The following is a 288,358-nucleotide window of genomic DNA, read 5'->3' as shown; positions in this document are numbered from 1 at the left end:
GCCTCTTCTGGGCCCCAAACTCACGCCTCTCCTGGGCCACGGTCATGTCCCTCTACAATCTCTCGCCGCTCCTTCGCCCTGACCTCGCCGCTCCATCACACGGACTGCAGCGGTTCAAGAAGGTGGCTCACGACCATCTTCTCAAGGGCAATTAGAGATGGGTAATAAATGCTGGCCTTGCCAGCGGACCCCACATCCCATGAACAAATATTTTTTAAAGTCACCTTCTCTTTTCAAGAGGAAGAGACCCAGCCTTTTCATTCTTTCCTAATAGGCATAACCTCGCATTTCTGGTATCATAATTGTAAATCTAATTTCCACCCTCGCCAATGCCTCTACCCTTTTTATAATATGGAGATCACAATTGTACACAGTACTCCAAATGTGGTCTAAACGAGGTTTGATACAAGTTCAGCATAATTTAGCTACTTTTCAATTCAATCCCCCTGGAAATAAACCCGAGTGCTTGGTTTGCTCTTTTTAACGGCCTTATTAACCTACGTCGCTACCTTTGGTGATTTTTGCATTTGTATTCTGAGATCACTTTGCTCTTCTGCCCCATTTAGATTCTGGTTTTCCAACTAATATGTGACCTCCTTATTTCTGTTACCAAAATGCAATATCTCACATTTATCAGTGTTGAAATTCATTATATGCCAATTCTGCAAGTATATTAATGTAATAAGACATGTAGTACAGCAGGGATTAGATACAGAGTAAAGCTCCCTCCACATTGACCCTTCAAACACTCCCAGGGCATATACAACATGGGTTAGTGACAGAGTAATGCTCCCTCTGCACTGTCCCATCAAACATTCCCAGGTCATATATAGCACAGGCAAGGTACAGAGTTAAGTTCCCTCTACATATATAGAGGAAAGCTCCCTCTATACTCCCCATCAAACACGCCCAGGCCAACTACAGCCTGGTTTAGATACAGAATAAATCTCCTTCTCTACCATCCCAGGGCAGTTTCCAGTGGGCTTCCACAGGGCTCAGTACTTGTCCCTTGCTTTTTGTGATATATATATAATCAATGATTTGGACTTGAATATAGGAGGTATGATTAAGAAGTTTGCAGATGATACAAAAATTGGCCCTGTGCTTGATAATGAAGAAGCGGTAGACTGCAGGAAGATATCAATGGACTGGTCAGGTGGGCAGAACAGTGCCAAATGGAACTCAATCCGGAGAAGTGTGAGGTGATGCATTTGGGGAGGGCTAACAAGGAAATGGAATACACAATAAATGGTAGGACACTGAGAAGTGTAGAGGGACAAAGGGGGGTGGTTAAGAAGGCATACGGGATACTTGCCTTTATTAGCCGAGGCACAGAATAGAAGAGTAGGGAGATTATGCTTGAACTGTATAAAAAACTACTCAGGCCACAGTTAGAGTACTGCGTGCAGTTCTGGTCACCACAGTACAGGGAAGATGTGACTGCCCCAGAGAGGGTAGAGGAAATTTATGAGGATGATGCCTGGACTGGAGAATTTTAGCTATGAGGAAAGATTGGATAGGCTGGGGTTGTTTTCTTTGGAACAGAGGAGGCTTAGGAGACCTAATTGAGGTGTATAAAATTATGAGGGGCCTAGATAGAGCAGATAGGAAGGACCTATTTCCCTCAGCAGAGGGTTGAATAAACAAGGGACATAGCTTTCAAGTAAGTGGTAGGAGGTTTAGAGGGGATTTGAGGAGAAATATTTTCACCAAGGGTGGTGGGGGTCTGAAACTCACTGCCTGAAAGGGTGGTAGAGGCAGAAACCCTCATAGCATTTAAAAAGTACTTGGATATGCACCTGAAGTGCCGTAAGCTACAAGGCTACGATCCAAGAGCTGGAAAGTGGGATCAGGCTGGAACGCTCTTTGTCAGCAAGCACGGACATGATGGGCTGAATGGCCTCCTTCTGTGCTGTAAATTTCTATGATTCTCTGATTGCAAGGCTAGGAGAGGCACTCTTGAAGGTATGGGGAGCTCGGACTTGTCTGTGGGAGTAACAGACGGCAAGAGAACTCAAATAATCCCGAGCAATGCGGTGTTAGTCGTGGCTCAGTGGTAGTCTCTGAGTCAGTAGGTTGTGGGTTCAAGTCCACTCCCAGAGCATGGAGCATAAAATCTAGGCCGACATTCCAATGCAGTGCAGAGGGAGCGCTGCACTGTGAGGGGTGCCGTCTTTCACATGAGGCCCCATAAGAGCATAAGAAATAGGAGCAGGAGTAGGCCATTTGGCCCCTCGAATCTGCTCCATCATTCAATAAGATCATGGCTGATCTGATCTGATCTTGCCTTCAACTCCACTTCCCTGCCCACTCCTCATAACCCTCGACTCCCAAAACTCTGTCTATCTCCACCTTAAATATATTTAATGACCCAGCTTCCACAGCTCTCTGGGGCAGAGAATTCCAAAGGTTCATGTTCCTCTGAGAGAAGAAATTCCTCCTCATCTCTATTTTAAATAGGCGACCCCCTATTCTGAAACTATGACCCCTAGTTTTAGATTCCTCCACAGGGGGGGAGCATCCTCTCTGCATCTACCCTGTCAAGCCTCCTCAGAATCTTATACGTTTCAATAAGATCACCTCTCATTCTTCTAAACTCCAATGAATATAGGCCCAACCTGCTCAACCTTTCTTCATAAGACAACTCTTTTATCTCAGGAATCAACCTCGTGAACCTTCTCTGAACTGCCCCCAATGCAAGTATATCACTCCTTAAATAAGGAGACCAAAACTGTACGCAGTACTCCAGGTGTGGTCTCACCAACAGTGTAGTTGTAGCAGGATTTCCCTACTTTTATACTGCATCCCCCTTGCAATAAAGGTCAACATTCCATTTGCCTTTTTAATTACGCTGTACCTGCATGCTAACTTTTTGTGTATCATGCACAAGTACCGCAGATCCCTCTGTGTTGCAGCATTTTCTAATCTCTCCTCATTTAAATAATAATTTGCTTTTTTATTTTTCCTACCAAAGTGGATGACCTCACATTTTCCCACATTATACTCCATCTGCCAAACTTTTGCCCACTCACTGAGCTGATCTATATCCCTTTATTTGCATCTTCCTCACAACTTGCTTTCCCACTTATCTTTGTATCATCAGCAAGTTTAGCTACATTCACTCGATCCCTTCATCTAAGTCATTAATATAGATTGTAAATAGTTGAGGCCCCAGCACTGATCCCTGTGGCACCCCACTAGTTACAGTTTGCCAGCCTGAAAATGACCCATTTATCCCTACGCTCTGTTTTCTGTTTGTTAGCCAATCCTCTATCCATACTAATATATTACCCCCAATCCCGTGAGCTCTTATCTTGTGCAGTAACCTTTTATGTGGCACCTTATCGAGTGCCTTCTGGAAATCCAAATACATGACATCTACTGGTTCCCCTTTATCCACCCTGTTCGTTACATCCTCAAAGAACGCCATCAAATTTGTCAAACATGATTTCCCTTTCATAAAACCATGCTGACTCTGCTTGACTGCATTATGATTTTCTAAATAATGGACTCCAGCATTTTCCCAATGACATGTTAGTCTAACTGGTCTGCAGTTTCCCGCTTTCTGTCTCCCTCCATTCTTAAATAGGGGAATTACATCTGCTGGGATCTCTCCAGAATCCAGGGATTTTTGGTAGATTACAACCAATGTGGCCACCATCTCTGCAGCCACTTCTTTTAAGACCCGAGGATGCAGGCTATTAGGACCAGGGGACTTGTCCACCTTTAGTCCCATTAGTTTGCCTAGTACCTTTTCTCCCTAGCAATAGTGATTGTTTTAAGTTCTCCCCTCCCAATAGCCCCTTGATTATCAATTATTGAGATGCTACAGTGAAGACCGATACAAAATATTTATTCAAATTCTCTGCCATTTCCTTGTTTCCCATTATTAATTCCCCAGTCTCATCTTCTAAAAGGACCAACTTAGCTACTCGCTTCCTTTTTATATACCTGTAGAAGCTCTTACTGTCTGTTTTTATATTTCTTGCTAGTTTACTCTCAATCTATTCCCTTTTTTCCGTCGTCCTTTACTATTTTCTAAAAAGTTTCCAATCTTCTGGCCTTTCATTAATCTTCGCAACATTGTATGCCTTTGTTTTCAATTTGATACCACCCATTACTTCTTAGTTAGCCACGGGTGGTTCATCCTTCTTAGAGTCTTTCTTTCTCATTGGAATATATCTTTGCTGAGCTATGAAATATCTCTTTAAATGTCTGCTACTCCTTATCTACTGTCTTACCCTTCCTTTGTAATTGCCTTTATTTTTCAGGGCACTATTTTGAGACCCAAGTTTCTCACCCTCAAACCGAATTTGGAATTCTACCATACTATGATCACTCTTCCCAAGAGGATCCTTTACTATGAGATCATGAATTAATCCCAGTCTCATTACACATTACCAATTCTAAAATAGTCTGCTCCCTGGTTGGTTCCATAGCGCATTGTTCTAAGAAAACATCCCGAATACACTCTATGAACTCTTCCTCAAGGCCACCTAATCTTTATATTGATATATCCAATCAATATAAAGATTTAAATCGTCTATGCTTATTGCAGTACCTTTCTTATAAGCCTCCATTATTTCTTGATATATATGCTGTCCTGCAGTGTAGCTATTGATAGGGAGCCCATAGACTACTCCCACCAGTGACTTTGTTCCCTTATTATTTCTTATCTCCACCCAAACTGACCTACATCTTGATCTTCTGAGAATCAGAACCATCTGACCTCTCAAGTGGGCGTAAAAGATTCCATGACGTTATTTCGAAGAAATCTCTCTGGTGTCCAAGCTAACATTTATCCCTCAACCAACATCACTAAAACAGAGGCCGTGAAAGGCACTTTATAAATACAAAGGAGAAAAGGAACAGTCGATAACAGGACATCAATTAGTCTCCTCGTGGAGAAATCAAGGAATCGACTCACTGTATGTAGGAAACAAAGCTGATTTATTTGATCGTTGTTTGACAGAAAAGATTTACAAGAATGATTCCAGGGATGAGGGACTTCAGTTACATGGATAGACTGGTGAAGCTGGGGTTGTTCTTCTTAGAACAGAGAAGGTTGAGAAGAGATTTGATAGAGGTGCTCTGAAATCATGAGGGGTCTGGACAGAGTAGAGAGAAAATATTCCCATTGGCGGAAGGATTGAGAACCAGAGGGGACAGATTCAAGGTGATTGGCAAAAGAACCAAAGGCGACATAAGAAAAAACTTTGTTTTAAGCAGCGAGTGGTTAGGATCTGGAATGCACCGCCTGTAAGGCTGGTGGAGGCAGATTCAATCGTGGCTTTCAAAAAGGGAATTGGATAAGTACCTGAAATAAAACAATTGCAGGGCTACAGCGAAAGGGCGGGGAGTGGGACTTGCAGAGAGCCGGCACGGGCTCGATGGTCCGAAAGGCCTCCTTCTGTGCTGTAACCATTCTATGATTCTATGATATCGAGAAAATTAAACTCCAGCCCAGTTATAGGGATTAATTACACCAGCAGCAACAAACTCCAACTGTCCGAGTGAACATGGTTCAGTCCTGGATGTGATTAACTGCAACAATAAAAGCAGAGTCCAACCCCTGCAGTCACTTGTGAACTCGCTGATGTGACTGAAGGTTGGATAAACGAGTGAAGCCCTTCCCACACTCGTAGCAGATGAATGGCCTCTCCCCAGTGTGAGTGCGTTGGTGATTCATCAGTTAATTTCTGCTTTTATAGCTCTTTTCACAGTCAGAACATTTAAACGGTCTCTTACTGGTGTGAACAAGTTGGTGTTCAGTGAGGTGGGATGAACGAGTGAATGCCTTCCCACACACAGAACAGGTAAAAGGTCTCTCCCCGGTATGAATACGCTGGTGAGCATGAAGCTCGAATGAATTAGTGAATCCCTTTCCACACACAGAGCAGATGAACGGCCTCTCTCCTGTGTGAGCTCGCTGGTGACTCAGATGATGAGATGATTTAGCAAACCGTTTCCCACATACGGGACAGACGAACGGTCTCTCCCCAGTGTGAACACGCTTGTGTTCAATGAGGTGTGAAGATGCAGCGAATTTCTTCCCACACACGGGACAGGTAAACGGCCTCTCCCCTGTGTGAACATGCTGGTGTCTCACCAAGCTGGATGAACAAGTGAATCCTTTCTCACACACGGAGCAGGTGAACGATCTCTCCCCAGTGTGAATTCGCTGGTGTGCCAGCAGGCTGGATGAATAAGTGAAGCCCTTCCCACACACAGTGCAGGTGAATGGCCTCTCCCCAGTGTGAACTCGCTGGTGTTCAGTGAGGTGGGATGAACGAGTGAATCCCTTCCCACACGCGGGGCAGGTGAACGGCCTCTCCCTGGTGTGACTGCGTCGATGAGTTTCCAGCGCAGAGGGGCAATTGAATCCCTTCCCACAGTCTCCACATTTCCACGGATTCTCCATGGTGCAGGTGTCCTTGTGTCTCTCCAGGTTTGACGATCAGTTGAAGCCTCGTCCACACACAGAACACGTGTACGGTTTCTCACCGCTGTGAATGGTGCGATGTTTTTTCAGGCTGTGTAACTGGGTAAAGCTCTTTCCACAGTCAGTGCACTGGAACACTCTCACTCGGGTGTGTGTGTCTCAGTGCTTTTCCAGTCACACTGATGTTTGAAATCTTTTCCCACAGACAGAGCAGACAAACGTTTCTCCTTTCACATTCAAAGGCCGATGATATTCAAGTGAATCGAGTGACTCTGTCAGATCTTGATACAATTGGTTCGATTTTCCTGTCTGTAAATCCTCCTCTTCTAATATCCTGTAAAAGGTGTTTACGAAAGTCAGCACTGGAAGTGCAGGATAGAAATTGAGGACAGACAATTCTACTTTTTATGGAACATTCTTTCCTCTCTTGTTCCCCAAAGCTGTAAATTCCCATCCCACACACTCTCCCTCCACCCTGTGCTGAAATCCAAACTCATCGCACCACCTCCATCATTTCTTTCTTCCATCTGCAGTTTTCCCACTCCCTCTTCTCTGGTTGGGTTCAGTTCTACATCCCGTCTGTGCAGACTGAGAATAAATGAGGAAATGATTTTCTCTCGAGGTCACTGGGACCCTAAAGCCCCGCCCACCCTCTGTTCCTGTACCAAGATGGCCGCGCAGGCACGCTGATCATGTCTAATAATTCGGCTAGTTACCCCGAGCAGTCGGGTCCATCATCGCGAGTCAAACATGTGTCCTGCCGGCTCATATTAGGTGCCTGGGGCCGACACCAGGTGTTTATGAAGCTGCCCAGCCCACCCAGGGGTCTAATTCCTCCGCTGAGCCCACAAGCTCCTACTGACTCGCGGAATGTCTCTTCCACCTCAGACCACCTCCACCACTGGCACTGCGCCTGTTCAGAGCACAGCCCGATCCCGTGTCTGGGCTCCTGGTGTCATTGATAGAGCGCTTTACCCCTGTGCGGGTAGATTCTGGTTACAGAAGTAAACGTTGCAACATTTGGTAGTGAAAGGGATTCATTCAGGACAGACAGCAGGGATTATTGCAGGAAATAACACAGAGAAAGGAAATACAGTGGATGTTGTGTAGATGGATTGTCAAAAGGTGTTTGATAAGGTGCCGGACAGGAGGCTTGTTGATCAAATTAAGGCTCATGGTATTAAAGGGAGTGGGGCCGCGTGGAGAGGAAGTTGGGTAAAGGGCAGAAAACAGAGAGTAGTGGTTAATGGATGTTCTTCAGACTGGAGGGATGTAAACAGTGGTGTCCCCCAGGGTCAGTGTTGGGATCATTGCTCTTAATATAGAGACAGGATCTGGGCTAGGGAATAAGCACATAAGAATTAGAAGCAGGAGTAGGCCATTTGGCCCCTCGAGCCTGCTCCACCATTCAATAAGATCATATTGATTCATCAATTGATCCACCGCTACGAAAAACAATAAGAATAAAACCGGACGGACCACCCGGCATCGACCTCCGCACCGGCTACGGACCCGACAACGGCACACCCAGCCCAGTCTTTCTCACCAACATCTGGGGACTTGTGCCAAAATTGGAAGAGATGGCCCAGACTAGTCAAGCAACAGCCTGACATAGTCATACTCACAGAATCATATCTTTCAGCCAATGTCCCAGACTCCTCCATCACCTCCCTGGATATGTCCTGTCCCACCGGTGGCGGTACAGTAGTATACAGTCGGGAGAGTGTGGCCCTGGGAGTCCTCAACACCGACTCCGGACCCCATGAAGTCTCCTGGCTTCAGGTCAAGCATGGACAAGGAAACCTCCTGCTGATGACCACCCACCGCCCTCCCTCAGCTGATGAATCAGTGCTCCTCCATGTTGAACACCACTAGGAAGAAGCACTGCGAGTAGCAAGGTGCACAGAATGTACTCTGGGTGGGGGACTTCAATGTCCATCAAGACTGGCTCGGTAGCACCACTACTGACTGAGCTGGCCGAGTGCTGAAGGACAGCTGCCAGACTGTGCCTGCAGCAGATGATGAAAGAATCAACACGAGTGGAAAAAAAGACTTGCGCCCATCCCTTTGGAAAGGGCACAAGAGCGGGAACAGCGGTAAGCCTACAAAGGGCGTGAGTCAGCCGATCAGACAGCCGAAACAGCACCAAGTGACCTGGGAGGATAAGAAGTAAAAAGATTCAAAATGTGATGTCGCAGAAAAGCAGGGAAGTGATTGGTTGGTCAGTTTTTCTCTCTTTTCTTCGGCATTGGTTTAAATTAAGAGCTGGGATTAAAAATCTAAACTTTCAAAATGTGAAAAATTAATTAAATACATTAGAGATGGCAGGGCAGGCGATGTGTTACTGCTGCTGCATGTGGGAGCTGGTTGACCCCATTGAGGGCCACGGCGACCACATCTGCAGTAGGTGTTGGTTTCTCGAGGAACTTCGGCTCCGCGTTGATGAGCTGGATTCCGAGCTGCAGACACTGCGACACATCAGGGAGGGGGAGAGTTACCTGGACCCTGTGTTCCAGGAAGCATTCCCACCCCTTAGATTAATTAATTTAAATTTGGTCCGTGGTTAGGGACAGGATGGTGTGGCTACAAGCGAGGCAGCTGTGGGGACCCAGGAGATAGTGATGGAGGTGCCTCAGTCCTTGCAATTGTCCAACGGTACGAGATTCTTGCTCCCTGTTTGGACGAGGGCAGGGACTGCAGGGAGGATGAGCAAACTGACCACAGTGCCATGGTACAGGAGGCCATTCAAGTAGGGGGAGTAAAAAGAAATGTTGTAGTGATCGGAAACAGTATAGTTTCGGAGATAGATACTGTTCTCTGCAGCCGAGTGCGTGAGTCCCGAAGGCTGTGATGCCTGCGCAGTGCCAAGGTTCAGGACATCTCCTCTGGGCTGAAGAGGGATTGGAATAGGAGGGGGAAGATCCAGTTGTCGTGGTCCACGTAGGTACCAATTACATAGGTAGAACAAAGAAAGGGGTTCTGCTGAAGGATTTTGAGCAGCTAGGGGCTAAATTAAAAAGCAGAACCACAAAGGCAATAATCTCTGGATTACTACCCGAGCCACGAGCAAATATATTTCGGTGAGAAGGAAAGACTTTAAGCAACGAGAGAACTATCCTCGGTTAATGAAGGAAGTAAAGGATGGGATCAAATTGAAAACAATGGCATACAAAGTGACCAAGGTTAGTGGGAGGCCAGAGCATTGGCAAATGTTTTTAAAAACAGCAAATGATGACTAAAGAAATAATAAAGAGAGGGAAGGTAGATTATGAGAGTAAACTAGCAAGCAATATAAAAAGAGCTTCTACAGGTATGTAAAAAGGATAGGGTAGCTAAAGTAAATGTTGGTCCTTAGAGGATGAGACTGGGGAATTAATAATGGGGAACAGGGAAATGGCAGAGACGTTGAACAAATATTTTGTATCAGTCTGCACGGTAGAAGACATTAAAAACACCCCAATAATAGATAATCAAGCGGCTATAGCGCGGGAGGAACTTAAAGCAATCACTAAAGAAAAAGTGCTCAGTAAAATAATGGGATGAAAGGTGGAAAAGCCCCCTGGATCTGATGGCTTGCAATCTCGGGTCTTAGTAAAGCTCCCTCTATACTGTCCCATTAAATACTCCCAGGGCCGGCATAGCACAAGTTGGATACCTCTATACTGGCCCATCAAACAATGCCAGAGCAGGTACAGCACAGGTTAGGTACAAAGTAAAAATCCCTCTACACTTCCCTAACAAACACTCCCAGGGGAGGTACAGCACAGGTTAGATACAGAGTAAAGCTTGTTCTACACCGGCCAACAAACACTCCAAGGGCAGGTAAAGCATGGGTTAGGCAGAGGGTAAAGCTTCCTCTATTCTCCCCGATCAAACAATGCCAGGGCAGGTACAGCACGGGTTCGATGCAGAACAAATCTCCCTCTAAACTGCCCCATCAAACATTCCTCGGGCAGGTACAGTCCGGATTCGATATAGCAGAAAGCTCCCACTACACTGTCCCATCAAACACAACGAGGGCAGGTAGAGTACGGGTTAGATACAGAGGAAAGCTTACCCTACACCAACCCATCAAAGCTCACAGGGCAGGTAGAGTACGGGATAGATACAGAGGAAAGCTCCCTCTGCAGTGTCCCATCAATCACTCACAAGGCAGGTACAATGTTGATTTCTGAGTTCTTTTCCTTCAATCTGGTTCAGTGAAATCACTGAGTCGAATACCGTTGTGCTTTAAACAAAGCAGTCTTTATTTCTTACCGGCCGAGACTTATCAGACAGAAGGAGTACTCTCTTGATAGAGCGTACACACTTCCTACGGACAAGTGAAGTTACATTGTAAAGGGACGACGGTTATACATTTTCGGTAAAAGATAACAAGATAGGGCTAGAGTGACATCCTAGTTCAGCCTATCCCTTTTGATCCCTCTTTCCCTTTGTCCACTCATAAGCCGACCTAAGTATGGTCTGATTTTAAACAAAGACCTTCTGTTAATGTTTCAGGTTAATAACATGATTTAATAAGACCTTGAGGTTTTTCTGCAAGCTGTGGGTTTTGTTTCGATATGTGTTAGTGTTGTAACATTTCGCTGTCTCGAGTCTGAGATTTTCATGGCTATTCCTCCATGAATTCTTTGTTAGCTTATACTGTCCCTATACAATTCCCACGTTCTCAACTTCAATGTCTCGATACATTTTTAAACATTCACAGTTGCAGTCCAGATTGGTTGTGATAACAAATCGATGTTCCACCGATTCTTCCTGGTAACCCATTTTAACCGGTTCTGACACCGGGAATGTAGATACTTGTTCCAGGAATCCTGACAGTTCCTGTGTTTCAGTGAAGGTGGGGAGTTTAAGCTTTGATTGTACAGAAGACATGAAGGCTCCCGTATCTATCAAGAAGGGTTGCCACTCATTCCGAATTTTTAACAATATCATCGGTTTGTCATCCGGGGAGGGTCCCTGCACAATCAAGTTGCGTAGTCAATAAGAATCGGGGGACGGTTGGCCAAAGGGGTTGTTCTGGGAGAAGTTAGTGTAAGATCCCCGTCCTCTTCCCCCCTTGCCCCCCTCCTCTTCCTTTTTCGTGCTGACGGGAGGGACAATTTCTATTCCAATGTCCTTCTTGCCCACAAATAAAGCATCCATCTAGTCTTCCCATACCAGGCCGGGGACAGTAGGGCGGTCCGTAATTAGCAGGGCCCGGGCCATTTGGGTGTTTGATATAACCGTATCCCTGTTTATCCACCCAACCCTGCACGCAACACTGCGGTTCCATCTGGTATCACCTTGGGTCGGGTTTTGGTCCTTCCACCCGAGGCGGCTCTTCCTTTCTAGTCATGTATTCAGTCTTGACCTGGGTTGGGGGCGTACCTCCCCCCTCTCCTTTCTTTTCCTGCCAATAATATTTAACCGCCCTTTCCATCTGCGCTTTACTGATATCTGCCCAATTCATATTATTTGTCCGGATAGCGTGAGCAATAGAATTGGGCAGGCACTGAAGTAGGATAGCGCAGAATTGAGGAGAATCCTCTCCTGCCCTGAAGGCATTATCTCCTGATTGACTTCCGTATATTTCAATAAATCTTTCCATGAATTCATCGGCAGTTTCTTCTCGTTTGGGTTTAGTTTCTAATACTGCGGCCATACTGATGGGCTTCTGAAGGGTCGTGGTGAGAGCATTAAAGATAGCGTTTAGGCGATCCTGGACATCGTTAGGGTGAGCAACCAACAATGCATCATGAGTAGCACGTCCTAAGTGAGTTAGAAATCGGGCATGCTCAGTTGGGCTCAGGGTTTGCTTTACCAGGGCCCACAGGTCCCTTGATTCTGCATTATATCCATGCATGTCGAGGTCACTCCGTGAAATCGGAGGTCAGGGTTAAGTTGGGTTTGTGGATCCCTTTCAGCTTATTTATCTTAGCCTTTTAACTCTTCAATTTGTTTTGTTTGAGTATCTATTTCTTTATTGTATCAGGCAAGTATTATTACATAAGCTAGTTCTGTTTTTATTTTTATTCTGACTATCGCACCATTCCTCTGTTAGGTGAGTCTTTTTTCTATTAAGAAATCCAAATTGATAATGTTCAGTATGAAACGGCTGTCAATGGAAAGGGTTAACTCCTTTGCAGGTTTGTAAGAAGACCTGATGTCATTACGTGACTTCACGTAACCATCTGAAAAAAAAATCTTTTCATCAGGAAAGGCAGCATTTGATTAAACTCCAATATTTTTTAACTTCTTATTCAAGTACTTGCCAAAGATATTTTTTTAATTGATTTAAAACGAGACCACAAATTTTTAATAGCTATTTGTTTACTGAAATTCAATTTCGTCATCAGCCTCGGTCAATGCAAAGCCAACCATTTTAACTAAGTAGTCTATCGATACATTTCTCAGAGGTCCCAGTGGAACTCTGAATACATTTCTCGTGCGTGCACTCTTTCTTCAAGACGTCTACGGTTTTTAATATGTCTTCCTTCTGTCAATGAAAGCCCTAATTTAATGGAGTTTTTCTGCCAACTCGACAGGAGTGATTTTTTTTAGACTGCAGTGGAATTTTTCTCATAATTTAAAATCTCAGAACACATTTTTTTTTCCAGCACCTATTTAGTACGTTACATCTTTTTTTTCCGTCTTTTCCATAACTAGAGGGAAGTCTGGCACGTTCATCTACACTCACTGATTCCTGCTATTGTTGTTGATGTACAAAATTTTAAATAAATGACACTGCCCTCCAAACAGCACTTAATTACAATTGTTGACATTTACACGTAGGCTGTGGACTGCTTTTCGTTATCTCAATTGTTCCAGCCTCAAGGTCGTGTTATTTAATATAATATTTTTTTTTAATCCTTTTGAATCCATCTCAGTATTTTCTGTGCCTTCTCTGAATATCTCAAAATCCCGATTCAAACTTTGTAATTCAATAAGGTTCACACTCTTAAACTTCCCACATACAGGACAACACTACGAAGGGTTAAAAAAAACTTTTATTCTGTTTGAAAAAGTGGGTGGAGCTAAAACAAACCACAACTCCCCGGCTTTTTTTTTTCCACAGTAAAAATCACACAAGCATTTCTCATTTAAAACAGACGTTCACAAGAGTCTCTCTTCTTTCCTATTAATTTTTGGATCCATGACCTTTCAGGGAATTCGTAGTTTTATCTAAATTACCCATCCTGTGTCGCCGCACGTTGGATCAGGGTCCTAATTAGTCCTGATTGTCTCCACGTCGCCCCGTGGTGGTTTCAGTTATCTTACCCAGAGCCTAGGCGGACCAAGTGATATACAAGATCGACGCCGTACCTGGCGCAAGTACAATTTAAAATTTACACAGTTCCGCGGCTTAATTTTACGTAATTCCCTAACCTTCGCGTTTCCCTACGCGGTTCGCGCGATTCTCTCTCCCTCCGCGTTGCCGCGCGGTTTTACTTGGGCCTCGAACCCACACAGACACTGGGCCTCGAACCTAGGCAGGTTACCTATTCTAACTTATCTTTCCGAGTCGCCGCTTGGTTTGCGTCACCGCGCAATTTCCCTATCTCTATCCCTATTCTAAGTTTGAAAGGTATTCATCAGATTGTCCTGGATCTCGTTCAGACACTACCTGAGAACCAGCAAGTGGCTAAACTTTCCTCAGACTTTTGAAACCGGGGGAAACTGGAGCAGTATTGAAAATATACTTACTCCAGTGGCCACTTTCCCCTCGTCTCGTCCAAGGCTAGTCTGGCTCTTAATTCGCAAGTTTTCGGCAGTCGTCCGTTGAGATCCCACTTCTGACACCAAATGTTGATTTCTGAGTTCTTTTCCTTCAATCTGGTTCAGTGAAATCACTGAGTCGAATACCGATTGTGCTTCAAACAAAGCAGTCTTTATTTCTTACCGGCCGAGACTTATCAGACAGAAGGAGTACTCTCTTGATAGAGCGTACACACTTCCTACGGACAAGTGAAGTTACATTGTAAAGGGACGACGGTTATACATTTTCGGCAAAAGATAACAAGATAGGGCTAGAGTGACATCCTAGTTCAGCCTATCCCTTTTGATCCCTCTTTCCCTTTGTCCACTCATAAGCCGACCTAAGTATGGTCTGATTTTAAACAAAGACCTTCTGTTAATGTTTCAGGTTAATAACATGATTTAATAAGACCTTGAGGTTTTTCTGCAAGCTGTGGGTTTTGTTTCAATATGTGTTAGTATTGTAACATTTTGCAGTCTCGAGTCTGAGATTTTCATGGCTATTCCTCCATTAATTCTTTGTTAGCTTATACTGTCCATATATAATTCCCACGTTCTCAACTTCTCGACTTTAATGTCTGTATACATTTAATATCCAGTTCACTTCACTGTCTTTATTGCTTATACATTTTCACATATCCACACAGCACGGGTTATGCAGAGAGTAAAGTTCTCTCTACACTGTCCCATCAAACATTGCCAGGGCAGGTACAGCATGGGTTAGATACAGAGTAATACTCCCTCTACACTGTCCCATCAAACATTGCCAGGGCAGGTACAGCAAGTATTAGATACAGAACAAATCTCCCTCTACACTGTCCCATCCATCACTCCAAGGGTGTGAATGTTTAAAAATGTATAGAGACATTGAAGTTGAGAACGTGGGAATTCTATAGGGACAGTATAAGCTAACAAACAATTCATGGAGGAATAGCCATGACTTCTCAGACTCGAGACTGGAAATGTTATAACACTAACACATATTGAAACAAAACCCACAGCTTGCAGAAAAACCTCAAGGTCTTATTAAATCATGTTATTAACCTGAAACATTGACAGAAGGTCTTTGTTTAAAATCGGACCATGCTTGGGTCGGCTTATGAGTGGACAAAGGGAAGGAGGGATCAAAAGAGATGGGCTGAGCTGGGATGTCACTCTGGCCCTATCTTGTTATCTTTTGCCGAAAATGTATAACCATCGTCCCTTTACAATGTAACGTCACTTTGTCCGTAGGAAGTGAGTGCGTTCGAACAGACTTGCATTCCTTCTGTCTGATAAAGTCCCCGATCGGGATTTGCTTTTTAAATAAAAGCTTGCTTTGTTTAAAGCACAAACGGTATTCGTTTCAGTAATTTTGCTGAACCAGATTGAGATAAAAGAATCCAGGAATCAACAAGGGCAGGTATGGAACATAAGAAATAGGAGCAGAGTAGACCATTTTGGCCCCTCGAGCCTGCTCCGCCATTCAATAAGATCATGGCTGATCAGATTCAGGCCTTAACTCCACTTCCCTGCCCGCTCCCCATAATCCTTGACTCCCTTATCTTTCAAAAATCTGTCTATCCCCACCTTAAATACATTCAATGACCCAGCCCCCACAGCTCTCTGAGGTATTGAATTCCAAAGATTCACAACCCTCAGAGAAGAAACACCTCCTGATTTCCCTTTTAAATGAGTGACCCCTTATTCTGAAACTATGCCCCCTAGTGTTAGATTCCCTCACGTGGGGAAACATCCTCTCTGTATCTACCCTGTCAAGCCCCCTCAGAATCTTATACGTTTCAATAAGATCACCTCTAAGTCTTCTAAACTCCAATGTGTACAGGCCCAACCTGCTCAACCTCTCTCATTATGACAACCCCTTCATCTCAGCAATGAACTTCGTGAACCTTCTCTGAACTGCCTCCAGTGCAAGTATATCCTTCCTGAAATAAGGAGACTAAAACTGTACGCAGTACTCCAGTTGTGGTCTCACCAACACCATGTACAGTTGGAGCAGGACTTCCCTACTTTTATACTCCATCCCCCTTGCAATAAAGGCCAACATTCCATTTGCCTTCATAATTAATTGCAGTAACTGCATGCTAAATGTTTGTGTTTCATGTACAAGGACCCCCAGATCCCTCTGTACCACCGCATTTTGTAATCTCTCACAATTTAAATAATAATTTGCTTTTTTATTATTCCTACTAACATGGATACCCTCACATTTTCCCACATTATACTCCATCTGCCAAAGCTTTGCCCACTCACTTAGCCTATCTATATTTGTTTGTAAATTCTTTGCGTCCTCCTCACAACTTGCTAGGTTAGCACAGGTTAGATATACAGTAAACCTCCCTCTACATTATCCCATCAAACACTTCCAGTGCAGGTACAACACGGGTTAGGTGCAGAGTAAAGCTCCCTCTGCACTGTCCCAAAAACACTCCCGGGGCAGGTACAGCACGGGTTAAATACAAAGCAAAGCTCCTTCTACACTGTCCCATCAAACACTCACAGGACAGATATAGCATGGATTGGATACAGCGTAAAGTTCCCTCCACACTGTCCCATCAAATATTTCCAAGGCGGGTACAGCAAACATTAGATACAGCATAAAGCCCAATTTACACTGTCCCGTCAAACACTCCCAAGGCAGGTAACAGCACGGATTAGATACAGAGTAAACCTCCATTTACACTGTCCCATCAAACAATGCCAGGGCAGGCACAGCACAGATTAGATACTGAGTTTCCCATGTGGTGGCTGGCGTGCAACGGCCACCATACGTTAAAAAAAGCCACGCACAGGCATCTTCCACCCTTCAGGATGTAGTTCAGGATCTGGAATATTAGGTCCTTCATTGAAACACCTGTGAACTCATCCTTATTTGGCGTGGAAGCAAGTCATCCTCGTTTGCAGATGACACTAAGCTGGGTGGCAGTGTGAGCTGTGAGGAGGATGCCAAGAGGCTGCAGGGTGACTTGGACAGGTTAGGTGAGTGGGTAAATGCATGGCAGATGCAGTATAATGTAGATAAATGTGAGGTTATCCACTTTGGTGGCAAAAACAGGAAGGTAGAATATTATCTGAATGGTGACAGATTAGGAAAAGGGGAGGTGCAATGAGACCTGGGTGTCATGGTACATCAGTCATTGAAAGTTGGCATGCAGGTACAGCATGCGGTGAAGAAGGTAAATGGCATGTTGGTCTTCATAGCGAGAGGATTTGAGTATAGGAGCAGGGAAGTCTTACTGCAGTTGTACAGGGCCTTGGTGAGGCAATACCTTGAATATTGTGCACAGTTTTGGTCTCCTAATCTGAGGAAGGACATTCTTGCTATTGAGGGAGTGCAGCGAAGGTTCACCAGACTGATTCCCGGGATGGCAGGACTGACATATGAAGAAAGACTGGATCGACTAGGCTTATATTCACTGGAATTTAGAAGAATGAGAGGGGATCTCACAGAAAAATATAACATTCTGACGGGATTGGACAGGTTAGACGCAGGAAGAATGTTCCTAATGTTGGGGAAGTCCAGAACCAGGGGTCACAGCCTAAGGATAAGGGGTCAGCTATTTAGGACCGAGATGAGGAGAAACTTCTTCACTCAGAGAATTGTAAACCTGTTAAATTCTCCATCACAAAACGTTGTTGAGGCCAGTTCATTAGTTATATTCAAAAGGGAGTTAGATGTGACCCTTTTAGCTAAAGGGATCAAGGAGTATGGAGAGAAAACAGGAATGGGGCACTGAAGTTGCATGATCAGCCATGATCATATTGAATGGTGGTGCAGGCATGAAGGGCCGAATGGCCTACTCCTGCTCCTATTTTCTATGTTTCAAGGTACTGCTAATGATGATGATGAGATACAGAGTAAACCTCTCTCTATACTGTCCCATCAGATACAACTCGGGCAGGTAGAGTACAGGTTAGATTCAGAGGAAAGCTTCCCCTACAGCGACCCATCAAAGCTCACAGGGCAGGTAGAGCACGGGTTAGATACAGAGCAAAGCTCCCTCTACACTGTCCCAACAAACAATTCCAGGTCAGGTACAGCACGGGTTCGGTAAAGAGCGAAGCTCCCTTTGTACTGTCCCATCAAGCACTCCCAGGGCAGGGACAGCACGAATTAGATACACAGTAAATCTGTGTCAGAGGAAACTGTACCCCAGTGAGAGTCAGTGCCAGAGGAAACTGTACCCCAGTGAGAGTCAGTGCCAGAGGAAACTGTACCCCAGTGAGAGTCAGTGCCAGAGGAAACTGTACCCCAGTGAGAGTCAGTGCCAGAGGAAACTGTACCCCAGTGAGAGTCAGTGCCAAAGGAAACTGTATCCCAGTGAGAGTCAGTGCCAGAGAAAAATGTACCCGTGAGTGTCAGTACCAGAGGAAACAAGCAGCAGAGCTTGGTGTCCAGCCGTCTTGGATCCCCTTGCCATTGGACCAAGACCTTGCTCTGCCAAGCCCTTGTGGTAGCCGGTGTGCAATGGCCACCTCACGTTAAAATAATTCATGCTGTTAGCAATACAAAACAATCCTCTTCCTCTGCAGTTATCAGTCTATTGCAATTCCCCATACCTGCAGTTTTGTTATTTTACAATTTAAAATATCTTCAGTTATCAGCAACAAATTGCATTTATATCGAGCCTTAAACATAGTAAAATGTCCCAAGGCACTTCACAGGACCGTTAGCAAACAGAATTTGATACCCAGTCACGTAAGGAAATACTACAACAGGATTAAAAGCTTGTTCAAAAGGATAGGTATTAAGGAGCATTTTGAAGGTGGAGAGATTTAGGGAGGGAATTCCAGAGCTTATGGCCTCGGCAGCTGAAGGTATGGCCACCAATATTGGAGGGATGAAAATTGGGGCTGCTCAAGAGGCCAGAATTGGAGGAATGCAAATATCTCTGAGGGTTGCAGGGCTGGAGGAGGTTACAGCAATCGGGAGGGGCAAGGTCCTGGACGGATTTCAAAACAAGGTTGAGCATTTTGAAATCGATGGAGCAGGAGCCAATGTAGTTCAGTGAGCACAGGGGTGATGGGTGAATGGAAATTGGTACAAGTTGGGATGAGAGGGCTGAGGACAGATTGAGTCGAATAGGCCTATATTCTCTGGAGTTTAGAAGAATGGAAGGTGATATCATTGAAACATAGAATTGACAAGGGCTGGATAGTCTAGGGCTAGTGGTCCTAGTATTAGGATAAGAGATCGGCCATTTAAGACTGAGATAAGATATTTCTTCACTTAAGAGTTGTGAATCTTTGAAATTCTGTATTGAATAGAGATCTTACTGAATGGCGGAGCAGACTGGAGGGCCGTATGGCCTACGCCTGCTGCTACTTCTTGTGTTCTTGAGTAAGGATACGGGCAGGAGTGTTTTTGATAAGCGTAAGCTTGCGGAAAGTGCGAGGTGTGAGGCCGATCAGGAGAGCATTGGAAATAGTCCAATGTAGCGGTAACAGAGGCATGGATGAGGGTTTGAGCAGTTGAGCTGAGGAAGGGGCAGAGACCGGCGATGTTATGGAGCTGGAAGTAAACGTACTTGGTGATTGAGGGAATATGGGTTCGGAAGCTCATCTCAGGGTCAAGTACGACGCCAATTAATAAATTGCAACTCTCCATATCTGTGTTTCAGTATATTAGAATACTACATACCTCGAGTGATCAATGCTTCAATAGTAGTACTTATCAATATATTTTCTGTTAATTCCAAATGTTCATGAATGAATAACTGATTCTGTCAGTAATAGGCCGTGCTGGTATTTCAGATTGGTTTGTGCATCGTGATCAATGAATTGACTATGATGCTTCCAGTTCAATCTTTCCAATGGCTTTCTCACCAGATGGGAAATATTTGAACATTGAGATCTGATGGTGTCGGTGTGAGTTCAGCCCCACCGAATGTACAGAGACGGGTCCATCTGCTGGTCTCTGCCTCAAACTGGAGTCACCTCTTAGATCAAAGCCCTTTACTCTAAAACACACACAAGATTCACTGTGACTGTGTGTTTAGAGACAGAAAGTGATCTCACTTCAAATCCCATTGCACGGCCTCATGCTGGATAATTGTGCTCGGTGGTCAGTCTCTCCCAGTCTCATTTCCTGCCTTACCTTGTAACCTGTGTGTACTGTCTACAGGACCGGTGTGTATCTGAGTAAATGGCACTTTCTCTTACGTTTCTCCCCAGTCAATCTATTGAAGCGCATTCAATCGGAAGGGGCTCACTGGTTGGTGCTCTCACAATCCTGTGCTGGTTCACCTGCTGTTGTTCCTCAGTCCATAATCCCTGTTTCCTTCCAGCTGTGGAACTTTCTCAATCACTCCGCCATTCACCGGGAGATCTAATTATGAAAGGGCAGAAAATTAGAAGAATATTAATGTTGTGAAGTGGAATGTAGTGTAAAGTGTTTTTCCAATGTTTCAGAAAAGTCTATGTCCAGTATTTCTGTTTGATTTTATCCTATTCCTCAAGATTCCTGTCCCGCCCGTCTGGACTTACAGAAAATCACCAGAATTCTCCCCGGATTACACACTAACTGATCTCACTGGGCCCATCCTCCCCGGGTTACACGCTGTCTGATCTTACTGGGCCCCCGGGTTACACACTGTCTGATCTCACTGGGCCCCGGGTTACACACTGTCTGATCTTACTGGGCCCCCGGGTTACACACTGTCTGATCTCACCGGGCCCCCGGGTTACACACTGTCTGATCTCACTGGGCCCCCGGGATACACACTGTCTAATCTCACTGGGCCCTCGGGTTACACACTGTCTGATCTCACTGGGCCCCCGGGTTACACACTGTCTAATCTCACTGGGCCCCCGGGTTACACACTGTCTGATCTCACTGGGCCCCCGGGTTACACTGTCTGATCTCACTGGGCCCCCGGGTTACACACTGTCTGATCTCACCGGGCCCCCGGGTTACACACTGTCTGATCTCACTGGGCCCCCGGGTTACACACTGTCTGATCTCACCGGGCCCCCGGGTTACACTGTCTAATCTCACTGGGCCCCCGGGTTACACACTGTCTGATCTCACTGGGCCCCCGGGTTACACACTGTCTGATCTCACCGGGCCCCCGGGTTACACACTGTCTGATCTCACTGGGCCCCCGGGTTACACACTGTCTGATCTCACTGGAAGTTTCAGTCTATCTCCCGCATGTCCCCAAACCGAGCTCCAGGGCTGTGTGTTCAGTTCGATGTTTTCCCTCACAGACTCACCGCACCCTCCCGGCCCTGCGCTCTGCCCCGGCCCCAGCCGCCCACCATCAGTCCGGTTCCCTGCTGCCCCCGGTTCCCCACATTGTCCAACCGCTGGTTACAGCAAACTGCCCGGCATCCGGGGACTGATGGAGAGTGGCACCGAGCACTGATGGAGAGTGGCACCGAGCACAGAGCGCGTTCTGCATAAATTAATGACCTTCAGAGAATTCCCGGTCGTCTATTGGCTGCACGAAGCAGATTGCCAGCCACTCTCACCAATAGGAGTCGGCAGCGCCGCAGAGCCCCGCCCACTGTGATGAAGGCGCGCTGGGCAGCTCGGGGGTCACGTTGTTCCTGATTTCAAAAATTGCGGCCGTTTAACCGTTACCTAGAGACGTCACAGGTGGCGTCGTTGCTGTGGGGCGGGACCGCTCGCCGTGCGCCTGCGCCGGATACAAAACATACATTTCACACCGAGCCACAGAAGAAGAAATTGCGGCAGATGACCAAAAGCTGGGTCAAAGAGGTAGGTTTTAAGGAGGGTCTGAAAGTAGGAAAGAGGCGGAGAGGTTTAGGGAGGGAGTTCCAGAACTCGGGGCCCAGGCAGCTGAAGGGCCGGACACCGATGGTGGAGCGATTATAATCAGGGATGGTCCAAAGGGCAGAATTTGAGGAGTGCAGACATCTTGTGGGCTGCAACAGATTCCAGAGATCGGGAGGGGCGAGGCCCTGGAGTGATTTGTAAAAAGTGACTTGTGATTATTAACAGCAACAACTTTTAACAGTGAGTCTTGTTTATTTTGTTTATTTGTACATGGGACGTGCTGGCAACGGAAGAATGACCATAATCTGATAGAATGTTACATTAAGTTTGAAAGTGATTTTGTTAAATCAGAAACTGGGGTCTTAAATTTAAACAAAGCAAACTTTTTAGGTATGAGGGGTGAGTTGGCTAAGATAGATTCGGAAACTACATTAAAAGGTATCAAGATAGATAAGCAATGGCTTGCTTTAAAGAATTAATACATAATTTACAATAATTACATTCCTTTTAAGGCACAAGACCCCCACAGGAAAGGTGGTCCAACCGTGACTAAGAAGTGAAGTTAAAGATAGTTTTAGATCAAAGGAAGAAGTTTATAATGTTGCCAAAAAGAGCAGTAAGCCTGGGGATGTGGAGCATTTTAGAATTCAGCAAAGGAGGACCAAGAAACTGATCAAGAAAGGGGAAATAGAAAATGAGAGTAAACTAGCGAGAGACATAAACACAGACTGAATCCTTTTGTAGGTATGTTAAAAAGGAAAAATTAGCAAAAGTAAACGTGAGTCCCCTACAGGCTGAGAAATTATAATGCGGAACAAGGAAATGGCAAAGAAATTAAACAAATACTTTGGGTGGAAAATTGTGGTTGTAAGCTTCTTTTGGGTGACCGCATCTGACCAGAATTTAAAAAAAAATTGCCTGGTGGTCTCAGAGGAACATAGGATTGCGGTCGGAGTCCGAGTTTCGTAGTATTTGTATCCTAGGATCACGTGGACCCGGACCACCAATGGACATCTAGTATTCTCATTGATAATAATGGGAGCTCTGGTTGTATGAGCTCCCATTGCTTTCAACAACAACAACTTTATTTATATACCGCTTTTAACATAGTAAAATGTCCCAAGGCACTTCAGTGTTATAAGACAAAGCAAATAAATTTGACACCTAGCCACAAAAGAAGAAATTACAGCAGATGACCAAAATCTGGTCAAAGAGTAGCTTTAAGGGGCATCTTAAAGGGGGAAAGAAATGTCCAGAGGCAGAGAGGCTTAGGGAGGGAGTTCCAGAGCTTAGGGCCCAGGCAGCTGAAGGCATAGCCACCGATGTTGAACAGTTCTAATCAGGAATGCTCAAGAGGGCCAATTTTGAGGAACGCAGACATCACGTGGCATTTTGAGGCTGAAAGAGATTACAGATTAGAGATTGGAAGGGGTGAGGCCATGGAGGGATTTGTAAACAAGGATGAGAATTTTGAAATCGAGGCATTGCTTAACTGGGAGCCAATGTAGGTCAGCGAGCACGGGGGGTGATGGGTGATTGGGACTTGGTGCAAGTTAGGACATGGGCTGCCGAGTTTTGGATGACCTCAAATTTACATAAGAAATAGGAGCAAATGTATGGCCATGAGGCCCCTCGAGCCTGCTCCGCCATTTAATACGATCATGGCTGATCTGATCATGGACTCTGGTTTAATTCCCTGCCCGCTCCCCATAACCCCTTATTCCCTTCTCGGTTAAGAAACTGTCTATCTCTGTTTTAAATTTATTCAATGTCCCAGCTTTCACAGCTCTCTGAGGCAGTGAATTCCACAGATTTACAACCCTCAGAGGAAATTTCTCCTCATCTCTGTTTTAAGTGGGTGGCCCTTTATTCTAAGATTATGCCCCCTAGTTTTAGTCTCCCCTATCAGTGGAAACATCCTCTCTGCATCCATCTTGTCAAGCCCCCTCATAATCTTATAGGTTTCGATAAGATCACCTTTCAATCTTCTGACTTCCAATGAGTCGAGGCTCAACCTACTCATCCTTTCCTCATAAGTCAACCCCCTCATCTCCGGAATCAACCTCGTGAATCTTCTCTGAACAGCCTCCAAAGCAAGTATGTCCTTTCATAAATAAGGAAACCAAAACTATATGCAGTATTCCAGGTGTGGCCTCACCAATACCCTGTAGAACTATAGCAAGACTTCTCTACTTTTATACTCCATCCCCTTTGCAATAAAGGCCAAGATTCCATTGGCCTTCCTGATTACTTGCTGTACCTGCATACTAACCTTTTGTGTTTCATGCACAAGTACCCCCAGGTCCTGCTGTACTGCAGCACTTTGCAATTTTTCTCCATTTATAAAATAACTTGCTCTTTTTGATTTTTTTTCTGTCAAAGTGCATGACTTCACAATTTCCAACATTATACTCCATCTGCCAAATTTTTGCCCACTTACTTAGCCTGTCTATGTCCTTTTGCAGATTTTTTGTGTCCTCTTCACACATTGCTTTTCCTCCCATCTTTGTATCATCAGCAAACTTGGCTACGTTACACTTGGTCCTTTTTTCCAAGTTGTTATTATAGATTATAAATAGTTGGGGTCCCAGCACTGATCCCTGCGGCACGCCACTGGTTACTGATTGCCAACCAGAGCATGAACTATTTATCCCAACTCTCTGTTTTCTGTTAGTTAGCCATGCTAATATATTACCCCAACCCTGTGAACTTTTATCTTATGCAGTAATGTTTTATGTGGCACCTTGTCAAATGCCTTCTGGAAGTCCAAATACATCACATCCACTGGTTCCCCTTAATCCAACCTTCTCGTTACATCCTCAAAGAATTCTAGCAAATTTGTCAAACATTACTTCCCCTTCATATATGCAAATATGTTTGATTAACGTGAAAATATAAATTGTGTTCACCGCCCCACCAGTGCCTTTTGTCTGCCTCTCTCTCCTCCTAAACTGAGGGACATTTAACAGTGATCTATCCATCCCATCCTCATCACCCAGAAATGGCTATCCGAGTGAGCGGCAGAGAGACGGGCATAATTAGTGGGTAAAATGATGGAATCAATTATTAAGGATGTCATAGCAGTGCATTTGGAAAGAGGTGACATGATAGGTCCAAGTCAGCATGGATTTGTGAAAGGGAAATCATGCTTGACAAATCTTCTGGAATTTTTTGAGGATGTTTCCAGTAGAGTGGATAAGGGAGAACCAGTTGATGTGGTATATTTGGACTTTCAGAAGGCGTTCGACAAGGTCCCACACAAGAGATTGATGTGCAAAGTTAGAGCACATGGGATTGGGGGTAGTGTACTGACATGGATTGAGAACTGGTTGTCAGACAGGAAGCAAAGAGTAGGAGTAAATGGGTACTTTTCAGAATGGCAGGCAGTGACTAGTGGGGTACCGCAAGGTTCTGTGCTGGGGCCCCAGCTGTTTACACTGTACATTAATGATTTAGATGAGGGGATTAAATGTAGTATCTCCAAATTTGCGGATGACACTAAGTTGGGTGGCAGTGTGAGCTGCGAGGAGGATGCTGTGAGGCTGCAGAGCGACTTGGATAGGTTAGGTGAGTGGGCAAATGCATGGCAGATGAAGTATAATGTGGATAAATGTGAGGTTATCCACTTTGGTGGTAAAAACAGAGAGACAGACTATTATCTGAATGGTGACAGATTAGGAAAAGGGGAGGTGCAAAGAGACCTGGGTGTCATGGTACATCAGTCATTGAAGGCTGGCATGCAGGTGCAGCAGGCGGTTAAGAAAGCAAATGGCATGTTGGCCTTCATAGCAAGGGGATTTGAGTACAGGGGCAGGGAGGTGTTGCTACAGTTGTACAGGGCATTGGTGAGGCCACACCTGGAGTATTGTGTACAGTTTTGGTCGCCTAACCTGAGGAAGGACATTCTTGCTATTGAGGGAGTGCAGCGAAGGTTCACCAGACTGATTCCCGGGATGGCGGGACTGACCTATCAAGAAAGACTGGATCAACTGGGCTTGTATTCACTGGAGTTCAGAAGAATGAGAGGGGACCTCATAGAAACATATAAAATTCTGACGGGGTTAGACAGGTTAGATGCAGGAAGAATGTTCCCAATGTTGGGGAAGTCCAGAACCAGAGGTCACAGTCTAAGGATAAGGGGTAAGCCATTTAGGACCGAGATGCGGAGGAACTTCTTCACCCAGAGAGTGGTGAACCTGTGGAATTCTCTACTACAGAAAGTTGTTGAGGCCAATTCACTAAATATATTCAAAAAGGAGTTAGATGAGGTCCTTACTACAAGGGGGATCAAGGGGTATGGCGAGAAAGCAAGAATGGGGTACTGAAGTTGAATGTTCAGCCATGAACTCATTGAATGGCAGTGCAGGCTAGAAGGGCCGAATGGCCTACTCCTGCACCTATTTTCTATGTTTCTATGTATCAGTCTTAAACACCCTAACTGTGTCTGCATATTAGGCTCAATACTAGTATCACACATTCATGTATAACACCAGTGGGGGGAGAGAGACACACACATTATCAGTCTTACACTTGGCATCAGTGTCTCCATATTACGCTCAGTAACAGTGCCACGCTGTCATGTGTAGCACCAGAGAGAGAAACAGTGTCTGACATATCAAGAAAGACTGGATCAACTGGGCTTGTATTCACTGGAATTCAGAAGAATGAGAGGGGATCTCCTAGAAACATTTAAAATTCTGACTGGTTTAGACAGGTTAGATGCAGGAAGAATGTTCCCAATGTTGGGGAAGTCCAGAACCAGGGGTTACAGTCTAAGGATAAGGGGTAAGCCATTTAGGACCGAGATGAGGAGAAACTTCTTCACCCAGAGAGTGGTGATCCTGTGGAATTCTCTACCACAGAAAGTTGTTGAGGCCAATTCACTAAATATATTCAAAAAGGAGTTAGATGTAGTCCTTACTACTCGGGGGATCAAGGGGTATGGTGAGAAAACAGGAATGGGGTACTGAAGTTGCATGTTCAGTCATGAACTCATTGAATGGTGGTGCAGGCTTGAAGGGCTGAATGGCCTACTCCTGCACCTATTTTCTATGTTTCTATGTGCCAGTGTTGTACTCACAAGTGTGTCCACATCACGTGAAATAACAGTATCCTGCCTTCACAAACAGTACGAGTGCAAGAGAGAGCCATGCACAGTATCAGTTCCAGACTGACCTGTGAAGTCTGCTTTTATCCTTTGGGGGGGGGACAGAAGTTAAAGTCTCTCTCTGATATTGTACCACAGACAGACACACTATTAATCCCACACTGCGGGACAGTGTCAGAGAATGAGAGAAACAACGGGCCCAAGTTTCCACATGATTTGCGCCTGATTTTTGGGAGCAACTGGTGGAGAACGGACTATCTTAGAAATCGCAATTCTCCACATTTTTTTTTCTGCAGTTCTAGTCAGTTAGAACAGTTTCACTTTGGAACAGAATTTTTTCTTCAAAGGGGGGCGTGTCCGGCCACTGACGCCTGATTTCAAAGTTTCCACAGTGAAAACGTACTGCAAACTAACTTAGAATGGAGCAAGTGAAGATTTTTGTAGAACTGAAAAAACCTTGTCTACACATTAAAAAATCAGGCGCAGGTTACAAATTAGGCGTCCAGAACGAGGTGGGGGGGGAGGCGAAGTCATTAAATTCTATAATAAATCCTTATTTATACTTATACAAATATTATACAAATAAATCCAACCTGAATAAAAATTTATAAGCAAAGAAAAGATTAAATAAACCATCTTCCTACCTGTGTGAAAGTGCTTCAGCCAGGGAGAATGCAGGAAGCCTCGCAAGTTGAGGCAGCCGTTCGTTCCGGGGGGGGGGAGGAGGCAGCCGGTCGTTCCCGGGGGGGGGGTGGGGGGAGGAGGAAGCCGGTCGTTCCCGCGGGGTGCGGGGAGGGAAACAGTTGCCTCAACTTTCTGAGGCTTCCTGCAGCCTTCTCACTGCTGCAAGAAGCCTCAGTGCTGATGTGCTGATGGCAATGTGCTTTTATTAAAAAATGTTCAAAAATTAAACAAATGGCCAAGTGCCAATGTTTCCTTCACACTGCGCGTGCGTGAACGCTCCAACGCGCACGCGCAGGATTGCCAGCAGGAAAAAAACTAATTTAAATGGTACCCGCCCCCTCCCACTTACAAAATCGGCGCAAGTGGTAGGCTCCGCCCCCCTGGGCGCCGCGCCAAGCAGACATGGAGCTGCAGGGCGCTCCAGAATCGCGCGTTTTTTTTCCGGCGTGAAAAACGGGCGCCCAGCTCGGAGGGGCGCCCGTTTTTTATCGTGTGGAAACTTGAGGCCAATGTCCCACATTTAACCCTCGCTTGCCTGTTGTACTCTCTGTAATCTTGCAGCTCAGGGCCGTTCGGTATTACTCTCAGTGACCGAGTGTTTCACTTTGATTAAATTTACAGCAAAGAAGGAGGCCATTCGGCCCATGTCCGTGCTTGCTGACAGAGCTTTCCAGCCTGATCCCACTTTTCAGCTCTTGGATCGTGGACTTGTAGGTTACGGCACTTCAAGTGCATATCCAAGTACTTTTTAAATGCTATGAGGGTTTCTGCCTCTACTACCCTTTCAGGCAGTGAGTTTCAGACCCCCACCAATCTTGGTGAAAATATTTTACCTCAAATCCTCACTAAACCTCCTACCACTTACTTTAAATCTATGCCCCTTGGCCATTCAACTCTCTGCTGAGGGAAATAGGTCCTTCCTATCTGCTCTATCTAGGCCCCTCATAATTTTATACACCTCAATTAGGTCTCCTAAGCCTCCTCTGTTCCAAAGAAAACAACCCCAGCCTATCCCAATCTTTCCTCATAGCTAAAATTCTCCAGTCCAGGCAACATCCTTGTAAATTTCCTCTACCCTCTCTGGGGCAGTCACATCTTTCCTGTACTGTGGTGACCAGAACTGCACGCAGTACTCTTAACTGTGGCCTAAGTAGTTTTTTTATATAGTTCAAGCATAACCTTCCTAATCTTCTATTCTATGCCTCGGCTAATAAAGGCAAGTATCCCGTATGCCTTCTTAATCACCTTACCTACCTGTCCTGCTACCTTCTGGAATCTGTGGACATGCACTCCAAGATCCCTTTGTCCCTCTACACTTCTCAGTGTCCTACCATTTAGTGTGTATTCCATTTCCTTGTTAGCCCTCCCCAAATGCATTACCTCACACTTCTCCGGATTGAGTTCCATTTGGCACTGTTCTGCCCACCTGACCAGTCCATTGATACCTTCCTGCAGTCTACCGCTTCTTCATTATCAAGCACAGGGCCAATTTTTGTATCATCTGCAAACTTCTGAATCATACCTCCTACATTCAAGTCCAAATCATTGATTATATATATATCACAAAAAGCAAGGGACCAAGTACTGAGCCCTGCGGAAGCCCACTGGAAACTGCCCTGGAGGGTGTAGAAGGAGATTTACTCTGTATCTAAACCAGGCTATAGTTGGCCTGGGAGTGTTTGATGGGGAGTATAGAGGGAGCTTTACTCTCTCTATGTTGAGGGAACTTAACTCTGTGCCTTGCCTGTGCTATATATGACCTGGGAATGTTTGATGGGACAATGCAGAGAGAGCATTACTCTGTCACTAACCCGTGTTGTCTATGCTCTGGGAGTGTTTGAAGGGTCAGTGTGGAGGGAGTTTTACTCTGTATCTAATCTGTGCTGTACTACATGTCTTATTGCATTAATATTTTTGCAGAATTGGCATATAATGAATTTCAACACTGATAAATGTGAGGTATTGCATTTTGGTAACAAAAATAAGGAGGTCACATATTCGTTGGTAAACCAGAATCTAAATGGGGCAGAAGAGCAAAGTGATCTCTGAATACAAATGCAAAAATCACCAAAAGTAGCGACATAGGTTAATAAGGCCGTTAAAAAGAGTAAACCAAGCACTCGGGTTTATTTCCAGGGGGATTGAATTGAAAAGTAGCTAAGTTATGCTGAACTTGTATCGAACCTTGGTTAGACCACATTTGGAGTACTGTGTACAATTGTGATCTTTATATTATAAAAAGGATATAGAGGAATTGGCGAGGGTGGAAATTAGATTTACAATTATGATACCAGAAATGCGAGGTTATGCCTATTAGGAAAGAATGAACAGGCTGGGTCTCTTCCTCTTGAAAAGAGAAGGTGACTTTAAAAAAAAAAAAAAAAATTTGTTCATGGGATGTGGGCTTCGCTGGCAAGGCCAGCATTTATTACCCATCTCTAATTGCCCTTGAGAAGATGGTCGTGAGCCACCTTCTTGAACCGCTGCAGTCCGTGTGATGGAGCGGCGAGGTCAGGGTGAAGGAACCTGCGAGAGATTGTAGAGGGACATTATCGGGGCCGAGGAGAGGCGTGAGTTTGGGGCCCAGAAGAGGCGAGGGCCCACGGGCAGCACGGGCCGTCCACACTGCGATATACGTGCGCATTAGGTCCGTGCAGCAGAGCTGGTCTCCAGTCGTTTTGGTTAATCCTTGCCACTGGACCAAGACCTAGCTCTGTCAAGCCCGTGTGGTGGCTGGTGTGCAACGGTCACCACACGTTAAAAAAAATCCACGCACAGGTATCTTCCACCCTTCAACATGTAGTACGGGACCTGGAATTTTAGGTCCTTCATTGAAACACCTGTGAACTTTTTGACGTGGAAGCAAGTCATCCTCGATTCGAGGGACTGCCTATGATGATGATGATGATGAGGGAGGGAGTGCCAGGATTTTGACCCAGCCACGAAGGAACGGTGATATTCTTACATATCAGGATGGTGTGTGACTTGGAGGGGAACGTGCTGGTGGTGGTGTTCCCATGTGCTTGCTGCCCTTGTCCTTCTAGATGGTAGAGGTCACTGGTTTGGGAGGGGCTGCCGAAGAAGCACTCATATCTCCACCTGTTTCTTTCTCAATTTCTCTCTTTTCCCCCCCCCCCCCCCCCACCTTGTTCTCTCTCTCTCTCTCTCTCTCTCTCTCTCTCTCTCTCTCTCTCTCTCTCTCTCTCTCTCTCTCTCTCTCTCTCTCTCTCTCTCTCTCTCTCTCTCTCTCTCTCTCTAATTCACATTTGCTCTATTATGAACATAAGAAATAGGAGCAGGAGTAGGCCATTTTGCCCCTTGAGCCTGCTCCGCCATTCAATAAGATCTCTACCTCTCTCATTTCTCTCTGCCTCACTGTCTCTCACTCTTTTCACCTTTCTCTTCTCTGCTTCTCTGTCCCTCTTTCTGCTATGCTCTCAGTCTACCTCTCTCTGCCTCTTTCACCCTTCTCTCTTCTCTCTGCCCCATTCTCTTCTCCCTTGCCATCCCGGCCAATACCTTCTCTTCCTTTCCTTTCTTTCTCTGCCTCATTCTGTCTCTCCCACTCCCCCTTTTGAATTTAAGTCTCACTCTGTCTCACTTACTTTGCTGTCTGTTTGATCTCACTCTGTCCAGCTCTCTCTCCCTTCTGTGTCAATCTTCCTCTCTCCCTTCGTGCAGATTGGAAGGTACCAAATATAACCCCACTATTTAAGAAAGGAGGGAGAGAAAAAACAAGGAATCACAGACCAGTTAGTCTGACATCAGTAGTAAGGAAAATGCTAGAATCTGTTATAAGGATGTGGTAACAGGGCACTATTTAAAAATAACAGGATTGGGCAGAGTCAATACGGATTTATAAAACTGAAATCATGTTTGACAAATCTGTTAGCATTTTTTGAGGTGGTAACTAGCAGAATAGATAAGGGGGGGAACTAGTGGATATGGTGTATTTGGATTTTCAGAAGGCATTCGACAAGAGATAATTAAACAAAATTAGAGCTCATAAGATTGGGGGTACTATACTCGCATGGATTGAGGATTGGTTATAAAATCATAAAATAGTACAGGACAATATAAGCTTAAACCAGTGTGTGTAATAGAATAGGTTAGATTATAATGTGTGATGTTTATACCTATAATTATGAAACTATAAGAAATAACAACTAACAGCAGGCAGGGGAGTTTAGGGATAATCAGAAAATTGCTGAAGAAAAGTAACTGCTGGTAACCAGGGAAAGTGTCCTTGTAAATCACAGATTAGAGAAGTTCCAGCTGTCTTTTCCCAGCTTCCTGCCAAAACCCAGCAGAGAAGACAAAGAAGAGTCAGGTGCCAGAGGTGGATCACTGCAGGGTATAAAAGTGAGGGGAGACTGATGTAAGGGGGTAATCGGGACTGGAGACACCGGAGATCAAGCTCAGGGCGCCCGAGGTTCCATCCAGCGGGCTGACCTTGTGTCATTTACAGTGGACACGAGCATGGATTGAGGATTGGTTAATGGACAGAAAACAGAGTCGGAATAAACGGGTAATTTTCGGGTTGGCAGGCTGTAATTAGTGGAGTGGTACCGTAGGGATCAGGGCTTGGGCCCCAGCTATTCACAATCTATATCAATGATTTGGATGATATCCAAGTTTGCTGATGATACAAAGCTAGGTGGGAATGTAAGTTGTGAGGATGATACAAAATGCAAAGAAAATTCAAAGGGATATAGATGGGCTAAGTGAGTGGGCAAGAAGATGGAAAATGGAATATAATGTGAAGTTATCCACTTTGGAAGGAAAAATAGAAAAGCAGAGTAGTTTGTAAATGCTGAAAGATTGGAAAATGCTGTTGTTCAGAGGGTCCGTGGGTCCATGGGTATGAATCACTGAAAGTTAACCTGCAGGTACAGGAAGCAATTAAGAAAGCAAATGGTATGTTGACCTTTTATTATAAAAGAATTTGAGTATAAGAGTAAAGATGTCTTACTGCAATTACATACTGCCCTGGTGAGACCCCATTTGAAGTATTGTGTACAGTTTTGATCTCCTTGCCTAAGAAAGGATATACTTGCCATTGAGGAATGGAGGTTCACCAGACTGATTCCTGGGATGGGGGGATTGTCCTATGAAGAGAGATTGAGTAGATTAGGCCTATATTCTCTGTAGTTTAGAAGAATGAGCGGTGATCTAATTGAAACATACACAATTCTTAAAGGGCTTGACAGGGTAGATGCAGGAAGGATATTTCCTCTGGCTGGGAGTCTGGAACCAGGAGTCACAATCTCAGAATAAGTGTCGGCCATTTAGGACTGAGATGAAGATAAATTTCTTCACTCAGAGGATGGTAAATCTTTGGAAGTCTCTCCCCCAAAGGGCTATGGATGCTCAGTGTTTGAGTATATTCAAGGCAGCTTGATACATTTTTGAATATTAAGGGGTGAAGGGATATGAGGAAAGTGGAGTTGAGGTAGAAGATCAGCTGTGATATTATTGAATGGTGGATCAGGCTTGAGGGGCCGAATGGCCTGCTCCTATTTTTTGTGTTCTTATAACGTAACAAAAGTGAATTGGAGTCACTGTTAATCTAGTGGAAAACTTGCTTTAGGTTCTAACCTCTGCTGCACCTCTGTCACAGTTGACTACTCCATCCTCCTCCAACGCCTTTCCATCAATGTCCAGCTAGGTGGGACTGCACTCGCCTGGTTCCATTCTTGCCTACCTAATCGTAGCCAGAAAATATCGTGCAATGGTTTCTCTTCCCACTCCTGCATTGTTACCTCTGGTGTCCCCCAAGGATCTGTCCTTGTTTCCCTCTTATTTCTCATCTATATGCTGCCCCTTGGCGATATCATCTGAAAACACGGAGTCAGTTTCTACATGTACGCTGACGATACCCAGCTCTGCCTCTCCACCACTTGTCTCGACCCATGCTTGGTATCTAAATTGTCAGATTGCTTGTCCGACATCCAGTACTGGGTGAGCAGAAATTTTCTCCAATTAACTATTGGGAAGACCGAAGCCATTATCTTTGGTCCACGCCACAATCTGCGTTCCCTAACCACTGACTCCATCCCTCTCCTTAGCATCAATCTGAGGGTGAACAAGACTGTTCACAACCTAGGTGTCATATTTGACCCTGAAATGAGTTTCCAGCCACATATCCGTGGCATAACTAAAACCACCTTTTTCCACCTCCATAACATTACCCACCTCCGCTCCTGCCTCAGCTCTTGTGCTGCTGAAACCCTCATCCATGCCTTTGTTACCTCTAGACTTGACTACTCTAATTCACTCCTGGCCGGTCTCCCACATTCCTCACGACATAAACTTGAAGTTATCCAAATCTCAGCCCCCCATATACTAACCCACATCAAGTCAAGATCACCCGTCACTCCTGTGCTTTCTGACCTACATTGGCTCCCAGTTAAACAAAGCCTCGATTTCAAAATTCTCATCCTCGTTTACAAATCATTCCATGGTCTTGCTCCTCCCTTTCGCTGTAATCTTTTTCAGCCTCACAACCCCGCAAGATGTCTTGCTCCTCAAATTCTGGCCTCTTGAACATCCCTCATTATAACTGCTCAACCACCATTTTCCAATCTTCTCTGGCTTTAGATATGGTGCTGGAGGACTACTAATGTGGTACTTTTGTTTAAGAAGGGAGAAAGGGATAGACCGAGTAATTACAAACCAGTCAGCCTAACCTCAGTGGTGGGAAAATTATTGGAAAAAATCCTGAAGGACAGGATAAATCTTCACTTAGAAAGATACGGATTAATCAAGGACAGTCAGCACGGATTTGTTAAGGGAAGGTCGTGTCTAACTAACTTGATTGAATTTTTCGAGGAGGCAACCAGGAGGGTGGATGAAGGCCAAGCGTATGATGTAGTGTATATGGATTTTACAAAGCTTTTGATAAGGTCCCATGTGGCAGATTGGTCACGAAAGTAAAAGCCCATGAGATCCAGGGCAAAGTGGCAAGTTGGATCCAAAATTGGCTCAGAGGCAGGACGCAAAGGGTAATGGTTGATGGATGTTTTTGTGACTGGAAGGATGTTTCCAGTGGGGTTCCGCAGGGCTCAGTACTAGGTCTCTTGCTTTTTGTGATATACTTGAATATAGACTTGAATATAGGGGGTACGATTAGGAAGTTTGCAGATGATACTAAAATCGGCTGTGTGGTTGATAATGAAGAAAGTTGAGGACTGCAGGAATATATCAATCAACTGGTCAAAACAGTGGCAAATGGAATTTAATGCAGAGAAGTGTGAGGTAATGCATGTAGGGAGGGGTAACAAGGAAAGGGAATATACATTAAATGGTAGGACACTGAGAAGTGTAGAGGAACAAAGGGACCTTGGGGTGCATGTCCACAGATCCCTGAAAGTAGCAGTAAAGGTAGATAAAGTGGTTAAGAATGCATACGGAATGCTTGCCTTTATTAGCTGAGGCACAGAATACAAGAGCAGGGGGTTATGCTTGAACTGTTTTTTTTAAAAAAAAAAGAAGCTGAGTACTGCGTGCAGTTCTGGTCACCACATTCAAGGCAGGACATGATTGCACTGGAGAGGGTACAGAGGAGATTTATGAGGCTGTTGCCGGGAGTGGAGAATCTTAGTTATGAGGACAGATTGGATAGGCTGGATTTGTTTTCCTTGGAACAGAGGAGGCTGAGAGGAGACCTCATTGAGGTGTATAAAATTATGAGGGCCTAGATATAGAGGATAGAAAGGACTTATTTCCCTTAGCAGAGGGTTCAACAACCAGTGGGCATAAATTAAAATAATTGGTAGAAATTTAGAGGGGATTTGAGGGGAAATTTATTCACGCAGAGGGTTGTGGGATTCTGGAACTCACTGCCTGAAAGGGTGGTAGAGGCAGAAACCCTCACCCACATTAAAAAAATACTTGGATGTGCACTTGAAGTGTCGTAACCTGCAGGGTTACAACTGGATAGCCTCTTGTTGGCCGGCATAATGTGCCAAAATGGCGGCCTCCTGTGCTGTAAACTTCTATGATTCGACTTCCAATATAAATAGCTGTGACGTGGTGCATTTTGGTAGGTGGAATAAGGAGGCCAGGTACTCAGCTGCGCTTCCTCGAAATAGTGTCATGGGACCTTTCACATGCACCTGAGGGAGCAGACGGGGCTGTGGTTTAACGTCGCTTCTGAAAGACGGCACCTGATAGTGCAGCACTCCCTCAGCACTGCACTGGATTATCAGGTAGAAGGCATTAAAAACATCCCAATAGTGGATAATCAAAGGACTATATGGAGGGAGGAACTTAACACTATCACTAATGAAGTAGTACTCGGTAAAATAATGGGACTAAAGGCAGACAAGTCCCCAGGACCTGATGGCTTACATCTTTGGGTCTTAAAAGAGGTGGCTGCAGAGATAGTGGATGCATTGGTTGTAATCAACCAAAATTCCCTGGATTCTGGGGCGGTCCCAATGAATTGGAAAACCGCAAATGTTACGCCCCTATTTAAAAAAGGAGGCAGACAAAAAGCAGGAAACTATAGACCAGTTAGCCTAACATCTGTCGTTGGGAAAATACTAGAGTCCATTATTAAGGAAGCAGTAGCAGGACATTTGGAGAAGCACAATTCAATCAAGCAGAGTCAGCATGGTTTTATGAAAGGAAAATCATGTTTGACAAATTTGCTGGAGCTCTTTGAGGATGTAACGAGCAGGGTGGATAAGGGGGAACCAGTGGATGTGGTTTAATTGGATTTCCAGAAGGCATTCGATAAGGTGCCACATAAAAGGTTACTGCACAAGATAAAAGTTCACGGGATAGGGGGCAATATATTTGCATGGATAGAGGATTGGCTAACTAACAGAAAACAGAGAGTCGGGATAAATGGGTCATTTTCCGGTTGGCCAACAGTGAATGGTGGGGTGTCGCAGGGTGCTAGGTCCTCAACTATTTACAATTTATATTAATGACTTGGATGAAGGGACCGAGTGTAATGTAGCCAAGTTTGCTGATGATACAAAGATGGGTGGGAAAGCAAGTTGTGAGGAGGACACACAAAATCTGCAGGGGATATAGATCGACTAAGTGAGTGGGCAAACATTTGGCAGATGGAGTATAATGTGGGAAAGTGTGAGGTTGTCCACCTTTCACAGAAAGAATTAAAAAGCAAATTATTATTTAAATGGAGCAAAATTGCAAAGTGCTACAGTACCGAGAGACCTGGGCATCCTTGTGCATGAAACACAAAAAGTTAGTATGGGGTACAGCACATAATCAGGAAGCCAAATGGAATGTTGGCCTTTATTGCAAGGGGGATAGAGTATAAAAGCAGAGAAGTTCTGCTACAACTGTACAGGGTATTGGTGAGGCCACACCTGGAGTACTGCGTACAGTTTTGGTCTCTGTATTTAAGGAAGGATATACTTGCATTAGAGGCTGTTCAGAGAAGGTTCATTAGGTTGACTTATGAAGATGGGTTGAGTAGATTGGGCCTATACACATTGGAGTTCAGAAGAATGAGAGGTGATCATATCGAAACATACAAGATAATGAGGGGGCTCGACAAGGTGGATGCACAAAGGATATTTCCACTCATAGGGGAACTAAAACTAGGGGGCATCGTCTCAGAATAAGGGGCCCATTTAAAACTGAGATGAGGAGGAACTTCTTCTCTGAGGGTTGTAAATCTGTGGCATTCTCTGCCCCAGAGAGCTGTGGAGGCTGGGTCTTTGAATATCTTTAATGTGGAGATAGACAGATTTTTGAGTGATAAGGGAATACAGGGTTATAGGGAGCGGGCAGGGAAGTGGAGCTGAGTCCATGATCAGAACAGCCATGATCTTATTGAATGGCGGAGCAGGCTCAATGGGCCGAATGGCCTACTCCTGCTCCTATTTCTTATGTTCTCATCACATTGCTGTTTGTGGGAGCTTGCTGTGTGCAAATTGGTGCTGCGTTTCCCACATTACAATAATGACTACACTCCAAAAGTACTTCATTTGCTTTAAAGCTTTGTTTTGAGATGTGTGGTGGTGATGAAAGGTGCAATATAAATGCAAGTACTCCATTTTCAGGAAAAAAGTATCTAAATGGTGTTGAGGAGCAAAGAGATCTAGGGCAGGGTGGACAATTATTTGGGCTGGAGGGCCACTTAAAGTTTTGTTGAGCTGTTGAGTGCCGCCCACCAATATTCCACCAATCGCTGGGTCCCGCACAGACTGATCCCCAGCTCCTGCCACTGGAAGAGACACTGCGCATGTGCAGCTGCATCGTGCCCTAGAAAATAGGTGCAGGAGTAGGCTGCTCGGTCCTTTGAGCCTGCACCACCATTCAATATGATTATGGTTGATCATGCACTTCAGTACCCCATTCCTGCTTTCTCTCCATACCCCTTGATCCCTTTAGCCGTAAGGGCCACATCTCACTCCCTTTTGAATATATCTAACGAACTGGCCTCAACAACTTTCTGTGGTAGAGAATTCCACATGCTCAGAACTCTTAGAGTGAAGAAGTTTCTTCTCATCTTGGTCCTAAATGGCTTACCCCTTATCCTTAGACTATGACCCCTGGTTCTAGACTTCCCCAACATCGGGAACATTCTTCCTGCATCTAACCTGTCCAATCCCGTCAGAATTTTATATGTCTCTGAGATCCCCTATCATTCTTCTAAATTTCATTGAATATAAGCCTAGTCGATGTAGTCTTTCTTCATATGTCAGTCCTGTCAGCCCAGGAATCAGTCTGGTGAACCTTCGCTGCACTCCCTCAATAGCAAGAATGTCTTTCCTCAGATTAGGAGAACAAAACTGTACACAATATTCAAGGTGTGGCCTCACCAAGGCCCTGAACAACTATAGTAAGACCTCCCTGCTCCTATACACAAATCCTCTCGCTATGAAGGCCAACATGCCATTTGCCTTCTTCACCGCCTGCTGTACGTGTATGCCAACTTTCAATGACTGATGTACCATGAAACCCAGGTCTCGTTGCACCTCCCCTTTTACTAACCTGTCATAATTCAGATAATCTGCCTTCCTGTTTTTACCACCAAACATTTATCTACATTATATCGCATCTGCCATGTATTTGCCCACTCACCTTGTTGATACGGATTCTTTTCCCTTCAATCTGTTTCAGCGAATTCACTGACACACGAACACTTTTAGTCTTCGCAACATAAGACCTTTATTAGAGATTCTCCGGCCGGGTCCTGTTAACATAAAGGGAACAACCTCGATTTGAGCCTGTTCATCTCTCTCTTGACAAGTCTCGTAACAGTACAAAAGCTCAATATTTATACATTGTTACAGCAGAACATATTTGAGTGACACTCAGTTTATACAATCATTGGTCGGCTTCCCCCATAGCATACCCAATTGCAGGCTAACAATTCTCCAAATAGGGCGGGCTCCAGGGATGTGTTTACAGTTTCGTTTTACATTGCATTTCCCTATTTTACGGCTGGTTATAGCAGCCTGTCATCTGACTCATGCCTGACTTTGCTTTTTCGCATAACTCGTGTTTGACCACAAATCTGAGTAACCCCTTTTTGTGTCGACGTTGCAAATATCGCAGCTTGACATTTTCTTTTAGCTATCTTCCCATGATCCTCTTCAACTGACACATTCACAACTTCTTCATGCACATTCACAACCTAACCTGTCCAAGTCACCCTGCAGCCTCTTAGCATCCTCCTCATAGCTCACACTGCCACCCAGCTTAGTGTCATCTGCAAACTTGGAGATGTTACATTCAATTCCTTCATCTAAATCATTAATGTATATTGTAAATAGCTGGGGTCCCAGCACTGAACCTTGCGGTACCCCACTAGTCACTGTCTGCCATTCTGAAAAGGATCTATTTATTCCTACTCTTTGCTTCCTGTCTGCCAACCACGTCAGTACATTACCCCCAATAACATGTGCTTTAATTTTGCACACTAATCTCTTGAGTGGGACCTTGTCAAAAGCCTTTTGAAAGTCTAAATTCACCACATCCACTGGCTCCCTCTTGTCCACTCTACTAATTACATCCTCAAACAATTCTAGACGATTTGTCAAGCATGATTTCCCTTTCATAAATCCATGCTGACTTGGACCGAATCAAAGATAAAAGTTGAAAATGTTGTGGTATCTTCTGGTCTCTGTAAATCAGTGCTGTGAAATAGAACTGTACCCCCTTTAGAGTCTGTGTCAGCATTATTTTCCCACCTCAGTCATCACTATGTCCCTCTGCAAAGATTACTAATGCCGTCCCAATTGGTGCCAAATGAGAACTCCCCTGCCATTGTACCGGGAGAAGAAAGATGCAGAGCCAGTCACTTTCTTCGGTAAAAGATTTGTGGAGATGAGCAGTCATGACTCCACTCTAAATTGCACAGGGCATATTCTAGTACGCAGTGCATTCTGGGTACCGATGTCTGCCATTGGCGCCTAAAATTACTCAACGGATCCTTTAAAGATCAGGCCAGAGAGAATCGCTTTGGCGAATTATTAATTTAAATGAAGTATTACTATGTTTTTTCCTTGGCTGCAGTTGGGGTCTGTCTCTGACTCATGAGAAGTGAAAGTGGATAGACGAATGTGCAGCTCGAGATCTGGCTTGCGTTCTATTTCTGTCCCATCCAGCGGGACGGATAGAATGTCTTGGCGGGCCAGATATGGCCCATGGGCTGTATTTTGCCCACCAGTGATCTAGGGGAACAAATGCACAAATCATCAAAAGCAGGTTAACAAGGCAATGGAAATGTAAGTAAAGCACTGGGTCTCATTTCTAGAGTAAGAGAATTGCAAAGCAGAGAAGTTTTGTGAAACATATATAGAACCTTGGTTAGACCACACTTGGAATACTGTGTTCAGTTTTGGTCTCCATATTATGAAAAAGATATACAGGCACTGTGGCTGTTGCAAAAAAGATTTCCAAGGATGACACCAGAAGTGAGAGGTTATAAGTATCCAGAATGGCTGAACATGCTGGGGCTCTTTCTCTAGAAAAGAGAAGGCTCAAAGAGATCTTTATAATTATGTAGCTGTTTGTTAGGATAGATGTAGAGAAGATGTTACCACTTGTGAGGAGTCCAAAACTAGGAACTAAATATAAGATAGTCACTAATAAATCCAATAAGGAATTCAGGAGAAACCTCTTTACCCAGAGAGTGGTTAGAATGTAGAGCTTGCTAGCACATGGAGTTAAGGTGAATAGCTGAGTGCCTTTAAGGGGAAGCTAGATACGTACATGAGAGAGCAAGGAATAGAAGGATATGATAGGGTGAGGTGAACTAAGGTGAGAGAATGCTCGTGTGGAGCATAAACACCGTCATGGACATGTTGGGCAGAATGGCCTATTTCTGTGCAGTAAATACTATGTAATTCTATTGTAAATTCTGAAAAGACATGGTACAGCACTCGAAACAATCTTCAGCAATGAGGTGGGTGTCACAGAGGGTCAAAATACTGACCTTTCACCCCTACCAATCTGAAGGACTTGTGTAAAATGAATGTGGTGAGTTCAAAGAGAGTCCTTGGTGAGAGGTCAGATTTGTACCAAACCAGGCCCGAACTCGGCAGACGGACTGACGAACAAGTGCCTTTAAAAGTCTGCTTAATCCCTTTCAGTCCACCTACATCCTTAACCCATGTGTGTGTTTCAGCATGTCTGTGTGTGTGTGTTTGTCTTTGTGTGTCAATATACAGACACAGAACCCAACCTAACAAAAATCAGTTAGTCTGAGTCTTGAATGTTTCAGTTGAGCTCCAGCTTTTTGGTTGAGAGATTTCCAGATCGCGACTGACCTTTGTGTGAAGAAGTGCATTCTGGCCTCACTCCTGAACGGCCTAGCTTTAACTTTTAAGTTTATTCCCCTTGTTCTGGACTCTCCCACCAGATGAAATAGTATCTCTCTATCATCTTAAACATGTCAATGATATCATCCTTCATTTTCTATCTTCAAGGAAGTAAAAGACTTGTCTATGCCACCTGTCTTCATAATTTAACCCTTTTAGCCCCGGTATCAATCTGCTGAATCTGTGCTGCACCCCCGCCAAAGCTAATGCATCATTCGTGAGGTCCAGAACTGAACACAATTCTCTCGATGGGCTCTTCCTTTGCATGGTTTAGTTTGCGCGGATGCAATTCATCCAGTCCTGAGGATTTATCGTTTCTACATTTTCCTAGTTTATAAATTCAGGAACAGAAATGGTTTGGAGTAGGGCTGGGGACAGAGTGACAGTAGTAATGCCAAGGTAATGTAGAGGGTGCTCAGTATTGTATGTGCCCTGGGAGTGCTTGATAGTGACACTGGAGATAAAGTGGAGGAAGGAACATCGGAACAGGAACAGGCCATTCAGCTCCTCGAGCCTGTTCCCCCATTCAGTGACATCAGGGCTGATCTGTCTCTTAACTCCTTCCACCTGCTTTACCTCTGTATCCTTTTATACCCCTGCCCCGAAAAATCTCTGCTTGTCCACAGCTCCGAGCTTCTCGCCAGTTAGAGAAGTGTATGTGTGTCAATCTTTGTGGCTGTGTATGTGTTTATGTATATATTTTGATATATGAATGTGTACGTGCTTGTGTATGTGCTTCTGTGGGTATGTCTCTACGTGTGTGTATGTGTCTGTGTGAGATTGTCTCTTCCTCCTTGTTCTGTTGCTCACTAAATACAGTTCAGTATCAATGTGTCTCGGCCATTCACCTCCCCAGAAAGCACTGAATTTTCTGTTTCAATTGGTGCATTCTGATCAATTTGATTCTGGTATTTAACAGCAGAAAACAACTGCTGCAGAGTCTCAGCAAATGAATCTTTATTTGGATTATTTCACCAGTCCTGGCAACTGCTCCATAGGAACAGGAGTAGGCCATTGAGCCCCTCGAGCCTGTTCCCCCATTCAATGAGATGATGGCTGATCTGTGACCTTACTCCATATACCCACCTTTGGCCAGATCCTTTAATACCTTTAGTTAACAAACAGCTACCAATCTCCGATTTAAAATTAACAACTGACCTAGCATCAATTGGTGTTTGAGGAAGCAAGTTCCAAACTTTACCACCCATTATGTATAAATGTGTTCCCTCATTTCACTGCTAAAAGTTCTGGCTCTAATTTTTAGACTGCCCCGAGTCCTAGAATCCCCAACCAGTGGAAATAGTTTCTCTCTATCTACCCCATCTGTTCCGCTTAATATCTTAAACTTCGATCAGATCAGCCCTTAACCTAAATTCTAGGGGATACAGCCCTAATTTGTGTAATTTTTCCTCATACCTTAAATCTTGGAGTCCGGGTATCATTGTGGTAAATCTACGCTGCACTCGCTCCAAGGCCAATATAACCTTCTTAAGTCATGGTGCCCAGAACTGCTCACAGTGCTCTAGGTGTTGGCTAACCAGGGCTTTGTATAGCTGCAGCATAACCTCTACCCCCTAGTATTCTTGTGCTCGAGATGTAAAAACCAGCATTCCATCAGCCTTTCTGATTATTTTCTGGACTTGTTCATGACATTTTAATGATCTCTGTACCTGGACTCCCAAGTCTCTGTGGACCTCCACTGTTTTTAGCTTTTTACCATTTAGAAAGTACCCTCTTGTATCCTTTTTAGGTCCAAAGTGGATGACCTCACATTTGTCTACATTGAAATCGATTTGACGCAGTTTTGCTCATTAACTTAATCTATCGCTATCCCTTTGTAATTTGATGCTTTCAACTACACTGCCTGCAATGCCATCTTTCATTTGTGTTCAGCGGCAAATTTAGATATATGACTTTCTATTGCCATCAACTAAGTCATTAATAAATACTAGGGATAGTTTAATCCCCAACACAGATCCCTGTGGGACACCACATCCTGCCAACTTGAGAACCAACCTTTGTCCCTACCCTCTGTCTCCTACAGCTCAGTCAATTTCCTAACCAGGTCAATAATTTGCAATGAATTCCTACTATCACCAAATTCCTCCACTCTGCTTGCGATCCACTTATCTGTGATGTTACAAGAAAAAGCTAAATTCCAATCTGGTGATTATTTACCTTACTCACCGAATACCTACCAGTGAATTCGTACTATCACCAAATTAATCCACTCGCTTGTGTGAACGATCCAGTGATGGATTCCCACCAGGCCGAGCTCTCTCTCTCAATCTACTGGGCCTTGTTTTCCATTATTTTTGACAGCTTGTGTCTGTTTTTGAAGCAGTTTGGTCATTTTGTGCATTTATCTGAAACTTTTGAATAATCGGCAAGCGATTCGTACTGATCTGCTGAGTTTATTTCCAGAGGACACCTATGCCGCGAGGGAGCAGGTTTCATAGCCAGGTTAAAATAGAATAAACCCAAACTCGCATTCCAGAGATTGACAGGTACAAAAAAAACCTACACTCACATACTAGAAACTGACAGGTAAAGTAAAACCCGCACTCGCATAGGAGAGACTGACAGGTACAGAATAAAACCCACACTCGCACATTAGAAACTGACAGGTACAGAGTAAAATGCACACTTTCACAACATAGACTGACAGCTACAGAATAAAACCCACACTCTCCCACCATAAACTGAGGATAAAAACCCACACTCGCATACTAGAAGCTGACAGGTCGAGTAAAACCCATTTTTGCATAGCAGAGACTGACGAGTACAGAATGAAACCGACATTCCCATAGCATAAACTGATAGGAACAGAATTAAACCCACACTCACATAGCAGAAACTAAGAGATACAGAATAAAACCCACACTCACATAGCAGAGACTAACAGGTACAGAATAAAACTCACACCCAGTTATCAGAACAATAATATGCAGCAAGTAAAACCCATAGTCCCCTATCAGAAATGACAGGGACACACTCACACACCAGAGACTGACGGAAAGAGTAAAACTCTCGAGGAAATCACACTCCAGTGTCCGGCTCACCGAATCATTTTGTTGGTAATTCGGATTATAATTAAAATTCTCTCAATGTGGCCCATTTAATTAGTGATAAAAGCAACTTGTGAAACAATCCCATTTTTGCTGATTTAAATAGGGACAAAAAGATGGTCTGAGCATGCACTAAATACATGCTGCTCCCCGCTCTCACTGCCCAGTGTTTAAACCGACGGGAAGGGCCCATGTGAGCTCCCCTCCCCCAGCTCTGTCAGCGGCTGCCGTTTCCTCTGTGCTGGGCTGATGATCGTTGAACACATCAGGAAGCGGAGATATCCCGGGCCTGAGTAAGGGAGCAAACCGCAGCCTCCTTACAGCAGCTCATCACATTAGCACTGAGTCCACAGATGGGCTTTGAGTCGGGGTAAGTTCAGCGGCAGTCGGGGGCTGTCTGTAAGAGGTGGAGTGGAGCAGGAATTAGTTCTGGAACATGGAGTGAGTGTGGGAAGGGAGAGGCCATTCTCGGGCTGTGTGTGTACAGTGTAAGGTAACAGAGAAAGTAAATCATCTCGCTCTTTCAAATCAGTGCTGCTTTCTTTCCCCAAATCAGTAGTGAATGTTCCTGATTCAGTTCCAATCTCACAGTGTCTGTTGTTCTTGGACATTGAATAGTGGAAACACAGCCTGACTGAGAAGTGTCACGAAGTGCATCTATTGCAGGCACCAGGAGAGGAGTGTGAAAAGAGACATTTCAATAATCGGTTATTTTGTTTCGGTGTGTTGAATTCTCTAGAACCGTGTTGCTGGTGATCGAGAGATACATTGTCGCTCCCTCAGATACATCTGTGACATTCTGTTAACTGTACAGGCTCTCAGCTCTGTTTCATTAGACTGAAAACAATTGTTGTACAGCCCAGATACCTGTGCTTATAATCCAGGAAGCGATTCAGAACTTTACAGATTGTCCCATGGAAGTGGGAGATATAAACCTGGACTCTGCCAATCGGGTGTTCCCATTCATGGACCAGTGCTGGGTTTGGGTTGTGTCTGGATGCTGATAACTTACTATAGAACCGTCTGACACAGCTGGTGTGGGGAATCTGATCACTCACCACACCTCCGACACGACCGTCCCGCTCCTCTGCTCATGGTCGTGGCGGAGGTGTGGTGAGTGATCAAGGCGGAGGGGCATTGAGGGATCGTGGCTGAGCTTCGGTGGGTGATCGTGGCGGAGGTTCGGCGAATGTTTGTAATGGATGTGCGGTGGGAGATCATGGCGGAGGTGCGGCGAATGTTTGTGGCGGAGGAACGGCGAGAGATTGTGACAGAGGTGTGGCGAATGAGGGTACAGGGCCCAGAAGAGCCGATGGCCCAGGGGCAGCACAGGCCAGCCCACACTGGGTCTGTGCGCACTAGGTCCGTGCAGCCGAGCAGGTCTCCAGTCCTGGTCAACCCTTGCCACTGGATAAAGTCCTAGCTCTGTCAAGCCTGTGTGGTAGCTGATGTGCAACGGTCACCACACGTTAAAAAAATCCACACACAGGCATCTTCCACCCTTTCAATTGGAGTCAGGATTGGAATATCAGGTCCTTCATTGAAACATCTGTGAGCTCACGTGGAAGCAAGTCATCCTGGTTCGAGGGACCGCCTATGATGATGATGATGATGATGATGAGAGAATCTGAGTGCCGCTGTACTGCAGTGAGGTCAGACAATGTCACTGTTTGTATCGCGCATGCCTCACTCCAGATACTTTACTTTATTATAAAGAAACACATTAATTATAACTTTATTGTTATAGTCTATGGGCACCTGTCCATGACTTGTACCTAATATTTTTCTCATATTATTATTCTCAGAGCAAAATACTTCACCCCCAGAATAAATGTGATCTTTCCGCCACCTGGAACACAAGGAACAGTGCAGGCAGCTCCCTCTCACACACAGTAAGTACATTATCACTCACAGAGCACAGAGACACAGAACTGACCTCAATCATATTGTCACAGGCAGCAGAAGCTGTCTAGTCCCACAGTGATCCGAATCCCAGAGTTACATTATGAATCCCACAGTCACTTGGAACAGTACAATAAGATGTTGTTTCAAAGTCCAAACATATCGCTCTGAGAGGCAGATCCATTTTCACTCCCTTACTCACACACAAGGACTGACTGACACGGTGTCAATCCACACTGGTGTCTGTACACTGACTCTCAAACCCAGCAACTAACATACAAGAGCAGAGAAACGGAGGTAATGGACTGAACCAAACCTCCTCCTGAGATAATCACAGATAATCTCAAACTAGCATAGGCATAAAGAAGGAACAGAATCCAACAGTCACACAGCAAGAATAGCTGGCAACAAGAGACTGTCAATTACATAATAACTCTTGCACTCACACACATCACCATTCTAACAGAGACATAGTGAACCCCACACCCACAAACAGTGCCAGGGATTGAGAGACACAGAATGGATCCCACACCTATAAACAGTGCCGGGGACTGATAGACACAGAATGGATCCCACACCCACACACAGTGCCAGGGACTGAGACACAGAATGGACCCCACACCTACACACAGTGCCAGGGACTGAGAGAGACAGAATGACACATACTCTCGGGCACAGTGAATGACAGATTGAGATTGAATCACAATCACATATGGGAACAGACTGACTGACTGGCAGATATCGGTTAAAATCCACACTCACATGTCGGAAAGTGACTGGTACAGAGTAAAATGGATATTCACATAACTTTTATTCTGTACCTCTCAGTTTTTGTTAATACATTCTGTAAACCAGTAGATACAGAATAAAATACACACTTGCATCCCAGAGTCAGACAGCTATAAAGTAAAACACACACTCACATACCAGAGACTGGAAGATATGACTAATATCCACACTCCTGTACAAGAAACTGGCAGGTACTGATTAAAATACACAATCACATCCTGGAAACTAACAATTGGAGAGTAACAACAACAGACAAATACCAGAAACTGACAGGTAAAGATTAAAACCAAACTCTCATTCCAAAAACTGACAGATACAGAGTAAAGCCCACACTCACACCACAGAGAGTGACACATACAGTCTATAACACACTCGCACATGAGAAAATGACAGCTACAGAGTCAAACCCACATTCACATCCCAGAGAGTGACAGCTACAGAGCAAAATCAACAGCCACATAAAAGATACTGATCGATGCAGAGCCAAACACACGCTCACATCCCACAGCCTAACAGGTACAGATTAAAACAGACTCACACATCAGAAACTGACAGATACAGCACAAAAGCAGCACTATCACAGCAGAAACTGGCAGGTACAGATTAAAACCCCTATTCATATACTAGAAACTGACTGGTACAAAATAAAACCCAACTCAGATTTGAGAAAATGAAAGTTACAGAATACAACCCAGACTCACATCGCAGATATTAACATACAGAGTAAAACTCTCATTTTCATCCCAGAGCCTGAATGATAGAGGAAAACCACACTTGCATACCAGAAACTGACATACAGAGTAAAACTCACACACTCACATCAGAGACTAATAGATACAGAGTAAAACTCTCACTCTCACATCAGAGACTAACAGATACAGAGTAAAATCCACACTTGCATCACACAGAAAGACAGCTATAGAGTAAATTCTGCACTCCCATATCTGAGACTAAGCTATACAGAGTAAAACTTACACTTACATAAAAGACAATGAGAGATACCCACTCTCAGATATCATAAACTGACAGATACAGGCTAAAATCCACTCTCGCATATCAGAAACTGCCAGGTACTGATTAAAGCCCACGTTAACATACGAGAAAATGACAGGTACAGAATAAAACCCCACTCACATACCAGAGTCTGAATGATAAAGTGTAAAATCACACTCGCATAGCAGAGAAAGACAGCTATAGAATAAAACCCACTCACATACCAAAGACGTGACTGATACAGAGTAAAACGCACACTCACATCCCAGAGACTGAGAACTACATAGTTTTACCTACATTCCTATACCGGAAACAGACAGGTACAGACAAAAAATTAACACTCAATCCCAGAAACTGGCAGGTACAGAGGAAAACCCATGTTACAAATTCAGAAAATAACAGGTACAGAATAAAACTCTCATAACAGAAACTGACAAGTACAGAATAAATCCCCAATCACATACGAGAAACTGACAGGTACAGGGTAATACCCACATTGACATACCAGAGACAGACAGATACAGAGTAAAATCCACACTCACATCCCGGAGACAGGCAAAAACAGAGTGGAACTCGCAGTCACATTCCAGAAGCTGACATGGTGTATAATAAAACCCACTTTTGTCCACCAAAAACTGAAGAAAGAACAACACTCACGTAGCAGATACTGACAGCTGGAAGAGAATAAGAAATAGCAGGCGGTAAGGCCGCTCGAGCCTGCTCCACAATTCATTACATTCATGGCTGAACTTCACCCTGAACTCCTGCCTGATACCCATTTCCCTTGATTCCCTTTGTTCTCTGTCTTGAATATACTCAATGACTGAGCATCTCAGACCTATGTGTATAGAATTCCAAAGATTCACATCCCTCTGAGTGAATACATTGCTCCTCATCTCAGTCCTAAGTGTCCGATCCCTTATCTTGAGACTATGACCCCTAGATCTAGACTATCCAGCAAAGGGAAACATCCTCACAGCATCTACCCTGCCAAGACTTCTAAGATTTTTTTTAGGTTTCAATGAGCTCAGCTCTCATTCTTCTAAACTCCAGAGTGTATAGGTGCATTTCACTCAATCTCTCTAACCCAGGATTCAATGTTGCACCCCCTCTAATATCCTTCCTTAGGCAATGAGACCAAAACTGTGCCCAGTAATTCAGGTGTGGTCTCACCAAAGCCCTACATAATTGCAGCCACATTTCTTTACTCTTATACTCCAAACCCCTTGTAATAAAGGCCAACATATCCTTTACCTTTCGAATTGCTTGCAGTAGCTGCAAGTTAACTATATGTGATTCGTGTACAATGACACTCAAATCCTCCTGAGTAACTACATTTGCTAGTCTCTCCTCTTTTAAACATTCTGCTTTTTGATTCATATAAAATTTAACACACACTCGCATCCCATAGTCTGATCAATACAGTGTAAAACCCACACTCACATCCCATAGTCTGAACTATACAGGGTGACAGATTGAGCAGAGACAGCGGCCTCTGAGCTTCCAGATCCACCTCCAAACTTCACACTCGAGCATTGAAATACTTGCCTGCTCCCCACCACCCCCGGCCACTCGTCTCCCCGCCCAGTGTTTAAACCGACGGGAAGGGCCCATGCGACCTTCCCTCCCCCAACTCTGCCAGTGGCTGCCATTTCCTCTGTGCTGGGCTGATAATCGTTGAACACATCAGGGAGCGGAGATATCCTGGGCCAGAGTAAGGAAGCAAACAGCAGCCACCTTACAGCAGCTCATTGCGTTGGGACTGTGTCCGCAAATGGGCTTTGTGTCAGGGAATCGGGGGCTGTTTGTAAGAGGCAGAATGGAGCAGGAAGTAGTTCGGGAACATGGAGTGAGTGGGGGAAAGGAGCGGGGATATCCCGGGCTGTGTGTGTACAGTGTAAGGTAACAGAGAAAGTTAATCACCACACTCTTTCAAATCATTGCTGGTTTCTGTCACCAAACCAGTAGTGAATGTTCCTGATTCAGTCTCAATCTCACCGTGTCTGCCCTTCTTGGACATTGAACAGTGGAAACACAGCCTGACAGTGAGGATGTGAGGAGTGTCACAAAGTGCATCTATTGCAGGCACCAGGACAGAAAGTAGACATTTCAAATTTGGTAATTTTGTTTCGGTGCGTTGAGTTCTCCAGAACCGCGTTGAAGGTGATCGAGAGATACATTGTCGCTCCCTCAGATACATCATGATCCGGGCTCTGTGACATTCTGTTGACTGCACAGGCACTTAACTCGGTTCCAATAGACTGAGAACAATTGTTGTACAGCCCAGGTACCTGTGGTTATAATCCAGAAAGCGATTCAGAATTTTACAGTTAGTCCTATGGGAGTGGAGGATATAAACCTCGATTGTATTAATCGGGTGATCCCATTCATGGACCAGTGCTGGGTTTGGGTTGTGTCTGGTTGCTGATAACTTTCTATAGAACCGTTCTACACACCTGGTGTGGAAAATCTGAGTGCTGTTGTACTGCAGTTAGGTCAGACAAGGACACTGTTTGAATCACGGTTTCCTCTCTCCAGATACTTTACTTTATTATAAACATATACATTCATTACAACTTTATTTTATATTTTCCCCATCAGTTGTCCATATCATAACTAATATTTTTCTGGTATTATTATTCTCAAAGCAAAATACTTCATTGAGCCAGTACAAATGATATTTCTTCCATCCAGAACACAAGACAAAGTGCAGGCAGCTCCTTCTTGCATACAGTAAGTACATTATCACTCACAGAGCGCAGAGACACAGAACTGACCTCAATCCTGTTATCACAGGCAGCAGAAGCTGTCAGTTCAACAGTGATCCGAAGTGGCTGAGTTACATTGTGAATCTTACAGCCACACAGAGCGGTAGGATCAAATGCTGTTTCACTATTGAAACATATCACATTCATATACCAGATACTGAAATATACAGAATAAAACCCACACTTGCACACCAGAAACTGATGGGTATAGATTAAACCCACATTCATAGACCAGAAACTGACATGTACAGATTAAACCACACACTTTTTACCAGAAACTGATGGTTACAGATTAAACCCCAGAAACTGACAGCTATGGGATAAAACCAACACTCAACTACCAGGAACTGACAGGTACAGATTAATCCCCACTTTCACATATCAAAGACTGAATGGTACATCTTAAAACCACTCTCTCATACCAGAAACAGACAGGTACAGAATATCACCCACACTCACATACCAGAAACTAATAGGTACAGATTAAAGCCCACAATAATAGACCAGAAATTGATAGGTACAGATTAACCCCACACTCATATACCAGAAACTGATATGTACAGATTAAACCCACACTCACATACCAGAAACTGACATGTACAGGTTAAACCCCACATTCGCATACCAGAGATTGAAATGTATAGAATAAAATACACACTCACATATAAACTGACAGTTACAGAAAAAATACAGTCACGTATCAGAGACTGACAGGTACAGATTAAAGACACACTCACATACCAGAAACTGACAGGTACAGATTAACCCACACTAACATACCAGAGACAAATGGATACAGAATAAACACCACACTCAAATACTAGAGAGTGACAGGTACAGATTAAAACCCACAATCACATAACCGAAACTGAGAGGTAGAGAGTAACCCCAACAATCATATACCAGTAACTGACAGGTACAGATTAAATGCCACATTCATATACCAGAGATAGACAGGTACAGAATAAAATACACACTCTCATACCATAATCTGACACCATCAGTTCCGGTGAGATCCAGACCGCCGTGCGCCTGCTGCTGCCTGGGGAGCTGGCCAAACACGCCATGTCGGAAGGGACAAAGGCGGTGACCAAGTACACCAGCTCCCAGTAAAACTCCACGCTGTCCTGAGAGAACAAACCAGAAACACAACGGCTCTTTTAAGAGCCACCTACAACCTCTCTGAAAGACCTAAAGCGCATCACCCTTTAGACTCAATTTACTGTAATTATTTCCTGAACAAGTGTGTTTGGGAACCTTTGCAGTTCCAGCTGTGGATTTAGTTTTGAATTCTCATAAGCAGCTTCACTGTCTGGTTCGACGTTAGGACCGCTGTTGAATTTCCCGCCATTCATGCTACAAACACGATTCCTTGTCGCTCGTTCCCATTTACAGCGCCTGCCGAGGAATTAAGAGCTTGTTTAGGGAATGAGGCTCAGATTTCAGTCACCTCATTCTCTCGCAAGTCCTTTACAAGTTTTTTTTTCAATTCCTGTTACGGTCAATCCGTTTATTAACCCGGGACTCCCTGCAATGTAAAAACCCAGAATGGGAGTTCGTACAGAGACCAGAACGGGAGCAGTGTGAACACTCTATCCCTCTTCCCTTTTCACAGAAGGGCTCCCAGTTCTGGTCTCACTCCCACCTGTGCGGAAGATCAATCCATGATTTGTGATTCCCAACTTTTACACAGTTTGAGCTGGAATGTGCCCCGTTACAGAATCAGTGGGGATTGATTGCCGTCTGTTACAGACAGATTGACAGTGAATGAGAATTTAATTTTGATTGTAACAGCCTGGAATTAATAAGGGAAATATGGAATAAAATAAAAGGAAGTAAAACCGTTTGTAAACCTTTGGCTAATGGTGCATTTATTAACATAATCCGCACTTAAAAAAATTATTGGCGGTGTTTTTGAAATTAAAAATTGTTCGAGGTGTGCCTGTTGAGGACCGGAATTTCCGCCCTCGTTTCATTGGTGGTCTCAACAGACAATGGGTAAGGCGAGAGATTAACATTCAGCGGCGATTTCAGTAAAGAATCATCATGACTGGAGGAGGTAAAGGAGGCAAAAGACTGGGTAAAGGCAGAGCCAAAGTGCTCCGTAATAACATCCAGGGCATCACCAAACCAGCCATCCGCCGCCTGGCTCGCCGTGGCGGTGTCAAGCGGATCTCGGGCCTGATCTACGAGGAGACCCGCGGGGTGCTGAAGGTTTTCCTGGAGAATGTGATCAGGGATGCGGTCACCGACACTGAACACGCCAAGCGCAAGACGGTCACTGCCATGGATCTGGTGTACGCTCTGAAACAGAGCCGCACTCTCTATGGATTCGGCGGCTGAATAACGTGACCCTTTCTCCCAAACACAACACAAAGGCTCTTCTCAGAGCCACCCACCTCCTCACAGAGAGAGCAGTGACCTGGGGAACGGGGGCGAGATAGTTGATTTACATTTTGTTCTGTATAGATATGTTTTTTGCCAAGATCTATATTGTGGTGTTAGGTGTTTTAAATCAGCATATACACGATGGACAGAATGTCCTTTTAGTCTTCAAATCATAGACATTTACGGGGCATTCCAGATGAAGGTAATACTGAAAAAACTAATGTAGTTAGAACATAAGAACATAAAAACATAAAAACATAAGAAATAGGAGCAAATGTAGGCCATACGGCCCCTCGAGCCTGCTCCGCCATTTAATACGATCATGGACTCGGGTCTACTTCCCTGCCCTATATTCACTTATTCCCTTATCATTAAGAAACTGTCTGTTTCTGTCTTAAATTTATTCAATGTCCCAGCTCTCTGAGGCAGCGAATTCCACAGATTCACAATCCTCAGAAGAAATTTCTCCTCATCTCAGTTTTAAATGGGCGACCTCTTATTTTAAGATTAAGCCCTTTAGTTCTAGTTTCCCCTAGCAGTGGAAACATCCTCTCTGCATCCACCTTGTTAAGCCCCCTCATAATCTTATATGTTTCGAAAAGATCACCTCTTATTCTTCTGAATTCCAATGAGTAGAGGCCCAACCTACTCAACCTTTCCTCAAGTCAACCCCCTCATTCCGGAATCAACCGTGTGAAACTTCTCTGAACTGCCTCCAAAGCAAGTATATCCTTTTGTAAATATGGAAACCAAAACTGCATGCAGTATTCCAGGTGTGGCCTAACCAATACCCTGTACAACTGTAGCAAGACTTCCCTGCTTTTATATTCCATCCCCTTTGCAATAAAGGCCAGATTCCATTGGCCTTCCTGATCACTTGCTGTACCTGCATAGTAACCTTTTGTGTTTCATGCACAAGTACCCCCAGGTCCCGCTGCACTGCAGCACCTTGCAATCTTTCACCATTGAAGTAATAACTTGCACTTTGGCAGAAAAAAATCAAAGAGCATGACCTCACACTTTCCAATATTATACTCCATCTGCTAAATCCTTGTTCACTCACTTATGTCCTTTTGCAGAATTTTTGTGTCCTCCTCACCCATTGCTTTTCCTCCCATCTTTGTATCGTCAGCAAACTTGGCTGCGTTACACTCGGTTCCTTCTTCCAAGTCGTTAATATCGATCATAAATAGTTGGAGTTCTAGCACTGATCCCTGTGGCATCCCATTGGTTACTGATTGCCAACCTGGGAATGAACCATTTATCCCCACTCTCTGGTTTCTGTTTGTTAGCCAATCCTCTATCCATGCTAATATATTACCCCCAACCCCGTGAACTTTTATCTTGTGCAGTCAGTAACCTTTTATGTGGCACCTTGTCAAATGCGTTCTGGAAGTCCAAATACACCACATCGACTGCTTCCCCATTATCCACCCTGTTTGAGACATCCTCAAAGAATTCCAGCAAATTTGTCAAACATGACTTCCCCTTCATAAATCCATGCTGTTACATCCATGTTACAGCAGTGACAGATAAGAAAGGTGTTGAATTAAACGATGGGAGGAAGGCAGCATCAGGGCGGAAGGACAGTGAGGGTCCCTTGCCCTCATAGAAGGACTCCCAAGTCCTGATCAGAAGTGACCCTCAGGCAATCTCGGTTACAAACCGGTCAATGTCTCGAACATGTAAAAATGTAGATCGACATACACAGCTGTTCAGATTATTGAATGTATATATAGAAAAAAACGTGAATGAACCTTCCTCATAAGTCCGGCCGTCATTAACCATTTTTGCTTGAGAGCAGAATAGAAACATAAAGAACAGAGTATAAATCGGGAGGGGATGTAATTGATGACCTAATTTAAGAATTTGAGATTGTGGCGAGCAATAAATCTGATTGGATGTTTAAAGATACCAATCAGAGAGATACAGAACAATGGAAATTGACCACGCGGCCAATGAACCAATCACAGTCATTGCCTTCACCCATCCCTCATTAGCATAAGGTTGTGGGCGGAGTGTGAGGCTGCCTATATAATGCGAGCCCGGAGCAAAATTTCCTTCATATCTGTACCTGACTGAACAAGACGATGCCTGAGGAAAAGAAACCAGCTTCGAAAAAGGGTGCCAAGAAAGTCATCAAGAAAACACCACCAAAGGGCGGCAAGAAGCGCCGAAAGTCGAGGAAGGAAAGTTACTCCATCTATATCTACAAAGTGATGAAGCAGGTTCACCCCGACACCGGCATCTCCTCCAAGGCCATGGGCATCATGAACTCGTTTGTGAACGATATTTTCGAGCGCATCGCGGGTGAGGCTTCCCGCCTGGCCCATTACAACAAGCGCCGCACCATCAGCTCCCGGGAGATCCAGACCGCCGTGCGCCTGCTGCTGCCCGGGGAGCTGGCCAAGCACGCCGTGTCGGAAGGGACAAAGGCGGTGACCAAGTACACCAGCTCCAAGTAAAACTCCACGTTGTCCTGACAACAAACCCCAAACACAACGGCTCTTTTAAGAGCCACCCACAACATCATTGAAAGAGTTGCACAAATACATCACCCTTTAGACTGAATTTACTGTAATTATTTCCCGAACAATTGTGTTTGAGAACCTTTGTAGTTCCAGCTGTAGATTTAGTTTTGAATTCTCATAAGCAGCTCCACTGATCGGCTTGAACTTGGTGTCACTGGAATTTCCTGCAGTGAATAAACTACAAACACGGTCCCTGGTCGCTTTCCCTTTGTTCTCAGACCCGTTCATTTACAGCGCCTGCCGACGTATTTATTTTTGGGGGGCAGGGAAACTCCGATTTCAGTCACATTCTCACTCAAGCCCTTTTCACGAGTTTTTTTATTCCGTTGCGCTCAGTCCGTTTATTAACCCGGGACTCTCCGCAGTGTAACAACCCAGAATGGGAGTTTGAACAGGGGCAGTTTGAATACCCTGTCCCTCTTCTCTTTTTACAGAAGGACTCTCAGTTCTGGTCTCACTCCCACAGCAGCTCCTGTGAAAAGAAGTTCACTTTTACAAAGATGGAGCTGGAATGTGTCCCGTTACAGAATTAGTGGGGACTGAGTCCCGCCCGTTACAGACAGTTTGAAACTGAAGCCGAATTTAATCCTGATTGTAACAGGCTGGAATTTGCATGGGGAACATGGAATAAGACAAAAGGAAACAAAGTGTTTTGAAGTATTTGGCTAATGGTGAAGTTACTAACATAATCCGCAATTTTAACAATTTTTGGCGGGATTTTTGAATTTAAAAAATCGTTAGGTTCTGGCTGTTGGGAACCAGTAATTTCCGCCCTCCTTTCATTGGTGGACTAGACAGACTGTGATTGGTCATCGGAAACAGCCAATGAAATCCACGACAGAGTGACCAATCACAAGTTCGCTCCCTGCATCCCTCCAGAAGCTATAAGAAGGGCAGATGTGGGAGGAGTTTCTCATTCTTTGTCTGAACTTGTGGATCGTGGAAATGTCTGGAAGAGGAAAAACCGGCGGTAAAGCTCGCGCCAAGGCCAAGTCTCGCTCCTCCCGGGCCGGACTGCAGTTCCCTGTGGGCCGTGTTCACAGGCTCCTGCGAAAGGGGAACTACGCTGAGCGTGTGGGTGCCGGAGCCCCGGTCTATATGGCTGCTGTGCTCGAGTATCTGACCGCTGAAATCCTGGAGCTGGCCGGCAATGCGGCCCGCGACAACAAGAAGACCCGCATCATCCCCAGACACCTGTAGCTGGCCATCCGCAACGACGAGGAGCTCAACAAGCTGCTGGGAAAGGTGACCATCGCTCAGGGCGGTGTGCTGCCGAATATCCATGCTGTGCTGCTGCCCAAGAAAACCACCACTTCGTCCAAGACCAAGTAAAGCGGACAAGATTTCATCTAATAACCCAAAGGCTCTTTTCAGAGCCACCCACAGTATCTGTGAAAGGGCTGCTTACTGTCTTAATGGAGTCAGAGACCTTTAATTCATGTACCGATAGATTAATCTGTTTTAGACCTGTAAACATAGAAAATAGGTGCAGGAGTAGGCCCTTCGAGCCTGCACCGTCATTCAATAAGATCATGGTTGATTATTCCCTCAGTACCCCTTTTCTGCTCTCTCTCAATATCCCTTTAGCCATAAGGGCCACATCTAACTCCCTCTTGAATATATCTAACGAACTGGCATCAACAACTCTGCGGTAGGGAATTCCACAGGTTAACAACTCTGAGTGAATAAGCTTCTCATCTCAGTCCTAAATGGCTTACCCCTTATCCGTACGCGGGAGTTTTCAGTTCCCGGTCTCTGCATTACGGTTCTCTGCTCACACATACACTCTTCCCGTTAACAGCGAATAATTGAACTACAGTTGTCACTCAACAATTGTATAAATACCGCCACCGGTTCTTTAAATATTCTTTAATCTGTCTGAAAACGAGAGAGTCGGCGATAATGAATTAATGTAGTAATAAAAGGGCCTAGTTTAATTCTGGTCTGGTTTGAGATAGTTTGAATGCTGATTTTGTTTTCGGGAGCTCTGGCCGTTCCCGGGTTATGTATTTCTCTGCTAACCCAGTCAGTTTCGACCGCACTGCATCAGCGAGCGATGTACACATACAGGACCCAGGTCCATTGCAGTGCTTCCCAGATCTGCCTGCCCCCATTCTCCGGCAACACCGAATGGGGAAATTGTGCTCTGCCCCGGGGAACTTGGGGTCAGAGCGACGCAAAGCCGATGTCAGTTTCTGAAAATATTAAAGGGCTCATCAGTTAATCGTCAATAACTCCCATGTGAACCGAGCTGGTATATGAACACACGATAATTAATCAGTCCCACACCCTCTGCCCGTCCCTACAGTGGGTTTATGAACAACACGAAGCTTTGGTTACAAGAGATCGCAGCTCTTTCCTTTACTGATTTGGTGGCTCTGAAAAGAGCCGTTGTTGCACTTGGTACAGAAGCTCCGAGTCGGGGCAGGGGGAGTCTAGGCGCGCTCCCCGCGGATGCGGCGGGCCAACTGGATGTCTTTGGGCATGATGGTAACTCGCTTGGCGTGGATGGCGCACAGGTTGGTGTCCTCAAAGAGTCCCACCAGGTAAGCCTCACTGGCCTCCTGCAGGGCCATGACGGCCGAGCTCTGGAAGCGCAGGTCGGTCTTGAAGTCCTGAGCGATCTCCCGCACCAGGCGCTGGAAGGGCAGTTTGCGGATCAGCAGCTCGGTGGATTTCTGGTAGCGGCGGATCTCCCTCAGAGCCACGGTGCCGGGTCTGTAGCGATGAGGCTTCTTCACTCCGCCCGTGGCCGGAGCGCTCTTCCGGGCCGCTTTGGTCGCCAGCTGTTTGCGAGGAGCTTTCCCTCCGGTGGATTTGCGCGCTGTCTGCTTGGTCCTGGCCATTTTCTGAACGGATCTCAACACAATCTGGGACACAGGGACTGGTAATGCAGAGCCTCCTCTTGTGCCTCCTTTTAAAGTGTGTGAGGGTCCGCCCCGGGGCTGTGATTGGCTGCAGCCCGACCGCCAATCAAGTTTGAACCAAGCACCAATAGTGAAAATGAAGGGCGGAGAATACTGGATCCTGATTGGCTGAACTGAAACTGACAGTTGGTCAATTTCAAAAAGCCCGCCGATTTCAGAATATCAACCAACAGAGATTAAATAAAATCTAATTTCCCGCCAGCAATTTAAGAATCCCGCTCTTTATAACGGCGATTGTGCCCCATTATAAGTCACCAATCCCATTCTGCCACATTCCGGTTTGAATTCTGTTCCATTCCCTGATCGGTCTGTACCGGGCGGGAATAAATCCCCGGTCACTGCTTCTTGAAAACATAAAGTCCCGCATCGATCCCGCCAGTGCCGTCCCATTTAACCGCTTCTCACAGAAACCTCACATGACAGGAATTATCTGTGTGGGGAGACTGTAATGTCTGGGACTGTGTATCCTGCCCAGTAATTGTGACTGTCAGCCGGAGTTTTTGATCTCTCATATTTACAATAGTTGTAAAATATTTAATAATTCCCATATTCCTACAGCGACTACACTCCAAAAGTACTTCATTGGTCTTGTTCATTGGATGTGTTCGGGAGGGAGTTGGATGTGGTCCTTGCGGCTGAGGGGGGGGCGGGGGTCGGTAAGTGGAGGTGCTGGAGTGGGTGATCAGCTGCGATCTTGTTGAATGGCGGTGCAGGCTCGAAGGGCCGAATGGCCTATTCTACACCTGCACCTATTTTCTGTTTCTGTCTTGAGACGTTCGGTGGTCGTGAAAAGCGCTATATAAATCCAAACCTTTCTTTCCATTAATTAAACAGCAGAAGCCATTTCCCAACCCAAATGTCCGCGCTCCGATCCCCAGGTCGCTGCTCTCTCTGTGAACCGGTGGGTGGCTCTTAAAAGAGCCTTTGTGTTGTGTTTGGGGAAAAGGGTCGAGTTATTCAGCCGCCGAATCCATAGAGAGTGCGGCCCTGCCTTTTCAGAGCGTACACCACATCCATGGCAGTGACCGTCTTGCGTTTGGCGTGCTCAGTGTAGGTGACTGCATCCCTGATCACATTCTCCAGGAAAACCTTCAGCACCCCGCGGGTCTCCTCGTAGATCAGGCCTGAGATCCGCTTGACACCGCCACGGCGAGCCAGGCGGCGGATGGCTGGTTTGGTGATGCCCTGGATGTTATCACGGAGTACTTTACGGTGCCGCTTAGCTCCGCCTTTACCCAATCCTTTGCCTCCTTTCCCTCGACCAGATATGATAATGACTCTTCAGTTAAACTGCCGCTGAATGAGAAGTGAATTGCTGCCGGCTCCTTTTTATAGAGCCGGAGCCGACCTGACTGAGAAAGCGCAGAGTGAGAGAGACGGGAAGGGGAGGAGACAGAGTCAAGATTGACAGACAGAGCAGAGAGCGGCCTCTGATCTTCCAGCTCCGCCTCCAGCTTTCTGCAGCCGCCAATTTCAAACCGTTTTCCGACAATAGAACCGAAACAGACTCGGAATTTATATTCAAGACTTCCAGGAACCTGAAGCTTTTAAATAAAGTCCCGTTACAATTAACAATCGCGAATATTCCCGCCGATATACAGCCCCTTCCCTGTCAATCTCAGACCTTGTTCCATCTCCCCACGCTTCCTCTCACAGACGGGTTCAGCAGTTTACAAACACCTTATTCCAGCTGATTTGGAGAATGTGGTGTTTGGGGTTTGAGTTGTGAGGCGGGGTATCTCCGCCAGTATCACCGTCTCACAGACTCTCCCCCTGAATCTGTGAAATGACAATGAGCAGGAACTGAGACTGGAGCCGAACACATCCCCAGTTACAGTGAGGCCCGGGCCGGACATCCCATTCGCTGTGTTTTATTGCAGACACTGGGGGAGGGGTGAGTGCAGCCAATGTCAGCGAGTCACCAGGGATCCTGGCTTCATGTTCAATGATTTTTGTCTGAAATCTGAGCCCGGCCCCGGGACAGGGATCATTTGATTCGGGGATCAACTCTTTTCTGAGAGGCGTGGGTGGCTCTGAGAAGAGCCTTTGGGTTCAGATGTTTACAAGTTGCACTTTTTATTTACTTTTTGAGCGCTGCTTTCTTGGGTTTTGCTGATTTGGCCTTGGCCCTCGGTTTTTCCACCTTTTTGGCCACCTTCACCTTTGCGCCCGAGGTCTTCTTGGGGCTCTTGGGCTTCGCCGCTGCCGCCTTCTCCCAGCCGCCGCTTTCGCTGTCTTTTTTTACTGTTGGCGCCTTCTTGGTGCTCGTTTTCTTGGCCGGAGATTTCTTGGCTGCTGGTTTCTTGTCTGGAGATTTCTTGGCTGCTGGTTTCTTGGCTGGAGATTTCTTGGCTGCTGGTTTCTTGGCTGGAGATTTCTTGGCTGCTGGTTTCTTGGCTGGAGATTTCTTGGCTGCTGGTTTCTTCACCTTCCTTCCCACTTTCCCCTGGTTTTCCTTCTTAGCGACTTTGAAGGAGCCCGAGGCGCCCGTGCCCTTGGTCTGCACCAGGAAGCCATTTGTCACATTCCTCTTGATACTGAACCTGATCTGGGACCCGCGCTTCTCCACATCCACGCCTTTGGCCGCCAGAGCCTTCTTTATCGCGGCCAGGGACATTCCCTTGCGATCGCTGCCATCGGCCACAACCTTGAGGATCTGTTCGCCCAACGTGGGGCCGGCTGACTTGGAGCGGGGAGCCGCCTTCTTCTTCTTGCGGGGGGCCTTGGTTTGAGCGGCGGCGGCAGTCAGTCATATCGGCGGCTCTGTGGAAAATCTCTGACAGCCAGAGCTCGGTCAGAAATGAAACGGGAGGCGGCGGCACAGAGCAACTTAAAGGTAGCGAGCGGACGGGGCGGAGACATCCTGCTGTCAGCTCCCCGCCCCTCCAGCCTCTCTGTGTTTCTCTCTCCTCATTAACTGTCCGATTCCAATTCAACCCGGGCCCTCCAGATTCCCAGACTGGCCTCTTTCTGTCCCGAACACCGGGATGTTTGTTGTCGAGAAAGCTTCCTCCGAACTGAAGGCAGCAATTTGGATTTAAACCCGTTTCATTGCTGCACTGATCGCGCTCTCTCACCCGATCGCGGACATTTTCTCTGTTTTTCGATTGAAATTTAAAATCACATCAAACTTGACGTTTAATTCCCACTTTAGACCTGAGCAGGGGAGCAGGGCGATCCTGTGACAGGGAAATCTTTGAATTTTACACAAGAGGGACTCTGGAATCCGGCAATGAGACGGACCCACAAACACAGTGACATTAGTCTCACCCGGCCGCCCCTTTAACACACTCTCACTCATACAATGTTCACATCTGCACATTCACAGCACAAACTATCCCAGATTTACAGCTCCCAGCACAGGGTTTCCTCTCCGCTCGGCCTGTGCTGCCGATTCTCGGGGTTAGTTGTAGTTTCCCAGCTCAGTAAGTGTTAAACACACTGAGGCCGGCGTTCCTCAGTGTCTGTTCCCCAGATTCAGGGGCAGAAGCCAATCACAGCAGTGGCTGGCTTAACCCATATATGCTGTTAAGTTATTACATTGTTCGCACGCAGAAATATGTTTGATTAACGTGAAAATAGAAATTATGAGTTCACCGCCCCTCCACCCTCTCTTTGTCTCTCTCTCTCCTCCGAAAATGAGGGACATATAACAGTAACTGGTGAACTATCCATACCATGCTCACCACCCAGAGATGGCTATCAGAGGGAGCGACAGAGAGACAGACACAGAATCAGTCTTAAACTCCCGAACTGTGTATCCATATTACGCTCAATAATAGTGTCACACATTCATGTACAGCACACCGAAAGAGAGAGAGACAGACACATTATCAGTCTTACACTTGGTATCAGTGTCTCCATATAACGCTCAGTAACAGTGCCACACCGTCATGTATAGCAACAGAGAGAGAAACAGAAACAGTATCATAGAAACATAGAAAATAGGTGCAGGAGTCGGCCATTCGGCCCTTCAAGCCTGCACCACCATTCAATATGATCATGGCTAATCATGCAAACTCAGTACCCCATTCCTGCTTTCTCTCCATACCCCTTGATCCCTTTCGCCGTAAGGGCCATATCTAACTCCCTTTTGAATATATCTAACGAACTGGCCTCAACAACTTTCTGTGGTAGAAAATTCCACAGGTTCACAATTCTCTGAGTGAAGAAGTTTCTCCTCATCTCGGTCCTAAATGGCTTACCCCTTATCCTTAGACTGTGACCCCTGGTTCTGGACAACCCCAACATCGGGAACATTCTTCCTGCATCTAACCTGTCCAATCCCGTCAGAATTTTATATGTTTCTATGAGATCCTCTCTCATTATTCTAAATTCCAGAGAATATAAGTCTATTCTATCCAGTCAGTGTGTCAGTCCTGCCATCCCGGGAATCAGTCTGGTGAACCTTTGCCGCACTCCTTCAATAGCAAGAATGTCCTTCCTCAGATTAGAAGACCAAAACTGTACACAATATTCAAGGTGTGACCTCACCAAGGCCCTGTACAACTGCAGTAAGACCTCCCTGCTCCTATTGTGTTGTACTCATAAGTGTTTCCACATCACGCGAAATAACAGAATCCCGCCTTCACAAACAGTACAAGAGAAAGGGGAAAGCGACAGAGAGAGAAAAGTGGGCTGAGAGAGAGAGACAGGGGAGTGCGAGGCAGGACGGTGAGACACAGAAACATGCACAGTATCAGTTCTAGACTGACCTGTGAGGTCCGGTTTTATCCTGAAAGATCCCATTAAAGAGACAGAAGATGCAGTCCCCTCTCTCACTGATATTGTACCACAGACAGACACATTATTAATCCCACACTGCGGGACAGTGTCAGAGAGTGAGAGAAACAAGGTCCCATATTTAACCTTCGCTTGCCTGTTGTACTCTCTGCAATCTTGCAGCTCAGGGCCGTTCGGTATTACTCTCAGTGACCGAATGTTTCACTCTGATTAAACTAAACTGGGACAGTTTCTGTCAGATATTAACTCCTGCACAGTTCCAGCAAACACTCCTACTCCCCCGTCCCTCCGATGTTTCTGCAGGATTGCTTTGTGAGGACAGGCTCACGAAGAGAAAAAACCCTGCACGGAATTATCCCAAATTGAGCATCTCAAAGGGGCAAGGCCCCCATCTTTAAACATTCTCTGTCCTTGCCCCCCAGGCCCAGTTCCTTTGCTCAGATTCTGATAAAAGTAAATCGAGAAAAGTGCACTTTGCTTTTTGAAGGCTGAATTATTGCAGAGTTGCGCATGCGCGAATAAGCCCCGCCCCTCGAGTCGATTTCCAGTGAGCAGAAGAGCGCATGCGCCCTCCCCTCCCCCAGCCCTGCCTGTAAGCGCCATTCACTCAGTGAGCGGAAGAAGATGGTTTAAACAGCCGGGAATGGAGACACCGCGGCCCCGGGGTAAGGCAGCGAGCAGTAGCCTCCTTACAGCAGCACATCGCTTTGGGAACGTGTCCGCAGATGGGCTCAGAGATCGGCACTGAGTCCGGGGGAAGTTCAAGGGGAGTCGGGGTCTGTGTGTAACAGGCGGAGTGGAGCAAGAACTGGTCTCAGTGCGTGGAGTGAGTGGGGGAAGGGAGAGGCCATTCTCGGGCTGTGTGTGGACAGCGTGTGTCCCGGTTAAGGGAGACAGAATGGGAAGGATCTGCTGTTGACAATCATTGCTGCTTTCTCTCTCCAAACCAGTAGTGAACGTTCCTGCTTTAGTTCCAGTCTCACCGTGTTTGTTGTCATTGGACAGCGAGCAGTGGAAGCAGAGCCGGACACTGAGGATTTATACAAGGAGCATCTATTGCAGGCACCGGGTGAGAAATGTGAAGGACATGTTTTAAACAGCGGCTCTTTGTTTCTGGTTGAACGGTTAGTGCCCTGGGAGAGGAGAGCAGCAATCTGAGCTGTGTAAAAGTCCGTGCTCCATCGGGTCGTCCCATTCCTGAAACAGGGCAGGGGTTGGGTTGTGTCTGGATGTCAGTAAATTGCTGTAAATCTGCCCAACACACCTGGTGTGCAGAAGCCGAGTGCTGCAGTACTGGAGTGGAGTCAGACACTGACATTGTTTGTCTCGCTGGCTTCCATTTGTGAATGTTCATAATGAATATTAATTGAACGATTACATTCATCACTTTTAGTCTTTTCTACCTCTCCTATTCTTGAATGATCAGAGATACCTTCTCCTCCTACAGGCATGGAATTGAAGGAACTGGAACAAATGTGAAGTTTCCTCCACCTGAGACATAAGGAACAGTGCAACCAGCTCCTTCACACACACAGTAGGTACCGATCACAGACAGGTTATCCAAATTAAACATTTTTGTGGTGCTGAATGGCCTCCTCCTATTCCTGTGTAACAGGCCCGAGGGGGCTGATGGCCACCTCCTGTTCCTAAATTAACAGACTGGAGATACTGAGTGGCCTTCTCCTGTTCCTAATGTAATAAACACGAGGGTGTTAATGGCCTCCTCCTGTCCATATGTAACAAACTCTAGGGGCAGATTGACCTTCCCCCTGTACCTATGTATCGGGCTAGAATGGGATGAATGGCCTCCTTTAGTTCTTATGTAACAGGTTCCAGGGGCTGAATAGCCACTTCTATTCCTGTGTAACAGACTCCAGGGGCTGAATAGCCTCCTCCAGTTCCTATGTAACAAGTTCGAGGGGTTGAATGCCCTCCTCCTGTTCCCATGAAACAATCCCATGGGGATGATTGTCCTTGTCCTATTCCTATTCCTAATGTGACAGACCCGGCAGGCATAATTGCGTCATCCTATTGCTTTTTAACTCCAGTTGCTGAATGGCCCTCTCCAGTTCCTAATGTAATCCGCTCGAGGAGCTGAATGGCCTCCTCCAGTTCCTAATGTAATAGGCTCGAGGAGCTGAATGGCCCTCTCCTGCTCCCATGTCACAGGATCAAAGGGCTGAATGGCCTGCTCATGATCCTAATTTAACATGCTCGGGGGGCTGAATGTCCTCCCCCAGTTCCTATACAACATGCTCGGGGGGCTGAATGTCCTCCCCCAGTTCCTATACAACATGCTCGAGGGGCTGACTGTCCTCCCCAGTTCCTATGTAACATTCAGGAGAGGCTGAATGGACTCTTCCAATTCCTCTGTAACAGGCTCGAGGGGCTGAATGGCCACCTCCTGTTCCTGGTTAACAGTTCCGAGGGGTGGAATTGGCCTACTCCTGTTCCTATGTAACAGACCCGAGGGACTGAGTGGTCTTCTCCTGTTCCTAATGTAAGAAGCTCGAGGGAATGAAAAACGTCCTGCTGTTCCCATGTCACACAATCAAAGGCTGAGTGGTCTGCTCTTTTCTAATGTTAGAGAGGCTGAATTTCCTCTTCCCACGTAACAGAATGGAAGGGCTGAATGGCATCCTCCTGATCCAATCTAATAGGCTCGAGGGGAAGAATCCTGTTCCTGTCTAACAACTCTAGGTGCTGAACAGCCACCTCCTGTTCCTGTGTAATGTTAGGTGGGATGAGTGGCCTCCTCCAGTTGCATTATAAGATGTGCGACTGGCTTATTGGCCTCTTCCAGTTCCTATAACATTCTCGGGGGGCTGAATGGCCTCCTCCAGTTCCTACGTAACATGCTTGAGGGTCTGAATAGCCTCCTCCTATTCTGATGTAAAAGGTTCCAGAGGATGGATGACCTCCTCTATTCCTGTGTAACAGTATCCAGTCGATGCATTGCCTCCACCAATTCCTTTATAGCAAGGCTAAGGTGCTGAATGCCCACCTCCTGTACCTATGCAACAATCTTGAGGGATTGAATGGCTGCCTGTTCATTTGTAACAGGTTGGAGGGGCTGAATGGCGTCCATCTATTCCTGTAAAGCAGATTCCAAGGCTGAACGGTCAACTCCAGTTTCTAATGTAACAGAGTCGAGGGGCAGAATAGCTCACTGTTCCTATGTAACAGGGACTGAATGGCCTCCCCCTGTTCCTTTTGTAACAGGCTCGAAGGGATGATTTGCCTCCAGGTTCCATGTGCTCCTCAAATTCCCAGATCCAGGGACTGTTCTTCCCTGTTGTTTTGGAAATAGCATCGGGCAGTAAACAGGAGCTCAATGCTTCTTGCCCACCAGCTCTCTGATCGGGCTCCTCGCGCTGATTATGTTTTCTCATCTCGCTCAAACGTCCCCAAATGTTGCTTTCTTTTCCATCACCTCTAGAGTTATTAGTCAAGTTTGCTTCGAGCAAATCGTGATCTCACCAGTAATAGCACTTTCCCGATGGTTATCCACGAGGCTGCTTCTGACAATTTCTTCTGCGTAAATGTTAACCACTGTAAGTAACTGAAAAGCTTAATTTCTACAGCAACAACAAACACTTGCATTTATGACAGATACAGAGTGAATCCCACACTCACGCACTGTACCACAGACTGTCAGATACAGAATAAATCCCACACTCACTCACTGTACCACAGACTGACAGATACAGAGTGAATCCCACACTCACTCACTGTACCCCTGACAAATATGGTTTATATAACGTATTAATAGCTCGTCTCTACTCCAAAGATTTTTGAATCACATTTGTCCACTATAATGTTAAAAACTGTTGTCTGTTGGGGCTGTCTCTGATCTGTAAATTTCACAGATATAGGATAAAACACACTCTCACATACCAGAAACTGACCGGTACAGAATAAAAGCAACACACAGATACAGAAACTGACAGATACAGAATAAATCCCACACTCACATACCAGAAACTGACAGGTACAGAGGAAACACACACTCGCTTACCCCAGATTGAGAGATACGGAATGAATCCCACATTCACATAGCACAAACTGACATATAAAGGTAAAAATCCACACTCAGATACCAGAAACTGACACCCCACACATCTACCACAAACTGACAGGTACAGAAAAAAAACACAATCGCATCCCAGAAACTGAGAGGTACATATTAATTCCTACACTCACATAGCAGTAGCTGAAATAAAACCCACATTCACATAGCAGAAACTAACAGGTATAGAATAAAACCCACACTCACATATCAGAAACTGATGTACACAATAAAACCCATACTCACATCTCAGAAATTGACAGGTACAGAATAAACCCCATACTCGCATATCAAAACTTGACAGGTACATGATAAATCTCAAATCACATAGCAGATACTGACAGGTACAGAATAAATCTCACCTTCACCGCCAAATCTGACAGGTACAGAATAAAATACACACTCAGATAATAGAAACAGAGAGGTACAAAATAAATCCCACGTTCACATAGCAGAAACTGACAGGTACAATATGGAACCCACACCCACGTATCTGAACAATAATATGCAAGTAAAACCCATACTCGCCTATCGGAAACTGACAGGGTAACATACACACCAGAGACTACGGAATGAGTAGAATAGTTTAGGCACTCTTACCCCAGTGTCAGGCTCACACAATCGTTGTTTCAGTAATTCGGATGATAACTAACATGTTCTCAATGTGGCCCATTTAATTAGTGATAAAAGCAACTTGCGAAACAATCCCATTTTTGCTAATTTAATTTGAGACAAAAAGATGGTCTGAGCGTGTGCTAAATACATGCTGCTCCTCTCCTCCCCACACAGTGTTTAAACCGACGGGAAGGGCCCAGGCGAGCTCCCCTCCTCCAGCTCTGTCAGCGGCTGCCGTTTCCTCTGTGCTGGGCTGATGATCGTTGAACACATCAGGGAGCGGAGATATCCCGGGCCCGAGTAAGGGAGCAAACAGTAGCCTCCTTACAGCAGCTCATCGCATTGGGACTGTGTCCACAGATGGGCTTTGAGTCGGGGTAAGTTCAGCGGCTGTCGGGGGCTGTCTGTAAGAGGCAGAATGGAGCAGGAACTAGCTCTGGAACATGGAGTGAATGGGGGAAGGGGGAGGCCATTCTTGGGCTGTGTGTGTACAGTGTAAGGTAACAGAGAAAGTAAATCACCTCGCTCTTTCAAATCATTGCTGCTTTCTTTCCCCAAATCAGTAATGAATGTTCCTGATTCAGTTCCAATCTCAGTGCTTGTTATTCTTGGACATTGAACAGTGGAAACACAGCCTGAGAGTGAGGATGTGAGGAGTGTCACAAAGTGCATCTATTGCAGGCACCAGAAGAGGACTGTGATAGGAGACATTTCAAAAATGGGTTATTTTGTTTTGGTGCGTTGAATTCTCAGAACCGTGTTGCTGGTGATCGAGAGATACATTGTCGTTCCCTCAGATACATCAGGATCCGGTCACTGTGACATTCTGTTAATGACACAGGCCCTCAACTTGGATTCAATAGACTGAGAACAATTGTTGTACAGCCTAGGTACCTGTGATTATATTCCAGGAAGGAATTCAGAATTTTACAGGTAGCCTCATGGGAGTGGGAGATATAAACCTGGACTGTGCCAATCGGGTGGTCCCATTCATGGACCAGTGCTGGGTTTGGGTTGTGTCTGGATGCTGATAACTTACTATAGAACCATCCTACACACCTGGTGTGGGGAATCTGAGTGCCGCTGCACTGCAGTGAGATCAGGCAATGACACTGTTTGTATCACGGATTCCTCTCTCCAGATACTTTACTTTATTACAAACAAACGCATTGTAATAAATAACTTTATTTTTATATTCTCTCCATATTCTGTCCATATCATAACTAATAGTGTTCTCCTATTATTATTCTCAGCAAAATACTTCAAGCCAGAATAAATGTGGTCTTTCCTCAACCCGGAACACAAGGAACAGTGCAGACAGCTCCTTCTCACCCACAGTAAGTACATTATCACTCTCCGTGCGCAGAGACACAGAACTGACTTCAATCATATTGTCACAGGCACCAGAAGCTGTCAGTCCCACAGTGATCTAAATTTCCAGAGTTATATTATGAATCCCACAGTCACTTGGAGTAGTACAATAATATGTTATTTCAAAATCCAATCATATCGCACTGAAAGGCAGATCCAATTTCACTCCCTTACTCTCACCCACGATCAGTTAGACACTGACACGGTGTCAATCCACACTGGTGTCTGTACACTGACTCTCAAACCCAACAGCTAACTTACAAGAGCAGAGAAACGGAGGTAATGGACTGAACCAAACCTCCTCCTGAGACTCATCGATAATCTCAAACTATCATCCGCCTACAGCAGGTAGAGACGGAACCAAATCCAACACTCACACAGAGCAAGAATAGCTCAGTACAAGAGACTGTCAATTACATAATGAATCTCACACTCTCACACATCACCAGTCTAACAGATACATAATCAATCCCACACTTACACATCACCAGTCTAACAGATACATAATCAATCCCACACTTCCACATCACCAGTCTAACAGATACATAATCAATCCCACACTCACACACATCACCAGTCTAACAGATACATAATCAATCCCACACTCTCACACATCACCAGTCTAACAGATACATAATCAATCCCACACTCACAAACAATACCAGAGACTGAGAGAAACATAATGATTCATACACTCAGACACATTGAATGACAGATTGAGAGAGAATCACAATCACTTCCAGTACCTGAGATTGACTGACTGACAATGAAACCCACATTCCCATACCAGGCCCTTACAGCTACAGACAAATTCTCACACTCACATTCCAGAGACAGATAGTTAGTGAACTCCACAGTCATTCACCAGAAACTGACAAGTACAGAAAAAACATTCCAGAGACTGATAGATACAGAGTAATACCCACACTCACATGCCAAAGACTGAGAAATACAGACTAAAAACCACACTCCCATAACAGAAACTTACAGGTGCTGATTAAAACCCTTACTCAAATATCAGAAACAGATAGATACAGAATAAAACCCACACTCACTTCCCAGAGATGGACTGATACAGAATAAAACACACAGTCACATATCAGAGAGTGACAGGTAGAGAGTAAAATCAACATTCACCTGAAAGTGACTGACTGATTCAATGTCAAACCCACAATACCACAGCTGTACCAGACACTTAAAGGCACAGAATGAAATCAACATTCATATAGTCATTGACAGGTACAGAAAACATACACACATTAACATACCAGTGACAGACAGGTAGAATGTGGTAAACTCCACACTCACATAACAGAAACTGTGATGTATAGAATATAACTGCACTCATAACAGAAACAGACAGGTACAGATAAAAAGTGCCACACACTCACACAAGAGACTGACAGGTACAGAGTGAAATCTACATTCACACACTTGAATAAAACACACGTTCACATAACATGCAACTGACAGGAGGAAAACCCACATACACATCCCAGAGACTTACATTCACAGAATAATACTCACACTCACATACCATAGACTGATGGATACAAAATAAAACTCACACTCACGTACAAGAAACTGACAGGTACAGATTAAAGCCCACATTACCTGAAATTGATTGAGAGTAAAACCCACACTTGCCTACCAGAGATTGAAATTTACAGATAAAATCCACACCTATACCAAAAACTGAAAGGTCAAGAGTGAAAAGCACACTCGCACACCAGTAACTGACAGATACAGATTACAACCTACACTCACATATCAAACGCTGAAAAATAAAGAGTAAAACCGCGCTCACAAAGAAAATCAACACTCAAATACCAAAAATTGACAGTGCCAGAGGAAAACCCACAATCGCAGAGTAGAACCAGACATGGACAGATTAAAATGCACACTCACATTTCAGAAACCGATGGGTACAGAATACAGCTTACATTCACATAACAGAAACTGACTGGGATAGAGGAATCACAAACTAACATACCAGAGACTGACGAGAATAGAGTGAAATCCACACACACACCAAAAACTGTTATATACAGAGAAAAATTCACACTCACATACCAGAGACTGAGAGATAGCGTGTAAAACCCACACTCGCATATCAGAAAATGACAAGGACTGTGTAAACGCAACACTTGCATACCAGAGAATGAAAGATACAGAATGAACCCCACACTCACTTACCAGTAATTGACAGGCACAGAGTGAAAACCTCTCTTCCATACCATAAACTTACAGATATAAAGGAAAAGCCATACTCGCTAACCAGAGATTGACAGATACAGAATAAATACTACACTCACTGGTGGGCAAAGTCTATAGCTACACTGTTAATCAAGAAATAATGGAGGCTTGTAAAAAAGGAACGGGAATAATCATGGGCAATTTTAATCTTCATATTGATTGAACAAATCAAATAGGCCAAGGTAGCCTTGAGGAAGAATTCATCGTGTGTATCTGGGATAGTTTACTTGAACAGTACTTTGTGGAACCATTCAGGGAGCAGGCTATCTTAGATCTGGTACTGTGTAATGGGAACATAAGAACATAAGAAATAGGAATAGGCTATTTGGCCCCTCGAACCTGCTCTGCCATTTAGTAAGAACGTGGCTGGTCTGATCATGGACTCACTTCCACTTCCCTGCCCGCTCCTCATAACCCTTTATTCCCTTATCGCTCGAATATCTGTCCATCTCCGCCTTAAATACATTCATTGGCCCAGCCACCACAGATCTCTGGGGCAGAGAATTGCACAGATTTACAACCACCTGAGAGAATAAATTTCTCCTCATCTCAGTTTTAAATGGGCGACCCCTTATTCTGAGACTATGTCCCCTAGTTCTAGTTTCACCTTATGTGTGGAAATATCCTCATTGCATCCACCTTGTCAAGCCCCCTCATTATCTTATATGTTTCAATAAGACCACCTCTCATTCTTCTGAACTCCAATGAGTATTGGCCCAACCTACTCAACCTCTCTTCATAAGTCAACCCCTTCATCTCCGGAATCAACCTCGTGAACCTTCTCTGAACAGCCTCCAATGCAAGTATATCCTTTCTTAAATACGGAGACCAAAACTGTATGCAGTACTCCAGGTGTGGCCTCACCAATACCCTGTACAGTTGTAGCAGGACTTCTCTGCTTTTATTCTCTATCCCCCCTTGCAATAAAGGCCAACATTCCATTTGCCTTCCTGGTTACTTGCTGTACCTGCATACTAACTTTTTGTGTTTCATGCACAAGGATGCCCAGGTCCCTCTGTACTGCAGCACTTTGCAATTTTGCTCCATTTAAATAATAATTTGCTTTTTAATTCTTTCTGCCAAAGTGGACAACCTCACACTTTTCCACATTATACTCCATCTGCCAAATGTTTGCCCACTCACTTAGCCTGTCTATATCCCCTGCAGATTTTGGGTGTCCTCCTCACAACTTGCTTTCCCACCCATCTTTGTATCATCAGCAAACTTGGCTACATTACACTTGGTCCCTTCATCCAAATCATTAGTATAGATTGTAAATAGTTGAGGTCCCAGCAACGATCCCTGTGGCACCCCACTAGTTACTGTTTGCCATCTGGAAAATGACCTATTTATCCCGACTCTCTGTTTTCTGTTAGTTAGCCAATCCTCTAGCCATATTACCCTCAACCCTGCGAACTTTTCTCTTGTGCAGTCACCTTTTATGTAGCACCTTATAGAATGCCTTTTGGAAATCCAAATACACCACATCCACTGGTTCCCCTTTATCCACTCTGCTCATTACATCCTCAAAGAACTCCAGTAAATTTGTCAAACATGATTTCCCTTTCGTAAAAACATGCTGACTCTGCTTGACTGAATTATGCTTTTCCAAATGTCCTGTGACAGATGTTAGGCTAACTCGTCTTGTAACACTGTTGTGAATCACCTTGGGACGTTGGACTACATTAAAGGTGCTATATCAATAAAAGTTATTCTTATTATTGTTATTAATAAAGGAAAGCTGCAGGTTTGTTTGCCGCCACCGAGATTCATCAAGATGTAGAGCGCATGCGTGGCCATCTTTGCAAAACAGCAAAGTGTGGGCGGGGCTACACGGTCCCAGTGAACCCAGCCAGAGTCAGCACCTTCAGGGGAGGGAGAGGGGAACCAGTGAGTGCAGAACTGAACCCAGACAGAGTCAGCACCTTCAGGGGAGGAGAGGGAGGGGAACCAGTGAGTGTAGAACTGAACCCTGACAGAGTCAGCACCTTCAGGGGAGGGAGAGGGGAACCAATGAGTGTAGAACTGAACCCAGCCAGAGTCAGCACCTTCAGGGGAGGAGAGGGAGGGGAACCAGAGAGTGTAGAACTGAACCCAGACAGAGTTGGTGATGAAAACTGGTAGTGGAGGATACGGTGTCTTCAGACGTGCGATGTGTTTGAATTTCAGCACAGGGAGGACGGAGAGTGTATGGGATGAGGATTTACAGCTTTGGAGGAACAAGAGAGGCAAGAATGTTCCATGGATTCTACAATTGTCTGTTCTGAATGTGTCCTGTACTTGCAGTAATGGTTTCTGTAAACTCCTTTCCAGGGTATTAGAAGGGCAGGATTTGCAGACTGGAAACTCAAACCAAACTTCGCATCAAGTTCTGACCGAATCACTCGATCCTCAGTGTCGAGGAAATATTTAGCTTAAATTAACTCAGGCGGAGACTTTCAGAAGTGCACTTCGAGAGAATTTATTTTTAAAAAGCGAGATATATCTTGGAGAGCCTGCTTGGACCGTACCAAGGCAAAACTCTGCTGTACAAGCAAATTGTCCCTATCTTTATACAGAAATTGAATACAGAAATAGAAAATGATCTTATTCATTAGTCCCGCGAGTACAAAGGTCGTCTCGGAAGGTACACACTCTATCTGTCCTTGCATAGTTTCTCTCTGTTCACAGTCTGATAATCAGAATAAAAGGAGACTCCCTTTTAATACCAGATGGTCATTTAATTGCATCTCTAAGTTTCAAGGCTAAAAAAGCGTGGCTATTTTTCTAGTCCTATTATTTCTTTAAGCATAACAAAAACAGAATTTAACCCTTCCCTTTTCCATAAGCCATAGATTCATAGATTCTTTCTTCCACAATTCCCTCCTTGTTGATCTTTTTATTTTTTAGATCAACACAATTTCCTGTATTCTCTTCTTGAGCAAAAGTGGGTGTATACCCTTCAGGATAGGGTCGCATTTGGAGATATTCGTCTTCATCAACCTTTTCCTCTAAGCGACTTAACCTTCCTTTCATGTATATACCTTTTCTTTCTATTTCGGAGAGCATGCCTATTACTTGACTAATTACATTTTTTAATTTTATCCACATTCCGCAAAGGATTATTAATAATACAAGCATAACCACACCTACGATTACTATGGGGTGTATAGAAAGCTTCAGTACTGCTGTAATCCTTCATCCCAGGCATTTCTGATTTTTATATCTTCCCCTACCAGTCCTCCGACGGCCTGGATTTTATTTTGTAGGGTCTCGATATCCATGGAGTTCAATGCTCCTATTCCTGCTCCCACTCCACCTAACACAGTCTCTAATACATCCCGTTTCTTTCTTTGGGGTCTTTCTTTTTCAAAAGATACCTTAACACTGGTTGTGTGGCAACCACCTTCTTTCTTTGGGGGATATTTAATTCGTATTGTTAGATTTAATACACCTGGGGATCTTACCACTGGGATGCAAGTGGTCAGTATCCTTTTTAGGTGTCCCGGGTCTCGGTCTTCTGGGTGGCCGGATTCTTTTATTGACCATTTTACCACAAATGGGTCTCCTCCATTCACCGGGGTGTTATTCATGCACAACATCCGCTGCCCTTCTACCACCATACTTGTATATGAATAACGGAGGAAGTCTTTTCTCTCGTCCGGCCCTCCTATGTACCCCCATCTCTTGTTTTTCCCCGTGCTGTGGGTACACTTCATCCACACATCGGCCTGGTATTCTATGAACAACTGATACCCTTTCCCCATTATAAACTGGAACTCCCCTCTTTCTTCCTTCATTCCACATGCCTCACATCGTGCCGTAAAATTCCCTACCTTACAACTTTCCCTTCCATACTCTTCCTTCTTTTAGGACTTCTTCCTCCTGCCGGGAGTTCCCTGTCGCTAAAATGATCAGTATACCTAACGTCCATTTATAATTTTTCCAAGAGTCCCTTCCCATCTTCCCTTTCTTGTTTGTTTCTATACCACTCTTGAAATAAGTCATTACAATAAAAACACGTCCACACGATAGTAACAGTGACCCAAATAATAAAGGCCCAAACTGGCACACAAATGAGCTCTGACATCCGTCCGTGAATTTTGGGCAATATTTTCAAGTCCAAATATTTAATATAAGAGCAGGTACAGTTCTTCAGCGAGAAGATGGCTGTTTTCTTAGTCGGGCGACCGTAGTATGTCCTGGTTCAATGCCTTTTCCTTCGGCTGTAATTCGTCGGGGAAATAATATTTACAGCGGGTTGCATGCACCCAGTTCGGGTGCTTTTCCAACTTCAAAGTGGTTCGTGTTGTGAGAATTATCTGATACGGTCCTTTCCACCTAGGAGAAAAGGATTCTTTATTTAATGTTTTTACTAACACTTGATCTCCAGGTCTGAAAGGGTGCATATTTCCTTCCGACGGGGGCACCTGTGTCTGCTTTATTTGTTCATGCAGACTTCTTGCTATTTCACACATGGCCTGAGCATACTTTAGTGATTTTTCATCATTCCAAATTAATGCTATTTTTTCATCTGCCAGTGGTGGTTTTACGCCAGTAGGCATTGGTCTTCCCAATAAGGCTTCATGTGGTGTGAAATCAGTGTTTCGGTTTTTCTGGTTTCTCATTGTATACAATACTAATGGTAAGGCTTCTGGCCACTTCAGTCCAGTCTCCTGACATACCTTGGTAAGGGTAGATTTTATTATCCCATTTACTCTTTCTACCATTCCCGAGGACTGTGGCTGATATGGCATATGTAACTTCCACTGGAACCCTAACGCTTCTGCAAGGTTTTGCACTATTTTTCCGGTGAAATGGGTTCCCCTGTCACTGTTGATTCCCATAGGTATCCCATATCTTGGTACTATTTCTTTAAATAGAATTTTTACTACTGTTCGGGCATTTTCAAAGGGCATACTTGGTTGGGGTAGATGATCATATCCAGCAGGTTTTTTACCTCTGTTATTTTGTTGACAAATTTGGCATGTTCTAGCAACTTTCTCAATTACTACTGTTATTCCTGGTGCATACCACTGTGCATTAATAGCATGTATCATCCCTCCTTTGCCCATGTGAGCCTGACCGTGTGCTAGGCGAGACAGGGGCAAAAAGTTCGCCCATCAGGGTGATACCAAATGTCATTTTTTAGAAAACAACCCTGGTTTTCCAAAGTTCTTCCTTCCTGCATGGTAACTTGTTGTTGGGCTGTTTTAAGTTGTTGGATGTCAAGTACCTATGGAGGGGAAACTGAGACTGCTTGAAGGCAGTCTGCCTGTGCCGAAGCGGCCTGTTTGGCTGCTTTGTCAGCTCTCCTATTTCCTACTGATACTTCACCGGTTGTGTGAGCTGCACATTAGATAATGGCTACCTTACTTGGCAACTGAATGGCGTCTAATAGATTAAGCACCAGTTGAGAGTGCTTAATATGCTTTCCACCAGAGGTGATAAAGCCTCTCTTTTTCCACAGTTGTCCAAAATCATGGACCACACCGAATGCATATCTAGAATCAGTATAGATATTAGCAGTATGATCTTTAGCTATTATACAAGCTCTAGTGAGGGCAAACAATTCAGCAGCCTGAGCCGAGGTTCCGGGAGGTAGGGCGAATGCTTCAACAGTTTCGTGGGGATTTACAATAGCATAGCCTGCCAAAAACAAATCATCCGACGGCCTATGTGATGATCCATCCGTACAGAGAATAAGATCAGGATTGTCCATGGGCTCTGTGAGCAAATCTGGTCTTGGTAAGGTGGCTACTTCCACCGTTAACAGACAATCATGCTGGTCTGGATCCTCTACTTCTTTAGTAGGGAGGAAGGTGGCTGGGTTCACTACTGGTGCACGTCGAAAGGTATAGTTAGGGTGTGACAGCAGTAATACTTCATAACCTGTTCTTCGAGACGCTGTAAAGTGTTGTGTGGCAGCTGAATTCAAAAGTAATAACACAGCATGGGCTGTAATGACAGTACATGGATGATCCAAAACAATAGGTACCGACTTTTCCACCATGACCGCAGTAGCAGCTACAGCACGTAGACATGCTGGCATTCCCCTTACTACTGGAGGCAGCAAAACCGAATAATAAGCAACTGGTCTATTTCCCCCACCATGTTCTTGGGTTAGTACTGCTGTTGCAAATCCTTCTTTCTCATTCACATACATCTGAAAAGGTTTACCATAATTCGGAAGTCCCAACGCCGGAGCATTAGTAATGGCTTTCTTTAACTGTTTAAATGCCTCCTCTCTCTCTGGGGTCCACTCCACCTTGGGTGGGGCATCATTTAGGGCAGCTGTTCTTAGGACTGCATCCCATTCTCGATAATTGTCTGAATTCTTTCTGGTCCTAGCTGCCTCTGCCCTTTAGATATGTGAAAACCCAGGTACTGGACTTGAGTCTGACAAAATTGTAACTTTTGTAACGACACTCGGTGCCCTCTTTCACATAGGTGCTGTAACAGTTTCAGGGAATCTTGCATGCATCTGTATCCGTGGCTAGAAGCCACAAGCAAATCGTCCGCATACTGCAGCAGTACAGACTGGTCTGATAATGAACAGTCTTCGAGGTCTCTTTTTACTGCTGCTGCATATACTGCGGGGCTTTCGGTGTATCCTTGGGGCAACCTGGTCCATGTGTACTGCTGCTTCTTGTGGGTGAAAGCAAACAGATACTGACTTTCTTGATTTAACGGGATAGAGAAAAAAGCTGAACACAGGTCTATTACAGTAAAGACAGTTGCTGTTGGTGGTATAGCAGATAGTATAATGTTGGTGTCCGGTACCACAGGGGTGATAGGGACTACTATCTTATTAATAGCTCTCAGATCTTGCACAAATCTCCATTCATTCGGCCTATTAACCTTTGGTATGGGCAGTATCGGAGTGTTACACGGGCTCTGTGTCTTTTCTAAAACTCCTTGTTCCAACAATGCAGAAATGACTGGCTCTATCCCATCTTCTGCCTCTGGAGGCAGTCTGTACTGCCTAATGCTTGGTAACACGGCGTTCTTTATCAATTGTACCCGATGGGGTACTGCAGAATGTACTTGCCCAACATGATTCTTATGCTTTGCCCAAAGTTCAGGAGATACTTGATTCAATGCCATTGGCAGCTTAGGGCTTGGTTGTAATTGCCTTTGAAATGTATGATATTTGTCATTCTCATTACTAATTTTGATGGTTTTGTTGGTTTAATCTCTTGTTACTAACATACATTGCACTATTTCTTTAAACATGATAATTGGTTCAAACATTTCCTTTATCAGGTCTTTGGCTCAATTGAGCCCTGTCAATAATCTTTGGTTGGGGATAGGATTAGTGTTTAGTGGCTGGGGTTAAGGATGGGTTTTGAGGCTGGTGTCAGAAGCTGGGGTTCGGGTTACAATGTTAGGCTTATGAGATAGTGATTAGAATTACAAACCACTATTAACAACGCCCGTGTCACTAGATGCCTTCTTTTTCATTTGTTGTTTTTTAACCTCATACAGGTAAATCGCAAAACAACCTTATGAATTGTTCATTCAAGGAATCTTCGTTCTGGCCTGAGTCCGATCTGCTGCCTTCTTTCACACCTCTATATTTCCCACAGAAAAGACATCAGGGACAGGAGGGGAAATAATGTTTTATAGAATCCAGAATTGTCTGTTCTGAATTTCTATCCTGTATTTAAAGTAACAACTTTTGTAACCACCATTTCCAGGGTATTAGAAGGGGAGGATCTGCAGCAGGGAAGCTCAAAACAAACATTACGTCAAAATTTGACAGATTCAACCTGAAGAATCGATAGTGTAAATGTGGGGACTGGATCCGGATTCAGTTGCCCGTCTGAGGTGATAACACATCAGGGAGAGGCCGTTTATCAGCTGAGTGTGGAAAGAGATTCACTCGCTCATCTCACCAAATGACACTCTGGCATGTTCATAATGAGCAGAATCCATTCACTGCTCTGTACGTGGAAAACGATGCAATCGACTACACCCATTTACTGACACACCAACAGAGTCACACCGGGAAGAGACCGTTTAGATATTTCACATGTGGAAAGGTAGTCACTCCGTTGTCCCAACTGTTTACACTCCAGATTATCCACATTGAGAACATTTGCTTTAAATGTGAGAAAAACTTTCAAAGTTCAAAGCAGCTGATGCACGATCACCGCACTGATACTGGAGAGAAGCTGTTTCAATACCCACTGTATGGAAATAAATTCACCCCACCTGCTGATACGCTAGTGGCTGTAGGGGTTATTAATCACATCCAGAACTGACCCGTGGCAGAGTGCCCGTTCATTTGGGGTTTTTTGTGTATGATTTATTAATTTTCACTCAATCAGATCACAGAAAATCAATCCCCATTCACTAACTGGGGTTTTCAATGGCGGGACTGTGACCCAGCATAGCCCGCGGGGGAGAATGTACCCTATTCGCACTGCACAGGCACAGGACCAGGTGGTTTTTGGAGCATGCACTGTGTCACTTTGATCAGAGCCGGACGAAGAATGGAAACGGGAAGAGCCGGAGACGCAGGTGAGTAGCTCACACGGCGGGTATGCTTCATGAAGACCTGGTATAGGCCGCAAACCCTGACGAAGAACTTCCAGGTCCCGCGTTAGCAGCTCCGGGGATTTATTCCTGGTGACAGGCCCAAGCTGACGGCCGCCAGCTTTGTAAAGCACAGCGGAAGGTTTCTGCACCACCATCGTGATGCACTGAGTAGCAGAGCGCATATGCGGCCATGTTTGTACAGGGACCATTAGTAGGCAGGGCTTCAGCGTCCCAGTGAATGTGGAACGGAACCGAGCCACCGTTCGGGGAGGAAAGAGAAGGAAACCAGTGAGTATAGAACTGAAATTCACTGCCACTTCTCTTCCAGTTACTTCACTGCCACTTCTCTTCTAGTTGCTTAGTGTAATTTCAGGGGTGGACAGTGAGGGGAACCAGTGAGTGTAGAACTGAACCCAGCCAGAGTCAGCATCTTCAGGGGTGGAGAGTTAGGGGAACCAGTGATTGTAGAACTGAACCCAGCCAGAGTCAATACCTTCACGGGAGGAGAGGGAGGGGATTCAGTTAGTGCAGAATTGAACCCAGCCAAGGTCAGCATCTCCGGGGGTGGGGGGGAGGGGAACCAGTGAGTGTAGAACTGTACCCAGCCAGAGTCAGCAATTTCAGGGGTGGACAGTGAGGGGAACCAGTGAGTGTAGAATGGAACCCAGCCAGAGTCAGCATCTTCAGGGGTGGAGAGTTAGGGGAACCAGTGATTGTAGCACTGAACCCAGCCAGACTTGGTGCAGGATAAACAGTCTTGAGCTGTGCGATGTGTTTGGATTTCAGCACAGGGCGGAGGGACAATGTGTGGGATGGTGATTTACAGGTTTAGAGAAACAGGAAAGAATGATACATAGAAATTAGAATGGTCTGTTCTGAATTTCTGTCCTTTACTTACAGTGATGAGTTTTGTCATCTCCTTTTACAAGGTATTAGAAGGGAAGATTTACAGATGGGAAACTCAAACAAAACATCACGTCAAGATCTGACAGATTCTCTCGATTCCTCAGGACCTGAATTTCATCGGCCTTTGACTGTGGAAGGAGAATTGTTTGTTCTGTCTGTGGGAAAAGATTTCAAACATCATTGTGACTGGAAAAGCATTGCTACGCACATGCCCGACTGAGAGTGTTCCAGTGCACTGACTGAAAAGAGCTTTAACCAGTTACACAGCCTGAAAAACATCACACCATTCACAGCGGGGAGAAACCATACATGCGTTCTGTGTGTGGACGAGGCTTCAACTGATCGTCCAACCTGGAGGGACACAAGGACACCCGCACTATGGAGAATCCGTGGAAATGTGAGGACTGTGGGAAAGGATTCAATTACCCATCTGAACTGGAAATTCATCAGCGCATTCACACTGGGGAGTGGCTGTTCACCTGCTCTGAGTGTGGGAAGGGATTCACTTGTTCATCCAACCTGCTGATACACGAGTGAGTTCACACTGGGAAGAGGCCGTTCACCTGTGCTGAGTGTGGGAAGGGATTCACTTGTTCATCCACCCTGTTGACACACCAGCGAGTTCACACTGGAGAGAGGCCATTCACCTGCTCTGAGTGTGGGAAGGAATTCACTAAATCATCCAATCTGCTGATACACCAGCGAGTTCACACTGGGGAGAGGCCGTTCACCTGCTTTGAGTGTGGGAAGGGATTCATTTCTTCATCCCACCTTCTAAATCACCAGCGAGTTCACACTGGGGAGAGACCGTTCACTTGCTGAGTGTGGGAAGGGATTCACTCAGTCATCTGACCTGCGGAAACACCAGCGAGTGCACACTGGGGAGAGGCCGTTCATATGCTCCGTGTGTGAGAAGGGATTCACTCAATCATCCCACCTGCTGAAACATCAGTGAGTTCACACCGGGAGAGGCTGTTCACCTGCTCTGAGTGTGGGAAGTTATTCACTCAGTTATCCAACCTGCTGATTCACCAGTGAATTCAGACTGGGGAGAAGTTATTTACCTGCTCTAAGTGTGGAAAGGGATTTGCTCAGTCACCCTACCTGCTGAGACACCAACAAGTTCACAAGTGATTGCAAGGGTTACATTCTGCTGTTATTGCTGCTGTTAATCTCATCCCGACTGAATCATCTTCATTCTGACAGTGGATTTTGTTTCTGCTGATATTAATAACCCCTGTAACTGGGCTGGAGTTTAATATTTTGATATTTCAAATAACAGTCTGTTGATATTTGATGTCTCCATGATGAGAGGAGACAAATTGTTGTCCTGTTACCGACTGCTCCATTTTGGGGCCTTTTCTCCTTCCTAACTAGATTATTTCAGTTCTCATACCTTTGGTTACTCTTATGGACAAGTTCCAGCTCCCCATACCTTCCAGTGTGCCGCTCCTAGCCTTGGTATCCAGGGAAGGTCTCAGTAACAAGCCTAGGATCACAAAACCCAGTCCTATCTGCACAGGAGAAAGTCTGTTATCTAACTCCTCGAATAGGCAAAATAGAGAATGATCCCAACTCTAAGAACATCTAGAATCTGTTGTAAATATCTTCCAAATCCTTACTGGTACAATCTGTCAATTGAAGTAATGGAAGATGAGAGCGGTGAGGGAACTTGGATTTTTTCATCATAGAATGTTTAGATTCAAAATATTACATTAGGATAAGAAAAGACTAAAGACCAGTGGTTTGTGCTTTCCACAGGAAGGCCACAGTGTTTTTATGTGCTTCTAACGTTGTTGACGTATGTTGAAGAAAATGTAGACTTGTGTCTCTGGACTATGCCGTATCCAGAGACTACCATATTGGGCAATGTCCAATTATTGGGATAAATTATTATAAAATTGAATTGTTATAGAATGGAAAAGTAGTGAAGTAATGCTAAGCTTACATCAAACCTTGGTTAGAACACAGAGGGTGCAAAGAAGATTTACAAGTATGATACCAGAAATGAGAGTGTATACCTATCAGGAAAGGATAGGCAAGCTGGGTCTCTTTTCTCTTGAAAAAAGAAGGCTGAGTGGTGACCTAATAGAGGGCTTTAACATTATGAATGATTTTGATAGACTAAATACAGAGAGAGTGTTTCCACTTATGGGAAAGAGCATAATTAGAGGCCATAAATATAAGATAATCACCAAGAAATCAAATAGGGAATTCAGAAGAAACTTCTTTACCCAGAGAGTAGTGAGAATGTGGAATTCACTACCACAGGGAGTGGTTGAAGCGAATAGTATAGATGCATTTAAGGGGAGGCTAGACAAGCATATGAGGGAACAGGGAATAGAGGATTGTGCTGATAGAGTTAGATGAGGAAAGACAGGAGGAGGCTCGAGTGGAGTGTAAATGCCGGCATGAACTGGTTGGGCCGAATGGTATGTTTCTGTGCTGTATATCCTACGTAATCCTAAAGTAAAATACTGCAGATGCTGAAATCTGGAATAAAAACAAAATGCTGGCTATCTCAGCAGGTCAGGCAGCATCTGTGGAGAGAAAGCAGAGTCTCGGGTCGATGACCCTTCATCAGAACTGGAGTGTTTGGAAAGAACAGTTTCTTAACAAGTGCTGAAAGGAGGAGGGGAAGAAAGAAAAAAGGGAAGGTCTGTGATAGGTTGGAAGACAGGAGAGATTAGAGAAACAGAATGGATGATGGCCCAAATTCAAATGGCAATGCCAGGAGTTAGAAAAACATGAGTCAAGATAGGGTGTGAATGGCAGGATAATGACCAACTACCATTAGAGACAAGGAGAAAAAAAGAAACAGGCTGAGGGGGGGCGGGGGGGGGGGGGGGGCGGGTGCGCGGAAAGAGAGCCAAAGGTTGGCTCTGAAATTTTTGAACTCGATGTTGAGTCCCGAAGGCTGTGAAGTGCCTAAACGAAAGATGAGGTGCTGTTCCTCGAGTTTGCATTGAGCTTCATTGGAACAGTGTAGGAACCGAGTATGGAGAGGTCAGAGTGGGAATGGAGTGGAGAATTAAAGTAACAGGCGACCGGAAGCTCGGTCACACTTGCGGACTGAACAGAGGTGCTCCGCAAAGCAGTCACCCAATCTACGCTGTAGAGGAGACCACATCGTGAGCAGTGAATACAGTATACTAAATTGAAAGAAGTACAAGTAAATCGCTGTTTCACCTGGAAGGAGTGTTTGGGACCCTGGATAGTGGAAAGGGAGGAGATAAAAGGGCAGGTGTTGCATCTCCTGTGGTTGCATTGAAAGGTGCCGTGGGAAGGGGAGGGGTGCTAGGGGTGACTGTGGAATGGACCAGGGTGTCGCGGGGGAATGGTCCCTTTGGAATGCTGAGAGGGGAGGGGAGGGGAAGATGTGATTGGTGGTAGGACCTATCACAGACCTTCCCTTTTGTTCTTTCCCTCCCTCCCCCTTTCAGTGCTTGTTAAGAATCTGTTCTTTCCGAACACTCTCCAGGTCTGACGAAGAGTCATCGACCCGAAACGTTAACTCTGCTTCCTCTCCTATGTAATCCTATTTTTCAAGACACATTGGTCGAAGGGGAAGATAAATAGCTTGCATCCAAATGTAATTGTTACTTTTGTCTTCTTTGTAAAATCACAAAGTCTGGGCATAATTTTTTGTAAAATTAAAATTGATGATATAAATTGATAAGAGTTGCTGGTCAAGCACATGGGAAGGGAAATTTAGCTGAAATTTAAGGGGATAATCAAGTTTTATTTTTGAAAAGGTCAAGTCTATGTGGTTCCGTCCAAACTATGTATTCAGGAAGAAGTTTTGGGGGGGAAGGTTGTTGTGTTAAAGGTAACTAACATCCTTCATCTTGCAGACTGATGTGCTCTCTAGCATATTTTGGGGAATAAAAGGTCCAAGAAGAGGTTCGTTTAAATAAAATTAAATAAACAAAATGGGTTGAAACTTGGAGCAAGTGGGAATGTTTGATCTATATTTTAAGATATTATGATAATATTGTATTAGACAGTAAAGTTCCTCTGGGGCCCAGTGAACACTCCATAAAATTGAATGAGAGGACATGAGTGAGGATATAAGATGAAACCAGGAAAATTACACCATCAAATGGGAATTTTTTTAAATCATTGATATTTGGTGAATTGGCATAAATCACCTGGGTGCAATCTAATGTTAATGTAAATTCTTGTGAAAGTCAGAGAAGTGTAGTAAATTGATAAGCTTTTTCTTGGGGTGTTTGTCTCATTGCCTATACTGAACAATAAGGAAACTGAATTTGATAGCTTGGCCATTACCCGAGACATCGGGACCATGCAAAGGGAGATGAGCAAAGATCTGCAGACACCCTACGATCTTTTGATAAGATCACCTGAAAGCCCGAGAATGGCTTGGATCAGATGTTATGGCATGATATTAAGATACTCGTGTGTGTGTGTGTGTGTGAACAAACGAGTCTCAGACGTGCTCAGTTATCGACAACAGCACAACATGAAATGGCTACTGTGGCTCAGGTGAGACAGATTTTTAAACCATCAAGGCTATGACACATTCTCCAGAGAGAAACCAACTTTGAAATAATCAGGATAGAGTTAAACACATTGCTACCTGCCAGAGGCATTAATATTAAAAGTAAAGAGCATGCTGATCAAATTAGGATTTCCTTACAGCGAGAATGGTCATCAGTTTCAAGGCCTCCACTAAGTACTGAACAAAGAAAGCTTGTAGGGAGGCCAAAAACAAAAAATATCAGTCTGTCTTTGTCTGGACAAAGTGGCCATGGCTGTATAAAAATCAGCTACAAGCTGAAGGTGGGAGACAAGGAGGCCATACCTAACAGGTTCCATATCAAAGCATGGATCCAAGTGAGTGGTGTATTTGGACTTCCACAAGGCATTTGTTAAGGCGCCACATAAAAGGTTATTGCACAAGATAAAAGTTCATGGGGTTGGGGGTAATATATTAGCATGGATAGAGGATTGGTTAACTAACAGAAAACAGAGAGTTAGGATAAATGGTTCATTCTCGGGTTGGCAAACAGTGACTAGTGGGATACCGCAGGGATCAGTTCTGGGACACCAACTATTTACAATCTATATTAACGACCTGGATGAAGGGACCGAGTGTAATGTAACCAAGTTTTATGGTGATACAAAGATGGGAGGAAAAGCAATGTGTGAAGAGGATACAAACAATCTGCAAAAGGACATATATAGGCTAAGTGAGTGGGCAAAAGTTTGGCAGATGGGGTATAATGTTGGAAAGCGTGAGGTCATGTACTTTGGAAGAAAAAAAATCAAAGAGCAAGTTATTATTTAAATGGAGAAAAATTGCAAAGTGCTGCAGTACAGCGGGACCTGGGGGTGCTTGTGCATGAAACACAAAAGGTTAGTATGCAGGTACAGCAAGTGATCAGGAAGGCCAATGGAATCTTGGCCTTTATTGCAAAGGGGATGGAGTATCAAAGTAGGGAAGTCTAGCTACAGTTGTACAGGGTATAGGTGAGGCCACACCTGGAATACTGCATGCAGTTTTGGTTTCGATATTTACGAAAGGATATACTTGCTTTGGAGGCAGTTCAGAGAAGGTTCACAGGGTTGATTTTGGAGATGAGGGGGTTGACTTATGAGGAAAGGTTGAGTAGGTTGGTCCTCTACTCATTGGAATTCAGAAGAATGAGAGGTGATCTTATTAAAACATATAAGATTATGAGGGGGCTTGACAAGGTGGATGCAGAGAGGATGTTTCCACTGATAGGGAAGAATAGAACTAGAGGGCATAATCTTAGAATAAGGGGCCACCCATTTAAAACTGTGCTGAGGAAGAATTTCTTCTCTCAGAGGGTTGTAAAATAATATGGTAGAATTCTTTATTAAGTTGGAGAGTGACACAGTTAATTCAGAGACTAGGGTCTTGAACTTAAAGAAAGGTAGCTTTGATGGTATGAGACGTGAATTGGCTAGGATAGACTGGCGAATGATACTCAAAGAGTTGAAGGTGGATAGGCAATGGAAGACATTTTAGATCACATGGATGAACTTCAACAATTGTACATTCCTGTCTGGCATAAAAATAAAACGGGGAAGGTGGCTCAACCGTGGCTAACCAGGGAAATTAGGGATAGTGCTAAATCCAAGGAAGAGGCATATAAATTGGCCAGAAAAAGCAGCAAACCTGGGGACTGGGAGAAATTTAGAATTCAGCAGAGGAGGACAAAGATTTAATTAGAAGGGGGAAGATAGAGTATGAGAGTAAGCGTGCAGGGAACATAAAAACTGACTGCAAAAGCTTCTAAAAATATGTAAAGAGAAAAAGATTAGTGAAGGCAAATGTACGTCCTTTGCAGTCAGAATCAGGGGAATTTATAACGGGGAACAAAGAAATGGCAGACCAATTGAACAAATACTTTGGTTCTGTCTTCACTAAGGAAGACACAAATAACCTTCCAGAAATACTAGGGGACCGAGGGTCTAGCGAGAAGGAGGAACTGAAGGAAATCCTTAATAGTCAGAAAATTGTGTTGGGGAAATTGATGGGGTTGAAGGCCGATAAATCCCCAGAGCCTGATAGTCTGTATCCCAGAGTACTGAAGGAAGTGGCCCTAGAAATAGTGGATGAAATAGTGGTCATTTTCCAACATTCTATAGACTCTGGATCAGTTCCTATGGATTGGAGGGTAGCTAATGTAACCCCACTCCCAAAGGAGGGAGAGAGAAAACAGGGAATTATAAACCAGTTAGCCTGACATTAGTAGTGGGGAAAATGTGGAATCAATTATTAAAGATGTAATGCAGCACATTTGGAAAGCAGTGACAGAATCAGTCCAAGTCAGCAAGGATTTATGAAAGGGAAATCATGCTTGACAAATTTTCTAGAATTTTTTGATGATATAACTAGTAGAGTGGACAAGGGAGAACCAGTGGATGTGGTGTATTTGGACTTTCAAAAGGCTTTTGACAAGGTCCCACACAAGAGATTAGTGTGCAAAATTAAAGCACATGGTATTGGGGGTAATGCATTGATGTGGATAGAGAACTGATTGGCAGACAAGAAGCAAAGTGTAGGAATAAACGGGTCCTTTTCAGAATGGCAGGCAGTGACTAGTAGGGTACCACAAGGTTCCGTGCTGGGACCCCAGCTACTTACAATATACATTAATGATTTAGACGAAGGAATTGAATGTAATACCTCCAAATTTGCAGATGACACTAAGCTGGGTGGCAGTGTGAGCTGTGAGGAGGATGCTAAGAGGTTGCAGGGTGACTTGGACAGGTTAGCTGAGTGGGAAAATGCATGGCAAATGCAGTATAATGTAGATAAATGTGAGGTTATCCACTTTGGTGGCAAAAACAGGAAGGCAGAATAATATCTGAATGGTACAGTTGTACAGGGCATTGGTGAGGCCACACCTGGAGTATTGTGTACAGTTTTGGTCTCCTAACCTGAGGAAGGACATTCTTGCTATTGAGGGAGTGCAGCGAAGGTTCACCAAACTGATTCCCGGGATGGCGGGACTGACCTATCAAGAAAGACTGGATCAACTGGGCTTGTATTCACTGGAGTTCAGAAGAATGAGAGGGGACCTCATAGAAACGTTTAAAATTCTGACGGGGTTAGACAGGTTAGATGCAGGAAGAATGTTCCCAATGTTGGGGAAGTCCAGAACCAGAGGTCACAGTCTAAGGATAAGGGGTAAGCCATTTAGGACCGAGATGCGGAGGAACTCCTTCACCCAGAGAGTGGTGAACCTGTGGAATTCTCTACCACAGAAAGTTGTTGAGGCCAATTCACTAAATATATTCAAAAAGGAGTTAGATGAGGTCCTTACTACTAGGGGGATCAAGGGGTATGGCGAGAAAGCAGGAATGGGGTATTGAAGTTGAATGTTCAGCCATGAACTCATTGAATGGCGGTGCAGGCTAGAAGGGCCGAATGGCCTACTCCTGCACCTATTTTCTATGTTTCTATGTGACAGATTAGGAAAAGAGGAGGTGCAATGAGACCTGGGTGTCATGGTACATCAGTCATTGAAAGTTGGCATGCAGGTACAGCAGGCGGTGAAGAAGGCAAATGGCATGTTGGCCTTCATAGCGAGAGAATTTGAGTATAGGAGCAGGCAGGTCTTACTGCAGTTGCACAGGGCCTTCGTGAGGCCACACCTGGAATATTGTGTGCAGTTTGGTCTCCTAATCTGAGGAAGGACATTCTTGCTATTGAGCGAATGCAGCGAAGGTTCACCAGACTGATTCCCGGGATGGCAGGACTGACATATGAGGAAAAACTGGATTGAGTAGGCTTATGTTCACTGGAATTTAGAAGAATGAGAAGGGATCTCATAGAAACATATAAAATTCTGACGGGATTGGACAGGTTAGATGCAGGAAGAATGTTCCCGAAGTTGCGGAAGGCCAGAACCAAGGGTAAGGGGTAAGCCATTTAGAGATGAGAAACTTCTTCACTCAGAGAATTGTGAACCTGTGGAATTCACTGCCACAAAAAGTTGTTGAGGCCAGTTCATTAGATATATTCAAAAGGGAGTTAGATGTGGCCCTTACAGCTAAAGGGATTAAGGGATGTGGAGAGAAAGCAGGAAAGTGGCACTGAAGTTGCATGATTAGCCATGATCATATTGAATGGTGGTGCAGGCTAGAAGGATGGAATGGCCCACTCTTGCACCTATTTTCTATGTTTCTATCTATCGTGTGTAGCTTCGGTGTGACCTTTGTGATGAATGTGGTACAGAATGGACTGGGCAACATAGAGGGTAGTCAAACCCCTTTGTTTATTCAAGAAGAACAAATGCTTTAAAGGAACCAAGACATAAACTATGATGTGATGCAGAAAATGAGAATGGGGTCTTTGGCCCCCAGGGAACGGGAAAGAAATGAAGATATTAGACTAGTGGGATCGGTCTTGTATTTGTTGAGGAAAAATGGAAATGAAACGACACATTGGAAGGTGTAAAGGGTAGAATCGGTTGCAATGTTGGTAGACTCTGAGCTAGGTCTGATCCATAAACAGTATGAGGAGTATCCAAGATATCTGATTAAGAAGGGAGGAACTTGGATAGCACCAGATATGCAGTGGTGTACTCTGAAAGGGATAACATGGGTTTGTAGTTGTGACAAAGTCCATCAACACACTGTTCCAGCTTGTGGGGTCACCCTCAACAAAGAATCATCAAAATGCCAGATTGGAATAATTAAATGGGGCGAAGACCAAACTAATACCATGTATAAAGGAAAAGGACAGTTTTGTGTGGCTACTGCTGCCACGTATATGATTGTGGGTTCAACCCGAAGCCCCATGCTAAAACATCACTTTTGCTTGATTTCACTGAGGAACATGCCTATCGGTGCTAAAACATTGGTACTGGTACATCATCATAATGCCACTAATCTGTAGATAAGACAGCCTCTGGAGGATGAAGCCATTCGAGCCATTCCGCATCTGGGACACTATACACCTCCCCTGTCGATGACTTTAAAGCTCATAATTGAGTGAATTAAGATACCCCAGAAACACATAGTGCAAATGATACAGACAAATATCGAGACAGAAAAGTCAATCCTGGGCCTTGGGAATCATGAATGGTGTGAAGTAGGATCTAATGTTGAACGACATCCTTGGGCTAGACTGTTCCAGATGGGATTGGTGAGTAGTGGTGCGACCGAGTCAGCCTTAGTGATGGACTTTGGACTAATAAAGTTACGCAACAAACTTATGTATCTTTGTGAGTTTGTTGAATCGATTGACGTGCTACCTGGTGAGCGCGATAACGTCAAATCAATCAGCGTTAAGAAAGAAAGAGCACGTTTCATGGCCACAGGATGTCCCAAAGTGCTTTACAGCCAATTAAGTTTAGAAATGTAGGAAATATGACATACAATTTGTGCTCACAGCAAGCTCCCACAAACAGCAATGTGATAATATCCAGATCACCTGTGGTATTGGTTGTCATTTCGCTGTCATTCTGCCTTTGAAACTGACGGTAATTCAGGATTTAGCGCATCTGCAACATAATGCGTAAATACTAAAGTTGTGGTCTGTCATTCACTGCTCCCCCACAGGATGTGATGTTCTCCTCAGCGCAGAGTTGGCAATCATGGAATTCTCTCGACTCTGGGAAACTGATGAAAACTACTGCTCTTCCGCAGAAATACCGCTGTTAAATTCTCCATTAAAAGTTAGGTATAACTGGGATTTTAACAGCGTGCTGACTGCTTAAGAAAGAAAAAGGTTGGGCAGTGTCAAATTTATCCATTTTAATAAAAAAATAAAATTGTTAAGTAACTTTAAAAAAAAGTTAGTTCACCTTTATTTCAGATTTGTCATTTCCCCATGTGCAAGCCACAATCTTTGTTTTGCTCTAACATTTTTTAAGTTAGAATTTGAAGAGCTTAGCCACCTCCTTGTTCACGGCCTGTGAAAATTCTGCATTTAGATTGGATGTTTAAACAGCTTGTTGATATTGCAGCAGCTCGCGCTAGGAGATTCCCACTGTACTCTCTTGATTTGAATTACATGTCAGAAAACCCAAGCTGCTATCCCTTTGGCCCTTCGAAAAGCTGCTCATTGTGGCCCCTCTCCCAGATTCCAGCCCCAGCTCTGTGCTCAGTGGCCTCTCTCCCAGATTCCAGCCCCAGCTCTGTGCTCACTGTGGCCTCTCTCCCAGGTTCCAGCCCCAGCTCTGTGCTCACTGTGACCTCTCTCCCAGATTCCAGCCCCAGCTCTGGGCTCAGTGGCCTCTCTCCCAGATTCCAGCCCCAGCTCTGTGCTCACTGTGGTCCCTCTCCCAGATTCCAGCCCCAGCTCTGTGCTCACTGTGACCTCTCTCCCAGATTCCAGCCCCACAGCTCTGGGCTCACTGTGGCCCCTCTTCCAGATTCCAGCCTCAGCTCTGTGCTCACTGTGGTCCCTCTCCCAGATTCCAGCCCCAGCTCTGTGCTCACTGTGGCTACTCTCCCAGATTCCAGCCCCAGCTCTGTGCTCACTGTGGCCCCTCTTCCAGATTCCAGCCTCAGCTCTGTGCTCACTGTGACCTCTCTCCCAGATTCCAGCCCCAGCTCTGTGCTCACTGTGGCCCCTCTCCCAGATTCCAGTCCCAGCTCTGTGCTCACTGTGGCCCCTCTCCCAGATTCCAGTCCCAGCTCTGTGCTCACTGTGACCTCTCTCCCAGATTCCAGCCCCAGCTCTGTGCTCACTGTGGCCCCTCTCCCAGATTCCAGTCCCAGCTCTGGGCTCACTCAGCTGCTCTCACCTGGGGACCGCGTCACAATCGGCCCCCGCACACCTGAGCTGGGCACCAGGCCCCGCCCCCTTGCTGCGCCGCCATTGGTTGGAGGACCCGCCGCCAGCTCGCTCCGCCCATCTCCGCCGGGGCTCTTCCTATTGGTCCGAGCTCCTGTCAGTCAGGCCGAACCCACGTGGTGCTGGGCGGGCAGTTTGAGGCGGTTTGTTCTGGAACTTTCCTTCAGCAGGATGGTGTGATTGACGGATGGGACAAGGATCCCGCAGCCTCTGCTGTTCAGGCCTGAATCATTGGGCCGGTTAGCAGCTTATTGAGGGCCCGCGGCCGGGGAGTGAGAAGCTGCTGCGATCCCGGGGGAACATCTTGTGGCGCCGCCCAGGTCCGTCAATCTGGTCATTAGCCGCAACACCCGGGCTCGGCCCCGCCCACAACCAGGCTCAGCCCCGCCTCTCGCACACTCCGATTGGTTGGAGGACTAACTGCCCGCTCGATCCTCCAGCCCCGCCCCCGCTCTTTCTATTGGTCCGGAGCTGCTGTCAATCACCCGGGCAATGTGAGCTGAGCATGCGCGGTGGGGCGGTTGTGTCTGAGGCAGCAGGTGAGAGATGGGCGGGTTAATAAACCTCGGGGGGCCGCGGGCTTCACACACACAGAGTGCTGTCCAAGAGACAACATTCCGCATTATCCGCTTCACACACACCCGCTGTGGGCCTCAGGCCCCGAACAACCGGCTCCGGGAGGTTGGTTGCTAGGCACTGCAGTGATGTCATAAAGCAGGGCCATTCAGCCCAGCGGGTCCTCTCCTTGTCCCTTTAAAGGTGGAGAGGTGGGACATCCTGTCTCAACACACATCCCCCCTGTTCATACTGAGAATCCCCGGGGAAGGCCCAGGGCCCAGAGTGTGGAACACAACCAAGGGGGAAAGAGGAGGCGAGACGGTGCAGTGTGGGAAATGAGAGAGGAATCTGCTCATTCCCAGGGGCAGATCGAACAAAGTGCTTTGAGTGGTGGGTCCAGCAATGAAAGTGAAACCAAACAAGAGGGAACAAATAAAAATGCAATCCAAGGGAACGGGAAGCGGGAAGAAACCACAACCAGCCCAAAAGTGGGACTAATCACCCAAAAAGGTCACTCTAGTCAGTTAGAAACTGCTCCTAGTGACTGTGTGCCTGCAGGACTCGGCTTCACACCAGTGTTTAATAGCACAGAGTGCTGGCCTCACACCCAGGGGTCAATGTGTTAGAATTCCAGGGGCAGTGAGAACATGCTTGGAAATATCCTGGAGAATATAAGAAATAGGACTAGGCCATTTGGCCCCTCGAGCCTGCTCCGCCATTCAATAAGATCATGGCTGATTTGATCTTGGTCTCAACTCCACTTCCCTGCCCGTTCCCCAAGCCCTTGACTCCATTCTCCTTCAAAAATCTGTATCACCACCTTAAATATGTTCAAAGACCCATCCTCCACAGCTCTCTGGGGTAGAGAATTCCAAAGATTCACGATTCTCTAAGAGAAGAAATTCCTCCTAATTTCTGTTTTAATTGGGCGACCCTTTATTCTGAAACTATGCTCCCTAGTTCTGGATTCCCCCATGAGGGGAAACATTCTCTCTCCATCTACCCTGTCAGGAGCAGTGAAAGCTCACTGGGCCCCAGCATATGCTCATCGCAAAACACCGGGAAAGGGAAAAGTCAGCTCTGAAGCCAGTTTGCTGCTCCTTCTGCCCAGCACTGCCTGCACCCCCGGCACACGGAGGGGGAATTTTAGCCTCAGTATTACAGGTTTCATTTACAGGCTGGTGAGAGAAATAGTTCATACTGACACCGAGCTGTGTGATTGGTTCAGTCTGTATGTGACTGACGGGCTCTTTTAAATTTGAGTGGTCATGTATTCGAATTCCCCGTAACTCTAATGGTGGATATAAAAGAGAGATGTGTTCAAATCAAAGAGTCTCCTTGGAGATTCTCAGAGAAGTAACGGGTCAGCTTAAAACTGAAAAAGATAAATTTTTTTAGAAGTTTCCAATCAGCAGTTTTTGACCGATATTGACTCCCACAGGGACGGAGAATTCTACAATAAGAAAGAACTGGTCATCATTTGAAAGGTATTAAAGGATTCGAGGGGCTCTTACATTTGGGCTCTTTATTTTGTTTACTCGAGGAGTTAGACAACAGACTTCCTGCTGTCAATAAGGAGTTGGATTATTGGACCATGATGTATTTACTTGTTCATATTTTGTTAAATACATTTGCTGAGTGGATTTAAATTCAAGATGAGGTTTGCAGGCATGATGATTTATTCACACATCGAAGGTGAGAGAAATGCTGTGGGGCACATGCTAAGTCCAGTAGCTGAACGTGATTAACAAACTGTGTTTTGTGTTTAGTGATCCCGGGCATGTTACCGAGCCCGTCCCTGGATACCAAGGCAAGGAGAGGCACTCTGGAAGGTAGGGGGAGCTGGGACTTGTCTATGAGAGGAACGAACAGATTTGAGAACTGAAATAATCTAGAATTAGAAAGGAGAAAATGCCCAAAATGGAGCAGTCAGTAACAGGACATCAATTAGTCTCCTCTTATCTTGGAACATTAAATATCGACACTTTTATTTGAAATATCAAAATATTAAACAGCAGCCCAGTTACAGGGGTTATTAACATCAGCAGAAACAAACCCCAACTGTCAGAATGAACATGGTTCAGCCGGGATGTGATTAACAGCAGCAATAATAGTAGACTCCCACCCCTGCAGTCACTTGTGAACTTGCTGGTGTGTCAGCAGGATGGATGAATGAGTGAATCTCTTCCCACACTCAGAGCAGGTGAATGGGCTCTCCGTGGTGTGAACTTGCTGGTGCGATAGAAGGTTAAATGAACTAATGAAACTCTTTCCACACTCAGAGCAGGTGAACGGTCTCTCCCCAGTGTGAATACGCTGGTGCGTTAGAAGGTTGGATGAACTAATAAATCCCTTCCCACACTCCAAACAGGTGAATGGCCTCTCCCCAGTGTGAACTCGGTGGTGTTTCAACAGACTGGATGACGGAGTGAATCCCTTCCCACACTCAGAGCAGGTGAACGGTCTATCCCCAATGTGAACTCGCTGGTGCTTTAGCAGGTTGGATGACAAATTGATTCCCTTCCCACACTCACAGGTGAACTGTCTCTCTGTAGTGTGAGCTCCCTGGTTTGTCAGCAGGTGGGATAACTGAGTGAATCCCTTCCCACACTCAGAGCAGGTGAAAGGCCTCTTCCCAGTGTGAATACGTTGGTGCTTTAGAAGGTTGGATGACTGAGCGAATCCCTTCCCACACCCAGAGCAGGTGAATGGCCTTTCCCCAGTGTGAACTTGCTGGTGTGTCAGCAGGTTGGATGACTGAGTGAAATGCTTCCCACAGTCAGAGCAGATGAACGGCCTCTCCCCAGTGTGAACTCGCTGGTGTGTCAGCAGGGTTGATGATGAAGGGAATCCCTTTCCACACATGGAGCAAGTGAATGGGCTCGCCCCAGTGTGAACTTGTTGGTGTGTCAGCAGATGGGATGACCGAGTGAATCCCTTCCCACACATGGGGCAGGTGAACGGTCTCTCCCCGGTGTGACTGCGTTGATGAGTTTCCAGCTCAGACGGGTAACTGAATCCCTTTCCACAGTCCCCACATTTCCACGGTTTCTCCGTGGTGCAGGTGTCCTTGTGACTCTCCATGGTTGGATGATCAGTTGAAGCCTCGTCCACACACACAACACGTGTAATGGTTTCTCCGTGCTGTGAATGGTGCGATGTTTTTTCAGGTTGTGTAACTGGTTAAAGCTCTTTCCACAGTCAGTGCACTGGAACACTCACACGGGTGTGTGTGTCTCGGTGCTTCTCTAGTCACGCCGATTTGTGAAATCTTTTCCTAAAGACAGAACAAGCAAATAATTCTCCTGCCATATTCAAAGGCCGATGATATTCAGGTCCGGAGGAATCAAGTGACTCTGTCAGATCTTGATGTGATGTTTGGTTTTTGTTTCCTGTCTGAAAATCTCCCCTTCTAATACTCTGTAAAAGGAGATTACAGAACTCATCACTAAGTACAGAACAGACAATTCTAGTTTCTATGGAACATTCTTTCCTCTCTTGTTTCCCCAAAGCTGCAAATCCCCGTTCCGCACTCTCCCTCCTCCCTGTGCTGAAAGCCAAACACATCGCACGTCTCAAGACAGTTTGTCCTCCGCTCCCAGTTTTCACCACCAACTCTGGCTGGGTGCAGTTTTACACTCACTGGTTCCCCTCCCTCTCCTCCCCTGAAAGTGCTGACTCTGGTTGGGTGTAGTTCTATACTCACTGGTTCCCCTTCCTCTCCTCCCCTGAAAGTGCTGACTCTGGCGGGTTTCAGTTCGACACTCACTGGTTCCTCTCCCTCTCCTCCCCTGAAAGTGCTGACTCTGGCAGGTTTCAGTTCGACACTCACTGGTTCCCCTCCCTCTCCTTCCCTGAAGGTGCTGACTCTGGCGGGTTTCAGTTCGACACTCACTGGTTCCCCTCCCTCTCCTTCCCTGAAGGTGCTGACTCTGGCAGGTTTCAGTTCGACACTCACTGGTTCCCCTCCCTCTCCTTCCCTGAAGGTGCTGACTCTGGCTGGGTTCAGTTCTACACTCACTGGTTCCCCTCCCTCTCTCCCCTGAAGGTGCTGACTCTGGCAGGTTTCAGTTCTACATTCACTGGTTCCCCTCCCTCTCTCCCCTGAAGGTGCTGACTCTGGCAGGTTTCAGTGCTACACTCACTAGTTCCCCTCCCTCTCCTCCCCTGAAGGTGATGACTCTGGCAGGTTTCAGTTCTACACTCACTGGTTCCCCTTCCTCTCCTCCCCTGAAGGTGCTGACTCTGGCAGGTTTCAGTTCTACACTCACTGGTAACCTGAAATATAACAGAAAATAATGGAAATACTCAGGCAACATCTGTAGAGATAGAAATTAGAGTTAAGGTATCAGGTCACTTTCCTTTCATCAGAACTGGAAAATAGGAGCAGGGGTCGGCCCTCCGGCCCCTCGAGCCTGCTCCGCCATTCAATAAGATCATGGCTGATCATCAACCTCAACTCCACTTTCCCGCCCCATCTCCCTATCTCTTGATTCCTTGAGACTCCAAAAATCTATCTATCTCAGTCATGAATATAAGTTTTAAATAAGTGCAGAGGCAGGGAAAGGGGAGGAAAGACAGGAGTGATTAAATGACAAAAGGGATGATGGAGCAAGGCAAAAGGAGATGGTGATGGGACAAGAAACAAAAGATGGGTCTGGAGGAGGTGTAAATGGCAATAGGAGATCATTACCAACAGCTGCTGTACTAAACAATGGGAGCAGTGGTTATGGTGAAATTGTGGAAATCAATGTTGAGTCCGGAAGATGAAATTCTGTGCCTCGAGCTTTATTAGAACAGTGGAGGAGGCCGAGGACAGCGAGGTCAGAGTGGGAGTGGTCCGGAGAATTTCAGTAACAAGCGATCGGAAACTCAGAGTCATGCTTGCGACTGAACGAAGGTATTCCGCGATGCGATCACCCAATCTGCATTTGGTCTCTCCAATGTCGAGGACACTGCATCACGAGCAGCGAATACAGTATACTAAATTCAAAGTAGTACAATAAATCGTTGTTTCACCTGGAAGGAGTGTCTGTGGCCCTGGACGGTGGGAAGGGAGGAGGTGAAAGGGCAGGTGTTGTATTTCCGATTTTAAAGTAGGAAATGAGGCAATTAATTTGTGCACAGAAAGCTCCCACAAACAGCAATGAACAGATAACGTATTTTAGTGATGTTGATTGAGGGATATATATTGGCCAGGACACCGAGGTAACTCCCCTGCTCTTCTTCGATATAGTGCCATGGGATCTTTTAAATCTACTCTCATTGCAGCCGGGTCCTCGGTTTAACGTCGCATCACAAGAGACGACATCTCTGACAGTGCAGTGCTGCACTGGAGTGCCAGCCTGGATTTTTGTGCTCAAGTCTCTGGAGTGGGACTTAAGCAGCTCTGAGAACAAGGGGATCTAAATCTGGACCCATCTGTTACAATTCTATGGGCTGTAAACTGTCTCCCCAGCATTTACCAGCGCCTTCAGGAGAGATGCTGAGAAAGCCCCTGTGTGCAGAGTGAGAACAAAATCAATGAGTCAATGATTTTCTCTCCCGGTCACTGGGACCCTGAAGCCCCGCCCACTCTTTGTTGCTTTACAAATATGGACAAAGAAGTTCCTTTGAACCATCCCGTAATATAACTATATCACATAAGATGTGAAATCAGTTATTTTCTGCATAATTTATCTTTTTTGATCCGATTTCATAAAAATCCTCCACACACATTGCATATGACAGGGGACAAGAGAGAGAGAGGGAAACCAGTCTCCATTTCTCCTTCATTTACAGACCCTCCCTGGTCTGTCACCAATTCTCCTTCATTTACAGATGCTCCCTGACCAATCACCAATTCTCCTTCATTTACAGACACTCCCTGACCATTCACCATTTCTCCCTCAATGACAGATGCTCCCTGACCAATCACCAATTCGCCTTCATTTACAGACCGGTCTGTCACCATTTCTCCTTCATTTACAGATGCTCCCTGACCACTCCATGTTTCTGCTTCATTTGCAGACGCTCCCTGACGAGTCACCGCTTTGTGGACCTTTCTGTTGTGGCTTTCAACAATAAAAACCCTGTGGGGTGGAGCAAACATTGCAACATTTGGTAGTGAAATGGATTAGTGCAGGACAGACAGCAGGGATTATTTGAGGAAATAACACAGTGCAGTGAGAAAGGAAATGCAGGGGATGTTGTGTAGATGGATTGTCAAAGGGTGTTTGATAAGGTGCCGGACAGGAGGCTTGTTGATCAAATCACGGTATTAAAGGGAATGGGGCAGCGTGGAGAGGATGTTGGGTAAAGGGCAGAAAACAGAGAGTAGTGGTTAATGGAGGTTTTTCAGAGTGGAGGAATGTAAACAGTGGTGTCCCCAGGGTCAGTATTGGGACCATTGCTCTGCTCAATGTAGAGAAATGATCTGGGCTTGGATATATGGGGCACACGATCAAAATCTCCAGAGGAGACCAAAAAAGGGACGATGGCCAACTGTGAAATGACTAAGTAGTTTCAGTATGAATGCACAGGTTAGTAAATAGGGTGGGTAGATGTCAGATGAAATGTAACCGAGATAAATGTGAGGTGATATTTCTTTGTCCCAAAATGTGTGAGGAAAAGTACATTAAATGGTAAAAATGTAAAAGCAGTAGAGAAGCAGAAAAGGAAAGGGGTGTTAGATTCTAGCTAATGCCTTGTAACATTGGTGGTATGAGACGTGAATTGGCTAGAATAGACTGGCAAATGATACTTAAAGGGTTGGTGGTGGATAGGCAATGGCAAACATTTAAAGATCACATGGATGAACTTCAACAATTGTATATCCCTGTCTGGAGTAAAAATAAAACGGGGAAGGTGGCTCAACCGTGGCTAACAAGGGAAATTAGGGACAGTGTTAAGTCCAAGGAAGAGGCATATGAATTGGCCAGAAAAAGCAGCAAACCTGAGGACTAAGAGAAATTTAGAATCCAGCAGAGGAGGACAAAGTGTTTAATTCGGAGGGGGGAAATAGAGTATAAGAGGAAGCTTGCTGAGAACATAAAAACTGACTGCAAAAGCTTCTATAGATATGTGAAGAGAAAGAGATTAGTGAAGACAAATGTAGGTCCCTTGCAGTCAGAATCAGGTGAATTTATAATGGGGAACAAAGAAATGGTGGACCAATTGAACAAATACTTTGGCACTGTCTTCACGAAGGAAGACTCGAATAACCTTCCGAAAATACTAGGGGACCGAGGATCTAGCGAGAAGGAGGAACTGAAGGAAATTATTATTAGTCAGGAAATTGTGTTAGGGAAATTGATGGGATTGAAGGCTGATAAATCCCCACGGCCTGATAGTCTGCAGCCCAGAGTACTTAAAGAAGTGGCCTTAGAAATAGTGGATGCATTGGTGATCGTTTTCTAACAGTCTGTCGACTCTGGATCAGTTCCTATGGACTGGAGGGTAGCTAATGTAACACCAATTTTTAAAAAAGGAGGGAGAGAGAAAACGGGGAATTATAGACCGGTTAGCCTGACATCGGTAGTGGGGAAAATGCTGGAATCAATTATTAAAGATGAAATAGCAGCGCATTTGGAAAGGATTGACAGGATCAGTCCAAGTCAGCATGGATTTATGAAAGGAAATCATGCTTGACAAATCTTCTATAATTTTTTGAGGATGTAACTAGTAGAGTGGACAAGGGAGAACCAGTGGATGTGGTGTATTTGGACTTTCAAAAAGCTTTTGACAAGGTCCAACACAAGAGATTGGTGTGCAAAATTAAAGCACATGATATTGGGGGTAATGTATTGACGTGGATAGAGAACTGGTTGGCAGACAGCAAGCAGAAAGTCGGGATAATCGGGTCCTTTTCAGAATGGCAGGCTGTGATTAGTGGGGTACCATAGGGCTCAGTGCTGGAATCCCAGCTATTTACAATATACATCAATGATTTAGATGAAGGAATTGAGTGTAATATCTCCAAGTTTGCAGATGACACTAAGCTGGGTGGCTGTGTGAGCTGTGAGGAGGATGCTAAGAGGCTGCAGGGTGACTTGGACAGGTTAGGTGAGTGGGCAAATGCATGGCAGATGCAGTATAATGTGGATAAATGTGAGGTTATCCACTTAGGTGGCAAAAACATGAAGGCAGATTATTATCTGAATGGCGGGCAGATTAGGGAAAGGGGAGGTGCAACGAGACCTGGGTGTCATGGTACATCAGTCATTGAACGTTGGCATGCAGGTACAGCAGGCGGTGAAGAAGGCAAATGGCATGTTGGCCTTCATAGCTAGGGGATTTGAGTATAGGAGCAGGGAGGTCTTACTGCAGTTGTACAGAGCCTTGGTGAGGCCACACCTAGAATATTGTGTTCAGTTTTGGTCTCCTATTGAGGGAGTGCAGCGAAGGTTCACCAGACTGATTCCCGGGATGGCAGGACTGACATATGAGAAGAGACTGGATCGACTGGGCCCGTATTCACTGTAGTTTAGAAGAATGAGAGGGGGATCTCATAGAAACATATAAAATTCTGACCGTTAGATGCAGGAAGAAAGTTCCCAATGTTGGGGAAGTCTAGAATCAGGGGTCACAGAGTAAGACTAAGGGGTAAGCCATTTAGGACCAAGATGAGGAAAAACTTCTTCACTCAGAGAATTGTGAACCTGTGGAATTCTCTACCGCATAGAGTTGTTGATGTCAGTTCGTTAGATATATTCAAGAAGGAGTTTGATATGGCCCTTATGGCTAAAGGGATCAAGGGGTATGGAGAGAAAGCAGGAAAGGGGTACTGAGGTGAATGATCAGCCATGATCTTATTGGTGCAGGCTCGAAGGGCCGAATGGCCTACTCCTGCACCTATTTTTTATGTTTCTATGTTTCCAGACTCCCACCACCCTTTGGGTAAATAAATTTCCCCTCAATACTTCCATGCAATTACTTTAAATCTGGCCCTCTGGTTGTTGAACCCTCTGCCAAGGAACACAGGTCCTTTCTATCCACTCTATCCAGGCCCCTCATAATCTTATACACCTCAATCAGGTCTCCCCTCAGCCTGCTCTGTCCCAAAGAAAACAGACCTAGACTATCCAATCTTACCTCATAGCCAAAGTTCTACAGACCAGGCAACAATCTGGTAAATTTCCTCTGCACCCTTTCCTGTAATATGGTGACCAGAACTGCATACAGTACTCCAGCTGCAGCCTAACCAGTGTTTTATGCAGTTCAAGCATACGTCCTTGCCTCTTGTATTCCAGGCCTCGACTGATAAAGGTAAGTATTCCACATGCCTTCTTAATCACCTTATCTACCTGGCCTGCTACCTTCAGGGATCTGTGAACCTGCACTCCAAGGTCCATTTGTTCCTCTACATCTTTCAATGCCGTACCAGTTAATGTGTATTCCTTTGTCTTGTTAGACCTCCCCAAATGCATTACCTCGCACTTCTCCGGATTGAATTCCATTTGTCACTGTTCTGCAGCTTTCTTAATTATCAACTACACAGCCTATTTTAGTGTCATCTGCAAACTTCTTAATCATATCCCCAACATTCAAGTCTAAGTCATTGATACATACCATAAAAAGCAAGGGACCCTGCACTGAGCCCTGCAGAATCTCACTGGATACAGCCTTCCAGTCACAAAAACAACCATCAACCATTACCCTTTGCTTCCTTCCTCTGAGCCAATTTTGGATCCAACTTGCCTCTTTACCTTGGATCCCATGGGCTTTTACTTTCGTAACCAGTCTGCCATGTGGGACCTGATCAAAAGATTTGCTAAAATTCATGTGCACGACAATATATGCACTGATCTCATCGACCCTTCTGGTTACCTCCTTGAAAAATTCAATCAAGTTAGTCAGGCACGACCTTCCCTTAACAAATCCATGCTGACTGTCCTTGATTAATCCATGTCTTTCCAAATGAAGATTTATTCTTTCCGTCAGGATTTTTTGCAATACTTTTCCCACCACTGAGGTTAGCTGACTGGCCTGTAATTACTTGGTCTATCCCTTTCTCCCTTTTTAAGCAAAGGTCTTGGTCGGCTGGCGCGGACACGATGGGCCGAAATGGCCTCCTTCCGTGCTGTACATTTTTATGATTCTATGAAAAAGTATCGTTTATTCCTACTCTGTTTTCTGTCCATTAACCAATCATCAATCCAAGATAATATATTACCCTTAATCCCATGAGATGTATTTTAGCCATATTATGTTAAAGGCAAAGAGGTTGTTTCCACTGGTCGGGAAGACTAGAACTAGGGGGCACAGCCTCAAAATACGGGGAAGCCAATTTAAAACCGAGTTGAAAAGGAATTTCTTCTCCCAGAGGGTTGTGAATCTGTGGAATTCTCTGCCCAAGGAAGCAGTTGAGGCTAGCTCATTGAATGTATTCAAGTCACAGATAGATAGATTTTTAACCAATAAGGGAATTAAGGGTTACGGGGAGAGGGCGGGTAAGTGGAGCTGAGTCCACGGCCAGATCAGTCATGATCTTATTGAATGGCGGAGCAGGCTCAAGGGGCTAGATGGCCTACTCCTGTTCCTAATTCTTAAGTTCTTATGTTATCTCTAAAACCTACAAGGGGTTCAGATACACAAATCTTTAAAAGTAGGAGGACAAGTTGATAAAGTGGTTAAAAAACACATGGGATCCTAGGTTTTATAAATAGGGCTGTGGAGTACAAAAGGGCAAAGGTCATGTAAACCTGTACAAATCATTGGTTGGACTGCAGTTCGAATATTGTGTCAGGTTTTGGGGATCTTACACCAGGAAGGATGTGGAGGCCATGGAGAGGGTGCAGAGAGATTCACTGAGACGATACCAGGGAAGAGAGGCTTTAGTTATCAGGGGAGATTGGAGAAACTGGGGCTCTTTTCATTAGAACAAAGGGTAATTGGAGATCTGAGGGAGGTGTTCAAAGTTTGATCAGGTAAATGAGGAAAAACTATTTCCACCAGTTGGAGAGTCAGTAACTCGAGGACATCAAATTCAAATCATCACCAAAAGGCTCAGACCCAGGGAGGAACTATCGAGCACACTGTACAACAATGTTTGGGACACTCACTGTCCCTCCGGATCTGTGTCCGGGGGAGGAACTGATGCGTTTTTCTTATCTTTGTGTTAAATGATGTTCACATCGAGGTGACAGATGTCAGTGCTGGGGAATGGGGTATTCTGAGATCATATTGTCTGCCTGAAGCACTCTGCAGTCAGGTACAGCATGGGTTAAATACAGAGTAAAGCTCCCTCTACACTGTCCCATCAAACACTGCCAACCCATAATGAGCAGAGCTCAGGGAGGTTGGTTGCTAGGCACTGCAGTGATGTCATAAACAGGGCCATTCAGCCCAGCTGGTCCTCTCCTTGTCCCTTTAAAGGTGGAGAGCTGGGACATCCTGTCTCAACACACATCCCGCCCTGTTCATACAGAGAATCCCCGGGGAAGGCCCAGGGCCCAGAGTGTGGAACACAACCAAGGGGGAAAGAGGAGGAGAGAAGAGGAGGTAAATGAAGGAGTTGGGACTGAGGGCCACCAAGCTGAAGTTTTAGAGGAAGAGTGAGTTCAGTAGTTTAAGATCCAGGGAGAGAACAAGGCACATTGCACAAATTGCTACTATTTTACCCTTCTCTTCACTCTACCCCTGAAGGTGCTGACTCTGGCTGGGTTCGGTTCTACACTCACTGAATCCCCTCCCTCTCCTCCCCTAAAGGTGCTGACTCTGGCTGGGTTCAGTTCTGCACTCACTGGTTCCCCTCCCTCTCCTCCCCTGAAGGTGCTGACTCTGGCTGGGTTCAGTTCTACACTCACCAGTTTCTCTCTAATATGTGACCCATGTGCCCAATCTCCATGTGTGAACCTCGACAGTGAGTGTCGACAGGCTATTCCACTGTCCTCACCCGAGGCCTCATACGTGCATTTTCCAGCAGGGTCACTGATCCCTCCTCCCAATGGCTCAGTGGGTAAAGGTAGCGCCCAGTGTGACTGAGTCACATTAACAGGACAGACCCAGGTTTAATCCCGTCTGCATATCCTCACCACCTAATCCCCTGTAAAAGGAGTTTACAAATGTCATCACTGTAGGAACATAGGAACAGGAAAAGGCCATTCGGCCCCTTGAGCCTGTTCCGCCATTCAATTAAATCATGGCTGATCAGTATTTCAACTCCGTCTACCTGCCTTGGTTCCATCGCCCTTAATACCCTTGCCTAAGGAGAATCCATCAATCTCAGTTTTGTAATTTTCAATTATCTCCCAGCCTCAGTTTTATTGGGAACAGAGTTCTGGATTTCCACTATCCTTGAAGAATATAAGAGGATATGAAATAGGAGCAGGAGTGGGCCATGCGATCCCTCGAGCCTGCTCCGCCATTCAATAAGATCAAGTCTGATCTTGTATTTCAGCTCCACTTTCCCGCCCTATCCCCTTTTCCCTTGATTTCTTTAGTGTCCAAAAATCTATCGATCTCAGCCCTGAATATACTCAATGAGCATTTAGGGCAGAGAATTCCAAAGATTCACTACCCTCTGAATGAAGAAATTTCTCCTCATCTCGGTCATCTCTGGGCCTTAGCCTGAAACTGTGACCCCCTAGTTCTAGACTCTGAGCCAAGAGAAACAGCCTCTCAGCATTTGTGTGAGGAAGTGCTTCCTGACATCACCCTGAACGGCCTAGCTCTGATTTGAAGGTTATTTCCCCATGTTGTGGACTCCCTCACCACTCCTTAAGTGGTCTGCACAGAGCGGTCTTAAACGGAGTGCACTTAAACAGAATGGTTTATTTGGGAACTTGGAAAGAGTGGGAATTGGGAGAAGAGGGGGAAGGAGTTGCAGTTTTTTGCCCACACTGTTTGTAGTGTTTTGTGTTACAGGTAGATATTTAATGTCATTATCCATTATTAAATGCAGATCAAGTAAGAAGTCAAAGAACTAAACTGTAAACTAAGTTACTTAAATACAAATGTAATTACATTTAATTAAATAGAACAAGGTGATACAAGGCTGACAGTGCAGGTGGTGTGCCACAATTGCAGCATGTGGGAGTTTGTGAGAGCATTGTGATATCCCAGACAAACACCTTTGCAGGAAGTACCTGCATCTTGAGGAGTTTCAGCTCAGAGTTGTTGAGCTGGAGTCTGAGGTGCAGATATTGCAGGGTATCCAGGAGGGGGAGAGTTACCTGGACACTTTGAAAAGGAATGTAGTTGTGGCAGGGGACAGTATAGTCAGAGGGATAGATACTGTTCTCTGCAGACGCGACCGGGATTTTTGACGGTTGTATTGCCTGCCTGGTGCCGGGGCTAAAGAATCTCCTCACGGCTGCAGAAGAACTTGGAGTGGGAAGGGGAGGATCAGTTGTCGTGGTCCATGTAGGAGCCAACGACATAGGTAGAACTAGGAATGAGGTTCTGCTGAAAGAGTTTCAGGAGTTGGGGTCCAAATTAAAAAGCATTTTCAGGTTGGCAGGCTGTAACTAGTGGGGTGCCGCAAGGATCAATGCTTGGGGCCTCAGCTATTCACAATATATATCAATGATTGGGATGAGGGGACCAAATGTAATATATCCAAGTTTGCTGATGACACAAGCTAGGTGGGAATGTAGTTGTGAGGAGGCTGCAAAGAGGCTTCAAGGGGATATAGACAGGCTATGTGAGTGGGAAAGAACATGGCAAGTGGAATATAATGTGGAGAAATGTGAGGTTATCCATTTTAGTAGGAAAAATAGAAAAGCGGAGTATTTTTTTAAATTGTGAGAGATTGGGAAATGTTGGTGATCGGGTGTCCTTGCATACAAATCACTGAAAGTTAACATGTAGGTACAGTAAGCAATTAAGAAAGGAAATTATATGTTGGCCTTTATTATACGGGGATTTGAGCATAAGAGCAAAGATGTCTTGCTGTAATTATATAGAGCCACGGTGAGACCACACCGAGAGTATTGTGTACAGTTTTGGTCTCCTTACCTAAGGAAGGATATACTTGCCACAGAGAGAGTTCAACAAAGGTTCACCAGACTGATTCCTGGGATAGGGGGATTGTCCTCTGAGGAGAGATTGAGTAGACTAGGCCTATATTTTCTAGAGTTTAGATGAAATGCAATCTCATTGAAACATACACAATTCTTACAGGACTTGACAGGGTAGATACAAGGAGGATGTTTCCCCCCTGGCTGGGGAGTCTAGAACCAGGGGTCACAGTCTCAGAATAAGGGGTCGGCCATTTCGGACTGCGATGAGAAGAAATGTCTTCACTCAGAGGGTGGTGAATCTTTGGAATTCTCTATTCTAGAGGTCTGTGGCGGCTCAGTCGTTGAGTATATTCAAGACAGAGATTGATAGATTTTTGAATATTAAAAGGAATCAAGGGATATGGGGACAGTGCAGGAAAGTGAAGTTGAGGCAGAGGATCTTATTGACTGGCGGAGCAGGCTCGAGGGGCTGAATGGCCAACTCCTGCTCTTATTTCTTGTGTCTTATCTCCTTATGGACCTGCCACATAAATACTGTGGCTACAAGAGCAGGTCAGAGGCTGGGTAATCTGCAGCGAGTGTCTTAACTCCTGACTCCCCAAAGCCTTTCCACCATCGACAAGGCACAAGTCAGGAGTGTGATGGAATACTCTCCATTTGCCTGGAAGAGTGCAGCTGCAACACTCAGAAGCTCAACATCCAGGACAAAGCAGCCCGCTTCATTGACACCCCATCCACCACCTTAAACATTCACTCCCACCACCACCAGCGCACCGTGGCTGCAGTGTGTACCATCTACAAGATGCACTGCAGCAACTCCCCAAGGCTTCTTCGACAGCAGCTGCCAAACCCACAACCTCTACCAGCTAGAAGGACACAGGCAGCAGGCACATGGGAACATCACCACCTCCACGTTCCCTTCCAAGCCACCAAGACACCATCCTGATGGGAATATATCACTGTTCCTTTATCGTCGCTGAGTCAAAATCCTGGAACTCCCTCACTAACAGCACTGTGAAAATACCTTCACCACGCGGACTACAGCAGTTCAAGAAGGCGGCTCACCATCACCTTCTCAAGGGAATTGTTTAACAGGGGTTCACACTGACTCACCTGACAGGCCGACTCAGGATCCACCCCTCAAGCACTGCGATTGGTTGTAGAACACGCTGCTCCCTGGGCCCTCCGGCCTCTGAGCTCTCTTCCTGTTGGTTCCCAGGGCAATCAATCACCACTCGCCAACATTATACTGCCAGATGAAGTTGAGGGGCTCAGAGGAAAAAATATAATGAGGCCGTGAATCTGAGTTAATAAATAAAATTAGAGAAGCATGATTAAATTTATAAACAAAACTATTTAAAGTCAAATCAAATGGATTGTTGCACTTAATATATTCCTTTTGGGCCAAGTGGAAAACTTGTGATGTGTGGGCTGTGCAGAGTGACTGTGCCCGGTTACACAGCGTGTCCCTGGCTCTCCGCTCCAAGTGCACATGTTTCAGCTCACATCCAACTGACTGGATAAACCTCGTCCGTCTAAACTCCATCACAGAAATATCAGCATTTGATGTTTGGTTATGCTAAACCTTTATAAAACACTGGTTAGGCCTCAGCTGACACATTGTGTTCAATCGTGGGCACCACACTTTCAGAAGGATGTCTATGCCTTAGAGAGGGTGCAGAAGAGATTTACTAGAATGGTACCAAGGATGAGGGACTTCAGTTATGTGGAGATACTGGAGAAGCTGCGGTTATTCTCCTTGGAGCAGAAAAGGTATAGAGGAGATTTGATAGAGTGTTCAAAATCATGAAGAGTTTTAATAGACTAAATAAGGCGCAACACTTTCCAGTGGCAGAAGGTTTGGTAACATGAGGACACAGAGTTCAGGTGATTGGCAAAAGAAGCAGAGGCGACATGAGGAAACATTTTATAAGCAGCGAGTTGTTGCAATCTGGAATGCACTGCCTGATAGGGTGGTGGACGCAGATTCAATAGTAACTTTCAAAAGTGAATTGGATAAATACTAAAGGGACAATATTTGCAGAGTTATGGGGAAAGAGCAGGGGAGTGGAACAAACTGGATAGCTCTACCATAGAGCCAGCACAGGCATGATGGGCCGAATGGCCTCCTGCGCTTTTTCATTCTATGAAAATGGAAGATGATCTTCCCAGAATGCTCCGACCACATATCCCCAGCATAACCAAGACCGCCTATTTCCACCTCCATAACATCGGCGGTCTCCGCCCTTGCCTCAGCTCATTCTCTGCTGAAATCCTCATTCATTCCTCGGTTACCTCTAGACTTGACTATTCCGACACAGTCCTGGCTGGCCTTCCACATTCAACCCGACATAATCTTGAGCTCAGTCAAAACTCAGCAGCCCGTGTCCTAACTCGCACCAAGTCCCGCTCATCCATCACCCCTGTGCTCGCTGACCGACATTGGATCCCAGTTAAGCAACATCTCGATTTCAAGATTCTCATCCTTGTTTACAATTCCTTCCATAGCTAACCCCTCCCTATCTCTGTTATCTCCTCCAGCCCCACAACCCGCCCCGCCCCCAGCCCCACCATGTCTGCGCTCCTCTAATTCTGCCCTCTTGAGCATCCCTGATTATAATCACTCAACCATTGGTGGCTTGTCTTCTGTTGCCGAGGCCCCAAGCTCTGGAACTCACTGCCTAAACCGCTGTGCCTCTCTACCTCTCTTTCCTCCTTTAAGATGCTCCTTAAAACCTACCTCTTTGACCAAGCTTTTGGTCACCTGCCCTAATTTCACCATATGTGGCTCAGTGTCACATTTTTTGAGAAAAGCAATATATTATATAATATAATACAAGATTACAAGATGTCGTTGGCAGGACCACACCGCGCATGGTCAGCACACGACCACACCGAGCATGGTCAGCACAAGACCACACCACACATGGTCAGCACACGACCACACCGCACATGGTCAGCACATGACCACACCACGCATAGTCAGCACACGAACACACCGCACATGGTCAGCACACGACCACACCACGCATGGTCAGCACACGACCACACCGCACATGGTCAGCACAAGACCATACCGCGCATGGTCAGCACACGACCACACCGCACATGGTCAGCACAAGACCATACCGCGCATGGTCAGCACACGACCACACCGCACATGGTCAGCACACGAACACACCGCACATGGTCAGCACACGACCACACCGCGCATGGTCAGCACACGACCACACCGCACATGGTCAGCACACGAACACACCGCACATGGTCAGCACACGACCACACCGCGCATGGTCAGCACACGACCACACCGCGCATGGTCAGCACACGAACAGAACGCGCATGGTCAGCACACGACCACACCGAGCAGAGTCAGCACAAGACCACACCGCGCATGGTCAGCACACGACCACACCGCACATGGTCAGCACACGAACACACCGCACATGGTCAGCACACGACCACACCGAACATGGTCAGCACACGAACACACCGAACATGGTCAGCACACGACCACACCGCGCATAGTCAGCACACGAACACACCGCGCATGGTCAGCACACGACCACACCGCACATGGTCAGCACACGAACACACCGCGCGTGGTCAGCACACGAACACACCGCGCATGGTCAGCACAAGACCACACCGCACATGGTCAGCACAAGACCACACCACACATGGTCAGCACACGACCACACCGCACATGGTCAGCACATGACCACACCACGCATAGTCAGCACACGAACACACCGCACATGGTCAGCACACGACCACACCACGCATGGTCAGCACACGACCACACCGCACATGGTCAGCACAAGACCATACCGCGCATGGTCAGCACACGACCACACCGCACATGGTCAGCACAAGACCATACCGCGCATGGTCAGCACAAGACCACACCGCACATGGTCAGCACACGACCACACCGCACATGGTCAGCACACGACCACACCGCACATGGTCAGCACACGAACACACCGCACATGGTCAGCACACGACCACACCGCGCATGGTCAGCACACGACCACACCGCGCATGGTCAGCACACGAACAGAACGCGCATGGTCAGCACACGAACACACCGCGCATGGTCAGCACACGAACAGAACGCGCATGGTCAGCACACGAACAGAACGCGCATGGTCAGCACACGACCACACCGAGCATAGTCAGCACAAGACCACACCGCGCATGGTCAGCACACGACCACACCGCACATGGTCAGCACACGAACACACCGCACATGGTCAGCACACGACCACACCGAACATGGTCAGCACACGAACACACCGAACATGGTCAGCACACGACCACACCGCGCATAGTCAGCACACGAACACACCGCGCATGGTCAGCACACGACCACACCGCACATGGTCAGCACACGACCACACCGCACATGGTCAGCACACGAACACACCGCGCGTGGTCAGCACAAGACCACACCGCACATGGTCAGCACACGACCACACCGCACATGGTCAGCACACGAACACACCGCACATGGTCAGCACACGACCACACCGAGCATGGTCAGCACACGACCACACCGAGCATGGTCAGCACACGACCACACCGCGCATGGTCAGCACACGACCACACCGCGCATGGTCAGCACACGACCACTCCCTCATCCATCCGGCTCACTCTCGCCTGCGCGCTGGCGGCCTTTACCCAAGGCTCCGTGGCGGGCGGTGATTCTCCCGATCCGGAAGCTCTCCGGGCGGGGGAGTGACATTTGCTTAACATCCGAATGCAAGCAGGGTCGGGCCGGAAAATCGACCCCCAAGAGTCCCGGGTGGCCCACCCTGGCCACGAGCTGATTCCGTTTGACCACAGCCACGTGATCCGCACAGCGCCACAGTGAGTGGGCGGTGCCTGGAGGACAGAGAGCGCGGCGGGTCCTCCAACCAATCCGGGGGCCCAAGGGGCAAGGCTTCAGGGGAACTTCACTCAGCATCAGTGCCGCACCTGCCCTGGGAGTGTTTGATGGGACAGTGTAGAGGGAGCTTTATTCTGCCCATCGTGTCCACGCCGGCCGACCAAGAGCTATCCAGCATAATCCCACTTTCCAGCTCTTGGTCCGTAGCCCTGTAGGTTACGGCACTTAAGTGCACATCCAAGTATTTTTTAAATGTGTTGAGGGTTTCTGCCTCTACCATCCTTTCAGGCAGTGAGTTCCAGACCCCTACCTCTCTGGGTGAAGAAATTTGCCCTCATATCTCCTCTAAATCTTCAACCAATTACTTTAAATCTGTGTCGCCTGATTGTTGAGCCCCTCCGCCAAGGGAAACAGGTCCTTCCTATCCACTCTATCCAGGCCCCTCATAATTTTATACACCTCAATCAGGTCTCCCCTCAGCCTCCTCTATTCTGAAAAAAACAGACCCAGCATGTCCAATCTTTTCTCATAGCCAAAATTCTCCAGTCCAGGTAACATTCTTGTCAATCTTCTCTGCACCTATTCCAGTGCAATCACATCTTTCCTGTAATGTGGTGATCAGAACTGCACACAGTACTCCAGCTGCAGCCTGACCAGTGTTTTATACAGTTCAAGCATAACCTCCTTGCTCTTGTATTCCATGCCTCGACTAATAAAGGCAAGTATTCCACATGCCTTCTTAACAATTTTATCTACCTGGCCTGCTACCTTCAGGGATCTGTGAACTTGCACTCCAAGGGCCCTTTGTTCCTGTACACCTTTCAGTGTCGTACCATTTGATGCGTACTGCCATGCCTTGTTAGACTTCGCTGAAGTGGGGCTAATGAGCTCTGTTATAATTAAAGCATTAAGAATGGATCTCGGAATTAAAACGAGCTGACATAGGCTTTTGTAGTGGTCAAATTTACAAGGGTGTTTAAAAGGAAATGACATATCAGAATGATTAATTGTTACAAGCTGTGTAACCTGAGGACAATTACAGGATTCCCAATTACAGGAGGCCCAACTGTTGAACCACCGGAAACCCAGAGGGGCAGATAAACAGGGCAAGGGGTCAAAAGTGACACAATGGAAAAACTCCATCTGGTCAAGGCAAGAGAGATAAGATAACATTCCAATGTGCTAATGAAGTCTTGGGACACAGTGAGGTTTATGGAAAAATACTGGAGATAGGCGTGGTCAGGATTCTACCTTTTACTTTGAGTGACAAGGGTTTTGACCATTCAAATCAAAGTATGTCTCATATATTGAATGTCTGGCCATTATAGGCCGAGGAACTGTATTAAAAACCCTGTGTTTTCTTTGTTCTGAGGACAGCTCAGCAACCGATTGACTGCAGACTTGTCTCTCCCTTGCAAGAAATTAAAGACTACTTGAATCTTCGAATCCAGACCTGGTGTTGAGTGTTAATTTTAAAAATTCCACTACAATTGGCGCTGCGAGCAGGATCTCAAACAGGCGGCGGACACCAGCTGATGGAAGCCATGTCAAAGGTGTGAGTATGCTTTAATTACCACGCACAGTTAGGACAAGGGCAGAAATCTGTCTGATGTCAACTGCCTGAAAGATCTGAATCTGCAGATCTGGCCGAGACTTCAAGTAGTCAGCGGAAGATCTCAGGTGAAACAATTATGATTGGTTATATAGAAGTGTGACTGTGTAACGTTGCGATTGATAATTGATAAGATTGCAAGTAATGGTCTCACTCATGAGGAGTAAGTAAGGGACGTACTGCTGACAACCAATAAGGTTGCAAGTATTAGTCTCACTCAGGGCAAGTAAGTAAGGGACGTACTGCTGACAACCAATAAGGTTGCAAGTATTAGTCTCACTCAGGGCAAGTAAATAAGGGACGTACCGCTTACCACCAATAAGGTTGCAAGTAATGGTCTCACTCGTGAGGAGTAAGTAAGTATCATAGAAACATAGAAAATAGGTGCAGGAGTAGGCCATTCGGCCCTTCAAGCCTGCACCACCATTCAATATGATCATGGCTGATCATGCAACTTCAGTACCCCATTCCTGATTTCTCTCCATACCCCTTGATCCCTTTAGCCGTAAAGGCCATATCTAACTCCCTTTTGAAAATATCTAATGAACTGGCCTCAACAACTTTCTGTGGTATAGAATTTCACAGATTTACAATTCTCTGAGTGTAGAAGTTTCTCCTCATTTCGGTCCAAAATGCCTTGCCCCTTATCCTTATACTGTGACCCCTGGTTCTGGACTTCCCCAACATCTGGAACATTCTTACTGCATCTAACCTGTCCAATCCCATCAGAATTGTAATATGTTTCTATGAGATCCCCTCTCATTCTTCTAAATTCCAGTGAATATAAGCCTAGGGATGTACCAATAGGTTACAAGTATTAGTCTCAATCAGGGACATACCGTTGATAACCTATAGCCATGGGAAGTGAGAAACTCGAGTGGGGACCAGGAATCCCTGACACGGTACCCAGCAGACAAAAATTAAAAACTAATTGAAATAATGATTAAACAAAATTGGAAACCAGACGACCCACCCGCTGAACAAAGAAAATGGTTGGAGTCGGAAAAGAAACAAAAGGAGGAGGAAGCCCTTGTTTTAGTCACTCACACGTATTATCAATTAAGTAAATGGCCCAGACTATTGACTGAGAAAGTGACGAAATAAACTGACAGTAGATGTGATGATGACAGCATCCATCAGGACACACAAAAAGGAACAAGAGTTATAACAGACTTCGGGTGTTCTACCCCCGCCAGCAGCCCCCATCAATTAGAAACGTGGGGGGTGGGGAGAGCGGGGGTAGGACACCTGAAGTCTGTTATAACTGCAACAGACTGACAAATGTGGTGGAAATGTAGAGCGAGAGAGGCTCTTTGTAATGCAAAAAAATGAGGGGTCGAAGTTAGTTGCTATGGCGACCGTTTCAAAAAAAAAAAGCAGGAAGCAATTCTAAAAGGACATGTTCAGTGGGAATCCAAACCATGAATTGTAGGCATTTAACAGCAAAAAGTGCTAAAATCTACAGGGGCAACAGATTATGGTGCAGATTATAAAACAAACATTAAATGGTACGACACTGAAAAGTGTAGAGGAGCAAAGGGACCTTGGAGTGTAGGTCCACCGACCCCTGAAGCTAGCAGGCTAGGTAGATAAGGTGGTTAAGAAGGCATATGGAATACTTGCCTTTATTAGTCACGGCATGGAATACAGGAGCAGAGACGTCATGCTTGAACTGTAGAAAACTAGTTGGGCCACCACATTACAGGAAAAATGTGATTGCATTGAAGAGTGCAGAGGAGATTGACAAGAATGTTGCCTGGACTGGAGAATTTGGCTGTGCAGAAAGATTAGAGATGCTGGGTCTCTTTTCTTTGGAATAGAGGAGGCCTGAGGGGAGAATTTATTGAGGTGTATAAAATTAGGTGGGGCCGAGATAGAGTGATAGGAAGGTCCTGTTTCCCTTGGCGGAGAGGTCAACAAGCAAAGAGCATAGGTTTAAAGTAATTGAAGGGAGGTTTAGAGGAGATATGATAGGGATCAGAAAATGAAAATTGATTTAAGGAATAATGGATAACTAGTTATGACCGAATCAAAAGGAGAAAAGGGAAGATCATGTTTCTTTCTTACTGTTCGTGTTTTTCTTTGATGTTTCAGCAAAGTTTTAAGAAAACATGTTTGGCTGTGGCTCCTCCCCCTTTTCCAAGTGGCATTGGGAAGTTTAATATTGGAGTTGCTGAGATTAATTAACCTATTAAAAACCAGACTTTTATTATGGCCATGATCAAATTCTCGTTGATGTAAATTGTGTGGAGAGTTTTTAGTTCCGGACATAAGGCATTTCACATTAATAATTGGTATGATTTTTTTAAAATTTTGACCAATGTGTAACTGGGGAGAAAACGATGAAATACTATTATGTGCAAAGGTGTTTTACTGAATGTTAATTTTGAGAATAAAAACACGGAGACTTTATAAAAGTAAAATTTTTAACTGGAGAGTTTAAACTGACAAAGACTGCAGGCTGAAGTCGACATTGATTAATGGTGTCTGTGTTTGTCAGCTTTCGAAACAAAGGAAGTTAACTCTTCACAGGCAGCTGTGAACTGTTTTAACTCAGTGGGTAATACCTTTGAAACAGTATGATCCAAAGGGAAGTGGACAGGACACGGGAGCTGGAAGAATCTCCTCGGGTCCCAGATTTAGAACTACCTCCTGTCCACAGACATACCTCGCAAACCCCGCCAATCTCACAGAGTAGTAAGAGACATATCGTGAATGGTAGAAGTAGGGAACGGCCAAGGGTATAGGATAGGGGTACATTTACAGCTGCATGGTAATCATACCGCTGTAACCGCCCATTATATCAAGGGGTGTAAGGATGGGAGCGCGGTTGTACAATCAGTAGTTTTTAAAAAAAAGACTCATCCAAAGGCTCCTTCTCCAACGAATAAACAGATTTGTGGGAAAAGCGAATTGTTCGTCATAAACACATCCCAGGGCCAACAAATGGGCTAATGGTAATCTCAACTCAGGTGATATTGTACCATGATGTGCATCACAAAGTGGCACCTGTAATATTGAATCTGACCAAAGTGGGACTACCTGGGTGGTGCAAGCCTAAAACAGCGCAGCTACATAGGAGAATGAGCAAGGGAGTTTGGAAAACAGCCAGTATAACCTGCACTGAATTCAGGGAGCGTGATGGGCTTGATCGTACCTTGTTAAGAATGATGCCGAGACTATTGGGGAGAATCATAACAGAAGGCAGTGAGGCCTGATTAATATGTTGCAACTGGTTTAATGCTAAAAGGGGGTAAACAAGATTATAGAAGGAGAACAAATAGTCTTCAACGAAACGGTTCGAAGTAATGTATGGATCTTGGTTAGTGGAACAAGCCCAAGGAAACCTGCAGCATATTGCAGAGGGAAAGCTCTCTTTCTGGGTAACTGATCAAGACCTAGAGCAATGTCTACTTATCAACTTACTAAGACTCTGTGCCAAGTCAGAAGGTTGGTACAGGTGTACCCGGTGGCACGAGTGTCATTTACAGGAACAGACTGACATCACCCTGTTAGAGATAGTAGGGTATTACTCAAGCATGCCGGAGAAAATTTAGTAGGATACAATGAACACGGAAAATTAACCCGGATGGATGGGATAACATGGAATTGCACCATGAAGGTAATTGCGGGACAGCATTTTCCTGTATGATCTGTATAAAGAGGGAAGGTGAATATTGTGTCAGCACCATACACCGGGAATACCAGTATGGTACCAACCTGACTTGTCCCATTGCGACAGGAACCTTTTGTATTACCCCAGTCCAAACTGTGAGACTTGGGGCGCGGGTTTCATTAAGTAATTATTTGCGAAGGCAATAAATATCATGAGAAAGGAGTTAAATGTTTAGCTGCCAAAGGGAAGATATAATGAATTTGGATAGTTAATTGGGCCAATTGAGGACCAAGTACAATGGGCATTAAGCGAAATGGGGACGAGAGAGTCACAACGGTTAGACGCTGAGGTGATACTTATGGAACATACGATCGAGATAGTCCGACAATGAACCATGAGACTGTGTGGTTTTTATGTTATCTATTGTCTATCAACAACCGACACACACTATTGGTATGCGACAAGGGTGGCAGCTGTTAACACATTTGACATAGCCAGTATAGACCAAGATGTTCAAGACGTAGCCCACCGTTTGAGAACCCTTTTGCGAAAGAAAAATGAACGGACTTCGCAGTTGTCAGAAATTGGGGACGAGGTCGCCAGAAAAATGCTGCAAATCGAGGAAATCCGAGAGCCTCATGCCCAAACTGTCAATAAGATAAGTGTGCGACTTAATGATCTAACCCAAGAAACACATAAAGAACTTGTATGTGCAATGTACATAGAACATAGAAAATATGTGCAGGAGTAGGCCATTCGGCCCTTCGAACCTGCACCACCATTCAATAAGATCATGGCTGATCATTCACCTCAGTATCCCTTTCCCGCTTTCTCTTCACACCCCTTGATCCCTTTAGTCGTAAGGGCCACATGTAACTCCCCTTTGAATATATCTAATGAACTGGCCTCAACAACTTTCTGTGGGAGAGAATTCCACAGGTTCACAATTCTCTGAGTGAAGAAGTTTCTCCTCATCTCAGTCCTAAATGGCTTACCCCTTATCCTTAGGCTGTGACCCCTGGTTCTGGTCTTCCCCAACGTCGGGAACATTCTTCCTACATCTAACCTGTCCAATCCCGTCAGAATTTTATATGTTTCGATGAGATCCCCTTTCATTCTTCTAAATTACAGTGAATACAAGCCCAGTTGATCCAGTCTTTCTTGATAGGTCAGTCCCACCATCCCGAGAATCAGTCTGGTGAATCTTCGCTGCATTCCCTCAATAGCAAGAATGTCCTTCCTCAGATTAGGAGACCAAAACTGTACACAATATTCAAAGTGTGGTCTCACCAAGGCCCTGTACAACTGCAGTAAGACCTCCCTGCTCCTGTACTCAAATCCTCTCGCTATAAAGGCCAACATGCCATTTGCCTTCTTCACCGCCTGCTGTACCTGTATGCCAACTTTCAATGACTGATGTTCCATGACACCCAGGTCTTGTTGCAGCTCCCCTTTTCCTAATCTGCCACCATTCAGATAATAGTCTGTCTCTCTGTTTTTGCCACCAAAGTGGATAACGTCACATTTATCTACATTATACTGCATCTGCCATGCATTTTCCCACCCACCTAACCTGTCCAAGTCACCCTGCAGCCTCTTAGCATTCTCCTCACAACTCACACTGCCACCCAGCTTAGTGTCATCTGCAAACTTGGAGATATTACATTCAATTCCTTCGTCTAAATCATTAATGTATATTGTAAATAGCTGGGGTCCCAGCACTGAACCTTGCAGTACCCCACAAGTCACTGCCTGCCATTCTGAAAAGGACCCATTTATTCCGACTCTTTGTTTTCTGTCTGCCAACCAGTTCTCTATCCACGTCAATACATTTACCCCCAATACCATGTGCTTTAATTTTGCACACCAATCTCTTGTGTGGGACCTTGCCAAAAGCCTTTTGAAAGTCCAAATACACCACATCCACTGGGTCTCCCTTATCCACTCTACTAGTTACATCCTCAAAAAATTGTAGAAGATTTGTCAAGCATGATTTCCCTTTCATAAATCCATGATGACTTGGACCTATCCTGTCACTGCTTTAAATGCGCTGCTATTACGTCTTTAATAGTTGATTCCAACATTTTCCCCACTACCGATGTCAAGCTAACCCCTGTTTTCTCTCTCCCTCCTTTTTTAAAAAGTTGGTTTACATTAGCTACCCTCCAATCCATAGCAACTGATCCTGAGTCTATAGAATGTTGGAAAATGACCACCAAATGTGTCCACTATTTCTCGGGCCACTTCCTTAAGTATTCTGGAATGCAGACTATCAGGCCCTGGGGATTTATCGGCCTTCAATCCCATCAATTTCCCAAACACAATTTCTTGACTAGTAAGGATTTCCTTCAGTTCCTCCTTCTCGCGAGACCCTCGTTCCCCTAGTATTTCCGGAAGGTTATTTGTGTCTTCCTTAGTGAAGACAGAACCAAAGTATTTGTTCAATTGATCTGCCATTTCTTTGTTCCCCATTATAATTTCACCTGATTCTGACTGCAAGGGACCTACATTTGTCTTCACTAATCTTTTTCTCTTCCTATATCTATAGAAGCTTTTGCAGTCAATTTTTATGTTCCCTGCAAGCTTACTCTCATACTCTATTTTCCCCCTCCTAATTAAACACTTTGTCCTCCTCTGCTGAATTCTAAATTTCTCCCAGTCCTCAGGTTTGCTGCTTTTTCTGGCTAATTTATATGCCTCTTCCTTGAATTTCACACTATCTCTAATTTCCCTTGTTAGCCACGGGTGAGCCACCTTCCCCGTTTAATTTTTACACCAGACAGGGATGTACAATTGTTGACGTTCATCCATGTGATCTTTAAAAGTCTGCCATTGCCTATCCACCGTCAGCCCTTTAAGTTTCATTCGCCAGTCTATCCTAGCCAATTCACGTCTCATACCATCGAAGTTACCTTTCTTTAAGTTCAGGACCCTAGTCTCTGAATTAACTGTGTCACTCTCTATCTTAATGAAGAATTCTCCTGTATTATGGTCACTCTTCCCCAAGGGGTCTCGTACAACAAGACTGTTAATTAATCCTCTCTCATTACACAACATCCAGTCTAGGATGGCCAGCTCTCTATTTGGTTCCTCGACATATTGGGCTAGAAAACCATCCCTCCATGCACTCCAGGAAATCCTCCACCGTATTGCTACCAGTTTGGTTAGCCCAATCTATATGTAGATTAAAGTCACCCATGATAACTGCTGTACCTTTATTGCACTGTTTGATGCCATCCCCAACCTCACTACCACTTTTCGGTGGTCTGTACACTTCTCCCACTAGCGTATTCTGCCCTTTGGTGTTCCGCAGCTCCACCCATACAGATTCCGCATCATCCAAGCTAATGTCCTTCCTTACTATTGTGTTAATTTCCTTTTTAACCAGCAACACGACCCCACCTCCTTTTCCTTTCTGTCTATCCTTCCTGAATATTGATTATCCCTGGATGTTGAGTTCCCACCCTTGGTCACCCTGGAGCCATGTCTCCGTAATCCCAATTACATCATATCCGTTAACAGCTATCTGCGCAGTTAATTCATCCACCTTATTACGAATGCTCCTCGCACTGAGACACAGAGCCTTCAGGCTTGTTTTTTTAACACTCTTTGTCCTTTTAGAATTATGTTGTAATGTGGCCGCTTTTGATTTTTGCCTTTGATTTCTCTGCCCTCCACCTTTCCTTATCTCCTTTCTACTTTTTGCTTCCGCCTCCATTTTACTCCCATCTGTCTCCCTGCATAGATTCCCATCCCACTGCCTTATTAGTTTAAACCCTCCCCAACAGTACTAGGAAACAATCCCCCTGGGACATTGGTTCCAGTCCTGCCCAGGTGCAGACCGTCCAGTTTGTACTAGTCCCACCTTCCCCAGAACTGGTTCCAATGTCCCAGGAATTTGAATCCCTCCCTCTTGCACCATTCCTCAAGCCACGTATTCATCTTAACTATCCTGCTATTTCTACTCTGACTAGCATGTGGCCCTGGTAGCAATCCTGAGATTACAACTTTGAAGTCCACCTTTTAATTTAATTCCTAGCTCCCTAAATTCAGCTTGTAGGACCTCATCCCGTTTTTTACCTATATCATTAGTACCTATATGCACCATGACAACTGGCTGTTCACCCTCTCCCTCCAAAATGCCCGGCAGCCACTCCGATACATCCTTGACCCTTGCACCAGGGAGGCAACATACCATCCTGGAGTCTCGATTGCGGCCGCAGAAACGCCTATCTATTCCCCTTACAATAGAATCCCCTACCACTAAAGCTTGCCCACTCTTTTTCCTGCTCTCCTGTGCAGCAGCGCCATCCATGGTGCCATGAACTTGGCTGCTGCTGCCTTCCCCTGATGAGTCATCTCCCCCAACAGTATCCAAAACGGTATATCTGTTTTGGAGGGAGATGACCGCAGCGGACCCCTGCACTACCTTCCTTCCACTGCTCTGCCTGATCGTCATCCATTCCCTATCTGCCTGAGTAACCTATACCTGCGGTGTGACCAACTGACTAAACGTGCTATTCACGACATCCTCAGCATTGCGGATGCTCCAGAGTGAGTCCATGCGCAGCTCCAGTGCTGCAATGCGGTCTGTCAGGAGCTGCAGCATTTATGAGAATGATTCCAGGGATGTGGGACTTCAGTAACATGGATTAACTGGAGAAGCTGGAGTTGTTCTCCTTAGAGCAGAGAAGATTTCATAGAGGTGTTCAAAATCCTGAGGGGTCTGGACAGAGTAGAGAGAAATTGTTCCCATTGGTGGAAGGATCGAGAACCAGAGCAAGTTGTCAGGATCCAGAATGCACTGCCTGAAGGGGTGGTGGAGGCAGAGTCAATCACTGCTTTCAAAAGGGAGTTGGATAAGTACCTGAAGGAGAGAAATCTGTCGGGCTGCAGGGAAAAGGCAGATGAGTGGGACTAGCTGAGGTGCTCTTGCAGAGAGCCGGCAAGGGTTCGATGGGCCAAATGGCCTCCTTCTGTGCTGTAACCATTCTATGATTCTAACGACACCCAGCTCTACCTCACCACCACTTTTCTCAACCCCTCCACAATCTCTAAATTGTCAGAGTGCTTGTACGACATCCAGTACCAGGTGAGCAGAAATTTCCCTGTCACAAAATCTGTTCCCTAGCCACCGACTCCATCTCTCTCTCTAGCATCTGCCTGAGGCTGAACCAGACTGTTCACAAACTTGGTTTATATTTGACCCTGAAATGAGCTTCTGAGCGCATATCTGTACCTTAACTAAAACCACCCATTTTCACCCCCATAACATCGCCCGTCTGCATTCCTGTCTCAGCTCATCTGCTGCAGAAGCCATCAAGCATGCCTTTGTTACCTCTCGACTTGACTATTCCAACAAACTCCTGCTGGCCTCCCACAATATACCCTACATTATCCAAAATTCGGCGTCCTAACTTGCACCAAGTCCCGCTTACCCATCACCCCTTTGCTCGCTGACCTACACTGGCTCAGTTTTGCAACACCTCATTTTCAAAATTCTCATCCTTGTTTACAAATCCCTCCATGGCCTCGCCCCTCCCTATCTCTGTAATCTCATTCAGCCTCACAAGCCCAACTCTCTCCCCATATATCTGATCTCCTTAAATTCTGCCCTCATGAGGATCCCAAATTATAAACAGTTCGCCATTGGTGATCCTGCCTTCTGTTTTTAGGCCCCAAACTCTGAAACTCCCTCACTCTGCAGGTAGGGGGATTAGAGGGTAAATTTCTTCACCCAGAATTTAGTGGGAGTCTGGAACTCACTGCCTGAAAGGGTGGTCGAGGCAGAAACCATCATAACATTTAAAAAGTGCTTGGATCTGCACTTGAAGTGCCGTAACCTACAGGGCTACAGATCAAGAGCTGGAAAGTGGGATTAAGATGGATAGCTGTTTGTCGGCCGGCGAGGTCATGATGGGCCGAAATGGTCTCCTTCCATGCTGTAAATTTCTGTGATTCTAAATCTCTCTGCTTCGGTGACAAACTATTCTCTTATAACGCTTCTCTCAAGCACCTTTGGATATTTTACTAGGTTGAAGGCGCTATATAAATCCAGGATGGTGTTGTGAGGTGATGAAGAGCCTGTGCCCTGGTTACTATGGTGAGGTGATGACGCGCCTGTTGCCAGGGTTACTGTTGTGAGCTGATGACGCGCCTGTTGCCAGGGTTACTGTGGTGAGGTGATGACGCGCCTGTTGCCAGGGTTACTCCATCTCGCGGGCACTGGGACACTGAAGCCCCGCCCGCTCAGTGTTTCTGGCCATGGAGATTGCGCAAGCGCCGTGACCCCGCCCTGTGCAAAATGGAGGGCAGTGACCGCGCTGCCCGGGCCTGTCACCGCGGGGCAAACCCGGGGCCTGTGGGCTATGATTCTGCGCCTGAGGCCTACAGCGGGGGTGGGGGTGTGTGTGTGTGTGAAACTCCCCGGCCCACCTGCGGATCCAGATCCTCCCCCGTGCCCACAATCTCCTACCGCCTCCCTGAATAGTCCGGTCCAGTGACGTCCGTCTTCTCCGCTCGCGCATGCTCAGTGAGAGAGACACGGGCTCAGCCCCGCCCATTGGGGGCGCCTCAAACCCCGCCCCTCACACACTCCGATTGGTTGGAGGACCATTACCCGCTTGGTTCTCCTGTACCGCCCCTGCTCTTCCTATTGGTCCGCAGCTGCCGTTAATCTCTCGGGCAGTGTGAGCTGAGCATGCGCAGAGCGAGCACTGGAGACACACGGACGCTGAGACGAGCTCAGGCTGGAGCGGGACTCTGCACCGGGTGAGAATCAGCGGGGCGCAGGGGAGTCATCGATCGGCAAGTGGGCGGGGAGGCTTCATAAACAACTGGTGTAGGCCGCAAGCCCCGAGTAATAACCCGGAACTCCCGCGTTTGCAACGACGGGTTTTTCTCCCAGTAACAGGCCCCGATTATCCGCCATCTTGGCACGGGAACACTGGGCGGGGCTTCAGTGTGTCATAAGAACCGGGTCATAAGAACCTAGTCATAAGAATTAGGAACAGGAGTAGACCATCGAGCCCCTCGAGCCTGCTCCGCCACTCAAAAAGATCATGGCTGATCTGGCCGTGGACTCAGCTCCACTTACCCGCCCGCTCCCCGTAACCCTTAATTCCCTTATTGGTTAAAAATCTATCTATCTGTGACTTGAATACATTCAATGAGCAAGCCTCAACTGCTTCCTTGGGCAGAGAATTCCACAGATTCACAACCCTCTGGGAGAAGAAATTCCTTCTCAACTTGGTTTTAAATTGGCTCCCCCGTATTTTGAGGCTGTGCCCCCTAGTTCTAGTCTCCCCGACCAATGGAAACAACCTCTCTGCCTCTATCTTGTCTATCCCTTTCATTATTTTAAATGTTTCTATAAGATCACCACTCATCCTTCTGAACTCCAACGAGTAAAGACCCAGTCTACTCAATCTATCATCATAAGTTAACCCCCTCATCTCCGGAATCAGCCTAGTGAATCGTCTCTATACCCCCTCCAAAGCCAGTATATCCTTCCTTGAGTAAGGTGACCAAAACTGCACGTAGTACTCCAGGTGCAGCCTCACCAATACTCTGTACAGTTGCAGCAGGACCTCCCTGCTTTTGTACTCCATCCCTCTCGCAATGAAGGCCAACATTCCATTCGCCTTCCTGATTACCTGCTGCACCTGCAAACTAACATTTTGGAGGTTTCTGTAGTGTAGTGGTTATCATGTTTGCTTTACACGCAAAAGGTCCCTGGTTCAATCCTGGGCAGAAATATTATTCCTAAAAGAGTTTCATGCACAAACACCCCCAGGTCCCAATCTCCGGGAGTGAAAGTCATTGCCTCATTTATTTTATTCTCACTCTCTACACATCGGACTTTTCACCTTCTCTTCTGAAAGTGATGGTAAGTGCCTGACTTACGGTTTAAATCACACAATTCTAACAGAAGAGCCCTCTTTCTACAGTCCCAGGCTTGGAATCCCCATGTACAGTCCCAGGGTTAGAATCCCCATGTACAGTCCCGAGGTTAGAATCCCCAGGTACAGTCCCAGGGTTAGAATCCCCAGGTACAGTCCCAGGATTAGAATCCCCATGTACAGTCCCAGGGTTAGAATTCCCATGTCCAGTCCCAGGGTTAGAATCCCCATGTACAGTCCCAGGGTTAGAATCCCCATGTACAGTCCCAGGGTTAGACTCCCCATGTACTGTCCCGAGGTTAGAATCCCAATGTACTGTCCCGAGGTTAGAATCTCCATGTACAGTCCCAGGGTTAGAATCCCCATGTACAGTCCCAGGGTTAGAATCCCCATGTACAGTCCCAGGGTTAGACTCCCCATGTACAGTCCCAGTGTTGGAATCCCCACGTACTCCCAGGGTTAGAATCCCAATGTACTGTCCCGAGGTTAGAATCCCCATGTACAGTCCCAGGGTTAGAATCCCCATGTACAGTCCCAGGGTTAGAATCCCCATGTACAGTCCCAGGGTTAGAATCCCCATGTACAATCCCAGGGTTAGACTCCCCATGTACAGCTCCAGGGTTGGAATCCCCACGTACAGTCCCAGGTTTGGAACCCGGCGCACGGAAGTGAAATTTCAGCCTCAGTATTACAAGTTTCATTGGTTAGAGGTTGGAGAGAGGAATAATTTGCTGAGGGGTCGTTTTAAATTTGTGTGGTCGGGTATTCAAATTCCCCTTAACTCTAATCCTGGATTTAAAGGAGGGGAGAGCTGTGCTCTTTGGAGATTTTCTGAGAGAAGGATCTGGTCAGCTTGAAACTCTGAGTGTAAAAATCGGTTCGAAATGTACAATTAGGTTTTGACCAATATTGACTCCCACAGGGAGGGGGATTTCTGCAATAAGGAAGGAACCGGGTAAGATTTGAAAAATTTTAACACAGGATTCGAGGGACTCTTGCATTTGGCATCTTTATTTTGTACACTTGAGGATTTAGATAACAGACTCTCTCCTGTGAATATAGAGCTGTATTATTGGGCTGTGATCTGTTTACATGTTCATCTTCTGTTAAATAAATTTGCTGAGTGAATTTAAATGTAAAACCAGGTGTGCAGGTGTGATGCTCTATTCACATCAATGGTGAGAGAGATGCTGTGGGCACACGCTAAGTCCCTAACTGAAAGTAATTAACAGACTGGGTTTTGGATTAAATCATCCCCGGCATTTGAAGGAACATTGTATAGAAACTAGAGTTATCTGTTCTGAACTTCTATCCTGTACTTACAGTGATGACTTTTGTAAACTCCTTTTACAAGGTATTAGAAGGGGAGCATTTATAGATGGGAAACTCAAACGAAACAGTACATCAAGAGCTGCCAGAGTCACTCAATTCATCAGGACCTAAATATCATCGGCCTTTGTGGATGGAGAAATGTCTATCTGTTCTGTCTATGGGAACAGATTTCAAACATCAGTGTGACTGGAAAAGCACCGAGACACACACACTCGAGTGAGAGTGTTCCAGTGCACTGAATGTGGAAAGAGCTTTAACCAGTTACACCGCCTGAAAAAACATCGCACCATTCACAACGGGGAGAAACCGTACATGTGTTCTGTGTGTGGGCGAGGCTTCAACTGATCTTCCAACCTGGAGAGACACAAAGACACCCGCACCATGGAGAAACCGTGGAAATGTGGGGACTGTGGGAAGGGATTCAATTAGCTGTCCCGGCTGGAGATTCATCGGTGCAGTCACACCGGGGAGAGGCCGTTCATCTGCTCCATGTGTGGCAGGGGTTTTACTCAGTCAGATACCGTGTTGACACATCAGCAAGTTCACACTGGGGAGAAGCTGTTCACATGCTCCATGTGTGATAAGGGATTCGCTTGGTTATCCAACCTGCTGACACACAAACGAGTTCACACTGGGATGAGGCCATTCACTTGCTCCGTCTGTGGGAAGGGATACGCTCGGTTAGCCATTTTCCAGAAACACCAGCGAATTCACATTGGAGAGAGGCCGTTCAGCTGTTCTGTCTGTGGGAAGGGATTCGCTGTGTCATCCAACTTGCTGGCACACAACAAGCAAATTCACACGAAGGAGAGGCCGTTCCCTTGCTCTGTGTGTGGGAAGGGATTCACTCAGTCATCCGACTACCTGAAACACCAGCGAGTTCACAATTGACTGCAGGGGTTGGGTTCTGCTGTTAATCACATCCGGAACTGAACCATGTTCATTCTGGCAGTTGCCATTTGTTTTTGCCGATGTTAATAACCCTGTAACTGGGCTATAGTTTGATATTCTGTAAATATCAACTACATCAGCTTTCTTTTAGACATCCTGTGCCTCGTCCTTGATATCTCAATGATAAGACGAGCTGATTGACGACTTGTTATGAACTGGGTGGAATCTATCTTAGAACGGACTTCGCATAACTTTTTAAAAGATGGATCTACAAGATGTCCAAGTCTGACATTCGATTTCACCTGATGGGAAATATTCTGATAATCTGTTACTGTCACGGGGCAAAGCAGCATTGTTACTGTATCATCAGTTTAATTAAACTCAATGGGCAATCCGATCTCCAAAGGGAAATGTCTCCTTAAAGCTCATGGTGTCGGCAGTTCTGCAGCTCATTTCTCACTGTGTTTGTTCTTTATTTATTCATTCTCGGAATGTGGGCGAACCAGCCTGCATTTATTGTTCATCCTTAATTGCCCCTTTAGAAGGTGGTGGTGAGCCGCTGCCTTCTTGAATCGTGCTGCAGTCTATGTGGTGAAGGTGCTCCCACAGTGCTGAGGTCAGGATGCTGCGTGACTTGGAGGGGAACTTGGAGGTGCCGGTATTCCCATACACCTGCTGTCCTTGTTCTTCTACACGGAGGAGGTTGTGGGTTTGGAAGGTGCTGTCAAAGAAGCCTTGCTGACTTGCTGCCGTAGATGGTGCACACTACAGCCATAGTGGCCTCATGTTTTTATCCAAGGCAGGCCTCAGCCCAGTCATTTGTTCCCAATGTTGATGCACTGGTTGAAGAGGTGCCGGGTATCAGGAGCAGTATCGAGGGATGGGTGGGACAGTAAGCTGTGAGGAGAACACAAAGCATCTGCAAAGGGATATGGACAGGTTAAGAGAGTGGGCAATGAGGTGACAGATGGAGCATAATGTGGGGAAATGTGAGGTTATTCACTTTATTAGGAAGGTCAGAAAAACTGATTTTTTTAAATTGTGAGAAAATGTTAAATGTTGGGTGTTCAGAGAGGCTTGGGTGTCCTCGAACAGGAAACACACAAAGTTAGCATGCAGGTACAGCAATCAATTAGGAAGGTGAATGGCATGTTGGCCTTTATTGCAAGGGGGTTGGAGTACAAGAGTAAGGAAGTCTTACTACAATTGCACAGGGCTTTGGTGAGACCACAGAGGCGGTCCAACGAAGGTTCACTAGATTGATCCTTGGGATGAGAGGGTTGTTGTATGAGGAGAGATTGAGTAGATTATAATCTCTGGAGTTTAGAAGAATGAGAGGGGATCTCATTGAAAAATATAAGATTCTGAGGGGCATTGACAGGGTAGATGCTGAGAGATTGCTTCCCCCAGCTGGAGAGTCTAGAAATAGGGGGCATCGTCTCAGGATCAGGGGTGGGCCATTTCAGACTAAGTTGAGGAATGTCTTCACTCAGAGGGTTGTGAATCTTTGGAATTCTCTACCTGAAAGGACCGTGGATGCTGAGTCGTTGAGTATATTCAAGGCTAAGATAGATAGATTTATGGACTCTCGGGGAATCACGGGACTATGGGGAACAGGGGGGAAAGTGGAGTGGTGGTCGATGATTGACAATGATCTTATCAAGTGACGGAGCAGGCCCAAAGTGCTGTATGGCCTACTCCTGCTTCCAATTCTTATGCTCTTATGTTCTTAAATAATTTCCAGAGGCTGAAGGGTCTGTAACCAGAGGACATAGATTTAACTAGCACAAGAATCAGAGGCAAAATGAGGAAATAAATACGCAATGAGCTGTTATGATCTGGAATACACGGCCTGAAAGGGGGCCAGGAGCAGATTCAGTAATAAGTTTCAAAAGGGAATTGGAAAATTGCAGAGATATTGGGAAAGAGCAGGGGGAGTGGGACTAATTGGGATATTGGGAAGGAGCAGGGAGAGTGGGACTAATTGGGATATAGGAAAGGAGCAGGGGGAGTGGGACTAATTGGGATATAGGGAAGGAGCAGGGGGAGTGGGGCTAATTGGGATATAGGGAAGGAGCAGGGGGAGTGGGGCTAATTGGTATATAGGGAATGAGAGGGGGAGTGGGACTAATTGGGATATTGGGAAGGAGCAGGGGAAGTGGGACTAATTGGGATATTGGGAAGGAGCAGGGGAAGTGGGACTAATTGGGATATAGGGAAGGAGCAGGGGGAGTGGGACTAATTGGGATATTGGGAAGGAGCAGGGGAAGTGGACTAATTGGGATATTGGGAAGGAGCAGGGAAAGTGGGACTAATTGGGATATAGGGAAGGAGCAGGGGGAGAGGGACTAATTGGGATATTGGGAAGGAGCAGGGGAAGTGGGACTAATTGAGAAGGAGCAGGAGGAGTGGGACAAATTGGGATTTTGGGAAGGAGCAGGGGTAGTGGGACTAATTGGGATATAGGGAAGGAGCAGGGGAAGTGGGACTAATTGGGAAGGAGCAGGGGTAGTGGGACTAATTGGGATATAGGGAAGGAGCAGGGGGAGTGGGACTAATTGGGATATTGGGAAGGAGCTGGGGAAGTGGGACTAATTGGGATATTGGGAAGGAGCAGGGGAAGTGGGACTAATTGGGATATAGGGAAGGAGCAGGGGAAGTGGGACTAATTGGGATATAGGGAAGGAGCAGGGGAAGTGGGACTAATTGGGATATTGGGAAGGAGCAGGGGAGGTGGGACTAATTGGGATATAGGGAAGGAGCAGGGGGAGTGGGACTAATTGGGAAGGAGCAGGGGAAGTGGGACTAATTGGAAAGGAGCAGGGGTAGTGGGACTAATTGGGATATAGGGAAGGAGCAGGAGGAGTGGGACTGATTGGGATATAGGGAAGGAGCAGGGGGAGTGGGACTAATTGGATAGATCTTTCAAATGAGTGCCGGCACAGGCACCAGTGGGCTGGATGTACACAATCTGAAATGTATCATTCTTCGACTCTCTGATTCTATAACTACATCATGTCTCTGTTTGTATTACACTAGACACTGTCTCTGTTTGTATTACACTAGACCCTGTCTCTGTTTATATTACACTAGACCCTGTCTCTGTTTATATTACACTAGACCCTGTCTCTGTTTATATTACATTACACCCTGCCTCTGTTTATATTACATTACACCCTGCCTCTGTTTATATTACATTACACCCTGTCTCTGTTTTATTACACTGGACCCTGTCTCTGTTTATATTACATTACACCCTGCCTCTGTTTATATTACATTACACCCTGCCTCTGTTTTATTACACTAGACCCTGTCTCTGTTTATATTACACTAGACCCTGTCTCTGTTTATATTGCACTAGACCTGTCTCTGTTTATATTACACTAGACCCTGTCTCAGTTTATATTACACGAGACCCTTTCTCTGTTTATATTACACATGGCCCTGTCTCTGTTTATATTACACTAGACCCTGTCTCAGTTTATATTACACAAGACCCTGTCTCTGTTTATATTACACAAGGCCCTGTCTCTGTTTATATTACACTAGACCATGTCTCTGTTTATATTACACAAGGCCCTGTCTCTGCTTATATTACACTAGACTCTATCTCTGTTTATATCACACTGGGCCCTGTGTCAGTTGTTACTGCACTAGACCCTGTCTCTGTTTATATTACACAAGACCCTGATTCTGTTTACTTGACACAATTTCCTTTCTCACTTTATATTACAATAGAACCTGTCCCTGCTAATACTGCACTCGACCTTGCGTCTGTAAGATAGAGACAGATGATAGAGCAATAGATAAATATCGTAAAGATATATATTTGCATGTGTGGGAGGATGCAATCTTTTTTTTTTTTACTGAGAAGCAGATTTATTCTTGTTAATAGCTATCAGCAGCTGTGGGCAATGTCTAATTTATCTAGTATTGTGTGGGTAATCTTTGTGTTGAGAGGATAGGGTGAAGCTTGTAACAATCTCCCAGAGATGGACTGGGATTGAGGGACAGGACTGAAGGGGAGCAATTCACTGCACTTTGCACTACTTAGTGGCACTTTGTGTGTTAAAGGTTACTAATTCACACTTGTGTTGTCCTATGCCTACTGCTGACAGATTTTAATGCTAAGGATTGTTTTTTCTGCAGTATTTTCCATTGAGCTTTGTCTGGCCCACTGATTGTGTCAGACAGAGCCTGGAACCGTGACCACACAGCACCATCGGATGGGCAGCCGCAGGGTCCTAATGTCCTAATAACTCTCATCTGGTTAATAGGAACAACTGAAAAAAAACACACAGCTCGCTCTATATATGTGTGATATGTGGGTGTACAAAATAATGTTTGCAAGTGCATTCTGCAAAAATAAATGATTAACCTCACCAGCTATCTTTCACCATTTTATATCCTTTTATTCAAAATGTAATTGCAGAGTGCTTAATATCATTACCATTTATTGATAACCCATTGTCTTGTGTGCTCTTGTTCAGAAAATGATGTCACACTGACCATTCTGTTACCAAGGTGACCATGTCTGTCCACAGTATTCAGTGGGAAGGGGATTAAATCACACCGAGGATAATGAGCAGCCTGCCACCAGTCTCTGAGCTTTATTGTCCAGTGATCACATCAGCATCACCCAGAAGCTCCTGATATACACGTGGAGTGTGTGATGATTGGTGCAAGTGATGGTAAAAATAAAACTACCTGTGCCTGACATGAAGTTAATAAACCTGTAATTCTCTGACCGAGTATTTCCCTCATTTGAAAAGAATGAAACACTTGTTACTCTCCAGAGAATTGTGCACTATTTCTGTTTCCACAGTCTTCTTTCTTTTGATTGTTACCTTCACCGTTTCCTCATCAACCTCTTCCAACATTTGTGGGAATGGTCTAGTGCAGTAATAATTGAGGCCGGGACAAGGAAGAAACGAGTTTTTGTGGTAATAATAGAAACAATATTTGCGCAATGATAACTGAAAGATGTCATAGTACTGTGTGTGGTCTAACCAAGGTTCGATACAGGTTTAGCATAACTTCCCTACTTTTCAATTCTATTATTTTTTTCCTATGTATCAAAAGAAAATTGAAATTTAGATGCTTCATCAACCACCCCCCATCTTTTAATCAAAAGCAGCAGTCATCAAATGCTCCCATGACTGTGCCAGTAGCTTGACGTTGCTCCCAGGTGGTGTCCCAGAGCAGCCACCCTCTTGCTCAGGTAAAATAGTTTTGCCGCATTTCCTATACTACAACAGTGAATGCAGTTCAAATGTACTTTGATGTTGTTGTACTTCATTGGCTGACATCCTGAGGTCACGTAAGGTGCTACATAAGGACAAGTCTTTGTTCCTTTTTTGGAACTTTTCTCCTTCATTTAACAGTCAGTAACAGGGTATCAATTAGTCTCCTCTTATATTGGAGATATCAAGGAATCGACACAATGTGTGCTTGAACCAAAGCTGATTTATTTTCAGATATCCAGAAAATTAAAATCCAGCCCAGTTGCAGGGGAAACACAACCCAACTGTCAGAATGAACACGGTTCAGTCCTGATGTGATTATCAGCAGAATCCAAACCCTGCAGTCGCTTGTGAACTCGCTGGTGTTTCAGCAGGGTGGATGACTGAGTGAATCTCTTCCCACACACGGAGCAGGTGAATGGCCTCTCCCCAGTGTGAACTCGTTGGTGTTTCCTCAGATAACTTCTGCTTTTAAAGCTCTTCCCACAGTCAGAACATTTAAATGCTCTCCTATTGGTATGAACAACTTGGTGTGCAGTGAGGCTGGATGAACAAGTGAATCCCTTCCCACACTCAGCAGGTAAACGGCCTCTCCCCAGTGTGGATATGCTGGTGAGCCAGAAGATGGGGTGAATTTGTGAATCCCTTCCCACACACGGAGCAGGTGAATGGCTTCTCGTCAGTGTGAAAATGCAGGTGTCTCAGATGGTGAGATGATTTCATGAATCGTTTCCCGCACACAGAGCATATGAACGGTCTCTCTCCAGAGTGAACTCGCTTGTGATCAGTGAGGTGAGATGAACAAGTGAATCTCTTCGCACAAACGGAGCTGGTGAACGGCCTCTCCCCAGTGTGAACCCGCTGGTGTTCAATGAGGTTGGATGAACAAGTGAATCCCTTCCCACGCACAGAGCAGGTGAACGGCCTCTCCCCGGTGTGACTGCGTCAATGAGTTTCCAGCAGGGACGGGGAATTAAATCCCTTTCCACAGTCCCCACATTTCCACGGTTTCTCCGTGGTGCGGGTGTCCTCGTGTCTCTCCAGGTTGGACGATCTGTTGAAGTCTCGTCCACACAGAACACGTGTACAATTTCTTCCTGCTGTGAATGGTGCGATGTAACTGGTTAAAGCTCTTTCCACAGTCAGTGCACTGGAACACTCACTTGGGTGTGTGTGTCTCGATGCTTTTCCATTCACACTGATGTTTGAAATCTTTTCCCACAGACAGAACAGACAAACATTACTCTTTCCACATTCAAAGGCTGATGATATTCATGTTGCGGTGGATCGAGTGACTGTCAGATCTTGGTGATGTTTGGTTCGAGTTTCCCTTCTGCAAATCCTCCCCTTCTAATCCCCTGTAAAATGAGTTTGCAAAAGCCATCACTGTAAGGACAGGAGAGACATTCAGAACAGTCAATTCTAGTTTCTATGGTACGCACATTCATAGAAACAAGAAACATAGAAAATAAGTGCAAGAGTAGGCCATTCGGCCCTTCTCGCCTACACCGCCATTCAATGAGTTCATGGCTGAAAAATGCAACTTCAGTACCCCATTCCTGCTTTCTCGCCATACCCCTTGATCCCCCTAGTAGTAAGGACTTCATCTAACTCCTTTTTGAATATATTTAGTGAATTGGCCTCAACAACTTTCTGTGGTAGAGAATTCCACAGGTTCACCACTCTCTGGGTGAAGAAGTTTCTCCTCATCTCGGTCCTAAATGGCTTACCCCTTATCCTTAGACTGTGACCCCTGGTTCTGGACTTCCCCAACATTGGGAACATTCTTCCTGCATCTAACCTGTCTAAACCCATCAGAATTTTAAACGTTTCTATGAGGTCCCCGCTCATTCTTCTGAACTCCAGTGAATACAAGCCCAGTTGATCCAGTCTTTCTTGATAGGTCAGTCCCACCATCCCAGGAATCAGTCTGGTGAACCTTCGCTGCACTCCCTCAATAGCAAGAATGTCCTTCCTCAAGTTAGGAGACCAAAACTGTACATAATACTCCAGGTGTGGCCTCACCAAGGCCCTGTACAACTGTAGCAACACCTCCCTGCCCCTGTACTCAAATCCCCTCGCTATGAAGGCCAACATGCCATTTGCTTTCTTAACCGCCTGCTGTACCTGCATGCCAACCTTCAATGACTGATGTACCAGGTCTCGTTGCACCTCCCCTTTTCCTAATCTGTCACCATTCAGATAATAGTCTGTCTCTCTGTTTTTACCACCAAAGTGGATAACCTCACATTTATCCACATTATACTTCATCTGCCATGCATTTGCCCACTCACCTAACCTATCCAAGTCACTCTGCAACATCTTAGCATCCTCCTCGCAGCTCACACTGCCACCCAACTTAGTGTCATCCGCAAATTTGGAGATACTACATTTAATCCCCTCGTCTAAATCATTAATGTACAGTATAAACAGCTGGGGTCCCTCTCTGGTATTCCCACAACTGTAAATCCCTGTCAAACACACTATCCCTACTCCTCGTGCTGAAATCCAAATCCATTACATCATCTCCAACATTTTTTCCTTCTTGCTGAAGATGCTGACTCTGGCTAGGTTCAGTTCTGCACTCAATGGTTTCCCCCTCCCTCTCCTGCCCTGAGGGTGCTGACTCTGGCTGGGTTCAGTTCTACACTCACTGGTTCCCCTCCCTCTCTTCCCCTGAAATGCTGATTCTGGCTGGTTTCTAGTTAGGCCACAGCTAGAGTATGTGTACCAGCCAGAGTCCGCACCTTCAGGGGAGAAACTATGCTCAGAATTCCCCGGCACTGACATCCATCACCTCGGTGAGAATAATATTTAACCCAAAGATAAGAGAAACCCATCAGATTCTCCCCTGAACACAGATCCGGAGGGACAGTGAGTGTCCCGAACATTGTTATACAGTGTGCTCAATAGTTCCTCCCTGGGTCTGAGCCTTTTGGTGATGATTTGAACTAAACCCAGAAAGAGTCAACACCTTCAGAAGAGGGAGAAAAGTCAACTTAAAAGAAAAATGTTGGGATGTCTGCACAGGGTGGAGGGATTTACAGCTTTGGGGGAACAAGAGAGGATAGAATGTTCCATAGAAACTAGAATGATCTTTTCTGAATTTATATCTTGTATTTAGTGATGAGTTTTGTAAACTCCTTTTACAGGGTATTAGAAGAGGAGGATTTGCAGACGAGAAACTCAAACCCAACATCACGTCAAGATCTCACAGAATCACTCAATACATCTGGATCTGAATATCATCGATGTTTGAATGTAGAAGGAGAAATCTTTTAACCAGTTACACAGCCTGAAATACATCGCACCATTCACAGCGGGGAGAAACTGTACACGTGTTCTGTGTGCAGGTGAAGCTTCAACTGATTATCTAACCTGGAGAGACACAAGAACACCCGCATCATGGAGATACCGTGGAAATGTGGGGACTGTGGGATAGGATTTAATTACCCATCCCTGCTGGAAACTCATTGACGCAGTCACACCGGGGAGAGGCTGTTCACCTGCCCTGTGTGTGAGAAGGGATTTACTCAGTTATCTGGCCTACTGGCACACCAGCGAGTTCACACTGGGGAGAGGCCGTTCACCTGCTCCATTTGTGGGAAGGGATTCACTCAGTTATCTGGCCTACTGGCACACCAGCGAGTTCACACTGGGGAGAGGCCGTTCACCTGCCCTGTGTGTGAGAAGGGATTTACTCAGTTATCTGGCCTACTGGCACACCAGCGAGTTCACTCTGGGGAGAGGCCGTTCACCTGCCCTGTGTGTGAGAAGGGATTCACTCAGTTATCTGGCCTACTGGCACACCAGCAAGTTCACACTGGGGAGAGGCCATTCACCTGCTCTATTTGTGGGAAGGGATTTACTCAGTTATCTGGCCTACTGGCACACCAGCGAGTTCACACTGGGGAGAGGCCGTTCACCTGCCCTGTGTGTGAGAAGGGATTCACTCAGTTATCTGGCCTACTGGCACACCAGCGAGTTCACACTGGGGAGAGGCCGTTCACCTGCCCTGTGTGTGAGAAGGGATTCACTCAGTTATCTGGCCTACTGGCACACCAGCAAGTTCACACTGGGGAGAGGCCATTCACCTGCTCTATTTGTGGGAAGGGATTTACTCAGTTATCTGGCCTACTGGCACACCAGCGAGTTCACACTGGGGAGAGGCCGTTCACCTGCCCTGTGTGTGAGAAGGGATTCACTCAGTTATCTGGCCTACTGGCACACCAGCGAGTTCACACTGGGGAGAGGCCGTTCACCTGCCCTGTGTGTGAGAAGGGATTCACTCAGTTATCTGGCCTACTGGCACACTAGCGAGTTCACTCTGGGGAGAGGCCGTTCACCCGCTCTGTGTGTGGGAAGGGATTTGCTCAGTTATCTGGGCTACTGGCACACCAGCGAGTTCACTCTGGGGAGAGGCCATTCACCTGCTCTGTGAGTGGGAAGGTATTCACTCAGTCATCCAATCCGCTGAAACACCAGCGAGTTCACAAGTGACTGCAAGGGTTGGAATACGCTGTTATTGCTGCTGTTAATCACATCCCGACTGGACCATGTTCATTCTGACAGTTGGGGTTTGTTTCTGCTGATGTTAAAACACTACAACTGGGCTGGACTTTAATATTCTGGATATATTGCTGATTGTGTTGTCCGGGCTGCAGTGTCCATTTAAGATCCGCTATCTGTGATCTTTCCCCTTAATTTAGGGACTCTCATCAGAAATTAGTTTAAAATAAAATTATGAACTTTTACTTCAATCCTAAATTGATCTTTGGTACAAAATCTAGAATTCACTGTCTGAAAGATTTCACTGATTAACTTCTCCAATTAGAAAGTGTTGGTTAATCCTTGCTGACAATTCTTACTGACTTGCACATTACACACAGTGGCCCCTCCATTATCCACCAGAAAGAAGGGGAATGGGAATTGTTGGGGAATCGGTGTCCCCAAATGTTGCCCCTCCGTCTGGTACAGCAACCCCCTCGGCACGGGAATGGAGATGTCCAGACCAAGTAACGGGCTGAGTTTAAACTTTCTGGGCCTGTGGGGTTGGTTTATATCAGACAGGAGGAGATTGGTGTCAGTGACTGTGGGGTGGGTTTATATCAGACAGGAGGAGATTGGTGTCAGTGACTGTGGGGTGGGTTTATATCAGACAGGAGGAGATTGGTGTCAGTGACTGTGGGGTTGGTTTATATCAATCAGGAGGAGATTGGTGTCAGTGACTGTGGGGTTGGTTTATATCAATCAGGAGGAGATTGGTGTTAGTGATTGGGCTTGGTTTCTATCAGACAGGATAAACTAATCACATTTGGAGAAGAGATATAATTTTTATATCTAATGTTATTCTTATATTTTAGAAGGGAGACACAACAAGTGCAGTAAACCACAGACCAGCTTAATGCAGTCAGCATGGATTTCAAAAGGGAAGGTCATGCTTGACCAACGTTAGTGAATTCTTTGAAGAAGGAACAGAAACGGTAACCAAGGGTAATGTAATATACTTGGATTTTCAAAAGGCTTTCGATAAGATACCACACAGTGGATTCATGACTAAAGTCAGAGCATATGCCCCTGGTTGTTGACCCCTCTGCTAAGGGAAATAGGTCCTTCCTAGCCATTCTATCTAGGCCCCTCATAATTTTATACACCACAGTTAAATCTCCCCTCAGCCGCCTCTGTTCCACAGAAAACAACCCCAGCCTATCCAATCTTTCCTCATAGCTAAAATTCCCTAGTCCTAGCAACATCCTCGTAAATCTCCTCTGTACCCTGTCTAGTGCAATCCTGTAATGTGGTGACCAGAACTGCATGCAGTACTCTAGCTGTGGTCTAACTAGTGCTTTATACAGTTCAAGCATAACCTCCCCGCTCTTATATTCTGCGGCTAATAAAGGCAAGTATTCCGTATGCCGCCTTAATCACCTTATCTACCTGGCCTGCTACCTTCAGGGATCTGTGCACTCCAAGGTCCCTTTGTTCCTCTACACTTCTCAGAGTCCTACCATTTAATGTGTGTTCCCTTGCCTTGTCAGCCATCCCCAAATGCATTACCTCAAACTTCTCCAGATTGAATTCCATTTGCCACTTTTCTGCCCACCTGACAGGTCCATTGATATCTTCCTGCAGGCTACAGCTTTCTTCTTCATCATTAACCACATGGCAATTTTTGTATCGTCTGCAAACTTTTTAATCATGCACCCCTACATTCAAGTCTAAATCATTGATGTATACCACAAACAGCAAGAGACCCAGTACTGAGCCCTGTGGAACCCCACTGGAAACAGTCTTACAGTCACAAAAACACCAGTTGACCATTACCCTTTGCTTCCTGTCCATGAGCCAATTTTGGATCCAACTTGCCACCTTCCCTTGGATCCCAGGGCGTTTACTTTTCTGACCAGTCTGCCATGTGGGAACTTGTCGACAGCCTTGGCCAAGGGCAGGGGAGTGGGACTTGCTGAGGTGCTCTTGCAGAGAGCTGGCACAGGCTCAACAGGCCGCATAGCCCTCTTCCGTGCTGTAACCATTCTATGATTCAATGGGAAGATCCTTGTAGACTACATCAAATGCGCTCATCGACCTTCCTTGTTACCTCCTCAAAACATTCAATCAAGTTAGACACGACCTTCCCATAACAAATGCATGCGGACTGTTCTTGCTTAATCGATGCCTTTCTAAATGACAATTAATACTGTCCCTCAGAAATTCTTCCATCAATTTTCTCACCACTGAGGTTAGGCTGACTGGCCTGTAATTACTCGGTCTATCCGTTGCTCCCTTTTTAAATAACAGTACAACGTTAGCAGTCCTCGGCACCACACCAGTAGCCAGAGAGGATTGAAAATGATGGTTAGAACCTCTGCTATTTCCTCCCTTGCTTCTCATAACTGCCTGGGATACACTTCATCTGGGCCTGGGGATTTATCCACTTTCAAAAGATGTTACCTTAATACTATCTCTCTCACTATATTTATCTCACCTAATATTTAACACTCCTCCTCCTTAACTAAATGTCTGCATCGATCCTCTCTTTTTTTGTAAAGACAGACACAATATATTCATTAAGAACCATTCCCACATCTTCCGTCTTCACACACAACCTTCCTTGTTGGTCTCCTACTCATTCTTTAGTTATCCTCTTCCTCTTAATGTATTTATAAAACATCTTTGGGTTTTCCGTGATTTTACTTGCCAATATTTTTTCATGCTCTCCTAATTTCCTTTTTAGTTTCACCCCTGCACTTTCTATACTCGTCTGGGGTTTCTGCAGTATTGCACTCTCGGTATCTGACATAAGCTTCCCTTTTTTGTCTTATCAAAACCTTTATGCCCCTTGATATCCAGGGGACTCTAGATTTGGGAGTCCCACCCTTTTTCTTGTGGGAACATATTTGATCTGAACCCTCAGGATCTCCTCCTTGAATGCCTCCCACTGCTCTGACATTTCAAGTAGTTGTTTCCAGTCCACTTTTGCTAAATCACATCTCAGCCTATTAAAATTGGCCTTTCCCCCAATCGAGAACTTTTACTCCTTGTCTACTTTTGTCCTTTTCCATAACTACCCTAAATCTAACTGAATTATGATCACTACCACCAAAATACTCTCCCACTGATACCCCTTCCACCTGCCCAGCTTCATTCCCTGAAACTAAATCCCTCACTTGTTGGGCTTGCTAGGTACTGGCTAAAACAGTTCTCCTGAATGCATTTTAAGAATTCTGCTCCCGCTATACCTTTCACACTGATTCCATCCCAGTTAATGTTAGGGTAGTTGAAATGCCCTACTCTTATTGCCCTATTATTTTTGCACTTCTCAGAAATATGCCTACATATTTGCTCGTCTATCTCCCTCTGTCTATTTGGGGGTCCCAGCAGTGTAACTTTCCCTTTACATGATGTTTGGTTTGCACTTCCTAGCTATAAATGCTCCACTTCTAAAACCCTGTAGTGAGTTTAGAAAGGGGTAACAAGGAGAATGTTGCCTTGTGTCCCCCTTTCCCAGCCCAGGGGCAGTGAAGCTGATTTTCAGGCCCCAGCTGCTGCACAGGTTGGTTGAAAGTATAAAAATAGTAATGGCGGCTGCAATACCCACAAGCCCCCACGTTCCAGCCGCCATGCTAAGTTGTCGCTGACAACACAAATGTGCCATTATCGATAGAACTTTCTCGGTGCCGCGCATGCTCACTTTCACATGGTTCATCTCCGACTCTTCCCTTCCCTTCCTCGACTTCTCTGTCTCCATTTCTAGGGACAGGCTATCGACAAACATCCACTATAAGCCCACTGACTCCCACAGCTACCTGGACTATACTTCTCCCACCCCACTTCCTGTAAGGACTCCATTCCATTCTCCCAGTTTCTCTTGTCTCTGTTCTGATGACGCCATCTTCCTTACTAGTGTTTCTGATATGTTTTCCTTTTTCCTCAACCGGGATTCCCGAGACCGTGGCTGTGCTATTTCCCGCACCTCTGCTCTCACCCCTTCCCCTCCCTCTCAGAACCACGACAGGGTTCCCCTTGTCCTCACCTTTCACCCCACCAGCCTCAATAGATCATCCTCTGCCATGTCTGCCACCTCCAGCGTGATCCCACCACTAATCATATCGTCCCCTCCCCTCTCAGCATTCTGAAGGGACCGCTCCCTCCACAACACCCTGGTCCACTCCACAATCACCCCAAACACCCCCTCCCCTTCCCACGGCACCTTCCCGTGCAAGCACAGCAGATGCAACACCTGCCCTTTTCTCTCCTCCTTTCTCACTATCCAGGGGCCCAAACACTCCTTCCAGGTGAAACAGCGATTTTCTTGTGCTTTTTGCAATTTCGTATACTGTATTCATGATCACGATGCATAGGATTATATAGGATATACGGCACAGAAACAGGCCATTCGACCCCAGCAGACCATGCCGCTGTTTATGCTCCACTCCCGTCTTTCCTTATCTAAATCTATCAGCATAACCCTCTATTCCCTTCTCCCTCATATGCTTGTCTAGCCTCCCCTTAAATGCATCTATACTATTCGCTTCAACCACTCCCTGTGGTAGCGAGTTCCACATTCTTACCACTCTCTGGGTAAAGGATTTTCTGAATTCCCTATTGGATTTCCTGGTGACTATCTTATATTAATAACCTCTAGTTATGCTCTTCCCCACAAGTGGAAACATTCTCTCTCTATCCACCCTATCAAAAATGTTCATAATTTTAAAGACCTTTATTATGTCATCCCTCAGCCTTCTTTTTTCAAGAGAAAAGAGACACAGCCTGTTCATCCTTTCCTGATGTGTATACTCTCGCATTTCTGGTATCATCCTTGTAAATCTTCTCTGCACCCTCTGCAGTGCCTCTATATCCTTTCTACAATATGGCGACCAGAACTGTATGCAGTACTGTGTGTGGTCTAAGCAAGGTTCAATACAGGTTTAGCATAATTTCCCTATTTTTCAATTCTATACCTCCAGAAATAAACCCGAGTGCTTTGTTTGCATTTATATGGCCTTGCTAACCTGGGTCACAACTTTTTGTAATTTGTGTACTTGTACTCCGAGATCCCTTTGTTCCCCTACCCCGCCCTTCTCACACCCTTCATAAAATAAATGAATTCCCTCTTCTTCCTACTAAAATATAATACAGGTACAACGTCTGAAATCCAGCAACCTCGGGACTGAATCCGTGCCGGTTTTTGCCTTTTACCAGATTTCGGACCTCGCTGTTGGCGCTCCTCACTGGCTGCCGATTCATGCCGCCCGCGGCCCCCGGCACTGTGTTTTTTACCGGTTTCCTCGTCCCTCGCCGCCCGATGTTGCCATCTTGGCCGCCTCAAAAATGGCCGGTTTTCGGATAATTACGGTTTTCAGAATTCCGGATTCAGGACATTGCACCTGTACCTCACATTTATCCGTGCTAAACTTCATTTGCCAAATATATGCCCATTCTGCAAGTTTAGTAATGTCCTCCTGTAATTTGTTGCAGTCCTCCTATCTCCCCCAATTTGGTGTCATCCTCAGATTTGGAAATTGTGTTTTTGGTTTCAAATATAAATTGTTATTATAAATTGTGAACAGCAGTGGTCCCAGCATTGATCCTTGTGGGACACCACTACCCCATTCTGCCACTGTGAATAGCTATCCTTTACCCCTATTCTCTGCTTTCTGTCTTGAAGCCAGATTGCTATCCATTCTGCTGCTTGTCCCCTGACTCTGCATTCTCTGACCTTGTTCATCAGTCTATTATGGTGTACATTATCGAAGGCCTTTTGAAAATCTAGATAAATTACATCAACTACATTATCATTGTCTACTCTCTTACCTCTTCAAAAAATTCAATGTTGATCAAGCAAGACTTTCCCTTTTGAAATCCATGCTGACTATTCATAATATATTTTGAGAAACATAGACATAGAAAACATAGAAAAATAGGTGCAGGAGTAGGCCATTCGGCCCTTCGAGCCTGCACCACCATTCAATAAGATCATGGCTGATCATTCACCTCAGTTCCCCTTTCCTGCTTTCTTTCCATACCCCATGATCCCTTTAGTCATAAGGGCCATATCTAACTCCCTCTTGAATATATCTAATGAACTGGCATCAACAACTCTCTGCGGTAGAGAATTCCACAGGTTAACAACTCTCTGAGTGAAGAAGTTTCTCCTCATCTCAGACCTAAATGGCTTATCCCTTATCCTTAGACTGTGTCCCCTGGTTCTGGACTTCCCCAACATCGGGAACATTCTTCCTGCATCTAACCTGCCCAGTCCTGTCAGAATTTTATATGTTTCTATGAGATCCCCTCTCATCCTTCTGAACTCCAGGCCCAGATGATCCAGTCTCTCATCATATGTCAGTCCAGCCATCCCGGGAATTAGTCTGGTGAACCTTCGCTGCACTCCCTCAATAGCAAGAACGTCCTTCCTCAGGTTAGGAGACCAAAACTGAACACAATATTCCAGGTGAGGCCTCACCAAGGCCCTGTACAACTGCAGTAAGACCTCCCTGCTCCTATACTCAAATCCCCTAGCTATGAAGGCCAACATACCATTTGCCTTCTTCACCGCCTGCTGTACCTGCATGGCAACTTTCAATGACTGATGTTCTTCTATTTTTTCCTTTAGCAGGGATTCCATTATTTTTCCTACCTCCGATGTTAAACTGCCTGGTCTATAATTATCTGGACATGTTCTGTCCCCTTTCTTAAATATAGCTATTACATTAGCTATCCGCCAGTCATCTGGCACTACACCTTTTTCTAACGAATTACTAAACATGTATAGTAATGCCTTTTCTATCTTTTCCCGAGATTATTTTAAAATGCGTGGGTGCAATCCATCCGGACCAGGGGTTTTATCCTCTTTGAGCTTGATTAGTTTATTTAATATATCCCCTTTTTTAATTTAAATGCACTTATCTAATTTCTAATCTCATCATCCAATGTCATGTCCACCTGTTCTATCTCCCTGGTAATTTAATATTGCTGCCGTCTCTCCACCGTTACCGATGGTATTATCCTGTCTATCCCTTAATGGCTCTATTCCCATCCCAGCCTTCCTTATTTTATTGATGTGCCTGTAAAATATTTTACTATTTTGTTATTTAGCTGGTTCTGATTTGTCCCCATTTTTGAAAATGGGAACTACGTACGCTATCTTCCAATTTTAGGCAACAATCCCTGACTCTGTTGAGCTGTTGAGGATACGGGCAAGGCGCTAACTCCTGGAGGCCCCACTCCATGAGCCTACAACCTTCAGCGGGGTCAGTGGTGGAGTTCCGCAGTGGGAGTGATCCCAGAGTAACTGTCGGGATCACACACCCGTGGAGGTTCCGGGTTGTGTATTTTTAGTTATCCTGGTGTCTAACTTGCACACATCACTAAAACAGGGAATTCCTGAAAACACACTGCAGGTCCTTTATTTGGAGATAAAATGTCTTGTATAATTGTACCAGCAGTTAACAGGTTCCTGTGAACTTCTCCGTCTGCTATTTTAATGCAGACTTTAACCAATTTATTTTAAACGGATTTGTTTTAAATGTGTTAATGCCTGCCTTAAAATGGTAGACTCAGGACTGTCCCACAAACACATTAAATCTTCCTAGAATAATTACCACAGTCATCTTTATACTGGAAACATAAACCTGCCGTTCCACTTTCAGTCAGGACCAAATCGCAGTTTTACACCAATCTCTGATTGGACAGCACGTTCCCAGCATTCACCGTTGTTCTTCCCGACTCTAAACACTATTGTAAAGGAGCCTTCTGTTCCATGCCCAGGAACTCTGAACCATGGACGAGACGGCTGGAACACTTTTCTTACACACCTCAAGATTACCTCGCACGGCGACTTTGCTGTCAGTGAAGAGAGCTGAGAAAGACCAAAGTGCCATTTGCTCCTCTCAGTGTGGCTCTGAAGGACTGTGTCCAGGCTGAAGTTCTGTTCCCGCCGTACAATCCTCCCCCCAGATTGTTCTCTCTGAGCTCCAGCCATGTGATGCTAAACACTCAGGTGGGAAAGTCAAAAATCTACAGCAAAGCTGATTTATTTGACTTCTATCCAGAATATCCTGGCCACCTACTCATCATCTTCTTCTTTTGTATAGCAGTAGCAAAGCAAATCAAATGTCAATATCTAAGTTGGATATCCAGGCCAAAGCTTCCTGTGTATCAGTGTGGATATCTTGTAGGCTGCCTGTGAATGTCCTCTGATGGCAGTGGGAAGGATAGAGAGGAGCAAATTTGCAGGGAAATTACAGAGCGGTGCAAGAACTATAGAATAGTGATAACAGAGACTTCAATTATCTTAATATAGACTGGGATAGTAATAATGTAAAGGGCAGAGAGGGGGAAGAATTTCAAAAGCATGTTCAGGTGAACTTTCTTGATCAGTATGTTTCCGGCCCAATGAGGAAGGAGGTATTGCTGGATCTGGTCCTGGAGAATGAGGTGGGTCAAGTGGAGCATGTTTCACTAGGGGAACATTTAGGGAACAGTGATCGTAGTATCCTAATGTTTTGGTTAGCTATGAAAAAGAACATAGAGCAATCTATAGTCAAAATGCTTAATTGGAGGAAAGCCAATTTCAGTGGGATGAGAATGGATCTGGCCCAGGTAAATTAGAATCAAAGCTTGGCAGGCAAAACTGTAATTGAACAATGGAGATGGTTCGGACAAGTGTGGATTAATTAAGGAAAGCCAACATGGATTTGTTAAAGGCAAATCGTGTTGAAATAATTTGATTGAGATTTTTGATGAGGTGACAGAGACAGCTGATCAGGGCAAAGTGGTTGATGATCTGTACATGGACTTCCAATTTGTTTGTTAAAGTTCCACATTATAGGCTTGCCAGCAAAGTTGAAGCCCATGGAATAAAAGGGACAGTGGCAGCATGGATACAAAACTGGTTAAGTGACAGGAAAGCGAGAGTAGTGGTGAATGGTATACAGTGGTGTTCCCCATAGGTCGGTACAAGAACCACTGCTTTTCCTGATGTATATTAATGATTTGGACTTGGATGTAGAGTGCGGTATTTCAAAATTTGCAGATGACTCAAAACTTGGAAGTCTAGTGAACAGTGAGGAGGATGGTGATAGACTTCAAGAGATCATAGACAGGCTGGTGCAATTGGTGGACACTTGGCAGATGAAGATTAACACACAAAAGTGCAAAATGATACATTTTGGGGGGAAGAATGAGGAGAGGCAATATAAATGAAAGGGTATATTTTGAGAGGGGGTGGGTGCAGGATCAGGGAGACCTGCTGGTATATGTGCACAAATTATTGAAGTTGACAGGGCAAGATGAGAAAGCAGTTTACAAAGTATAGGGGATCCTGGGCTTTATAATTTGAGGCGTAGAGTATAAAAGGAAGGAAGTTATGATAAACTTTTATAAAACACTGGTTCAGCCACAATTGGAATATTGTGTCTAATTCTGGGCACCACACTTTAGGAAGGATGTGAAAGCTTTAGAGAGGGTTCAGAAAAGATTTACAAGAATGGTTCCAGGGAAGAGTGACTTCAGTCACGTGGCTAGACTGGAGAAGTTGTGGCTGCTCTCCTTAGAGCAGAGAAGATTGAGAGGAGAATTGATAGAGGTGTTCGAAATCATGAGGGGTCTGGACAGAGTGGATAAAGAGAAACTGTTCCCATTGGCCGAAGAATCGAGAACCAGAGGACACAGAGTTAAGGTGATTGGGCAGAGGAACCAAAGGCGACATGAGGAAAAACTTTTTAATGCAGCGATTGGCTAGGATCTGGCCTGAAAGAGTGGTGGAGGAAGATTCAATCGTGGCTTTCAAAAGGGAATTGGATAAGTACCTGAAAGAAATATATGTGCAGGGCCATGGGGAAAGGGCGAGGGAGTAGGACGAGCTGAAATGCTCCTGCATAGGTACAGGCTCGATAGGCTAAATGGCCTCCTTCTGTGCTGTAAGAATTCTATGATTAAACTCCAGCCCAGTTACAGGAGTTATTAACATCAGAAGAAACAAAGCCTAACTATCAGAATGAACAGCAGCAATAACAGCAGAATCCAACCCCTGCAGTCACTTGTGAACTCGCTGATGTGTCAGCAGGTGGGATGACCGAGTGAATACCTTCCCACACTCAGAGCAGTTGAATGGCCTCTCCCCAGTGTCAGTGCGCTGGTGTACAGTGAGTCCAGATGATCGCCTGAACCCAGTCCCGCAGTGAGAGCACCTGAATGGACTCTTGTCAGTGTGAACACGTTGATGACAGCTCAGTTCCCTGGAAGTTTTATAACACTTCCCACAGTCCGAGCATTTAAAAGGTCTATCCTCAGTGTGAACTCGCTGATGATTTTCCAGCTCAGATGGGTAATTGAATCACTTCCCACAGACCCCACATTTACACGGTTTCTCCCCGGTGTGACTGCATTTGTGTTTCGCCAGGCCAGAGGATCGACTGAAGCCCCGTCCACACAACAAACATGTACACGGTTTCTCCCCGCTGTCAACGCTGCTTTTTGATTCCATGTTCAAAGACTAGTGATAGTTAGGTCATGATGACACGAGTGACTGTCAGATCTTGATGTGATGTTTGGATTGAGCTTCGCGTCTGCAAATCCTCCACTTCTAATGCCCTGGGAAATGAATATAAAACAAGAAAAAGGGAGTATGAGAGAGAAAAAATGATGGCAGGTTGTGAAATTGAGCTGAGTGAATCTGGTCATTTATGGGGTCGCACTATAAAAAAGTGACCACCATTGGCGGAAGGGTCGAGAACCAGAGGACATAGATTCAAGGTGCTTGGCAAAAGAACCAAAGGTGACATAAGAAAAAACATTTTTACGCAGCGAGTGGTTAGGATCTGGAATGCACGGCCTGAAAGGGTGGTGGAGGCAGACTCAACTGTGGCTTTCAAAAGGGAATTGAATAATTATCTAAAATAAAACTATTTGCAGGGCTACGGGGAAAGGATTGGGGAGTGGAACTTGCTGAAGTGCTCTTGCAAAGAGTCAGCATAGGCTCGACGGACTGAATGGTCTCCTTCCGCGCTGTAACCATTCTATGATTCTAACATCTCCAAGTTCCCCTCCAAGTCACACACCATCCTGAATCAGACATATATTGCCATTCCAGGTACTCCCTATCTAACTGTGGGAGCAAATGCGGACTGCAGCAATCAACGGGAAACTGGGGAGTGGCAATATATTGCCAGTGACTGCCACATCCAAAGAATGAATTAAAAAAATCTGTATATGTAAAAAGGACGTAAAGCCTCTGCAGAAATACTTAATCCTAAAACTCTTTTATATTGTGCACAGTGTCTGTTTAACAATCTAATCTCCCCAGAACCCACCACCCCGGACAGCCCCACATGGGCAATTGTTGGTCCCACTAGGCCCAGAGCCCACCTCCCCGGACAGCCCCACATGGGGAATTGTTGGCCCCACTGGGCCCAGAGCCCACCTCCCCGGACAGCCCCACATGGGCAATTGTTGGTCCCACTGGGCCCAGAGCCCACCTCCCCGGACAGCCCCACATGGGCAATTGTTGGTCCCACTGGGCCCAGAAGTACCTGGGGTGAAACCCAGCAGCTTCTACTCCATCCCCACTCCCGCTCAAACTGCTGCAACAAACAGAGCCCCACAGGAGGCCCGGCTGCGCCTCCTACCCGCACCCAGTGCCCACCCCTGGACAGAGCGGCCTGCAATTGCTGGGCCTGCTGTATAAATACAAGGTGTTGTTGTCCTCGTGTGGGGCAGCCTCTCACTGCCCCCGGGCGGGTGGGCTCTGACTCGGGCCTGAGACCCGCACTTGGTGTTGCTGAGGCCGCGCTCAGTTTCCAGGAGCCGCACCGCGCATGCTCCACGCAGGGAGACGGTCTCCGGGCAGCAGCCCTTCACGCGCCTGCACGTTATGCCCCCACTGATGGAGATAGGGCCTATTCAACCATGCGGAGCCCTCTGCGTAAGGACATCCGCCATAATCGCTTTTTGCTCTAGCAACACTGAAAGAAGTTAATTTGGAGCGGAGACATGCTGTGTAATCGGGCGCAAACGCTCCTGCACAGCCCAGACATCACTTGTTTCCCACTTGGCATGAGATGAATATATTAATTGTAACAATTGATTTGATTTTAAATAATTTAGATTACATATTGAACCATGATTCTCTAATTGTATTTCCCAACTCTGATTCAACTCCTCGTTTATTTTCTTCCTCTCAACTAGACAGGTGTTGAAAAGATCATTCAGTTCCCTCTTTCCATGTCACTGTTAGTTAAAGATACAGAGGTTGATTGATTGTGGAAAACAGTGACTAGGCCCCCCACCCCCCCATCATGCAGCACCTTCAGTATTGACCCACAAGCTCAGAATTACTACTTGGCAAGGTACTGGAGGACAAACAGTGACTGGGACTAAACGCCAGCATCACGCAACAAGTTCAGGAGTGAAATGGAGAAAAATCCGAGAATGCGATGAATCTGGATTTTAAACAGCTAGGATGTGACAAGGAGGGTGTTATGCTCATAATAAATGGTCAGACCGAGTACTGTGTGTAATGAGCAAGTGTGACCATAGCTCCTTTACTGTAGTTCCAGAACGCAGGCACTCGTGGGTGGTCTGTTTATATACTGTGCTCCCAAGGGATGCTGGGATCCCTTGGGACTCCCAACAGGTAGGCCCTCTGGTGGACAGGTGTGATGCAGGTTACAAGGGGTTAAATACATAACATCACTTCCCCGTAAAGTCAATAATATACACTTATTAACAAGGTGAGACGATCTGGGGCTTTGCGTTCCCTTGTCAATCGTCTCGGTACAAATACTGGTGTGGTTGGGTTGGTCAGTTCTTCATTGGGCTGTTGGGCAGCCAGCCTTGCCGGGCTGCTGGGGATGATGAGTTCTGTTTCGTGGTCAACTTGATGTCAGTTACCACGTGTGTGTGTGTTGGAAGGTCAAAGTTGGTGGTGTCCTCTTCAGGTTGTACGTAGCTGTTGGTGAACCGCAGCTTAATTTGGTCCAAGTGTTTTCTGTGCATTTGTCCATTGGTCAGTTTGACCTGAAACACCCGACTCCCCACTTTGGCTGTGACTATGCCAGCAAGTCATTTGGGCCCATGTCCATAATTGAGCATAAACACAGGATCATTGATCTCAATATCGCATGACAAGTTTGCGCAGTCATGGTACACACTTTGTTGAAGCCGCTTGTCCTCCACGTGATCATGTAGATCAGGGTGGACCAGTGAGAGCCTTGTTTTAAGCACCCTTTTCATGAGCAGCTCGGCAGTGGAATCCCTGTGAGTGAGTGGGGTTTGGTGCGGTAGCTGAGCAGTACTCGGGACAACTGGGTCTGCAGGGAGCCTTCCGACACGCGTTTCAAACTTTGCTTGATGGTCTGAACTGCCCGTTCTGCCTGGCCATTGGATGAGAGCTTGAACGGCGCAGGTGTGACATGTTTGATCCCATTGCAGGTCATGAACTCTTTGAATTCGGCAATGGTGAAGCACGGCCCATTGTCGCTGACTAGGACATTGGGCAGGAAATGCGTGGCAAACATAGCTTGTAGACTTTCAATGGTGGCCGTGGACGTGCTTACACAAATTATTGCACGTTCATTCCACTTTGAGTAAGCATCTACGACAACCAAAAACATTTTGCCTCAGAATGGGCCCGCATAGTCTACATTGATCCTCGACCACGGTTTGGATGTCCAGGACCATAAACTTAGCAGTGCATTGCTCAACTGAGAGCAAGTGTTGCTCTGGTGCACACATGACTCTAAATCTGAGTCGATGCCTGGCCACCAACATGGGATCTGGCTATGACTTTCATCATCACGATGCCTGGGTGGGTGCTGTGCAGTTCACAAATAAATGTGTCTCTGCCTTTCTTGGCCAAAACCACACGATTGCTTCACAAGAGACAGTCCGCCTGCAGGGACAGCTCATCTTTGCATCTGTGGAATGGCTTAATCGCTTCCTGCATCTGCACTGGGACACTGGACCAGCTCCCATGGAGGACACAGTTCTTTTTACCAGGGACAGTAAAGGATCCTGGCTGGTCCAGGTCCTAATCTGGCGGGCCGTAACAGGGGATTTCTCGTTCTCAAATGCCTCCATGACCATAAGTAAGTCCACTGGCTGTGCCATTTCCACCCTAGTGGTGGGCAATGGTAGCCAACTGAAAGCATCTGTGCCCGGTCTGTGGCGAATTACATAGTTGTATGCCGACAACGTGAGCGCCCATCTTTGGATGTGGACAAAGGCATTGGTATTAATCCCTTTGCTCTCCGAGAACAGTGATATGAGCGGCTTGTGGTCAGTTTTAAGCTCAAACTTGAGGCCAAACAAGTTCTGGTGCATTTTTTCTACCCCATAAATGTACGCCAGAGCCTCTTTTACAACCATGCTGTAGGCCCTTTTGGCCTTGGACAAACTCCTGAATGCATACGCAACCGGTTGCAAAATTCCCGATTCATTAGCCTGTTGTAACACACACCTGACCCCATATGATGATGCATCACAAGCTAACACTAGTCGTTTACATGGGTTATACAGGACAAGCAGTTTGTTAGAACACAGTAAATTTCTGGCTTTTTTAAAGATAGCCTCTTGTGAATTCCCCCATACCCAGTCATCTCCCTTGCGCAATAGAGCATGCAGGGGATCTAGCAGGGTGTTTAACTCAGGTCGGAAATTATCGAAGTAGTTAAGGAGTCCCAGGAACGACCGCAGCTCCGTCACGTTCCGTGGTCGTAGCGTGTTCTTGATGGCCTCCGTCTGAGCATCGGTGGGTCTGATGCCATCAGCTACAATCCTCCTTCCTAAGAATTCAACGTCCTGTGCCAGGAAAACACACTTTGAGCATTTCAACCTGAGCCCAACGCAATCCAACTGACTCAGAACCTCCTCCAGATTCTTCAAGTGCTCCATGGTGTCCCGACCTGTACCAATATATCGTCCTGGAAGACCACTGTGCAAGGAACTGACTTTAGCAGGCTTTCCATGTTTTGCTGGAAGATCGCTGCAGCCGACTGAATCCTGAAGGGGCACCGGTTGTAAATAAACAGACCTTTGTGCGTGCTGATGCAGGTGAGGCCCTTCGAAGACTCCTCCAGCTCCTGCATCATGTCCAGCTTGGTGAATGTCTTTCCTCCAGCTAGGGTCACAAATAGGTCGACTGCCTTGGGTAGCGGGTACTGGTCCTGCAGCGATAAACGGTTAATCATTATTTTATAACCCCACAAATTCTAACCGTACTATCCTCGAGTACCGGAACAATCAGACTGGCCCAGTTGTTGAATTCCACCGGTGTGATGATATCTTCATGTTGCAGCCTGCCCAGCTCGATTTCCACTTTTTCACGCATCATGTACGGTATCACCCGAGCACTGTGATGGATGGGTTGGGTACTGGGAACCAAATGGATCCGCACTTCCGCCCCTGACAAACTTCCAATGCCTGGCTCAAATAACAAAAGGAATTTGCTTAGAAACTGGGTACATGCAGTGTCATCAACTGCCGAGAGCGCTCGGATGTCGTCCCAGTTCCAGCGGATTTTTCCCAGCCAGCTTCTGCCAAACAACGTGGGGCCATCCCCTGGCACAATCCACAGCATAAGTTCGTGTACTGCTCCATCATAGGAGACTATGACTTCAGCACTACCATTTATAGGGATTAGTTCCTTTGTATAAGTCCTTAGTTTGGTGTGAATGGGGCTGAGCTTTGGCCTGTGTGCCTTCTTCCCCGACAGCCTGTCGAAGGCCGTTTTACTAATTATGGACTGGCTTGCCTCCGTGTCCAGCTCCATAGACACTGGAATACCGTTCAGTTCAACTTTCAACATTATTGGTGGGCATTTCGTCATGAACATGTGTACCCCCGTACACCTCTGCCTCCTCCGTACGAGTTTCCAATTCCGTCTGATCCACTGAGGACTGATCTTCCCCTGCAACGTGGTAGTTTGCAGGGTTTGCAGCTCACCTGCACATTCGTTGGAGGTGTCCCATTGTTCTGCAACCATTGCACGCATAGTTCTTAAAGCGGCATTGATGGGGCCAATGATCACCCCCGCAGCGCCAACAGGGTGTTAACTGCCTCGCATTAATAGATGATGGCGGACTCTGGGTCAATTGAGGTCGGGCCACAGCAGCCGGCGTGTACATTCTGCCCTGTACATTTCTGCTCAAAATCGACATTACTTTATGCACAGTACTGGCCGATACTTCTTCTGCAAAAGCTGCTTGGTGTTGTCGCTGGTGGACATAGAAACATAGAAACATAGAAAATAGGTGCAGGAGTAGGTCATTCGGCCATTCTAGCCTGCACCGCCATTCAATGAGTTCATGGCTGAACATGCAACTTCAGTACCCCATTCCTGCTTTCTCACCATACCCCTTGATTCCCCTAGTAGTGAGGACTCCATCTAACTCCTTTTTGAAGATATTTAGTGAATTGGCCTCAACAACTTTCTGTGGTAGAGAATTCCACAGGTTCACCACTCTCTGGGTGAAGAAATTCCTCCTCATCTCGGTCCTAAATGGCTTACCCCTTATCCTTAAACTGTGTCCCCTGGTTCTGGACTTCCCCAACATTGGGAACATTCTTCCTGCATCTAACCTGTCTAACCCCGTCAGAATTTTAAACGTTTCTATGAGGTCCCCTCTCATTCTTCTGAACTCCAGTGAATGCCTGGGCCTGGGCTATCGTTATGGCTTTACTCAGATTTGGGGTTTTAACAGTCAACAGTTTGCAAAGAATTGTCTCATGTCCGATGCCCAGTACAAAAAAGTCTCTGAGCATTTGTTCTTGGAATCCCTCAAACTCACAATATCCTGCAAGGCGCCATAGTTCAGCGACGTAGCTCGCCACTTCCTAGCCCTCCGATCATTGACATGTGTAGAACCGATATCTCACCATTAAAACACTTTCCTTAGGATTTAGGTACTTCCGGACCAGCGTACACAGTTCTTTGTAGGATTTCTCTGTTGGTGTAGTCGGGGCCACGAGGTTCTTCATGAGGCCATAGGTTGTTGCCCCACAGACAGTTAGGTGGATCGCCCTTCGTTTGACCGCATTCTCGTCCCCTTCCAGCTCGTTGGCTACGAAGTATTGGTCGAGTCTCTCGACGAAGGCCTCCCAATCGTCCCCCTCTGAGAACTTCTCCAGGTTGCCGACTGTTCTTTGCATTTTTGCGCAGTTCATTACCTCGTCACCAATTGTTATGCTCATAATAAATGGTCAGGCTGAGTACTGTGTGCAATGAGCAATTGTTACTTTCCCATCCGCTGGGACTGTTCTAGAATCTAGGGAACTTTTCTAACATCACAGGGCAGGTACAGCATGGGATAAAATCAGAATAAAGCTCCCTCAACACGAGGGGTGTCAAACTCATTTTCTATGGTGGTCTGATATCTTGGCACTTGGCATGGCTCACATTCAGAAAAAGTTATTAAAATATGAATAAATGAAGATAATTTATGTCGGTCCTGATACCTGGCACCTCTGGATACTGCTCCTGATACCTGGCACATCTCAATACTGCTCCTGATACCTGGCACCTCTCGATACTGCTCCTGATACCTGGCACGTCTTGAACTACTGTATCAACATTGGGAACAAATGACTGGGCTGAGGCCTGTCTTGTATTAAAAAGATGAGGACCACTATGTCTGTAGTGTGCACCAACTAGAGCAACAAGTCACCAAAGCTTCTTCAACAGCACCTTCTAAACCCATAATCTCCACCGTGTAGAAGGACAAGGAGAGCAGGTGTATGGAAAGACCAGCACCTCCAAGTTCCCTTCCAAGTCACGCACCATCCTGACCTCAGAAACATAGAAAATAGGTGTAGGAGTAGGTCATTTGGCCCTTCGAGCCTGCACCACCATTCAACATGATCATGGCTGATCATGCAACTTCAGTACCCAATTCCTGCTTTCTCTCCATGCCCCTTGATCCCTTTAGCCGCAAGGACCATATTTAACTCCCTTTTGAGGTCAGTTCGTTAGATATATTCAACAACTTTCTGTGGTAGAGAATTCCACAGGGTCACAACTCTCTGAGTGAAGAAGTTTCTCCTCATTTCAGTCCTAAATGGCTTACCCCTTATCCTTAGACTGTGACTCCTGGTTCTGGACTTCTCTAACATCGGGAACATTCTTCCTGCATCTAACCTGTCCAATCCCATCAGATTTTTATATGTTTCTATGATATCCCCTCTCATTCATAGACTGCAGCACGATTCAAGAAGGCAGCGGCTCACCACCTCCTAAACGGGCAATTATGGATGGGCAATGAATGCCAACCCGGCTCGCGCACCTCCCGAGAATGAATGAATAAATAAAGAATGAACACTGAGAAATGAGCTGCAGAACTACCGACACCGTCAGCTTTAAGGAGACGTTTAACTGTGGGGATCGGATTGAGATCATTGAGTTTGATTAAACTGATGTTAAAGTAACATTGCTGCTTTGCCCTGTGACGGTAAAATATTATCAGAATATTTCCCATCGGGTGAAATCGAATGTCAGACTTGGACATCTTGTAGATTCATCTTTTAAAAAGTTGTGGGAACTCCGTTCCAAGATGTATTCCACTCAGTTCTGAACAAGTCCTCAATCAGCTCGTCTTATCATTTGAGATATCAAGGACTAGGCACACGGTGTTTAAAAGAAAGCCTATTTATTTGACATTTACAGAATATTAAACTATAGCCCAGTTATAGGGTTATTAACATCGGCAGAAACAAACTCCAACTGCCAGAATGAACATGGTTCAGTAACGGATGTGATTAACAGCAGATTCCAACCCCTGGAGTCAATTGTGAACTCGCTGGTGTCTCAGGAGGTCAGATGACACAATGAATCTCTTCCCACACACGGAGCAAGAGAATGGCCTCTCCCCAGTGTGAAATCGCTTGTTGTGTACCAGCAGGTCGGATGACCGAGTGAATCCCTTCCCACATTTGGAGCAAGTAAACGGTCTCTCCCTAGTGTGAACTCGCTGGTGTTTCAGGAAGCCGGATGACAGAGCGAATCCCTTCCCACATTCGGAGCAAGTGAATGGCCTGCCCTCAGTGTGAACTTGCTTGTTGTGTGCCAGCAGGTTGGAGGACTGAGTAAATCCCTTTCCACACTCCGAGCAGGTGAACAACCTCTCCCCAGTGTGAACTAGCTGGTGTTTCTGGAGACTGGCTAGTGCAGTGAATCCCTTCCCACAGACGGAGCAGGTGACCGGCCTCTCCCCAGTGTGAACTCGTTTATGCGCCAGCAGGTTGGATGACCGACTGAATCGCTTCTCACACACGAGGCAGGTGAACGGCCTCACCCCAGTGTGAACTCGCTGGTGATTCTGCAAGGTGGATAACTGAGCAAATCCCTTCCCACACTCGGAGCAGGTGAACGGCCTCTCCCCAGTGTGAACTCGTTTGTGTGTCAGCAGGCTGGATAACTGAGCGAATCCCTTCTCACACACGGAACAAGTGAACGGCCTCTCCCCGGTGTGAACTTGCTTGTTGTGTGCCAGCAGGTTGGATGACCGAGTGAATCTCTTCCCACATTTTGAGCAGATGAACGGTCTCTCCCCAGTGTGAGCTCGCTGGTGATTCAGGAGGCCGGATGAATGAGTGAATCCCTTCCCACACTCAGAGCAGGTAAACGGCCTCTCCCCAGTGTGAACTCGTTTATGTGCCAGTAGGTTGGATGACAGAGTGAATCCCTTTCCACACACACAGCAGGTGAACGGCTTCTCCCCGGTGTGAATTCGCTGGTGCATCAGCAGTTTGGATGACTTAGTGAATCCCTTCCCACACACGGAGCAGATGAACGGCCTCTCCCCACTGTGACTGCGTCGATGAATCTCCAGCTCAGACGGGTAATTGAAGCCCTTCCCACATTCCCCACATTTCCACGCTTTTTCCGTGGTGCTGGTGTCCTTGTGCCTTTCCAGGTTGGACGATCAGTTGAAGCCTCGTTCACACACAGAATACGTGTATGGTTTCTCCCCGCTGTGAATGGTGCGATGTTTTTTCAGGCTGTGTAACTGGTTAAAGCCCTTTCTACAGTCAGTGCACTGGAACACTCTCACTCGGGTGTGTGTGTCGGTGTTTTTCCAGTCGCACTGATGTTTGAAATCCTTTCCCACAGACAGAACAGACAAGTATTTCTCCTTCCACATTCAAAGGCCGATAATATTCAGGTCCTGATGAATCGAGTGACTCTGTCAGATCTTCATATGATGTTTGGTTTGAGTTTCCCATCTATAAATCCTCTCTTTCTAATATCCTGTAAAAGGAGTTTACAAAAGTCATCACTGTAAGTACAGGATAGAAATACAGAACAGACAATTCTAGTTTCTATACAATGTTCCTTCACATGCCTGGGATCATTTAACCCATAACCTAGACTGTTAATCACTTTCAGCTAGGGACTTAGCATGTGCCCCACAGCATCTCTCTCACCTTTGCTGTGCGGATAGAGTATCACGCCTGCAAACCAAGTTTTAAATTTAAATTCACTCAGAAAATGTATTTAACAGAAGATGAACATGTAAACAGATCACGGCCTAATACTCCAGCTCTACATTCCCATGAGGAAGTTTGTTATCTAACTCCTCGAGTGGACAAAATAAAGATCCCAAATTTAAGAGTCTCTCGAACTCTTTGTTAAAACCTTTCAAATCTTGCCCGGTTCTTTCCTTGTTACAGAATTCCTCCTCCCTGGTCAAAAACAACTAATTGGAAATTTCCAACCAATTATTTCACTTTCAGAGTTTCAAACTGACCAGATTCTTCTCTCAGAAAATCTCCAAAAAACTATTTGATTTAAACACAGCTCTCCCCTCCTTTAAACCCAGGATTAGAGTTATCCGGGAATTTGAATACCTGACCACAAACATTTTAAAAGGCTGTAACCGATGAAACTTGTAACACTGAAGCCTAATTTCCACTTCCGTGCGCCGGATTCTAAACCTGGGACTGTACATGGGGATTCTAAGCCTGGGACTGTACAAGGGGATTCTAACCCTGCGACTGTACATGGGGATTCTAACCCTGCGACTGTACATGGGGATTCAAATCGTGAGACTGTACATGGGGATTCTAATCCTGGGACTGTACATGGGGAGTCTAACCCTGCGACTGAACATGGGGAGTCTAACCCTGGGAGTATACAAGGGGACCCAGCTCTGGGGCTCTTCTGTTAGAATTGTGTGGGATGTAAATCATAAGCTGGGCACTTACCAACGCCTTCAGGAGAGATGGTGAGAAATACGATTTGTGGAGAGTGGGAATAAAATAAATGAGACAATGATTTCAGTCCTGGGCACTGGAGCCCCGCCCACTAATTGTTGTCCTGCCAAGTTGGCTGCGCATGCGCGGTTACGCCGTGAAGCGAGCGGGCTGCACTCTGAACCTTCCTGCACAAAGATGGTGGTTAATCCGGGCCTGTTACCGGAAGAAAAAAATCCGTCGCTGCAAACGCGGGAGTTCCGGGTTATTACTCGGGGCTTGCGGCCTACACCAGTTGTTTATGAAGCCTCCCCGCCCACTTGCCGATCGATGACTCCCCTGCGCCCCCTGATTCTCACCCGGTGTAGAGTCCGGCTCCAGCCTGAGCTCGTCTCACCGTCCGTGTGTCTCCAGTGCTCGCTCTGCGCATGCTCAGCTCACACTGCCCGGGCGATTGACGCCAGCTCCGGAACAATAGGAAGAGCGGGGGCGGAGCTGGAGGACCTAGCGGGCGGTTGGTCCTCCAACCAATCGGAGTGAGTAAGAGGCGGAGCTTCCTGCGGTGGGCGGGGCTGAGCCCGGATCTCCCTCAATGAGCATGCGCGGCTGGTGCAGCAGACGTTGGTCGAAGAGACGCTTCGGGAAGGCGGTAGGAGATTGTGGGCGCGGGGGAGGATGTGGGCCCGTGGTTGGGCCGGGGAGCTTAATAAACACCCGGTATAGGCCTCAGGCGCGGAATCAGAGTCCACAGGCCTCGTGTTTGCCCCGCGGTGACAGGCCCGGGTCAGCGGGATCACTGGCCGCCATCTTGCACAAGGCGGGGTCACGACGCATGCGCGGCCACCTTGGGCAGGAACAATGAGTGGGCGGAGCTTTGGGATCCCAACGCTCGCGAGACGGAGCAACCTGGGCAACAGGTGCATCATCACCTCACTGCAGTAACCGGGGCAACAGGCTCTTCATCACCTCACAGCGGTAACTCGGGCAACAGGCTCTTCATCACCTCACAGCGGTAACTCGGGCAACAGGCTCTTCATCACCTCACAGCGGTAACTCGGGCAACAGGCTCTTCATCACCTCACAGCGGTAACCCGGGCAACAGGCTCTTCATCACCTCACAGCGGTAACTCGGGCAACAGGCTCTTCATCACCTCACAGCGGTAACCCGGGCAACAGGCTCTTCATCACCTCACAGCGGTAACTCGGGCAACAGGCTCTTCATCACCTCACAGCAGTAACTCGGGCAACAGGCTCTTCATCACCTCACAGCGGTAACCCGGGCAACAGGCTCTTCATCACCTCACAGCGGTAACTCGGGCAACAGGCTCTTCATCACCTCACAGCAGTAACCTAGGCAACAGGCTCTTCATCACCTCACAGCGGTAACCTGGGCAACAGGCTCTTCATCACCTCACAGCGGTAACCTGGGCAACAGGCTCTTCATCACCTCACAGCGGTAACCTGGGCAACAGGCTCTTCATCACCTCACAGCGGTAACCTGGGCAACAGGCTCTTCATCACCTCACAACGGTAACCTAGGCAACAGGGTCTTCATCACCTCACAGCGGTAACCTAGGCAACAGGCTCTTCATCACCTCACAGCAGTAACCTGGGCAACAGGGTCTTCATCACCTCACAGCAGTAACCTGGGCAACAGGCTCTTCATCACCTCACAGCAGTAACCTGGGCAACAGGCTCTTCATCACCTCACAGCAGCAGCCTCTATTTATAGTGCACCTTTAATGTAGTAAAATATCCAAAGGCACTTCACAGGAGTGTTATAATTTGTCACCGAGGCGAAAAGATTTAGAATCATAGAATCACAGAAATTTACAGCATGGAAGGAGGCCATTTCGGCCCATCGTGTCCATACCGGCCGACAAACAGCTATCCAGGCTAATCCCACTTTCCAGCTCTTGGTCTGTAGCCCTGTAGGTTACGGCACTTCAAGTGCAGATCCAAGTACTTTTTAAATGTTATGATGGTTTCTGTCTCGACCATCCTTTTAGGCAGTGAGTTCCAGACTCCCACTAAATTCTGGGTGAAGAAATTTACCCTCTAAACCTCCTACCTGCAGAGTGAGGGAGTTTGAGTTTTGGGCCTAGGCAACAGAAGGCAGGACCACCGATGGTTTAAGTGTTTATAATTAGGGATCCTCAAGAGGGCAGAATTTGAGGAGATCAGATAAATGGAGAGATGTGGGCTTATGAGGCTGAAGGAGATTACAGAGATAGAGAGGGGCGAACCCATGGAGGTATATGTAAACAAGGATGAGAATTTTGAAATTGAGGTGTTGCAAAATGGAGCTAGTGTAGGTCAGCGAGCACAGGGATGATGGATGAACGGGATTTGGTGCGAATTAGGACATGGGCTGCCGAGTTTTGGATGACCTCAGGATAACGTAGGGTAGATTGTGGGAGGCCAGCCAGGAGTTTGTTGGAGTAGTCAAGTCTAGAGGTAACAAAGGCCTGCTTGAGGGCTTCTGCAGCAGATGAGCTGAGGCAAGGGCGGAGACGAGCAATGTTATGGGGGTGGAAATGGGTGGTTTAATTAAGGTGCAGATATGTGCTCGGAGCCCATTTCAGGGTCAAATATGACACCAAGTTTGCGAACAGTCTGGTTCAGCCTCAGACAGATGCTAGAGAGAGGGATGGAGTTGGTGGCTAGAGACCGGAGTTTGTGACGGGGAAATTTCTGCTCACCTGGTACTGGATGTCGTACAAGCAGTCTGACAAATTAGAGACTGTGGAGGGGTTGAGAGAAGTGGTGGTGAGGTAGAGCTGGGTGTCGTTAGAATCAAGAATGGTTACAGCACTGAAGGACATTCGGCCTGTCAAACCCTTGACGGCTCTCTGCAAGAGCACCTCAGCTAGTCCTACTCACTTGCCTTTGCCCCCTAGACCTACAGATTTCCCTCCTTCAGGTACTTATCCAACTCCATTTTGACTTGGCCTCCACCACCCCTTCAGGCCGTGCATTCCGGATCCTGACCACTTGCTCTGGTTCTTGACCCTTCCACCAATGGGAACAGTTTCTCTCTATCTACTGTGTCCAACCCCGCATGATTTTGAACACCTCTGTTAAATCTGCTCTGCTCTAAGGAGAACAACCCCAGCTTCTTAGTTTATCCACATTACTGAAGTCCCTCATCCTTGGAATCATTCCCGTAAATCTTTTCTGCACCCTCTCTGAGGCCTTCACATCGCTCCTAAAGTGTGGTGCCCAGAATTGGACACACTACTGCAGTTGAGGCCGAACCAGTCTTTTATACAGGTTGATCATAATTTCCACGCTTTTGTACTCTGTACCTCTATTCATGAAGCCTAGGATCCCGTAAGCTTTTTGAACTGCTTTCATAACCTGTCCTGCCACCTTCAATGATTTGTGCACATAAACCGTTAGATCTCTCAGATGTATTCTCGACTTGACATCTGTCATACGCATTCTTTTTCTGCTTCATCCTACTCCCAGGCCGTCTGTGATGTTTGTGGCCTAGAGGAGTCCATGGGCCATGTATATATTCAGTGTGAGAGGTTGCAGCCCCTCGATAGTTACCTGAAGGGGCTGCTCCTTAACTCTTGGTTACATTTTAGCTCTGTGCTCCTAATCTTTGGTCGCCCGGTGCGGAGTGAGGGTGGGTAAGACAGAGGTTCTTCTCCTGGGCCTGGCTAAAACAGCAACTTGTAGGTCCAGAATGGGCGGGGCCCGGGGGTGAGTCACTCTGGCTGCCTGCCTCACTTCCACGGTCAAGAAAGGAGGGAGAGAGAAAACGGGGAACTGCGGGCCAGTTAGCCTGACATCAGTCATTGGGAAAATGCTGGAATCCATTACTACAGAAGTGGTAACAGGGCATTTAGAAAATCATGGTCTGGTTATGCAGAGTCAACATGATTTTATGGAAGGGAAATCGCGTTGAACAAATTTATTACCTTTTTAGCAGGGTGGATGAAGGGGAACCAGTGGATGTAATATTGCAGGATTTCCAAAATGCATTTGATGCGCCACATGGAATTGGGGGTAATATATTAACATGGATAGAGGATTGGTTAACGGACGGAAAACAGAGATTAGGGATAAACGGGTTATTATCCGGTTGGCAGGCTGTAACTAGTGGGGTGCTAGTGCTTTGGTCTCAGCTATTTACAATCTATATTAAACATAATAAGAACATAACATAAGAACATAAGAATTAGGAACAGGAGTAGGCCATCTAGCCCCTCAAGCCTGCTCCGCCATTCAAAAAGATCATGGCTGATCTGGCCGTGGACTCAGCTCCACTTACCCGCCCGCTCCCCATAACCCTTAATTCCCTTATTGGTTAAAAATCTATTTATCTGTGATTTGAATACATTCAATGAGCTAGCCTCAACTGCTTCCTTGGGCAGAGAATTCCACAGATTCACAACCCTCTGGGAGAAGAAATTCCTTCCAACTCGGTTTTAAATTGGCTCCCCCATATTTTGAGGCTGTGCCCCCAAGTTCTAGTCTCCCCGACCAGTGGAAACAACCTCTCTGCCTCTATCTTGTCTATCCCTTTCATTATTTTAAATGTTTCTATAAGATCACCCCTCATCCTTCTGAACTCCAATGAGTATAGACCCAGTCTACTCAACCTATCATCATAAGGTAACCCCCTCATCTCCGGAATCAGCCTAGTGAATCGTCTCTGTACCCCCTCCAAGGCTAATATATCCTTCCTTAAGTAAGGTGACCAAAACTGCACGCAGTACTCCAGGTGCGGCCTTACCAATACCCTGTACAGTTGCAGCAGGACCTCCCTGCTTGGATGAAGGGATCAAGTACAGTGTATCCAAATTTGCTGACGATACAAAGCCAGGTGGGAAAGTACGCTGTGAGGAGAATGCAAAGACCCTGCAAAGGGATATGGACAGTTTCAGTGAGTGGGCAATAAGGTGGCAGATGGAACATAATGTGGGGAAATGTGAGGTTATTCACTTTGGTAGGAAGAATAGAAAAACAGAATATTTTTTAAAAAGTGAAAAACTAATAAATGTTAGTGTTCAGAGAGATTTAGGTGTCCTCGCACAGGAAACACAGAGAGTTGGCATGCAGGTACAGTAAGCAATTAGGAAGGCATGTTGGCCTTTATTGCAAGATGGTTGGAGTACAAGAATAAGGAAGTCTTGCTACAACTGTAAAAGGCCTTGGTGAGACCACACCTGCAGTGCACAGTGTTGGGGTCCTTATCTGAGGAAGGGTCTACTTGTCTTAGAGGGAGTGCAATTCACCAGATTGATTCCTGGGATGGGGGGATTGTCCTAATAGGAGAGATTGAGTAGAATGGGCCTATACTCTCTGGAGTTTAGAAGAATAAGAGGGGATCTCATTGAAAGATGTAAAATTCTGAGGGGCATTGACAGGGTAGATGCTGAGAGGTTGTTTCCCCTGGCTGGAGAATCTAGGAATAGGGCCCACAGTCTCAGGATAAGGTGGTTGGCCATTATAAGAATGAGATGAGGAGGAATTTGTTCACTCAGAGGGTTGTAAATCTTTGAAATTCTCCACCCCAAAGGACTGTGGGTGCTGAGGTGTTGAGTATATTCAAGACTGAGATAGATAGATTGTTGGACTCTTGGGTATCAAGGGATATGGAGATAGGGCAGGAAGGTGGAGCTGAGTTTGAAGATCAGCCATGAGCTTATTGAATGGTGGAGCAGGCTCGAGGGGCAGTATGGCCTATTCCTGCACCTAATTCTTGTGGTCTTTTGCCTTGTCGGTGCCCGGATGGCCCTGGAGAGTGAGCATGCGGTGTGCACTGGTTCCTTGATGCCTTCCTCGACGGTGACACCTCAGGGTATAGAGTGTCTCATACACACTGGGAACAACATTCTGGTTCAGTTGGGAAGGTGCCCTTTGCTTTTGTTGCTTATTTTGGCTTCTTTTAGTTTGATTGGATCACATGTTTGTGGGAACAAAAGAGGAAAGAATATTCCATAGAAGCTGGAATTGTCTGTTTAGATTTTCTACCTACCCTGGACTTACATTGATGACTTTTGTAAACTCTTTTACAGCGTATTAGAAGGGGAGGATTTACAGACGGGAAACTCAAACCAAACATCACATCAAGATCTGACCGAGTCACTCGATTCATCGTTACCTGAATATCATTGGCCTTTGAATGTGGAAGGAGAAATGTTTGTCTGTTCTGTCTGTGAGGAAAGATTTCAAACATTAGTGTGACTGGAAAAGCACCGAGACACACGAGTGATAGTGTTCCAGTGCACTGCCTGAGGAAAGAGCTTTAACCAGTTACGCAGCCGTAAAAAACATTGCACCATTCACAGCAGGGAGAAACCGTACACGTGTTGTGCGTGTGGACAAGGCTTCAACTGATCATCCAACCTGGAGAGACACAAGGACACCCGCACCACGGAGAAACCGTGGGAATGTGAGGACTGTGGCAAGGGATTCCGTTCCCCGTCCCTGCTGGAAATTCATCGGCGCAGTCACACCGGGGAGAGGCCGTTCACCTGCCCCGTGTGTGGGAAGGGATTCACTATTTCTTCCCAGCTGAAGACACACCAGCGAGTTCACACTGACGAGAGACCTTTTAAATGTCCGGACTGCGGGAAGTGCTTTAAAAGCTCCGGGGAGCTGAGGCGCCATAAACTTGTTCACTCTGACGAGAGGCCGTTCACCAGCTCCGTGTATGGGAAGGAATTCACCTGTTCAGCGAATCTACTGTCACACCAACTTGTTCACTCTGATGAGAGAGCTTTTAAATGTTCTGACTGTGAGAAGAGCTTTAAAACCAAAATTGATCTGCTGAGACACCAGCGAGTACACACTGGGGAGAGGCTGTTTACCTGCTCCATGTGCGGGAAGGGATTCACTCAGTTATCCCAGCTCACTACACACCTCCTTATTCATACCAGAAAGAGGCCTTTTAAATGTTCTAACTGTGAGAAGAGCTTTAAAAGCAGAAATAGTCTGATGAGACACCAATCTTTTCACACAGGGGAGAGGCCGTTCACCTGCTCTGTGTGTGGGAAGGGATTCACTCAGTCATGCAATCTCACTACACACCAAGTTGTTCACACCAATAAGAGGCCTTTTAAATGTTCTGACTGTGAGAAGAGCTTTAAAAGCAGAAATCAGCTGATGATGCACCAACGCACTCACACTGGGGAGAGGCCGTTCACCTGCTCAGAGTGTGGGAAGAGATTCACTCGTTCATCCAGCCTCACTGCACACCAAGTTGTTCACTCTGATAAGAGACCATTTAAATGTTCTGACTGTGAGAAGAGCTTTAAAACCAAAATGGAGCTGATGATACACCAACGTATACACACAGGGGAGAGACCATTCATCTGCTGTGTGTGTGGAAAGCGATTCACTCAGTCATCCAACCTCACTGTACACCAGCTTGTTCACACCAATAAGAGACCATTTAAATGTTCTGACTGTGAGAAGAGCTTTAAAATCAGAAATCATCTGATGATGCACCAACGCACTCACACTGGGGAGAGGCCGTTCACCTGCTCTGTGTGTGGGAAGGGATTCTCTGATCCATCTAACCGGCTGAAACACCAGCGAGTTCACATGTGACTGCAGGGTTGGATTCTGCTGTTAATCACATCGGGACTGAACCTTGTTCATTCTGACAATTGGGCTTTGTTTCCCCTGAAACTGGGCCGGAGTTTAATTTTCTGGATATCTGACAAATAACTCAGCTTTGGTTCCAACACACATTTTGTCAATTCCTTGATTTTTCCAATATAAGAGGAGACTAATTGTTGTCCTGTTACCAACTGTTCCTTTTTTGGAGCTTTTCTCCTCCATTTAACAAAGACCTGTCCTTATGTGGCACCTCACATGACCTCAGGATGTCCCAAAGTGCTTTACAGCCAATGAAGTACAACAATATCAAAGTACATTTGAAGTGCATTCACTGTTGTAGTATCGGAAATGCAGCAGATGATTTGTGCACAGCAAGCTGCCATGAACAGCAATGGCCAGATAATCTGTTTGAATGATATTGGTTGAGGGTTGATGGGGCCTCGGTTGAAATCCTGTGCTGTACCTGCCCTGGGAGTGTTTGATGGGACAGTGTGGAGGAAGCTTTACTCTGTATCTAACCCGTGCTGTACCTGACTGGAGAGTGTTTAGGCAGACACTAGGTGCTCAGAATATCCCATTTCCCCAGCACTGACATCCATAACCTCGATGAGAGCAAAATTTAACCCAAAGATAAGAGAAACCCATCAGCTTCTCCCTGGACACAGATCCGGAGGGACAGTGAGTGTCCCGAATACTGTTGTACAGAGTGTTCGATAGTTCCTTTCTGGGTCTGAGCCTTTTGGTGATGATTTGAATTTGATGCCCTCGAGTTACTGACTCACCGACTGGTGGAAATAGTTTATCCTCATTTACCTGATCAAATTTTGAACACCTCCCTCAGATCTCCAATTCCCCTTTGTTCTAATGAAAAGAGTCCCAGTTTCTCCAATCTCCCCTGATAACTAAAGGCTCTTGTCCCTGGTATCATCTCAGTGAATCTCTCTGCACCCTCTCCATGGCCTTGACATCCTTCCTGGTGTAAGATGCCCTAAAGCCTGACACAATATTCGAACTGCAGCCTAACCAATGATTTGTACAGGTTTACATGACCTCTGCCCTTTTGTACTCCACATCCCTATTTATAAAACCTAGGATCCCATGTGCTTTTTAAACCACTTTATCAACTTGTCCCTCGTACTTTTAAAGATTTGTGTATCTGATCCCCTTGTAGGTTTTAGAGATATTAACATAACATGGCTAAAACACATTGACATAAATTGGCTGATATAATGTGTATCATGGGAAAGAGAAGTTTAGTCTGAGTTAGAAAGTCAAACAATCGATTCACTGCAGACAGGTCGCCATGGCAACACTGATAAGACATTCCATTCACTGAACCCACTGTTGGAATCTGTAACCAGATCAGGGGAAAGAACAGGGTTTGTCTGTTAGTAACCACAATGTAAGCTCAAACCAGAGTGAGTAACACAATAGATTAGATTATAATGTGTGATGTTTATACCGATAATTGTGAAACTAAAAAATAACAACTAACAGCAGGCAGGGGAGTTTAGGGATAATGAGAAAATTACTGAAGAAAAGTAACTGCTGTGAACCAGGGAAAGTGTCCTTGTAAATCACAGATTAGAGAAATTCCAGCTGTCTTTTCCCAGCTTCCTGCCAAAACCCATCAGCGAAGACAAAGAAGAGTCTGGTGCCAGAGGTGGATCACTGCAGGGTATAAAAGTGAGGGGAGACTGATGTAAGGTGGCAGTCGGGACTGGATACACCGGAGATCAAGCTCAGGGCACCCGAGGTTCCATCCAGTAGGCTGACCTCGTGTCATTTACTGTGGACACACGGGACTTGCATGTTTACTCTGATAGAAACATAGATATAGAAAATAGGTGCAGGAGTAGGCCATTCGGCACTTCGAGCCTGCACCACCATTCACTGAATTCATGGCTGAACATGCAACTTCAGTACCCCATTCCTGCTTTCTCGCCATACCCCTTGATCCCCCAAGTAGTAAGGACTACATCTAACTCCTTTTTGAATATATTTAGTGAATTGGCCTCAACAACTTTCTGTGGTAGAGAATTCCACAGGTTCACCACTCTCTGGGTGAAGAAGTTTCTCCTCATCTCGGTCCTAAAAGGCTTACCCCTTATCTTAGACTGTGACCTCGGGTTCTGGACTTCCCCAACATTGGGAACATTCTTCCTGCATCTAACCTGTCTAAACCCGTCAGAATTTAAAACGTTTCTGAGATCCCCTCTCATTCTTCTGAACTCCAGTGAATACAAGCCCAGTCTTTCTTGATATGTCAGTCCCGCCATCCCAGGAATCAGTCTGGTGAACCTTCGCTGCACTCCCTCGATAGCAAGAATGTCCTTCCTCAAGTTAGGAGACCAAAACTGTACACAATACTCCAGGTGTGGCCTCAACAAGGCCCTGTACAACTATAGTAACACCTCCCTGCCCCTGTACTCAAATCCCCTCGCCATGAAGGCCAACATGCTATTTGCTTTCTTACCCGCCTACTGTACCTGCATGCCAACCTTCAATGACTGATGTACCATGACACCCAGGTCTCGTTGCACCTCCCCTTTTCCTAATCTGTCACCATTCAGATAATAGTCTGTCTCTCTGTTTTTACCACCAAAATGGATAACCTCACATTTATCCACATTATACTTCATCTGCCATGCATTTGCCCACTCACCTAACCTATCCAAGTCACTCTGCAGCCTCATAGCATCCTCACAGCTCACACTGCCACCCAACTTAGTGTCATCTGCAAATTTGGAGATACTACATTTAATCCCCTCGTCTAAATCATTAATGTACAGTGTAAACAGTTGGGGACCGAGCACAGAACCTTGCGGTACCCCACTAGTCACTGCCTGCCATTCTGAAAAGTACCTATTTACTCCTACTCTTTGCTTCCTGTCTGCCAACCAGTTCTCAATCCACGTCAACACACTACCCCCAACCCCATGTGCTTTAACTTTGCACATTAATCTCTTGTGTGGGATCTTGTCGAAAGTCTTCTGAAAGTCCAAATACACCACATCAACTGGTTCTCCCTTGTCCACTCTACTGGAAACACCCTCAAAAAATTCCAGAAGATTTGTCAAGCATGATTTCCCTTTCACAAATCCATGCTGACTTGGACCTATCATGTCAGCTCTTTCCAAATGCGCTGCTATGACATCCTTAACAATTGATTCCATCATTTTACCTACTACCGATGTCAGGCTGACCGGTCTATAATTCCGTTTTCTCTCTCCCTCCTTTTTTAAAAAAATGGGGTTACATTTGCTACTCTCCACTCCATAGGAACTGATCCAGAGTCTATGGAATGTTGGAAAATGACTGTCAATGCATCCGCTATTTCCAAGGCCACTTCCTTAAGTACTCTGGGATGCAGACTATCAAGCCCTGGGGATTTATTGGCCTTCAATCCCATCAATTTCCCCAACACAATTTCCCGATTAATAAGGATTTCCCTCAGTTCCTCCTTCTGAACCTAGAACCTCTGACCCCTTTTATATTCAGAAGGTTGTTTGTGTCCTCCTTAGTGAATACCGAACCAAAGTACTTGTTCAATTGGTCCGCCATTTCTTTGTTCCCCGTTATGACTTCCCCTGATTCTGACTGCAGGGGACCTACGTTTGTCTTTACTAACCTTTTTCTCTTTACATATCTATAGAAGCTTTTGCAGTCCGTCTTAATGTTCCCTGCAAGCTTCCTCTCCTACTCTATTTTCCCTGCCCTAATCAAACCCTTTGTCCTTCTCTGAGTTCTAAATTTCTCCCAGTCCCCGGGTTCGCTGCTATTTCTGGCCAATTTGTATGCCACTTCCTTCGCTTTAATACTAGCCCTGATTTCCCTTGATAGCCACGGTTGAGCCACCTTCCCTTTTTTATTTTTACGCCAGACAGGGATGTACAATTGTTGTAGTTCATCCATGCGGTCTCTAAATGTCTGCCATTGCCCATCCACTGTCAACCCTTTAAGTATCATTCGCCAATCTATCCTAGCCAATTCACGCCTCATACCTTCAAAGTTACCCTTCTTTAAGTTCTGGACCATGGTCTCTGAATTAACTGTTTCATTCTCCATCCTAATGTAGAATTCCACCATATTATGGTCACTCTTCCCCAAGGGGTCTCGCACAACGAGATTGCTAATTAATCCTCTCTCATTACACAACACCCAGTCTAAAATGGCCTCTCCCCTAGTTGGTTCCTCGACATATTGGTTTAGAAAACCATCCCTTATGCACTCCAGGAAATCCTCCTCCCACTGTATTGCTTACAGTTTGGTTAGCCCAATCTATATTCATATTAAAGTCACCCATGATAACTGCTGCACCTTTATTGCATGCACCCCTAATTTCCTGTTTGATGCCCTCCCCAACATCACTACTACTGTTTGGAGGTCTGTACACAACTCCCACTAACGTTTTTTGCCCTTTGGTGTTCAGCAGCTCTACCCATATAGATTCCACATCATCCAAGCTAATGTCCTTCCTAACTATTTCATTAATCTCCTCTTTAACCCCACCTCCTTTTCATTTTATTCTATCTTTCCTGAATGTTTTTATACCCTTGGATGTTGAGTTCCCAGCCCTGATCATCCTGGAGCCACGTCTCTGTAATCCCAATCTGATCATATCTGTTAACATCTATTTGCACAGTTAATTTATCCACCTGATTATGGATACTCCTTGCATTAAGACACAAAGCCTTCAGGCTTGTTTTTTTAACATCCTTTGTCCTTTTAGAATTATGATGTAGTGTGGCCCTTTTTGTTTCTTGCCTTTGTTTACTCGGCCTTCCACTATTGCTTTTTACCTTTCTGCCATCTGTTTCTGACTCCATATTACTTTACCTTGTCTCGCTGCGTAGGTTCCCATCCACCTGCCATATTAGTTTAAACACCCCCGAACTGCATTAGCAAATGTTACCCCTAGGACATCAGTTGTGGTAGAGCACAGAGAATCTGGTCAAATTATATTTCTTAAGATATTAAAATTGCTAATAATAATCATTGAATATATTTAAGGTGGAGATAGACAGAGTTTTCAAAGATTAAGAGAGTCAAGGATTATGGGGAGAGGGCAGGGAAGTGGAGTTGAGGCCAGGATCAGATCAGCCATGATCTTATTGAATGGTGGAGCAGGCTCGAGGAGCCAGATGGCCTACTCCTGCTCCTATTTCTTATGTTCTTGTGTTCGAACACTAGACTCTCAATCCTTAATAAGATAAGGAATTATCTAGAATCTTACAACCCTAAATCTCTCTGCTCCTCTACTCCATTGAAAGTTTTACCATTTAATGTACATTTCCTCCCAAAATCTATCACAGCACATTTCTCTGCATTAAATTTCATTTCACATCTACCTGCCCCAATTACTAACCTGTGTATTGACAATGAAGGCACTTAAAGTCCTCTTCACAGTTGGCCATGGGCCCTTTTTGGTGTTCCCTGGAGATTTTGATCGTATGCCCCATACACCCAAGCCCAGATTATTTCTCCGTATTGAGAAGAGCATTGGTCCCAACACTGACCCTGGGGACACCACTGTTTACATCCCTCCAGTCAGAACATCCATTAACCACTACTCTCTGTTTTCTGCCCTTTACCCAACTTCCTCTCCACTCAGCCCCACTCCCTTTAATACCATGAGCCTTAATTTGATCAACAAGCCTCTTGTCCAGCACCTTATCAAACACCTTTTGACAATCCATCTACACAACATCCACTGCATTTCCTTTCTCACTGCATTGTGTTATTTCCTGAATCCCTGCTGTCTGTCCTGAATAAATACATTTCACAAACAAATGTTGCAATGTTTGCTCCACCCTTCAGGGTTCCATCTGTTTAAAGCCACAACAGAAAGGTCCAGTTTACTCCTGGAGTTTGAAAGAAATCAGCTTTAACAATGGGGCAGAGTTTCAGCCAATCAGGGAGATCCGGGCTCAGCCCCGCCCACTGGTGCCGCAAGCCCCGCCCCTCGGACACTCTGATTGGTTGGAGGACCAGCTGATTACTAGCTGTGGCCCCGCCCCCGCTTTTCCTAACCCCTGGGGGGGTCTTCACACACACCGTGTGTGGGCCCAGGCCCGAGAGACAACACTCCGCATTATCCACCTCCCCACAACTACCCGCCAGATTCAGACACAAACTCCGGGACAACCAGGAAGTGCCAGGAAATCCCCAGCGAGTCAGGGAGCGTCTGTAAATGGAGGAGAAATGGGGACTGGTCAGGGAACTTCTGTAATTAGAGGACAAATGAAGACCAGTCAGGGAGTGTCTGTAAAGGGAGGAGTAATGGGGACTGGACAAGGAGCATCTGTAAATGGAGGAGAAATGGGGACTGGTCAAGGAGTGTCTGTAAATGGAGGAGAAATGGGGACTGGTCAGAGAACATCTGTAAATGGAGAAATGGGGACTGGTCAGGGAGTGTCTGTAAATGGAGGAGAAATGGGGACTGGTCAGAGAACGTCTGTAAACGGAGAAATGGGGACTGGTCAGGGAGTGTCTGTAAATGGAGGAGAAATGGGGACTGGTCAGAGAACGTCTGTAAATGGAGAAATGGGGACTGGTCAGGGAGTGTCTGTAAATGGAGGAGAAATGGGGACTGGTCAGAGAACATCTGTAAATGGAGAAATGGGGACTGGTCAGGGAGTGTCTGTAAATGGAGGAGAAATGGGGACTGGTCAGAGAACGTCTGTAAACGGAGAAATGGGGACTGGTCAGGGAGTGTCTGTAAATGGAGGAGAAATGGGGACTGGTCAGAGAACGTCTGTAAACGGAGAAATGGGGACTGGTCAGGGAGTGTCTGTAAATGGAGGAGAAATGGGGACTGGTCAGAGAACGTCTGTAAATGGAGAAATGGGGACTGGTCAGGGAGTGTCTGTAAATGGAGGAGAAATGGGGACTGGTCAGGGAGTGTCTGTAAATGGAGGAGAAATGGGGACTGGTCAGAGAGCGTCTGTAAATGGAGAAATGGGGACTGGTCAGGGAGTGTCTGTAAATGGAGGAGAAATGGGGACTGGTCAGGGAGTGTCTGTAAATGGAGGAGAAATGGGGACTGGTCAGAGAACGTCTGTAAACGGAGAAATGGGGACTGGTCAGGGAGTGTCTGTAAATGGAGGAGAAATGGGGACTGGTCAGAGAGCGTCTGTAAATGGAGAAATGGGGACTGGTCAGGGAGTGTCTGTAAATGGAGGAGAAATGGGGACTGGTCAGGGAGTGTCTGTAAATGGAGGAGAAATGGGGACTGGTTCGGGAGCGTCTGTAAATGGAGAAATGGGGACTGGTTAGGGAGCGTTTGTAGATTAAGGCAAAATTACTATTTTAGTTAACAAATGTACCAGTCATTTGAATGGGACTCTTTCCTTGTCCCAGCTCCTGTAAATACAAGCTGTAATGGGACCGGACTCTCAGGAGGCTCCCATGCTGGCTGCTCATGTGTCAGTGATCTCCCATTAGATTAATGTTCTTCTGCTGGGTATATGTTTAATTAAGTGCCCAAAGCATTTCACAAAAGGTGGGGAACCAGTGAGTGTGGGATTGAACCCAGCCAGAGTCAGCACCTTCAGGGGAGGGGAACCAGTGAGTGTAGAACTGAACACAGCCAGAGTCAGCACCTTCAAGGGAGGGGAACCAGTGAGTGTAGAACTGAACACAGCCAGAGTCAGCACCTTCAGGGGAGGAGAGGGAGGGGAACCAGTGAGTGTAGAACTGAACCCAGACAGAGTCAGCACCTTCATGGGAGGAGAGAAGTCGACCAAAAGGGAAAACATTGCAGATGGTGCAATGGATTTGGACTTTAGCACAGGGAGGAGGGTGAGTGTGAGGGACGGGGATTTACAGCTTTGGCGGAAACGAGAGGAAATAATGTTCCATTTAAACTAGAATTGTCTCTTCTGAATTTCTATCCTGTACTTAGTGATGATTTTTGTAAACTTCTTTTACAGGGTATTAGAAGGGGAGGATTTGCAGATGAGAAACTCAAACCAAACATATAGTCAAGATCTGACAGAGTCACTCGCTTCATCACCACCTGAATATCATCGGCCTTTGAATGTGGAAGGAGAAATGTTTGTCTGTTCTGTCAGTGGGAACAGATTTCAAACATCAGTGTGACTGGAAAAGCACCGAGACACACACACCCGAGTGAGAGTGTTCCAGTGCACTGACTGTGGAAAGAGCTTTAACCAGTTACACAGCCTGAAAAAACATTGCACCATTCACAGCGGGGCAAAACCGTACAGGTGTTCTTTCTGCGGACGAGGCTTCAACTGATCATCCAACCTGGAGAGACACAAGGACACCCGCACCACAGAGAAACCGCGGGAATGTGCGGACTGTGGGAAGGAATTCAGTTACCCGTCTGAGCTGGAAACTCATCACTACAGGCACACTGGGGGGAAGCTGTTCACCTGCTCCGTGTGTGGGAAGGGATTCACTAATTCATCACACCTTCTGAAACACCAATAGGTTCACACTGATGAGAGATCTTTTAAATAATCCGACGGTGCGAACTGCTTTTAAAGCTCTGTGGATCTGATTCAACACCAGCGAGTTCACACTGATGAGAAACAGTTCAGTCATTCACCCTCATTGCACACCAATACACTCACACTGGGGGAGGCCATTTACCTGCCCCATGTGTGGGAAGGGATTCGCTTACTCATCCACACTGCTGACACACCAATGCACTCACACTGGGGGAGGCCGTTCACCTGCCCCATGTGTTGGAAGGGATTTGCTTGCTCATCCACGCTGCTGACACACCAGTGAGTTCATACTGGAGAGAGGCCGTTCACCTGCTCTGTGTGCAGAAATCGATTTGCGTGCTCATCCACGCTGCAGAATAAGGGGTCAGACATTTAGGACAGAGATGAGGAGAAATTTCCTCACTCAGAGGGTGGTGAATGTTTGGAAATCTCTACTCCAGAGAGCTGTAGCTGCTCAGCCGTTGAGTAGATTCAAGAAAGAAGGCGATCATTTTTTGGGAATTAAGGGCTATGGGGATAGTAAAGGAAGATGGAGTTTAGGTAGAAGATCAACCATGATCTTCTTGAATGGCGGAGCAGACCCGAAGGGCCAAATGACCTACTCCGGCTCCTATCTGTCATGTTTTTATGTACCCTGCATGGAGAGCCCTCCACTGGGGATCCCCGCCTCCACTCGACAGCAAGATGACCCACCATTGTGATTGAGACTAGGCAATGAACAAAATTAATCAACCAATGTCACAGAGACATGAGTGCCTGGGTTCTCATCCTGGAGTCAAGTGCACTGGCCGCCACCTTTCTATCACTAACTCGCACCTTAGGCCCGGCCCAGTCTGGCTCAGTCACTAAATGCTTTCTAACTGTGATTCTAACTCTGATGGAAAGCTATGAGGCCTCATTTTATTGTACGACCTATTGGAGAGGCTTTTAATGGCTTTAATAAACTGGCAATAAGATTATTTTTAAAACTGGAAAGTGGTGAAAAATGCCACTAGCGCTGCCTGCAAACTCAGCGAAATCCACTTCATCAATGACCCTGCCACAGGACTCAATTTCCACCCCCTCTCACCACTAGTGCACTGTGTCTGCAGTATGTACCGTCTTACAAAATGCCCACGGTCAGGTCGTGAGGAGTCAAAGGTCAGGTAACAGAATGGATGGAAATATGGCAACAAACTGCCCTCAACTCCAACAAATAATTCCTGTTTTGCAGCCATCTTTCCATCCATTCTGCTGCCTGGCCCTTCACTCCACACAGCCTGACCTTAGTCACTTTGTAGATCTTACATATTGTTGTGGATAGCAAGCTGGTTACAAAACAGAAAGAGAGAGTGGGGTTAAGAGTAGCTACTCAGACTGGCAAAGGGTGGGAGGTGGTGTTCCACAGGGATCGGTGCTGGGACCACTATTCTGGCAATAGGTGAGAGATGGTGTTCCACAAGGATCGGTGCTGGGACCACTGTTCTGGCAATAGGTGGGAAGTGGTGTTCCACAGGGATCAGTGCTGAGACCAGTGTTCTGGCAATAGGTGGGAGGTGGTGTTCCCCAGGGATTTGTGCTGGGATCACTGTTCTGGCAATAGGTGGGAGATGGTGATCCACAGGGATCGGTGTTGGGACCACTGTTGTTCGCCATTTACATAAAGGATTTGGACTCGGGAATCAGAAGTACAATTTCCAAATTTTTAGATGACACAAATTGGGAGGTAGAGCTAAATTAAAAAGTAGGACCTCAAAAGTAGTAATCTCGGGATTGCTACCAGTGCCACGTGCTAGTCAGAGTAGGAATCGTAGGATAGCGCAGATGAATACGTGGCTTGAGCAGTGGTGCAGCAGGGAGGGATTCAAATTTCTGGGGCATTGGAACCGGTTCTGGGGGAAGTGGGACCAGTACAAACCGGACGGTCTGCACCTGGGCAGGACCGGAACCAATGTTTGCTAGTGCTGTTGGGGAGGAGTTAAACTAATATGGCAGGGGGATGAGAACCAATGCAGGGAGACAGAGAGAGACAAAAGGGAGGCAGAGGCAGGAGACGGAGGGGAGATGGGGGGGAGGGGGGTGGGGGGCGGAGAGGCCCAGGGTGGGGAACAGGAAGGGCCACTGTGCGGCAGAATTCTAAAAGGACAAAGGGTGTTAAAAAAACAAGCCTGAAGGCTTTGTGTCGTAATGCAAGGAGTATCCGCAATAAGGTGGATGAATTAACTGTGCAAATAGATGTTAACAAATATGATGTGATTGGGATTACGGAGACGTGGCTCCAGGATGATCAGGGCTGGGAACTCAACATCCAGGGGTATTCAACATTCAGGAAGGATAGAATAAAAGGAAAAGGAAGTGGGGTAGCATTGCTGGTTAAAGAGGAGATTAATGCAATAGTTAGGAAGGACATTAGCTTGGATGATGTGGAATCTATATGGGTAGAGTTGCAGAACACCAAAGGGCAAAAAACGTTAGTGGGAGTTGTGTACAGACCTCCAAACAGTTGTAGTGATGTTGGGGAGGGCATCAAACAGGAAATTAGGGGTGCATGCAATAAGGGTGCAGCAGTTATAATGGGTGACTTTAATATGCACATAGATTGGGCTAACCAAATTGGAAGCAATACGGTGGAGGAGGATTTCCTGGAGTGCATAAGGGATGGTTTTCTAGACCAATATGTCGAGGAACCAACTAGGGGGGAGGCCATCTGAGACTGGGTGTTATGTAATGAGAGAGGATTAATTAGCAATCTCGTTGTGCGAGGCCCCTTGGGGAAGAGTGACCATAATATAGTGGAATTCTGCATTAGGATGGAGAATGATACAGTTAATTCAGAGAACATGGTCCAGAACTTAAAGAAGGGTAACTTTGAAGGTATGAGGCGTGAATTGGCTAGGATAGATTGGCGAATGATACTTAAGGGGTTGACTGTGGATGGGCAATGGCAGACATTTAGAGACCGCATGGATGAATTACAACAATTGTAAATTCCTGTCTGGCGTAAAAATAAAAAAGGGAAGGTGGCTCAACCGTGGCTATCAAGGGAAATCAGGGATAGTATTAAAGCCAAGGAAGTGGCATACAAATTGGCCAGAAATAGCAGCGAACCTGGGGACTGGGAGAAATTTAGAACTCAGCAGAGGAGGACAAAGGGTTTGATTAGGGCAGGGAAAATGGAGTACGAGAAGAAGCTTGCAGGGAACATTAAGGTGGATTGCAAAAGTTTCTGTAGATATGTAAAGAGAAAAAGGTTAGTAAAGACAAACGTAGGTCCCCTGCAGTCAGAATCAGGGGAAGTCATAACGGGGAACAAAGAAATGGCAGACCAATTGAACAAGTACTTTGGTTCATTATTCACTAAGGAGGACACAATCAACCTTCCGGATATAAAAGGGGTCAGAGGGTCTAGTAGGGAGGAGGAACTGAGGGAAATCTTTATTGGTCGGGAAATTGTGTTGGGGAAATTGATGGGATTGAAGGCCGATAAATCCCCAGGGCCTGATGGACTGCATCCCAGAGTACTTAAGGAGGTGGCCTTGGAAATAGCGGATGCATTGACAGTCATTTTCCAACATTCCATTGACTCTGGATCAGTTCCTATCGAGTGGAGGGTAGCCAATGTAACCCCACTTTTAAAAAAAGGAGGGAGGGAGAGAGAAAACAGGTAATTATAGACCGGTCAGCCTGACCTCAGTAGTGGGTAAAATGATGGAATCAATTATTAAGGATGTCATAGCAGCGCATTTGGAAAATGGTGACATGATAGGTCCAAGTCAGCATGGATTTGTGAAGGGGAAATCATGCTTGACAAATCTTCTGGAATTTTTTGAGGATGTTTCCAGTAAAATGGACAAAGGAGAACCAGTTGATGTGGTATATTTGGACTTTCAGAAGGCTTTCGACAAGGTCCCACACAAGAGATTAATGTGCAAAGTTAAAGCACATGGGATTGGGGGTAGTGTGCTGACGTGGATTGAGAACTGGTTGTCAGACAGGAAGCAAAGAGTAGGAGTAAATGGGTACTTTTCAGAATGGCAGGCAGTGACTAGTGGGGTACCGCAAGGTTCTGTGCTGGGGTCCCAGCTGTTTACATTGTACATTAATGATTTAGACGAGGGGATTAAATGTAGTATCTCCAAATTTGCGGATGACACTAAGTTGGGTGGCAGTGTGAGCTGCGAGGAGGATGCTATGAGGCTGCAGAGTGACTTGGATAGGTTAGGTGAGTGGGCAAATGCATGGCAGATGAAGTATAATGTGGATAAATGTGAGGTTATCCACTTTGGTGGTAAAAACAGAGAGACAGACTATTATCTGAATGGTGACAGATTAGGAAAAGGGAAGGTGCAATGAGACCTGGGTGTCATGGTACATCAGTCATTGAAGGTTGGCATGCAGGTACAGCAGGCGGTTAAGAAAGCAAATGGCATGTTGGCCTTCATAGCGAGGGGATTTGAGTACAGGGGCAGGGAGGTGTTGCTACAGTTGTACAGGGCCTTGGTGAGGCCACACCTGGAGTATTGTGTCCAGTTTTGGTCTCCTAACTTGAGGAAGGACATTCTTGCTATTGAGGGAGTGCAGTGAAGATTCACCAGACTGATTCCCGGGAAGGTGGGACTGACCTATCAAGAAAGACTGGATCAACTGAGTTGTATTCACTGGAGTTCAGAAGAATGAGAGGGGACCTCATAGAAACGTTTAAAATTCTGACGGGTTTAGACAGGTTAGATGCAGGAAGAATGTTCCCAATGTTGGGGAGGTCCAGAACCAGGGGTCACAGTCTAAGGATAAGGGGTAAGCCATTTAGGACCGAGATGAGGAGAGACTTCTTCACCCAGAGAGTGGTGAACCTGTGGAATTCTCTGCCACAGAAAGTGGTTGGGGCCAATTCACTAAATATATTCAAAAGGGAGTTAGATGAAGTCCTTACTACTCGGGGGATCAAGGGGTATGGCGAGAAAGCAGGAAGGGGGTACTGAAGTTTCATGTTCAGCCATGAACTCATTGAATGGCGGTGCAGGCTAGAAGGGCTGAATGGCCTGCTCCTGCACCTATTTTCTATGTTTCTATGTTTCTAATACTGAGGAAGACTGCGTCAAAATGCAAGACATTAATAAGTTTGCAGAATGCGTGTGTAATTGGCAAATGAATTTCAGTATAGATCAGTGTGAGGTGATGCGCTTTGGTAGGAAGAATAAGGAGGCCACATTCTATTTGGAAAATAAGAGTCTAAATGGGGAAGAGGGGCAAAGGGATCAAAGGGTACAGACACACAAATAACTAAAAGTAGCGACGCGGGTTAATACGGTCATTTTAAAAAGCAAACAAAGCACTGGGGTTCATTTCTAAAGGAGCCTTCTGTTCCATGCCCAGGAATCTGAACCATGGAAGAGAGCGCTGGGACACATTTCTTACACAGCTCAAGATTAACCTGCACGGCGACTTTGCTGTCAGTGCAGACAGACGAGAAAGACCAAAGTGCCGTTTGCCCCTCTCCCTGAAGGACTGTGTCCAGGTTGAAGTTCTGTTCCCGCCGTACGATCCTCTCTGAGCTCCAGCCAGGTGATGCTAAACACTCAGGTGGGAAAGACAAAAATCCACAGCAATGTGTTTAAAGCAAAGCTGATTTATTTCCCATTCTTCCAGAATATTAAATTCCAGCCCAGTTATAGGGTTATTACCATCAGCAGAAACAAACCCCAATGGTCAGAATGAACATGGTTCAGTGCTGGATGTGATTAACAGCAGCAATAACAGCAGAGTCCATCCCCTGCAGTCACTTGTGAGCTAGCTGGTGTGTCAGCAGGATGGAGGAACGAGTGAATCCCTTCCCACACTCAGAGCAGGTGAACAGCCTCTCCCCAGTGTGAACTCGTTGGTGTATCAGAAGGTCGGATGACTGAATGAAACTCTTTTGAGTTCACCTGTGAAAACATAAAAACAATAAACGGTGCCACCCGACCTGGGTGACACTCCAGACATTTTCAAGGCCCTTTTTTTTCCCCCCTTTTTTTTTTTTGGTTTTTTTTTTGTGTTTTTCTTTTTTTTTTGGTTTTTTTTTTGGGCACTAAAATAACAATTTTCCCCAGTGCCCCCTATAAAAGGGAAGGGGGACACTAAAAGCACCGGCAATTAAAACAAATTAAACTTTAAAACGTAAAATCAAATTAAAATTTGGTTGCCGGGCGTGATGATGCACTCCAGTCCCTCCGGTGCCCACCTCTCGCGGAAGGCCGCGAGCGTACCGGTGGACACCGCGTGCTCCATCTCCAAGGACACCCTGGACCGGATGTAAGAGCGGAAGAGAGGCAGGCAGTCAGGTTGAACGACCCCCTCGACCGCCCGCTGCCTGGACCGGCTGATGGCACCCTTGGCCGTGCCCAGGAGCAGTCCTACGAGGAGGCCTTCGGACCTACCCGCTCCCCTCCGCACAGGGTGCCCAAAGATCAGGAGAGTGGGACTGAAGTGCAGCCAGAATTTCAGGAGCAGCCCCTTCAAATAGTGGAACAGGGGCTGCAACCTCGTGCATTCAATAAAAACATGGAACACGGACTCCTCCAGACCGCAGAAATTGCAGGCGGCCTGGGAGTCCGTGAACCGGCTTAAAAATTTGTTGCACGGCACTGCTCCGTGCACCACCCTCCAGGCCAAGTCCCCGATGAATAGTGGGAGGACCCCTGCGTAGAGTGCCCTCCATCGGGGACCCCCGCCTCCTCCGGACGGCAAGATGGTACGCCATGGCGTGTCCGGACGGCCGGCGAGGATGGCAAAGTTGAGGGTGTGCAGGAGCAGCCCGTACAGGAAACCCCTCCGCGCGGAACTGAAAGGCACGGAGGGGATTTCCCGGAGGCGGCTCAAGTTGTGAGGCGCCGGCCCCCGAGGGAGGTTCCGGGGTTTGGCGCCGATGAGGAATTCCGTCCGGACGGGGGTCAGTTCGGACGGGATCTCCCCACGTGCTTGAGCCTCCTCGATACACCTAACGGAGTCAGGGCCCAGAGCTGTTTTTAGCGACTCGATGGCATCGGCCGCGCGGCGGACGTTGGCAGAATTTAGGCGCCGCGCCAGCGTGACTGGCGCCATCCAGCCTGCTCCTCCGCCATCGAGCAGGTCCCTGACCCTGGTCACCTCACCAGCCACAGCCCTCTCTTCCGACCGCCACATGAAGCCTCGGCCGTGGAGGTACGGATTCCCGAGCAGCGGTTCCTGCAGGACGGCCGCCACTCCAGCCGGCGGAGAGCTGCGCTTGGTGGAGACTTTGTTCCAGACCCTGATGAGTTCCCTGTAAAAGACAGGCAGCTCCCGGAGGGCGGTCCTGGCACCCCCCAAGTTCACAAACAGGAGCTGCGTGTCATAATTGAGGTCGAGCTGCTGGCGGAAGAAATACCTCGCCAGAGCACACCACCTAGGAGGGGGCTCGACGTAAAGGTATCTCTGCAGGGTCTGAAGACGGAAAGTCGCGAGCTGGGCGCTGACGCACACCAACGACTGACCGCCCTCCTCAAGCGGGAGACTCAAGACCGCGACAGAGACCCAGTGCTTCCTGTTGTTCCAGAAGAAGTCCACCAGCTTCTTCTGTATCTTGGCGACAAACGCAGCGGGAGGGGTCAAAGTGACCAGCCGGTACCACAGCATTGCGGCCACCAGCTGGTTTATGACTAGCGCTCGACCCCTGTAGGACAGCACTCGGAGCAGTCCTGTCCAGCGCCCTAGGCGAGCGGCGACCTTGGCCTCCAGCTCCTGCCAGTTCGCCGGCCAGGCTTCCTCGTCGGGGCTAAGGTAGACTCCCAGATAGAGGAGATGGGTCGTGCTCCAGGCAAAAGGCCTGAGCTCCTCCGGCAGGGAGTCCACCCGCCACTGACCCACCAGGAGTCCGGAACATTTCTCCCAGTTGATCCTGGCGGAGGACGCGGCCGAGTAAATCTCCTGGCACTCACGCATCCTCCGCAGGTCAGCGGGATCCTCTACCGCGAGGAGCACGTCATCGGCGTAAGCCGAGAGGACGACCTCCACGCCCGGCCCCTGCAGAGCCAGTCCCGTCAACCTCGTCCGCAAGAGGCGCAGGAAAGGCTCCACGCAAACGGCGTATAACTGGCCGGACATGGGGCATCCCTGGCGCACCCCTCTCCTAAAGCGAAGGGGCGCCGTCAAGGACCCGTTAACCTTAATCAGACACTCCGCGGCGGCGTACAAAAGTCGGATCCGGGCGACGAAATGCGTCCCGAACCCGAAAGCGCGCAGAGTTCCGAGCAGATAGTCGTGATCCACCCTGTCGAACGCCTTCTCTTGGTCGAGGGATAGGAAGGCGACCGACAGACCAGCCTCCTGGGAGCAATGGATGAGGTCCCGGACCAGATGGATGTTGTCGTGGATTGTCCGGCCCGGGACCGTGTATGACTGGTCGGGGTGGATCATGTGGTCCAGCACGGCACCAAGGCGAGCAGACATCGCCCTGGCGAAGATTTTGTAGTCCGTGCTGAGGAGGGAGACCGGGCGCCAGTTCTTAAGGAGGCGGAGATCGCCCTTCTTAGGCAGCAGGACGATGACTGCCCTGCGCCAAGAGAGGGGCATCTCCCCGGTCGCCAGACTTTCCCCCAGGACCCGCGCGTAGTCGCCCCCCAGGACGTCCCAGAACGCCCTGTGGAACTCCACGGTCAGCCCGTCCAGCCCCGGGGATTTTCCCCTCGAGAGCCGGGCGAGGGCACCGGTCAGCTCCGCCAGGCTTAGCGGAGCTTCCAGATTTTCGGCGCCCTCCGGGCCGACCTTCGGCAGGTCCTCGGATGACTGAATGAATCCCTTCCCACACTCGGAGCAGGTGAACGGCCTCTCCCCAGTGTGAACTCGCTAGTGTATCAGAAGGTGGGATGAACGAGCGAATCCCTTCCCACACTCGGAGCAGGTGAACGTCCTCTCCCCAGTGTGAACTCGCTGGTGTATCAGAAGGTGGGATGGACGAGTGAATCCCTTCCCACACTCTGAGCAGGTGAATGGCCTCTCCCCAGTGTGACTGCATTTGTGTCTCGATAGGCCAGAGATTCGGCTGAAGCCTCGTCCACACACAGAACACGTGTACACTTTCTCCCACTGTCAACGGTGCTTTTTGCTTCCATATTGAGAGGCCGATGATATTCAGGTCCCGATGAATCGAGTGACGTTGTCAGATCTTGATGCGGTCTGCGATTTGAGTTTCCGGTCTGCAAATCCTCTCCTTCTAATACCCTGTAAAATTAATTTAAAACAGGAAAAAGGCAGTGTGAAAAAGAACCCACAAAGAGGCAAGTTAGTAATTTGAACTTAATGAATCTGCTAATTTGTGGGGCCGGCATTATAACAAAGTGACCTTGAAAGCGGCCGGATTGTCGTAAAAATCCAACTGGTTCACTAATGTCTGACTCTGGCTAGGGTCAGTTCTACACTCACTGGTTTCCCTCCCCTGAAGGTGCTGGCTCTGGCTGGGTTCAGTTCTACACTCACCAGTTTCTCTCCAATATGTGACCCATGTGCCCAATCTCCATGTGTGAACCTCGACAGTGAGTGTCGACAGGCTATTCCATTGCCTTCACCTGAGGCCTCACATGTGCATTTTCCAGCAGGATCACTGGACCCTCCCCTCCTCCCAATGGCTCAGTGGGTACAGGCACTGACCAGTGTGATTGAGTCATAGTAACAGGAGGGGCCCAGGTTTAATTCCCTCGGCGTATCCTCCCCTTCTAAACCCCTGTAAAAGCTGTTTACAAAAGTCATCACTGTAAGTAGGAACATAGAAAGAGGAATAGGCCATTCGGCCCCTTGAGCCTGTTCAATTGGCCCCCAGCCTCAGTTATATGGGAAACATCGAGTTCTGCATTTCCATTACCCTTTAAAAACACAAGAAATTGGAGCAGGAGTAGGCCATACAGCCCCTCGAGCCTGCTCCACCATTCAGTAAGATCATGGCTGATCTTCTCTCTCAACTCCACTCTGGTTACCCGATCCTTCTGACACTGAAAATTGTTTCTCCTTATTAAGAGGGTTGGCGGACTGGAGGAGGTTACAGAGATAGGGAGAGGTGAGGCCTTGGAGGGATTTGAACAAGAGGAGGAGTATTTAAGGTTGAAGTCACCAGCCGTCTCCCCCAGTGCAGAATGTGACTCACTACGAACAGGAAGGATTTTGTTTAACTACTAAAGGTGCATAATGAGAGGGAAACCTTTAACTAACAGCAACATGGAAAGAGGGAAATCTTTAAACACCTGGTCCACTTGGCACCAAAGTTTCTGAAGCTCATAATAGGAACTCCAGGGAAACAAAATAGCTGCGTTGATAAAGGATGGAATCACTGCAATAGTGAGAGACAACATTGGCTCAAATGATCAGGATGTTGAAACAGTTTGGGTGGAGATAAGGAATAATAAGGGAAAAAAGTCACTGGTGGGCGTAGTCTATAGGCCTCCTAACAGTAGCAACTCTGTTGGTCGGAGTGTAAACCTAAAAATAGTGGGTGCTTGTAAAAAGAGAACAGCAATGACCATGGGTGATTTTAACCTCCGTATTGATTGGACAAATCAAATTGGTCAGGGTAGCCTTGAGGAAGAGTTCATTGAGTGCATAAGGGACGGGTTCCTTGAGCAATATGTAACGGAACCAACCAGGGGGCTGGCTATCTTAGATCTAGTCCTGTGTAATGAGACAGGATTAATAAACAATCTCCTAGTAAAGGATCCCCTTGGAATGAGTGACCATGGCATAGTTGAATTTCAAATTCAGATGGAGGACGAGAAAGTTGGATCTCAAACCAGCGTACGAAGCTTAAATAAAGGAGACTACAAAAGGTATGAGGGCAGAGTTGCCTAAAGTGGACTGGAAAAATAGATTAAAGTGTAGGACGGTTGATGAACAGTGGCATACATTTAAGGAGCTAGTTCATAACTCTCAAGAAAAATATATTCCAGTGAGGAGGAAAGGGTGTAAAAGAAAAAATAGCCATCTGTGGTTAAATAAAGAAATAAAGGACGGTATCGAAATAAAAACAAGGGCATACAAAGTGGCCAAAACTAGTGGGAGGACAGAAGATTGGAATGCTTTAAAAAACCAGCAAAGAATGACTAAAAAAATGATTAAGAAAGGGAAGGTAGACTATGAAAGTAAACTAGCACAAAATATAAAAACAGATAGAAAAGCTAAGACAGTAATAAGAATATAACAGAACCAAACCCTAAACAATAATCAAACAAAAAAAAAGTATAATTTTTTTTATTATTTAAATGAACAAACAAAAATTTATGGAAAGTAAGGGAAAAGGAGATATAAGGCAGAAAAGAAACAAACAAACCAGTAGGAAAATAAAACATTAGACCCCTCCCACAAAAAATCCCCACCCCAAACCACGGGTATTCAACTCGGTGTGGCATCACATACTAACAGAACAAAAAGAGGACGGGGGCCTCTACATTTTCACCTAACAAACAGGTAGGACAACAGACGACAAAAACATAGAAAATAGGTGCAGGAGTAGGCCATTTGGTCCTTCGAGCACATCAGAAGGAGAAATAAGAACCATAAGACCAGACAAAACAAACAAGTAACACCACATCACTGAGAGAAGCAGGAGCTTTAAATAGTTCTTGTCCCTGCTCACAGTCCTTCTCGTTTTGACTGACCTAGTGGAAGGTGAGGAGCTCTAAACCCTCCATAACCTCTCACTGTACGTTTTTCATTCTAATAGCCTCTGACCCTTGAACCCCCCCTGCTTTCCCCGGCCTGTGGTGAAGCCCCAGTCAGGGTGAAAGGTGAGGCCTACAGACCACAACCACACGGATCATGGAGTGAGTATAAATCCCCCCGGACCTTTCCTCCCCCTCCCTGGTGGATTTCTCTCTCACTCTCTCAGATTTCGGACCCACGGTGCTCCTGTCCCATTAGTTACAATCAATGTCAGTGTGTGCCGCCGGGCCTGATGTCTCTGTCCCCTTGCCCCACAACAGGGCATTATTGCCGTGGTACCGGAGTGTACACAGACAAAAATACATCGAAAAACAAGAGCAAAGTGCGTCCTAAACCCCCCGCCCCATCATTCATAAACACAACCCTCACCCAAACAGTTAAAACAAGGTCATTTGTTGTTATTAAACAATTAAATTAAAAATCCAAAAATCAAAATCAGACAATCACACCACCAAAGTACAAAACTCAGTCTCCCCAAAGAACGTAACAGCGACTTAAAATCAACCTAAAAAACCCGGAGACTGATTCCCTTCCCCGGGAACAACAGGACCTCCGCTCCAACCCGCCTCCCTCCCGGGCCACACAGAAATCCAGCCCGAGGCTCATCATCGGCACTAGGCCCGAACACACAAACCACCGATTGACCCGAGACACCATCCCGAAAACCGCACTAACCCCCAGCCCCCCGCACACCCTGACCCAGGGCCCGAGGCCCGGATATAGTCGCACAAAAATTACATTTAAAATAATAAAATAAAGTCGGGAATCTCTGGAAAACAGAGAGTAGCAAGAAACGGCGGCGATCCAGCAAGTCCGAGAAATAAAACCCCCCCCCCCCCCCCAACAACTTTGTCGTAGTGTGTTACAACTGAGTGATATTTCAGAGTCAACCACATTGCTGTGGGATCTGGAGTCACATATAGGCCAGACCAGATAAGGGCATCAGATTTCCTTCTCTGATAAACATCAGTGAGCCAGATGGGTTTTTACAACAATCCAGTAGTTCCATTACTGATAGTAGCTTTTTATTCTAGATTTATTTAATTAATTGAATTTAAATTCCCCAGCTGCCATGGTGGGATTTGAACTCACATCTCTGGATTATTAGTCTCAGCCTCAGGATTACCAGCCCAGTGATGTTACCACTATGTTACCGTTCCCATTATGCAGTGAGCTAGAATGAAAAAGGATCTGGCCCAGGTGGATGGGAGGCAAAACAGCAAGTGAACAATGGGAGGCTTTCAAAGAGGAGATGGTTCGGGGACAGAGGAGACACATTTCTATTCGGGGAAAGGACGGGCATCCAAAGCCAGAGCTCCCTGAATGACTAAACGTATAGAGGTTAAAATGACAAAAAAGGAGCCATTTGACAAATGCAAGGTTCAGATACAGTGGGGAATCAAGCTGAATATAGAAAGTACAGAGGAGATCTAAAATATGGAATAAGAGGGTCAAAGAGAGAGTATGAAAATAGATTAGCAGCCAACATAAAGGGGAACCGAAAAGTCTTTTATAAACACATAACTAGTAAAAGGGTGGTCGAAGGAAGGGTTGGGTTGATTAGGGACCAAAAAGGAGATCTTGTGCAGGCAGAGGGCATGGCTGAGGTATTAAATGAGTCTGTTACAGCTGTCTTCACTAGAGAAGAGGATGCTACCAATGTAGCAGTAAAGAAGGAGGCAGTAGTGATATTGGATAGGACAAAAATCGATGAAGAGGAAGTGCTTAAAAGGTTGGCAATCCTCAAAGTAGAAAGGTTACATGACCCTACATTACTGAGGGAAGTAAGGATGAAAATTGCGGAGGCTCTAGCCACAATCTTCCAATCCTCCTTGGATATCGGCGTGGTGCCAGAGGACTGCAGGACTGCAAATGTTACACCCCTGTTTAAAAAAGGGGCGAGAGATAAACCTGGAAACTACAGATCAGTGAGCCTAACGTCGGTGATAGGGAAACTTCTAGAAACAATAATCTGGGTCAAAATTCATTGGCATTTGGGAAACTATGGGCTAATAACTGGAAGTCAGCACAGATTTGTTAAAGGCAGATCATGTTTGAGTAACTTGACCGAGGTTTTTGATGAAGTAATGGGGAGGGTTGATGATGGTAGTGCGGTTGATGTTGTGCAGATGACTTACAAAAAGCACTTGACAAAGCACCACATAATAGAATTGTTAGCAAAATTAAAGCCTATGGGATTAATGGGACAGTGGCAGCATGTGTACATAATTGGGTAAGGGACAGAAAGCAGAGAGTAGTGGTGAATGGTTGTTTTTCAGACTGGAGGTAAGTATCCAGTGGTGTTTTCCAGCGGTCGTTAGGACCACTGCTCTTTTTGGGCTGGATTTGGGTATACAGGGCATCATTTCATCGTTTGCAGATGACACAAAACTTGGAGGAGAGTAGTAAAAGACTTCAGGTGATAATAGACAGACTGATGAAATGGGCAGCCACGTGGCAGATGGAATTTAATGCAGAGAAGTGTGAAGTGATATATTTTGGTAGGAAAAATAAAGAGAGGCAATATGAATGAAATGGTACAATTTTGAAAGGGATGCAGGAACAGAGAGACCTGGGGTGTATGTATACAAATCTTTGAAGGTGGCAGGAGAACATTGGAATACTGAAGTGTGGATGTAACAAAGGAATGGTTGTGGGTTTCAGCAGTAGATCAGCTGAGACATCCTTTCACCTCCGTAATATCACCCTGCTTCGCCCCTGCCTCAACTCATCTGCTGCTGAAACCCTCATCCATGCCTTTGTTGCCTCCAGACTTAACTATTCCAGTGTTCTCCTGGCCAGCCTCACAACTTCCACCCTTCCTAAATGTCTCAGTTTAGACACTTTGAGCATGCTCTAGGCTACCTGACCTAACATCTCTTTATGTGGCTCTGTGTCAAATCTTTTTTGATAAGACTCTTGTGAAGAGCCTGGGAATACTTTACTATGTTAAAGGAGCTATATAAATGCAAGTTGTTGTTGTTGACTTCAGAGGAAGTAGAGAAGGATCATACACTCAACATTTCTGGCTGAAGATAGTTATGAATGCTTCAGCCTTTCTTTTGCACTTAGGTGCTGGGCTCTGCCATCATTGAGGATGGAAATGTTCATGGAGACGCCTCCTTCTGTTAGTTGTTTAATTGTCCACCACCATTCATAACTGGATGTGGCAGGACTGCAGAGCTGTGATCTGATCCATTGGTTGTGGGATCACTTAGCTCTGACCATAGCATGCTGCTTATGCTGGTTAACAGGCAGGTAGTCCTGTGTTGTAGCTTCTCCAGTTTGGTAGCTCATTTTTAGGTACACCTAGTGCTGCTCCCAGCATGCTCTTCTACACTCCTCATTGAACGGAGGTTGGTCAGCTTGCTTGATGGTAATGAAGGAGTAAGAATATGCCAGGCCATGAGCTTGCAGATTGTGTTGGAATACAATTCTGCAGCTGTGGATAGCCCAGAGCACCTTATGGCTGCCCAGTTTTGAGCTGCTAGGTCAATTATTAGTCTATTCCATATGGCACAGTGGTAGTGCCACACAATATGATGGTGGTTGTCCTCAGTGTGAAGGCAGAACTTGGTCTCCACATGGGCCATCTTGGTATCCTCTGCAAATTTGGAAAACATGCCACAATTTCTGAGTCTATATAATGGTGAACAACAGTGGTCCTGGCACGGATCCCTGTGGGACATCACTTCTCACTTCCTGCCAGTCTGAGAAACTTCACTTAGCTCATATCCTCTGATTTCCGTTTAGTAGTCATCTTTCCATCCATTCTACTAACTGGCCCTTGACTCCACATGGTCTGACTTGCGTCATCTTATAGACCATAATTACTGCAGAAACAGTACCAATGGTAGAGAGGGTGGATACTGAGTGCTGTGGCAGGGGCACTGTGAACTGGATTTCTCTGTCCCATGTGTTTTGAGGCATCACTAATAGTGTTTTTCACCTCCAAAATTAAAAAAAACTTGTTGCCAGTTTATTAAAGCCATTAACAGCCTCTCCAGTGGGACACACAAACAAAATGAGACCTCGTAAATTTCCCTCAGAATGAGGCCAGAACTCAAGTTACAAAACAGTTAGAATATATTTAGCAATGAACTCAGACACGGTGTGTCCTGAGATGCGAGTTAGTAACGGAAATGTATCAGCACCATGGCTGAGGACCCTGGCACTCCGGTCTTTGTATAATTTATTTATTAAGTTTGTTTATTGAAAAATCAGACTGGTGGGTTATCTTCCGACCGAGGCTGGGTTCCCCAATGGGGGCTTTCTACGCGCGAGTCCTCCCCTGCACCACTGGGGTCTAGGGCGGAGACTGTTACACGGAGCAGTCATGTGCAATCATTTTTCATAGAATCATAGAAAAATTATGACAGAGGAGGCCATTCGGCCCATAATGTCCATGCCAGTCGAAAAAGAGCTAAACAGCCTATGCCCACCTTCCAGCACTAGGCCCGTAGCCCTGCAGGTTGCGGCTCTTCACGTGCACATCAAGAACTATTTAAATGTGATGAGGGTTTCTGCCTCTACCACCCTTTCAGGCAGTGAGTTCCAGACTCTCACCCTCCAGGGAAAGAAATGTTTCCTTATTTCCCCTCTAATCCTTTTACCATATACTTTAAATCTATAGCCCTGGTTATTGACCCTTCAGCTAAGGGAAATGTCCTTCCTATCCACTGTATCTAGGCCCCTCATAATTTTATACACCTCAATTAAATCTCTCCTCGGCCTCCTCTGTTCCAAGGAAAACAACCCCAGCCTACCCAATCCTTCCTCATAGCTAAAGTTTTCCGATCCTGGAAACAGCCTCTTCTCAGAACCCTTTCTAGTGCAATCACATACTTCCTGTAATGTGCTGACCAGAACTGCACACAGTAATCCAGCTGTGGCCAAACTAGTGTTGTATACAGTTCCAGCATAACTCCCCTTTCCGGGCTCCAAGGCCAGATGTGGATTTTTGTGGGGAGAGGAGTCCATGGGCTATGTATATATTCAGTGATCGATTTTTCAGCCCCTGCTGCGGCTGCTCCTCAAGTTTTGGTTACACTTCAGCACCATGCCCCTATTCTTCGATTGCCCGATGTGGAGGGTGATGGAGTGGAGATGTCGGATGAGTAAGTCAGAGGATCTTCTCCTGGACCTGCTCTTGTGTCTGGCAAAAACATAAAATTTGCAAGTCCAAGATGAGCAGGCCCATTGGGAGGTCACACTGGCTGCCTACCTCGCTTCCACGGTCTTGCCCGGCTGGCTATGGAGAGGGACCATGTGGTGTCCATGTGGAAGGCTTGATAACTTTCGTGACCGGTGGGCACCGCAGGTTAAAGAGGTGATAATTGATCCTCACAATCACTTTATGATTTGTGTGTAAATAGTTATTACTATTTATTTCATATTTGTGGTATACGAGGGCACTTGCTTTAAAGATTTCTGTTCCCATCTGCTAACACTGGAGCAACTTGGTGTGACCCCCTACAGGTAGTGAAAAAAAACAATTTCAATCGGCTGACACAAAATAAATGTTATCTTCACCACCTGGGGCTTTCAATGAATGGAAGGATGTTTACCCAGAAACCCCCGCGAGGCTCAAAGTGGCCTATCAATGACTACAGGAGCCCAGTACGCAGGCGCGCGGCCGGTCTGTGCTCTGGGCATGCGCAGTGCCAGTGGTGAAGATGGTTTGTGACAGAAGATACGGTTCTGCGAGGCGCCGGGAGATTGTGGTCTGAGCGGAGGAATTGGACAGCCGGATACGCTGGGAAGCTTCATAAACAGGTCGCGAAAGCCTCAGGCACTGAATAAGAGCATAGAGGCACCGAATATGAGCGGACAGGCTCCGAATAAGAGCCCGCAGGCCCGTGTTTGCACCGCGGAGATAGGCCCGAGCGCCCGGGTTCACTGGCCGCCATCTTGGACAGGGACGTTCAGGGCGGCTGTGCGGCCATATTCGCAAAGGCTTTTCCCCGGTGACAAGCCCGGATTATTGCGACTGCGCGGCCATTTTCGTACAGGAGCAGAGAGTGGGCGGGGCTTCAGGGTCCCAGTACCCAGGAGAAAAACATTAATGCCTCATTGATTTTATTCTCACTTTCCACACAGCGGGTGTAGAACTGAACCCAACCAGAGCAGAGGGAGGGAGCAAACGGTGGAGGGGGGAGGGTAAAGAAATATTGGAGATGGTGCGATGGGTTTGGATTTCAGCACAGCGAGGAGGGAGAGTGTGCGGGACAGGGATTTACAGCTTTGGGGGAACAATAGAGGGGAAAGACTGTGCCATAGAAATGAGAATTGTCTGTCTTCAATTTCTATCCTGCACTTCCAGTGCTGACTTTTGTAAAATCCTTTTACAGGATATTAGAAGGGGAGCATTTGCAGACGGAAAACCCAACCAAATATGTCAGATCTGACAGAGTCACTCCATTCATCAGGAGCTGGATATCATCGGCCTTTTAAAGTGGAAGGAGAAACATCGCACCATTCACAACGGGGAGAAACCGTACATGTGTGTGTGTGTGGATGAGGCTTCAACTGATTGTACAACCTGGAGAGACACAAGGACACCCACATCACGGAGAAACCATGGGAATGCGGAGATTGTGGGAAGGGATTCATTTGCCCCTCTGAGCTGGAAACTCATCGACGTCGTCACACCGGGGAGAGGCCGTTCACCTGCCCTGTGTGTGGGAAGGGATTCATTCGTTCAGCTCACCTTCTATCACACCAGCGAGTTCACACGAATGAGAGACCTTTTAAATGCTCTGACTGTGGGAACAGCTTTAAAACCTCTCGTGAACTAAATCAACACCAACGAGTTCACACTGGGGAGAGGCCGTTCATTTGCTTGAGAAGAGGTTCAGGCAGTCATCCAACCTCACTGAGCACCAGCGAGTTCACACTGGGGAGAAACCATTCATCTGCTCCGTGTGTGGGAAGGGATTCACTTGTTCTTCACGCCTCACTGAACACCAGCGAGTTCATACTGGGGAGAGACCATTCATCTGCTCCATATGTGGGAAAGGGTTTGTTAAATCATCTCATCAGCTGAGACACCAGCGAGTTCACAGCGGGGAGAGGCCGTTCATCTGCCCTGTGTGTGGGAAGGGATTCGCTCGTTCATCCATCCTCACTGAACACCAGCGAGTTCACACCGGGGAAAGGCCGTTCACCTGTTCCATGTGTGGTATGGAATTCGCTCGTTCATGCCAGCTCACTGCACACCAACCTGTTCACACTGGGGAGAAACATTTTACCTGTTCTGTGTGTGGGAAGGCATGCACTCGTTCATCCCAGCTCACTGAACACCAACTTGTTCACACCAATAAGAGACCGTTTAAATGTCCTGACTGTGAGAAGAACTTTAAAAGCAGAAAGGATCTGATGACACACCAACGCACTCACACTGGGGAGAGGCCGTTCACCTGTTCTGAGTGTGGGAAGAGATTCACTCGTTCATTCAACCTGCTGGCACACCAACGCACTCACACTGCAGAGATGCCGTTCACCTGCTCTGAGTGTGGGAAGGGATTCATTCAGTCGTCCCACCTACTGAGACACCAGCGAGTTCACACTGCAGGTGTGGATTCTGCTGTTAATCACATCCAGGACTGAACCGTGTTCACTTGGACAGTTGGGGTTTGTTGCCACTGATGTAATTAATCCCTATAACTGGGCTGGAGTTTAATTTTCTGGAAAGCTTAGAATCATAGAATGGTTACAGCTTTCGACCCATCAAGCCCGTGCAGGCTCTCTGCAAGAACACCTCAGCTAGTCCCACTCCCCCGCCCTTGCCCCGTAACCCTGTGAATTTTTTCCTTCAGGTACTTATCCAATTCCCTTTTGAAAGCGACAATTGAGTCTGCCTCCCACCCTTTCAGGAGTGCATTCCAGATCCTAACCACTCGCTGTGTAAAATTTTTTTTCCTAATGTCACCTTTGGTTCTTTTGCCAATCACCTTTTGTCCTCTGGATCCACTCTGTCTATACCCCTCATGATCTTGAACACCTCTATCAAATCTCCTCTCAATCTTCTCTGCTGTAAGGAGAACAACCCCAGCTTCTGCAGTATATCCACATGACTGAAGTCCCTCAGCCTTGGAACCATTCTTGTATATCTTTTCTGCACCCTCTGTCAAACAACTCTCAAATAAATCAGCTTTGTTTCCAACATACAGTCGATTCCTTGATTTCTCCAAGAGGAGACTAATTGATATCCTGTTCCATTTTTGAGCCTTTTCTCCTTTGTTAAAGGAAGACTTGTATTTATAAAGTGCTTTTCATGCCAAAGCACTTGACAAGCAAGTGCTTTTTAAGTGCAGTCACTGTTGTAATGGAGGAAATGCAGCAACCAATTTGCACACAGCAGGCTCCCATAAACAGCAATGTGATAATGGCCAGATAATCTGTTTTAGTGATGTTGGTTGAGGGACACTGGGGTAAACTCCCTTTTTCTTTGAATAATGTCATGGGATCATTTACGCCCATTTGAGAGGTCAGATGGGGCCTTGATTGAACGTCTCATGTGAAAGACGGCACCTCTGACAGTGCAGCGCTCCCTCTGTATTGCATTGGAATGCCGGCCTAGATTTTATGCTCAAGGCTCTGGAGGTGGACTTCAATCCACAATCTACTGACTCAGAGACAAGAATGCTACCACTGAGCCATGACCAACACCTCATTACTCTGGATTATTTCAGTTCTCTTGCTGTTGGTTATTATCATGGACAAGTCCGAGCTCCCCATACCTTCCAGAGCGCCACTCCCAGCCTTGGGATCCAGGGAAGCCATTAGTAACACGCCCGTGTACATGCCCTGGGAGTGTTTGATGGGACAGTGTAGAGGAAGCTTTACTCTGTATCTAACAACTCTCTGCGGTAGGGAATTTCACAGGTTAACAACTCTCAGTGAAAAGGTTTCTCCTCATCTCAGTCCTAAATGGCTTACCCCTTATCCTTAGACTGTGTTCCCTGGTTCTGGACTTCCCCAACATCGGGAACATTCTTCCTGCATCTAACCTGTCCAGTTCGTCAGAATTTTATATGTTTCTATGAGATCCCCTTTCATCCTTCCAAATTCCTGTGAATACAGGCATAGTCGATCCAGTCTCTCCTCATATGTCAGTCCTGCCATCCTGGGAATCAGTCTGGTGAACATTCGCTGCACTCCCTCAATAGCAAGAATGTCCTTCCTCAGATTAGGAGACCAAAACTGAACACACTATTCCAGGCCCTGTACAACTGCAGTAAGACCTCCCTGCTCATATACTCAAATCCCCTAGCTATGAAGGCTAACATACCATTTGTCTTCTTCACCGCCTGCTGTACCTGCATGCCAACTTTCAATGACTTATGTACCATGACACCCAGGTCTCATTGCACCTCCCTTTTTCCTAATCTGCCGCCATTCAGATAATATTCTGCCTTCGTGTTTTTGCCCCCAAAGTGGATAACCTCACATTTATCCATATTATACTGCATCTTCTATACATTTGCCCACTCACCTAACCTGTCCAAGTCATCCTGCAGCCTCTTAGTGGCCTCCTCACAGCTCACACCACCACCCAGCTTAGTGCCATCTGCAAACTTGGAAATATTACACTCAATTCCTTCATCTAAATCATTAATGTATATTGTAAATAGCTGGGGTCCCAGCACTGAGCCCTGCGGCACCTCACTAGTCACTGCCTGCCATTCTGAAAAGGACCCGTTTATCCCGACTCTCTGGTTCCTGTCTGCCAACCAGTTCTCTATCCACGTCAGTACATTACCCCCAATACCATGTGCTTTAATTTTGCACACCAATCTCTTGTGTGGGACCTTGTCAAAAGCCTTTTGAAAGTCCAAATACACCACATCCACTGGTTCTCCCTTGTCCACTCTACTAGTTGCATCCTCAAAAAATTCCAGAAGATTTGTCAAGCATGATTTCCCTTTCATAAATCCATGCTGAGGTTTCAGTGCAGTACTGAGGGAGTGCTGCAGTGTCGGAAGTGCCACCTTTTAGACGAGAAGTTGAACCGAGGCCCTGTTTGCCTGGATATTAAAAGATCCCCCGGCACTATTGGGAGGCCTCCCAATTTCCTGGCCAGCATTTCTCCTTCAACCAACACCACCTGATGTTAATTCCTGGATTCTTTTACCTCAATCTGGTTCAGTAAAATTACTGAGTCGAATACCTCTTGTGCTTTGAACAAAGCAGTCTTTATTACCGGCCAGTAAGACCTATCAGACAGAAGATATACTCTCTGGATAGAGCGTACACACTCCCTACGGATAGGTGAAGTTACATCGTAAAGCGTTAACAGTTATACAGTTTTGAAATCAGATAACAAAATACAAATGGATTGACAGTCTAACTCAGCCACTCATTAGTCAATCTATATGAGATGTTCTTCTTGAAAGCTCAAGTATTGCCTCCAAATGTTTCAATCTAATGGTGTGACTATTTACTGAGACCTTGCAATTCTGCAGATGTATTTCATGTTACAATTATATATTATTGGCAGGATTAGTGACTTGAAACCTTGAGACAGACTGTTAGCTAAGCTGATGTTGCACTATTTGCAATCTGACATTCTCCCAGCTATTCTTCCATGGCTTATACATTTTCATATATCCCGTTTACTTTACTGTTCTTAATTCCATATATTCCGTTCAGATATCCACATCCCCCCTTTTATCATTCTATGATAACATTTAGGATCATTCTATGAGTATTGCATTGTTGAGTAGTTCTCTAGTTTGTTGGATCATAACCCGGGAACCCTTGACCACAAGAGGGTCTGCTAACCTTGTCATTGCTTTACAGCAGAGGTTAAGGCAACCAACAATCAAACAGCAGGTAATTATTATGATGAGAACAATTGCCCCATGTATTAGATAGGATCTCCAAGATCCACCCAGAAACCAATCAAACCTGCTAAGTTCTTTTGCTGGTGTGGATAACTTTTTCACCTCCCTCCTTATGTGATCGGCAAGGTGGGTTATGTTTTCTGAACTATCAGGAATGTAAGTGCAACATTCAGATCCTATCAGGGCACACGTTCCCCCTTTCTCAGCTAACAGGTAATCGAGGGCCATTTTCTAATGCTACGGTCCTTATCGCTACCATTTCAGCTGTGATGCCCTCCAGAGCCTCAGCAGTGCGGTTAGCTACCTGTTCCAATATCGTTTCTTTGAATCCATCTAACAGTCTCAGTTAGGGTCAGGGGAACGGTGCGCAAAGGAATTCCCCCTTTGGAATGTATAGGGATATGTGAACACACCCAGCATCTAGTGCAGTGCCCTTTTTCCGCATAAACGTAAGACATAAACAAAAAGGTGTTTACATGGAGCTCTCGCCTTTGTCTTCCTTCCCGTGCACCAAAACTGTCATATATCAACACTATTATGCAGACAGTAGCATACAGACACAGTCTCATCTTATAAATAGTCCAATTATTTAGCTGATAAAAAGAGTTCTGTTTTCACGTTTCCCTTCAGGTCTCCGTCAGTGTATTTGGTCAAACTGATCCTCCTTCAACTGCCTTGTTCAGCTATAGGGAGGAGGAGATCTGGAATAGAAACAGGAATTAGACTAACCAGCAAAATTTGTTTAAATGGTGATGAGCTTGCAGTGGTGCAGGTGAACCCAGACACTTTTCCCCTCAACCTTGGCTGCAGTGGGGGTAGTGAGTGACACCTAAAAAGGCCCCTCCTATTGTGGCTCTAATCCCTTCCGAATCCATACTTCCCTGGTGCCACGAGGGACTATTCGGGTAAGCATCTTGAACCTGGTTGTGAACTAGTCGCAGAGCCTGAGTCAGAGAAAGAACATAGGTGGTCATCAGTCTAGCTGAGATCTCATATCTAGGAACAATTTCCCTCATTAACACCTTAACAACAGTCTGAGTCTTATTGTCCAGGTTAGGGTAGGCTTCAATCCATCTGCTAAACACATCTACTATTACTAACACATATCTGTAACACTGAACTTTTTGCAACTCAATGTAGTTCAACTGAAATGTCTCAAAGGGACCTTCGGGTAGGGGCGTTTTACCCCAATCACAGGGGACTCCCTTCCCTGGATTATGTTGCTGGCCAACCAGGCAACGACTACTGATGTTCTGGGTGAGCGCCTGGAGTTTAGGGTGCCACCAAGTAGCCAAAAGTGTGTCACTCGTGGTCCTTGCTCCACAATGAGTAGCAAAATGCAGACATTCTATAACCCATGAGGCCAACTCGTCAGACATGCAAGTCTGTTCCGCGGGAGTGGTCCAGAGTTTAGAAACATTGTCATAAGTACATGCATAATATTTCCACAACAGTTTATCTTTTTCAGGAGCGTCCCCCTGTGCTTTTATAACATCTTGGATGGTTGGCATTGGTTTTTCCGAGGCTAACTTATCCTTTGCAGGATTTTTAGTCTGACTCATAATTTTGGGCACTACCATCTGTTGGTCATGAGAGGCCTGTTTGGCCTCTTGGTACAATGGCAATGCGTTTGGGGAACATGAGGGCTTGCAACAAATCAGATACTAGCTGTTTGAGATATCTCATTCCCCTGTGAGGTTAGGAATCCCCTATTTTCCATAATTGTCCGAAATCATGCGCCACCCCAAAGGCATACCTAGAGTCGGTATAGATATTGACTTTGAGATCTTTGGCCAAGATACAGGCTTGGGTGAGGGCGAATAGTTCAGCTTGTTGAGCAGAATAGGCGGTTTCAAAGTGGCAGATTCCAAGACCTGATTCTCCTGGTTTACTATGGCGTATCCTGAGATTCGTGTATCTTCTGGATTAATAGAAGTACTTCCGTCAACATACATAAACAATCATGACTGGGTTCTTCCTCATCTTTGGTTGGCTCAGTAAGAATACAGTCTGGATCTTCCATTGGTACATCAACTAAATCTTCCCTGACTGATGTGGCCTCTTAAATTAAAGATAAACAATCATGACTGGGTTCTTCCTCATCTTGGGGTGGCTCAGTAAGAAAACAGGCCGGATTAATTGCAGTACAGTGCCGAAAAGTCAGTTTAGGATTGCCTGTGATTTCAGTGGGTTCTGTCGGATAGAGGGCCAGTCCACATTGCCCTGCACTGGGATCTCAATTAATGGGAGTATAACCCACTTCGGAGGGGTCCTCTGCCCACACATGAGGATCCACATAGTCAGGTATGTCCAAGCCAGTATGATGCCATAGAGTTGTTAATACTTTCTCGGGGTCCCCATTAAATTGGACTGTTCGGCCATGATTTATTTGCACATCCCGGCTGGTAGGGTCAGCCTTATCTATGGCCTTGCGTACCATAACTCCCAAATCCTTAGCATGGTGAGGGGCTAATACTTCACGAGCAATATGCGGTGCCATTGTTAGGGGCTGTTTCCACAGATTCTTATCCACTTCCACAAAATCTGCCTCTCTTTCCAGTCCAGTCACTCTAGCCCTTAATAAAATTCCCTTCACTTCCCCTTCGTGATCCTGATAAAAGTTCTGCAGGTCCTGATTCTTTCCACTGGGATCGTATGCTAGGGTCACGTGACAGGGTGCCTGCGGCAGGTCCAGAGACCACCACTGAGGGGTTCTAGTGGTATAATACTGCCGCTTAAGGGTTTCCTGTTTTACAATAATCCCATTATCTCCACACTCCAAATGCAACTGGAATTTGCAAAGGAGGTCTCTAGCCATCAAGTTACAGTCCAGATTGGTTGTGATAACAACTCGATGTTCCACCGATTCTTCCTGGTAACCCATTTTAACCGGTTCTGACACTGGGAATGTCGAGATTTGTCCCAGGAATCCTGAAAGTTCCTGTGTTTCAGTAGAAGCAGGGAGTTTAAGCTTTGATTGTACAGAAGACATGAAGGCTCCCGTATCTATCAAAAAGGGTTGCCACTCATTCAGAATGGGTTCGTCGTCCGGGGAGGATCCCTGCACAATCAAGCTGCGTAGTCAATCGGGGGACAATTGACCAAAGGGGTTGTTCTGGGAGAAGTTAGTGTAAGATCTTCCTCTCCCCCCTTGCCCCCCTCCTCTTCCTCCTCTTCCTTTTCCATGCTGACGGTAGGGGCAATTTTTATTCCAATGTCCTTCCTGCCCACAATTAAAACAGTCAATTCCTCTTACCCAGTCCCGGCCTCTTCCCATACCATGCCGGGGACAATAGGGAGGTTTATTAGCAGGGCTCGGGCCGTTTGGTTGTTTAGTATAACCGTATCCTTGCTTATCCATCCAATCCTGTATGCAACACTGCGGTTCTATTGATCCTTCCTCCCGAGATGGCTCTTCCTTTCTAGTCACGTATTCAGTCTTGACCCGGGTTGGGGGCGCACCTCCCCCCTCCCCTTTCTTTTTCTGCCAATAATATTTAACTGCCCTTTCCATCTGTCCGGATAGCGTGAGCAATCAAATAGTTGTTTGAAGATCACAGACATCTATAGAGAGGTGGTCTGCAGCTTGTTGTGCATCAGGGTTTGGCATTGGTCTGACAGGGAATTGGTGTCGGGACTTTGGGATCTTGGAAATCATTTCCAGGCCGGAGGATGTTTCAGAGCTGTCTGACTGCTTGACAGTTCTGCGTCTCGATCGGCGGGGGTGTTTGCTATGTCTTTCACAACTTGGACTGGTAGGTTGACTAGAAGATTTACGGGACTGTTTGTGATGTTGAGATATAGTTCTGCCCTTTCGAGTGTGAGATCTGGTCCTTTCGGCTGTATTGCTTGTAAACTGGGGATCCGAATCGCTATCAGAGGATGAGGAGTCAGTTTGGGTTTGTTGCTTTGGTGATATGTGGTTGTTCCTAACTCTTTTTTACTGGAGTGTTAGGTGGAGGGTGTTGGGAAGAGGACTGGAGCAAGAGGCCAGGGGGTGCGGGAGGCGCCGTTGGGCGCTGAGTCAGTGGCCACTCATCAATTTCATCATCAGCCTCGGTTAACACAAAGCCAGCCATTTTAACTTGTAGTTGATCAATACCTTTCTCAGAGGTCCCAGAGGATCTCTTAGCAAGTTTCTCGTGCGCACATTCATTCTTTTTTTTTAAAGACGTCTACAGTTTTAACATGTGTTCCCTCTGTCAATGCAAGTCCTAATTTAATAGCATTGTTTGCCAACTTGATAGAAGTGATGCATCTTTTAATTTCTGACAATAATGTCGCCAGGTTGCAATTAAATTTTTTTATCCCCTTTTCCTCGTCCCCTTCTCCAAATTAATCCCTGTGCTTTTTTTTTTACCTCTACGCTTCTAGTGTCACTGGTCATCCCCTAATAATTTGTTCAGGGCTCCTGATAATTTTCTAAAGTCTTCAGCTCTTTCAGGGAATTCCTCACATAACTTTTGTAGCGGACTATCCGCATCCGTGGTTTTATCTAACTGATTTCCCATTTTCACACTGCCCCTCGTATTACTGTGTCGCTACGCGTTCGTGTCGTCGTGCAATTTAAACAAACTTACAAATAGACACAGACTTTACAGAACTAACACGGACTTTAACTAACTCCAAATCTAACACTTACCCGCATCACCGCACGGTCCGCGTCGCCGCACGATCTTAATACTAAACTACCACGTCGCCTCGCAGTTCACGTCGCCTTGCAATCCGCGTTGCCCCGCAGCTCACGTCGCCTCGCAATCCGCGTTGCCTCGCAGTTCACGCCGCCGCGCAATCCGCGTCGACCCGTGGCTCGCGTCGCCGCGCGAGTTAAGATACTTTAACTTTACTTTACCCGCATCGCCGCACGGTCCGCATAGCCGCGCGATCTACAAAATAGACAAAGACTTCTAACACGTACCCGCATCACCGCACGGTCCGCATAGCCGCACGATCTACAAAATTACCCGCATCACCGCACGGTCCGCATAGCCGTGCGATCTTAATACTAAACTTAAAACTCTAAACACCTTAAGACTTACAGACTTACTGCCATTAGCACTGACTTTCGCGATTCGCGTTGCTGCGCCTCTGCGTCACTACGCGTCGGCGTCACTGCGCGTTTACGTCACCGCGCGTCTACGTCACTGCGCGTTGACGTCACTGCGCGTTCGCTTCACTGCGCGTTTACGTCGCTGCGCGTTCGCTTCGGCCCTTCTCTCTCTCGGCCGCGCGTTCGCGTCGGCCCTACCTTCCGAGTTGCTGCAGGGTTTTTTTTTTAAATTCAATCAGAGCCTAGACGGGCCAAGTGATATTCAAGGTCCCTTCGTCGTACCTGAGTTGAACACCTATCCTCTATTTAAATCCCCATTTTATTCCCTGTGAGCCTAATTTTCTAATTTTGATTTCTTATGAGCCTCAATTAATTTCTTTTAGTCTCCAAATTTCCCTATCCTTTGACGTTACTGCGCAGTTTAAATTCAATCAGTCAATGAAAGCCCTAATTTAATGGAGTTTTTCTGCCAACTGGACAGGAGTGATTTTATATTTTTCATAATTTAAAATCTCAGAACATTTTTTTTTCTTTCAGCACCTATTTAGTACGTTACTTTTTTTTTTATAACTAGAGAGAAGTCTGGCACGTAGGCTGTGGACTGCTTTTCGTTATATCAATTGTTCCAGCCTCAAGGTCGTGTTATTTAATATAATTTTTTTTTAAATCCTTTTAAATCCATCTCAGTTGTTTTGCTGTGCCTTCTCTGAATGTTTTCTTTCAACAAGTTTTTCTTTTTTTTTTAACCACCGGGACCTTGTAATTTTTTCTCTTTTTAACAAATCTATCCTTTGGGCATTTCCTGGCTCCGCAACTTATCATCCGAATATACGTAATTCAATAAGGTTCACACTCTTAAACTTCCCACATACAGGACAACACTACGAAGGGTTAAAACAAACTTTCATTCTGTTTGAGATAAAACAAACCACAACTCCCCGGCTTTTTTTTTACAGTAAAAGTCACAGAAGCATTTCTCATTTAAACAGAAATTCATAAGAGTCTCTTTTCTTTCCTATTAATTTTTTTTGGATCCATGATTGATCATCTATCCCTATCTAGCTCTAACTATCTTTCCAAGTCGCCGCTTGGTTTGCATCATCGCACAATTTCCCTATCTCTATCCCTATTCTAAGTTTGAAAGGTATTCACCAGATTGTCCTGGATCTCGTTCAGACACTACCTGAGAACCAGCGAGTGGCTAAACTTTCCTCAGACTTTTGAAACCGGGGGAAACTGGAGCAGTATTGAAATCATACTCACTCCAGTGGCCATTTTCCCCTCGTCTCGTCCAAGGCTAGTCTGGCTCTTAATTCGCAAGTTTTCGGCAGTCGTCCGTTGAGATCCCACTTCTGACACCAAATGTTAATTCCTGGATTCTTTTACCTCAATCTGGTTCAGTAAAATTACTGAGTCGAATACCTCTTGTGCTTTGAACAAAGCAGTCTTTATTACCGGCCAGTAAGACCTATCAGACAGAAGATATACTCTCTGGATAGAGCGTACACACTCCCTACGGATAGGTGAAGTTACATCGTAAAGCGTTAACAGTTATACAGTTTTGAAATCAGATAACAAAATACAAATGGATTGACAGTCTAACTCAGCCACTCATTAGTCAATCTATATGAGATGTTCTTCTTGAAAGCTCAAGTATTGCCTCCAAATGTTTCAATCTAATGGTGTGACTATTTACTGAGACCTTGCAATTCTGCAGATGTATTTCATGTTACAATTATATATTATTGGCAGGATTAGTGACTTGAAACCTTGAGACAGACTGTTAGCTAAGCTGATGTTGCACTATTTGCAATCTGACATTCTCCCAGCTATTCTTCCATGGCTTATACATTTTCATATATCCCGTTTACTTTACTGTTCTTAATTCCATATATTCCGTTCAGATATCCACACTGATTCTTGGCAATATTGCATTTGCAAAATTTTCCATGTGACCTATCTAAGCAAGGCTATCAAGGTAGTGGTGGTGAGAGATCATGGCGGAGGTGCGGCGAATGTTTGTGGTGGAGGAGCGATGGGAGCTCATGGCGGGGGTGCGGCTAATGCGGGTACGGCACCCAGAAGAGCCAAGTGCCCTGGGGCAGCACGGGCCAGCCCACACTGCGATATGTGTGCGCACTAGGTCCGTGCAGCAGAGCAGGTCTCCAGTCGTCCTGCTTAACCCTTGGCACTGGATAAAGGCCTAGCTCTGTCAAGCCCGTGTGGTGGCTGGTGTGCAATGGTCACCACACCTTAAAAAAATCCACGCACAGGCATCTTCCACCCCTGGAGTTCAGGACTGGTACATCGGCTCCTTCATTGAAACATTTATGAACTCATGTGGAAGGAGGTCATCCTCGTTCGAGGGACCGCCTATGATGATGATCACCAAAGTGAGCCATCTGCAGATTTTGATCTTGTGGCCCATACACCAAAGCTCAGATAATTTCTCTATATTCAGAAGAGCAATAGTCCCAACATTGACTCAGGGACACCAGAATTTACATAATTCTTGGATAAAGATTATCCATTACATAAGAACATAAGAATTAGGAACAGGAATAGGCCATCTAGCCCCTCGAGCCTGCTCTGCCATTCAATAAGATCATGGCTGATCTGGCCGTGGACTCAGCTCCACTTATCCGGCTGGTCCCCGTAACCCTTAATTCCCTTATTGGTTAAAAATCTATCTATCTGTGACTTGAATACATTCAATGAGCTAGCCTCAACTGCTTCCCTGGGCAGAGAATTCCACAGATTCACAACCCTCTGGGAGAAGAAATTCCTTCTCAACTCGGTTTTAAATTGGCTCCCCCGTATTTTGAGGCTGTGCCCCCCAGTTCTAGTCTCCCCTACCAGTGGAAACAACCTCTCTGCCTCTATCTTGTCGATCCCTTTCATGATTTTAAATGTTTCTATAAGATCACCCCTCATCCTTCTGAACTCCAACGAGTAAAGACCCAGTCTACTCAATCTATCATCATAAGGTAACCCCCTCATCTCCGGAATCAACCAAGTGAATCGTCTCTGTACCCCCTCCAAAGCCAGTATATCCTTCCTTAAGTAAGGCGACCAAAACTGCGCGCAGTACTCCAGGTGCGGCCTCACCAATACCCTATACGGTTGCAGCAGGACCTGCCTGCTTTTGTACTTCATCCCTCTCGCAATGAAGGCCAGCATTCCATTCACCTTCCTGATTACCTGCTGCACCTGCAAACTAACTTTTTGGGATTCATGCACAAGGACCCCCAGGTCCCTCTGCACCGCAGCATGTTGTAATTTCTCCCCATTCAAATAGTATTCCCTTTTTTTGTTTTTTTTCCCAAGGTGGATGACCTCACACTTTCCGACATTGTATTCCATCTGCCAAACCTTAGCCCATTCACTTAACCTATCTAAATCTCTTTGCAGCCTCTCTGTGTCCTCTACACAACCCGCTTTCCCACTAATCTTTGTGTCATCTGCAAATTTTGTTACACTACACTCTGTCCCCTCTTCCAGGTCATCTATGTATATTGTAAACAGTTGTGGTCCCAGCACCGATCCCTGTGGCACACCACTAACCACCGATTTCCAACCCGAAAAGGACCCATTTATCCTGACTCTCTGCTTTCTGTTAACCAGCCAATTCTCTATCCATGCTAATACATTTCCACTGACTCCGCGTACCTTTATCTTCTGCAGTAACCTTTTGTGTGGCACCTTATCGAATGCCTTTTGGAAATCTAAATACACCACATCCATCGGTACACCTCTATCCACCATGCTCGTTATATCCTCAAAGAATTCCAGTAAATTAGTTAAACATGATTTCCCCTTCATGAACCCATGCTGCGTCTGCTTGATTGCACTATTCCGATCTAGATGTCCCGCTATTTCTTCCTTAATGATAGTTTCAAGCATTTTCCCCACTACAGATTTTAAACTAACCGGCCTATAGTTACCTGCCTTTTGTCTGCCCCCTTTTTTAAACAGAGTCGTTACATTAGCTGCTTTCCAATCCGCTGGTACCTCCCCAGAGTCCAGAGAATTTTGGTAGATTAAAACGAATCCATCTGCTATAACTTCCGCCATCTCTTTTAATACCCTGGGATGTATTTTCTCAGAACCAGGGGACTTGTCAATCTTGAGTCCCATTAGCCTGTCCAGCACTACCCCGCTAGTGATAGTGATTGTCTCCAGGTCCTCCCTTCCCACATTCCTGTGACCAGCAATTTCTGGCATGGTTTCTGTGTCTTCCACTGTGAAGACCGAAGCAAAATAATTGTTTAAGGTCTCAGCCATTTCCACATTTGCCATTATTAAATCCCCCTTCTCATCTTCTAAGGGACAAACATTTACTTTAGTCACTCTTTTCCGTTTTATATATCTGTAAAAGCTTTTACTATCCGTTTTTATGTTTTGCGCAAGTTTACCTTCGTAATCTATCCTTTATTGCTTTCTTAGTCATTCTTTGCTGTCGTTTAAAATTTTCCCAATCTTCTATTTTCCCACTAACCTTGGCCACCGTATACGCATTGGTTTTTAATTTGATACTCTCCTTAATTTCCCTGGTTATCCACGGCTGGTTATCCCTTCTCTTACCGCCCTTCTTTTTCATTGGAATATATTTTTGTTGAGCACTATGAAAGAGCTCCTTAAAAGTCCTCCACTGTTCCTCAATTGTGCCACCGTTTAGTCTGTGTTTCCAGTCTACTTTAGCCAACTCTGCCCTCATCCCACTGTAGTCCCCTTTGTTTAAGCATAGTATGCTCGTTTGAGACACTACTTCCTCACCCTCAATCTGTATTACAAATTCAACCATACTGTGATCACTCATTCCGAGAGGATCTTTTACTAGGAGATCGTTTATTATTCCTGTCTCATTACAGAGGACCAGATCTAAGATAGTGTTCTGTAACATACTGTTCTAAGAAACAATCCCGTATGCATTCTATGAATTCCTCCTCCAGGCTACCCCGTGCGATTTGCTCAGACCAATCGATATGTAGGTTAAAATCCCCCATGATTACTGCCGTTCCTTTTTCACATGCCTCCATTATTTTCTTGATTATTGCCCGCCCCACCATGAAGTTATTATTTGGGGGCCTATAAACTACGCCCACCAGTGACTTTTTCCCCTTACTATCTCTAATCTCCACCCACAACGATTCAACATTTTGTTCATTAGAGCCAATATCGTCTCTCACAACTGCCCTGATATCATCCTTTATTAACAGAGCTACCACACCTCCTTTCCCTTCTTGTCTATCTTTCTGAATCATCAGATACCCCTGTATGTTTAATTCTCAGTCTTGGCCACCCTGCAACCACGTTTCTGTACTGGCCACCAAATCATACCCATTTGTAATGATTTGTGCCGTCAACTCATTTACTTTATTTTGATGTTTTAATACTAGTTTTTAATCCATGATTTTTAGTTTTGACCCCTCCTGCAGCCCCTTTACATTCAGTGGCCCTTTTTGTTTTTTGCTTTGGGTTTCTCTGCCCTCCACTTTTACTCATCTCCTTTCTGTCTTTTGCTTTTGTCTCCTTTTTGTTTCCCTCTGTCTCCCTGCATTGGTTCCCATCCCCCTGCCATATTAGTTTAACTCCTCTCCAACAGCACTAGCAAACACTCCCCCTCGCACATTGGTTCCGGTCCTGCCCAGGTGCAGACCGTCCGGTTTGTACTGGTCCCACCTCCCCCAGAACCGGTTCCAATGCCCCAGGAATTTGAATCCCTCCCTGTTGCACCACTGCTCAAGCCACGTATTCATCTGAGCTATCCTGCGATTCCTACTCTGACTCGCACGTGGCACTGGTAGCAATCCTGAGATTACTACTTTTGAGGTCCTATGTTTTAATTTAGCTCCTTAAATTCATGTCGTAGGACCTCTTCCCTTTTTTTACCTATATCGTTGGTACCAATGTGCACCACAACAACTGGCTGTTCACCCTCCCTTTTCAGAATGTCCTGCACCCGCTCCGAGACATCCTTAACCCTTGCACCAGGGAGGCAACATATCATCCTGGAGTCTCTGTTGCGGCCGCAGAAACGCCTATCTATTCCACTTACTATCGAATCCCCTATCACTATCGCTCTCCCACTCTTTTTCCTGCCCTACTGTGCAACAGAGCCAGCCACGGTGCCATGAACTTGGCTGCTGCTGCCCTCCCCTGATGAGTCATCCCCCTCAACAGTACTCAAAACGGTGTATCTGTTTTGCAGGGGGATGACCGCAGGGGACCCCTGCACTACCTTCCTTGCACTGCTCTTCCTGCTGGTCTTCCATTCCCTAGCTGGCTGTTCTCCCTTCACCTGCGGTATGACCAACTCACTAAACGTGCTATTCACATCATTCTCAGCATCATGGATGCTCCAGAGTGAATCCATCCTCAGCTCCAACTACGCAATGCGGTCTGTCAGGAGCTGGAGGTGGATACACTTCCCGCACACGTAGTCGTCAGGGACACTGGAAGCGTCCCTGAGTTCCCACATGGTACAGGAGGAGCATAACACCTGACCGAGCTCTCCTGCCATGACTTAACCCTTAGATAGGCAACAACAATGCTAAAGTTTACTTACTGTTATAGAAGAGAAAAAAGAAAAACTTCTCACCAATCACCAGCCAATCACTTACCCCCTTGGCTGTGACGTCACCTTTTTGTTTCTTTCTACTTCTTTTTTGCCTTCTCCCTATAGCTGCACCGGCTGGGCCTTTTGCAGGCCTCTCGCCGTCCCCGGAACTCACGGCTCTCCACGCACCTCCACACGCTGTTCCCGACTGCCGCCACATTGGGCCTTTTGTACTCTATTTGTCTCTGTACCCCCTCCAAAGCCAGTATATCCTTCCTTAAGTAAGGTGACCAAAACTGCACGCAGTACTCCAGGTGCGGCCTCACCAATACCCTATATAGTTGCAGCAGGACCTGCCTGCTTTTGTACTCCATCCCTCTCGCAATGAAGGCCAACATTCCATTCACTTTCCTGATTACCTGCTGCACCTGCAAACTAACTTTTTGGGATTCATGCACAAGGAGGTCGCCGCTCGCCTAGGGCGCTGGACAGGACTGCTCCGAGTGCTGTCCTACAGGGGTCGAGCGCTAGTCATAAACCAGCTGGTGGCCGCAATGCTGTGGTACCGGCTGGTCACTTTGACCCCTCCCCCTGCGTTTGTCGCCAAGATACAGAAGAAGCTGGTGGACTTCTTCTGGAACAACAGGAAGCACTGGGTCTCTGCCGCGGTCTTGAGTCTCCCGCTTGAGGAGGGCGGTCAGTCGTTGGTGTGCGTCAGCGCCCAGCTCGCGACTTTCCGTCTTCAGACCCTGCAGAGATACCTTTACGTCGAGCCCCCTCCTAGGTGGTGCGCTCTGGCGAGGTATTTCTTCCGCCAGCAGCTCGACCTCAATTATGACACGCAGCTCCTGTTTGTGAACTTGGGGGGTGCCAGGACCGCCCTCCGGGAGCTGCCTGTCTTTTACAGGGAACTCATCAGGGTCTGGAACAAAGTCTCCACCAAGCGCAGCTCTCCGCCGGCTGGAGTGGCGGCCGTCCTGCAGGAACCGCTGCTCGGGAATCCGTACCTCCACGGCCGAGGCTTTATGTGGCGGTCGGAAGAGAGGGCTGTGGCTGGTGAGGTGACCAGGGTCAGGGACCTGCTCGATGGTGGAGGAGCGGGCTGGATGGCGCCAGACACGCTGGCGCGGCGCCTAAATTCTGCCAACGTCCGCCACGCGGCCGATGCCATCGAGTCGCTAAAAACAGCTCTGGGCCCTGACTCTGTTAGGTGCATCGAGGAGGCTCAAGCACGTGGGGAGATCCCGTCCGAACTGACCCCCGTCCGGACGGAATTCCTCATCGGCGCCAAACCCCGGAACCTCCCTCGGGGGCCGGCGCCTCACAACTTGAGCCGCCTCCGGGAAATCCCCTCCGTGCCTTTCAGTTCCGCGCGGAGGGGTTTCCTGTACGGGCTGCTCCTGCACACCCTCAACTTTGCCATCCTCGCCGGCCGTCCGGACACGCCATGGCGTACCATCTTGCCGTCCGGAGGAGGCGGGGGTCCCCGATGGAGGGCACTCTACGCAGGGGTCCTCCCACTATTCATCGGGGACTTGGCCTGGAGGGTGGTGCACGGAGCAGTGCCGTGCAACAAATTTTTAAGCCGGTTCACGGACTCCCAGGCCGCCTGCAATTTCTGCGGTCTGGAGGAGTCCGTGTTCCATGTTTTTATTGAATGCACGAGGTTGCAGCCCCTGTTCCACTATTTGAAGGGGCTGCTCCTGAAATTCTGGCTGCACTTCAGTCCCACTCTCCTGATCTTTGGGCACCCTGTGCGGAGGGGAGCGGGTAGGTCCGAAGGCCTCCTCGTAGGACTGCTCCTGGGCACGGCCAAGGGTGCCATCAGCCGGTCCAGGCAGCGGGCGGTCGAGGGGGTCGTTCAACCTGACTGCCTGCCTCTCTTCCGCTCTTACATCCGGTCCAGGGTGTCCTTGGAGATGGAGCACGCGGTGTCCACCGGTACGCTCGCGGCCTTCCGTGAGAGGTGGGCACCGGAGGGACTGGAGTGCATCATCACGCCCGGCAACCAAATTTTAATTTGATTTTACGTTTTAAAGTTAATTTGTTTTAATTGCCGGTGCTTTTAGTGTCCCCTTCCCTTTTATAGGGGGCACTGGGGAAAATTGTGAATTTAGTGCCCAAAAAAAAACCAAAAAAGAAAAACACAAAAAAAAACAAAAAAAGGGGGGGAAAAAAAGGGCCTTGTAAATGTCTGGAGTGTCACCCAGGTCGGGTGGCACCGTTTAATGTTTTTATGTTTTGCAGGTAAACTCAAAAGAGTTTCATGCACAAGGAGGTCGCCGCTCGCCTAGGGCGCTGGACAGGACTGCTCCGAGTGCTGTCCTACAGGGGTCGAGCGCTAGTCATAAACCAGCTGGTGGCCGCAATGCTGTGGTACCGGCTGGTCACTTTGACCCCTCCCCCTGCGTTTGTCGCCAAGATACAGAAGAAGCTGGTGGACTTCTTCTGGAACAACAGGAAGCACTGGGTCTCTGCCGCGGTCTTGAGTCTCCCGCTTGAGGAGGGCGGTCAGTCGTTGGTGTGCGTCAGCGCCCAGCTCGCGACTTTCCGTCTTCAGACCCTGCAGAGATACCTTTACGTCGAGCCCCCTCCTAGGTGGTGTGGTCTGGCGAGGTATTTCTTCCGCCAGCAGCTCGACCTCAATTATGACACGCAGCTCCTGTTTGTGAACTTGGGGGGTGCCAGGACCGCCCTCCGGGAGCTGCCTGTCTTTTACAGGGAACTCATCAGGGTCTGGAACAAAGTCTCCACCAAGCGCAGCTCTCCGCCGGCTGGAGTGGCGGCCGTCCTGCAGGAACCGCTGCTCGGGAATCCGTACCTCCACGGCCGAGGCTTTATGTGGCGGTCGGAAGAGAGGGCTGTGGCTGGTGAGGTGACCAGGATCAGGGACCTGCTCGATGGCGGAGGAGCAGGCTGGATGGCGCCAGACACGCTGGCGCGGCGCCTAAATTCTGCCAACGTCCGCCACGCGGCCGATGCCATCGAGTCGCTAAAAACAGCTCTGGGCCCTGACTCCGTTAGGTGCATCGAGGAGGCTCAAGCACGTGGGGAGATCCCGTCCGAACTGACCCCCGTCCGGACGGAATTCCTCATCGGCGCCAAACCCCGGAACCTCCCTCGGGGGCCGGCGCCTCACAACTTGAGCCGCCTCCGGGAAATCCCCTCCGTGCCTTTCAGTTCCGCGCGGAGGGGTTTCCTGTACGGGCTGCTCCTGCACACCCTCAACTTTGCCATCCTCGCCGGCCGTCCGGACACGCCATGGCGTACCATCTTGCCGTCCGGAGGAGGCGGGGGTCCCCGATGGAGGGCACTCTACGCAGGGGTCCTCCCACTATTCATCAGGGACTTGGCCTGGAGGGTGGTGCACGGAGCAGTGCCGTGCAACAAATTTTTAAGCCGGTTCACGGACTCCCAGGCCGCCTGCAATTTCTGCGGTCTGGAGGAGTCCGTGTTCCATGTTTTTATTGAATGCACGAGGTTGCAGCCCCTGTTCCACTATTTGAAGGGGCTGCTCCTGAAATTCTGGCTGCACTTCAGTCCCACTCTCCTGATCTTTGGGCACCCTGTGCGGAGGGGAGCGGGTAGGTCCGAAGGCCTCCTCGTAGGACTGCTCCTGGGCACGGCCAAGGGTGCCATCAGCCGGTCCAGGCAGCGGGCGGTCGAGGGGGTCGTTCAACCTGACTGCCTGCCTCTCTTCCGCTCTTACATCCGGTCCAGGGTGTCCTTGGAGATGGAGCACGCGGTGTCCACCGGTACGCTCGCGGCCTTCCGCGAGAGGTGGGCACCGGAGGGACTGGAGTGCATCATCACGCCCGGCAACCAAATTTTAATTTGATTTTACGTTTTAAAGTTAATTTGTTTTAATTGCCGGTGCTTTTAGTGTCCCCTTCCCTTTTATAGGGGGCACTGGGGAAAATTGTGAATTTAGTGCCCAAAAAAAAACCAAAAAAGAAAAACACAAAAAAAAACAAAAAAAAGGGGGGGAAAAAAAGGGCCTTGTAAATGTCTGGAGTGTCACCCAGGTCGGGTGGCACCGTTTAATGTTTTTATGTTTTGCAGGTAAACTCAAAAGAGTTTCATGCACAAGGAGGTCGCCGCTCGCCTAGGGCGCTGGACAGGACTGCTCCGAGTGCTGTCCTACAGGGGTCGAGCGCTAGTCATAAACCAGCTGGTGGCCGCAATGCTGTGGTACCGGCTGGTCACTTTGACCCCTCCCCCTGCGTTTGTCGCCAAGATACAGAAGAAGCTGGTGGACTTCTTCTGGAACAACAGGAAGCACTGGGTCTCTGCCGCGGTCTTGAGTCTCCCGCTTGAGGAGGGCGGTCAGTCGTTGGTGTGCGTCAGCGCCCAGCTCGCGACTTTCCGTCTTCAGACCCTGCAGAGATACCTTTACGTCGAGCCCCCTCCTAGGTGGTGTGGTCTGGCGAGGTATTTCTTCCGCCAGCAGCTCGACCTCAATTATGACACGCAGCTCCTGTTTGTGAACTTGGGGGGTGCCAGGACCGCCCTCCGGGAGCTGCCTGTCTTTTACAGGGAACTCATCAGGGTCTGGAACAAAGTCTCCACCAAGCGCAGCTCTCCGCCGGCTGGAGTGGCGGCCGTCCTGCAGGAACCGCTGCTCGGGAATCCGTACCTCCACGGCCGAGGCTTTATGTGGCGGTCGGAAGAGAGGGCTGTGGCTGGTGAGGTGACCAGGATCAGGGACCTGCTCGATGGCGGAGGAGCAGGCTGGATGGCGCCAGACACGCTGGCGCGGCGCCTAAATTCTGCCAACGTCCGCCACGCGGCCGATGCCATCGAGTCGCTAAAAACAGCTCTGGGCCCTGACTCCGTTAGGTGCATCGAGGAGGCTCAAGCACGTGGGGAGATCCCGTCCGAACTGACCCCCGTCCGGACGGAATTCCTCATCGGCGCCAAACCCCGGAACCTCCCTCGGGGGCCGGCGCCTCACAACTTGAGCCGCCTCGGGGAAATCCCCTTCGTGCCTTTCAGTTCCGCGCGGAGGGGTTTCCTGTACGGGCTGCTCCTGCACACCCTCAACTTTGCCATCCTCGCCGGCCGTCCGGACACGCCATGGCGTACCATCTTGCCGTCCCGAGGAGGCGGGGGTCCCCGATGGAGGGCACTCTACGCAGGGGTCCTCCCACTATTCATCGGGGACTTGGCCTGGAGGGTGGTGCACGGAGCAGTGCCGTGCAATAAATTTTTAAGCCGGTTCACGGACTCCCAGGCCGCCTGCAATTTCTGCGGTCTGGAGGAGTCCGTGTTCCATGTTTTTATTGAATGCACAAGGTTGCAGCCCCTGTTCCACTATTTGAAGGGGCTGCTCCTGAAATTCTGGCTGCACTTCAGTCCCACTCTCCTGATCTTTGGGCACCCTGTGCGGAGGGGAGCGGGTAGGTCCGAAGGCCTCCTCGTAGGACTGCTCCTGGGCACGGCCAAGGGTGCCATCAGCCGGTCCAGGCAACGGGCGGTCGAGGGGGTCGTTCAACCTGACTGCCTGCCTCTCTTCCGCTCTTACATCTGGTCCAGGGTGTCCTTGGAGATGGAGCACGCGGTGTCCACCGGTACGCTCGCGGCCTTCCGCGAGAGGTGGGCACCGGAGGGACTGGAGTGCATCATCACGCCCGGCAACCAAATTTTAATTTGATTTTACGTTTTTAAGTTTAATTTGTTTTAATTGCCGGTGCTTTTAGTGTCCCCCTTCCCTTTTATAGGGGGCACTGGGGAAAATTGTGATTTTAGTGCCCAAAAAAAAAACCAAAAAAAGAAAAACACAAAAAAAAAACACAAAAAAGGGGGGGAAAAAAAAAAAAAAGGGCCTTGTAAATGTCTGGAGTGTCACCCAGGTCGGGTGGCACCGTTTAATGTTTTATGTTTTCGCAGGTAAACTCAAAAGAGTTTCATGCACAAGGACCCCCAGGTCCCTCTGCATCGCAGCATGTTGTAATTTTGTAATTTCTCCCCATTCAAATAATATTCCCTTTTACTGTTTTTTTCCCAAGGTGGATGACCTCACACTTTCCGACATTGTATTCCATCTGCCAAACCTTCGCCCATTCGCTTAACCTATCCAAATCTCTTTGCAGCCTCTCTGTGTCCTCTACACAACCCGCTTTCCCACTAATCTTTGTGTCATCTGCAAATTTTGTTACTCTACACTCTGTCCCCTCTTCCAGGTCATCTATGTATATTGTAAACAGTTGTGGTCCCAGCACCGATCCCTGTGGCACACCACTAACCACCGATTTCCAACCCGAAAAGGACCCATTTATCTCGACTCTCTGCTTTCTGTTCGCCAGCCAATTCTCTATCCATGCTAATACATTTCCTCTGACTCCGCGTACCTCTATCTTCTGCAGTAACCTTTTGTGTGGCACCTTATCGAATGCCTTTTGGAAATCTAAATACACCACATCCATTGGTACACCTCTATTCACCATGCTCGTTATATCCTCAAAGAATTCTAGTAACCACTGCTCTCTGTTCCTATCCACGTGGAACGCATTGCCTGAAAAATGGTGGAAATTACTTTCAAGAAGAAATTGGAAATGTACTTGAAAGGGAGGAGTTATGGGATTCTGGGGAAAGAGTGGGGGTGTGGGACTAATTGGACAGGTTTTCAAAAAGCCGGCACAGACTCGATGGACTGAATAACCTCCTCCTGCACTGTATGATTCCATGATTATTGGTCACTAATAAAGTAGATAAGAGATTGTCAATGGATGTTGTCTAGAGACTTCCAGAAGGCTTTCCATAGAGTGTCACACAACAGATGTGGTCCTGAGCTGTAGTTGGCCTTCTGCGACTGGTGGGTACCGGAGGGACTGGAGTGCATCATCACCCCAGCAAACAGAACTCTAATTTAATCTGCTAAGTTTCCTTTTAATTGTGGTGAAGTTCCAGTCTTTATGGGTTGTGCCCTTTAAGAAGGGGGCATCTGCTTCCCTCTGAATGGCTGATGGCGATTATCATCCACCAGTGGAATCAGAGTGAGCTGCAGTTGGAAAATAAACATTAATTGAAGGCGTCAGTTACAACATTCAATAAATCTAAATTAATAAAAATGACTGGAAAAAATATTTTCCAGAGTTGACTAAATTGTGGGCGCGTCTACACTGAGTGTGACAGTTTTTAATGACACCAAGTGCTGGGGTTTCAGTTTATTTTGTTGTCCTTGCTCCAAACACATTTCACCTGCTTCCAATCACATTCTCGTTAGGTGGAAGATCAAGACATTTAATGGCGGCTGTCTCACCCAGCCTGCAGTGCGATACAGAATGTGCCACCCGACTCTCTGACACCTCCTCCTACCTCCCCCAGACCATGACCCCGCTACCCAACATCAAACCATTGTTTCCCAGACTGTCACTGATCTTAATGCCTCTGGAGATCTTCCCTCCACGGCCGCCAACCTCAAAGACCCCCAACCACGCACAGCCCGCTTCTACCTCCTTCCCAAGATCCACAAACAGGACTGCCCTGGTAGACCCATCGTTTCACCCTGATCTCAGCTCTATTTGTTCTCCCCTTGTCCAGTCTCTTCCCGCCTACATCCATGATTCTTCTGATGCCCTCCACCATTTTAACAGTTTCCAGTTTCCTGGCCCCAACCATCTCCTTTTCACCATGGATGTCCAATCCCTCTACACTTGCATCCCCCACCAGGACAGCCTGAGGGGGCTTCGCTTCTTCCTCGAGCAGAGGCCCAACCAGTCCCCATCCACCACCACCCTCCTGCGCCTGGCTGAACTTGTTTTCACATTGAACAACTTCTCCTTTGACTCCACTCACTTCCTTCAAATTATGGGAATCCTATGCCTGCTTTTTTGTGGGATATGTGGAAAATTCTTTGTTCCAGTCCTCCTCAGTTCCTTCCCTCACCTCTTCTTCTGGTACATCGATGACCGTATCGGTGCGGTTTCCTGCTCTCACCCTGAACTGGAAAATTTCATTCACTTTGCTTCCAATTTCCACCCTTCCCTTACCTTCACATGGTCCATATCTGACTCTTCCCTTCCCTTCCTTGACTTCTCTGTCTCCATTTCTGGGGATAGGCTATTGACAAACATTCAATGACTGTCTGCTGGCTGCCACAGCTACCTGGACTACAGTTCCTCCCACCCCGCTTCCTGTAAGGACTCCATTCCATTCACCCATTTCTCATCTCCGTCGCATCTGCTCTGATGATGCCACCTTCCACACTAGTGCCTCTGATATGTCCCTTTTCCCTTAACCAAGGATTCTCCTCTGCTGTGGTTAACATGGCCCTTGACCGTGTCTGTTCTATTTCCCGCCATTCTGCTCTCATCCCTTCCTTGCCCTCCCAGAACCAAGATGGGGTTCCCCTTGTCCTCACCTTTCACCCCACCAGCCTCCACATTCAATGGATCATCCTGCACCCTTTCCGCCTCCTCCAGGGTGGTCCCACAACCAATCACATCTTCCCCTCCCCTCTCAGTATTCCGAAGGGATCGCTCCCTCTGAGACATGCTGATCCACTCCACAGTCACCCCCAGCACCCCTCCCCTTTCCACGGCAACTTACCGTGCAAGCACAGGAGCTGCAACACCTGCCCTTTTACCTCCTCCATTCCCACTGTCCAGGGCCCCAAACACTTCTTCCAGGTAAAACAGTGCGATTTACTTGTACTTCTTTCAATTTATAATGTATTCCCTGCTCACAATGTGGTCTCCTCTACAATGGGGAGTTCAAACACAGATTGGGTGACTGCTTTGTGGAAAACCTCCATTCAGTCCGCGAGGGTGACCCCGAGCCTCTGGTCGCCTGTCTCCGGTCCACTCCCACTCCCACATCTCTGTCCTCGGCGTCCTACACTGTTCTAATGAAGCTGAGTACAGACTCGAGGAACAGCACCTCATCTTCTGTTTAGGCCTTCTGGACTCGACATAAGAGTTCAACAATTTCAAACCATAACTTCTGCTCATATTTTTTTTCTTTTCTGTTTTTTTGTCTTTCCCATGGCAGCTGTTGATGATTCTGCCATCTCCATTTACGCCCTATCAAGACTCATAGAAACATAGAAAATAGGAGCAGTAGTAGGCCATTCGGCCCTTCAAGTCTGCACCACCATTCAATATCATGGCTGATCCTCTATCTCAACACCATATTCCTGCTTTTCCCCATACCCCTTAATGCCTTTTGTTTCTAGAAATCAATCCATCTCCCTCTTAAATATATTCAGTGACTTGGCCTCCACAGCCTTCTGTGGTAGAGAATTCCACAGATTCACCACCCTCCAAGTGAAAAAATTTCTCCTCATCTCGGTCCTAAATTTCCTACCCCGTATCCTGAGACCTCCTTGTTCTTGACTTCCCATCCAGGAGAAACATCCTCCCCGCATCCAGTCTGTCCAACCCAGTCAGAATTTTATACGTTTCTATGAGATCCGCCCTCATTCTTCTAAACTCTAGTGAATACAGGCCTAGTCGATCCAATCTCCTCATTCGACAGTCCTGCCATCCCAGGAATCAGTCTGGTGAATCTTCGCTGCACTCCCTCTATGGCAAGTATACCCTTTCTTAGGTAAGGAGACCAAAACTGCACACAATACTCCAGATGCGGTCTCACCAAGGCCCTGTACAACTGTAGTAAAACATCCTTGCTTCTGTACTCAAATCCTCTTGCAATGAAGGCCAACATACCATTTGCCTTCCTAACTGCTTGTTGCACCTGCTTGTTTACTTTCAATGACTGGTGTACAAGGACACCCAGGTCTCTCTGTACATCGACACTTCCCAAGTCATAACCATTTAAATAATACTTTGTCCTTATGTTTTTCTTGCCAAAGTGGATAACTTCACATTTATCCACGTTATATTGCATCTGCCTTGTGTTTGCCCACTCACTCATCCTATCTAAATCGCCTTGTAGCGTCTTTGCATCCTCCTCACAATTCATAATCCCACCTAGTTTTGTGTCGTCAGCAAACTTGAAAATATTACATTTGGTTCTCTCATCCAAATCATTTATATATATATATATTGTGAATAGCTGGGGTCCAAGCACTGATCCCTGTGGTACCCCACTAGTCACTACCCACCACCCCAAAAAAGACCTGTTTATTCCTACTCTGTTTCCTGTCAGATAACCAATTTTCAATCCATGCCAATACATTACCCCCAATCCTATGTGCTTTAATTTTGCACACTAACCTCTTATGTGGGACTTTATCAAAGGCCTTCTGAAAATCCAAATACACTACATCCACTGGTTCTCCCTTATCTATTATATCAGTTACATCTTCAAAAAAGCTCCAGTAGGTTTGTCAAACGTGATTTTCCTTTCATAAATCTATGTTGACTTTGTTTAATTCCGTTGATATTATCTAAGTGTGCCGTTATCACATCCTTTATAATAGACTCTAGCATTTTTGCTACTACTGATGTCAGGCTAACCGGTCTGTAGTTCCCCGTTTTCTCTCTCCCTCCTTTTTTAAATAGTGGGGTTACATTTGACACCCTCCAATCTGCAGGAACTGATCCATAATCTAAAGAATTTTGGAAGATGACAACTAATGCATCTACTATTTCCATGGCTACCTCTTTTAGTACTCTGGGATGCAGATCATCAGGCCCTGGGGATTTATTGGCCTTCAGTCCCATTAGTTTCTCCAGCATTATTTTCTTACTAATACTCATTTCCATTAATTCCACTTGCTCACTAGACCCTTGGTTCCCTAGCATTTCTGGGAGGTTATTTGTGTCTTCTTCCGTGAAAACAGAACTGAAGTATTTATTTAATTGTTCTGCCATTTCCTTGTTTCCCATTACAAATTCTCCTGTTTCTGTCTGTAAAGGACCTACATTTGTCTTCACTAATCTTGTTTTTTTACATACTTATAGAAACTTTTGCAGACATTTTTTTATGTTCCTTGCAAGTTTCCTCTCATACTCTATTTTTCTCCACTTAATCATCTCTTAGTCCTCATCTTTTGTTTCTTACCATCTCCTTTTGCCTCGCACCATCATCCCTTTTGTTTCTTAATCTCTTCTGCCTTCCACTCTATCACAGACCTTCCCTTTTGTTCTTTCCTCACCACCCCCCCCCCCCCCCCCCCCATATCCCTGCCTCTACACTTGCTTCAAATCCTGTTACAGCTCTAACTTTTTCCAATTCTGATGAAGGATTAACAAAATGTTAACACTGTTTCTCTCTCCACAGACGCTGCTAAGTTTTTCCAGCATTTTTTATTTTTATTTAAACATAAGCGTGTCCCTTACAACGGAGGCAGCACGTGCCTGGAGCAGCTGGAGGGAGTTTTGAACCTGGAACAGCAGGAGAGAGTTTTGAACCTGGAACAGCAGGAGGGAGTTTTGACCCTGGAGCAGCAGGAGGGAGTTTTGAACCTGGAGCAGCAGGAGGGAGTTTTGAACCTGGAGCAGCAGGAAGGAGCTTTGAACCTGGAACAGCAGGAGGGAGTTTTGAACCTGGAACAGCAGGAGGGAGTTTTGAACCTGGAGCAGCAGGAGGGAGTTTTGAACCTGGAGCAGCAGGAAGGAGCTTTGAACCTGGAACAGCAGGAGGGAGTTTTGAACCTGGAGCAGCTGGAGGGAGTTTTGAACCTGGAGCAGCAGGAGGGAGTTTTGACCCTGGAGCAGCTCGAGTCTGGAGCCAACACAGGTCCTGTCAAGGGGACGAAATGAGAAATAAAAAGTAATAAAATTAGCACATCACAAGGATGGAGATTGTTTCTTCCAATATTAATTGAATCACTGGACAGGGAATGAATCTTAAAGAAAGCTAATAACTGATTTAATTTGCTTCAATTGCTGAGTTTCTAATTTTAACTTAATTTATAATTATGGTATATATTATTTTTGTTTAATTATAATTAATCTTTATTATAGTGATTTTACTATTGTATACTCCTTATTGTATTATTTACAATGTAATTTGAATTTTTTTTTTTAAAAAGTGTTTTTGCCTGTCTATCTGCTGCACATTTTGGCTGCCGCTTTGGACCCGAGCCATTTACCTCTTTTTACACTTCCTTCTCATGCTTTTTCTCTCTTTCCCTCAATGGTCAATATCCAACATGCTGTAAAATTGTTGTGAAGCACCTTAGGATGTTTTACTGCGTTAAAGGCGCTATATAAATAAAAGTTATTATTTCAGGTTCAGCACGGATTAGACGTAGAGTAAAGCTCCCTCTACATTGTCCCATCTAACACTCCCAATGCAGGTACAGCACGGGGTTCGATCCAGATTAAAGCGTCCTCTACACTGTCCCATCAAACACTCCCAGGGCAGTTACAACATGTGTTAGATACAGAGTAAAGCTCCCTCTACAATGTCCCATCAAATACTCCCAGGGCAGTGTCGAGGGAACTTTACTGAGATCCATCACCTCAATGAGCACAAAAATTCACCGAAAGGGAGTAACATAAACCCAACAGCTGCTGCACAACAGAGATACTGAGGGACAGAGAGTGTTCGGGACAATGACATTTCTCACTCAATAAGGTATAAATTGATCCTGTACCTCTCCCCATTAATCCTGGGCTCCACACGGGTTGAATCCTGCTGTTTCCCTTCCTGTCACAGCACTGAGCTAAACCTAGTCCATAATGCGCAGGGCTCAGGGAGGTTGGTTGCTGGGCACTACAGTGATGTCATAAAGCAGGACCATTCAGCCCAGCGGGTCCTCTCCTTGTCCCTTTAAAGGTGGAGAGTTGGGACATCCTGTCTCAACACACATTCCCCCTGTTCATACTGAGAATCCCCAGGGAAGGCCCAAGGCCCAGAGTGTGGAACACGACTAAGGGGAAAAAAGGAGAGAAGGGGAGGTAAGTCAAGTACTAGGGAGTGAGGGACACCAAGCTTCAGGTTTAGAGCCTGTAAACTTCAGGAGGGGTAGACCGAGTTCAGTAGTTTCAGGATCCAGGGAGAGAACAAGGAGCAGATTTGGAGACTGGTGTGGATTCCAGCACAGTGAGGATGTGGGGGGAGGGAGATTGTGTAGGGCCATGTATTAGGGGTGTAGGAGGAACAAGAGAGGAAAGGTCAGAGGAGCAATTACTGCAGCAGTGTCCATAAATAGTGAGAGAGAAGGTGGGGGTTAGAGTGGACCATGGAGAGTCTGTTAAACTGTCTGTGTGCTGTGACCAGCTTTCCTTCTGTTAAAAATAGCCTCCTGTATCCCATTAAATTCCACCAATGTCCTTTGGTCCAGTCTCTCTTTGTAAAACATCGGCTGTTATTAAAGCTTCTTATTCTGACTCACTCACAGAGAGAAATGAGCTGCAGAACTGGCCACACTATCAGCTTTAAGGAGACATTTCCATTTGGAGATTGGATTGCCCATTGAGTTTGACTAAATTGATGTTAAAGTAACAATGCTGCTTTGCCCCGTGACAACACATCAGAATATTTCCCACAGGTTAAAATCCAATATTACAGGGACTCACTGCCCTGGATGGTTGAAGTGGACCCTGTCATATAATAGAATTTTCTGTCCTGTCATCTTGTAGATTCATCTTTTAGAATGTTGTGGGAACTCAGTTTTCAGATGGGATTTAATGACCGACTGAATCCTGCCAGACAGGGAGCAGATAATCAGCCTCTCCCAGTATCGATGAGTTTCCAGCTGGGATGGGGGGAACTGAACTCATTCCCACACTCCCATTTCCATGGTTTCTCCATGGTGGCGGTGTCCTCATGTTTCTCCAGGTTCAATATCCAATGGCTGATGAAATACAGGTCCCAATGAATACATTGACTGTTAGATGTTGATGGGATGTTTGGTTTAAGCTTCCCGTCTGTAAATCCTCCCTGTCTCGGCTATATACTGCTTTTCTGGACTGCAACCGTTCAAGAAAGTGGCTCACCATCACCTTCTCAAGGACAGTTAGGTATGGGCAATAAATGATGGCCTTGCCAGTGCTGCCCACATACCAGGAATTTTTTAAAAAGTAAGGAAGAAACCAGTCAGGATTGGAAAACTATTGACAAAGAATTCAAGGGGTTCTTCCATTTGGGATCGTTATTTATTTTGTCCACTCAAGGAGTTAGATAACAGACTTTCACCTGCAAATATAGAGCTGGGTTATTGGGCCGTGATGTGTTTACTTTTGTTGAGTACATTTGCTGAGTGGATTTAAATTGAAAACTAGGTTTGCAGGCATGATTCTCTATCCACACATCGAAAGTGAGAGAGATGCTGTGGGGCACACGCTAAGTCCAGTAGCTGGAAGTGATTAACAGACTGGGTTTTGTGTTTAGTGACCCCAGGCGTGTTACCGATACCATCCCTGGATACCAAGGCTAGGAGAGGCACTCTAAAAGGTATGGAGATCTGGGACTTGTCCATGAGAGAAATGAAAGATATGAGAACTGAAATGATCTAGAGTTAGAAAGGAGAAAAGATCCAAAAATGGAACAGTCTGTAACAGGACACCAATTAGTCTCCTCTTACCTTGGAGATGTCAAGGACATGACACATTGTGTTTGAAACAAAGCTAATTTATTTGAAAGATATCAAAACACAAAATCCAGCCCAGTTATTGGGGTTATCAGCAGAAACAAACCCCAACTGTCAGAATGAACATGGTTCAGTCCTGGATGTGATTGTTGGGGCAGGAGAGCGGCCTCTCCCCAGTGTGAACTCACTGGAGTGTCAGAAGGTTAGATGACTGATTGAATCCTTTCCCACACACACAGCAGGTGAACAGCCTCTCCCAGTGTGAACTTGTTGGTGCCTCAGCAGGTTGGATGAGGTAGTGAATCCCTTCCCACAATCAGGGCAGATGAATGGTCTCTCCCCAGTGTGAACCCGTTGGTGTCTCAGCAGGGTGGATGACTGAGTGAATCCCTTCCCACAATCAGGGCAGATGAATGGTCTCTCCCCAGTGTGAACTCGTGTGTGCCTCAGCAGTTGGGATGACTGAGTGAATCCTTTCCCACACACAGAGCAAGTGAACGGCCACTCCCCAGTGTGAGTATGTTGGTGTGTCAGCAGATCATTTTTTATTTTAAAACTCTTCTCACAGTCAGAACATTTAAAAGGTCTCTCCCCAGTGTGAACTCGCTGGTGTGTCAGCAGGATGGATGAACGACTGAATCTCTTCCCACATACGGAGCAGGTGAACGGTCTCTCCCTAGTGTGAGTGCGTTGGTGATTCATCAGCTCATTTGTGCTTTTAAAGCTCTTCTCACAGTCAGAACATTTAAAAGGTCTCTCATCAGTGTGAAATCGCTGGTGTGTCAGCAGGTTGGATGAGTGAGTGAATCCCTTCCCACACTCTGAGCAGGTGAACGGCCTCTCCCCAGTGTGAACTCGCCGGTGTGTCAGCAGGTTGGATAACCGAGCGAATCGTTCACCACACACTGAGCAGGTGAACGGCCTCTCTCCAGTGTGAGTGCGTTGATGATTCAGCAGATCCCTTGTGCTTTTAAAGCTCTTCTCACAGCCAGAACATTTAAAAGGTCTCTTATTGGTGTGAATAAGTTGGTGAGACGTGAGGTGGGATAACTGAGTGAATCCCTTCCCACACACGGAGCAGGTGAATGGCCGCTCCCCAATGTGGATTCGCTTGTGCACTGTGAGGTGGGATGACACAGTGAATCCCTTCCCACACACTGAGCAGGTGAACGGCCTCTCCCCAGTGTGAACTCGCTGGTGTCTCACCAGGCGGGATGAGACAGTGAATCCCTTCCCACACACGGAGCAGGTGAACGGCCTCTCCCCGGTGTGAATTCGCTGGTGTTCCGTGAGCGTGGATGACTGCCTGAATCTCATTCCACAGTGAGAGCAACTGAACGGTCTCTCATCAGTGTGAATCTGCTGGTGTCTCACCAGGTGGTATGACTGAGTGAATCCCTTCCCACACACGGAGCACGTGAATGGCCTCTCCCCAGTGTGAACTCGCTGGTGATTCAGCAAAGTGGATGACTGAGTGAATCCCTTCCCACAGTCCCCACATTCCCACGGTTTCTCCATGGTGCAGGTGTCCTTGTGTCTCTCCAGGTTGGACGATCAGTTGAAGCCTCGTCCATACACAGAACACGTGTACAGTTTCTCCCCGCTGTGAATGGTGCGATGTTTTTTCAGGATGTGTAACTGGTTAAAGCTCTTTCCACAGTCAGTCAGTGTACTGGAACACTCTCACTCGGGTGTGTGTGTCTTGGTGCTTTTCCAGTCACACTGATGTTTGAAATCTTTTTCCACAAACAGAACAAACATTTCTCCTTCCACTTTCACGGTCCGATGATATTCAGGTTGCAACGAATCGAGTGACTGTCACATCTTGATGTGATGTTTGGTTTGAGTTTCCCATCTGTAAATCCTCCCCTTCTAATACCCTGTAAAAGGAGTTTACAAAAGTCATTACTGTAAGTACAGGATAGAAAGTTAGAACAGACAATTCTAATATTTATGGAACATTCTTTCCTCTCTTGTTCCCCAAAACATGTGGTCCAATCAAACAAATAACAGAAAAAATAAGCAACGAAGTCACAACAATAGCAAAGGGAACCTTCCCAACTAAATCAGGATGTTGTTACCAGTGTCTATGACACACTCTGTATGCTGAGGCGGAACATATGAAGTGTACCAATGGACACCGCATTCTCCAGGGTCACTCAGACAAGACCGCGGAAGATAGGCAGACAGCCAGAGCAACCACCCACCATGGGTCCCCCGGCCATCCTGGACCTACAAATTGCTGTTTTAGCCAGGCCCAAGGGAAGGTCCAGGAGAAGAACCAGCAGCTTGTTCACACTGTTCAGAAACCATTTAAATGTTCCGACTGTGGGAAAAGCTTTAAAACACCCAGGTAGCTGAAGGGACACCAGCGAGTTCACACTGATGAGGCCATTCAAATGTTCCGACTGTGGGAAGAGCTTTAAAAGACCCAGGAAGCTGAAGGGACACGAGCGAGTTCACTGAAGGGACACTGGGGAGAGGCCGTTCACCTGCTCCGAATGTGGGAAAGGATTCACTGAGTCATACATGCTGAAGACACCAACTTGTTCACACTGATGAGAGACCCTTTAAATGTTCTGACTGCGGGAAAGCTTTAAAAGCTCCGTGGAGCTGAAGAGACGCCAGCTCATTCACTGGTGAGAGGCTGTTCACCTGCTCCTTGTGTGGGAAGGGATTCACTCAGTCATCCACCCTCCTGTCACACCAGCTTGTTCACATGGACGAGAGACCCTTTAAATGTTCTGACTGTGGGCAGTGCTTTAAAAGCTCTAAGAGCCTTAAGAGACACCGGCGTGTTCACACTGATCATAGAATCCTACAGCACAGAAGGAGGAGCTTCGGCCCTTCATGTCTGTGCTGCCATTTTGAAAGAGCTGTCCAATTTAGTCCCCTACCCCAGCTTTATCCCCATAACCCTACAATCTTGTCCCCTTCAAGTACATGCCCAATTGCTGTTTGAAAGTTCTTATAGAACCTGATTCCACCATCCTTTCAGATGGTGCATTCCAGACCTTAACATCCCTCTGTGTGAAAATATTTCCCCGCTAGTTCTTGCGGCAATTATTTTAAATCTGTGCCCTTTGGTTACTGACCCTTTTGCCAGAGGAAACAGTTTCTCCCTACTTGCTCTATCATAACCCCTCCTAACTTTGAATACCTCTATTAGGTCTCACCTTAATCTTATCTGCTCGAAGGGGAACAATCCCAGCTTCTCCTACTCTCCACATAACTGAAGTCCGTCATCCCTGGTAACATCGTGGTAAAGCTCCTCTGTACCCTCTCCAAGGCCTTGTCATCCTTCCGAAAGTGTGGTGCCCAGAACTGTACACAAGTCTCCAGCTGAGGCTAAAACCGTGCAGCCATACAGAGCCCTGGTTAGAAACATAGAAAATAGGTGCAGGAGTAGGCCATTCGGCCCTTCGAACCTGCACCACCATTCAATAAGATCATAGCTGATCATTCACCTCAGTACCCCTTTCCTGCTTTCTCTCCATACCCCTTGATCTCTTTAGCCATGAGGGCCACATCTAAGTCCCTCTTGAATATATCTAACGAACTGGCCTCAACAACTCTGTGGTAGAGAATTCCACAGGTTCACAATTCTGAGTGAAGAAGTTTCTCCTTATCTCGGTCCTAAATGGTTTACCCCTTATCCTTAGACTATGATCCTTGGTTCTGGACTTCCCCAACATCGGGAACATTCTTCCTGCATCTAACCTGTCCAGTCCCGTCAGAATTTTATATGTTTCTATGAGATCCCCTCTCATTCTTCTAAACTCCAGTGAATACAGGCCCAATCGATCCAGTCTCTCCTCATATGTCAGTCCTGCCATCCGGGGAATCAGTCTGCAGAACCTTCGCTGCACTCCCTCAATAGCAAGAACGTCCTTCCTCAGATTAGGAGACCAAAACTGAACACAATATTCCAGGTGAGACCTCACTCACCAAGGCTCTGTACAACTGCAGCAAGACCTCCCTGCTCCTATACTCAAATCACCTATGAAGGCCAACATGCCATTTGCCTTCACCGTCTGCTGTACCTGCATGCCAACTTTCAATGACTAATGCACCTCCCCCTTTCCTAATCTGCCGCCATTCAGATCGTATTCTGCCTTCATGTTTTTGCCACCAAAGTGGATAACCTCAAATTTATCCACATTATACTGCATCTGCTATGCATTTGCTCACTCACCTAACCTGTCCAAGTCACCCTGCAGCATCTTAGCATCCTCCTCACATCTCACACAGCCACCCAGCTTAGTGTCATCTGCAAACTTGGAGATACTCCACTCAATTACTTCATCTAAATCATTGATGCATTGAATAGCTGTAAATAGCTGGGGTCCCAGCACTGAGCCCTGCGACACCCCACTAATCACTGCCTGCCATTCTGAAAAGGACTTGTTTATCCCGACTCTCTACTTCCTGTCTGCCAACCAGTTCTCTATCCATGTCAATACATTATCCCCAATACCATGTGCTTTAATTTTGCACACCAATCTCTTGTGTGGGACCTTGTCAAAAGCCTTTTGAACGTCCAAATACACCACATCCACTGGTTCTCCCTTGTCCACTCTACTAGTTACATCCTCAAAAAATTCCAAAAGATTTGTCAAGCATGATTTCCTTTTCATAAATCCATGCTGACTTGGACCGATCCTGTCACTGCTTTCCAAATGCGCTGCTATTTCATCCTTAATAATTGATTCCAACATTTTCCCCATCACTGAAGTCAGGCTAACTGGTCTATAATTAGTCCCTTTCTCTCACACTCCCTTTTTAAAAAGTGGTGTTACATTAGCTACCCTTCAGTACATAGGAACCGATCCAGAGTCGATAGAATGTTGAAAAATGATCACCAATGCATTCATTATTTCTAGGGCCACTTCCTTAAGTACTCTGAGATGCAGGCACTGAGATTTATCAGCCTTCAATCCCATCAATTTCCCTAACACAATTTCCAGACTAATAAGGATTTCCTTCAGTTCCTACTTCTCACCAGACCCCAGGTCCTCTAGTATCTCCAGAAGATTATTTGTGTCTTCCTTCGTGAAGACAGAACCAAAATATTTGTTCAATTGGTCTGCCATTTCTTTGTTCCCCATTATAAATTCACCTGATTCTGACTGCAAGGAACCTTCGTTTGTCTTCACTAATTGTTTTCTCTTCACATATCTATAGAAGCTTTTGCAGTCAGATTTTATGTTCCCAGCAAGCTTCCTCTCAAACTATTTTACCCCTCCTAATTAGACCCTTTGTCCTCCTCTGCTGAATTATAAAATTCTCCCAGTCCTCAGGTTTGCTGCTTTTTCTGGCCAATTTATATGCCTCTTCCTTGGATTTAACACTATCCTTAATTTTCCTTGTTTGCCACGGTTGAGCCACCTTCCCCATTTTATTTTTACTCCAGACAGGGATGTACAATTGTTGAAGTTCATCCATGTGATCTTTAAATGTTTGCCATTGCCTATCCGCCATCAATCCCTTAAGTATCATTCGCCAGTCTATTCTAGCCAATTCACGTCTCATACCATCAAAGTTAGAGAGTCGGAATAAACGGGTCCTTTTCAGAATGGCAGGCAGTGACTAGTGGAGTGCCGCAGGGCTCAGTGCTGGGACCCCAGCTCTTTACAATATACATTAACGATTTAGATGAAGGAATTGAGTGTAATAGCTCAGAGTTTGCGGGTGACACTAAGCTGGGTGGCGGTGTGAGCTGTGAGGAGGACGGCAAGAGGCCGCAGGGTGACTTGGACAGGTTAGGTGAGTGGGCAAATGCATGGCAGATGCAGTATAATGTGGATAAATGTGACGTTATCCATTTTGGGGGCAAAAACACGAAGGCAGAATATTATCTGGATGGTGGCAGATTAGGAAAAGAGGAGTTGCAACGAGACCTGGGTGTCATGGTTCATCAGTCACTGAAAGTGGGCATGCAGGTACAGCAGGCGGTGAAGAAGGCAAATGGCATGTTGGCCTTCATAGCTAGGGGATTTGAGTATAGGAGCAGGGAGGTCTTACTGCAATTGTACAGGGCCTTAGTGAGGCCTCACCTGGAATATTGTGTACAGTTTTGGTCTCCTAATCTGAGGAAGGACGTTCTTGCTGTTGAGGGAGTGCAGCGAAGGTTCACCAGACTTATTCCAGGGATGGCTGGACTGTCATATGAGGAGAGACTGGATCAACTGGGCCTTTATTCACTGGAGTTTAGAAGGATGAGAGGGGATCTCATAGAAACATATAAGATCCTGACGGGACTGGACAGGTTAGATGCGGGAAGAATGTTCCCGATGTTGGGGGCGTCCAGAACCAGGGGACATAGCCTTAGGATAAGGGGTAGGCCATTTAGGACTGAGATGAGGAGAAACTTCTTCATTCAGAGAGTTGTTAACCTATGTAATTCCCTGCCGCAGTGAGTTGTTGATGCCAGTTCATTGGATATATTCAAGAGGGAGTTAGATATGGCCCTTACGGCTAAGGGGATCAAGGGGTATGGAGAGAAAGCAGGAAAGGGGTACTGAAGGAATAATCAGCCATGATCTTATTGAATGGCGGTGGAGGCTCGAAGGGCCGAATGGCCTACTCCTACATCTATTTTCTATGTTTCTATGTTACCTTTCCTTAAGTTCAGGACCTTCATCTCTGAATTAACTGTGTCACTCTCTATCTTAATAAAGAATTCTACCATATTATGATCACACTTTCCCAAGCGGCCTCGCACATCAAGATTGCTAATTAGTCCTTTCTCATTACACATCACCCAGTATAGGATGGCCAGCCCTCTAGCTGGTTCCTCGACATATTGGTCTAGAGAACCATCCCTAATACACTCCAGGAAATCCTCCTCCACCGTATTGCTACCAGTTTAGTTTGCCCAAGCTATATGTAGATTAAAGTCGCCCATGATAACTGCTGTACCTTTTTTTGCACGCATCCCTAATTTCTTGTTTAATGCTGGCCCCAACCTTATTTCTACTGTTTGCTGGTCTGTACACAACTCCCACTAGCGTTTTCTGTCCTTTGCTATTCCGCAGCTCCACCCATACAGATTCTACATCATCCAAGCTAATGTCTTTCCTTACTATTGCGTTAACTTCCTCTTTACCAGCAAAGCTATCCCACCACCTTTTCCTTTCTGTCTATCCTTCCTAAATGTTGAATACCCCTGGATGTTGAGTTCCCAGCCATGGTCACCCTGGAGCCATGTCTCCGTGATGCCAAATATATCATATTCATTAATTTCTGCCTGTGCAGTTAATTCATCCTCCTTATTATGAATACTCCTCGCATTGAGGCACAGATCCTTCAAGCTTGTCTTTTTAAACACACTTTGCCCCTTTAGAATTTTGCTGTAATGTGGCCCTTTTTGATTTTTGCCTTGGGTTTCTCTGCCCTCCTCTTTTACTTTTCTTCTTTCTATCTTTTGCTTCTGCCCCCATTCTACTTCCCTCTATCTCCCTGCATAGGTTCCCATCCCCCTGCCATATTAGTTTAACCCCTCCCCAACAGCACTAGCAAACACTCCCCCAAGGACATTGGTTCTGGTCTTGCCCAGGTGCAGACCATCCTGTTTGTAATAGTCCCACCTCCCCCAGAACCGGTTCCAATGTCCCAGGAATTTGAATCCCTCCCTTCTGCACCACTCCTCAAGCCACATACTCATCTTCGCTATCCTGCGATTCCCCCTCTGACTAGCATGTGGCACTGGTAGCAATCCTGAGATTACTACCTTTGAGGTCCTACTTTTTAAATTTAACTCCTAGCTCCTTCACCTTGTAGGACCTCATCCCGCTTTTTACCTGTATCGTTGGTACCTATATGCACCACGACAACTGGCTGTTCACCCTCCCCCTCCAAAATGTCCTGCAACCGCTCCGAGACATCCTTGACCCTTGCACCAGGGAGGCAACATTCCATCCTGGAGTCTCGATTGCGGCCGCAGAAACATCTATCTATTCCCCTTACAATAGAATCACCTCCCACTATAGCTCTCCCACTCTTTTTCCTGCCCTCCTGTGCAGCAGAGCCACCCACGGTGCCTTGGACTTGGCTGCTGCTGCCCTCCCTGGATGAGTCGCCCCCCCAGCAGTACCCAAAACGGTGTATCTGTTTTGGAGGGGGATGACCGCAGGGGACCCCAGCACTACCTTCCTTCCACTGCTCTTCCTGGTGGTCTACCATTCCCTATCTGTCTGTGTCACCTTTACCTGCAGTAAGACCAACTCACTAAACGTGCTATTTACGGCATCCTCAGCATCATGGATGCTCCAGAGTGAATCCAGGTGATGCTAGATCAATTGTTAAATCTGAGATTGATAATTTATTTTTTGAAAACCATCATGGGATATGAACCAAAGATGGGTGTGCAGTTAGGTCGCAGATCAGCCCTGATCTCATTGAATGATAGAACAGGCTTGAGGGGCTGAATAGCCTACTCCTGTCCTATGATCCTAACTAGTGATTTGTAAATGTTTAGTGTAACTTCCATTGTATTCAATGGCCCTATTTGTAAAGCCAAGTACCTCATATACTTTCTGAACTGCCTTACCAACTTGTCGTTGCACTTTCAACGATTTGTGAATATGCACCCTCAGGTCCCTCTGTCTTGAACCCCCTCAAAATATTGCCAGTTAGATTATACTGTTATCCATGTTGTTTCTCCAAAAGTGCATCACTTCACACTTATCCGCATTTTATTGCATCTGCCATTTGTCTGACCATTTCACCATTCTGTCTATGTCCTCCTGACGTCTGCTACTATCATGCTCACGATTTACAATGTTGCCAAGTTTTGTTTCATCCGTAAACTTCAAAATTGTACACCCAAACCCAAGTCCAGGTCATTTATATATCACAGATAGATAGATTTTTAATCAATAAGGGAATTAAGGGTTACGGGGACCGGCCGCATAAGTGGAGCTGAGTCCACGGCCAGATCAGCCATGATCTTATTGAATGGCGGAGCAGGCTCGAGGGGCTAGATGGCCTACTCCTCTTCCTAATTCTTATGTTCTTATAACAAGAAAAGCGATGGTGCTAATACGAACCCCTGGGAACCCCACCACATACTTCCCTCCAGTCAGAAACATATCCATTCAGCCTCCTATGCATTAGCCAATTATATACTCAAATTACCAGCATCCAGGCCCAGCGGGAGATCGAGAGCCAGCGGCAGTTGGTGAGAAGCGGGAGCGGCCTATAAAAGGCCCAGCTTGTGCAGCTACAGCGGGAGAGAAAGCAAAATAGAAGTAGAAAGGAATCAAAAGGTGACGTCACAGCCAATGGGGTAAGTGATTGGTGAGTAGCTTTTCTTTTTATTTTTTATATCAGTAAGTGAACAGTAACATTGTTATTACCAATTTAAGGGTATCTAAGGGTTAAGTCATGGCAGGAGAGATCGGTCACGTGATATGCTCCTCCTGTACCATGTGGGAACTCAGGGACACTTCCGGTGTCCCTGACGACCACGTGTGAGAGAAGTGTGGCCGCCTCGAGCTCCTGACGGTCCGCGTTGCGGAATTGGAGCGGAGGGTGGATTCACTCTGGAGCATCCACGATGCTGAGAATGACGTGAGTATCACGTGTAGTGAGTTGGTCTTATCGCAGGAGAAGGGTCCACAGCCAGATAGAGAATGGAAGGCCAGCAGGAAGAGCACTGCAAGGAAGGTAGTGCAGAGGTCCCCTGTGGTCATCCCCCTGCAAAACAGATACACCGCTTTGAGTACTGTTGGGGGGGGGGGGATGACTCATCAGGGGAGGGCAGCAGCAGCCAAGTTCATGGCACCGTGGCTGGCTCTGCTGCACAGGAGGGCAGGAAAAAGAGTGGGAGCGCGATAGTGATAGGGGATTCAATGGTGAGGGGAATAGATAGGCGTTTCTGCGACCGCAATCGAGACTCCAGGATGGTATGTTGCCTCCCTGGTGCAAGGGTCAAGGATGTCACGGAGCGGGTGCAGGACATTCTGAAATGGGAGGGAGAACAGCCAGTTGTCGTGGTGCACATTGGTACCAACGACATAGGTAAAAAAAGGGATGAGGTCCTACGAAACAAATTTAAGGAGCTAGGAGCTAAATTAAAAAGTAGGACCTCAAAAGTAGTAATCTCGGGATTGCTACCAGTGCCACCACGTGCTAGTCAGAGTAGGAATCGCAGGATAGCACAGATGAATACATGGCTTGAGCAGTGGTGCAGCAGGGAGGGATTCAAATTCCTGGGGCATTGGAACCGGTTCTGGGGGAGGTGGGACCAGTACAAACCGGACAGTCTGCACCTGGGCAGGACCGGAACCAATGTCCTAGGGGGAAGTGTTTGCTAGTGCTGTTGGGGAGGAGTTAAACTAATATGGCAGGGGGATGGGAACCAATGCAGGGAGACAAAAGCAAAAGACAGAAAGGAGATGAGGAAAAGTGGAGGGCAGAGAAACCCAAGGCAAAGAACAAAAAGGGCCACTGTACAGCAAAATTCTAAAAGGACAAAGGGTGTTAAAAAAACAAGCCTGAAGGCTTTGTGTCTTAATGCAAGGAGTATCCGCAATAAGGTGGATGAATTAACTGTGCAAATAGATGTTAACAAATATGATGTGATTGGAATTGCGGAGACGTGGCTCCGGGATGGTCAGGGCTGGGAACTCAACATCCAGGGGTATTCAACATTCAGGAAGGATAGAATAAAAGGAAAAGGAGGTGGGGTAGCATTGCTGTTTAAAGAGGAGATTAATGCAATAGTTAGGAAAGACATTAGCTTGGATGATGTGGAATCTATATGGGTAGAGCTGCAGAACACCAAAGGGCAAAAAACGTTAGTGGGAGTTGTGTACAGACCTCCAAACAGTAGTAGTGATGTTGGGGAGGGCATCAAACAGGAAATTAGGGGTGCATGCAATAAAGGTGCAGCAGTTATAATGGGTGACTTTAATATGCACATAGATTGGGCTAGCCAAACTGGAAGCAATACGGTGGAGGAGGATTTCCTGGAGTGCATAAGGGATGGTTTTCTAGACCAATATGTCGAGGAACCAACTAGGGGGGAGGCCATCTTAGACTGGGTGTTGTGTAATGAGAAAGGACCAATTAGCAATCTCATTGTGCGAGGCCCCTTGGGGAAGAGTGACCATAATATGGTGGAATTCTGCATTAGGATGAAGAATGATACAGTTAATTCAGAAACCATGGTCCAGAACTTAAAGAAGGGTAACTTTGAAGGTATGAGGCGTGAATTGGCTAGGATAGATTGGCGAATGATACTTAAGGGGTTGACTGTGGATGGGCAATGGCAGACATTTAGAGACCGCATGGATGAATTACAACAATTGTACATTCCTGTCTGGCGTAAAAATAAAAAAGGGAAGGTGGCTCAACTGTGGCTATCTAGGGAAATCAGGGATAGTATTAAAGCCAAGGAAGTGGCATACAAATTGGCCAGAAATAGCAGCGAACCTGGGGACTGGGAGAAATTTAGAACTCAGCAGAGGAGGACAAAGGGTTTGATTAGGGCAGGGAAAATGGAGTACGAGAAGAAGCTTGCAGGGAACATTAAGGCGGATTGCAAAAGTTTCTATAGGTATGTAAAGAGAAAAAGGTTAGTAAAGACAAACGTAGGTCCCCTGCAGTCAGAATCAGGGGAAGTCATAACAGGGAACAAAGAAATGGCAGGCCAATTGAACAAGTACTTTAGTTCAGTATTCACTAAGGAGGACACAAACAACCTTCCGGATATAAAAGGGGTCGGAGGGTCTAATAAGGAGGAGGAACTGAGGGAAATCTTTATTAGTCGGGAAATTGTGTTGGGGAAATTGATGGGATTGAAGGCCGATAAATCCCCAGGGCCTGATGGACTGCATCCCAGAGTACTGAAGGAGGTGACCTTGGAAATAGCGGATGCATTGACAGTCATTTTCCAACATTCCATTGACTCTAGATCAGTTCCTATCGAGTGGAGGATAGCCAATGTAACCCCACTTTTTAAAAAAGGAGGGAGAGAGAAAACAGGGAATTATCGACCGGTCAGCCTGACCTCAGTAGTGGGTAAAATGATGGAACCAATTATTCAGGATGTCATAGCAGCGCATTTGGAAAATGGTGACATGATAGGTCCAAGTCAGCATGGATTTGTGAAAGGGAAATTATGCTTGACAAATCTTCTGGAATTTTTTTCAGGATGTTTCCAGTAAAGTGGACAAAGGAGAACCAGTTGATGTGGTATATTTGGACTTTCAGAAGGCTTTCGACAAGGTCCCACACAAGAGATTAATGTGCAAAGTTAAAGCACATGGGATTGGGGGTAGTGTGCTGACATGGATTGAGAACTGGTTGTCAGACAGGAAGCAAAGAGTAGGAGTAAATGGGTACTTTTCAGAATGGCAGGCAGTGACTAGTGGGGTACCGCAAGGTTCTGTGCTGGGGCCCCAGCTGTTTACGTTGTACATTAATGATTTAGACGAGGGGATTAAATGTAGTATCTCCAAATTTGCGGATGACACTAAGTTGGGTGGCAGTGTGAGCTGCGAGGAGGATGCTATGAGGCTACAGAGTGACTTGGATAGGTTAGGTGAGTGGGCAAATGCATGGCAAATGAAGTATAATGTGGATAAATGTGAGGTTATCCACTTTGGTGGTAAAAACAGAGAGACAGACTATTATCTGAATGGTGACAGATTAGGAAAAGGGAAGGTGCAACGAGACCTGGGTGTCATGGTACATCAGTCATTGAAGGTTGGCATGCAGGTACAGCAAGCGGTTAAGAAAGCAAATGGCATGTTGGCCTTCATAGCGAGGGGATTTGAGTACAGGGGCAGGGAGGTGTTGCTACAGTTGTACAGGGCCTTGGTGAGGCCACACCTGGAGTATTGTGTACAGTTTTGGTCTCCTAACTTGAGGAAGGACATTCTTGCTATTGAGGGAGTGCAGCGAAGATTCACCAGACTGATTCCCGGGATGGTGGGACTGACCTATCAAGAAAGACTGGATCAACTGGGCTTGTATTCACTGGAGTTCAGAAGAATGAGAGGGGACCTCATAGAAACGTTTAAAATTCTGACGGGTTTAGACAGGTTAGATGCAGGAAGGATGTTCCCAATGTTGGGGAAGTCCAGAACCAGGGGTCACAGTCTAAGGATAAGGGGTAAGCCATTTAGGACCGAGATGAGGAGAAACTTCTTCACCCAGAGAGTGGTGAACCTGTGGAATTCTCTACCACAGAAAGTAGTTGAGGCCAATTCACTAAATATATTCAAAAGGGAGTTAGATGAAGTCCTTACTACTCGGGGGATCAAGGGGTATGGCGAGAAAGCAGGAAGGGGGTACTGAAATTTCATGTTCAGCCATGAACTCATTGAATGGCAGTGCAGGCTAGAAGGGCTGAATGGCCTGCTCCTGCACCTATTTTCTATGTTTCTATCCCTTCAATTCCCTGTGCTTCTATTTTCCGATTAACTCACTTACGTGGTACTTTATCAAATGCCTTTTGAAAGTCCATATACACAACATCTACTGCACTACCTTCATCAACCTGAGACTCATAGAATCATGGAAAATTACAGCATGGAAGGAGGCCATTTCAGCCCATCGTGTCCACGTCGGCTGACCAAGAGCTATCCATCTATCCAGCTCTTGGTCCGTTGCCTTGTAGGTTGCAGCACTTCAAGTGCACATCCAAGCAATTTTTAAAATTTGGTGAGGGTTCCTGCCTCTTCCACCCTTTCAGGCAGTGAGTTCCAGACCGCCACCACCCTCTGGGTGAAGACATTTCCCCTCATATCTCCTTTAAACCTTCCCCCAATTACTTTAAATCTATGCCTCCTGGTTGTTGCCCCATCTGCTGATGGAAACAAGTCCTTCAAATCAATTTTATCTCGGTCCCTCATAATTTTATACATCTCAATTAGGTCTCCCCTCATCCTTCTGTGTTCCAAATAAAACAACCGCAGCTTATCCAATCTTCCTTTATAGCTAAAATTCTCCAGTCCATACAACATCCTCATAATTCTCCTCTATACCTTTTATAGTGTAATCACATCTTTCCTGTAATGTGGTGACCAGAACTGCACGCAGTACTCCAGCCGTGGCCTAACCAGTGTTTTACACAGTGCTGGAAGGTGGGATGAGGCTGGGTAGCTCTTTTTCGACCAACACGGACACAAGGGGCCAAATGACCTCCTTCTGTGTCGTAATTTTTTATGATTGTATGAGTAAGATTATGAAAGGGTTTGATAGGGTAGGTGTAGAGAAAATGCTTCTACTTGTGGGGGAGACCAGAGCTCGAGGCCATGAATTTCTGTAGTCCCTTTAACATAGTGAAACGTTGTAAGGCACTTCACAGGAGCATTGTGAGATAATAGAGCCGCATAAGTAGAAATTCGTGTAAATGACCAAAAGCTTGGTCAAAGAGGTAGGTTTTAAGGAGCATCTTGAAGGAGGAAAGAGAGGTAGAGAGAGGTGAAGAGGTTTAGGCAGGGAGTTCCAGAGCTTGGGGCCTAGGCAACAGAAGGCACGGCCACCAATAGTTGAGCGATTATAATCAGGGATGCTCAAGAGGGCAGAATTAGAGGAACAGATATCTCAGGGGGTTGTGAGGTTGATTACAGAGATAGGGAGGGTCGAGGCCATGGAAGGATTTGAAAATAAGGATGAGAATCTTGAAATCGAGGCATTGTTTAACCAAAAACCAATGTAGGTCAGCGAGCACAGGGGTGATGAGTGAACGGGACTTGGAGTTAGGAAAGGGGCAGCTGAATTTTGGATCATAGAAATTTACAGCATGGAAGGCCATTTTGACCCATTGCGTCCATTCCAGTCGACAACAGGAAACAGGTCCTTCATATCAACTTTATCTAGGCCCCTTATAATTTTATACACCTCAATCAGGTCTCCTATTAATCCTCTGTTACTTCATCAAAGAACTCAATAAGGTTAGTCAGACACAATTTGCCTTTAACAAATCCATATTGGCTGCCCCTTATTAATCCATGCTTCTCCAAGTGAGAATTAATTTTGTCCTTGACAAAGGTCTCGAGTCATTCACGCACCACTTACGTTAGAGTGATTGGCCTGTAGTTACCAGATTTAGCCCTCTCCCTTTTTATAAACAGGGATGTAATATTTGTAATCCTCCAGTTCTCTGCCATCACTCCCATAATCCACTTCCATCTTTCCTCCTTATGAGAATATGCTTGGTTTGTACCCGGTGTCACATTTTGTTTAATAATGCTCCCGTGAAGCACGTTGGGACCTTTAAGATACTGTATAAATACAAGTTGTTGTTGTCTGAACTGACAATACATTGCGCAGAAGTAAAATATAGTATTTTTAGTCCTAAATATTAAATATTTTGTTCCACAGAAGCATGGGACGTGTATGTTTTTATTCATGAATTTAAAAAGTCTATATCAAAATCTGAGCCGGTGGGTTGTGAGCCCAAGAGCCTTGTGTCCAATAAGGACAATAAATGCCCCCAGCCTCCCCTGGCCCTGATGGCCGCCGGGGTGGCAGCTCCCGGGGGAGCTCCTCTGCTGAATAACTTTATCCCTTGCCGTCTGTTGCCATCCGACACCCTTTCTCCCAGAATCTCCCCGCTTTAAGCTCTCCCTGGCCCCAATAGGGGGCACATTTCTTACCGCTTAAGCACAAATCCATGCTGCAAGGGCAGTTACCTGAGCACACTGCCCATCCCCCAAACATGCCTGTTCTTCACCTCCATCAGTGAGTGCGGGATCTCCACCTCCATCAGTGAGTGCGGGATCTCCACCTCCATCAGTGAGTGCGGGATCTCCACCTCCATCAGTGAGTGCGGGATCCCCACCTCCATCAGTGAGTGCGGGATCCCCACCTCCATCAGTGAGTGCGGGATCTCCACCTCCATCAGTGAGTGCGGGATCTCCACCTCCATCAGTGAGTGCGGGATCTCCACCTCCATCAGTGAGTGCGGGATCTCCACCTCCATCAGTGAGTGCGGGATCCCCACCTCCATCAGTGAGTGCGGGATCTCCACCTCCATCAGTGAGTGCGGGATCCCCACCTCCATCAGTGAGTGCGGGATCTCCACCTCCATCAGTGAGTGCGGGATCTCCACCTCCATCAGTGAGTGCGGGATCTCCACCTCCATCAGTGAGTGCGGGATCTCCACCTCCATCAGTGAGTGCGGGATCCCCACCTCCATCAGTGAGTGCGGGATCCCCACCTCCATCAGTGAGTGCGGGATCTCCACCTCCATCAGTGAGTGCGGGATCTCCACCTCCATCAGTGAGTGCGGGATCTCCACCTCCATCAGTGAGTGCGGGATCTCCACCTCCATCAGTGAGTGCGGGATCTCCACCTCCATCAGTGAGTGCGGGATCCCCACCTCCATCAGTGAGTGCGGGATCCCCACCTCCATCAGTGAGTGCGGGATCCCCACCTCCATCAGTGAGTGCGGGATCTGCACCTCCATCAGTGAGTGCGGGATCTCCACCTCCATCAGTGAGTGCGGGATCTCCACCTCCATCAGTGAGTGCGGGATCCCCACCTCCATCAGTAAGTGCGGGATCTCCACCTCCATCAGTGAGTGCGGGATCTCCACCTCCATCAGTGAGTGCAGGATCTCCACCTCCATCAGTGAGTGCAGGATCTCCACCTCCATCAGTGAGTGCGGGATCTCCACCTCCATCAGCGAGTGCAGGATCTCCACCTCCATCAGCGAGTGCGGGATCTCCACCTCCATCAGTGAGTGCGGGATCTCCACCTCCATCAGTGAGTGCAGGATCCCCACCTCCATCAGTGAGTGCCACCTCCATCAGTGAGTGCGGGATCCCCACCTCCATCAGTGAGTGCGGGATCTCCACCTCCATCAGTGAGTGCGGGATCTCCACCTCCATCAGTGAGTGCGGGATCTCCACCTCCATCAGTGAGTGCGGGATCTCCACCTCCATCAGTGAGTGCCACCTCCATCAGTGAGTGCAGGATCCCCACCTCCATCAGCGAGTGCGGGATCTCCACCTCCATCAGTGAGTGCGGGATCTCCACCTCCATCAGTGAGTGCGGGATCTCCACCTCCATCAGTGAGTGCGGGATCTCCACCTCCATCAGTGAGTGCCACCTCCATCAGTGAGTGCAGGATCTCCACCTCCATCAGCGAGTGCAGGATCCCCACCTCCATCAGTGAGTGCAGGATCTCCACCTCCATCAGTGCGTGCAGGATCTCCACCTCCATCAGTGAGTGCGGGATCTCCACCTCCATCAGTGAGTGCAGGATCTCCACCTCCATCAGTGAGTGCGGGATCTCCACCTCCATCAGTGAGTGCAGGATCCCCACCTCCATCAGTGAGTGCGGGATCTCCACCTCCATCAGTGAGTGCAGGATCTCCACCTCCATCAGTGAGTGCGGGATCTCCACCTCCATCAGTGAGTGCAGGATCCCCACCTCCATCAGTGAGTGCGGGATCCCCACCTCCATCAGTGAGTGCGGGATCTCCACCTCCATCAGTGAGTGCAGGATCTCCACCTCCATCAGTGAGTGCAGGATCTCCACCTCCATCAGTGAGTGCGGGATCTCCACCTCCATCAGTGAGTGCAGGATCTCCACCTCCATCAGTGAGTGCGGGATCTCCACCTCCATCAGTGAGTGCAAGATCCCCACCTCCATCAGTGAGTGCGGGATCTCCACCTCCATCAGTGAGTGCAGGATCTCCACTCAAACCCATCTTTAACCCGCCGCACTTTCCCGCTGCCCAGCCGGCACTCCCCCGCCAGTTGTGGCCGGCCCAGCGACTCCTCGCGGACACCATCAGCGTCCGGGGTGCTCCCGCCCAACTCACAGCGGACCACTGCACTGCTCCAGGCGGTCCCCGGGATCTCAGCGGCCGGCGGTGAGCCTTTGACCAACTGCCAAAGCCGCTTTGGGCCGAGCTCCCGCGCGAGCCCTTCCTCCGGCCGCATCCTGACCAACGGACGGCCCAACTCGCGCCCTGCGGCTCAGCCAATCAGCGGCGCAAGTCCCGCCCCTCGGGCTCCCCGATTGGCTGGAGGTCCCGCCGCCGGCTCGTCCTCCAGCCCCGACCTGCTCGCTCCCAATTGGACGAAAGCTCCTCCAGCCCCGCCCTACTCGCTTCCCCCATTGGTCGGAAGCTCCCGTCAATCAGGCTGTGGGAGCGGGTCACATTTCCCTTGAGCGCACTCCGCCAAATTGACCAAGCACAGCGCGGGGCCCGGATGGACGGACTCAGGTTTGGATTTCCCTTTATTCGCTCCCTATCCCCCCTCCCTCCCCCCGCTCGATTCTCTACCCAATCCGAGCGGAGAAAACTCACTGCGCGTCACCGATCGCTGCTCTGTCACGGACAGAAACGCCTTTCCCCGGAAGGCTCAGCGCCGAGTCCGTACCACAGCATCCGAGCAGCACCGAGTGGGGATGGGGCGGGTGGTGTTTTCTGGGCATGCGCGGTTATTACCGAGGGTGACCGAGAGGGGACGTTGTGGCGGACACGGTGCCGCGTGCGCATGCGCGGCTGCTGGTGAGACCTGTGACATCATAGAGTCAGAGCCAGTGACATCTCAGAAGGAGGCCATTCGACCCATCGTGTCATCGCAACAACGCTCTTCTCAATCTTCCTCGGTGCAACGCTTCAGCTCGCCTTTAACAAGCTCCATCATTGAGTGCAGGATCTCCACCTCCATCAGTGAGTGCAGGATCTCCACCTCCATCAGTGAGTGCAGGATCTCCACCTCCATCAAGCAATGTGTCCTCACACATTGCTTTCCCTCCCATCTTTATATCGTCAGCAAACTTGGCTATGTTACACTCGGTCCTTCCTCCAAGTCGTTAATATATTTTGTAAATAGTTGGGTTCCCAGCACTGATCCCTGCAGCATCCCACTGGTTACTGAATGCCAACCCGTGAATGAACCATTTATCCCTACTCTTTGTTTTATGTTCATTAGCCAATCCTCTATCCATGCTAATATATTACCCCTAACCCCGTGAACTTGTATCTTGTGCAGTAACCTTTTATGTGGCACCTTGTCAAATGCCTTCTGAAAGTCCAAATACACCACATCAACTGGTTCCCCTTTATCCGCCCTGTTCATTACATCCTCAAAGAATTCTAGCAAATTTGTCAAACATGACTTCTCCTTCATATATCTATGCTAACTCTGCCTGACCGAATTTTGCTTTTCCAAAACTCCTGCTACTGCTTCTTTAATAATGGACTCCAACATCTTCCCAAGCATAGATGTGAGGCTAACTGGTCTATAGTTTCCCACTTTTTGTCTGCCTCCTTTTTTAAATAGGGGCGCTGCATTTTCAGTTTTCCAATCTGCTGGAACCTCCCCAGAATCCAGGGATGCAACCACTATCCCTGCCGCTACTTCTTTTCAGACCCTAGGATGCAAGCCATCAGGTCCAGGGGATTTATCTGCCTTTAATTCCATTATCTTACTGAGTACCACCTCCTTAGTGATTGAGATTGTGTTAAGTTTCTCCCCCCCCCCCCCCCCCCACATTAGTCCCTTGACTATGCACTGTTGGAATATTGTTAGTGTCCTCTACTGTACAAAATATTTGTTCAGAGTTTCTGCCATCTCCATGTTCCCCATTACTAATTCCCTGGTCTCATCCTCTAAGGGACAAACATTTACTCTAGCCATTCTTTTTTTTTTATATACCTATAGAAACTCTTGCTATCAGTTTTTATATTTTGTGCTAGTTTACTTTCATAGTCTAACTTCCCTTTCTTAATCATTTTTTTAGTCATTCTTTGTTGGCATTAAACGCTTCCCAATCTTCTGTCCTCCCACTAGTTTTGGCCATTTTGTATGCCCTTGTTTTTAATTGGATACTTTATTTCTTTAGTTAGCCACGGATGGCTATCTTTTCTCTTGCACCCGTTTCTCCTCACTGGAATATATTTTTCTTGAAAGTTGTGAAAATTCTCCTTAAATGTACGTCATCAACTGTCCTATGCGTTAATCTATTTTCCCAGTCCACTTTAGCCAACTCTGCCCTCATACCTTCATAGTCTCCTGTATTTAAGCTTAGTACGCTGGTTAGAGATCCAACTTTCTCACCCTCCATCTGAATTTGAAATTCAACCATGCTATGATCACTCATTCCAAGGGGATCCTTTACTAGGAGATTGTTTATTAATCCTGTCTCATTACAGGACCAGATCTAAAATAGCCTGCCCCCTGGTTGGTTCCGTTACATACTGCTCAAGGAACCTGTCCCTTATGCACTCCATGAACTCTTCCTCAAGGCTGCCCTCTCTATTTCCTGGTTTATGCTCCGACCAACAGAGTTGCTACTGTTAGGGGGCTTATAGATTACGCCCACCAGTGATTTTTCCCTTTATTATTCCTTATCTCCACCCAAACTGTTTCAACATCCTGATCATTTGAGCTAATATCCTTTCTCACTATTGTAGTGATTCCTTCCTTTATCAATAGAGCTACCCCACCTCCTCTTCCTTATGTCTGTCCTGCTTGATTGTCAAGTACCCCTGAATATTTAATTCCCAGTCCTGATCACCTTGCAACCATGTCTCTGTAATGGCTTTCAGATCATATCCATTTATTTCAATTTGTGCCGTCAACTCATCTATTTTGTTACAAATGCTGCGTGGATTTAGACAACGTGCCTTTAAATTTGTTTTTTTACCCTTTTTTCCTGCTTGTTTCCTCTCTCCTTCAAACTCACTTTCCACATTTTTGCTTTCTAATTCCAGCTTTACTCCCCTCCCTACTGAATCTATTTTCAGGTTCCCATCCCCCTGCCAAGCTAGTTTAAAACCTCCCCAATAACACTAGCAAACCTCCCCGCGAGGATATTGGTCCCGGCTCTGTTGAGGTGCAATCCATCCGGCTTGTACAGATCCTACCTCCCCCAGAAACGGTCCCAATGCCTCAGGAATCTAAAGCCCTCCCACCTGCACCATCTCTCCAGCCACCTATTTATCTGCTCTATCTTCCTATTTCTGTTCTCACTAGCTCATGGTACTGGGATTAATCTGCAGATTACTACCTTTGAGGTCCTGCTTTTTAATCTCTCTCCTAGCTCCCTAAACTCTGCCTGCAGGACCTCATTCCTCTTTCTACCTATGTCATTGGTACTGGTATGACCACAACCTCTGGCTCTTCACCCTCTCCCCCCAGAATGCCCTGCAGCCGCTCAAAGACATCCTTGACCCTGGCACCAGGGAGGCAACATACCATCCTGGAGTCACATTTGCAGCCACAGAAACGCCTGTCTGCTCCCTTGACTACCGAATCCCCTACCACTATAGCTCTTTCATTCTTCTTCCTCCCCCCACCCCCCCCGTGCAGTTGAACCACCTGTGGTGCCGTGGATTTATCTCTGGCTGCACTCCCCAGAGCCACCATCGCCCTCACCGGTACTCAGAACAGAATACCGGTTGGAGAGCGAGATGGACTCCTCAGGGGATTCCTGCCCTGCCTGCCTAGTCTTCCTCTTCTGTCCAGGGGTCACCCACTCCCTGTCTGCCTGCACACTCTTAAGCTGCGGGGTGACCATCTCCTGAAATGTGCTATCCACGTTGCTCTCAATCACGCGGATGCACCAAGGTGATTCCAGCTGCCGCTCAAGCTCCAAAACAGAGCTCGAGTTGGTGCAGCTGGAGAAACCACCTGCACACGTGATCGTCCCGGCTGTGTGAAGCATCCAGGATTTCCCACATGCCACAAGATGTGCAATCCACGGGACTGAGCTGCCCTGCCATCCCTCTAGTTACACTCACAACTATCAAGTAGAACTAAACTCTAAACCACACACCCAGCCACTACTCAGCAAACAGCCAATTTAATTAACTGGTTGTCCTTAGATAATAAAGATCACATATATTTAATCGCAGTTCCTAACCTACAACAATGCGAAAGGTTCCTTAAAGAAAAGAAAAAATACTCTCCAATCCACCAGCCAATCACTTACTTGCTTGGCTGTGACATCACACTTCGATTTAGATTTTTTTTACTTTCTGTCCCTGCTGCAGCTCCCCCGCCCGCTCAGGTCTCGCGATGCTGGCCTCCTCCCGATCGGCCGCTGCTCCAAGCTGCCGCTGCCCTTTGTACTCCCCCGCCCGCTCAGGTCTCGCGATGCTGGCCTCCTCCCGATCGGCCGCTGCTCCAAACTGCCGCTGCCCTTTGTACTCCCCCGCCCGCTCAGGTCTCGCGATGCTGGCCTCCTCCCGATCGGCCGCTGCTCCAAGCTGCCGCCGCCCTTTGTACTCCCCCGCCCGCTCAGGTCTCGCGATGCTGGCCTCCTCCCGATCGGCCGCTGCTCCAAGCTGCTGCTGCCCTTTGTACTCCCCCGCCCGCTCAGGTCTCGCGTTGTTGGCCTCCTCCCGACACGCTCAATGACCCAGCCTCCACAGCTCTCTGGGGCAGAGAATTCCACAGATTTACGACTCACTGAGAGAAGAAATTTCCTCTCATCTCAGTTCTAAATGGGCGACCCCTTATTCTGAAACTAAAGCCCCTCGTTCTGGATTCCCCCACGAGTGGAAACATCCTCTCTGCATCTATGAGAGTCTGGGCCTTACATTAAACATCCATAAGACAAAGGTCTTCTACCAACCTGCCCCCGCCACAAACCACTGCTCCCCCGAGATTATCACGATCCACGACAAGACCTTGGACAATTTGGACCACTTTCGATACCTCGGGAGTCTACTGTCAGCAAGGCCAGACATCAATGGTGAAGTCCTACACCACCTTCATTGTGCCAGTGCAGCCTTCGGTCGCCTGACGTAAAGAGTGTTCGAACAACAGGATCTCAAACTTGGCACCAAGCTCATGGTCTACAGAGCAGTAGTGATACCCGCCCTCCTATATGCTTCAGAGTCATGGACTAAGTACAGTAGACACCTCAAGGCACTGGAGAAGTACCACCAACGCTGCCTCTGCAAAATACTGCAAATCCATTGGCAGGATAGGCGCACCATCGTCAGTGTTCTCTCTCAGGCCAATGTCCCGAACATCGAGGCATTGACCATTGCTTGATCAGCACCGATGGATGGGCCACATTGTCCGCATAACCGATACAAAACTCCCGAATCAAGCACTCTACGGCAAGTGAGTCCCAGGAAGAAAAAGAAAGTGATTCAAGGACACCCTCAAAGCCTCCTTGAAAAAATGTAACATCCCCACCGACTCTTGAGAATCTCAGGCCCAAGGACACGCAAAGTGGAGGAGAAGCATTCGAGAAGGCCTAAGCCTAACCCTTTGTCATGAGCACATGGAAGCCAAATACAAACAGTGGAAGGAGCGTGCGACAAACTAAGCACCCCACCCACCCGTCCCTTCAACCAACACCTGCCCCACCTGTGACAGAGACTGGAGATCCCACATAGGACTCATTAGTCACCTTAGAACTCGTATTGGTGTGGGGCAAGTCTTCCTCGACTCCGGGAGGCTGCCGAAGAAGAAGAATTTCCAGCTCTTGGTCACTAGCCTTGTAGGTTACAGCACTTCAAAAGAAACAAAGACTTACATTTATATAGCACCTTTCACCAGATGTCTCAAAGCCCTTTACAGAGAATTAAGTACTTTTGGAGTTTAGTCACTGTTGTAATGTGGGAAACGCGGCAGCCAGTTTGCACACAGCAAGCTCCCACAAACAGCAATGTGATAATGACCAGATAATCTGTTTTTGTTATGTTGATTGAGGGATAAATATTTGCCAGGACATTGGGGATAACTATTCAAGTAGTGCAATGGGATCTTTTACGTCCACTTGAAAGAGCAGACAGGACCTCAGTTTAACGTCTCATCTGAAAGACGGCACCTCCGACAGTGCAGCACTCCCTCAGCACTGCACTGGAGTGTCAGTCTAGATTTATGTGCTCAAGTCCCTGGAGTGGGACTTGAACCCACAACCTTCTGACTCAGATGCAAGTGTGCTACCCAATAAGCCAAAGCTGACCGCTCTTCGAAGGGAAATAGGTCCTCCCGATCCACTCTATCTAGGCCCTTCATAATTTTATACACCTTTAAACCTTCTACCAATTACTTTAAAGCTATGCTCCCCAGTTATTGACCCCTGTGCTAAGGGAAATGAGTCCTTCCTATCCACTCTATCTAGGCCCCTCAAGTGCATATCCAGGTACATTTAAATGCTATGAGGGTTTCTGCCTCTATCACCCTTTCAGACTCACTCCTCAAATCCCCTCTAAACCTTTGACTAATTACATAGAAAATAGATGCAGGAGTAGGCCATTCGGCCCTTTGAGCCTGCACCACCATTCAATATAATCATGGCTGATCATGCAACTTCAGTACCCCATTCCTGCTTTCTCTCCATACCCCTTGATCCCTTTAGACGTAAGGGCCACATCTAACTCCCTTTAGACTATATCGAACGAACTGGCCTCAACAATTTTCTGTGGTAGAGAATTCCACAGGTTCGCAATTCTCTGAGTGAAGAAGTTTCTTCTCATCTCGGTCCTAAATGGCTTACCCCTTATCCTTAGACTGTGACCTCTGGTTCTGTGCATCTCCAACATCGGGAACATTCTTCCTGCATCTAACCTGTCCAATCCCGTCAGAATTGTATATGTTTCTGTGAGATCCCATCTCATTCTTCTAAATTCCAGTGAATATAAACCTAGTCGACCCAACCTTTCTTCATATGTCAGCCCTGTCATCCCAGGAATCAGTGTGGTGAACCTTCGCTGCACTCCCTCAATAGCAAGAATGTCCTTCCTCAGATTAGGAGACCAAAACTGGACACAATATTCAAGGTGTGGCCTCACCAACATCCTGTACAACTGCAGTAAGACCTCCTGCTCCTATACTCAAATCCTCTCGCTATGAAGGCCAACATGCCATTTGCTTTCTTAACCGCCTGCTGTACCTGCATGCCAACATTCAATGACTGATGTACTATGACACCTAGGTCTCATTGCACCTCCCCTTTTCCTAATCTGTCACCATTCAGATAATATTCTGCCTTCCTGTTTTTGCCACCAAAGTGGATAACCTCACATTTATCTACATTATACTGCATCTGCCATGCATTTGCCCACTCACCTAACCTGTCCAGGTTACCCTGCAGCCTCTTAGCATCCTCCTCACAGCTCACACTGCCACCTAGTTTAGTGTCATCTGCAAACTTGGAGATATTACACTCCATTCCTTCGTCTAAATCATTGATGTATATTGTAAGTAGCTGGGGTCCCAGCACTGAACCTTGCGGTACCCCACTAGTCAGTGCCTGCCATTCTGAAAAGGACCCATTTACTCATACTCTTTGCTTCCTGTCTGCCAACCAGTTCTCAATCCACATCAGCACATTACCCCCAATCCCATGTGCTTTAACTTTGCACATTAATCTCTTGTGTGGGACCTTGTCGAAAGCCGTCTGAAAGTCCAAATACACATCAATTGGTTCTCCCTTGACCACTCTACTGGAAACATCCTCAAAAAATTCCAGCAGATTTGTCAAGCATGATTTCCCTTTCACAATTCCGTGCTGACTTGGACCTATCATGTCACCTCTTTCCAAATGCGCTGCTATGACATCCTGAATAATTGATTCCATCATTTTACCCACTACCGATGTCAGGCTGACCGGTCTATAATTCCCTGTTCTCTCTCTCCCTCCTTTTTAAAAAAAGTGGGGTTATATTGGCTACCCTCCACTCCATAGGAACTGATCCAGAGTCAATGAAATGTTGGAAAATGACTGTCAATGCATCCGCTATTTCCAAGGCCACCTCCTTAAGTACTCTGGGATGCAGTCCATCAGGCCCTGGGGATTTATCGGCCTTCAATCCCATCAATTTCCCCAACACAATTTCCCGACTAATAAAGATTTCCCTCAGTTCCTCCTTACTAGACCCTCTGACCCCTTTTATATCCGGAAAGTTGTTTGTGTCCTCTTTAGTGAATACCAAACCAAAGTACTTGTTCAATTGGTCTGCCATTTCTTTGTTCCCCATTATAACTTCCCCTGATTCTGACTGCAGGGGACCTATGTTTGTCTTTACTAACCTTTTTCTCTTTACATATCTGTAGAAGCTTTTGCAGTCCGTCTTAATGTTCCTTGCAAGCTTCCTCTCGTACTCTATTTTCCCTGCCCTAATCAAACCCTTTGTCCTCCTCTGCTGAGTTCTAAATTTCTCCCAGTCCCCGGGTTCGCTGCTATTTCTGGCCAATTTGTATGCCACTTCCTTGGCTTTAATACTATCCCTGATTTCCCTTGATAGCCACGGTTGAGCCATCTTCCCTTTTTTATTTTTACTCCAGACAGGGATGTACAATTGTTGTAGTTCATCCATGCGGTCTCTAAATTTCTGCCATTGTCCATCCACTGTCAACCCCTTAAGTATCATTCGCCAATCTATCCTAGCCAATTCACGCCTCATACCTTCAAAGTTACCCTTCTTTCAGTTCTGGACCATGGTCTCTGAATTAACTGTTTCATTCTCCATCCTAATGTAGAATTCCACCATATTATGGTCACTCTTCCCCAAGGGGCCTTGCACAACGAGATTACTAATTCATCTAGCAGCGTAATGTCAGCGAGTGGTGATTGATTGCCCTGGGAACCAACAGGAAGAGAGGTCAGAGGCCGGAGGGCCCAGGGAGCAGCGTGTTCTGCAACCAATCGCGGTGCTTGAGGGGTGGATCCTGAGTCGGCCTGTCAGGTGAGTCAGTGAGAACCCCTGTTAAACAATTCATTTTTAAAAAGTTAAATCAAGATTTATTTTGTCAACCAAACAGTTTAACATTTGTCAGTATTTTGTTTTCCTGGAGTTCCTATTATAAGTTTCAGACACTTCATTGCCATGTGGACCAAGTGTTTGAAGATCATTCAATTCCCTCTCTACATGTCACTGTTAGTTAAAGGGACAGAGATTGATTTCCTCTCATTGTACATCTGTCATCGTTAAAGTAACATCCTTCCTGTTAGTGAGTCACAGTCTGCACTGGGGGAGACGGCTGGTGGCTTCAGCTTTTAAAATTCTCATCCTCTTGTTCAAATCCCTCCAAGGCCTCACCCCTCCCTATCTCTGTAACCTCCTCCAGCCCACCAACCCTCTTAATAAGGAGGAACCATTTTCAGTGTCAGAAGGGTCGGTAACCAGAGGGACAGATTTAAGGTGTTTGGCCAATGAACCAAATGCTACATGAGGGGACAAATTAAGCAGTGAGATGTTATGACCTGGAACGCACTGCCTGAAAGGGTGGTGGAAGCAGATTCACCAGTAACTTCTTTAGGTGACTCTTTGTGCTCATTGAGGTGATGGAGGTTAGTGCCGGGCAACAGGACATTTTATAAGAACAGAAGAATTAGGAGCAGGAGGAGGCCATACCACCCCTCGAGCCTGCTACGCCATTCAATAGGATCATAGCTTATCTTAAACTTTTTATCAGTCAGAGCATCTCATGTCACCCTCTGGGATTCCTGGGGCAGGGACAGTCTAATTTACATACAGAATATAGCTCCATCAACACTTCCCTGAGAGTGTTTGATGGGACAGTGTAGCGTGAGCTTTACTCTGTATCTAACCCGTGCTGTACCTGCCCTGGGAGTGTTTGATGGGACACTATAGAGGGAGCTTTACTCTGTATCTAATCCGTGCTGTACCTGATTGAAGAGTGCTTCAGACAGACACTTGGTGCTCAGAATACCCCGTTCCCCAGCACTGACATCCATCACCTCCATGAGAATATAATTTAACTGTAACTAAAAGATAAGAGAAACCCATCAGTTCCTCCTCCGGACACAGATCCAGAGGGACAGTGAGTGTCCCGAACATTGTTGTCCAGTGTGCTCGATAGTTCTTCCCTGGGTCTAAGCCTTTTGGTGATGATTTGAATTTGATGCCCTCGAGTTACTGACTCGCCGACTGGTGGAAATAGTTTATCCTCATTTACCTGATCAAATTCTGACCACTTCCTTCAGATCTCCAATTACCCTTTGTTCTAATGAAAAGAGACCCAGTTTCTCCAATCTCCCCTGATAACTAAAGGCTCTTGTCCCTGGTATCATCTCAGTGAATCTCTCTGCACCCTCTCCATGGCCTCGACATCCTTCCTGGTGTAAGATCCCCAAGACCTGACACAATATTCGAACTGCATCCTAACCAATGATTTGTACAGGTTTACATAGAAACATAGAAATTAGGTGCAGGAGTAGGCCATTTGGCCCCTCGAGCCTGCACTACCATTCAATAAGATCATGGCTGATCATTTAACCTCAGTACCCCTTTCCTGCTTTCACTCTATACCCCTTGATCCCTTTGGCCGTAAGGGCCATATCTATCTCCCTTTTGAATATATCTAACGAACTGGCATCAACAACTCTCTGCGGTAGAGAATTCCACAGGTTAACCACTCTCTGGGATCAGGTTTCGGGCCGCGCCTGATTTCCATGCTTAAAACCGCGCCTAAAACTTACCTCGGTATTCTCCCCACTGCTGGAACGTTCCAGGCACTTTGCGCAGCGGAGCACAAGCTGTGGGGGGGCGGAGCCAGGTCCCGGCGCTGCACACACTGCTGGGATCGCTGCACATGTGCGCTAGAGTGTGCGTGCATGTGCAGTAGCTCCAGGCAGCCCCCGTTCAGCTCCCGCTCTGCTCCCCCGCCCTGCATGTCCTTGGTGGGGTCCGCCCGCCCGGCATCTTGCTCGGGGCGCGCCCCGCCTGAAGTCTTCGGCCCGACTTCCTTTCGTCGGCCGGGCCCGTTCAGCCTCCCCCGCCCCCCCCCCGCCTCTCCTCCCCCACCCCCGCCGCTCCTCCCCCGCCCCTCCTCTCTGCACCTCTCCCCCCCTCCCTCTCCACCTCCCTCCCTCCCCCTCCCCCTCCCCTCCCCCTCCCCTCCCTCCCTCCCTCTCCCCTCCCCTCCCCTCCCTCCCCTCTTCCCCTCCCTCCCCCCTCTCCTCCTCTCCTCTTCCCCTCCCTCCCCTTCCCCTCCCTCCCCCCTCTCCTCTCCCCTCTCTCCCCCCTCTCCTCTCCCCCTCCCTCCCCCCTCTCCTCTCCCCCTCCCTCCCCCCTCTTCTCTCCCCTCCCTCCCCCCTCTTCTCTCCCCCTCCCTCCCCCCTCTTCTCTCCCCCTCCCTCCCCCCCTCTTCTCTCCCCCTCCCTCCCCCTCTTCTCTCCCCCCTCCCTCCCCCCTCTCCTCTCCCCCCACCCACCCTCTCCTCTCCGCCTCCCTCCCTCTCCTCTCCCTCTCCCTCCCTCCCTCTCCTCCCCCCCTCTCCTCCCCCCCCTCTCCTCCCCCCCTCTCCTCCCCCCTCTCCTCCCCCCCCTCCCTCTCCCCTCCCTCTCCCCCCCCCTTCCTCCCCCCTCCCTCCCTCTCCTACCCTCTCCTCTCCCTCTCCTCTCCCCCTCCCTCACCTCTCCCCCTCCCTCCCTCTCCTCTCCCCCTCCCTCCCTCTCCTCTCCCCCTCCCTCCCTCTCCTCTCCCCCTCTTTCCCTCTCCCTCTCCTCTCCCCCTCTTTCCCCTCTCCTCTCCTCTCCCCCTCTTTCCCTCTCCTCTCCCCTCCCTCCCTCTCCCCCTCCCTCCCTCCCTCTCCTCCTCCCTCCCCTCCCCCTCCCTCCCTCCCTCCCCTCTCCCCCTCCCTCCCTCTCCTCTCCCCCTCCCTCCCTCTCCTCTCCCCCTCCCTCCCTCTCCTCTCCCCCTCCCTCCCTCTCCTCTCCCCCTCCCTCCCTCTCCTCTCCCCTCCTCTTCCTCTCCCTCCCTCCCTCCCACTCCTCTCCCTCCCTCCCACTCCTCTCCACCTCCCTCCCTCTCCTCTCCTCCTCCCTCCCTCTCCTCTCCCCCTCCCTCTCCTCTCCCCCTCCCTCCCTCCCTCCCTCTCCTCTCCCCCTCCCTCCATCTCCTCTCCCCCTCCCTCCCTCCCTCTCCTCTCCCCCTCCCTCCCTCCCTCTCCTCTCCCCCTCCCTCCCTCTCTTCTCCCCCTCCCTCTCCTCCTCCCCTCCCTCTCCTCCTCCCCCTCCATCCCTCCCTCTCCTCGCCCCCTCCCTCCCTCCCTCCCTCCCTCTCCTCTCCCCCCCTCCCTCCCTCCTCCTCTCCCCCTCCCTCCCTCTCCTCTCCCCCTCCCTCCCTCTCCTCTCCCCTCCCTCCCTCCCTCCCTCTCCTCTCCCCCTCCCTCCCTCTCCTCTCCCCCATCCTCTTCCTCTCCTCTCCCTCCCTCCCTCCCTCCTCCCACTCCTCTCCCCCTCCCTCCCTCTCCGCTCCTCCTCCCTCCCTCTCCTCTCCCCCCTCCCTCCCTCTCCTCTCCCTCCCTCTCCTCTCCCCCTCCTCTTCCTCTCCTCTCCCTCCCTCCCTCTCCGCTCCTCCTCCCTCCCTCTCCTCTCCCCCTCCCTCCCTCTCCTCTCCCCCTCCCTCCCTCTCCTCTCCCCCTCCCTCCCTCCCTCCCTCTCCTCTCCCCCCCTCTCCTCTCCCCCCCTCTCCTCTCCCCCTCTCCCCTCCCCCTCCCCCCTCCCTCTCCCCCTCCCTCCCTCCCCCCTCCCTCCCTCTCCCCCCTCCCTCCCTCCCTCCCCCTCCCTCCCTCCCTCCCCTCCCCCCTCCCTCCCTCCCTCCCCTCCCCCCTCTCCCCTCTCCTCTCCCCCCTCTCCTCTCCCCCCTCCCTCCCTCTCCTCTCCCACCTCCCTCCCTCTCCTCTCCCACCTCCCTCCCTCTCCTCTCCACCTCCCTCCCTCTCCTCTCCCACCTCCCTCCCTCTCCTCTCCCACCTCCCTCCCTCTCCCTCCTCCCACCTCCCTCCCTCTCCTCTCCCACCTCCCTCCCTCTCCTCTCCCACCTCCCTCCCTCTCCTCTCCACCTCCCCTCCCTCTCCTCTCCCACCTCCTCCCCCTCCTCCCCCTCCTCTCCCACCTCCCTCCCTCTCCTCTCCCACCTCCCTCCCTCCCTCTCCTCTCCCACCTCCCTCCCTCCCTCTCCTCTCCCACCTCCCTCCCTCCTCTCCTCTCCCACCTCCCTCCCTCTCCTCTCCCACCTCTTTCCCTCTCCCACCTCCCTCCCTCTCCCACCTCCCTCCCTCTCCTCTCCCCCCTCCCTCCCTCCCTCTCCTCTCCCCCCTCCCTCCCTCTCCCCCCTCCCTCCCTCTCCTCTCCCCCCTCCCTCCCTCTCCTCTCCCCCCTCCCTCCCTCTCCTCTCCCCCCTCCCTCCCTCTCCTCTCCCCCCTCCCTCCCTCTCCTCTCCCCCCTCCCTCCCTCTCCTCTCCCCCTCCCTCCCTCTCCCTCTCCCCCCTCCCTCCCTCTCCTCTCCCCCCTCCCTCCCTCTCCTCTCCCACTCCCTCCCTCTCCTCTCCCCCCTCCCTCCCTCTCCTCTCCCCCCTCCCACCCTCTCCTCTCCCCCCTCCCTCCCTCTCCTCTCCCCCCTCCCTCCCTCTCCTCTCCCCCCTCCCTCCCTCTCCTCTCCCCCCCTCCCCTCCCTCCCTCTCCCCCCTCCCTCCCTCTCCTCCCTCCCTCCCTCTCCCCCCTCCCTCCCTCTCCTCTCCCCCCTCCCTCCCTCTCCTCTCCCCCCTCCCTCCCTCTCCTCTCCCCCCTCCCTCCCTCTCCTCTCCCCCCTCCCTCCCTCTCCTCTCCCCCCTCCCTCCCTCTCCTCCCCCTCCCCTCCCTCTCCTCCCTCCCTCCCTCTCCTCTCCCCCCTCCCTCCCTCTCCCTCTCCCCCCTCCCTCCCTCTCCTCTCCCACCTCCCTCCCTCTCCTCTCCCACCTCCCTCCCTCTCCTCTCCCACCTCCCTCCCTCTCCTCTCCCACCTCCCTCCCTCTCCTCTCCCACCTCCCTCCCTCTCCTCTCCCACCTCCCTCCCTCTCCTCTCCCACCTCCCTCCCTCTCCTCTCCCACCTCCCTCCCTCTCCTCTCCCACCTCCCTCCCTCTCCTCTCCCACCTCCCTCCCTCTCCTCTCCCACCTCCCTCTCCTCTCCACCTCCCTCCCTCTCCTCTCCCACCTCCCTCCCTCTCCTCTCCCACCTCCCTCCCTCTCCTCTCCCACCTCCCTCCCTCTCCTCTCCCACCTCCCTCCCTCTCCTCTCCCACCTCCCTCCCTCTCCTCTCCCTCCCTCTCCTCTCCCACCTCCCTCCCTCTCCTCTCCCCACCTCCCTCCCTCTCCTCTCCCACCTCCCTCCCTCTCCTCTCCCACCTCCCTCCCTCTCCTCTCCCCCTCCCTCCCTCTCCTCTCCCCGCTCCCTCCCTCTCCTCTCCCCCCTCCTCTCCCCCCTCCCTCCCTCTCCTCTCCCCCCTCCCTCCCTCTCCTCTCCCCCCTCCCTCCCTCTCCTCTCCCCCCTCCCTCCCTCTCCTCTCCCCCCTCCCTCCCTCTCCTCTCCCCCCTCCCTCCCTCTCCTCTCCCCCCTCCTCCCTCTCCTCTCCCCCTCCCTCCCTCTCCTCTCCCCCCTCCCTCCCTCTCCTCTCCCCCCTCCCTCCCTCTCCTCTCCCCCCTCCCTCCCTCTCCTCTCCCCCCTCCCCTCCCTCTCCTCTCCCCCCTCCCTCCCTCTCCTCTCCCCCTCCCTCCCTCTCCTCTCCCCCCTCCCTCCCTCTCCTCTCCCCCTCCCTCCCTCTCCTCTCCCCCCTCCCTCCCTCCCTCTCCTCTCCCCCTCCCTCCCTCCCTCTCCTCTCCCCCTCCCTCCCTCCCTCTCCTCTCCCCCCTCCCTCCCTCCCTCTCCTCTCCCCCTCCCTCCCTCCCTCTCCTCTCCCCCCTCCCTCCCTCCCTCTCCTCTCCCCCCTCCCTCCCTCCCTCTCCCCCCTCCCTCCCTCCCTCTCCCTCTCCCCCCTCCCTCCCTCCCTCTCCTCCCCCCTCCCTCCCTCCCTCTCCTCTCCCCCCTCCCTCCCTCCCTCTCCTCTCCCCCCTCCCTCCCTCCCTCTCCTCTCCCCCCTCCCTCCCTCCCTCTCCTCTCCCCCCTCCCCTCCCTCCCTCTCCTCTCCCCCCTCCCTCCCTCCCTCTCCTCTCCCCTCCCTCCCTCCCTCCCTCTCCTCTCCTCCCCCTCCCTCCCTCCCTCTCCTCTCCCCCTCCCTCCCTCTCCTCTCCCCCCTCCCTCCCTCCCTCTCCTCTCCCCCCTCCCTCCCTCCCTCTCCTCTCCCCCCTCCCTCCCTCCCTCTCCTCTCCCCCTCCCTCCCTCCCCTCTCCCCCTCCCTCCCTCCCTCTCCTCTCCCCCCTCCCTCCCTCCCTCTCCTCTCCCCCCTCCCTCCCTCCCTCTCCTCTCCCTCCCTCCCTCTCCTCTCCCTCCCTCCCTCTCCTCTCATCCCCTTCCTCTCCTCTCCCCCCTCCCTCCCTCCCTCTCCTCCCCCCTCTCCTCCCCTCCCTCCCTCTCCCTCTCCCCTCTCCTCTCCCCCTCCCTCCCTCTCCTCTCCCCTCCCACCCTTTCCTCTCCCCCCTCCCTCCCCCCCCCTCCCTCCCCCCCCTCCCTCTCCCCCCCTCCCCCTCCCCCCCCTCCCTCTCCCCCCCTCTCCTCTCCCCCCTCTCCTCTCCCCCCTCCCTCCCTCTCCTCTCCCCCCTCCCTCCCTCCCCTCTCCCCCCCTCTCCTCTCCCCCCTCCCTCCCTCTCCTCTCCCCCCTCCCTCCCTCTCCTCTCCCCCCTCCCTCCCTCTCCTCTCCCCCCTCCCTCCCTCTCCTCTCCCCCCTCCCTCCCTCTCCTCTCCCCCCTCCCCCCTCCCTCCCTCTCCTCTCCCCCCTCCCCCCTCCCTCCCTCTCCTCTCCCCCCTCCCCTCCCTCCCTCTCCTCTCCCCCTCCCTCCCTCCCTCTCCTCTCCCCCCTCCCTCCCTCCCTCTCCTCTCCCCCTCCCTCCCTCCCTCTCCTCTCCCCCTCCCTCCCTCTCCTCTCCCCCCTCCCTCCCCCCCCTCCCTCTCCCCCCTCTCCTCTCCCCCCTCCCTCCCTCTCCTCTCCCCCCTCCCTCCCTCTCCTCTCCCCCCTCCCTCCCTCTCCTCTCCCCCCTCCCTCCCTCTCCTCTCCCCCTCCCTCCCTCTCCTCTCCCCCCTCCCTCCCTCTCCTCTCCCCCCTCCCTCCCTCTCCTCTCCCCCCTCCCTCCCTCTCCTCTCCCTCTCCTCCCTCCCTCTCCTCTCCCACCTCCTCTCCCCTCTCCTCTCCCCCTCCCTCCCTCTCCTCTCCCCCTCCCTCCCTCTCCCCCCTCCCTCCCTCTCCTCTCCCCCCTCCCTCCCTCTCCCCTCCCCCCTCCCTCCTCCCCCTCTCCTCTCCCCCCTCCCTCCCTCCCTTCCCCCTCCCTCCCTCCCTCCTTCTCCTCTCCCCCCTCCCTCCCTCTCCCCTCCCCCCTCTATCCCTCTCCCCCCCCCCTCCCTCCCTCTCCCCCTCTCCTCTCCCCCCTCCCTCCCTCCCTCCCTCCCCCCTCCCTCCCCTCCCTCCTTCTCCTCTCCCCCCTCCCTCCCTCCCTCTCCCTCTCCCCCCTCCCTCCCTCCCTCCCCTCTCCCCCCTCCCTCCCTCCCTCCCCTCTCCCCCCTCCCTCCCTCCCTCCCCTCTCCCCCCTCCCTCCCTCCCTCTCCCTCTCCCCCCTCCCTCCCTCCCTCCCTCCCCTCTCCCCCCTCCCTCCCTCCCTCTCCTCTCCCCCCCTCCCTCCTCCCTCTCCTCTCCCCCCTCCCTCCCTCCCTCTCCTCTCCCCCCTCCCTCCCTCCCTCTCCTCTCCTCTCCCTCCCTCCTCCCTCCCTCTCCTCTCATCCCCTTCCTCTCCTCTCCCCCCCTCCCTCCCTCCCTCTCCTCCCCCCTCCCTTCCTCCCTCTCCTCCCCCCCTCCCTCCCTCTCCTCCCCCCTCCCTCCCTCTCCTCCCCCCCTCCCTCCCTCTCCTCCCCCCCTCCCTCCCTCTCCTCCCCCCTCTCCTCCCCTCCCTCCCTCTCCTCTCCCCCTCCCCTCTCCTCCCTCCCTCCCTCTCCTCTCCCCCCTCCCTCCCTCTCCTCTCCCCCTCCCCTCCCTCTCCTCTCCTCTCCCCCCTCCCTCCCTCTCCTCTCCCACCTCCCTCCCCTCTCCTCTCCCACCTCCTCTCCCTCTCCTCTCCCCCTCCCTCCCTCTCCCTCTCCCTCCCTCCCTCTCCCCCCTCCCTCCCTCTCCTCTCCCCCCTCCCTCCCTCTCCCCTCCCCCCTCCCTCCCTCTCCCCCCCCCCTCCCTCCCTCTCCCCCCTCTCCTCTCCCCCCTCCCTCCCTCCCTCCCTTCCCCTCCTCTCCCCCCTCCCTCCCTCTCCCCTCCCCCCTCCCTCCCTCTCCCCCCCCCCTCCCTCCCTCTCCCCCTCTCCTCTCCCCCCTCCCTCCCTCCCTCCCCCCTCCCTCCCTCCCTCCCTCCTTCTCCTCTCCCCCTCCCTCCCTCCCTCTCCTCTCCCCCCTCCCTCCCTCCCTCCCCTTTTCCCCCCTCCCTCCCTCCCTCTCCTCTCCCCCCTCCCTCCCTCCCTCCCTCCCTCCCCTCTCCCCCCTCCCTCCCTCCCCTCCTCTCCCCCCTCCCTCCCTCCCTCTCCTCTCCCCCCTCCCTCCCTCCCTCTCCTCTCCCCCCTCCCTCCCTCCCTCTCCTCTCCCCCTCCTCCCTCCCTCTCCTCTCCCCCTCCCTCCCTCCCTCCCTCTCCTCTCCTCTCCTCTCCCTCCCTCCTCCCTCCTCCCTCCCTCTCCTCTCATCCCCTTCCTCTCCTCTCCCCCCTCCCTCCCTCCCTCCTCCCCCCTCCCTCCCTCCCTCTCCTCCCCCCCTCCCTCCCTCTCCTCCCCCCCTCCCTCCCTCTCCTCCCCCCTCCTCCCTCTCCTCCCCCCCTCTCCTCCCCCCCTCCCTCCCTCTCCTCCCCCCCTCCCTCCCTCTCCTCCCCCCCTCCCTCCCTCTCCTCCCCCCTCCCTCCCTCTCCTCCCCCCCTCCCTCCCTCTCCTCCCCCCTCTCCTCCCCTCCCTCCCTCTCCTCTCCCCCTCCCCTCTCCTCCCTCCCTCTCCTCTCCCCCTTCCTCCCTCTCCTCTCCCCCTCCCACCCTTTCCTCTCCCCCCTCCCTCCCCCCCTCCCTCTCCTCTCCCCCCCTCTCCTCTCCCCCTCTCCTCTCCCCCCTCCCTCCCTCTCCTCTCCCCCCTCCCTCCCTCTCCTCTCCCCCCTCCCTCCCTCTCCTCTCCCCCCTCCCTCCTCTCCTCTCCCCCCTCCCTCCCTCTCCTCTCCCCCCTCCCTCCCTCTCCTCTCCCCCTCCCACCCTTTCCTCCCCCCCCTCCCTCCCCCCCCTCCCTCCCCCCCTCCCTCCCCCCCCTCCCTCTCCCCCCCTCTCCTCTCCCCCCTCCCTCCCTCTCCTCTCCCCCCTCCCTCCCTCTCCTCTCCCCCCTCCCTCCCTCTCCTCTCCCCCCTCCCTCTCCCTCCCTCTCCTCTCCCCCCTCCCTCCCTCTCCTCTCCCCCTCCCTCCCTCTCCTCTCCCCCCTCCCTCCCTCTCCTCTCCCACCTCCCTCCCTCTCCTCTCCCACCTCCCTCCCTCTCCTCTCCCACCTCCTCTCCCCTCTCCTCTCCCCCCTCCCTCCCTCTCCCCTCCCCCCTCCCTCCCTCTCCCCCTCTCCTCTCCCCCCTCCCTCTCCTCTCCCCCCTCCCTCCCTCTCCTCTCCCCCCCTCCCTCCCTCTCCTCTCCCCCCCTCCCTCCCTCTCCTCTCCCCCCTCCCTCCCTCTCCTCTCCCCCCCTCCCTCCCTCTCCTCTCCCTCTCCCTCTCCCCATCCCTCCCTCTCCTCATCCCTCCCTCTCCTCTCCCTCATCCCTCTCTCTCCTCTCCCCATCCCTCCCTCTCCTCTCCCCATCCCTCCCTCTCCTCTCCCCATCCCTCCCTCTCCTCTCCCTCATCCCCCCCACTCCTCTCCCCCATCCCTCCCCCCTTCCTCCCCCCACCCCTCTCTGTCAGAAACACAGAGGAACACTGACAGACAGAGAGAGAGAGAGAGAGAGACACGCGGGGGGGGGGGGGGGGGAGGGCTCCCGGTGCTGCAGTCGGTTAGTAGGAACTTAATTTTTTATTTATTGATTTTTTAAAATTATTTATTTATTTATTTATTTAGATTGATTTATTGGTTGATTTATTGATTTATTTATCATTTATTATTGATGATGGCTCTTTATTTGTAAAAGTGATGTGTTTCATGTTTGTAAAAACTCCCCCCCCCCCCCCACCGCCCCCCCCATCTCTCATCCTTACGCCTGATTTCTAAGTGTAGGCAAGGATTTTCTGAGCATACAAAAATCTACACTAACTCCATTCTAAGTTAGTTTGGAGTAAGTTTTCGCTGCATAAACTTGCAAAACAGGCGTAAGTGGCCGGATACGCGCGCTTTTGAAAAAAAAAGATCTGTTCTGAAATGAAACTGTTCTAACTGACTAGAACTGGAGCAAACGGAATGCTGAGAATTGCAATTTCTAAGATACTCCATTCTAAACTAGTTGCTCCACAAAAATAGGAGCAACTCAGGCCGAAACTTGACCCGTCTATTTGAAGAAGTTTCTTCTCATCTCGGTCCTAAATGGCTTATCCCTTATTCTTAGACTGTTGCCCCTGGTTCTGGAACTCCCCAGCAACGGGAACATTCTTCCTGCCTCTAACCTGTCCCATCCCGTCAGAATTTTATACGTTTCCAGGAGATCCCCTCTCATTCTTCTAAACTCCAATGGATACAAGCCCAGTTGATCCAGTCTCTCCTCATATGTCAGTCCTGCCATCCCGGGAATCAATCTGGTGAACATTTTCTGTACTCCCTTAATAGCAAGACCATCCTTCCTCAGATTAGGAGACCAAAACTGAATCCTCTAGCTATGAAGGCCAACATGCCATTTGCCTTCTTCACCGCCTGCTGTACCTGCATGCCAAACTTCAATGAATGATGTACCATGACACCCAGGTCTCGTTGCAACTCCCCTTTTCCTAATCTGTCAGCATTCAGATAATGTTCTATCTTCCTGTCTTTGCCCCCAAAGTGGGTAACCTCACATTTATCCACATTATACTGCATTTGCCCACTCACCTAACCTGTCCAAGTCACCCTGCAGCCTCTTAGCATCCTCCTCACAGCTCACACCGCCACTCAGCTTAGTGTCATCTGCAAACTTGGAGATATTACATTCAATTCCTTCATCTAAATCATTGATGTATATTGTAAATAGCTGGGGTCCCAGCACTGAACCCTGCGGCACCCCACTGGTCACTGCCTGCCATTCTGAAAAGGACCCGTTTATTCTGACTCTCTGCTTCCTGTCTGCCAACCAGTTCTCAATCCACGTCAATACATTACCCCCAATACCATGTGCTTTAATTTTGCACACTAATCTCTTGTGTGGGACCTTGTCAAAAGCCTTTTGAAAGTCCAAATACACCACATCCACTGGTTCTTCCTTGTCCACTTTACTAGTTACATCCTCAAAAAATTCTCGAAGTTTTGTCAAGCATGATTTCATGCTGACTTGGACCGATCCTGTCACTGCTTTTCAAATGCGCTGCTATTTCATCTTTAATCATTTATTCCAACAGTTTCCCCACTACTGATGTCAGGCTAACCGGTCTATAATTCCACATTTTCTCTCTCTCTACTTTTTAAAAAAGTGGTGTTACATTAGCTACCCTCCAGTCCATAGGAACTGATCCAGAGTCAATAGAATGTTGGAAAATGATCACCAATGGATCCACTATTTCCAGGGCCACTTCCTTAAGTACTCTGGGATGCAGCCTATTAGGCGCTGGGGATTTATCAGCCTTCAATCCCATCAATTTCCCTAACACAGTTTCCTGACTAATAAGGATTTTCTTCAGTTCCTCCTTTTTGCTGGACCCTCGAACCCCTAGTATTTCCGGAAAATTATTTGTACCTTCTTTAGTGATGCTTGACAAATCTTCTGGAATTTTTTGAGGATGTTTCCAGTAAAGTGGACAAGGGAGAACCAGTTGATGTGGTATATTTGGACTTTCAGAAGGCGTTCGACAAGGTCCCACACAAGAGATTGATGTGCAAAGTTAGAGCACATGGGATTGGGGGTAGTGTGCTGACATGGATTGAGAACTGGTTGTCAGACAGGAAGCAAAGAGTAGGAGTAAATGGGTACTTTTCAGAATGGCAGGCAGTGACTAGTGGGGTACCGCAAGGTTCTGTGCTGGGGCCCCAGCTGTTTACACTGTACATTAATGATTTAGATGAGGGGATTAAATGTAGTATCTCCAAATTTGCAGGTGACACTAAGTTGGGTGGCAGTGTGAGCTGCGAGGAGGATGCTGTGAGGCTGCAGAGCGACTTGGATAGGTTAGGTGAGTGGGTAAATGCATGGCAGATGAAGTATAATGTGGATAAATGTGAGGTTATCCACTTTGGTGGTAAAAACAGAGAGACAGACTATTATCTGAATGGTGACAGATTAGGAAAAGGGGAGGTGCAAAGAGACCTGGGTGTCATGGTACATCAGTCATTGAAGGTTGGCATGCAGGTGCAGCAGGCGGTTAAGAAAGCAAATGGTATGTTGGCCTTCATAGCAAGGGGATTTGAGTACAGGGGCAGGGAGGTGTTGCTACAGTTGTACAGGGCATTGGTGAGGCCACACCTGGAGTATTGTGTACAGTTTTGGTCTCCTAACCTGAGGAAAGACATTCTTGCTATTGAGGGAGTGCAGCGAAGGTTCACCAGACTGATTCCCGGGATGGCAGGACTGACCTATCAAGAAAGACTGGATCAACTGGGCTTGTATTCACTGGAGTTCAGAAGAATGAGAGGGGACCTCATAGAAACATTTAAAATTCTGACGGGGTTAGACAGGTTAGAGGCAGGAAGAATGTTCCCAATGTTGGGGAAGTCCAGAACCAGAGGTCACAGTCTAAGGATAAGGGGTAAGCCATTTAGGACCGAGATGCGGAGGAACTTCTTCACCCAGAGAGTGGTGAACCTGTGGAATTCTCTACCACAGAAAGTTGTTGAGGCCAATTCACTAAATATATTCAAAAAGCAGTTAGATGAGGTCCTTACTACTAGGGGGATCAAGGGGTATGGCGAGAAAGCAGGAATGGAGTACTGAAGTTGAATGTTCAGCCATGAACTCATTGAATGGCGGTGCAGGCTAGGAGGGCCGAATGGCCTACTCCTGCACCTATTTTCTATGTTTCTATGTCTATGTTAAGACAGATCTAAAGTATTTGTTCAATTGGTCTGCCATTTCTTTGTTCCCCATTATAAATTCACCTGATTCTGACTGCAAAGGACCTACGTTTGTCTTCGCTAATCTTTTTCTCTTTACATATATCTATAGAAGCTTTTGCAGTCAGTTTTTACGTTCCCTGCAAGCTTCCTCTCATACTTTATTTTTCCCCTGCTAATTAGACCCTTTGTCCTCCTTTGCTGAATTCTAAATTTCTCCCAGTCCTCAGGTTTGCTGCTTTTTCTGGCCAATTTATATGCCTCTCCCTTGGATTTAACATTATCCCTAATTTCCCTTCTTAGCCATGGTTGAGCTACCTTCCCCTTTTTATTTTTACTCCAGACAGGAATGTACAATTGTTGAAGTTCATCTATGTAATCTATAAATATCTGCCATTGACTATCCACCGTCAACCCTTTAAGTACTATTTGCCAGTCTATTCTAGCCAATTCACATCTCATACCATCGACGTTACCTTTCCTTAAGTTCAGGACCCTAATCTCTGAATTAACACTGTCACTCTCTATTTTAATAAAGAATTCTACATATTATGGTCCCTCTTCCCTAGGGGGTCTCGCACAACAAGATTGCTAATTAGTCCTCTCTCATTACACAACACCCAGTCTAGGATGGCCAGCTCTCTAGTTGGTTCCTCAACATATTGGTCTAGAAAGCCATCCCGAATACACTCCAGGAAATCCTCCACTGCATTGCTCCCAGTTTGGTTAGCCCAATCTATATGTAAATTAAAGTCGCCCATGATAACTGCTGTACCTTTATGGCACGCATACCTAATTTCTTGCTTGATGCCATCCCCAACCTCACTACTACTGTTTGGTGGTCTGTACACAACTCCCACTAGTGTTTTCTGCCCTTTGGTATTCCGCAGCTCTACCCATACAGATTCCACATCATCCAAGTTAATGTCCTTCCTTACTATTGTGTTAATTTCCTCTTTAACCAGCAATGCTACCCCAGCTCCTTTTCCTTTCTCTCTATCCTTCCTGAATGTGACCTCTGCCCTTTTGTACTCTACACCCCTATTTATAAAACTTAGGATCACGTGCTTTTTTAACCGCTATTTCATCTTAAAGATTTGTATATCTGAACCGCTTGTAGGTTTTAGAGATATTAACATAGCATGGCTAAAATACATTGACATCAAATAGCTGATTAATGTGTATTATGGGAAAGAGAAGTTTAGTCTGAGTTAGAAACTCAAACAGGCGCTTCACTGCAGACAGGTCGCCATGGCAACACATAAGACATTCCATTCACTGAATCGAGCAGTTAGAATCTGTAATCAGATCTGGGGAAAAAACAGGGTTTTGTCTATTATTAACCACAAAGTAAGCTGAAAACAGCGGGAGGAATAGAATAGATTAGATTATAATGTGTGATGTCAATACCTATAACTGTGAAACAATCAGAAGTAATGTAATTTACAGCAGGCAATGGAGTTTAGGGATAATGAGAAAATTACTGAAGAAAAGTAACTGCTGGGAACCAGGGAAAGTGTCCTTGTAAATCACAGATTAGAGAATTTCCAGCTGTCTTTTCCTCGCTTCCTGACAAAACCCAGCAGGGAAGACAAAGAGGAGTCCGGTGCCAGAAGTGGATCACTGCAGGGTATAAAAGTGAGGGGAGACTGATGTAAGGGGGCAGTCGGGACTGGAGACACCGGAGATCAAGCTCAGGGTGCCCGAGGTTCCATCCAGTGGGCTGACCTCGTGTCAGTTACTGTGGACACGTGGGACTTGCCTGTTTACTCTGATTGATGAATCAATATAAAGTACGTCAGTGGACTGAGAATCTGCTCATCTTGTATTTCTTAGTCGGATATTAAAGTTGCTGACACTGCTAATGAATAAGACAAGACCTTAGCTAGAATCTTACAACCCTAAATCTCTCTACTCCTCTACTCTTTTTAAAGTTTTACCATTTAATGTACATTTCCTCCCAAAATCTATCATCACATTTCTCTGCATTAAATTTCATTTGCCATTTACCTGCCCCATTTACTAACCTGTGTGTTCACACTGAAGTCACTTACAGTCCTCTTCACAGTTGGCCATGGTCCCTCTTTTGGCGTCTTCTGGAGATTTTGATCTTGACCTGATGGCCTACATCCTAGGGTTTTGAAAGAGGTGGCCATTGCGATAGTGGATGCATTGGCTGTCATCTTCCAAAATTCCAAAGGTTCCCGCAGATTGGAAGGTAACTAATGTAACCCCACTATTTAAGAAAGGAGGGAGAGAGAAAATGGGGAACTACAGACCAGTTAGCCTGACATCAGTCGGAGAGAACATGCTAGAATCTATTATTAAGGACGTGGTAACAGGACAATTAGAAAATAACAATAGGATTGGGCAGAGTCAACATGGATTTATGAAAGGGACAAATCTGTTAGAGTTTTTTGAGGTTGTAACTAATAGAATAGATAAGTGGGAACCAGTGGATGTGGTGTATTTGGATTTTCAGAAAGCATTCGATATGGTGCCACACAAGAGGTTATTAAACACAATTAGGGCTCATGGGATTGGGGGTAATATACTAGCATGGATTTAGGATTGTTTAACTGACAGAAAACAAATAACCAGGTCATTTTCGGGTTGGCAGGCTGTTACTAGTGGGGTGCCGCAAGGATCGGTGCTTGGGCCCCAGCTATTCACAATCAAATCAATGATTTGGATGAGGGGACCAAATGTTATATATCCAAGTTTGCTGATGATACAAAGCTAGGTGGAAATGTAAGTTGTGAGGAGGATGCAAAGAGGTTTCAACGGGATATAGACAGGCTAAGTGAGTGGGTAAGAACATGGCAAATGGAATATAATGTGGAGGAATGTGAAGTTATCCACTTTGGTGGGAAAATTGGAAAAACAGAGTATTTTTTAAATGGTGAGTGGTTGGAAAATGTTGGTGTTCAGAGGGACCTGGGTGTCCTTGTACATGAATCACTGAAAGGTAACATGCAGGTACAGCAAGCATTTAAGAAAGCAAATGGTATGGTGGCCTTTATTTCAATAGGATTTGAGTATAAGTAAAAACACCTGACTGCAATTATATAGGGCCCTGGTGAGACCGCATCTGCAGTATTGTGTACAGTTTAGGTCTCCTTACCCAAGAAAGGATATACTTGCAATAGAGGGAGTGCAACGAAGGTTCACCAGACTGATTCCTGGGATGGGGGGGATTGTCCAATAAGGAGAGATTGAGCACACAAGGCCTATATGCTCTAGAGTTTAGAAGAATGAGAGGTGATCTCATTGAAACATATAAAAGTCTTACAGGGCTTGACAGGGTAGATGCAGGGAGGATGTTTCCCCTGGCTGGGGAGTCTAGAACCAGGGGTCACAGTCTCAGAATAAGGGGTCGGCCATTTAGGACTGAGTTGAGGAGAAACTTCTTCACTCAGATGGTGCTGAATCTTTGCAATTTTTTACCCCAGAGGGTTATGAAGGCTCAGTCTTTGAGTATATTCAAGACAGAGATCAATAGATTATTGGATATTAAGGGAATCAAGGGATATGGATACAGTGCAGGAAAGTGTAGTTGAGGTAGAAGATCAGCCGTGATCTTATTAAATGGCGGAGCAGGCTCGAGGGGCCGAATCGCCTACTCCTGCTCCAATTCTTATGTTCTTCTGTTCTTATAGGAACATGGAAACATAGAAAATAGGTGCAGGAGTAGGCCATTCGGCTCTTCAAGCCTGCACCACCATTCAGTAAGATCATGGCTGATCATTCACCTCAGTATCCCTTTCCTGCTTTCTCTCCATGCCCGTTGATCCCTTTAGCGGTAATGGCCATATCCATCTCCCTCTTGAATATATATAACGAACATGCATCAATAACTCTCTGCGGTAGAGAATTCCACAGGTTAACAACTCTCTGAGTGAAGAAGTTTCTCCTCATCTCAGTCCTAAATGGCTTACCCCTTATCCTTAGACTGTGACCCCTGGTTCTGGACGCCCCCAACCCTGGAACATTCTTCCTGCATCTAACCTGTGCAGTCCCGTCAGAATTTTATATGTTTCTATGAGATTCCCTCTCATCCTTTTAAACTCCAATGAATAAAGACCCAGTTGATCCAGTCTCTCCTCATATGTCAGTCCTGCCATCCCGGCAGTCAGTCTGGTGAACCTTTGCTGCACTCCCTCAATAGCAAGAACATCCTTCCTCAGATTAGGAGACCAAAACTGAACACAGTATTCCAGGTGAGGCCTCACCAAGGCCCTGTACAACTGCAGTAAGACCTCCCTGCTGCTATACTCAAATCCTCTCGCTATGAAGGCCAACATACCATTTTCCGCCTTCACCGCCTGCTGCATCTGCATGCCAACTTTCAATGACTGATGTACCATGACACCCAGGTCTTGTTGCACCTCCCCTTTTCCTAATCTGCTGCCATTCAGATAATATTCTGCCTTCATGTTTTTGCCACCAAAGTGGTTAACCTCACATTTATCCACATTATTCTGCATCTGCCATGCATTTGCCCACTCACCTAACCTGTCCAAGTCACCCTGCAGCCTCTTAGCATCCTCCTCACAGCCACCCAGCTTAGTATCATCTGCAAACTTGGAGATATTACATTCAATTCCTTCGTCTAAATCATTACTGTAAATTATAAATAGCTGGGGTCGCAGCACTGAGCCCTGCGGCACCCCACTAGTCACTGCCTGCCATTCTGACTCTCTGCTTCCTGACTGCCAACCAGTTCTCTATCCACGTCAATACATTACCCTCAATACCATGTGCTTTAATTTTGCACACCAATCTCTTGTGTGGAACCTTGTCAAAAGCCTTTTGAAAGTCCAAATACACCACATCCACTGATTCTCCCTTGTCCACTCTACTAGTTGCATCCTCAAAAAATTCTCAAAGATTTGTCAAGCATGATTTCCCTTTCATAAATCCATGCTGACTTGGACCGATCCTGTCATTGCTTTCCAAATGCGCTGCTATTTCATCTTTAATAATTGATTCCAACATTTTCCCCATTACTGATGTCAGGCTAACCGGTCTATAATTACCCGTTTTCTCTCTCCCTCCTTTTTTAAAAAGTGGTGTTACATTAGCTACCCTCCAGTCTATAGGAACTGATCCAGAGTCGATAGACTGTTGGAAAATGATCACCAATGCACCACTATTTCTAGGGCCACTTCCTTAAGTACTCTGGGATGCAGGCCCTGGGGATTCATCGGCCTTCAATCCCATCAATTTCCCTAACACAATTCCTGGCTAATAAGGATTTCCTTCAGTTCCTCCTTCTCGCTAGACTCTCTTGCCCCTAGTATTTACGGAACGCTATTTGTGTCTTCCTTAGTGAAGACAGAACCAAAGTATTTGTTCAATTGGTCTGCCATTTCTTTGCTCCCCATTATAAATTCACCTGATTCTGACTGCAAGGGAGCTACATTTCTTCACTAGTCTTTTCCTCTTTACATATCTATAGAAGCTTTTGCAGTCAGTTTTTATGTTTCCAGCAAGCTTCCTCTCATACTCTATTTCCCCCTCCTAATTAAACCATTTGCCCTCCTCTGCTAAATTCTACATTTCTCCCAGTCCTCAGGTTTGCTCCTTTTTCTGGCCAATTTATATGCCTCTTCCTTGGATTTAACACTATCCATAATTTAGAAACATAGAAAAATAGGTGCAGGAATAGGCCATTCGACCCTTCGAGCCTGCACCACCATTCAATAAGATCATGGCTGATCATTCCCTCAGTACCTCTTTCCTGCTTTCTCTCCATACCCCTTGATCCCCTTAGCAGTAAGGGCCATATCTAACTCCCTCTTGAATATATCCAATGAACTGGTATCAACAACTCTCTGTGGCAGGGAATTCTACAGGTTAACAGCTCTCTGAGTGAAGACGTTTATCCTAATCTCAGTCCTAAATGACCTACCCCTTATCCTAAGACTATGTCCCCTGGTTCTGGACTTCCCCAGCGTCGGGAACATTCTTCCCGCATCAAACCCTGTCCAGTCCCGTCAGAATCTTTTAAGTCTCTATGAGTTCCCCTCTCATCCTTCTAAACTCCAGTGAATAAAGGCCCAGTTGATCCAGTCTCTCCTCATATGTCAGTCCAGCCATCCCGGGAATCAGTCTGGTGAACCTTCGCTGCACTCCCTCAATAGCAAGAACGTCCTTCCTCAGATTAGGAGACCAAAACTGAACACAATATTCCAGGTGAGGCCTCACCAAGGCCCTCTCCAACTGCAGTAAGACCTCCCTGCTCCTGTCCTCAAATCCCCTAGCTATGAAGCCAATATACAATTTGTCGTCTTCACCGCCTGCTGAACCTGCTTGCCAACTTTCAATGATTGATGAACCATGACACCCAGGTCTCGTTGCACCATCCCTTTTCCTAATCTGCCGCCATTCAGATAATATTCTGCCTTTGTGTTTTTGCCGCCAAAATGGATAACCTCACATTTATCCACATTATACTGCATCTGCCATGCATTTGCCCACTCACCTAACCTGTCCAAGTCACCCTGCAGCCTCTTAGCATCCTCCTCACAGCTCACACCGCCACCCAGTTTAATGTCATCTGCAAACTTGGAGATATTACACTCAATTCCTTCATCTAAATCATTAATGTATATTGTAAATAGCTGGGGTCCCAGCACTGAGCCCTGCAGCACTCCACTAGTCACTGCCTGCCATTCTGAAAAGGACCCATTTTTCATGACTCTCTGCTTCCTATCTGCAAACCAGTTCTCTATCCACATTAGTACATTATCCCCAATACCATGTGCTTTGATTTTGCACACTAATCTCTTGTGTGGGACCTTGTCAAAAGCCTTTTGAAAGTCCAAATACACCACCTCCACTGGTTCTCCCTTGTCCACTCTTCTAGTTACATCCTCAAAAAATGACAGAAGATTTATCAAGCATGATTTCCCTTTCATAAATCCATGCTGACTTGGACCGATCCTGTCACTGCTTTCCAAATGCACTGCTATTTCAGCTTTAATAATTGATTTCAACATTTTTCCCACGACCGATGTCAGGCTAATCGGTCATTTCTTTGTTCCCCATTATAAATTCACCTGAATCCGACTGCAAGGGACCTATGTTTGTCTTCACTAATCTTTTTCTCTTCACATATCTATTGAAGCTTTTGCAGTCAGTTTTTATGTTCACGGCAAGCTTCCTCTCGTACACTATTTTCCCCCTCTTAATTAAACCCTTTATCCTCCTCTGTTGAATTCCCTTGTTAGCCACAGTTGAGCCACCTTCCCCATTTTATTTTTGCTCCAGACAGGGATGTCCAATTGTTGAAATTCATCCATGTGATCTTTAAATGTTTGCCATTGCCTATCCACCGTCAACCCTTTAAGTATCATTCGCCAGTCTATTCTAGCCAATTCACATCTCATACCATCGAAGTTACCTTTCCTTAAGTTCAGGACCCGAGTCTCTGAATTAACTGTATCACTCTCCAACTTAGAAAGAATTCTACCATATTATGGTCACTCTTCCCCAAGGGGCCTCGCACAACAAGATTGCTAATTAGTCCTTTCTCGTTACACATCACTCAGTCTAGGATGGCCAGCCCTCTAGTTGGTTCCTCGACATATTGGTCTAGAAAACCATCTCTAATGCACTCCAGGAAATCCTCCTCCAGCATACTGCTACCAGTTTGGTTAGCCCAATCTATATGTAGATTAAAGTCGCCCATGATAACTGCTGTACCTTTGTTGCACGCATCCCTAATTTCTTGTTTGATGCTGTCCCCAACCTCACTACGACTGTTTGGTGGTCTGTACACAACTCCCACCAGCGTTTTCTGCCCTTTGGTATTCCGCAGCACTACCCATACAGATTCCACATCATCCAAGCTAATGTCCTTCCTTACTATTGTGTTAATTTCTTCTTTAAGCAGCAACGCTACTCCACCTCCTTTCCTTTCTGTCTATCTTTCCTGGATGTTGAGTTCCCAGCCTTGGTCTCCCTGGAGCCATGTCTCCGTAATCCCAATTCTATCATATTCGTTAATCGCTGCCTGCGTAGTTAATTTGTCCACCTTCTTACGAATACTCCTTGCATTGAGGCACAGAGCCTTCAGGCTTGTCTTTTTAACACACTTTGTCCCTTTAGACTTTTGCTGTAATGTGGCCCTTTTTGATTTCTGCCTTGGGTTTCTCTGCCCTCCACTTTTACTTTTGTTTTTACTATCTTTTGCTTCTGGCCCCATTTTACTTCCCTCTGTCTCCCTGCATAGGTTCCCATCCCCCTGCCATATTAGTTTAACCCCTCCCCAACAGCACTAGCAAACATCCCCCTCGGACACCGGTTCCAGTCCTGCCCAGGTGCATACCGCCCGGTTTGTACTGGTCCCACCTCCCCCAGAACTGGTTCCAGTGTCCCAGGAATTTGAATCCCTCCCTCCTGCACCACTCCTCAAGCCACGAATTCACCTTAGCTATCTTGTAATTCCTACTCTGACTAGCACGTGGCACTGAGATTACTACCTTTGAGGTCCTACTTCTTAATTTAACTCCTAGCTCCCTAAATTCAGAGGTAGGACCTCATCCCGTTTTTTACCTATATCGTTGGTACCTATATGCACCCCTACAACTGGCTGTTCACTCTCACCCTCCAAAAATGTCCTGCAGCCGCTCCGAGACATCCTTGACACTTGCACCAGGGAGGCAACATACCATCCTCGATTGCGGCCGCAGAAACGTCTATCTATTCCTCTTACAATAGAACCCCCCACCACTATAGCTCTCCCACTCTTCTTCCTGCCCTCCTGTGCAGCAGAGCCACCCATGGTGCCATGAACTTGGCTGCTGCTGCCTTCCCCTGAAGAGTCATCCCCCCAACAGTACCCAAGGTGGTGTATCTGTTTTGGAGGGGGATGACCGCAGGGGACCTCTGCACTACCTTCCTTCCACTGCTCTGCCTGATGGTCACCCATTCCTTATCTGCCTGAGTAATCTTTGCCTGCGGTGTGACCAACTCACTAAACGTGCTATTCACAACATCGTCAGCATCATAAATGCTCCAGAGTGAATCCATGCGCAGCTCCAGTGCCACAATGCGGTCTGTCAGATGCTGCAGCAGGATACACTTCCTGCACATGTAGTCGTCAGGGATACTGGAAGCATCCCTGTCTTCCCACATTGCACAGGAGGAGCATGACACGTATCTGGGCTCCCCTGCCATGACTTAACCCTTAGATTAACTTAATTTGGCAACAATGTCAAAGGTTACCTACTGATGAGGAAATAAAAAAAAAAGATTAAATACCCACCAATCCACCAGCCAATCATTTACCCGCTTGGCTGTGACGTCACCCTTTGATTTCTTTCTACTTCTTTGTTTACCTTCTGCCCCTGCACCTTCACCAGCTCCCTCCTCGACGCTGCTCCGAACTCCCGCAGCTCCTCGAACACCCGGGCCTTTTATAGGCTTCCTCGATGCATCTCCGAACTCCCGCACCTCCTTGAACTCCCAGGCCTTTTATAGGGCTCCTCGATGCCTCTCCGAGTCCAGATCGTTTCTCTGTATTGAGAAGTGCAATGGCCCCAACACTGACCCTGGGGTCACCACTGTTTACATCCCTCCAGTCTGAAGAACATCCATTAACCACTACTCTCTGTTTTCTGCCCTTTACCCAACTTCCTATCCATGCTGCCCCACTCCCTTTAATACCGTGAGCCTTAATTTTGATCAACAAGCCTCCTGTCCGGCACCTTATCAAACACGCTTTGACAATCCATCTACACAACATCCACTGCATTTCCTTTCTGACTGCACTGTGTTATTTCCTGAAATAATCCCTGCTGTCTGTCCTGAATCAATCCATTTCACTACCAAATGTTGCAGTGTTTGCTCCAACCTTAAGGGTTTCATCTGTTGAAAGCCACAACAGAAAGATCCACAAAGCGGTCCCGTGGCAAACTCCAGGAGAGGAAGGAAGTGAGTCAGGGAGCATCTGTAAATGAAGGAGAAATAGAGACTGGTGAGGGAACATCAGTAAATGGAGGAGAAATGGTGACAGACCAGGGAACGTCTGTAAATAGAGGAGAAATGGTGAGACCAGGGAGCATGTGAAAATGAACACGAAATGTTGATTGGTCAGGGAGCATCTGTAAATGAAGGAGAAATGGAGACTGGTCAGGATGAGGACTTCAGCAGCAGATGAGCTGAAGCAAGGGCTGAGGCGGGTGATGTTAAGGAGGTGAAAATAGGCTGCCTTAGTTATGCTGCGGATATGAGGTCGAAAGCTCATTTCAGGGTCAAATATGACACCAAGGTTGCGAACAGTCTGGTTCAGCCACAGATAGAAGTTGGGAAGAGGGATGGAGTCAGTGGCTAGGGAACGGCGTTTGTGGCAGGGACCGAAAACAACGGCTTCGGTCTTCCCAATATTTAATTGGAGAAAATTTCTGCTCATCCAGAACTGGATATCAGACAAGCAGACTGACAATTTAGAGACCGTGGAGGGGTCGAGAGAAGTGGCAGTGAGGTAGAGCTGGGTGTCATCAGCGTACATGTGGAAACTGATGCTGTGTTTTCAGATGATGTCGCCAAGGGGCAGCATGTAGATGAGAAATAGGAGGGACCAAGGATAGATCCTTGGGGGACAAGAAGGGCTAGTTTGCCTTTGTCACAATTAGAAAGGATGTTATTTGTGACTTTGATGAGAGCTGTCTCGATACTGTGGCAGGCACGGAAACCGGATTGGAGGGATTCAAACATGGAATTGCGGGAAAGACGGGCACGGATTTGGGAGGTGACAACACGTTCAAGGACTTTGGAGAGGAAGGGGACGTTGGAGATAGGGCGATAGTTTGCAAGGATGGGTGGGAATAAAGATGCTAAGAGAGGGATGAACCATCCCTGGCTAACTAAGGAAGTAAAGGATGGTATCAAATTGAAAACAAAGGCATACAATGTTGCAAAGTACAGTGGAAGGCCAGAGGATTGGGAAATTTTTACAAACCAGCAAAGGATGACTAAAAAAATGATAAAGGCAGAGAAGATAGTATATGAGAGCAAACTAGCAAGAAATATAAAAACAGACAGTAAGAGCTTCTACAGGTATATCATCATCATAGGCTGTCCCTCGTATCGAGGATGACTTGCTTCCACGCCAAACAGGTATGAGTTCACAGGTGTTTCAAGAAGGACCTGATATTCCAGGTCCTGAATTACATGTTAAAGGATGGAAGATGCCTGTGTGTGGATTTTTTTAATGTGTGGTGGCCGTTGCACACCAGCCACCACACGGACTTGACAGAGCGAGGTGTTGGTCCAGTGGCAAGAATTAACCAAGACGACTGGAAACCAGCTCTGCTGCACGGACCGAGTGCACACACATTGCAGTGTGGGCTGGCCCGTGCTGCCCCTGGGCCCACACCTCTTCTGGGTCAACAAGGCATGAATTAACCAAGACGACTGGAGACCAGCTCTGCTGCACAGACCTATTGTACACACATTGCATTGTGGGCTGGCCCGTGCTGCCCCTGGGCCTTTGCCTCTTCTGGAACTCACACCTCTCCTGTGCCACGATCACGTTGCACCACGATCACTCGCCACTCCTGCTGTAACTGCCCACACTCCAATCAGTAACCTGAACATCCAATCCAATCGCCCTCGTCACAGCCGTCGCTCTCCAGCACACGCTGTACCTTGAAGTGCTATGCTCCTTTGTAGGCCCCGACCTGCTGATGATTCTTGCAGGTTGGGGCCGCAGTGCTGAACAAGACCCTTGCCATCCATGAGCTTATCATTGATGATTACAGCGACATCATGGCCCTGATGGAAACTTGGCTGAGGGATGATGGCACATTACCTTTAAACAGGTATATAAAAAGGAAACAAGTAGTTAAAGTAAACATTGGTCCCTTAGAAGCATAGAAACATAGAAAAATAGGTGCAGGAGTAGGCCATTCGGCCATTCGGCCCTTCGAGCCTGCACCACCATTCAATAAGATCATGGCTGATCATTCACCTCAGTACCCCTTTCCCGCTTTCTCTCCATACCCCTTGATTCCCATAGAAATTTCGAAGATGAGACTGCAGAGTTAATAATGGGAAACAGGGAAATGGCAGAGACATTGAACAAATATCTTGTATCGGTCTTCACGGTAAAGGACACTAAAAACATTCCAATTATTGATAATCGAGGAGCTATTGCGGGGGTGGAGGGAACTTAAAACAGTCACTATTACTAGAGATAAAGTACTAAGCAAACTAATGGGACTAAAGGTGGACAAGTCTCCTGGACCTGTTGGCATGCATCCTAGGGTCTTAAAAGATGTGGCTGCAGAGATAGTGGATGCATTGGTTGTAATCTATCAAAATTCCTTGAATTCTGGAGAGGTCCCAGCAGACTGGAAAACCGCAAATGCAACACCCCTATTTAAAAAAGGGGGAAGACGGAAAGCAGGAAATTATAGTTTGCTCTCATATGCTATCTTCTCTGTCTTTATCATCTGCCGTTGGGAAAATGCTGGAGTCCATCATTAAGGAAGTAGTAGCAGGGCATTTAGAAAATCATAATGCAGTCAAGCAGAGTCAGCATGGTTTTATGAAAGGGAAATCATGTTTGACAAATTTGCTGGAGTTCCTTGAGGATGTAACGAGCAGGATGAATAAAGGAGAACCAGTTGATGTCATATATTTGGATTTCCAGAAAACATCCGATAAGGTGCCATGCAAAAGGTTACTGCACAAGGTCAGAGCTCACGGAATCGGGGGGGTAATATATTAGCATGGATAGAGGATTGGCTAACTAACAGAAAACAGAGAGTTGGGATAAATGGGTCATTTTCGGGTTGGCAAACTGTAACAAGTGGGGTGCCGCAGGGATCCGTGCTGGGGCCTCAACTATTTATAATAGAAACATAGAAAATAGGTGCAGGAGAAAGCCATTCGGCCCTTTGAATGGCGGTGCAGGCTCGATGAGTTCATGGCTGAACATTCAATGTCAGTACCCCATTCCTGCTTTCTCGCCATACCCCTTGATCCCCCTAGTAGTAAGGACTACATCTAACTCCTTTTTGAATATATTTAGTGAATTGGCCTCAACAACTTTCTGTGGTAGAGAATTCCACAGGTTCACCACTCTCTGGGTGAAGAAGTCTCTCCTCATCTCGGTCCTAAATGGCTTACCCCTTATCCTGAGACTGTGACCCCTGGTTCTGGACTTCCCCAACATTGGGAACATTCTTCCTGCATCTAACCTGTCTAAACCCATCAGAATTTTACACGTTTCTAAAAGATCCCCTCTCATTCTTCTGAATTTCAGTGAATACAAGCTCAGTTGATCCAGTCTTCCTTGATATGTCAGTCCCGCCATCCCGGGAATCAGTCTGGTGAACCTTCGCTGCACTCCCTCAATAGCAAGAATGTCCTTCCTCAAGTTAGGAGACCAAAACTGTACACAATAGTCCAGGTGTGGCCTCACCAAGGCCCTGTACAACTGTAGTAACACCTCCCTGCCCCTGTACTCAAATCTCCTCGCTATGAAGGCCAATGTGCCATTTGCTTTCTTAACCGCCTGCTGTACCTGCATGCCAACCTTCAATGACTGATGTACCATGACACCCAGGTCTCTTTGCACCTCCCCTTTTCCTAATCTGTCACCATTCAGATCTCTCTGTTTTTACCACCAAAGTGGATAACCTCACATTTATCCACATTATACTTCATCTGCCATGCATTTGCCCACTCACCTAACCTATCCAAGTCACTCTGCAGCCTCACAGCATCCTCCTCGCAGCTCACACTGCCACCCAACTTAGTGTCATCCGCAAATTTGGAGATACTACATTTAATCCCCTCGTCTAAATCATTAATGTACAATGTAAACTGCTGGGGCCCCAGCACAGAACCTTGCGGTACCCCACTAGTCACTGCCTGCCATTCTGAAAAGTACCCATTTACTCCTACTCTTTGCTTCCTGTCTGCCAACCAGTTTTCAATCCATGTCAGCACACTACCCCCAATCCCATGTGCTTTAACTTTGCACATTAATCTCTTGTGTGGGACCTTGTCGAAAACCTTCTGAAAGTCCAATATATATTAATGATGGATGAAGGGACCGAGTGTAACGTAGCCAAATTTGCTGATGATACAAAGACAGGTGGGAAAGCAAGTTGTGAGGAAGACACAAATAATCTACAGAGGGCTATAGATAGACTCAGTGAGTGGGCAAATATCTGGCAGATGGTCTATAATGTGGGAAAATGTGAGGTTATCCACTTTGTAGGAAAAATAAAAAAGCAAATTTATTATTTAAATAGGGAGCAATTACAAAATGCTGTCGTACAGAGTGGATCTGGGGGTTCATGTACATGAAACGCACAAAGTTAGCATGCAGGTACAGCAATTAATCAGGAAAGCAAATGGAATGCTGGCCTTTATTACAAGGGGAATGGAGTATAAAAGTAGGGAAGTCCTGCTCCAACTGTACAGGGCATTGGTAAAACCACACCTGGAGTACTGGTACAGTTTTGGTCTCCTTATTTAAGGAAGGATATACTTGAACTGGAGGCAGCTCAGAGAAGGTTCATGAGGTTGATTCCTGAGATGAAGGGGTTGTCATATGAAGGAAGTTAAAGCAGGTTGGGTCTATACTCCTTGGAGTTTCAAAGAATGAGAGGTGATCTTATTGAAACATGTAAGATTCTGAGGGGGCTTGAAAGGGTAGATGCAGAGAGGATGCTTCTCCACATGGGGGAATCTAGAACTAGGGGGCATAGTTTCAGAATAAGGGGTCGCCCATTTAAAACAGAAATGAGGAGGAATTTCTTCTCTCAGAGGGTCGTGAATCTTTGGAATTCTCTGCCCCAGAGAGCTGTGGAGGCTGGGTCTTTGAGTATATTTAAGGTGGAGATAGGCAGATTTGTGAATGATAAGGGAGTCAAGGATTATGGGGAGCAGGTGGGAAGTGTAGTTGAGGCCAGGATCAGATCAGCCATGATCTTATTAAATGGCGGAGCAGGCTTGAGGGGACAAATGGCCTACTCCTGCTCCGATTTCTTATGTTCTTCTGTTCTCAATAAGGTCACCCCTCAGCCTCCTGTGTTCCAAGGAAAACAAACCCAGCCTATCATGTGCTCAGTGTGGAGACAATTGTTGTGACAACATGCCTCCAGTTACTGAGTCCAAATGATGGTGAACAATAGCAGTCCCAGCACGGATCCCTGCGAGACACCACATCTCACTTTCTGCCAGTCAGAGAAGTTCCCCTTAACTTTCCCCCTCTGATTCCTGTTTTGTGGCAATCTTTGCACCCATTTTGCTGCCTGGACCTTGACTCCATGCAGTCTGACTTTGGTCATCCTGTAGATCGTACATACTGCAGACACAGTACACCAGTGGTGAAGCGAGTGGACATTGAATCCTGTGGCAGGGACGCTGATGAAGTGGATTTTTCTGTCCGTATGTTTAAAAGCATTGCCAGTGATGATTTTCAACTTTTTCACCTTTTAAAAACTCTTGCTGCCAGCTTATTTAACCCTTTAACAGCCTCTCAGATAGGACACACAAAAAACAAAGCCACTAGAATTTCCCTTTGAACACCAGACCTGAACTCGAGTTGAAAACACAGTTAGAAAACATTTAGTGACTAAACCAGGCTGGGATGGTTGGGCCAGAGGTGGATATACATAATGTAAAAGTGGCGACCAGTATACTTCGCACCATGATTGAGGTGCCCGTCCACCCACTTAGGTTTCTGTATCATTTTGTTCATTGGCCCTCCGGTCCCAATCTCGGTGGAATGACAAGAAAACAATTTTGTTTTACCAATTGGGGCTTTCAATGGCTGAGTCTGTACCCAAATCCCCCGCGCGGCAGAAAGTGTCCCATCAATGACAACAGGAGCCCAGTGCGTAGGCGCGGACTGAGCTGTGCTGCGAGCAGGCACAGTGCCATGAGCATGCGCAGTGCCAGTGATGGAGATGGCCTGAGGCAGAAGAAATGGTTCCGCAAGATGGTAGGCGCTTGTGGGCGCCCGGGAGAGATGGCACCCCTGGGTGGGCTGGGCAGCTTCATAAACATCTCGTGAAGGCCTCAGGCCACGAATAAAAGCCCATAGGTCCAGAATAAGAGCTGTTATGACCCTTGTTTGCACCATGGTGATAGGCTTGGTCGACCGGGGTAGCTGGCTTCCATTTTGGACAGGGAGCAATTAGTGCACCTGCGTGGCCATCTTGGTACATGAACAGAGAGTGGGCGGGGCTTCAGGATCCCAGTGACCAGGAGAGAAAAACATTGCCTCGTTGATTTTATTCTCACTCTGCACACAGCGGGTGAAGAACTGAACCCAACCAGAGCAGAGGGAGGGAGAAAACGAGGGATGGAGAAAAGAAATGTTGGAGGTGGTGCGATGAGTTTGGATTTCAGCACAGGGAGGAGGGAGAGTGTGTGGGATGGGGATTTACAACTTTGGGGGAACAAGAGAGGAAAGAATGTTCCATAGAAACTAGAATTGTCTGTTCTAAATTTCGATCCTGCACTTCCAGTGCTGACCTTTGTAAATTCCCTTCACAGGATATTAGAAGGGCAGGATTTGCAGACAGGATACTCGAACCAAACATGATGTCAAGATCTGACACAGTCACTCGATTCATCAGGACCTGAATATCATCGGCCTTCGAAAGTAAAAGAAATGTTTGTTTGTCCGTTCTGTCTGTGGGAAAAGATTTCAAACATCAGTGTGACTGGAAAAGCCCCGAGACACACACACCCGAGTGAGAGTGTTCCAGTGAAATGAATTTGAACCAGTTACACAGCCTGAAAAAACATCGCACCATTCACAGCGGGGAGAAACTGCACACGTGTTGTGTGTGTGGACGAGGCTTCAACTGATCGTCTAACCTGGAGAGACACAAGGACACCCACACCCTGGAGAAACCATGGGAATGTGGGGACTGTGGGAAGGGATTCAATGCCCCATCACTGCTGGAAACTCATCGACGCAGTCACACTGGGGAGAGGCCATTCACCTGCCCCGTGTGTGGGAAGGGATTCACTCGTTCATCCCACCTCACTGAACACCAGCGAGTTCACACCGGGGAGAGGCCGTTCACCTGTTCAGTATGTGGGAAGGGATTCACTTGTTCATCCAGTCTGCTGACACACCAGCGAGTTCACACCGGAGAGAGGCCGTTCACTTGCTCAGTGTGTGGGAAGGGATTCACTTGTTCATCCAGCCTGCTGACACACCAGCGAGTTCACACTGGGGTGAGGCCATTCAGTTGCTCTCAATGCGGGAAGCAGTTCAGGCAGTCAGCCCACCTCACTATACACCAGCGTTTTCACACTGGGGAGAAGCAGTTTACCTGCTCCGTGTGTGGGAAGGGATTCATTTCATCTTCACATCTCACTGTACATAAGCGAGTTCACACAGGCGAGAGACCGTTTGTCTGCTCCATATGTGAGAAGGGGTTTGTTAAATCGTCTGATCATCTGAGACACCAGCGAGCTCACACTCGAGAGAGACCATTCATCTGCTCTGAGTGTGGGAAGGGATTCACTTGTACATCCAGCCTCACTGAACACCAGCGAGTTCACACCGGGGAGAGACCTTTTACCTGTTCCGTGTGTGGGATGAGATTCACTTGTTCATCCCAGCTCACTGCACACCAACTTGTTCACACCAATAAGAGACCATTTAATTGTTCTGACTGTGAAAAGAGCTTTAAAAGCAGAAATTATCTGATGAAACACCAACGCACTCACACTGGGGAGAGGCCATTCACCTGTTCTGAGTGTGGAAAGGGATTCACTCGTTCATCCAACCTCACTGTACACCAGCGAGTTCACACTGGGGAGAGGCCGTTCACCTGCTCAGTGTGTGGGAAAGGATTCACTCATTCATCCACACTGCTGACACACCAGCAGGTTCACATCTGACTGCAGAGGTTGGATTCTGTTATTAATCACATCCAGGACTGAACCATGGTCACTCTGACAGTTGGGTTTCAAGAATCTAAGAAATCAGAGCAGGAGTAGTCCATTTGGCCCCATGAGCCTGCTCCGCAATTCAATAAGATCGTGGCTGATCTGATCTTGGCCTCAACTCCACTTGTCCGCCCGCTCCCCATAACCCTTGAACCAGCCTCCACAGCTCTCTGGGGCAGAGAATTCCAAAGATTCACAGCCTCTGAGAGAAGAAATTTCTCCTCATCTCAGTCTTAAATGGGGGCCCCTTATTCTGAAACTATGCCATCTCGTTCTAGATTCCCCCGCCAGAGGAAACATCCTCTCAGCATCTACCCTGTCAAGCCCCCTCAGAATCTTACCTTTCATTAAGATCACCTTGTTGTTGCTGGTGTAATTAATCCCTATAACTGGGCTGGATTTAATTTTCTGGATATCATTGAATCATAGAACGGTTACAGCACAGACAGAGGTCTTTCGGACCGTCGAGCCCGTGCCGGCTCTCTGCAAGAGTACTTCAGCTAGTCCCACTCCCCGCCCTCTCCCCGTAGACCTGCAATTTTTCTCCTCCAGGTACATATCCAATTCCCTTTTGAAAGCCACAATTGAATCAGCCTCCACCACCCTTTCAGGCCGTGCATTCCAGATCTTAGCCACTCGCTGCGTAAAAAAGTATTTTCTTATATCTCCTTTGGTTCTTTTCCCAATCACCTTAAATCTGTGTCCTCAGGTTCTCGACTCTTCTGCCAATGGGAACAGTTTCTCTCTATCTACTCTGTCTGGACTCCTCATGATTTTACAACACCTCTATCAAATCTCCTCTCAACCTTCTCTGCTGCAACAACAACAACTTATATTTATATAGCACCTTTAACATAGTGAAATGTCCCAAGGTGCTTCACAGGAGTATTATGAGATTTTAAAAATCTGACACCAAGCCACAAGGAGAAATTAGGGCAGATGACCAAAAGCTTGATCAAAGAGGTTTTAAGATGCGTCTTGAAACAGGAAAGAGAGGCAGAGAAGTTTAAGCAGGGAATTCCAGAGCTTAAGGCCTAGGCAATAGAAGGCACGGCCACCAATGGTTGAGCAATTATAATCAGGGATGCTCACGGGGGCAGAATTAGAGGAGCGCAGATATCTTAGAGGGGGGAGGGGAGGGGTTTATTAGTTCCTGGGATGTGGGCGTTGCTGGCAAGGCCTGCATTTATTGCCCATCCAGAATGGCCCTTGAGAAGGTGGTGGTGATGAGAAGTCGTTTGGTGCAGAGGCAGAGGAAAAAAAGTATTGAAGAAATATCAGTAATAACATTTTTATGATATTTGGGTGGGTGGTAGAGAAAGAGAATTTTAAATGGGAGCTGAGAGAGGTGGAATCAGATGACTTGCTCAAAGGAGGAGTAGGGGACAGACCAAGGTGTGATTTGCTGATGAGAACCACACTGCCACCACGGGGGTCTGAGCAGGGCAAGTAGTGGAAGGTATAGCCAGGCAGAAGGGCTTCATTTAAGGGTAAGGTGTCATCCCCCTCAACCAGGTTTGCGTCGGAGCCGTAATGTCGATGCAATCATCCATGATAAGCTCATGGACAGCGAGGGGCTTGTCCGCAAGTGAACGGACATTCTGGAGAGAGATGCGGAGAGGGTCGGTGATACCTGCCCCACTGCCTGCGTCCACAAGGTCAGCACTGTGGCGGATGAGTTGGATGGGGAGGAGATTGGCAAAATTAGCCCCCAGTGGGCGAGAGAGTAGGATGGGATAGTCAGGGTTGCTGCTGCTAAGGAGGCAGCAATGAGTGCCTCGATGGGCCCACCGGAGGATGCCAAGAGAGGCACAGAGGGAAGCTGTAGGTTTATCAAGGGCGGCAGGCGTGTAGGATTGGGGTAGAGATTTGGGAATGTAGAGGAGAGGTGAAAGGAGGCATGATGGCAGGAGAGAATGGTCAGGGAGGGATCAAGAGAAAAGGAAAGAGGGGTAAAATGTGGAAAAATATTGAGTGGCTCGGGAGAACAACCCCAGCTTCTCCAGTCTATCCACATAACTGATTTCCCTCATCCCTGGGACCATTCTTATAAATCTTTTCTGATTTCTCTATCAAACAACTGTCAAATAAATCAGCTTTGTTTCCTACATACAATGAGTCAATTCCTTGATTTATCCAAGAGGTGACTAATTGATGTTCTGTTTCCCACTGTTCCATTTTTGAGCCCTTTCTCCTTTGTTAAAGGAAGACTTGTATTTATAAAGTGCCTTTCATGACCTCCGGCTGTCCGAAAGTGCTTTACAACCAATGAAGCATCTTTTAAATGCAGTTGCTGTTCTAATGGAGGAAATACAGCAACCAATTTTCAAACAGCAGGCTCCCACAGACAGCAATGTGATCATGACCAGATGATCTGTTTTAGTGATGTTGGTTGAGGGATAATTGTTAGCCAGGATACCGGGGAGAACTCTCCTTTTATTCAAAGTAACGAAATGGGATATTTATACCCACTTGAGACGTCAGATGGGGCCTCGGTTGAACGTCTCATGTGAAAGACGGCATTGGAATGTCGGCCTAGATTTTATGCTCAAGGCTCTGGAGGTGGACTTGAACCCACAACCTACTGATACAGAGACAAGAGTGCTACCATTGAGCCACAACTAACACCTCATTACTCTGGATTACTTCAGTTCCCTTGCTGTCGGTTATTATCATGGACAAGTCTGATCTCCTCATACCTTTCAGAGCGCCTCTCGTAGCCTTGGGATCCAGGGAAGGTATTGGTAACATAGGAGCATAAGAAATAGGAGCAGGAGTAGGCCATTTGGCCCCTCGAGCCTGCTCCACCATTCAATAAGATCATGGCTGATCTGATCATGGACTCAGTTCCACTTCCCTGCCCGCTCCCCATAACCCTTTACTCCCTTATCACTCAAAATTCTATGACCCAGCCACCACAGCTCTCTGGGGCAGAGAATTCCATAGATTTTCAACCCTCTGAGAGAAGAAATTTCTCCTCATCTCAGTTTTAAATGGGTGGCCCCTTGTTTTAAGTCTATGGGCTCAATTTTGGCCAAGAGTTGCTCCTTTTTTTTGGAGCAACTTGATTTTTCTGGAGTATCTTAAAAATCCTCATTTTGCACATTCAATTTGCGCCGGTGTAAGTGAGTTAGTCGGAATTTTTTTAGATAAGTTTTTTTCTCAAAAAGGAGCGTTACCAGCCACTTATGCCAGTTTTAGGCCACTTTGGCCAGCTAATAATTACTCCAAATTTACTTAGGCCAGCGTATGTGGCCACTCCAGAAAACCCTTGCGGAGAGTTAAGAAATCAGGTAGGTACATCGGAGGCCATTCGGCCTGGGATAGGGGCAGGAAGGGAAGCGGAGAGGACCTTGCACCATGACTTACAAAGCACAAGAAGTAATCAGCATTCAAGAAGAAATAAAAAGTAGAACTAAGTCCTACCTTCATCTGAAAACTCGGCCCTGGGAGGCACACACAGGCTGCAGAAAACAAACTCACCGGACAGACTGCAGCAAGGGCAACACACAAGCAGCTACTTCAACAGCGGGTTGGCTGGTGCGGTAGGCCACTCGGCCTGGGAGAGCTGCGGGACGACCGGGAGACCACTCGGCCTGGGATAGGTGCGGAACGACTGGGAGACCATTCGGCAAGGGATAGGTGCAGGATGACCGGGAAACCACTCGGCCAGGGATAGGTACGTGATGACCGGGAGACCACTCGGCCAGGGATAGATGCATGATGACCGGGAGACCACTCGGCCAGGGATAGGGGTGGGAACTCCCGACACACACAGACTGCAGGAAGCAAACTCACCGGACAGCAAAACACAAGCAGCTACGATTCCTTTAAAAAGTGACCTATTGCCAAATCTTGGCGCTACTGCACATGCGCGGACATTGCGACCCGACTCCAATGCGCATGTGCAGACGTCCCTGGACTGTTTTCAGTGCAGGATGCTGGCTCCGCCCTGACTCGACTGGCCACGCTGCGCGACGACCGAGGAGAGGCCAGACAGCGGCCAAAGTGGGGAACGATTTCTTTCGGTGCACTTATCAATGAAGAAAAATGGCACATCTCCGGTAAGTGCGCCAAAAAAAGGGGTGGGCCAAAATTGAGCCCTTGGTCCACTAGTTTTAGTTTCCCCGATGAGTGGAAATATCTGCTCTGCATCCACCTTGTTGATCCCCCTCATTATCTTATAAGTTTCAATGGAATTTTGGAAAAATGTAGGAAGCATATTCCCGATGTTGGGGAAGTCCAGAACCAGGGGTCACAGTCTACGGATAACATAGAAACATAGAAAATAGGTACAGGAGTAGGCCATTCGGCCCTTTGAGCCTGCACTGCCATTCAATAAGATCATGGCTGATCATTCCCTCAGTACCCCTTTCCTGCTTTCTCTCCATACCCCTTGATTCCCTTAGCCATAAGGGCCATATCTAACTCCCTCTTGAGTATATCCAATGAACTGGCATCAACAACTCTCTGCAGCAGGGAATTCCACAGGTTAACAACTCTCTGAGTGAAGAAGTTTCTCCTCATCTCAGTCCTAAATAGCCTACTCCTTATCCTGAGACTATGTCCCCTGGTTCTGGACTTCCCCAACATCGGGAACATTCATCCCGCATCTAACCTGTCCACTCTCGTCAGAATCTTATCTGTTTCTATGAGATCCCCTCTCATCCTTTAAACTCCAGTGAATAAAGGCCCAGTTGATCTAGTCTCTCACATGACAGTCCAGCCTTCCCTGGAATCAGTCTGGTGAACCTTCGCTGCACTCCCTCAATAGCAAGAATGTCCTTCCTCAGATTAGGAGACCAAAACTGTACACAATATTCCAGGTGAGGCCTCACTAAGGCCCTGTACAACTGCAGTAAGACCCCCCTGCTCCTATACTCAAATCCCCTAGCTATGAAGGCCAACATACCATTTGCCTTCTTCACCGCCTGCTGCACCTGCATGCCTATTTTCAGTGATAAGGGGTAAGCCATATAGGACGGAGATGAGGAGAAACTTTTTCACCCAGAGAGTGGTGAACCTGTGTAATTCTCTACCACAGAAAGTTGCTGAGTCCAGTTCGTTGGATATATTCAAGTGGGAGTTAGATGTGGCCCTTACTGCTAAGGGGATCAGGGGTATGGAGAGAAGGCAGGAGTGGGGTACTGAAGTTGCATGATCAGCCATGATCATATTGAATGGCGGTGCAGGCTCGAAGGGCCGAATGGCCTGCTCCTGCACCTATTTTCTATGTTTCTATTTCTAACATCACCTCTCATTCTTCTGAACTCCAATGTGTATAGGCTCCACCTACTAAACTTATCCTCATAAGTCAACCCCCTCATCTCCGGAATCAACTGAGTGAACCTTCTCTGAACAGCCTCCAATGCAAGTATATCCTTCCTTAAATACGAAGAACAAAACTGTACACAGTACTTGTCATGTATGTATTTTGGGATCACTAGCCACTAGATGGCATCATTGTTGGAGGCCATTGGGCTGCACGCACACGGTGCAGCCCAAGTATAAAAAGCCAGCCATTTTGTATGTTAGGCACTTTGGGCCTTAATAAAGCAGAGCCAAGGTTGTATCTCTTGGAGTTAAACAGTACTCAGTCTTACAGTTATTGCATTTGGTGACGCAAATACAAGAATCTTTGCATGCAAAAATGAGCACAATTGGATTGTTAGAGCAATTCGTGGAGGGAGAAGATTGGGCAGACTTTGTAAGCCGTTTGAGCCAGTACTTCATGGCCAACAAAATGGAGGAGGTCGGCGCCGGGCCGTGTTCCTTACTGTTTGCGATCCAAAGATTTTTGGTCTGATAAGGAATCTACTCCTGCCTGTGAGTCCAACAGAGAAGACATATGAACAATTGTGTACACTGGTACAGGACCACCTTAAGCCAGGCGAAGGCATCATCATCTCGAGATATAGATTTTATACGTACATTCACTCGGAGGGCCAGAATGTGGCAGAATTCGTTGCCGACCTGAGATGTCTAGCAGGAAGGTGCAAGTTCGGGGCTGTGTTGGCAGACATGCTGCATGATTTCTTCATTATCGGCTTCAACCACGAGATGATCCTGCGTAAACTACTGGCGGTGGAGATGTTGGACTTGAACAGGGCCATCATGATCGCTCAATCATGCATGATGACAGATAGAAGTCTAAAGCAAATATCTGTGAAAAATCAAAACTCAGCAAGTACTGTAAATGTGATTGATTCAGTGTTTGGCAGAGCGGCACATGGCAGGGAATACCCGACTGTGTACGTGGAACCTGTGGCTGCCCAAAGTCTGTGAGCAGAATGCATCCGATTTCTCCGTGTTGGTGTTGTGGGGGAAATCACCCGCACCAGCAGTGCAATTTAAGCAATATAATTGTACTGACTGTCTGAGAGTGGGGCATCTCCAGCACAAGTGTCCACAGATGAGCAAGCGTGTTGTGACACACCACGTGGAGGATGATGGTCAGACTAGCGCAGATCCAGATACACAATCCAAGATACCAGAGGAGGAAATGTATGGACTGTACTTTCCTAACTAAGAGCAAACTGATAATGATTAACGTGAAATTTAATGTGTTACTGGTATCGATGGAACTGGGCACCGGGGCGAGTCAATCGATAACGAGCCAGAATGCATTCGACAAGCTGTGGGATACTAAGTCTGTGAGGCCCAGACTGAGTACAGTCAATGGCAAGTTGCATACGTACACCAAAGAACTCATAACAGTGATTGGCAGTGCCACAATTAAAGTGTCGTATGACACTGCGGTTCATGAGTTACCGCTATGGATTGTCCCAGGCAATGTCCCAATGCTGTTCGGCAGGAACTGGCTTGAAAAATCAGATGCGACTGGAACAACATCAAGGCATTGTCGTCGGAGGAAGATACATGCGCCCAAGTACTGAGCAAGTGCCCTCGCTGTTCGAACCGGGCATCAGCAACTTCACGGGAGCCGAAGTGCAGATCCATGTGGACTCGGATGGAAGACCCGTCCATCATAAAGCTCGGGCAGTTCCGTATATGATGAGGGAGAAGGTCGAAATCGAACTGGGCAGACTCCAGCATGAAGGGATCATTTCACCGGTTGAATTTAATGAATGGGCCAGCCCCATCGTTCCTGTGCTGAAAAGCGATGGCACAGTCAGAATCTGTGGAGACTACAAGGCTACGATCAACAGGGTTTCGAAACAGGATCAGTATCCATTACCGAAGACTGATGACTTGTTTGCAACATTAGCCAGGGGGAAGTCGTTCACCAAACTGGACTCGACATCAGCCTACATAACACAGGAGATGGTCAAGATGTTGAAGAGACTTATGTGCATTAACACGCATAAAGGACTGTTTATTTACCACAGGTGTCCTTTTGGAATTTGCTCAGCTGCAGCAATATTCCAGAGGAACATG

The 288,358-nt window shown here is 47.1% G+C and overlaps 5 protein-coding genes, 3 long non-coding RNA genes, 1 other non-coding gene and 2 pseudogenes across 13 annotated transcripts; 7 read left to right on the top strand and 4 right to left on the bottom strand.

Moving 5' to 3' along the window:
- Nucleotides 1-4,933: 4,933 nt before the first annotated feature.
- Nucleotides 4,934-6,772, bottom strand: LOC139273767 (zinc finger protein 383-like). Its single transcript, XM_070890836.1, has one exon. It carries the CDS (start codon nt 6,419-6,421, stop codon nt 5,693-5,695), a length of 729 nt encoding a protein of 242 aa, XP_070746937.1. The 5' UTR covers nt 6,422-6,772; the 3' UTR covers nt 4,934-5,692.
- Nucleotides 6,773-64,213: 57,441 nt separating this feature from the next.
- On the top strand, nt 64,214-84,191 carry LOC139273807 (uncharacterized). 2 transcript variants are annotated; one of them, XR_011595377.1, is made up of 6 exons: nt 64,214-64,299; nt 65,082-65,168; nt 67,074-67,188; nt 69,572-69,655; nt 79,413-80,450; nt 81,398-84,191. It is a non-coding gene; the product is annotated as an uncharacterized lncRNA (long non-coding RNA). The 2 variants fall into 2 exon arrangements; XR_011595376.1 differs by having other exon boundaries at nt 81,369-84,191.
- Nucleotides 84,192-92,838: 8,647 nt separating this feature from the next.
- LOC139273804 (uncharacterized) lies at nt 92,839-131,802 on the top strand. Of its 2 annotated transcripts, none has more exons than XR_011595369.1 (4): nt 92,839-92,996; nt 95,004-95,066; nt 113,446-113,621; nt 131,570-131,802. It is a non-coding gene; the product is annotated as an uncharacterized lncRNA (long non-coding RNA). The 2 variants fall into 2 exon arrangements; XR_011595368.1 differs by lacking the exon at nt 92,839-92,996 and adding an exon at nt 93,014-93,215.
- Nucleotides 95,223-123,861, bottom strand: LOC139273758 (zinc finger protein 502-like). 2 transcript variants are annotated; one of them, XM_070890814.1, is made up of 3 exons: nt 123,772-123,861; nt 108,291-108,479; nt 95,223-96,654 (listed from the first exon to the last, which is right to left on the bottom strand). In XM_070890814.1, the coding sequence occupies exon 3, from the start codon at nt 96,316-96,318 to the stop codon at nt 95,368-95,370; it is 951 nt and encodes a 316-aa protein (XP_070746915.1). In that variant the 5' UTR covers nt 96,319-96,654; nt 108,291-108,479; nt 123,772-123,861; the 3' UTR covers nt 95,223-95,367. The 2 variants fall into 2 exon arrangements, with proteins under 2 accessions (XP_070746915.1, XP_070746916.1); XM_070890815.1 differs by having other exon boundaries at nt 123,732-123,782.
- On the top strand, nt 123,778-127,656 carry LOC139273783 (zinc finger protein 239-like). Of its 2 annotated transcripts, none has more exons than XM_070890877.1 (2): nt 123,778-124,067; nt 126,552-127,656. In XM_070890877.1, the coding sequence occupies exon 2, from the start codon at nt 127,019-127,021 to the stop codon at nt 127,418-127,420; it is 402 nt and encodes a 133-aa protein (XP_070746978.1). In that variant the 5' UTR covers nt 123,778-124,067; nt 126,552-127,018; the 3' UTR covers nt 127,421-127,656. The 2 variants fall into 2 exon arrangements, with proteins under 2 accessions (XP_070746978.1, XP_070746979.1); XM_070890878.1 differs by having other exon boundaries at nt 126,523-127,656.
- trnav-uac (transfer RNA valine (anticodon UAC)) lies at nt 124,982-125,054 on the top strand. Its single transcript has one exon. It is a non-coding gene; the product is annotated as a tRNA-Val (tRNA).
- Nucleotides 131,803-155,801: 23,999 nt separating the features above from the next.
- On the bottom strand, nt 155,802-232,176 carry LOC139273794 (zinc finger protein 850-like). The gene is made up of 3 exons (XM_070890892.1): nt 232,130-232,176; nt 223,240-224,871; nt 155,802-157,036 (listed from the first exon to the last, which is right to left on the bottom strand). The coding sequence occupies exons 2-3, from the start codon at nt 224,507-224,509 to the stop codon at nt 155,943-155,945; spliced, it is 2,364 nt and encodes a 787-aa protein (XP_070746993.1). The 5' UTR covers nt 224,510-224,871; nt 232,130-232,176; the 3' UTR covers nt 155,802-155,942.
- LOC139272898 (zinc finger protein 235-like) lies at nt 164,707-166,401 on the top strand (the record flags this gene model as incomplete). The annotated part of the gene is made up of 1 exon (XM_070888999.1): nt 164,707-166,401. A coding segment is annotated over one exon (1,215 nt), but the record flags the coding sequence as incomplete, so codon positions are not given.
- On the top strand, nt 192,622-194,253 carry LOC139272897 (zinc finger protein 235-like; annotated as a pseudogene).
- Nucleotides 196,264-203,243, bottom strand: LOC139273800 (uncharacterized). Its single transcript, XR_011595361.1, has 2 exons — nt 201,579-203,243; nt 196,264-197,637 (listed from the first exon to the last, which is right to left on the bottom strand). It is a non-coding gene; the product is annotated as an uncharacterized lncRNA (long non-coding RNA).
- Nucleotides 232,177-241,153: 8,977 nt separating the features above from the next.
- LOC139273753 (zinc finger protein ZFP2-like) lies at nt 241,154-283,040 on the top strand (annotated as a pseudogene).
- The last annotated feature ends 5,318 nt before the right edge of the window (nt 283,041-288,358 follow it).

This window comes from Pristiophorus japonicus, chromosome 9 (assembly GCF_044704955.1).
Source record: "Pristiophorus japonicus isolate sPriJap1 chromosome 9, sPriJap1.hap1, whole genome shotgun sequence".
In the NCBI taxonomy this organism is placed as follows: domain Eukaryota; kingdom Metazoa; phylum Chordata; class Chondrichthyes; family Pristiophoridae; genus Pristiophorus; species Pristiophorus japonicus.
The sequence above is the reverse complement of the archived record's forward strand: the minus strand, read 5'-3'. Positions and strand labels throughout refer to the sequence as shown.

Excerpts from the sequence above, each read along its gene's own strand:
- LOC139273783 (XM_070890877.1), top strand. The coding sequence starts at position 127,019 with ATGTGTGGCAGGGGTTTTACTCAGTCAGATACCGTGTTGACACATCAG.
- LOC139273794 (XM_070890892.1), bottom strand. The coding sequence starts at position 224,509 with ATGGAGAAACCGTGGGAATGTGGGGACTGTGGGAAGGGATTCACTCAG. Across the intron at positions 157,037-223,239 it reads AGTTCACACTGGGAGAGGCT|CGTGGAAATGTGGGGAATGT; the intron begins GTTCACCTGCTG and ends CCACGGAAAAAG.
- LOC139273767 (XM_070890836.1), bottom strand. The coding sequence starts at position 6,421 with ATGGAGAATCCGTGGAAATGTGGAGACTGTGGGAAGGGATTCAATTGC.
- LOC139273758 (XM_070890814.1), bottom strand. The coding sequence starts at position 96,318 with ATGGAGAGTCACAAGGACACCTGCACCACGGAGAAACCGTGGAAATGT.